The sequence below is a fragment of the Bos taurus genome, chromosome 16, assembly GCF_002263795.3.
Source record: "Bos taurus isolate L1 Dominette 01449 registration number 42190680 breed Hereford chromosome 16, ARS-UCD2.0, whole genome shotgun sequence".
Lineage (NCBI taxonomy): Eukaryota > Metazoa > Chordata > Mammalia > Artiodactyla > Bovidae > Bos > Bos taurus.
The window spans coordinates 69,024,316-69,312,673 of record NC_037343.1 but is presented as its reverse complement, the minus strand read 5'-3'; the positions used below and the strand labels follow the sequence as shown (position 1 = coordinate 69,312,673).

Below are 288,358 nucleotides of genomic sequence, written 5' to 3'. Positions count from 1 at the left end.
CTCTAGGCCTGTCAAGAAAGCCAGCTTTCGGCTGAACACCACACACTGGACGGCCAGAGCAGAGAGCCAAAAATCTAGACTCTTGATAAACAAACCCAGAAGCCCGACTACCTCCCTATTTTCTACTGTATATGGGTCAGTAAACACCCTTATTTTTAAAGTTGGTTGAATCTGAGATTTCTTTACTAATAAATATGATCACATGCCTGCATTTCTAGATTGCCTAACCACTATTATATAGTTCATTATGAAAAAAAACAAAATGCTTCTGAGCTTGTCCACACTCACTTATCTGTAAAGATAGTATAAAAATGGTTCTGTTATTAAAATTCAAATCTTGACAAAATGCATTTATGGCATGGGCTTATTTGCAGTTAAGTGAACTTATATTCGCAAATTATCTTTACTAGATGAAACAATAAATATATTTACATGTTTTTGTCTTTGCCTAGAGAAAGCATTTCCCTGCCCCGGGCTCCTCTTGACTAGTACTAACAGTTCTGCTTGGGCAAAACTTTTAGAAGCCATTTACTATACCATTAGAATAACTGTCAAGGCATAAGCATTAGAAAACTAGGAAACGATCATCATATTTCAACAAAACATTTTATTTACATTAAGAAAACATATAATCATGAGAATCACGCCACCTCAAGATTTACTTGAAAGCACTTTTGATCCTTATTGTCCCAAAGATTAATGTATTATTGATTAAATAACACTAGGATAAAGCAGCTCAAATTTTAGCTCTCCTAGTGGGAGCCTGGTAGGCTGCAGTCCATGGGGTCGCTAGGAGTCGGACACGACTGAGCGACTTCACTTTCACTTTTCCTTTCATGCATTGGAGAAGGAAATGGCAACCCACTCCAGTGTTCTTGCCTGGAGAATCCCAGGGACGGGAGAGCCTGGTAGGCTGCCGTCTCTGGGGTCACAAAAAGTCGGACACGACTGAAGCGACTTAGCAGCAGCAGCAGCAGCAGTGCTTGAATAATGCAGACATTTATAGAAAATAAAACAAGATAATGGAGGCAACTTAATATATTTTGCAAATTTAATTATTTGATGGACTATCTTCAGTAATTTAAGTAACTGTCAATTTTCCCTTTTAGTTTGTGTAGCATAATAACTTTTTAAACAAAATGAGGACAAAATAATTATAAACACATAAAACAGAATAATTCCAAGGGCACAGTCCTTAATATTCTTCTTGTCTTTATCCACACTCACTATCTTGGTGATCATATCCAGGTTCGTGGCTTTAAATAACATCTGTACATGAATTATGACCTGCTTTAAAACCTCACCCTTGACCTCTCTCCAATCGCACAACTTCTGTCTCCAAATACCTCTTTGACATCTCCATCTGGATGTCTCATAGTTTAAGCTCAGCACATCCAAAACAACTCTTGTTCTTCCCCCTCAAAATCTGTTTGACTTGCCTTCCCTATCTTAGTGGAAGACAATTCCATCTTTCCAGTGGCTCAGGACAAAACACCGAGTCACCCTTGACTCATCTCTTTCTTCCAAACACCACATTTTAACTTATCAATAATCTTTCCTGTTGGCTCTCTCTTTAAAACATACCCAGAATCTGATCACATCTCTCTACCACGAATTCTATTAGCCTATGCAGAGTCTCTGTCACCTCTTGATTGGATCATGGCAATAGCTCCTGACTTGGAAACTTGATCCCACCTTTATCTTATAACTTCAAGATAACTCCTTTTAAATGTTAAGTTACATCATGTCACTACTCCCCTCAAAATCACCCAAGGCTTTCTATTTTTACTCAGCATGAAAAACAGCACCTTCACAATGACCTCTATGAATAGCCCTCTACTTCCTCTGTGATCTCATGTCCTTCTATATGTTCCCCTCTTATCACTCAGTTCCGGCCACACTGGGCACAGCCTCACCTTAGACAGGCTTTCTTCCCTATTCTCTTCCACTTTCCTTCTAGATCATCATGAGGTCATATTTGAGTGAAACCCACCCTAGGGATCCTATTTAAAATCACAAGCCCTCTGTCTGCATCCATCTGTTCCAATTTCCTGCCACAATTTTTTTTTTCTACTTTTCTTTGGCAATGATCAGTAACATTCTCTGCAAGTTACTTAGTTACCATGTTTATTGTCTCTCTCTCCTGCCAGAAGATAAGTGCCTTGTGTTTAGGGATCTTGGTTTGTCCACTTGCTTATCTCAAACACTGTGATCAGTGCCTGAAACACAGTGAACATTCAATACATATTTCCTGAATAAATGAATAAATAAATAGACAGCTATTCATCCTTATTTGTTGACGACAAAAATGGAACAATATTAAGACTGAAATTAGACCTTTTTCAGGTCTATAAAGTGTTGAAAGTGTTAGTTGCTCAATCATGTCCAACTCTTTGTGATCCCAAGGACTATAACCCACCAGGCCCCCCAATCCATGGAATTCTCCAGGCAAGAATACTCGAGTGGGTAACCACTCCCTTCTCCAGGGGATCTTCTCAATCCAGGACGGAACCCTTGTCTCCTGCATTGCAGGCAGTTTCTTTACTGTCTGCGCCACCAGGGAAGCCCATTTTCTTTATAAAGGGCTTTACAGTTTGTGTTGTTTATTATCCATTCATGGAAATGTGGATGTTTTTTGAAAACACACATTGATGCATGTAATACCTAGTACCAATAGAAACACATTAATAAAGATACTTTAGCATCTGATATACCTGCATATCTTCCTCAGTGATCAATGCAAAGAAAGAGGAAAACAATAGAATGGGAAAGACTAGAGATCTCTTCAAGATAATTAGAGATACCAAGGGAACTTTTCATGCAAAGATGGACACAATAAAGGACAGAAACGGTATGGACCTAAAAGCAGAGGATATTAAGAAGAGGTGGCAAGAATATATAGAAGAGCTATACAAAAAAGATCTTCATGACCCAGATAATCACAATGGTGTGATCACTCACCTAGAGCCAGACATCCTGGAATGCGAAGTCAAGTGGGCCTTAGGAAGCATCACTATGAACAAAGCTAGTGGAGGTGATAGAATTCCAGTTGAGCTATTTCAAATCCTAAAAGACGATGTTGTGAAAGTGTTGTACTCAATATGCCAGCAAATTTGGAAAACTCATCAGTGGCCACAGGACTGGAAAAGGTTAGTTTTCATTCCAGTCTCAAAGAAAGGCAATGCCAAAGAATGCTCAAACTACCACACAGTTGCACTCATCTCACACACTAGCAATGCTAGTGTGTGCCCAAAATTCTCCAAGCCAGGCTTCAACAGTACATGAACTGTGAACTTCCAGATGTTCAAGCTGGTTTTAGAAAAGGCAGAGGTACCAGAGATCAAATTGCCAACATCCGTTGATCATCGAAAAAGCAAGAGAGTTCCAGAAAAACATCTATTTCTGCTTTATTGACTCTGCCAAAGCCTTTGACTGTGTGGATCACAATAAACTGTGGAAAATTCTGAAAGAGATGGGAATACCAGACCACCTGACCTGCCTCCTGAGAAATCTGTATGCAGGTCAGGAAGCAACAGTTAGAACTGGACATGGAACAACAGACTGGTTCCAAATAGGAAAAGGAGTACGTCAAGGCTGTATATTTTCACCCTGCTTATTTAACTTATATGCAGAGAACATCATGAGAAATGCTGGACTGGATTAAACACAAGCTGGAATCAAGATTGCCGGGAGAAATATCAATAACCTCAGATATGCAGATGACACCACACTTGTGGCAGAAAGTGAAGAAGAACTAAAGAGCCTCTTGATGAAAGTGAAAGAGGAGAGTTGGCTTAAAACTCAACATTCAGAAAACTAAGTTCATGGCATCTGGTCCTATCACTTCATGGCAAATAGATGGGGAAACAGTGAGAGACTTTGTTTTGGGGGGCTCCAAAATCACTGCAGATGGTGATTGCAGCCATGAAATTAAAAGATGCTTACTCCTTGGAAGAAAAGTTATGACCAACCTAGATAGTATATTCAAAAGCAGAGACATTACTTTGCCAACAAAGGTTCGTCTAGTCAAGGCTATGGTTTTTCCTGTGGTCATGTATGGATGTGAGAGTTGGACTGTGAAGAAGGCTGAGTGCCGAAGAATTGATGGTTTTGAACTGTGGTGTTGGAGAAGACTCTTGAGAGTCCCTTGGACTGCAAGGAGATCCAACCAGTCCATTCTGAAGGAGATCAGCCCTGGGATTTCTTTGGAAGGAATGATGCTAAAGCTGAAACTCCAGTACTTTGGCCACCTCATGAGAAGAACTGACTCATTTGAAAAGACCCTGATGCTGGGAAAGACTGAAGGCGGGAGGAGAAGCAGATGACAGAGGATGAGATGGTTGAATGGCATCATCAACTCAATGGACATGAGTTTGAGCAAGCTCCAGGAGTTGGTGATGGATAGGGAGGCCTGGCATACTACAGTCCATGGGGGTTGCAAAGAGTTGGACAGGACTGAGTGACTGAACTGAACTGAACACCCATATATCACACATGTCTACAGATTTCACAGCTTGCCTATGGGTTCCAACCCCAACACATGTCTCTCACTGGCCCTAACTCAGTCCAGGCTGATACCATGGCCACATCCTAGGCTGGCTCTTAAGATGAAGTTTATTTCTCCTCTAATTTTTACTCCCCAAATTCTAAACCTACAAAAAAGTTTTAAAAATAGCATAATGAACATCATACACCGCTTTGCCTAGTGTTGCCAGTTCTTAGCCGTTTGTCACATTCCCTTTCTTTCTCATTTATAGTTGAATTTTTTTCCTGAACTATTTGATGTCAATTTTCTGGTGTCATGGCACTTTACCTCCAAACATCTAAATCAAGCATCACTTAAGGATAAAGACATATCCTATATGTCCACAATAAATGAATCATACTCAAGGAATTCAACATTATTACCCAATATAGTCCATACTGAAATTTCCTCAGTTTCCCAATAATGTTGTTGATGGTCTTGTTTTTTATGTTTAGGATATAACTGTAGATGGTGCATTATATTTAGACACCATGTACCCAAGACAGTTCCTACTGCCTCTTGCCTTCTCCCAGTGTCTTCCTCTCCTCCCTCCCCTTCTGTTTCTCCTTCTCTGTCTGTGATGTCACTGACATTTCAAAAGCATCCAAGCCAATCATTTCCTCATTACTGGATTCAGGTTACAGATTTTCAGCAAAACCTTTCCTTTAAAATTAAGCTTTTGATGCATGTTTTGATAGTTATAAAAGCGTCAGTGCATGAACTGGTTACAAGCCTAGTCCACGCAGCCAAATGTAAGGGGCAGGGGGATTAAATCTAGCTCTACCACTCATGTACTGTGAGAAATGTTTAGTAGTTTTTTGCTCCAGCTCCCCTATTAGATGGAGATGGTCCTTCTACTCATACTGCCATGTAGATTAAACAGTTTAGTGTATGAGGTGAAAGTCACTCAGTCGTGTCCCACAGTGTGCGACCCCATGGACTATATAGTCCAGGGAATTCTCCAGGCCAGAATACTGGAGTGGGTAGCCGTTCCCTTCTCCAGGGGATCCTCCCGACCCAGGAATCTAATCGGGGTCTCCTGCATTGCAGGCGGGTTCTTTACCGACTGAGCTATCGGGGAAGCCCCCGGTTTAGTATATGGGAAACACTTAAACAGTACCTGGCATTTGGTAAATGCTTTGCGTTAGCTCTATAGTTTACAAACAATGTGGACTGATTTCCAGTTAGTGGCTGAGAGGAGGACACAGGATAACTATGAAAGTCCTAGCTTAAAATTAACTAAGTCCCATTATTGTTTTTAGAAGTTCAGAGTGTTTTCACCTCATCCCCTCTTGACAAACGGCACTGGTTGGAAATTCAAAACGGAGCGTGACGGTGTCGGCCCTGTGCGACCCACGGGAATGGTTCCGAGGTGAGCGGTCATGCTCTGACGCGCCTCTAGAGGGCAGCAGAGGCACTAGCCGCTCCCGGCTCGTTGCAAATGAATTTCCAGTTGACTCAGTCCATAAACAGGGTTGGCTTTACCCCTAAGAGAATAAAGAGGTGTGCGATCCGTTACTTGGGAGATAAAGCAAATAACCACTAGTAATACCAACGTACATTATCATTCTGGTAAGAAAGCCAAGCTTAGATTTAACTGTTTCTGAAAACTAAATATATCACACCAGAGCAAACGCCTCATCCAAACCATGGTAACATGAAACTCACTAGATCTGGTTCCAGCAGTTTAATTCTTAGCAAGCAGCTGAGTGTTGAGAGTGACTCTGATATAATTGTTGCCAGTGCCAGCTCCCATGGCCAGGGAATACCACCCTGTCCCAGCAGAACACAGGCACGGCAGCTATCTCTTCTTTGGTGTCTAAACACAGGTACAGGTTTTTCTACTTCCTGTCAACTTTGAGACCTTACGGTGAACGTTCCTATCGGGATTCAAGTGTTCTCCTATAGCTGAGTTATTACCAAGTGCCGAAATAGACATCTAAAATTTTTTTCTGTGCTTCCTTGGTACATCAGTGGTGGTGAGCCTGCCTGCCAATGCAGGAGGCTCAGATTCCATCCCTGGGTTGGGAAGATCCCCTGGAAGAGCAAATGGCAACCCACTCTAATATTTTTCCCTGGGAAATCCCATGGACAGGGGAGTCTGGCGGGCTACAGTCCACGGGGTCACAAAAGAGTTGGACATGAGTTAGTGACTAAACAACTACAAAATTTTTTTTCAGAGTATTCAAAACTAGATTAAACTACAAATAATTATCAGTAACATGGTTAGCACATTCTCAACATTTCATATGGGCAGTACGGGTCACTGGTAAGATCAAGGACTATGAAAGCAGATAACCTGGATGTGGATCCCAGCTCCACAACTACTAGCCATGTGGTCTTGAAAAGTTAATCTCTCTGTACCTCAGTTTCCTCTTCTGTAAAATGGGGATAATGATAGTATCTACTTCATAGAGTTGCTAGGAAAATTTAAGGAGTTAATATGTGTAAAACTCTTCAAACAGGCCCTTGTACTTAGTAAGTACCATAGAAGTGTTAGCTTTTATTATCTAGAGTCTCAGAATCCTTGGCAAGTGTTCAAGCTTTCCCTGCCTTATTTTTGCCTTCTGGATAACCATGGTGGCACAGCAGCAGTTAGGATTAGGATCAATGCGTCCTAATGTGGACAATGTAGATCAATGCATCTACAGAGCATTGCTCCGCATGAGTGAGTGAGGGACAGTCACTCAGTCGTGTCCGACTCTTGGCGACCCCATGGACTGTAGCCTGCCAGGCTCCTTTGTCCATGGAATTCTCCAGGCAAGAATACTGGAGTGGGTAGCCATTCCCTTCTCCAGGGGATCTTCCAACCCAGGGATCGAACCCAGGTCTCCCACATTGCAAGCAGATTCTTTACCATCTGAGCCACCCTGCAAAAAAAAAAAAAAAAAGGAACATTCTTCCTTTCAACTAAAACACACAGGAAAAAACTGGACAATTCCTGCACTTCCTAAGCCTTCCCATTTAAGGGCCCTTGACCCATCTACTTCCTTTCAGCATAGCCCTGCATTATCCTCTCTGGACCAGCAAGGTGCCAGCTGATTTTCTGGATGCAGGTGGGGTGATCACTTGCTTCTCTCTGATCACCTGCTCCAGCACTGCCATTCTAACCTCGTAGGGAGAATACTTGATTGGTCAGCCACCACTATGCACAAGCTTTCCTCCTCTTTTAACCAAGTCGAAAGAGATAGACGTGTATTATACATATTTCTCCATATTAAAACGAAATGAGTTCCTTTAGTAAAAACAAAATGAACTCCTTTAAAATTAAAAAAAAAGAATTAAAAAATATTTCAGAAAACAGGTATTGTTATACTAAGACAACAACAAAAAAATCACTTGAGTGATTTGGAGGGAAAACAAATGTTGTTTAACAAATAGGAGATTAAGAAGATGATGAATATATAGAAAATAGGATCAACATTTTTAAACTGACATTAATTTATGTAAAAACAGGCTCTGTGTGAATACGTCTTGTTAAGAAAGACTTGGAATCATTTTTTACATAATTCTCTGAGAACTGGGTGGGTTCCAGTGTTTAGAGTGGTTTCAGAGCAGTGCAAACATACCAACTGTCTAATTTTCTAGTCTGTTCTCTAAGCTTTTCTTAGGCTTGGGGGGTTGGGTATCTGAAGCTTAGTTCAATAAAGTATTAATGATTGCTCCTCAGACATACTTTCAGTGTTTTTGAAACCAAATAAAATCAAAATAATTTATGCTCTATAGTCCATTGTGAAAACTGTAGAAAAGTTTAATAATACCACAGCACACTGTAAAAGTTTGATCCTTCCATTGTGACATAGTGGTTTAAACACATCGCATTTGGAGTCACACAGCATGGTTTCAAACCCAGCTGTTTCACTTATAAGCTTTGAGATCTTGGGCAAGACTCAGTGGTCTCAACAGTCACATATCTCAAAACATGTGAAAGTGAAAGTCACTCAGTCGTGTCTGACTCTCTGTGACCCCATGGACTGTAGCCCCCCAGGCTCCTTTGTCCATGGAATTCTCCAGGCAAGAATACTGGACTGGGGAGCCATTCCCTTCTCCAGGGATCTCCTGATCCCAGGAGACCAGAGATCAAATCCAAGTCTTCTGCATTACAGGCAGGATTTTTACCATCTGTGCCACCAGGAAAGCCCTCAGAATACATACATACCTTGTTTTATTGTGCTTTGTTTTACTGTATTCCGCAGATATTGTTTTTTGTTTAACAAATTGAAGGTTTGTGACAACCCTTCATCAAGCAAGTCTACTGGCACCATTTTCCACCAGAGTTACTTTTTAATTAAGGTATGTACATTGTCTTTTTCAACATAATGCTGTTGCACACATAAAAGACTACAGTACAGTGTAAAAATCACTGTAGACGGTGACTGCAGCCATGGAATTAAAAGACACTTGCTCCTTGGAAGAAAAGTTATGACCAACCTAGACAGCTTATTAAAAAGCAGAGACATTATTTGCCAACAAAGGTCCATCTAGTCAAGGCTATGGTTTTTCCAGTGGTCGTGTATGGATGTGAGAGTTGGACTCTAAAGAAAGCTGAGCGCCAAAGAATTGATGCTTTTGAACTGTGGTGTTGGAGAAGACTCTTGAGAGTAACTTGGACAGCAAGGAGATCCAACCAGTCCATCCTAAAGGAAATCAGTCCTGGATGTTCATTGGAAGGAGTGATGCTGAAGCTGAAACTCCAATACTTTGGCCACCTGATGTGAAAAGTTGACTCATTTCAAAAGACCCTGATGCTGGGAAAGACTGAAGGTGGGAGGAGAAGGGGATGACAGAGGATGAGATGGTTGGATGGCATCCCCGACTCGATGGACATGAGTAAACTCAGGGAGTTGGTGAGGGACAGGGAGGCCTGACGTCCTGCAGTCCATGGGGTCACAAAGAATCAGACCTGATGGAGTGACTGAGCTGAACTGAACTGAGAGTGTAAAAATTACTTTTATATGCACTGGGAAACAAAAAAATTTGTGTGACTTACTTTGTGGCTGTATTCGCTCTCTTGCAATGGTCTGAAACTGAACCCGCCACATCTCCAAGATATGCCTGTACCTACAGGTATGCCTGTACCTACCTGTAGCAGATGATGTAGATGTTTCTGACTCATTGCCGTCAGTAAGCAACTGATGCTCTTCTTTCATGGATTCCCCCTCCACCCCACAATTCTTGCCACTTCTGCTGGTTTTTAACCAATGACTCTGGGGGAGGATGGAAGCCCAGCTCCCCCTTCTAGCCTACGCCCCAGCGTTGCCCCTGAAGGACTTTGGCTTGAGATGCAGCCTTACCTGGCTCAACTCCCCTTCCGTGACCTGCTTCCCCCGCTCCATACTGGTCTCTTCTGGGGCCAACTCAGGGATAAATCCCTTGCATTTTAACCTCATCTCAGCATCTGCTTCTGGGGACACAGAACTTCATATTTAGCCCTCTTAGAGTTTAGAAAGGATAGAGGAGGATAAACACTTAAAACAGCATCTGGCATATAGGAAGTGCTGTCTGAGTTTTAGCTATTGTTCTCGTCTGAGGTTGAACCCATAGTAGCCAAGGAGAAGCGAGGGAGTCATACAAGGACTTCAAACAAACATAAAGCCACAAACACACAACCTCTTGAGAACGGTTGAGGGAACTGAATAATCCACATGACTGCTTTCATTTGCATCACTGGTTGCACCCCTGGCCTTAATTACAAGGGAATAAGTGCTTCTGGCTGAGTTGTAATATAAAGAGGCTGCCACTGTGTGCTCCCATGAGACCCACCACAGGCATTCAATTTAGCTAATAAGTATGGCTACTGAAGACTTGAACGTTCTCGCTCCCATGTGCTACTTTTTTTTCTTTATAAGTGAAAAGTCTTTGGTTCGTCCTTTAACTGGGTTTCATGGAGTAGTTTCAAGGTTGCTTGTTTGAAGGTAAGCAGCAGGAGTCTTAAGAACTTAATTTTAAGAAATTCAAAGAGAAAAGGATGCACTTTGTTCCTTGAGTTTCTTCAACCTATATTTCCTATCCTTTCATAGTAATTTGTCTTTTATAGATAAAATATACACAAATCACTTAGGAAAAAAGGCATCTGAAATGACCTTGGGAGGCCAAGTTCTTCTGTTTTTAAATGGCAGACACAGGGTATATTATTAAGATTTCTATATGGTAGCATTTCTAGCACAGCTCAGTAAGAGCATTTACCATTTCTTTATTATTCAGTTCAAATATAAGGGCAAAGAAAGTTACTCATAGGATTTCTTTTTTTTTTATGGTTTTCATTTATCAGCTCCTAGGGAAAAAAAAAAACTGGTATAGGCAAAATCCCAACATGATAAAACCAGAACTAAAGTAATAGTGGTTGGGGGGAAACTCTAAGTGAATTATTATGATCCTAGGTCCTAAAAAAAATTATTCTTCTCCGGTTCTCTCATCTGACCCCACTACAGTCTGGCTTTTGTCCACTTCACAGCACTTGAGCCATTAATGATCTCTTCCAGGACAAATGGAACGTTCGCTCTTCTACCCTTATTCACTTTAATCTATTTGTTGCTTTTGTTCGACTCAACACTATCTTCCTCCTCCTCCATAAGCCTCTCTTCTCCTAATTTTATCTGATCCTTTAGTATTTTCTTTCTTTTCTATTTTATTATATATTTTAAAAATAAAAATGAAAACGACAATTAGAGGTCGAAGGAAAAAAAGCACCCCCAACCCAAACACTGTTATTTCACTGGATTCCTCAGGGTTTTTTTAAATTGGTTTTCACATACCATGTATAGGATTTTGTAACCTTTTTCTACAAGATGTTTTATTTTAATTACTTCACGTTGTCATATAATCTCCATAACCTCCACCCTTAATTCCTTTGAATAATTGCATCTCTTGACTCGCTCCTCTCCCCAAGAAATCTGCTGATGAGCCAAAAAGTACTTTATGGCCCACATTCTCCTTTTACATTCAAGTCTCCCTTTTGTTTTAATGATATGAATACTATTAAGGAAACAAAACTCCAGTGTCTCACGGAAATATTTGTACCAAAATGCTATTTATTCTGAAAGTTAATCGGGCAATTTAGATCAAAGATGTATTCTTCTGAAGTGCCTAAAATATATCTTTCCTCTAAATAATTCCCAGGATTTTTTCAGAGTTCCCAGAAAAGTGACAGGTAGGCACAGGCACTTAATTAGTAGTTTTCAACAAGATTAGCATTTTCCAAATTCTGCTCCAGATAAAATCAGTGAAATACTAGTAGATGTGCTATATTAAAAAGAGGGAGGGAATGGGAGGGATCTCCATTATTAAAAGAAAAAAAAAAATAGTAAAAACATTTTTACAGGATCTCCTTACTGTGAGAATTTTCAGTCTTTACTACATTAATCCCAGCACCTAGCACAGTTGGTAGGTGACCAATAAATATTTGCTTAATATGTGAGTGTGCATTGTGAATCTCCTAGAAATAATACTACATGTTACGAGTAAATTGGTAAAAGAAAGCAATTTATTTATTTGAGATATTTAAACAACTATTTAAAAGACTGTTTATGGTGGGATTGTTTAGACTAACTAAAAACAACCACAAACCTAATGTCCATCAACTTAGAGGCTGGCTGAATGAATTACGGTGCAGTAAAAGACCATGTAGCCATTACAAATTATAATATAGGTTAATATTTATTGACACTAAAAGATGTCAATGACATGTGAGAAAAAGTAGATTCTAGAACACTATGAAATTTTGTATGCTATCTGTCTACATAGGTAGATATATACATGTATATAGTAATTATTTTTGGTTGGTGCAATTATATATGATTTTCCCTTTGTATTTTATATTTTTATTTTTGATTATTATTTTTTGTGCAACCAATACATCTATTTTGTCAGAAGAAGAAACAATAGAATTATTTCAATATTTAAGCAATAAATAAATATAAGCTGCATTGATTGAATGGAATTACACAGCACTTAGTGGCCATCGGTATAAAACTGCAAATAGTAAACCAACCTTTAGAAAACTTTTCCAAGCTGAACACTTCCATCACAAAATTATTTTTAAATATTTCATCACAAAATATTTTTTAAATTGTTTAAACAAATTTGTTATTATTACCATTAATAACAAAATTAGTGGTAAAACTTATACTGATAAGTATAATGCTATAACTTATTTATACTGTCTAATACTTCTTTGCATCTCAGTTCTTAGTGTTACTTGACTACCTAAAGAACAACTTGAACCACAGTGAGCATCTTGGGAGCCAAAGACAGCACCTGCAGCCAGGACTGGATTGACTCTCACCTTGTTAACTATCCCTGTGACCAGGATCTGTAATGACTTTAGCCTCAATTTCCTGGACACTAGAATAAGGCTTAGGGACCAAATGGTATGTAGCACTCCTTTAGCCAAAACTTAATGATGTTACCTAAGATGTCTCGTCTTAATTGTAATGAGATTTTTGGAAAGTAAATGAAATGCAGGGAGTGCTATACAGTGATTTAAGTTATTTTTCTATCCCCTTTACATATGGTGAACATTATAATAATAAATCATCAAATAAATATACACATATATTTTTATATCAGTTCCATGCAGTGTTATCAAAGGTCTTATAAATTTGTATGTACTTTACCCAGCAATTTTACTTTTAGGATTTATCCTAATGAATTATTCAAGAATATATATATATTTAACTTGATAAAGATGCTCATTTCAACATTATAATGGGGGGGGGAGGCATTAACGGTATCCAACAAGGAACTAGTTAAATGGATTGCTGTACATCATAGAAAATCACAATAGTCATTAAATGATGGAGAAAAATATTTGTCATAGAAAGAGGTTTACAACACATTTTTAAGTTGAAAAAAGGTTATAAAATAGCATTTATAATGTGATCCCATATGTTTGTTGTAAAATATGTATATGTTCATAAACAAAGGTACGGAAAGGTCTACAACAAAAATTTTATCTGGCAATCAGTGGGTTTATATGTGTCTTCTAAACTTTATAAAGTTAATATACATTGTTTATGGAACAATACAATCAGTGGACTTAGGGATTTTTCCCACAGTTTATTCTAAGGACTCTGGATAACATAAATAAATCACTTATTGTCCAAAAAAAAAAAAAAATATGATTCAATAGGACTGTATCAGTAAATCCTTGCTTAAAATGGTAATGTTAAATGGTAAAATCATCAAAGACGCCTAATCACTTTTCCAAAAATAATAAAATTATAATAAGGACAGAAATGAATTTTTTACTGCCCTTGAAAAATGACAGTTTCAACTGCACATGGCCTGATATTTCTTGATCCCCAGTAATCTGAAAATTAAATAGTGCAGATCATCACCAAGGTCCATGACCAACAGGAAAATAAAGGAAACCAAGGTGTCATGATTCGGAATACCTATAATTGGGTTACTTAAAGACTCACCATTTTCCACACTAAGGAATAATTCCAAGTAGTCTCTGTAAACTGTAAAGCCCTTCTTAACATTCACACCTCTAAATTTCAGAAAATAGTATGATTTATTTAAAAGGTGATTGGATCCCCAGAAGGCTGACAATTTTTACTGTGCCTAAAATATTCTATCATCTATAGCCGCCATCATTTTAAAAGAAAAGATATTCTAAACTTGAAAAGATCCTAATCTCAGATTTTTTTTAAGGTCCTTCAAGAAAAGTCCCTTTAGCTTTACAAATATAAGCAGTACCTTGTTGGTGTTTGTCTCATTTTGCTAGCAAAGCCTTTAGCAGGTACTAGCACTGCTTTTTAAGTCTGTTATCTAGTCAAGAGGTCTCTGTTTAAAAAAAGAAAACAGGGTAAAACACTGTGTGTATTTGGTCAACTATTCAGAAGGTTGCTGAGAAGCAATTCAGAGGATTTAAGAAAGTGAACTGTTTAACATTATTCAGGAAAGGACAATGTTTTTTTTTTTTCCTGTTGAATTTCATGTAAATAACGGTACACTGAAACTAAAATGAACTTAATCATTTTTCTTCCTATTTCCCAAACATCATTCATGTGTTGTGTTTACAAGTTTTGTCATATTTGCAGAACACCTCCACTATTATTTATTTTATGTTTTTCCTCTCAACCTCTTTCCTCGGCAGTAATACCTAGGAAATCAAAGGTTTGGTGGGTGAGTGTACACTTTTAACCATTCTACCATTTAAAGGATCTTGCATATTTGTCTCCACAAACACACACAAAGTCTAACTTCCTCATTTCACTGAGGAGCAGCGTGTTAAATGATGTCCTTTTTAACTTATGTGTTTATGGTCTTCCTTGAAGAGGATGGCAGAGCTGTTGATGGATTTGAAAAATAGTAGCAATGCATAGATTTTGTTCATGGCCCATCAGCTTAATTGTCTGTAATATACTTGTGTAATTTTACAGATGTTGCAAGTTACCTATCTCTCCTATTACCAATTTCAAATTTTTTTTAACAGTTCTTAAACGGCTCAACACTCTCTACCTTGTATTATTCACTTATGCAATAAATATTTCTTGGGCACCCACTTTGTGTCTGACACTTCCCGGGCAAAGCAGTGAGTGGGCAGAACAGACCACATTCCTTACCTTCGGGATGTTCACACTCTAGTAGACTTTTGCAGCTCTCTAAGGATATGGCATGTTTCCTCTTCTAGATTCTAAGTCCTTGGAGAACAAGATCTGGCTCTAATTTAACTCTGACTCCTCCATAGCACACAAGAGGGCCTTTGCACTGCTATCAGGAAATAACTGAACAATGAAAGTCTCCTTAGCCCTTCAGTTTATTTATACTTTGGCCCTAAGAACCACACCAATCATTTTCCCTTTTTTCCACTTAACCTGTCCTTTTTCCCTTTTTTCCACTTAACCTGTCCTTTTTTCAGTTTTTAATTTTCCTGATTTCAATTTATAAAATTCTGAAGATGAGGAAAAAACAGAGCGAGAACTTGTGGTGAAGGAAAACTAGCAAGTGATGCAAGCAAAAAAAATGAACATTTCACCTGTTGCATTCAAAGTGCTCTATTTCAGAAATATGTCAGTGAAATAAATGCCTGAATGTTTAAATTTCCATAAAAAGAAGCGTTTAAAATATATTTGATAAAGATTTTTGAGCAGTATATATTTTCCAAAATCATTCAAAAACCTATTGGGGTCTTAAATCTGCTGTATTTAAGAATACTATTGTATACATTTATTTTTTTATCAAGCAAAGTCATAAATCCTCTCTTCCCAGCTTAAAAAAAATACATTGTATTTACCTTCAATTTGCATGATTTAATAAACATTTAATGTTATTAATTGTTCACCCTTAATAGGAAAGAAAACTAAACCAAAGATTTTTTCAAAGTATCGTCACTGCTCACAGTTGAGATGATGACAGTCCCTTTTGCACAGATTCTTCTTCAGGAATTCAATTCACAGTGATTGACCTTTTTCCTTCCAATCTTTTCTTCCCTCTTATTAAAAAAAATAAACCATACTGATGTATTCAAATTCCGTGTAAAGATTAAGCCTATAAAAGGGGTAGACTCAGGCTTTAAGGCATTAAATATATTTCATCTCTCTTTTTTGTGGAACTCTCCTGCCTTCACCTAAATCAGTGTGGACTTTACAGGTTGCACAAAGCCCCGGAACTCTGGCCCCAGGTGAGTTGCTCAAGGTCGTGTGCCTTCGGTAGCAAAGTCAAGTTCTGTGCCCAGCACCCCTCCCCCACTACCTCCCCTCAAATAAGAAAGTTGCTAATAGTTCTCAGCAAGACCTCTAAGTATGTAAAACCTCTAAACTCAGTTACCTGTTACCGTCAATACTTTTTTCAAGTGGGGAAAAAAAGGTAGCAAGACTTTCTAGAGATAAAGAAAAGAGCTGACAAGTCTAGATCAGAACCAACTATGTCGGTAATGGGATTTTTCTTGGGTTTTTGCTGCCTTTTTAAAAAATTTATTCTATTGAATATATATAGTTGATTTCCAGTGGTGTGTTAATTTCTGCTGTACAGCAAAGGGATTCAGTTTTATATATATATATATATATATATTCTTTTTCATATTCTTTTCCATTATGGTTTATCATAAGAGATTAAATATAGTCCCCTGTGTTATACAGTAGGTCCTTGTTGTTTCTCCATTCAATATATAATAGTTTGCATCTTCTAACCCCAAACTCCCAATCTACCCCTTTTGGGGGGCTGCCTTTTCATTCAATTTTTAGCATCAAGTCAGAATCACTGTATTGCCTGCATCATGAGGACAAACCCAGCTTAACCTCCCCGCCCCACCCCCCCACCCGGCTCCCTAACTCCCCCACCCCCCACCCCGCCCCCGCCGGCCTCTTTTTCTTTCTTTTTCTCTCCAGATACAAGAGAACATGATTGGTAGTCTGAGACCTGATCCATCTGACTCTCAAATAGTTGGTTATTTTTCTCTGGCTCTCTTTCTGCTCCTTCTTATTCTGGAGAAACCCTGCCTCTAGTAAAAATGATGCAGTGCGACTGAGGTGCCAGTGTTTGGACTGTAAATTACGCATTTGGACAGCTTTTGCTGCACTCCAGCCTGGAAACAGAGGTTGATTTCTATTGAGTCCACACCTTTGCTTGCCAGTGAGAAATACATGGGTGCCTCTGGCTGTCTGCTTTGTAAACACTCCAAGTCAATACATATGATTCTATTCACTCAGAAAATGTGTCAGAATTGAACACATAACAAGTATTAACACTACAAACAAATATGATACAGAGTGTCTTCCTTTAAGGACCTTTTAACTTACATGGGGTTATATACAAAGGTGTTGATTATATATATAAAGTTGTTGATTATATGTCAAGAAGTACAGATGAATAAAGACTTATCTTAGGAAATGGAAATCATTATGGGCAGAAATGTTTGGAGATGGCTTCTCAGAACAGATAGAACTCAAGCTGAGTATGACAGTCAGAGGTAGAGTTTTTAAAGCCAGAAAGAAGAGCTTGTCCTTGATGCGATATCCAGTAAGGAGCAACTGAACGTTCTTCAACAGAAAAAGCAATTTTTTTGAGATGTGTTTGACAGCAGTAACCAAGGCACACAGAATAGGGAGAGACCATAGATGAAGCTCATCTATAAATGCACAGAACATTTAAAGAAACTGGAACAGAGTTTGTTAGGAGCCTTCATTTTTCCCGGGTGGTAGAAATGTCTTATCAGTTTTGGGGGTGGGGTCTTGCGTTTGGGTGGCACCATGATGCTAAGGCAAGATGTGCTTAGCAGGGGTAAGAACCCCTGGTCCTTGGTTATCTCTCTTTTGAATCCTCTCGAACCTACGGGGTTCTTACTGCGTTATTCCATTCCTTCAGGGTGCAGCCTGGGAGGAAACAAACAAGCATGCCCCCTTCACAAACACTCCAACTTCCCTCTGGCTTTCTTTCCAATTCTCCCTCTTACTTCCTGGGCAGAGGCCTTGCTCGTACATCACCTCGGATTTGCTATGACTGGAGCGAGCCCTGAGTTTCCTGAGATCCTAGGCTTCTGGAGTCCAAGAGTTTTCTCAGTTCTACTTTGCAATATCATTTCATCTCTGAGTCAGTGCCACCGACTGAATGGTGATGGAAGGGGTTCAGAAGGAAATGCAGAGCTGTGTATGATCTTTGGCTGCCTACTGCTATTGTAATAATCCAGCAATAAAGCCATCAGCAAGGAGTGGCATAAGAATAGAAATAAAGTGAGATTAAAAAAGAAATAGCGGAAAAGAAGAAATAACAAGATCTTGTTTGTGGCATACTCACAGGATGTAAATGAACTTGAGGGATTGAATGGAACTGATGTCAGCTGTCATCAGACAGATTTTTCCATGGCTCAAATTCCCCTTTCACCTTTCCCTTCATGCACTATTAGCACCAGGTCCTGTTAATTAAAAGTTCTCCAAACCCGTATCTCTTCTTTCCGTTATTGCCCTTGTTCACGCCAGCAACATCTTTCTCTGGGCTATCGAGTGCATTACACTTCTTATTTCTCTCTCTGTCCTCACCCTCCTGTAATGTATCCTTGATTCAGCCATGAAAATGACCTTAAGCAACAATTGAATCATGCTCGCCAAACTTTTCTGGCTCTGTAGTACCATACAGGGCATCTAACTCCTAGGCACACAGCTTTATAGAACCTTTATAGAAACTTTATAGAACCTTTCATCATTGGGCCACTCCTGCTGGTCCTGCTTTACCTAAGGTCTCCTTCCTAAGGCTGCAGCTTGGGCCAAGCAGGAAGGCAGCGAGGCGCAGTGGTCCAGGGCACAGACTTGTTACACGCAGCCTGCTTTGAGTCCTCACCCCGCTGTTCACTTGAACAAGTTATTTATAGTGATCCTTCATCTATAAAATATTGTTAGGAGGATTAGGTGAGACTTTATTTTAAAAGTGCACTTAGTACATAGTCAGAACTATGCAAGCGTCTGCAGTAAGACAAAAATACCTCCCCAGATTGTCAAGGTCTCTCCTACCCCAGTGAATTTACACCTTCAGGTTCTTAATCCCATTTGTGGGGGCCTCTCTTTCCCTTGGTCAATTTTTAGTCTTCCTTCTGAAAGTGAAAGTGTTAGTCGATCAGTCGTGTCCAACTCTGCAACCCCATGGACTATAGCCCACCAGGCTCCTCTGTCCATGAGATTCTCCAGGCAAGAATACTGGAGTGGGTTGCCATTCCCTTCTCCAGAGGTTCTTCCCAACCCAGGGCTCGAACCCAGGTCTCCTGCACTGCAGGTGGATTCTTTACCATCTGAGTTACCAGGGAAGCCCAGTCTTCTAAGAGGAGTTAAAATGTCAGGTCCTCTGTGAAGCCTTTCCACTTCACTTTGTTAATCCCCTTGTGAACACTTTTATTGTATTACAATTTGTTTTAGTTTTCTGTGGCTGCTAGGACAAATTATTGCAGTCTGGGTGGCTTGAAACAACAGAAATGTATTCTCCCGGTTCTGAAGCCTAGAAGTCTGGAATTGGTGTCCCGGGGCTGACATCAAGGTCTTAGCAAGACCACAGTCCTTCTGGAGGCTCCAAGGGGAAAATCTGCTCCTTGCCTTTTCCAGCTTCTGCTGGAGGTCCCGCATTCCCTGGGTTTATGGCCACATCCCTCCCACCTCTGAGTCGGTCTGTCAAATCCCCTCTGGAGATGTGGGAAGACTCTTGTGATGGCATTGAGGCTCCATCTGGACAATCCAGAATAATCACACAGCTCAAGATCCTCAATTTAACACATCTGCAAGACCCTTTTAAACCATATAAGGTAACACGTACAGGCTCTGGGGATCAGGGCCTAATACCTTTGAGTGCACGTGTTGGTCTTTTCACCATGGTACGACAAGGATTTAGCACTGGGTAAGAACGTGCAATCAATAAGTGAAATACGAAATATAGAGGTGTGGTGGTTCAGGCAAGGGGCCCACTGTCCATGTTCATTGGTATTCCTTCTTTGCTAAGGCTTTATATCCCCAGGCCAGAGCTGTTGCTTTCATGTGCTAATCTGTGGCCGGAAGGATATGTTACTCATAAATTATTCAATAGATCACCTTCTAGGTTAGAGAAGTTAAGTGAATTTAGCACTTCTTATCGCTTCCCCTGAGCTATGGTGAGGCAAAGTCCCCCAAAAGCTCCGTTCAAGCTCCATTCTTTCCAAGCTGTGGGGTGGCAGGCAGTGAAAAAGGTGGAAGGAGACTCTCCCGGAATGCGAGAATGCGTGGCGGCTGGCTGACAAGCATGAGCTGCATTAAGAGTGCTGTCATCAGTCTGCTGCACTGGTGAGCTGCCATTCCTTGGCAGTTTATTTTAAACACAGTTTTCTTCATAAGCTAAGCTCCTAAATTAATGGCTAAACTTAACTGACCATCTTGAGTCATTTGGGTTCAGCACAGGCATTTTTCTAAAATGAGGCTGTTTCTTGTCCAGTGTTCTTAAATTAGACCCATCCTCACTTAAGTCTGTTCCTGCCACGACTCACCTGGAAAGACAACTCAACAGTTAACATGATTGTTTTGCTCAGCTGTTGGAAATCCTTCTCGGCGAAAGAGGAAAAGATGACTCGCAATAAAAGTTAACAAGCAGATAACTGCATAAGGAATCCTTAAATGGCACATTGTTTACTGTATTGTAATTGTTCATTTCTATGTCAGTCTTTTCATCTTTGTGCTGGTTAGAGCTGCCAGAAATCAGAAAGTTAAAAAACTATGTAGAGTCACCGAATTTATCCAAGATTTGCCTATGTAGGTGTATATCTGAAAGCTTCTGAGGTTTAAGATAATTCTTTCATTAACATACAACATCCATGTGTAGTAAAACACAGTAATAAAAGCTGATTTAGGTTTACATGTGTGCTCAGTCGTGTCTGACTGTTTGCGACCCTATAGATTGTAGCCTGCCAGGCTCCTCTCCATGCAATTTTCCAGGTAAGAATTCTGGATTGGGTTGCAATTTCCTCCTCCAGGGGATCTTCCTGACCCAGGGATCTAACCTCCGTCTCCTGTGTCTCCTACACTAGCAGGCAGATTCTTAACCACTGCACCACTTGGGAATTTCATGATTTAGGTATGGTAACCGACATAAAGCTCATCTAACAGAATCTGGCATCTGTCAGAGGCTTTTTTAATCAGAGGAGACTCCTGTGGGTTGTCCAAGAGGACCTATTTACCTCCTAAAATCATCTAGAACAACACTCTTCCTCTAGCCTTGCTCTAGTCACCCCTTCATTGTGGTCACACTTCTTCCAACCAATGACACTTCGCACGTTGGAAAGCTGCAATACAGCTGCAGTACAGCTGATCTACTGATACAAGGTTGTGGTGAGGAAAGTGCAGCATTTATTGCAGGATGCCAAGCAAGAAATTCACGTAACTAGTGCCCAGAAGGTTTGAACTCCCCAGTGGCTTTCAGAGAAGGGTTTTTTAAAATGGTGATGGGGTTGTGGGGTATATGACCAACTTGCAGACACTTTTCTGATCAGTTGGTAGGGAGGTAATCTGGAGTCAACATCATCAACCTTCTGGTTCCAACCTGTCTGGGGTCTGTGATGTGCTGATGGTCACCATGCAGTTAACTTCTTCCACCTGACAGGGATTTCAGTATCTGTAAAGCAGCCCAGAGGATGGCTCAGAATATTACCTATAACCCTTGAGGAGGAACTAAATGATTTTGGCTTTATTTAATGGATAAACTTTTGTTTTGTCTTGCTTGACTGTTTTCCCTTTTTTGTACATTCTCTCACTTCTCAGATTAAACTTACTCTTTGGAACCTGGGGAAGGCCTGGGAGGCTAAAGTTTTCCTACAGACAAGAGGCAGGTGGGGGACATGGGAGGGGCTGGGATCTGCTCCCAGAAGGCCCCACGGGGTCCTGCTCGGTTACACGTGCTGTTCCCTCTGTTTAGAATGCTTGTCCCTCCTCTTCTCTTGATTAAGTTCTGTTCATCCTTCAGATATTAGTTCAGTCATTACTGTCTCTGAAAAGCATTCCTCAGTCAGTTCAGTCACTCAGTTGTGTCTGACTTTTGGCGACCCCATGAATCGCAGCACGCCAGGCCTCCCTGTCCATCACCAACTCCCGGAGTTCACCCAGACTCACGTCCATCGAGTCAGTGATGCCATCCAGCCATCTCATCCTCTGTTGTCCCCTTCTCCTCCTGCCCCCAATCCCTCCCAGCATCTGAGTCTTTTCCAATGAGTCAACTCTTCGCATGAGGTGGCCAAAGTACTGGAGTTTCAGCTTTAGCATCATTCCTTCCAAAGAACACCCAGGGCTGATCTCCTTTAGAATGGACTGGTTGGATCTCCTTGCAGTCCAAGGGACTCTCAAGAGTCTTCTCCAACACCACAGTTTAAAAGCATCAATTCTTCGGCGCTCAGAAAAGCATTCCTAGACTAGGTCATGTCCTCTAAGCACTGCTCCAGCACTTGAGACTGTTGACAGTTTATATTTGTTTATGTGATTATCTGATTAATGTCTGCCTCCTCTGCCAGACAGACTGTACAAAGCTGAGGACAGGGAATGTCAGTTTTTGTTGTTGTTGTCATTGCCATTATATCACCAGCCTTTATCACTGTTGCTGGAACACAGTAAGCATATCATAAATATTTAAATGTTGAATGAATATGTCATGGAATCTCTTGCTAGCTCTGCTTCATTTTCCTTATTAGTAAGAAAATGCCTCTTCCATTCCCCAAATTCTAGGATATTATGGTTCCTGGATTTTTTTTTTGGTTTAAAAAAACACTTTATTTGGCTGTGTTGGGTCTTAGTTGCAGCATGTGGGATCTTCAGTTTCAACACACAAGATTTAGTTCCCCAAACAGGGATCCAACCGGGCCCCCTGCATGGGGAGCTTGGAGTCTTGGCCACTGGACCACCAGGGAAGTCTCTGGTTTCTGTTTTGAGCCTACAAGATTGACTGTCATCTGCCTGCCATGTCCAGTGCTCTCTTAACCCGTGGTCCTGTGTTCAGTCGCCTCCCTTCCAGTCTATCGGCAAAGCTGCAGCAGAACCGTTTAAAACACTAGACTGATCAGCGCACCCCGCTGCTTAACCATTTTCAGAGACTCCCACACCTTCTCTGGGAGGAAACTCGTCTCCTGAGAAGATGCCCTCCCATTACTCTTGCCTCACCTCCTGTCCTCTCCCTGGGATCTCAGTCTCCACTCAACACAGCAGGTTGCAACTACACACCATTCTTTCTTTCAAGTCCCTCTGTCTTCACATGCAATTCTTTCAGCCCGGCCAACTGTCCTCTTCTTTTGTACTTAAGTCTCATCCATCATCCAGGCCCAGCTCAAAGGTTACGTGAATGTGGCACCTGCCTTGACCAAACCTGCATTCTCCATGCTGTTTGTTCTCCCCTGCCTGTTTCCCGCAGAACGCTTTGTGCAAGCCACCATAACACCACTTGTCTCAGGGAGCTGTCTTTCTTTGCAGAGGGTCATTTCACTTAAGAGCGTGGGCCTCATATTCAGACTGACTGGAGGCTGAAACCAAATTCTGCAACCTAGCAAATTCTGCAACCTAGCTGTATAGCCTTGGGAAGTATTCTGAGTTTTAGTTTCCTAGTTTTGGAAATGGGAAACATATAACACCTAACTCACTGGGCAGTTAGAATTACATATTTAATGGGGGTAATGTGTTTAAGCCACTTAGCTCAGTATTTGACCCGGTAACACCCAATAAGGATTGTGAATGTATGGTATGCAAAGGTCCAGACCCACATTTTGCCCCTCTTTCTATCCCACTGACTGGCCATAGTGGGTGCTCAGTGAATGCTTCTTACACAGTGGGTGCTCAGTGAATGCTTCTTAAAGTGTCTAAATGGGAGAGTATCCATGATGTATTCTTCTCTTCAGGAAGGCCAGAGGCTTATTCATTTTAGGAGTTTTATTGAAGGGTCAAAAATTCTGATGACATACTCAAATCACACTGATCTTACCCTTTGCTGAACTACTCCTGAACTTACACAGGCAACCTAGTTTGAGATTACACTTTAAGTATTAGTGCTTTTGCTAAATCCTCTCTTTATACACGGAGTTCTTACAGCCCGCACATCAACTGCAGCCTTTCCACACTCCTATGCAGAACAGATTAAACCCTTCTTTCTCATACGGAAAATCCTCTCTGTGACTCATAACCTAATTGACTTTTCTAAGATGACAGTGCGTGGTCAAGCCGATTCGATCCCTAGCCGTGTGCTCTGGCCACAGCACGGCACTGCCCCCGGGGAAAGTCTTAAGTTTCTTGACTGCAAGGTTATCTCCTGCCTCCTCCGCATCGTTGTCTGTACGCAGAGTCTGAGTGAGCAAGCCTGACCAGTGCACTTCCTTTTTCCGTCCACGTAATTAACTTCCACCGGAGGGGCAGAGGGAAAGAAGTAGGTTCACAATCAATACTTGAGATTCCCTGGGAGTCATACTGGGCTCTAAAAACCTTTCACCTTGGGGAAGCACCTTTTAACCCTCGGCACCTAGCAGTTTCCTACTGCGGTTTCCCTTCGGTGTTCCCCGAGGACTCCTTCTAGGGTTCTCGACAAGGACAGAGGAACCGAACTGAAGGTTGAGAAGCATCTTGCCTCCCTACGCCGCCAACTTCTATTAACCCAGCGCGGGCCATCCTACTGGCTGGTCCAGGGGAGGCGCTGGGTACCTGCCCCACCGTGACCCCATCCCGCCCACCGGAACGCGGCCGCGGCCCGCACCCTCCGCCAGGACGCACACGCCTCCGACCTCCTGCCTGGAGCGGCCCCGGGGAACGCAGCTCCGGGCGGTGGCCGCAGCGGCCGACAGTGGGCCGAGTGCGGGGCCACAGGCGAGGGTCCCGCACGCGGGCGGGGCTGCCGGGCCGGGTCCCCCGCCTCCCGGGGGCGCGCGAGCGCCGGGCGGGGCCGCCGTCCCTTCCGGGGAAGCGGTGGCCGCCGCGTCCGCCGGGCGGCTTCCCGCCCCCGCGGCTCCGGGTGACGCTGCTCCAATAACAGCGCGCGGGGAGCCGCAGCCGCGGGAGGCCGCCCTCCGCGCCAGCCCGGCCGCCGGGATGAGGGCCGAGGGTGACGGCGGGCTGGAGCGCTTCTGCAGCCCGGGCAAGGGCCGGGGTCTGCGGGCCCTGCAGCCCTTCCAGGTGGGGGACCTGCTCTTCTCCTGCCCGGCCTACGCCTACGTGCTCACGGTCAGCGAGCGCGGCAACCACTGCGAGTTCTGCTTCGCCAGGTAGGGCGGTGCCGGCGGGCGCGCAGGGGCTCGGGGGGCGCCGCGCGCGCGGGCGGGCCGGAGTGTGCGCGCCTCGCGGGGTCCTAGCGCCCGCGGCTCCAGGGCGGGGGTGGGGAGCGGGAGGGGACCTGGAACCCGGCACTGGCCGGGCCACGTGCACTCAGTAAGACCCGCCAAGTTCCCGCCGCACGCCCGGCACCAAGGCACATTTCTCTGCTGGCCCCCGTGGGCTGTGTGAACCCGCCAGGGCAGGGTCGTGCCTGCAACACGTGGGCTCCGAGCCAGGCTTGCTCCCCAACCCTGGCTACTCGGCGCTTTGCCGGCGGGGCCCCAGGTTTCGCGCAGTGGCCACAGCCACAAGCCACCTTTCACTTGTGCTTCCTGCGATGTGATCTGTGCACCCCCCCTCCCTTTCAGCCCCGCGCTGCCGCAGGCTTGCCGTGTTACCGCGGAGGAACTTAATGACACTTAGTATTTCATGTGAAGTACGTGGCCCCTCGTCTTGTCACCCTCTGCGCTTGGTCTTTGGGGAGAAGCCAGGGGGTCACCGATCCTGGGTTCAGAGGGACTGCAACGGGGGGACGGAATTTAGCCCTTGTTTGGGGTTGGGAAAATCTGGTTGCTTGGGGGATTAGGCAAAACGTCTGGTTGGAATTGGTATTTAAATGGAGCAGATCATGTATGTGTGTGTATGTATATATATTCACATACACCAACGCATAATTATATCTTCAAGCCTTATGACAGTTTCAGACCTAAAGGCACCCTTAGAAAGCATGAATGCAACACTTTACGTTTTAAGGGGGAGAGAACTACTGCCCAGAGAAGAAGTATGTATATTCACGCTTATAGTTAAGAAAATGAAATCTAATGTCCTCAGTTCCGCCCATTGCCTACCTACCCAAGTCTTCAATAAAAGGACTGAGGCAGGAAGCATGGCATTGGAGTTTATGCCATGGGACCTTCCTGGGCCCTGCTTTACTTTCTTTGAACCTCAGTTTCTTCATCTTCGAAGTGGAGACTTCTGGGCTAGATTAAGCCCACCTGAGGTTTGCAGGTACCTTTTGAATACAGATCTCCAGCCCAACACACGCCAAAGAACTCAGTGCCTGAGATATGTTCATCTTATTTCACGATAAGACAGAGCAAAAGAAGGGACAAAAGCTAAATACTATAGTCATCTTGCCCAGACTCCCTGCCAGAGCTGTCTTCCGCTTTGGGGGGACCTGGAAAGGAACTAGACACAGAATCATGCCGTGGGCAGCTTAAGGGCTGTATGTGATGTGTCTCTTTGAATTGGTGAGCCAAGAGCTAAAGGGTCATGGCACCACTTTGCGACGTTTGAGTGAAGTGAGCATTGGGTTTTCCCAAAGTTAAAAAGGCTGCTGTGTCTGGTCCCTTGATCTTCTGAGCCTTGCTGTGGCTCAGAGTCTGAAGCAGCGTGGGTGTCTGGAGTGGCAGGAGCAAAGCAAGGTCACCCCGCACGGAAGGGGCCTCCCTCCTGTGTCAGGGATCCTGGTGATTCCTGGGAACCATCATGGCAGAGAAGACTGCGGGACCAGGCACCTAGTAGGCGCTCAGATGTCTGTTACCAGACTCCTCCTCCTGTGAATTTTATAGATCAAATCCAGCTGGGTTCGCAGTGGAGCAGCAGAAGGGAGAGATGGTTCTCTTTCGCCTCCGAACTGTACCTACTATGCACGCCCTCACCTCCGGATGGGAAGGTGCTGCCAGGTGCGGCTTGGCCAGTCAGCGCGCCCTATGGGATGGCCTTTGCTTTTGTTTCCCCCTTTTCTGAGTGACATTCGTTAGTGCCACTGTTGCCTCAGGCCCCTATCCGGCTGCCGTGCACTGGGGAGGGACCACTGCACCTCCCCCCACTTTTCTCTGGCTGAGGTGAACCTCTGTCAACACCCACAGTTCCTTTCCTCTCTGTCCCTGAGGACTCATTTGAAATCAGCTAAAATAACACACAAGATACGATGACATCATGACATCATGATACCTGTGAAATCAGAAATATCTTTGTACTCACTCTGTGGTTTCTGTTAAATCCAGTTCACTTAGAATTAGTGGCTAGATCAATCTCAAAGATTTAGCACTGTTTCCTCTGTCAGCTGTTCGTATAGATCGAGGACAGATTATTCTGTTCAGCTATACTGGAGGTACGGGTATATGTCCCCAGGGTTCCCCCAGGGGTGGGAACAAAATTCTCAAATACTCTTCCATGACTTCCCCTCCCCTGCCATAAAAAGAAAACTGCACATATTGTTTCTTGTGCCAGAAGTTGAAGGTAAATAATAGTGCTTAAGACAGATGAGCCTGCAGAGATCTTCCCTATCATAGTAATTGTATCGGGGTTTGACTTATTTTGAAAGAAAAGAAGTGATGTTTTTCAGAAATAAGTATGTTCTGCAAATGGAAAAATAATAGGAAGTCTCTTAAGTCACAGCAAAGTGGAATTCTTACTGTCAGGGTAACACAAACAAAGGTTTGCATCTGTATCACATTTTCTCAGGGTGACACTTGGGAAGATGTGTATCTTGCCTCAGCTGCTAAGAGGCAGCTCCTAAAAATATAAATGTCTTCAAGTTGGGAGCTGTCCTCATCAGACCTCTCAGATTTTTTTTTTTTTTTTTTTTTTGGTGCACACACGCACACAAGCACATATGTTGGCCTGGTCAATATTTTAATATTTTGTGGCACACTTTTTCACTTGATATTTAATGTATTTTAACACTTGCTAGTATTTGTCTCAGAAAGAGAAAAATCTGTATCCCATGTTCCATCTGAGAGGGCGTCCCTGGTAGCTCAGTGATAAAGAATCCACCTCCCAGTACAGAAAACCCGGGTTTGATTACTGAGTCAGGAAAATCCCTGAAGAAGGGAATGGCAACCCACTCCAGTATTCTTGCCTGGAGAATTCCATGGACAGAGGAGCCTGGCAGGCTGTAGTCCATGGGATCCCAAAGAGTTGGACATGATTGAGTGACTTTCACTTTCTATGGGCACATGCTCCAATAATCGATTCCCTGCATCTTTTTACATGTGTTTTAAAGAGATGGGTAGGAAGATTAAGATAGCCAACAGGGACTTTCCTCGTGGTCCAGTGGTTAGGAATCCACACTTCTGTTGCAGGGATCATAGGTTTCCATCCCTGGTCCAGGAACTAAGACCCCTCATCTGCATGGTGTTCCCCCCCAAAAAGGTATATGTACACACACGCACACACACACAGACAACAGATTTCCTCTAAAAAGTTACACTAAAGAATATAAAATTCAGCCATTTGTACAGTAGATAATGAGATATTGGTTTGCCATTTTCAACATTTCAGTATTTCAAGTTTTTATTTTATTTAGAGACTGCAAAGGAGGGACTTTGGGGCCAGATTGACTGGGTTGGAATTCTGGTTTTATCCCTTCCTGATGGATTGTCTTGAGCCAAATTATTTAGCCCCTCTGGGCTTGCTAGGTGGTACTAGTGGTAAAGAACCCACCTGTCTGTGCAGGAGACATAAGAGATGCGGGTTTGATCCCTGGGTGGGGAAGATCCCCTGGAGGAGGGCGTGGCAACCCTCTCTAGTATTCTTGCCTGGAAATCCCATGGACAGAGAAGCCTGGCAGTCTAAAACCCATAGGATCGCACAGAGTCAGACATGACTGAAGCAGCTTAGCATGCACGCACTTACTCCCAGCTTCCTTTATCTGTGAGCAGTGCACATTAACACCCACCTACTGAGCTGGTCCTGAGTCAGGGAAGTCAAGTGCCCAGTACAACCCGGACCACTCGGGAGGTGTCACAGTTGGCTCGGTGTCTCGCTTCTATGGACTTGTTTGATGAGCTCTGTTGGCTAAATGTTAAATAGTATGAGAACATATTCTCATTTCAGGGACATTTTTTATGGCGGTTGGGTTGAGCTGGGGAATACTGGGAAGACAATATTGTACCTTGTTGGCCAGTGGAATCATCATTCAGATGGCAAGTTGACCCAGAGTTGAAAGCAGCGGTTCTCAACCTCCCATTCAACAGCATAAATAATGGGTGTCTGGGATCAGTTTTCAGTATTTTCCAAAACCTGATGAAAATGATATGATGAGCCTACACAGGTAAATATAAATTTTTTTTTTTTTAAAGAGCCTTGTGTAGCTCCAAAATGATTAACGACTTTAATACTCTTTTTACCCTGGAATTAAACAAAGGTTTGAAATAAGAAATGGAGGAAGACAGAATGTTCCACCTAGCAAGGATACCACGGCTCTGCTCTGCGCTCTGCCTTCAGCGTGATTCAGCTGTGGCAAGGAGCAGTCCTGCAAGACTTCAGGTGTGCACAGTGCCAGGGCAGGCACATTTTTCACACGCAGGGAGCATCATTTCTGTTCTGGAGTATCAGGGCCCAGTGACCAAGCTGCATGATGAGCAACGATTTGAGGTGAAAGAGACAGACTGGCAGCAGGATAGATATCCTAAGTGAAATTCAAACCCTGGTGAGTTAAAACCACCAGCTAACCCCTTTCCCTCCAAAAAGCAATTGCACAATATCCTCGTAGTCGTAAAAATTTGAAGATCCCGTATAAGATGATATTCCTTTAAATCGTGTTGCTCTTTGCAGCTCATAAAGCGTTTCCAGGTACATTTGTGTTTTGATCCTTCCAAGGATGACTTGTGTAGAGAAGACCTTGTCCCGTCTTACGTAGGAAGTAACTGAGTGTTGGAAAAGTTGTTTCCTTGATTTTCACATTTTGCGGGGGGCAGATATTGAGTGCCCTCTAAGGGCCAGCCTCTTCACTGAGGGAACTGTGTCTTTCTGTTCTGAGTGTGGTTTTCCTTCACTGTCCTTTTTTTTTTTTTTAATTTTTATTGGACAATAATTGCTTTGCAATATTGTGCTGGTTTCTGCCATACATCTACATGAATCAGCCACACATATCTCTGTCCCTTTTGACCTGAAACTACCGTGTGAGTCACACCTGGACACGAGGACTTAAGTCACTGCTGCTTTCTCAAGTGAATGCAATTTTTATCACCTCTTTTCTTTTGCTTCCCCCTGCCTCTGTGGATAATGCAACAGATTAATGCGTCGTTTCTAAAAGTTCAGCAAAATCAATTGATTCATCTATCTTGGATGTATATCTTATGCTGCTGTGGTTTCAGGGAATTTTTTTTTTTTTTATTCTAACAGTTTGGAATTTGTGTAACAACTGCATATATTCTTCTGTATCATCCACTATTACCTGATAAAATGTAAAAAGAAATATGAGGCTTTGGTCCTTCGGTGAGTTTGGGATATTTTAATTTTTTTTAATTTCACTTTTATTTATTTACTGTGACTGCGCTGGGTCTTCGTTGCTGTGTGCGGGCTTTCTAGTGGCGGTGAGTGGGGGCTTCTCTTTGTCCCCGTGCACAGGCCTCTCATTGTGGTGCCTCTCTTGTTGCAGAGCGCAGTCTCTAGGCCCGTGGGCTTCAGTAGCTGCAGTCCTCACGCTCAGTCATTGTGGCACCGGCCTTAGTTGCCCCATGGCATGTGGGATCTCCCCAGACCAGGGGTTGAACCCAGCTCCCTTGCATTGGCAGGTGGACTCTACTACTGGATCACCAGGGAAGTCTGGGATATTTTTAAATGTGCTCAAATTGTTTAAAAGGAGTTTGTCATCTTCGTCTTTATAGCTACATATAAAGAGTTTGTTTCTGTGTGTGCTGGTAGGGCAGCACAAGGATGTGGACCACCCCTGCATATTTATTTTCCTTAAACAGACCCATTCTTCAGAACTTTGCTCTATGCAAAGTTAAACAGACATGGTTTGGGAATAGAATTCATGATGCAGCTGTGCTGAAAGGCCCCTGGATGGTATTCCTGTAGGACAAGCACTGTCTGTCCTAATGGCACGCTGTCTGTCCGAAGATTCTTTAAAAGATGCTCAGAAATGTCTTAAATTTCTTTGGGAAGATTCAGGGCTCAGGTCTGTAGTTTGGCAGCAGCTGATTTTCAACAGAACTCAGAATTGCTAAGAACCTGGGCCAGTGAAGTTATTTTACAGAACTTAAAATAGAAAACTGCAAAGAAAGTTGCAACTTGATTTTGGTGTTTGAGACTTAACGCTGTTGCCTGAGGTTCATATCCCTTCTTTTTCTTGTCAATATAAAGAAAACATGAAATCGTTGTAATTTTAAGCCTCTATATTTCTGCATCCTGAGGAGGCAGTCAGTAATTACAATATCCCTTTGTAACTGGAGTCATCAATAACTAAGGTCATTCCCACCATACGCACATGTTGTTTTTTGTACTTCACACGTGGAGAGAAGTAATCACATTTCTCAGTTTGAGGACCTGATCTGTGCCAGGACAATTGGATTGAAATTTCTTCTGTCTTACTGATTCTGCATTCCCATGTCCTGTTCTTCTCAAAGGCAGCCCTGCTCTGCTTTGCCTGCTTGCCTTTAAGTCCATGAGTATATAGTCCTGATCACCACCAGGGAACTAGGCAGACCTGGAACAGGGCACCCTGATTGTATCTGACCAGATGTAGGCTTTGAGCCCCCTTCTGGAGGGGCTTCCCTGGTAGCTCAGCTGGTTAAGAGTCTGCCTGCAATGCAGGAGACCCTGGTTCAATTCCTGGGTTGGGACCATCCCCTGGAGAAGGAATAGGTTACCCACTCTAGTATTCTTGGGCTTCCCTAGTGGCTCAGACAGTAAATAATCAGCCTGCAGTGTGAGAGACCTGGGTTTGATCCCTGGGTTGGGAAGATCCCCTGGAGGAGGGCATGGCAACCCCCTCCAATAATCTTGCCTGGAGAATCCCCATGGACAGAGGTGCCTGGCGGGCTATAGTCCATAGGAGCGCAAAGAGTCGGACATGACTGAGCGACTCAGCACAACAGAGCGCTGGTCAGCCTGGAGGTTAGTCGCTTCCCCCTGGAGAGGGGCCCACTCTGGGACTAGAGGTCTCTGTCCTCTCTCAAGGGATTTGTATTAATGTGATCAGTCTCTGTACACCACCATCAGTCTCCCATTCTCATCCCAACCCTCGCATCTCTGGATTTCTAGTGAATCTGTGGGAGTTTAGGGGTGCAGTCCTCCAGCAGGGAATTGACTGAAGTAACTGCCTTTTCAGGGGCTGAACCCACGACCTTGGCCTCATTAGCACGGGCGCTCTAACCAGTCACAAAGCCACACACCTCACTTTGTGTAACTTCTGCTGACTCTGTTCCTACCACCCTCGGAGGCCTCCTTTTCAATTGCAAAGGCGTTCACGCCAGCACAATAGAACAGAAGGAAATCGGATCTCTTCTAGACTTCTCTGAAGGCCAGAGATACGCGATTTAGCAGGAAAATAAGACCAAAGTGTCTTGAGGGTTCAGGAAACAACTTACCTTTCTAGTCCATGCATTTGTTGAGAATCCAACTGTGTGTCTCAGATTTTCCTTCCATCAAAAATTTAAAAAATACTGTGGGACTCCTTGTGCCAATGTATTAACATAAAACCTAGGGGCTAAGTGGAAGGTTTCTGATGACTGAGTGGAAATATGGCATGTACATCATTCAAGTGGATTGGGTTCGCTTCTTAAAGGAGTGCATCCAAGAATCCATAAGTGCTTCTGTTTCACAAGTTTATAGTCCCTAGAAACCAAAATAAATGCTTGCTGTGATAGCTGAGCCACCACTGTGTATCTGCAAGTGCACTGTGATGAACAGGACGTCTCATCGCCCAGGGAATCTGCAGTCACCACTGGGGGAGAGGAAGAATAAGGACGATTCCCTCACGGAGAAGCGAATTTCACACCAAAGCCTGAAGACATAGGCGTATCCTGGGGGAGCGAGGTGCAAAGGGAGTCTGGCTGACAGCAGGATGCACTTTTTCATCTGAGCCAAATAAAAATCTCAAGGATTTTATATCCTGGCACTTGAAAGGAGTTATGTTGCCATCTGTGACAAAATGAAAAGATGTTGGACCGGAGGAGTTTTTTGTCTTGAGTCTGTGAGGACCAGGAAAGGCTCTTCAAGGGATGTGGGCCCTGGGCTCAGATCTTGTTGATTTTCCTCATTTTGCCACCTGAAAAAAATCTCTTACCCGTCAGCTGCACAAATCTCTATCAGAGTGACAATCACTGTCAGTGAGAGTTTCACAGGTTCTTAAAACCTCAGCAGTAAGAGACATTTAATGGTGGGCAGATGGTAAGCTGTCTGAGAGCAGGGATTCTGCTTTTAATATATTTAGCAAATATTTATATTTATGGGGCATTCACTGTGGTTCTGGGCTTCCCAAGTGGTACAGTGATAAAGAATCTGCCTGCCAATGCAGGAGATGCAGGTTCGATCCCTGAGTCGGGAAGATCCCTTGGAGAAGGAGATGACAGCCCACTCCAGTAGTCTTGCCGGGAGAATCCCATGGACAGAGGAGCCTGGTGGGCTACAGTCCATAGCGTTGCAAAGACTCAGACACTACTGAGCGACTGAGCACACGCTATGTTCTGAATCCCGGTGAAAAAAGGAACAAAAATCCCTCCCACCACGAAGCTTATGTTCCAGTACGTTTTATTCATCTTTATTTTACACACTGTAGACTGAAAAGAAAAAGCACAACATGAGAGTCGTGAATTAAGTTTTATTTGGGGCAGAATGAGGACTTACTGCCCAAGAGACAGCTTCTCAGATAGCTCTGAGGCCCTGTTCCAAAGAGGTGGGTAGGGGAGGTCAGCGTAAGTTTGATTTTGGTGAACCGCGCAGCAGAAGGTTTCTGCTGATCCCAAGGGGGCTTCCCTGGTGGCTCAGTCGGTAAAGAATTTGCCTGTAATACAGGAGACCCAGATTCCATCCCTGGGTTGGGAAGATCCCCTGGAGAAGGGAATGGCAACCCTCTCCAGTATTCTTGCCTGCAGAATTGCATGGACAGAGAAGCCCGGTGCACTACCGTCCGTGGGGTCGCAGAGTCTCAAGAAGGTTGCAACCAGTCACGAGGAGCAGATGTCTCCGCTAGTGATTTTAGTGCTTCCTAGGTATGAGGAGATGTCAGAAGTTGGGCTCATAAAATTGCCTGAAAATTTCTAGCTATCTGAAGGCCTGTTCTGCCGGTTCTTCGCAGAGCACAGAGTGCCTCACTCCTCGTCTCCGCCCTGGACTCCTTTCAGGCAATGGTTCAAGGTCAGCGACTGCAGTGGCTAGTGATGTCATCCTTGTAGAAGCAGATAGCAAATGACAGTTTTTGGCTGACGCTGTAGTGCCTTGAACTTTGTCATTTTAGCAGAGTTTTTGTTAAAGGCAGTAATGTTTTGAGTTCAGTGCTTTCTTTCATCAAACACTGATAATCCATGTATGTATGTCATAAAGAAAACTGTTAACCAAGAAGTTTAAGCACACACTCTAGTTCATGACTTATGCAAACTAAGGGAGAACTCTGATCAGATAATCCTGGGTCGAATGAAACTGTAGCATCCCTGCATTGTGTTAAAATAGCAGCACTTTGGGTAGACATTTTTTTTGGAATTTGATGAAATTTGGTCTACTCATACACTTGAATCAGTTCAGTTTAATGGCTCAGTCGTGTCCGACTCTTTGCTACCCCATGGACCGCAGCATGCCAGGCTTCCCTGTCCATCACCAACTTCCGGAGCCTACTCAAACTCATGAATATCCATTAAGCTTTTTAAGTTGTATTTAGAAATATTTATTCAACTGTATTTAGAAATATTTATTCATACACTTGAATAAATATTTTTAAATACAACTTTAAAAAGCTTTAGGATTTTTTTTCACCTTAAAAACTTACAGGGTCACAAAGTAGTAGAGATTCGGAAACTAACAGTTGACTTACTTCACTCAATAGTAAATTGATTTAAGCACGTGTTCAGGCCTTTCAAGGCACCTACCTGCTAAATATTTTCTAGGCACAGAGTGGGAAAAGCAGCCCACCGCCAACTTCTGTTTCCGTGCATCTTCAGAGAGTGACCCAGTGGAAGGTCACTGTAGGGTCAAGGCTACCTGCGGGCGCGCCCCCAAGGCTGGGCATCGCAATGGTCCAGTTTGCTCTGCAGTGTTAATTTCACTCCAGCAGCTCCGAAGTGCGTATAGTGGTACGTGCGTACATGCTTGTACACACATGCGTGTGTGTGCACCCGTAGCGCCTTCTGTATACTTCCTTCGTCACACCTGCTCCTTGACTACAGGAACCAGGTCTTCTTCAACCTTGTAGCTCCAGCACTTAGCCTGAGGCCTGATACTCCATGACCTCAGTAAATATTTATTAAACGAATAATCCCATTTCTGTAGTCTTATTTTACTAACAGCTCTGTGGGCAGGCCTCATCTCCTTCTCTGTTCGTTCTTGGATCCTTATAGATACTTACAGAACACTTCATCGATCTCTGTCTTCAGGGCAGAATCTTGACTGCTCAAGTCCTCCATATTCCACCCTGCCTGGCATTATCCCTTACTGCTTTTTTCACTTAAAACCTAAACAAAATATAAGCGGTCTTTCCAGTTCCCCCACAATGGTGCTGCGTCATTCCCCCATGGTAGCTGTTACTTATGGTCAGTTCTTATAAGAGAGAACTAAGTTAAAAATGGATTTGTTGTTTCTTTCCTTTTGACTTCCTCATTGGTAAGCATCAGAGAAGTCAAAGACAAATTGCAAGGAAGCGTCATTGTGATCTCCCACAAAAGTTCATACACAGAATTTCAGAAGAGAATGTTCAATTTAAAAGTGCACACATCTGTTCTTCGGGCAGGCTTCAGCTGTTAGGGATTTTACAGGGCCTGCAAGATGAAGTTTGGTCGTAGGTGCTGTCCAGTGGCTGAAAAGAGTCATCGTCGCTGTTCCACAGGCTCAGTAGTTCTCTGCTCTATCCGTAAGCCTCATGATTTTTTTTTTTTTTTTCTTTCTAAGGCAGTGGAAGATTTCATCTCTACTAGAGCCTTTGCTGGAGAAGGAAATGGCAACCCACTCCAGTGTTCTTGCCTAGAGAATCCCAGGGACGGGGGACCTGGTGGGCTGCCGTCTATGGGGTCACACAGAGTCGGACACGACTGAAGTGACTTAGCAGCAGAAGAGCCTTTGCTGTTCAGTTGCTCAGTCGTGTCCGACTGTTTGCGACCCCATGGACTGCAGCATGCCAGGCTTCCCTAGAGCCTTCATTGAAACAAATCTTAAATCAGCATCCTCACTGTTTTTTCATTGCTGAGTTTGATTTTCATGAGTCAGTGATGTGGAGAGTCATGTCTACAGTCTTTTTTTAGCTTTATTGAGGAAAAATTGACAGATATGATTGTCTATATTTAAAGTGTACAGCCTGATGATCTGGTGTACACAGAGGCTGTGGAATGATTACTAAGATCAAGATAATCAGCACATCCATCCCCTCACGTAGGTAACTTCCTTTTGTGTGACAAGATAAGCTCAAGTCTCAGCAACTTTCAAGCATACTCTACTGTATTATTATCTGTAGTCACCTTGCCATCCAGTAGATCCTCAGACCTTTTTCTCCTTACAACCAAAACTTTCTACCCTTTGACCCGTGTCACTCCCATTTCTCCCAGGGCCATCGTTTTTATGACAAGGTCAACTATTCAGTACTGACCACCAAGCCTCCTCTTTCTCCTTGTAAATCACAGCTTCTGTTCCAACGTTTGGGAAAACCTATTAGTTGCTACCTTACTGCCCTAAATATTTCCTGCCTCCCTGGAGGCCCTGGGCTCTAACTTTTAACAAGCCTCAGAACAAAGCCGGATGCCCTGGGGGGAAGGTTCAGCCCTGCTCTGGGAAGAAGCTCCCGCAGCACGTGGTCCTGTTTCACGGTTACATTGTGGATTAAAGTGCTACATGGAGCATCTTTCAGGGTTACACAAAAACCCATACCCTGAGTATTATCCTTGTCACCTGACCAGGGTTATAATAGGGTTCCGCCACAATTCCTCCAATTTTTATTTCTCTCCAATAAAAATTTGCTAGTGGACCACTCACTCTGGGTGGGAGGCTAACTTTGTTTCTGATTGTCTTATTTCAACCCATGGTGAAGTTATATTGTGCCACTGGGGCTTTTTTCCTTTTCTCTTTTTTCATTTGGCCGGGGCTGCCTCTGTTCAGCAGAGCCTCCTCGTCACTTCTTCTATCACCGTTAGTTAAAAGTAATTGTTATTGCAAACCCACTCCATGCCAGTATCATTCTCTTTCATGGGGAAAACCCACAAAGCATTCATTTCGGTAGCAGAAAGGAGGGAGCTTACAGGATCAAATCCTTTTTATCTGGACCCACAGCACCTGCAGCAATGCATTAACTAGCAGGAGTTGTTAATTACAATCCTAACTTGTTGATCTTCCCGGCTTCCGAATTTTAAAAGCAAGAAAATTAATCGCTGCGCGTGTCTCCTCCTGTCGAAAATGACAGGAGCGTGTCTTCTGAGTTCTGTTTCAGCCACTGATAATCACACACTTGCATTTTCCTGTCACATTTCTTTCCTCCTTTTGCAGATGGAACCATTTCTTAAGTTCAAAGAGCCCTTCCATTCACAGCAGAGTAGATATTTGCCTGTAAAACAAAGGCTTTAGAAGCATAAATCCTCTAAATATGAGTCTGAGCAAGATGGTACTGAAGATATTTCAGGAGTTGACATCACTTAAAAAAAAAACACACAAAAGAAAGAAGACTAATTAAAAGTGTAGTAGTGGTGGGCTTCGCTTATATTTTTTCACTTAATTTACATAACAAACCTGCGAGATAGAAACTGTATCTTTATGGTGGAGGAAACAGGTTTAGAAAGGATGAATAACTTGCCTAAGATCACATAGCACCTCAAGCATGAGAAGGAAAAAGGATTTGAGACAGGGAAGTAGGAAAAAGAGCCCAGCACAGTCATCCTGCATTGTGAAGCACGAATCAGGAAGAGATGGAAAGAAAGCTGAGCCTGGCTTCCAGAACACTTGATTGTCATAGTAAGAAAATACAGTGTCTGCCGCTTTATTCTGACCTATCCATCCATCATCAAGGTAGTTAAACCACCTAATCCATCCTGTGTGTGAGTCATTCTTAAGAAGAGTTATATGGTAAGCAGTCTGGACTGCAGAGAAGAATGCTTCAACACTCTTCATCAAATTCTGCCCTCGAAAACTCTCAACCCAAATGGATGACCATAGGCCTAGACCAGCAGTTGTGTATTATGGAGGCACATTCGACCTGGGTAGCTTTCTAAAACTCCCAGCACAGACCAGTCTGATGAGACTAGCTGGACCCAGCCCCAGATGGGCATGGGCAGCTGAAGCTGAGAACCACTCTGAGAGGCTGTGCGTGATTTCACCATTAATGTTCCTTTCGTTCCCTTCCTTTTCAGTCATTTCACTTCATTCCTCCGAATGACCTTTATTCCTCTGTCACGGAGGGCAGTTTTCTGTTCTTTGTTTTGCAGTCTTTCCCCAAACCTCCTGGACAATTCAGATTGGGTTACATCGCAAACGAAAGCTTTACAGCTGGGTCTTCTGCAGGCATAGAGTTTATTCTAAAAGCCTTGTGTATTCCGACAGTGAAAATGGATATCCCATATGAAGTTTCTCTCTGGCTGAACTTTGCAGTCAGCAGTAGTTGGACTCTCAGGAGCTCTACTTTTTGCTCTCTGAAGCACATACACACACACACAAACCCTCTCTTGCTCTCTGAAGTGCGCGCACACACACACACACCCCCACCCATATGAGCCAGCTCAGCACCTTGTAATCGGGGTTTCCACCCTTAGACCTATGGACCATGTGTGTCTCGCCCTGTGGTAAGCTATGGGAAGAACTGAAGCGCGTATCTGGGTAGTTTGAGTTCCCATCCCTACCCCATTTCACTGAGAACTGCTATTACCAAATAGACCAAAGGAGATTCTTAAACTGTTCCCTGTCAGTAACTGGCTTAGCTTTTTTCCTTCTCTCCGCTGAAGGCAGTCTGGCCGGGAGAATCTTTGTGAAGGACATTCACACAGGTAAGCCAGGTAGATGACCCCATAAGCACATACACAGTAACATCTGCATCCAAGCCAGGCAAGGCTTTTCTGTCCTTTGTGAGAGCTGCAGTGTTTTATAACCCAGTTCCCAGAGGACGCAGTCCCATGTGGACTGGGCCAGTGTCTGTCTGCGAACACACCTGGATTTACTGCCTGAATGAGACAGAGGGACCTTCTTTGCACAGGCTGGATACAAAATCAGTCCTTATTTTAATTCCAGTCCACTTCAAGTGACATTGAGTCCTCTGGCATGGTTGGTCTCTTGACCAACATCTGTCGGGATGTTCTCCTTCCTGGATCTCATTTTCAGATGACTGGATTCTTCCCATTGTATCTTATCTTTGAAGCCAAGTAGCATTAACAGGAGAAGGGATAGGCTACCCACTCTGGTATCCTTGGGCTTCCCTGGTGGCTCAGATGGTAAAGAATCCCCCTGCAATGCGGGAGACCTGGGTTCAATCCCTGGGTTGGGAAGATCCCCTGGACGAGGGCATGGCAACCCACTCCAGTGTTTTTGCCTGGAGAATCCCACGGTCAGAGGAGCCTTGCGGACTACAGTCATGTGGTCACAAAGAGTCAGACACGACTGAGCGACCAAATATAGCATGGCACAGCATTAACAGGATTCCACTGGAGCTGGGACATTATGCAGACGAGAGTAAAGAATGCCTTTATGTACTCTTCATTAGTGCTATCACAGGTTCGATCCTTTGGTCAGGAAGACCCTTTTGGAGAAGGGAGTGGCTTCCCACTCCAATATTCTTGCCTGGAGAATTCCATGGACAGAGGAGCTTGGCAGGCTACAGTCCATGGGGGTCACAAAGAGTCTGATATGACTGAACAACTAACACTTATTTACTTACTGCTATTACCTTATCAGAAAACTAAGATCATGGCATCTGGTCCCATCACTTCATGGGAAATAGATGGGGAAACAGTGGACACTACGGCTGACTTTATTTTTGGGGGCCCCAAAATCACTGCAGATGGTGATTGCAGCCATGAAATTAAAAGATGCTTACTCCTTGGAAGAAAAGTTATGACCAACCTAGATAGCATATTAAAAAGCAGAGATATTACTTTGCCAACAAAGGTCCATCTAGTCAAGGCTATGGTTTTTCCCGTGGTCATGTATGGATGTGAGAGTTGGACTGTGAAGAAAGCTGAGCGCTGAAGAATTGATGCTTTTAAACTGTGGTGTTGGAGAAGACTCTTGAGAGTCCCTTGGACTGCAAGGAGATCCAACCAGTCCATCCTAAAGGAGATTAGTCCTGGGTGCTCACTGGAGGGACTGATGCTGAGGCTGAAGCTCCAATCCTTTGGCCACCTCATGTAAAGAGTTGACTCATTGGAAAAGACCCTGACGCTGGGAGGGATTGGGGGCAGGAGAAGAAGGAGACAATAGAGGATGAGATGGGTGGATGGCATCACCGACTCGATGGACATGAGTTTGAGTGAACTCCAGGAGTTGGTGATGGACAGGGAGGCCTGGGGTACTGTGATTCATGGGGTCACAAAGAGTTGGACACAACAGAGCGACGGAACTGAACTGAACTGAATGACCTTATCTAGACACATCGATTGTTTGTGTTTGCTGTAGTATATGCTCCTTGATCATGTTACCATACTCAAGGAAGGATATGTTTGCATGATGGAGACAAAATATGTCCCTTGATATGTGAATTCTGATTCTGCTACCAACTTGCTGAATGGCCATGTTGGGTTAGATATTTCACCTCTAAGATCTTCAGTATCTTCATTTGAAAAGCTGGAGTAATAACCTCTTCATAGAACTGATAGAATTATTACAAGAGATCAGCAGTTTTCAAACTTTTTGTTCTTAAGATCCCTTTCTACCTATAAAAACTGAGAATTCCAAAGAGCTTTTTTGTTCACCTAGATATTTATCAGTATTTACCATATTTATAATTAAAAATAGAAAATATTATAAAGCACTTGTTTTTTTAAAATGAGGACTCTTCTTCAAAACAAAAGAATTAATGAGAATAGTGGTGTTTTACAGTTTTGCTAATCTCTTTAATGAGAGATTAAAGAATACAAGTGGATTCTCAGATACGCTTTTGAATCCAGTCTGGCATATTATGTAGTTTTGGTTGACATATGCACAGGAAATCTGGCCTCAAATAGGTGTGTAACTGGAAGGGAAGGAATATCTTAATAGCCTTTTCAGTTAATTGTGGATATTCTTTGATTCACCATTAGAACTCAGTGAAGTGATTTTTGTCTTAAAGATTAGTTGTAAAACGTGCACTCTGAAGCCATGTCTATGAATTTTATGTACTCTGTTACATAAAATCCCTTAGTCTGTCTTGTACTTTGAATGACTCTTTTAGTCATGTGTAATTTTTTAAACATCATACTCTGATCATTTGGAAAACATTGGTTCTCACTCAGTTATATAGACCTCCTAAAACTTTATTTCATCAAACCATGAAATCAAACAAACAAAAAAACCCCCTGCAATTATTAAAACCATCACCAATCTTTCACATGACAGACTGTCAAACTCTGGGCAGCAGATACATGTGTTCCAAAATTCTAATTTTTGCTTAAGAGCCCACATTTTATCATTGCCAACAAATATTGCCAATTATTTTCCTTGATGTGATGGACTCACTTCATTTATTTCCATAATATACCTGCCAAATACACAAGTCTGAACAGCCAGTTTGTCTAAAGTTGTTCTTCCTAGTAAAAGTGATATTTCAAGAAAATAGTGGCACATTCAATTTATAGCTCCAGGGATGGTCAAGAGTTCATCCTTGAGATAACCCTCATTCTTCAGTAGGAGCAGAAACACTTCCTGCCTTCTTCCCCCTTCATCTCAGGGTGCCAAGAAGATACATAGCAAAGACTCAAGATTCAAGGACAGTAGTATTTGTGACTGCATAGCGGGCCTCCCGGGTGGCTCAGTGGTAAAAAATCTACCTGTAATGCAGGAACTGCAGGAGACTTAAGTGTGATCCCTAGGTCAGGAAGATCCCCTGGAGGAGGCCATGCAACCCACTCCAGTGTTCTTGCCTGGAGAGTCCCACGGACAGAGGCGGGCTACAGTCTATGAGATCGCAAAGAGCTGAACGCAACTGAAGTGACTGAGCGTGCACACACTGCTTTATTAGGGACATTCTGTTTTTTTAATTTATCTTCGTCTAGTTGATTTACAATGTTGTGTTAATCTCTGCTGTATAGCAGAGTGATCCAGTTTTATATATATTTTTCAGATCAGATCAGATCAGTCGCTCAGTCGTGTCCGACTCTTTGCGACCCCATGAATCGCAGCACGCCAGGCCTCCCTGTCCATCACCAACTCCCGGAGTTCACTGAAACTCCTGTCCATCGAGTCAGCGATGCCATCCAGCCATCTCATCCTCTGTCGTCCCCTTCTCCTCCTGCCCCCAATCCCTCCCAGCATCAGAGTCTTTTCCAATGAGTCAACTCTTTGCATGAGGTGGCCAAAGTACTAGCCAGTTTCACTTAAGAATACCCCTAAAGAAATCTAAACTATGATACAAATGAACTTACCTAGGAAACAGACTCACAGACTTAGAGAACAGACTTGTAGTTGCCAAGGGGTAAGGGATGGGCCAAGAGTTTGGGATGAGAGGATGCAAACCATTACACGGTGGCGGTAGTGTCACTAAGTCGTGTCCGACTCTTGTGACCCCATGGACTGTAGCCTGCCTGCCAGACTCCTCTGTGTGTGTGTATTAGTCTGGCAGGCTACAGTCCATGGGATCACAAGAGTCGGACACGACTTAGTGACACTACCGCCACCGTGTAATGGTTTGCATCCTCTCATCCCAAACTCTTGGCCCATCCCTTACCCCTTGGCAACTACAAGTCTGTTCTCTAAGTCTGTGAGTCTGTTTCCTAGGTAAGTTCATTTGTATCATAGTTTAGATTTCTTTAGGGGTATTCTTAAGTGAAACTGGCTTTCCCCCCCTGGCTGTGAGCATGTGGAAGTGAGGAATGCAGTGACTACTTACTCGCTGCTTTGATTTGTACTAAAGCCTTTGTGGCTCAGCTGGTAAAGAATCTGCCTGCAATGCGAGGGACTTGGGTTCGATCCCTGGGTTGGGAAGATCCCCTGGAGAAGGGAAAGGCTACCCACTGTAGTATTCTGGGCTGGAGAATCCCATGGACTAGTCCATGGGGTCTCAAAGAGTTGGACACGACTGAGCCACTTTGACTTCATTTCACTTCAAAGCCTTGCGGGTTTCACCCTCCAGGCACCCTCCACTTGCTAGAGCACAAATGTCAAGACACTAAAAGCAGTAGTACATTCTGGAAATAGCTTTGATCTCACGGGCTCCCTGAAAGGGCCTCTGGGCCTCCGGTAGTCTACAGACCACACCTCGAGAACCATTGGCATTATGTAACCTCTTGCCAGTCTTGATGAGTTAGCTCTTTTTTCCTGGTCTTCGTTGTCTGTGGCCATGGACTTGGTGACTAGCCAGGCTGAATGAAGCCTGGCCTTTGGGAGATCTATTATTTTGATGAAATCCCACTAGAGTTCTTCCTGCATTCACCAGAGCCCAGTTGTTTTTTTTCCTTCCTGGGATATTACCTTGGTAATATCCGAAACAAGACAAAAACAAATAAGCCGAAAACAAACCTTGGTTTCGTATTAGCTTTACTGCTCACATCTATGTGCGGAATATCTCTGTATATAATCCTTGTTTTCTTTTTGTATGGTGTAGAGCTAATAAAGACATTTTTTCTGATAGTTTCCTGGTCCGTTATATCGAGGGTCTTAATTCAGGTTTCAGAAACACTTCACTAGTCTGTGCATAGATTCTAGGTGGCCGGTGAGCCCTCAAAATTTCATAGCATTTTCTGCTGTTCTTTGAGGGTTGGGGAGAAGGTGGGTTGTTGGGGAGAGTTAATAGCTTCAAATTCTCAGAGAGGTTTTATGACCTCGCCCCCTGCAAAACCAACCATCACCAAATGGCTGTTTCAGATGGACATTGTTATGGGTGGCATCTACCCACCCATTGTCCATGTCCCAACACATGTCTTTTGGAAAAGAATTTTCAGAGTTCCCTCTGCGGCTTTGCCCGTCTGCACTTTCATTCCTTTGGCATTCCTTCACGGTCCCCGTCAATTAGCACTTGCTCACTAGTCACTTCACAGTTGTCTTTGAGCACATCGTCTGTCCTTTTCCCCTTGGCATAAAGTGCAGGAGACGCCAGGGCCGGCCGTCTCATCCACATGCACCCTTGGAGGGTATTTCAGGCCAGAGGATGCACTCAGCCAAATTAGTGGGCTCCTCTTTGAACCACTGAGATGTGCAAACTCGGAATATTTATTTATACCTCAACTGCGAGCTGCGTTTTTTTCTCCCACACAATTCTTCAGCCTGCTGCTTGGAATCCAAGCACTGTCATGAAAACTGCAAGGCAGCCAGTTTTGTTCCAACAGTAGCATTTTTGGAACCCTTTCCCGATTCCGTGGGAGTAGTGTGGTGACTACCACTCTCTGAGAAGACGCGGAGGAGGACTCTGCAGCGTGATGATATGTATGTCTTGCAATATCAGCCCTCCGGGCACGCTGCAGACAGGGTGGGGGTGAGGGGGCTCCATGGCAGGGCAGGGGGTGTCCCCGGCAGTAAGCGAAAGTGCCCTTTGCGGCACCAGCATTTCTGTACATTGGAAAGCTGGCTTCAGGGTGGTCAGTGAGAAGCAGACAGCAGGCTTTACAGATCGCACTGTCATTTAACAAAGTGGTTGTTGCCCATCTCAGAAAAATTTGAAGGGTTCTGTCATAGGCGGTTTAACTCAGTGGCTTCACAGTTTTTGAAAACTCCGTGGCTTGTCTAACACAGCAAACACACCAGCAACTAACAGTTAGGGAACAGCAACGTCCCTATCCCCTATGAGAAGCAGGAAAATGAATTCTATGGTGATGAACGGGGAGGACTGACCTAATTATGACAAAGCAGAAGAATCATTCAGTGGGATACAGACAAGGTAGATGTGTGTACCAGTCAGATCCAGGGGTATTTTATTTAAGAATATGTCTCTAGTTGCTGGGTAGCGTTGTTTTTAAATTTTGCTTCCTAGACAACATTTGTTACTGACATGCTCCATCCTGTCTTCTGCATCTCTAAATACTAAAGATTGTCACCCACTTTGTGTTCTTAGCAGTATATAGGTTGACCCCAGTCCTCTGTCTTTACAGACTCAGGCTTCCAAGGTGGCTTTGTTTATTTCTGTCCCTTTCTAGCAGGTGAGAAAATCAGGGCATAAGAGCCTCTGACTTGCCCCAAAGCATTGAGTCATAGTGCAGGTTGATGTTAACAGCTGTGATGTCCCGGGCCAGGCTCATGGGTCAGAGATCGTGTCGTTCGTCTCTTTGGAAAGTGCCCTTCACGCTGTCGGGGTCGGTCAGTGTTGGCTCGTATCCCCTTTGACCAACTTACTCCCACTCAAGGGCTGAGTCTGGTCAAACTCTCCTTTGGGAAAATGGCACGTACCAGTGGGAGAGCAAGGTAAGGTGACTCTTGGCTCCGCTTTCGGACCAGATGGCTGCTGTTATTGCATGACAAAGTGCGCGGCTTCATGTTTCTCCGCCTCTCACCACTACAGTGCCCTTTCTGTTTTTTAAGGAAAGAAGGATTGTCCAAATGTGGAAGATGCAAGCAGGCATTTTACTGCAACGTGGAGTGTCAGGTAGGTGTCTTTGGGCCAGCTGGCAGGGAGGGCCTGGTACCCCAGCATCCTTCTCATCCTTGTCACAGCATCCCAGGGCCCTTCCGCAGCCAGAGCTGGAAAGCCTCCTTGTGGCATAGGGTGTGGCTGGATGCCCCTGTGTGCTGGCACCCAGGACTGATGGTGATGGGCAGCCAGTGATGGGCAGTAGCATTTTGGGGCCCCACACAGGATCAAAAATAGAGGTTGGTAAAGTGGGAAAGACACAGGGGCCACGTAGGATACAGGCAGGTGTATCACCAAGGTCAACAGTCTGCCCCCCCCACGGCTCCCAGCAACAGATGGAATGTGCAAAGACAACCAGTGAAAAATGTTAAAATGCTGTCTTTAAAATTGTTTAGTCTTTACCATCACCAAGTCTGAATTTGTATCTATCCCCCTAGCAGGCCACACGTTGCCCTTGGGCCAGTCTAATCTAGCCTGATTCCAGCTGGACTTAGGTGGGCCCCTGACACAGCTTTTGTGCAGCCAGAGGTGGGCTGGTCTGAACTTGGACCGGGAGACCTGGGGGTGGTGTCTCGGCAGCAGTGGAGCCTGAGTGGTTCAGGCAGGTTACACGTAGACCACAGGCCATCTGCATCTTGAGGGAGTCTTGTAACCCAGGACTGAAGATTTCAAGAGGGTATTTGGAGGAACTCTTGGTAGATTCTTTAAGGGATAAGTTCCCCGCCCCCTAAACTTTTCTACTTAATACTGTATAGTTACACAAAATGTTCACATGTATTACAGAAAATGCACTCCATGTTCTAGCAGTTTGAATTTGGGGAGGATATGATCTTCAATCTCTGTGTATCCTCCCCAATCTATTTTTTAAATGGGAACCTGCTAATATGGCTTGGGAAATGATGCTACTAAATAGTGGTTCTAAGGGACAGGGAGGCTGTTCTTCATACCTGCACCTCGGTTTTGTTCCTCTTCCCATACTTAACTGTCACTTTCCTCCGCCCCCCACCCCTGCTCTGGTTGACCACATTACCCATGGTTTCTTTTTTTTTTTTTTCCTCTGTTTTCTCCCTACACAGCTGGTCTCTGAATGTCTCCAAAGGGTGTTGTGCAGCAGTGGGAGAGGTTGCTAAGCCCCAAAGTCTTATCTAACAGAGCTCTCCTCACAGAGGCCCTGGCCAGAGGAAACACAGGCTGAGCCATTGGCTTGGGAAGGTCTGCCTTGGCTCTGAAGGCCACGTGCCTGGTCCACCTCCCTGTGTCTCCATACAGGCTTCTGGCCTGCAGGGCAGTGAGAATATAGATGGGCTTGTTGTTGGTTTATCAGGGAGTGTGGCTTCTTCTGAAGAGGACAGACTGTGCTTTGCTTCTCCCGATTATGGACAGAGTTCTGTGGTTAGATTGCTGGGTACGCGAAGAGGTCAGCAAGTGCTGGAATGACGTGATTAGGTTTCAGGCCTGATAAGTTAGCTGTTTCTATATTTAAGTTAAACGCTTCTAGAAAAAGTAGCTCATGATATTCTGATTCTTTAAAGAAGCCAGCTAGTCACACACAGGTCAGACTATTGTAACACAGAAGACTCGGAGGATATAGTTCCAGCCCTGCACCTGCCTACCTCTGTGAACTTGACAATTCAAAGGATGTCTCAGAGTCTCAGTTTCTTTAAGTGTAAATGAGGACAGTGGCCCCTATCTTGATGAATTATAAGGATCAAATGATATGTGAGATATCAAGGTTCTATGTAAACTGTGATGCTGCGTGCAGGCATGAGGGCTTATAAATAATAATATGATAGTAATTCAGGCTGGACTGAAGCTTAGCTTTATGCAGAGAATAAAGTAGGCAGCCCACTTTAGATTTAAAAGACTGGGTTTTTCTTCACCAAAGAGTATGGACTCATTCTAAGAACTTGAGTTCTTAGAATGTTCTCATTCTAAGAACACCATATAATGTGGTGTACATTATATGCATAGTGCTTGTTACAAAATCGAACTTTAACTTCTCTGATGAACTGTAAACTCCACATGGATATGAAACATGGGCATCTGTGAGATGCTGAGCTACCTCTTGGTCTCTTGAGCTGTCTCCATTAGGCCCGCACAGGTGGCATAACACTGATGTATAACCGTAGTCCAGGTTGGGTGTTGTGGCCATTGTGCTTCCCTTGCCTTTAGGACCTAGTCTTCCAGATTTGCTGACTCACAGTGATAGGTGCCTGGCCTTGGGAGGTTCCCGGCAACCACGTATATCAACCTGTGTGAACCAGAACGCGTCTTTACTGTTGTTTCGTCTCTAATTCGTGTCCTCCTCTTTGCAGCCCCATGGACTGCAGCACCCCAGGCTTCCCTCTCCCTCACCATCTCCCAGAGTTTGCTCAAACTCGTGTCCGTTGAGTTGGTGATGCCATCCAACCATCTTATCCTCTGTTGCCCGCTTCCGCTCCTGCCCTCAGTCTTTCCCAGCATCAGGTCTTTTCCAGTGAGTCGGCTCTTTGCATCAGGTGGCCAAAGTATTGGAGCTTCAGCCTCCGCATCAGTCACCTTACAGAATGAAAAGGCAAGAAGACACGACCCTGAAAGACGAGCCTTTTTATTACTTTACACCAAGCGGCTTGACAGGCTGCATGTCCTCCTCCTGGTCCCATCATAATGTGCTTGCTGTAGCAAGGCACCCCAGGGTGGGGGCACAGACCTGTGATTCTCAGTCATGTCAAAGGTCCTGGCCATGACAGCTTGCTGCGTCCAGCCGCTGGGCCAGGACACCCTCGGTCCTAGGGAGCAGTGTTGCACTTCAGTTTCCCCGTGCTCTGTGAAGGATCCTATAACCAAAATATTCTTGTAGATGACAAGTAGTAACACCCTTACCAAAAGCCACCGGTTTCTAGAAGTGAGGCTGGATTTGGCCTGTTTCATGTCTGTTTCCTTTCTCTCCTGTCGCAGCAGGGGGAGGCACGTGATCATTAAGGTTTTCCGTCCTGTCATCTGAAGGGCTGAGTAGGAGCAGGACGCCGTATCACAGTGAGACAGGATGGTCATAGAGTTAAGTGCCTAGAAACAAACAGCCGTAGAAGCGCTTCGTCCGTAAAATCAATGGGGAGGAGTCTGGGGCATTTGCTCCAGATGAAAATGGATTCGGAGTTCTGCCCAAGGGAATACTTGGATGGGATCAAGGTGGAGACTCTGCCGCAGGGTAAAACAAGGGGTACAAAACAAGGGCAGCAGTCAGGAAGGTAATTGAGTGATTCTCCACCTAAGAAAGCGTGGCCCTCTCCACTGTCGTTCAGTCACTCAGTCACGTCTGACTCTTTGCAACCTGTGGGACTGCTGCACTCCAGGCTTTCCCGTCCTTCACTGTCTCCCAGAATTCACTCAAACTCATGCCCATCGCGTCAGTGATGCCATCCAACCATCTCACCCTCTGTCGTCCCCTTCTCCTCCTGCCTTCAGTCTTTTCCAGCATCAGGGTCTTTTCCTCTTCACTGGGCCTTCTTCAAAGGCAGACCCCACCCACCTGGAGTCACCAGGGGGTCCATACCACAGAGCAGATGACTGGGTTGGAAAGGAGCTTATCAGTAGATAGAAAGCAGTGTCCACAGTGGCTGAGTGACTTGCCCAAGGTCACACAGCAACAAAACTGAGACAAGAGTGTACAGGAACCCTGAGGAGGGCTTTCACAGCTTTCCAGCACTGCGCCTGGGGGTCCTGAGGACCCTCCAGGAGAAGAGGCGCTCTGGGGATGAGTCAGAGACGGAGAAGTGGCCTTTCATGGAAGTGAAAGGGAAGATCCCTTCCAGTTGTATTGTCTTTCCGGAAACCTCTCCAAGAGTGTAAGGTCCACATCCCTCCCTGAGGGTGTCCTTCCAGGAATGCAGCATGTTAGAGCCCCTCAGGACTCTGCTTCCTGCCCCCAGCCAACCTCTGATTGCAGGACTTTAGGACCATGCTTTATTTTATACAGTTTGGCTCATGTCTTGTCCCATTTATTCTCCTTTTCGTTCATTTGACTCAGTGTGATCCTGCCAGAGGAGAGATTTTAATTGACAATGCATGAAAGGGTAATGGGAGGAAGTATAAAAGAAATAGAAATTCCTTTTTAGTTAGGCTCGGTTTGTAAGTTGTGTGTTTTAATGAACTATATTTATTTTTATAAATATGCCTGGAAAACTAAGAGTGTTGTTCACTCTGACTTTTTTGTTCAATTGTACCACGACACATTGAAGAAAAGAATTTTAGAGTTATTACATAGAGGAATCATTGTGGAGTAGAACTTTCTAAGGTGTTATTTCTTAACATTGACAAATAGAAGAAAACGGTTTGTGTGTTGTAAGTGGAGGTGTTATGATCACGAGTGTGATTTTGAAAGGAGGAAGGAGCATGTTCTGATGAAGATTGAAGCATGTATGAGGAGTGCGTGACCAAAGATGCAAGAACATTCTCGACTTTTATCACCAATTAGAAAGTAACTGAAGTGCAGAAAATGTCTAAGAAATGCTCCCATGACCCTATCATTTTTTGGGTGATCAGTGAGTGGGCTAGAGTCAGGGGTTTCGTCCTGGTTAAATTCACTTCGTTCTTTTCTTTCAGACATAGGAAGCATCCTCAAAGGAGCCACTGTTTTTTTCCTGTGAATAAATGTTTAACATCACCAGTAAGAATCAGTGAGTGTTTCCCATCACTCTTTTACGGAAATAGAAAACAAAGCAGATAGGGGCCAGCAGTGGCTGTCATCCCAGTGTCATCCCCGTGGGAGGCAGTCATGAAGCCCCTGATACTTTTTGCATTCTTCCTCTCACAGAGAATAGTGCTGGAGAACAGTAGCCCTATGACATTTTCTTACTATTCCACATTTTAAGAAATCATTTATGCATGCTACTCTGCATTTCAGGAAATCACACAGGCATGTATATAAGTTCAGTCCAGTCACTCAGTTGTGTCTGACTTTTTGCGACCCCATGAACCGCAGCACGCCAGGTCTCCCTGTCTATCACCAACTCCCGGAATCCACCCAAACCCATGTCCATTGAGTCACTGATGCCATCCAATCATCTTATCCTCTGTCGTCCCCTTCTCCTCCTGCCCTCAATCTTTCCCAGCATGAGGGTCTTTTCAAATGAGTCAGCTCTTCGCATCAGGTGGCCAAAGTATTGGAGTTTCAGCTTCAACATCAGTCCTTTCAATGAATACCCAGGACTGATCTCCTTTAGAATGGACTGGTTGGATCTCATTGCAGTCCAAAGGACTCTCAAGAGTCTTCTCCAACACCACAATTCAAAAGCATCAATTCTTTGGTGCTTAGCTTTCTTCACAGTCCAACTCTTACATCCATACATGACCACTGGAAAAACCATAGCCTTGACTAGACGGACCTTTGTTGGCAAAGTAATATCTCTGCTTTTTAATATGCTTTCTAGGTTGGTCATAACTTTCCTTCCAAGGAGTAAGCGTCTTTTAATTTCATGGCTGCAATCACCATCTGCAGTGATTCTGGAGCCCAGAAAAATAAAGTCAGCCATAGTGTCCACTGTTTCCCCATCTATTTGCCATAAAGTGATGGGACTGGATGCCATGATCTTAGTTTTCTGACTGTTGAGCTTTAAGCCAACTTTTTCACTCTCCTCTTTCACTTTCATCCAGAGGCTCTTTAGTTCTTCTTCACTTTCTGACATAAGTGTGGTGTTATCTGCATATCTGAGGTTATTGATATTTCTCCCAGCAATCTTGATTCCAGCCTGTGCTTCCTCCAGCCCAGCGTTTCTCATGATGTACTCTGCATAGAAGTTAAATAAGCAGGGTGCCAATATACAGCCTTGATGTACTCCTTTTCCTATTTGGAACCAGTCTGTTGTTCCATGTCCAGTTCTAACTGTTGCTTCCTGACCTGCATGTAGGTTTCTCAAGAGGCAGGTCAGGTGGTCTGGTATTCCCATCTCTTTCAGAATTTTCCACAGTTTATTGTGATCCACACAGTCAAAGGCTTTGGCATAGTCAATAAAGCAGAAACAGATGTTTTTCTGGAACTCTCTTGCTTTTTCCATGATCCAGAGGATGTTGGCAATTTGATCTCTGGTACCTCTGCCTTTTCTAAAACCAGCTTGAACATCTGGAAGTTCACGGTTCACATATTGCTGAATCCTGGCTTGGAGAATTTTGAGCATTACTTTACTAGCGTGTGAGATGAGTGCAATTGTGAGGTAGTTTGAGCATTCTTTGGCATTGCCTTTCTTTGGGATTGAAATGAAAACTGACCTTTTCCAGTCTTGTGGCCACTGCTGAGTTTTCCAAACTTGCTGGCATATTGAGTGCAGCACTTTCACAGCATCATCTTTCAGGATTTGAAATAGCTGAACTGGCATTATGGTCTAAATTGAAAGTCCCTTTAGAACAAAAGAAACACCAAATGCAGGAGTTAGAAAAGGGGACTTCACAATAAAAATTCAGTCTCCTTATGCAGGGAGACAATATATCATTTGCTCAGCAGAAAACTGGATGACATAACAAATCCTCTTTTCTTCCAGCGTTGGAAGTGCTGGTGTACCATGAGACAATTTTGCAACTCTTTATGCATCTTTAAGCATTTTGGTCCATGCACAAAAAGGAAAGTCATGCAGAGCTGTTGTTACAGTGGCTGAAAGTGAACTAGAAGTTTAAAAGGGTACCAAAAAAATTCCCTCTCACACTTTGTACATAGATTTAATTGTTTAAATTCATTGCATGAATCATCTGTGCTCATTATAGAAAAATCAGAAGTTTCAGACTGAAAGAGGAACAGAAAGAGTATCCATACTTCATAATTTTATCCTTCCAGAGAAAACCGCTAGTAACACTTCGGCATGTGTCTTTCTGAATCCTTCTTATGCATTTGTTTGTAATATATGACTTTCCTAGAAAATGGGATCCGTCTGAATTTACATAAAAGTTTTATAAAGATTGCAACCAGGAAAGGAGTAACAGCTTAAATTTTGAAGAAAACTGGAAGCCAAGTAGTGCCACTGTGGTATGTCTCTGACAATTCCACCTTCTGACAGAAGAGGAAAACTTCTTACTAGCTGATAAATTTCCCTTGATGAAACGTAACATGATTCTGCGGGTCCTTGACTTTACCAAGCTCTCCGATTTCACTGCTCTGTGTGGGTCTCTGTTACATTCTAGGTGGTCTTGCTTTACTTTGTGTTCTGATATGGTCATAAACTACTTGAAGTCAAAGACTCCATCTCCCATCCCTGCCTCTGGGGTCATCAAGGGCTTACTGAATGAATGAAGGAACCAGTACATGAACAATTACCGGCATTTGTCAAGAGCACGTTGTGTGCCAGGCACTGGTCTGAGTGCTTCTTGTGGGTTAGCTTGTTTATTGGATCCTCAAACGACCCTTTGTGGTTGCATGAATGCCTGATAATGGTAGGCTTCAAGCTTTGTGTCTGATTATCACTGTTGGAAGGCATACAATCGTAGACTCAGAATTCCGGACCTGCTAAGTAACTTAGGGATCATGTTATTTACAGCCGAGGATACGCAGGCACAGGGATTAAGAGGACTGTCTGGTGTGACATAGCTGCTTCGCTGGAGGGCGGGGTGAGAATGCATGTCTCCCCGAGCCCCAGGCTAGTCTCCTCTTGCTGGATAGAACTCTGCTCTCCCTAGCGTGCCCTGTAGTTAGGTTCTCTTCCCTGGAGGACATTAACATCAATAGATGTCAGCATTGTGTGTTCGTATTTATTTATTTATATTCGTATTAATTAAATTGTATTAAAAACACATAAGTCATATTAAGAAATGTTAAACTTCTTTCTCATCGGAGCTCATTGTTAAACACCTAAGACACCTCGTATACTTCAGGAAACTAGCATGTTTAAGGCCATGCAAACACCTTTTCTTAGCATTGCTAGGGTCACAGTGAACTTCCTGTGTGTGTTCATAGGCGTCAGTTACCTGTCTGTCCCCAGCTAGTGTTCTTCAATTCCCTCGGATGCCCCAAGGCCAGAAGCCCTTGTTGTCTTTCCCTTTTTGCTTTGCGTTTGTGTGCGGAGCCAGTTTGTCTGCTGGGAGCTGAACCTACCTGTTCCTACCTCATTGCTTCATCACTGAGCTCTCGTTTTAGGCTTCGGCTAAAAACAGATCCTCTTCTCCCTTGTGTATATCTTGTCATTTCTGTCTCTCCTTGGTCTTGGTTATATTCGGCAGGCTGTTATTTAACTCTGCAGAACACCTTGGCACAGAGCTTGAGCCCAGGGTCTGTCGGTGCCATGGGGGCTGCATTAAATCATTAAGTGACAGCGTGTCTTTCTTTCTTGGCCATGGGGAGGGAGACATCTTCATTCATTCAACAACTTTATTGAGTGCTTAGTGACTGTCAGGCACAGTTCTAGGTTCTGGGATAATAGATTTACCCGAAACAGATGAATAGTGGGGGCAGGGGGGACAATGTAGTAAACCAAACATCTAATCAGTGTGTAATAAGTATGTCAGGTGGTGAGAAGTACTAAGGAGACATGTAAAGCAAGGAAAAGGGAGAGTGATGGGGGGAGAGTGCTGGTTTGGGGAGGGTACCTTGAAAAGGGGCATCAGAACAGAGACATGGAGGAGGGAGCCAACAGGATGTCTGGGGAAGAGGCATCTCTCCAGGAAATGCAGCAAGTGCCAAAGCTCTCAAGGCAGGAGCAAGCGTGGTCGGTCTAGGGAGCAGCGAGGAGACATGGTGGCCAGGTAGAGTGAGGTGAGGGAGCGTGGTAGGGGGATGAGCTCAGAGTAGCAGAGGGTCAGCTCCTACCACATGTGGCCTCATGAATCATCATTACAACTTGGCCTTTTGCTCTGAGGGGAGAAGCCATTAGAGCATGCTGAGCCGTGAACTGCAGGATCCGAGTTGTGTTTCTCAGAATCGATTACTCCGGTTGCTCTCTGGAACAGAGTTGGGGGTGGGGTAGGGGGTAGCGGGGGCAAGAAGCAGGTGTCCAGGTAGGAGGCAGAGGGAGCCGTTGCGGGGTAGGTGTAGGGTCTGCCACACAGTAAGGAAGGTGCGGGTGGGAAATGATCAGAGGCTGGGCGTATTCCGCAGGCAGACAGGATGGATTCGCCAGAGAGGTGAACGTGGAGTGTGGGGGAGAGAGAGGCGGCCAGGAAGTCTCCAGGGTTCTGGCCTGAGCATCGGAAAAGTCAGGCTTGCCCCTTTCTGAGGCAGGAGAGGCGGAGGGAAGACCACGATGGTACCCAGTTCCATTGCAGCAAGGAGTGTCTGCAGACTTCCACTGAGTCCACTCCTGCAGCCACTCAGCCCATCACGCCACCGCAGCTGGTTTTTATCAGAGCCCGTATGGTTCAGCCAGTTCCCAGTCATCCCCCACGGACCCCGTCACCAGCACCAGCGTCGTCCTTTACGCCCCGGTCCTCAGCGCCTTCCTCCCCAGCACCCTTCCTCCTTCCCCAGTCTTCCCATTGCAAAAGGGGCATCTCCACCCTTCCAGGAGTGAGCACATGCCCTTCACCCTGCAGCCTGGAGCGAAAAGCATCAAGACAGGTGTTAGAAAGGAGTCCAGTTTTCCTCTTTTATCCAGTGACTCTTCAGGGAGTTCATGTTCCTAAATATGCCTGAGAGTTGCCCTGGCCAGACTCTTCGCGGGTCCTTGACAGAGCCCTCGTCTCTAGTAGGATTTTATCACCTATAGAAGAGGACGAGGTGCTGTGGATGTCACTTCTCGGTTATTTGCCCTAATGTGAGAACAGAGCCAGACCAGAACCGTAGGGAGCAGAGCCAGACCAACAGCTGATACCCAAGTCACTCACCCCGTGAGTGACATGACGGCGTCCAGATAATGCAAAGGTGTGCATGTTGTTTGGAATAGTGAGGGGCGTGAGATGCTTGAGGAAACCACATGAAGCAGATTTTCTCTTGCCAGCAAGCTCAGCCAGCCCTGAGTCAAGGTCATACAGCCACGTCTATCTTAAAGGATGTTTTCATCTCTAACTTTTGTGAGCACCATCGTGTTTTCCAAAAGGAAACATATTTCACTTGACCTTAACTAGGAGAACTTGCTGCATCCTCTTGTTTCACACTTTATTGCAATGTGTTTGTGTGTGTAATATTTTTTTTTAACTTTCCCAGAGAGAAGATTGGCCCATGCACAAGCTGGAATGTTCTCCCATGGTTGTTTTTGGGGAAAACTGGAATCCCTCTGAGACTGTAAGGTTGACAGCAAGGATTCTGGCCAAACAGGTGAGGAATTGGGATCAGGTTCAAATGTGTTTAATTTTTTTCTTTGAGGTCAGAAAGATGAGTGAGGGACCCGTGGTGATCATCTCTCGCTCAGCATTCTGGGACCGCCTTTCCCATCACTTATCACAGAGATAAGTGCAAGGCTCCGGGAGTGAGCTGGCTTGTCTGCCTTGTGCAGCTAGGATGTCACTCATGCCAGGCCAGGGACGTAGCCACTGCTTTGTTTTCTTAGCAAACCTATGAGATAGGTTTAGATAGGTTTATAGAAAAGTATGGCTTCTCAGGGCATGAAAACCTGAGTGACGGTAATGAGAGCGTCCTAGGGAACCAGACTGGCCTTCAAAGCTTTGGGAGGTCCTCTCTTTCCTTCTGTTACAGCGTGCACCCCTGTTGCCGCCTCCCCTCGCCCCCTGTCCTGGGCTGGCTCCTGCTCTTCCCTGTCCCCATACTTGCCCCCCTCGGTGGGCAGGGAACGGGGTGAGACAACCAGCATGGAGCCTGCTGGGAGAGGAACAAGAGGAGCGGAAAAGTAAAAATCAAGGCCAGAAGGTGGGGTGGGAACGATGTGGCCATCAACAGTTTCCTCCAAAGATGAAGCCAGGGCTGGCTGTCCTGACCCCTTTTTGGCTCAGTCCCGTACTGGTTGCGTGATAGTAAGACGCCTGATCTTGACAGGACCAGCTTAAATGGAGGGGAGGAAAATGCCACAGGACATGTCCTTGTGACACAGTGAAGTGGGCTGCACGGAGCTTAGAAGGCGAATGTCCACAGAGCTGCTTGCCAGTGATAAGCTGCGGGCAGGGCCTCTGTACTGGAAATCTTAAAAGCTGAAATTTCATCTGCCTCTTCTTTCTATCTTCCCTTACCACACCTCCCTCCATTTAAAACTTTCTGGGTTTTTTTTTTTTGATCGAAATCACACGTGATCATAATGATCAACTCATATCTGTCCCCAGACCAAGTTAGGCTCCTCGACCTCGTAAACAGAAGTAGAACATTTCCAACCTCTGAGGTCATAGTTCCATTATGTTCAGCCTGGGTCAGGTGCTTGCTGAAATGCCACTTCGCCTGCTCAGGGTAACCAGAGGCTCTCAAGGCTGGCCTGTAGAGTGGGACCGAAAAGTCAGAATTGTTTTCGCTGGAGGAGGTTAACTTTTGGTTCCTTGCTCACAGTTGTCTTTAAATATAGGCCGAGTACTTGGTCGGAAGGAAAGGGTAGGAGAAAATGGTGTGACTGGGTGAGTGTATGTGTGTGTGTGTTAGTTGCTCAGTCGTGTCCGACTCTTTGCAACCCCATGGACTGTAGTCCCACCAGGCTCCTCTGTCCCTGGGATTCTCCAGGCAAGAATACTGGAGTGGGTTGCCGTTTCCTTCATCAAGGGATCTTCCTGACTCAGGAATCAAACCTGGGTGTCATGCATTGCAGGCAGATTCTTTAGCGTCTGAGCCACCAAGGTGTCAGGGTAAATAAGCCATCAGATTCGATCCGTAAGCATCTTGCAAGGACTGAGTGACCAGCCTCCTGGTTCTCCCCCAGCCCCATCTCCTGACATTATTGAAAGTGTAGTGGTTAAGAATTCAGAAGGAACTGGTGCCCTTTTCTGAATGAAAAGTTTTCCCAGGCAAAATGACTTACTAATCTTATAGAAATGGATCCTGTGAATGGGAAGATTTCCACTCCAAAAAAGAACTATTGAAATGTTTTGGCACCAGGAGGGTGGTCTGAAAGCTGTGATGAGTTTATACCAGTTTCATTCAACTGTTATTATAATTACTGCTACCACTAATAGTCTATTAAATGAAAAGTTACCTGGCCATCTTTTCATCTCTGTAGGACTTGATGATTAAAAAAACAGACCATTTGTATTCTAGTCACTTGCAAAGGATTTGGGGGGACAGGCTACCCAACTACCGAGGGGAAGCGTAACATGTTAACTAGGGAGGTGAGCACGCCTGGGTGGACCACCTGTATCCTCCAGTTGAATAGCCGATTACAAAGACACGGCCTTGGGCCAGCTCTTGAGCTCTGCGTTTGAACTCTTGTCAACACCAAGTTTATTCATGTTCTCAAAGCCTGGCGGGTTTACTATTGTCAGCTCCTCTTGGGGTGTCTAGAACAAAGCCGGCAACACGTTTCAAGTGAATCTCGGCTCACGGATACAACCGAAAGTGTTCTTTTTGAAACGTGGAATTTGAGATCATTTTAGCCTATGCTTAAAGAAAGTGTAAAATGGATGGGGGGTTTGATTTTGTTCCTTTTTAGAAGGAGAGATAATAAATGGGATGGCTCATCTGTAGACTCGGTCCTTTTAAGTCAGGGCCCTAAAAAGTTGTTTTCTAGCCACTGTTCTTTCCCATAACAAGCATTTTTGAGCCTACTGTGTGCATAGCATTATCAGGGTGTTAGGAACGCAGCCGATGCTTTTAAAAGCTTTTCAAAAGAGTCCTTTGGGTTTGGACGTTGGGCAAATGCTCTCAGAGCCCAAATGGCAGGCTCCTTGGCTAGCTCTTTACTTCATTTAGAACTGTTGCTTTTTTCTTCATGTCGATGTAAGCGTGAAAGCACTATTTTTTGCACAAGTCGTTGCAATCTGTAACTGTGTGATTTCTTCCCCAAATTACTAGAAAATCCACCCAGAGAGAACACCTTCAGAGAAATTGTTAGCCGTGAAGGAGTTTGAGTCACGTAAGTCTGTCTGTGACTGGCTGAGGAATTATTTCAGACACATGTTTTCTGTGGATTAGACAGGATTGAAAGAAGGAAGGGATAGCTGAGTTCTTCGTGGTGGTGGGGATTTTTTAGTTATCAGTTTTTATTTTGACTTGTGTGCTGTTTTGGAAAATGGACTATAACTTCCCCCCTCCCCCTCAGTTGACAGGCTTGCTAGGAAATAACTAAGGGGAAGTGGAAACTTGCAGGATGAATTATTACATCCTGAGCTATCTCTTGCTGGCTCTCCTGGCATGTTGAATATTTTTTGGATCTTTGCTGAATTGCAGTCCTGTACACAGCTGATGTCCTTACTGAGGCATTAAATCAGGGGCTGTCCACTTTCTCCATCATGACACAGACTCTGGGGCCAATTGGGGGACCCTTGACTAGGCCAAGGCTGGTTATCAGTCACTGCCACTATTCCTGACCTCACTGTTAACGGTCAGTTGAAATTCTCTGTCCTGAGTGACTTCCATTTGTCAGAGGAAGAGAAGGAAGAAATGGCATGCTCTTTTTGCCCTAGGGCTTATCAGTTAGACTAAGGGAGGAGGGATAATATTTCCTGGGGGTCCACGTGTTTTTTTTTTTTTTCTTTCTCTCTATGCCATGGATAGTACTGAAAGGATGTATAGCTAGAGATCCAGAGTTTTCTACCTGCTGAATAATGGTTTGTTTATGCACAGATCTGGATAAATTAGACAATGAGAAGAGGGATTTGATTCAGAGTGACATCGCTGCTCTCCATCACTTTTACTCCAAGCACCTTGAGTTCCCCGACAACGACAGCCTAGTAGTGCTCTTTGCCCAGGTAAGCACGCGAGCGTCAGAGGACACTTCGTTTAGCCTTTCCCTGCCAGCGTCCCTCTCCCAGCGCATAGCTGGTGGAGACGAATGAAAGCAGAATGATGGCGTCTGCCTGATACAGTTCTTGACGTCTTGGTCCGTGTTTTGCCTAAGCTTGCTAGGTGACCTTGAGCAGATCCTGTCCTGTCTGTGCTGGCCCTCATTGATGGTGGAGCATAGGAAATCCACTCTCCTGTGCCTCCTGTTGCAGAAAGAGTTTATGAAAACAGAGTTGCCAGTGTCCCAGGAGTGTGGCAGACTGGAACATCTTTGGATAGGAAAGACCGTTTGAGATTCCTACATTCAATTTTACTCTTCTCTTAAACCTTCCCTTCTGATAGTAGTGGGTTGTGTTTTTTTTTTCTTTACTCTTTCTTTTTTAATCTTTTTTTTTTTTTACTCTTACCAACACTGTGTTGATAAAGCAGAGGCAAATACAGATGGCCAGGAAGGACAGACATCACAGAGAGGAGCCTGAGTGGGTCTAGGTACAGTAGGTCTTTCCCGATGATTGCTAAGTAATCCTTTTTTAGACTAGAAGCCTAGGTTTACCAAAAGCAGATAGGATTAAAAAAAAAAATTAGACTTGTAGACAAGAGCAACTTAAAGGTGCTAAGGAACTGACGACCAGCCTTTTGGAAAGGCTGAGGCTTGGCTGGACATGACTAGGACAGGAGAAGGCAGTGTGGTCGGCGCTCTTGGCTGGACACGTCTGGCCGCATCCTTCTTCCTGTTACTGTGAGGGTGGCGCTTCCTGGCATGACTTACCAGATCGGATTTCTCTCCCTATCATACCCTGTTTTCCCCTACAAGCCGAATGTGTAGTTGAAGGTGACCTTCGCAGAGGGAGAAATACTGGAATACTGTTCTGTGGGCACAAGTCGCTACATTCCCCTGCCTTCAGTGTCTAGACGGGAAAAAAAGCTCGGGTGGGTACTTACACACTGTCATCTTAGAATAGAGTGAGCATCACGTCAGTACTCTTTGAGTCACTAATTCCATTTTAGGACTCTGTCCGAAGGAAGTAGTCAGAGATTATGGACAGAAATTAACATGCAAATTGTTTACTGTGTGGTTCTTTTTAAAACCATGAAAACAGAAAGGGGAAAAAAAGAAAAGGAAATACATGTTATAAATGGTCAGCAGTAGTCATTTGGTAAATCATGGCTTAGATTTTTGATTAAAGTTTATGTGGCCATTATAAATTATATTTCAAAGAGCGAAGATGTGTAAAGCGCTGATGACATGATGTCAAGTGTAAAAGCAGGGGAAAAATGTGTAATATGAAAATTTATTTTGGTTAAAAACAAGTTTAAACGGAAGTTCACCATTAGTTATCTCATGAGTCGTGGAAAAGTTTTACTTTTGGGGGTGATTTTCTGGATTTTCTACAGTGTGTATGTGTAACTTAAGAAAATAGTGAGAAAAAAAAAAAGAAAATAGTGAGAAGAAGAAAGATGAAAAGCACCCATAGTTCTCCCACTTTAAAAACTGCTCCTGTGAAGAAAGAAGTGAGTCTTCACCACTTCACTGACCCACTTCATCCCCCAGCGAGAACTAGTGAGAACAGTTTGATGAGTTCCTTGATAGACTTTATGTTTATGTGGATATTTTTCTGTTATGTGACTGTCATAATCAGAAAAAAATGCTGTTCTCAGTAAAAGAGAAAATGGGTTCAAGTCATGAGTGTTAAATTGGACATAATGAAAAACTTTCCTGATTTTATTATATTTCATTCCTGAATTCATTCATTTCATTACATTATATTATCCTGGGATTACAGCATATTTCCCTACCCATGCTAAGGCAATGGATTTGGGTAACAGTACACAGTGGAGGAATTTACTTCTCTTATTACATTTTTAGAAGAACTGGATACATGACTTCTCTGGATTAGATGAGGCATGGTTTTGTGAGAAAGCAAGAGTGATGAAATAAACATAAGGTATCTTTTCACTTCCAGCAACAGAGTAGTGCATGCTAATGGGCCTTCTCAATGTTGACATAGGAGATATGGGACCATATTTACCAAAAATCAAGGCAGTTGATGTCACAAATCAGTTCAGTTCAGTTCAGTCGCTCAGTCATGTCCGACTCTTTGTGATCCCATGGACTGCGGCACACCAGGCTTCCCTGTCCATCACCAACTCCTGGAACTTGCTCAAACTGCATCCATCGAGTCGGTGATGCCATCCAACCATCTCATCCTCTGTTGTCCCCTTCTCCCGCCTTCAATCTTTCCCAGCATCAGGGTCTTTTCAAATAAGTCAGTTCTTCGCATCAGGTGTCCAGAGTAATGGAGTTTCAGCTTCAGCATCAGACCTTCCAATGAATATTCAGGACAGATTTCCTTTAGCATGGACTGGTTGGATCTCCTTGCAGTCCAAGGGACTCTCAAGAATCTTCTCCAACACCACAGTTCAAAAGCATCAGTTCTTCAGTGTTCAGCCTTCTTTATGGTTTAACTCTCACATGCATACATGACTACTGGAAAAACCATAGTTTTGACTAGACGGACCTTTGTTGTCAAAAATAGAAGTGTTATATTTGTGCTGAAAGTGACTCAGAGTCCTTGAAATTTGGACTGACTCAGAGTATCCAGGAGATAAATACAGACACACACACACATATGTAAATATAGGTAGGTAGTTTTTTCAAAGGCTTTAATATTAATCAATATAACTGATGGAGGAAAGACTACTCGCTCCAGTATTCTGGCCTGGAGAATGCCATGGACTGTATAGTTCATGGGGTTGCAAAGAGTCGGAGACGACTGAGCGACTTTGACTTTCATATTAATCAAATCATAATATCCACTCTGAGACGGTGTGCGTACACACCGATGTACATACACACGAACATTCATGTCTTTTCTCACATACAAATTTGAAAGGGGACATTCGGTATCCCCAAAGAAAACTCTGAAGCGCAAGTGGAAAGCACTGTCCCAGACCCAGCCGCTCTGGCCCTGCTGCTCAGCACCCCGCTGCATGTCCACCCCTCTGGCTTTAGAGCCCTTTCCTCTCTGGTTCATGGGAGGCTGTTGTGGGTTAACTCGTGGCCCAGCAGCAGCTGGCAGCAGAAGGTGACTGCACTCCTTCGGCAGCGCCGAGGTGCATTTTAATCACCGGGAGCATATGCATGGTTGGGAAATGTATTTTTGGTGTGCAGCCTACATCTAGTCTAAATGCTAATTATGAGAAAAGCTTCAGCAAGGCACTTACGCCTGATTTGACTCAGGAAAAAAAAAAAAGACGATGGCCTATGCATCTTTCTTAACAGGCAAGTTCACTTTTCTTCCCTAGGGATCTTTCAGAAGGGAGGGAAAGCTGGCAGGCAAATTGCTAGGCGATTAGGCTTGAACATCACCGCCAGCTCCCCGAGAGGGGCAGTGATGACCCTTGGCTTCACAGGAGTCTTTCTTTGTGGTGAAGAAACGCACTCTCCCTCACAGTAAGGGGACAGGGGAGAGGGAATAAAGGGACCAGTGGGCGTGGACATTCAAGCCTGAAGGAATTTGGAATTACAAATGGTCCTTATAGAGATTACAAAGCAAAGGTGCATGTCTCGTACCCTCACCCCTCAGAGCTAGTCAGGAGCTGTCGGTCCCGAGATCCGTTGTGAAAATTGCTAAATTCTTACACGCCTTCTTCCACTTTGCAGAATTTGTTGTTGTCCTATGGGAACCAGACACGGCCGAAGCATGTTAGTATCCCAATCCGAGACTGGGTATACATCCCTCAGTACCTAGTCAGGTGCAGAACGCATAGTTCAGGCTTCAGTAAATTTTGTTGAATGAATGAAAATCCTGATTTACTCTTGACCCGATGTTGGTTGACGGTCCCTGGTGAATGATGGTTGGTGAATGTCCCGGTGACAGAAGAGGTTAGAGTACCTGAGGCCGGCACCAAACACAGCGTGCTGTGTTTTCTACATAAAAATGCGTGACACCCCAGGATTCCAAAGACTGTGTTTTGTTTTACTCACTGCAGTCCTCTCTTTGTATTGAAAATTTTAAGTACTGGTTGTAAATGTATCGAATGGTAAAAGCTATAAGTCAAACCCATCAGAGCCTTTACTTCTCTATGTACCAAGATTTCCAAGCCTTTGACACCGGCCCTTTGCTTTTAAGTAAAATTGCAACCAGAAGAATCAGAGATCAGAACAATTTTAGAAGAAGCATGGTATAGTGAAAAGAAACACTTGTGTTTCTGACAGCCTTGCTATCAGAATGCCTAGTTTGACTTTTGACTGCTTTTCTGCCACTTTCTACTTATATGGCCTTGAATTACTTAATCATTGACCTCCCTGGGCCTCAATTTCCCCATCTGTAAAATGGGGTAGTATTGTAGATTTAAGGGAGGGTCAATGTGCAGCACCCAGCCCAGTGCCTAGCCTGGACTAAGCGCTCAGCAAAGTAGTGTTTCAAAAAGCTCATCCCTTGGCCTGAAGCACAGCCGTGCTGTGTGTCTGGTGGGGAAGAGCCTGATTGCCGCTCACGGGGTGGAATCGTTCAGCATGCACGCTTCACAGACAGCCTCTTAGCAGCACAGGAGGAGCCGGGCTCTCAGCCTTTGCTGCTGGCTTTGGTTGAGTCATTGCCCTTTTCTGACCTTAGTTTCATCGTCTGAGAAGTAAAGGGACAGAGTTCCCTTCCAGCTGTGAAGTTGTAGGTCCAAATGAAAGACCCTTACCGAGTTGTCTCCCAGTGGCCTGGGTGTTCCTGGAGGGTGCAGATTTGGCCTGGTCTTCCTTCTTTGCAGAGCGCCCAGCATATAAGATTTCCTCGGTGAATGTGCAAAGAGTGAGTTTATGGAATAGCCTAAAATTGGAGATGTATAGTCTTCATCTTCAGCCCACCAGTTCTAAGCTTGGCTTCTAGGATGCTGAGAGTTGCCCTTGGTGATTTTCAGGGTAATACTTCTTGCCACAGATGAGCAGGTGGCCAGTGGTTGATGCGTCTGAGGCAGGAAGGGACATTCGCAGTGCCCTGGCTTCAGGGTCTTGGTCCCCCTGCCTCTCAAGGGGATGGACAGCAGTTAGATTAGCTGTGTAAAGCCTGTCAGATGTACCACCTCACCTTATGAGCGAGGTACCAGATTAAGTGGCTTCTTTTTTTAGCAGAAGAAGACTGGGCACAGAAGGGACACAGTGATGGGTTTAAGATCGCACCCCAGACCTGGGGCATAACGGGTTAGAGTGCAGATGTCCTGACTGCCACGCAGCTCTGCAGACTTGAGTCCTTGGAGCCTTAGTGGTGCTTTGTGACCTTCAGCCAGCACGGGCAGGTGAACTGTCAGACTTGACATTCAGCTTGTATCTGTTTACATGTGAGACCGATCGGTGAGTAGTGTCTGAACGTAGGATACCTTGTTCAAAAGAAAGGTGTTCCAATCATTAAACCAAACATCTTCCCAGCTAAAGAGGTGATTTCTATCCAGAAAGAAGCTTTAGCTCATTTTTTTCCCTTTCTCTCTCTCCCCTTTCTCCCTGCAGGTTAACTGTAATGGCTTCACAATCGAAGATGAAGAACTTTCTCATTTGGGATCAGCAATATTTCCTGAGTAGGCCGAGTGTGACTTCATCTCTTTCCTTTTTACTTATTTAACACTGAATTTTTTTTTTTTAATTTCCAATAACCTCCCTAGCTGCATGTGGCAGACATGAGACTCTGAGTGAATTAAATCCCCTTTTTAATTCTGCCAGATTTCAAAATATTTCCCCTGCATTTAAGGATCTGAAGGTAGTAGTTAAGAGAACAGTTGCTTGTTAAGTCCTGCTAGGTAGAGAGCTGTTATTAAAGAGTATTTCAGAGTGCACATAGAAGGAACAACCCAGGCCCTGCTGAGAAATTTGCTTTTTTGCATAGCTGTAGTTCTGGAAATCTTTGGGTTTCTTTCACTCAAAGGAAAACATTAATTGCTGGGAATTGACTGTAGAATACGTAGAGACTATATAAGCTTCTTCCCTATCTGTCCTTTTTTGAAATATACCAGTATAGAAACAGCACATTTGGAGGGACAGTATGCTAAAGTAGTAAACTAGGGATAAATTTCAAAGACGTATACGATTTTTTTTAACCTCAGGAATATACAAGTAATTCAAGAAAGGCCAGTCAGTTGACCAGTGGAGATCGTTACAGCTCTGACTTTAATGTTACAGCTCTGCCAAGCATGGCTTTGCTGTTATCTGTTTAATGGACAGGGTAGTCTCCTAATACATCAGTCCCAAACATCAAGCCCTGGCTTCACAGATGGAGCAAAGGAGCCCTTCCAGCACCCCCTGTCTGAGTCCATCCACACTGGAGATTAGTTTGGTCTAGAGTGATGTCGCTTAATATAAGCTACAGGCACCTCTGCCCCTAGGTTGGAGCAGTTGCAGGGAACCCTTAACACCCATGCATTGGCCGTGGATGGCACAGGAAGTCTGCACATCTGTCATGCCCAGCTCCGTGCATCATATGGGTCCAAAGGAGAAAACTCTGTTAGGGGCGTGTCTCTTGAGAAGCTACACAGGCTTTCTTGAACCAGAGAAACAAACAGTGTATTCCCGTCATATTACTGTTTCTAAGGCCAAAATTGTCTGCTTTTAGAATTCCGACAGTGAGGGAAGAAATGGTTTCAGGATAGGTTCTTTGGGACTTTTGCCCTTGAGAAAAGGAAGGAGAACAGCGAAAGGTGACTAGACCCCTTTAGACGGCTTGCATTGATACTTCAGCCCTGAAATGAACCCTAGAATGTCTGCTCTTGTATCTGAAAGAGCGAAAGCCAGCTCAGCGTGGTGGCGTGTGAGGCTTCACCCCAGCGGCTGCCACGAGAACACGGCACCAGAACATGAGTTAGGTCAGGTCTTCTGCCTTCGGGCAGCTCCCCTGCCTTCGTGAGAAAGATAGCCAGCAGTCTATTTTGAGCTTGGTTACTTAATACTTCTTCCCTGGTGGCTCAGAGGTAAAGAATCCACCTGCCAATGTAGGAGTTTGATCCCTGGGTCAGAAAAATCCCCTGGAAAAGGAAAGGGCAACCACTCCAGTATTCTTGCCTGGGAAATCCCATGGGCAGAGGAGCCCGGTAGGCTGCAGTCATACATGACTGAGTGACTGAAACATCAACAACAAAGTGTTGAGAACAGTGTCTGGGGCATTTGTTTATTTCCTAGGGCCTGATTCCCTGTGCATGACTTGCCAGGGAGCCAGGTGGGCCAGAAAGGAGGGTGGAGATGACCCTTCCCGCAGACAAGACAGGAAACCCCTGCATGTCCGGCCCCAGGCCAGCCACACCCTTCACCGAGACTTCTAGCTGTGGCTTCCCCAGACACAGCAACCTGGGGCGGTTCTTCTGCACCATTTCCAACCTCTTGTTTTTTTTATCTTCACGGAGCAAACAGGAGAGCGGGTTCTGGTCGTGGAGGGTTCAGGCAGGTGACCCTGGCCACCAGAGCCACTGTGCACGTGGATCTGAGTGCCCCTCTGAGTCCCAGTTTCCAGTTTTAATTGAGGGGGGGGGGGATTCCTTTTGCTGAGAATCATATCAACATTGTGATTTCAAAGGCAGCGTTTTCAGAGATCAAGCACTCTTCCCCTGTAGTTTAGAAATTTCTGTTCTCAGAACTTTGACCTTGATATAACCAGAAGCTCAAAGCCCTCGTGTAGGCGACTGTCTGTTCCCACCGTCCCTTGTAAAGCGAGCCGCGAGCAGCAGGAGCGACCAGTGGCCCAGTTTTCCGGATGAGGAGATGGAGGTTGCAGAGAGTCAGACAGGCCCCTCTAGGTCTCTCGGGGGATCCCACACCCTCTCGGGAAGCCGGCGTCTCCCACGGTGGCGATTTCTCAACATCTGAAGACAGCATGTTAGAAATCAGCCTCTGATATAAAACCTGCTTGGCAACGCCAGCCTGTTTGTCTTGCACAGTGTCCGGTGGAGGAGCAGTTCACTGGGGGTGTTGAGTTTTGAGTCCCGCATCTAACAGGAAGGCATTTGTTGTTGTCACTCTTTATTATGTGGGTTTTTGTGTGTGTGTGTGCTTTGTTTTTGGCTTAGATATCACTGTTTGGCATTGCAGATTTCACTTTTCAGTATTGTTCCAATTTAAGATGTTAGATCTTGTTATAAATGCATGCAGAACAACCTCTTAGACCCTGATGGCCAGCTCTTAGTTGTTTTTTTTTGTTGTTGTTGTTTTTAATGTCCTGCAAAGACGCAGTTTCCATAACTTAGCAAGTAAGTGGCCAAGGAGTTACTGAACAGTCCGTCTGCCTTCCTGAGAATGTTGGGTTTTCTCTTCTGATTGACAGTGTTGCACTGATGAATCATAGTTGTTGCCCCAATGTCATTGTGACCTACAAGGGGACCCTGGCCGAAGTCAGAGCCGTGCAGGAAATCCACCCGGGAGAGGAGGTGAGTGTGTGGCTGAGGGTGGCTCTGGCGGTGGGTACCGTCCTCGGGTCCTCCAGGTTCAGGATCAGACCTGTGGTGTGGAGTCCACACTTTCCTCTCCCTTTGGGTGCTCACCGTGTCCATCTGTGGAGGTGTTAGTCGCTCAGTTTTGTCTGACTCTTTGCGATTCCATGGACTGTAGCCCACCAGGCTCCTCTGTCCATGGCATTCTCTACCAAGAATACTGGAGTCGGTTGTCATGCCCTTCTCCAAGGGATCTTCCCCACCCAGGGATTGAACCCAGATGTCTCTTACATCTCCTGCATTGGCAGTTGGGTTCTTTACCACTAGCACCACCTGGGAAGCTGTGGCCAAGGAAAAAAAGAAAAAAAACAAGGAAGATTAAATCAAATAAAGTTCCTCACAAAGATTTACAGAGATTTATAAAGAAACGAGACTGCCAAAATGACCAAGATGAAATCTTAGAGGCACTGAGTTCCCATTTCCAAATAATGGAATTTACTTTTGATTCATGAATTTCTGCCTGTTTTCCTTCCCCCCAAAGAGCAAAGCAACCCAGCAGTAGCTAACGAGTTACAGCTCCAGATGACACATGGTGCGTTCACATCACATCCCCTGCACATCTGCCCTTGGGACAGTTCCCTTCCTGGGGATGGAATTCAGATGGGGTGGGGAGAGGCAGTCTGTGGCCAGGGCCACCACGAGCTTCGCTCCCCAGCCTGGGGGTAGGGGGCGAGCCTGCTCAGCGATTCCCTTCTCCTGTCCCGTGCCGTGTGGTTCCACGACCACCACGTCAGGTGTCTCCCCTTGAGAACGCTGACCAGCCCTTACCAGATGTATGTTATACGTTCTTAAATCCTGATGTCCATAGCAAGACACTTGAATTTTTAGGCAATGTAATCACTTTAAATACATTTCATTTTAAATAATCTGGGTTGGGAAGATCCCCTGGAGAAGGCAATGGCTACCCACTCCAGTATTCTTGCCTGGAGAATTCCATGGACCAAGGAGCCTGACTGGGCAACAGTCCATGGGGCCACAAAGAGATGGACGTGACTGAGTGACTAACACTACCGCTATTTTTTTAAGTTATATGTCTGGATATTTAGAATCTTTTCAATATGATTAGTGTGGCAAAATGATCAAAGCCTCCATTTCTCTGGGTGGTGTTCAATAAGCCATAGCTGAACTGGGACCCCAGGTCCCATGTACAGATCAGACTTGCTGTCCTGTGGGAAATGGATCTTGCAGGGGGCACCCTGTTGGGGATCAGGGTGTCTCAGTTTCTGAATGTCTTGAGGAGGCTGCCCTAGCTTCTCTTGTTAAAACAGCCAACGCCCGTCAGCCAGAACCTAAGTCCCCCGGCCCCCGGCTCGTGGACTGCCTGGAGCACGTTGTCACCTGCCTGGCTGTGTCTGGACCACGAGCAGTGATGCTGAGCGGCCTCTGTCGCCCTCTTCTGGGCCCTTCTGTCTGTTGCACCCCGTGCCCATCAGTCATTTCGAAGCGCTGAGGTGGGCTCTGGCCACCGGGCAGGACAGGCCTCTTTCCTGTGGTTTTGCTCTCCTGCTGTAACCCATCAGAAATTCACCCTCCGCCTTTAGGGGGAAGTTGCTGCTTTGGGGGTGACCTGCCCTTCAGAGGGGAGGAAGCCATTTGCTGGGGTGTCCGATGAGCCAGGGGTCTCCGTTTCTGCCCTCTGGGCTGGGGAGAGCTCAGGGCACCTGTGAGCACCCAGCTCGTGCAGGTCCCCCGCCCTGGCCTGCCTGCCAGCACCCGAGGTGACTGGCACAGTGACGGCTCTGGGACACCCATCTGTTCCGTCAGACGTCTGCCTGATGGTGTGGGACGAGCCGCCAGTGCCGTCACAGTGAGTGGATAATGGGCAGTTAAATGCCGGCCTCCTCCATATGCTCCAGGACTCACTTATAGAGACTGCTAGGAAAAAGCAAGGACAGGAGGGCTTGATGAGCCCAAAGGTATGACTTTTCCAGGTTTTCCGGCCTGGCTGGGTAAGGCAGCAGCGGGCTGGTGGCCTAGGAGCTGTGCCCTCCTGCACTGACCTGTCCCAGCCTGCTGACCTGACTTCCTGCTCCATCGCCAGCTGATGGCAGGATAAAGGGAAATGTGTGTGTGTGTGTGTGTGTGTGTGTGTGCGCGCGCGTGCATATGTGCATTCTTGCTTCCCCTCCACCCACGCAGCAGTGCGTGTGAGCCATTCCCGGTTGTGAGATAAAAGACCCCTAACAAAGGCCAAGCGGAGCCAGCGCAGGACCCATCCCAAGGCCGAGCAGACTCTTTGCCGATGGTGGCCTTTGCTTCTGTGCCCGAGACAAGGGCATCCACTGCTGGGCCAGAGCCCAGCTCGCTCTCTGCAGAGGATGGAGGCAGGGCTGCTCTGAATCCTCCAACTTACCACTTTAGGGACCCTTTGATTCTGTAAGAGGAGGTGGACAGCACTAGCGGTGCCAGGTGAAGGAGTTCAGTGTGTTAGGGTGAAGACTGTGCCGAGCTGCGGCCCTCCTCACAGTCACCATCAGGAGTGTTTGCAGAGCCAAACAGGGAGGGCACGGCGTGAGCTGGCCTGTGGCAAACAACTTTTCAGATCCCCTTAGGTTTTTATCGGACCTCTCTGGTGTCTCAGATGGTAAAGAATCTGCCTGCAATGCAGGAGACTGGGATTCGATCCCTGGGACCTGGAGAAGGAAATGGCAACCCACTCCAGTTTTCTTGCCTGGAGAATTCCATGGACAGGGGAGCCTGGTAGGCGGCAGTTCTTGGGGTCACAAAGAGTCCGGACATGACTGAGCAACGAATGCTTTCACTTTTTCACTTTAGGTTTTTACCAGCTACATTGACCTCCTGTACCCAACGGAAGACAGGAATGACCGGTTAAGAGATTCTTATTTCTTCACCTGTGAATGCCAGGAGTGTACCACCAAAGACAAGGTCAGCACCTTCTCCCAGCACAGAGGCTGACTCGACTCTCTCGGGGCCTTTCTGCCAGGCGAGCACCCCTGCCTGAGTCGGGCGTCTCCTCGTGTTTTTGAGCCTTTAAACCTGCTTTACTGGCACAGCCCAGGGGATCCAGTCAGACCAGGTCTCTGTTCCAACTTGATTCTCAGAGCTGATGAAAACATTCCCATCACATTGTACAAATAAGAGAAGGATTCGCCAAATTGCTATTTCTTTAAAAGAAATGGATGCTCCACAGAGGAGGGAGAAAGATGGGCAGCGAGGTCCACCCACAAGGAGGTAGACAGCATTCTCCAGCTTTCCCACCTCTTCACCAGACTCCACAGAATTTTCTCAGACATCGCGCAGGTTATCTTGTCAGTGCCTCCCCTCCTTATTCTGTTCCCTTGACTTCATAGGTATGTGAACAGACATATTTGCCCACAGCAGACATATCGAGGCAGGTGTGGGAGCACCTAAAAAATGAATAGTTTTGTCTTTCTGTGAGTAGGTAATGAATATTGAACTTTCCTGAGACCCACTGCCTGATTCCCTTTCATTCTTTCATAACTTTAGAAGGGGCAAGCCTGTACCTCTGTGTGGGAAAATGTGCTATTTGAGAGATTTGCCCATCAGTATGGTTTCCATGGGAAGTAACCGGTGGCCATTTCCCTCAGGATAAGGCCAAGGTGGAAATCCGGAAGCTCAACGACCCCCCGAAGGCAGAAACCATCCGCGACATGGTCAGATATGCACGCAATGTCATTGAGGAGTTCCGGCGAGCCAAGCACTACAAATATATCCTTTGCAACCTTCCCGATCTTACAGGGGGCGTTGGCGAGCTGGGCACCGGAAGCAGGAGAAGGGTGGGTTTCTGAGTATTGAAGGCAGGACGTTGCCTATCAAAGGATGGCCAGGTGAAGACTTCCTGGCCATCCACGACCTGTAGTCAGCTATGTCAGTGTTTCACAATGTTGCCCTTATCTTATTTCTCTTTGTTGGACTAGTTTGCTCAGGAGCTCATCCTGGTGGAAGGCTTTTATTTTCTAAAAGTGGAGAACAGTTCCTTGAAGACCCTCACTGATTGGGTATCTTCCTTTGGGCAAGGCACCTTACTGAGGGTTTTGCTGGGTAACAGGTGGAAACAGGCTTATAGGTAGCAGGTCATTTGCCCAGGGCACGCTGTTCAGCAGGGCAGGGTTTTGCCCCAGGTTTGCCAGCACAATCCATATTTTTAACCACTATATTGTAGCGTTTTCTTGGGTTAGATTTGTACTGAAGACAGAAAACCAGTGAAAGGAAATTAAAGTCACTTTTTTTTTTTTTTTTTCTGAGCGTAAGTAAGAAAGAACTTTGCCGTGTTGGAGAATGTTTCCTTAAGAGCTTTAGCAAAAGTTCCCAGCTTGGGTGAGGATTTAGATTTAAACAGAAGATTGAAGATTTTTTTTTTTATTCTAATCAACACTGTTCACAGCGGAAGGAAGGCTGTGTTCCCTGTGGCTAAAATTCTTTAGTTGTGTTTAACAGCTGAGGTCTTCCGTTTTTCCTAGTTTTTTTTCCTTCCAGAAAAATATATGGGTCCTTTCACTTGCTTGGCTTTCTGTAATTTACTTTTTCAGAGGTGTAGCTGGGGGTGGAGTGGACAAAACAGTAACTCCTTGCCCCATTTCCACCGCCCCACGCCCGCCCCCAGCCGTCAGCCCTTGGGAAGCCTCCTCCGGAACTGCCAGGCCTGTCGGTTCCTTGACTCCACAGCACCCCCTAGTGAGCTGCTGGAGATCTGCGAGCTCAGCCAGGAGAAGATGAGCTGCGTGTTCGAGGACAGTAACGTGTACATGCTTCACATGATGTACCAGGCCATGGGTGTCTGCTTGTACATGCAGGACTGGGAGGGAGCCCTGCGGTACGGACAGAAAATCATCCAGCCCTACAGGTGATTGCACTGGCTCTTCCCATCAGCGTAGCTCAGAGTAGAGTTGGGTGGTTTGGAACGCGTCCCTTGGCCATTCTGTCTATACGCTCCCATGTTGGAGCGGGCCGGGAGCAGCTTTCTCTCCTCTCCATGACATCTGCAGGTGCATGCTCAGGGTGCTTCCCCTGGGCCCAGCCTGTGCCCTCCACCACCCGGTAGAGACACCCAGGGAGGCAGGTTGAGGTGACACCGGGTAGCGGGGGGAGGGCTGGGGCAGGATCCCTCCTAGGACCCGTCCAGGATGCTCTGTTCATTGGAGTTAATTCAAACCAGTGTGAAAAAGCCACCGGCTGGTTTCTCCTCCTTGCTGTGCCTTTTAAGTTAAATGGTACTGAGTAATTGGTTAGCGGTGGCCTCAGAAACGCTTTTTTGTTTTCCATCTCCTTCTTTTGCTTTTTTAAAAGTGCAGCCTCAGTTTGCACCAGCTTCTCTGGTGGCTCAGATGGTAAAGAATCCACCTGCAGTGCAGGAGAATTGGGTTCGCCCCGTAGGTTGGGAAGATCCCCTGGAGGAGGGCATGGCAACCCACTCCTCAATTGTTGCCTAGAGAATCCCAAAGACAGAGGAGCCTGGAGGGCTGTGCAGTCCATGGGGTCGCAAAGAGTCAAACACAACTGAGCAACTTTCACTCACTCATTCAGTTTGCAAATGAGGAAACTCTGGGACTGCTGGTTGCGATTATTTAATATTCTCCCATAGATTTGATTAAGTTGGATTTTAACCTGTAGTAATAATGAATGTTAATCATGGGAAGGTTTCCTGTCGAGAGGGTTAGTAAACCTTAAGGTGGGTGACGGGAGGTGGCTCTGACTAGCTGCTTCAGGGCCGGGCTGACCTAGATCAGATCACTAGGGTGCTTGTTAAACACATTTATGTTAAACTTCAGAGTCTCTTCAAGACCAAGCGGCTTCGAGTCTCTTGGCATCACACCTGAAATCTCTGTGTCAGAGGCACCCTGGTGCTTTTGCTTAGCCCTCAGTACCCCTTCAGGTTCTAAGATCAGGGCTGTAACTGTCTAATCTGAATCTCCACTGCCCACTTGGCCCTCCACTTACCCCACAGTGCAGTGATAAGCCAGCAGGGGGAGCCCACGGGGCAGCCAGCTCTTAAAATCTGCTCCTGGAAACAGAATTTGATCCTATGGGTATAATCTCACAGCCTGTCCTTCCTGAGATGGGTGAGGAAGTCCATGCACACTTCCCTCCTTGAGATCTGTAGGGGGAGAGAGAACTTGCATGAATCTTGGCCTTGTGGTTGCTCTCCCAGCAGGGCTTGCTATGCTCCACCCTCTCTTAGCTTTAGGGAGGCCCTCTGGGGAGGCCCAGCCCTGCCTTCCCTGGGTCACTGTACCGTGCTTAGTGGCTCAGTTGTGTCTGACTCTCTGCGACCCCATGGACTACAGCCCACCAGGCTCCTCTGTCTATGAAATTCTCTAGGCAAGAATACTGGAGTGGGTTTCCAGTCCCTTCTCCAGGGGATCTTCCCAGTCTAGGGATCAAAGCCAGGTCTCCCGCATTGCAGGTGGATTATTTACTGACTGAGTCACCAGGGAAGTCCAAGAATCCTGGATTGGGTAGCCTATCCCTTCTCCAGGGGATCTTCCCAATCTAGGGATCAAAGCCAGGTCTCCCGCATTGCAGGTGGATTATTTACTGACTGAGTCACCAGGGAAGTCCAAGAATCCTGGAGTGGGTAGCTTATCCCTTCTCCAGGGGATCTTCCCAACCCAGGAATCCAACCAGGGTCTCCTGCATTGCAGGCATATTCTTTACCAGCTGAGCGACCAGGGAAGAATTTGGTACTGTGGGGATCCCCAGGGATTCCACATGCCTGGGAATACAGCTTGAATGTGTCTGTGGACTTTGAGGACACTGCAGGTAGAACAGACGAGCCTGTAAATAAACACCTCCAGCTCCTACCTCCCCACCCCCAAAAGCCTCCTAGGCTCTGTTCATAGGGAGATGGCTCTTTCCTAGGCAGGCCTATCAGTCAGCCTTCAGTTGAAACCAGAAAGAGAAGACCTCCTGTATACAAAGCCCTCTCTTGGGCAATGGAGAAAAGAAGTAGGAAGTATGCCTTTAGAGAGCTTATAATTTTGCTAAACCAAACGATAATCATAGAGTGTGACAGCAAGCTGAGGTCTTGATTCACTGGTGTGTGTGTATCTTTAAGGATACTGTCTTTTTAACGTGAGGGGATATTCATAAAGAGGGAGTTTACCTTTTTTTTTTTGCTGTGCTGGGTCTTCATTGCGGTGTGCAAGCCTTCTCTAGTTGTGGCATGTGGGTTCTCTAGTTGAGGCACACAAGCTTAGCTGCCCCAAGACATGCGGGATGTTACTTCCCCGCCCAGAGATCAAATCTGCGTCCCATGTGTTGGAAGGTAGATTCCTAACCACTGGACCATCAAGGAAGTCCCAGGGATTTATTTTAAAAGACGTTTTCCCCAATGCCTGCAGCAGGTGCACCTAAAACAAAAATCTGAGGCTAGGATTGAATTTGTGTTTATTCGTGTCTTTATGTAGGATCTCCCCTGTAGATTTTATGTGGTTTTTCAGAAGCACACAAACTGCCTAAAAGGAAGTGCATCCACAATGAGTAGGCAGGGTTGAACCATCCATGTCTTCCACCAGCCCCTGCCAGGGTCTGGAGGAACCTGGTTGCTGTGGACAGGGCGCCCATCAGCTGGGCAGCCACAGCTCACTGTGTCTGGCCTGTGGACCCTCAGAAGCTGTGACAAGGTGGCCTGTTGTCTTCTCTTTTTCCAGTAAGCACTATCCTCTGTACTCCCTCAACGTGGCCTCCATGTGGCTGAAGCTAGGAAGACTGTACATGGGCCTGGAGAACAAAGCTGCTGGGGAGAGAGCCCTGAAGAAGGTGCGTGTGTGATGCAGCTGGGCTGCCCCATGCCTGGCTTCCCTTCTTTGCACTTCCCTTCCTGCGGGACGCGGGTGACTGATAGAGCCACAGAGAATGACCAGCCCTGGGCCACCCTCCGGCCATAGGAGTGGGCAAAGGTGGGTGTGCAGGCGGCAGGGGACCAAGTAATTGTGCCTTTGGCAGGTTTGCGTCCTGACGCTCCTGTTGAGAAAGGTACATCCACATTGTGGCTGCAGGCTCACAGCTGTGAAGAGGGTACTGCCTCTGTCCCCTGGGAAGCCATGGAAGTGCTAAATATGACCATGCTAAGAGGCCAGCATTATTAAAATGTCTTTTCTGATCCACTATAACAGATAAAAAGGGGAAAAAAAAAAAAGGCCAAGGATAGGTCAGAAGACTGTGGTGAAGGAATTCTCCAAATTTCTGCTCTTTGAGGTTTATAGATTCATGATGCCCAGTTGTGGTGAAGTCAAGGCATTTGGGCCTGGAGAGGCCCTCAGTGTGAGAATTAATGCTTTTGTAGTTTTTAAAATGAACTTAATAATCATTGACAGTGTTCATTGAGTTCGGTTACATGCCAGGACCTTCATGCGGTCCTTTTCTTTTATTTCCCGAAAAAAAAAAAAAAAAAAAAAAATGAGATAGGCTTTCCCAGTGAAAAAATTGAGATTCAAGCAGGTTAAGTAATTTGTTGAGGGTACATGGTGAGGTTCTCATTCAAACTGGGGTCTTTCTGAGTTGAAAGCTTCAAGTCTGCCCACTCACACTGGGACTAACACACAGGGAGAACCAAGACCCTGGGCGTGGTGTTTGCCAGCTGCCCTGTGCCCAGTGGGTGAGAGTGCCAGGCCATGCCCCGTATCTTACAGAAGCACAGTCACCATCCTGAATATCGCTTCTCATTGCTCTTTCTATGGATGTCAATAACTGATGAAATACAATTGTTGGGACAGTCGTTATTTACGGAGAAGCCAAAAGTTGATCAACTGTAACCTTTGAGACAGTTTCTTTGTGCCACTAAGAGAAACACCTTTGTAAAAGTCGAGGTTGTGGACTAGGCCTGGACGCCAAACCCTCCAGATTCCCCAAACCTCCCCAGTACACTATACAGGAAGATGGAATACGGTCCCACATGGTGGAAGGAAGTGCCAGGGCCGACCCAGCCTGGACGTGGGAGTGAAAGATCAAATATTCCGGTTTTGAACCACGGAATTGGTTTTTCTAAGACGACGTTTATTGCCTCAGTGAGGTTGGAGGAACATTAAGCAGTTAGGTCTCAGTTGCAGAGTAAGTAAACTGATTGCAGATCCCTGAAGGATAGAGTGGATCTGAGGAAGGAACACGAGTCCTGAGGTGAATGCAGGGGGTGAGGAGAGACATTTAAGTCACGTGATTCCTGAAGGCTTGCACTCCTGCTGGTTTGACATCTAGGAAGAGAATAGTAACAGAAAGGAAGGCTGGTCAACAGTCGCAAGCCGTCAAAAATTCCCTGTTTGAGGGAATGGGAATAATTTAAGTTTTTCTCTTTGTGAATAATACTTTTGAACACAGAAGAGCAAGATAAATTATTATGGATTACATTAGATATGTAATTCCTATATGCCAGACACTGTTCTAAACACTTGATGTATATCAACAACTCTGAGAGGGAGGTATTGCCCCTGTTTTATTTTACAGATGAGGAAACTGAGGCACAGAGTAGTTAAGTAAATTGCCCAAGGTCACACAGCTAGGAAGGATGGAGCCACACACTCTCTCTCATTTGAAAGAAACCTTATTAAATATATTCTCTCTGGATTCCTCATATGAAGCTCGTGCCTATTTTTAGGTTTTTAAAGAATACATAAAAAGACGTAAGCATACACTTTTCGAAAGGGAAAAACGATTTAGTCATGTCTTACGCATTAGTGATGTACACTAAAATCAGAAAGGTTTGTCCCTAAATCATTTCTCTATCATTTCTTCAGCTACTGAAGAATGTTTTCCTCAGCAATAGAGACTGGATGACTAGATATGAGACAATCTTGTCTTTTTCCTTTTTTAAAAAAAAAAAAAGCCAGACTGGAGGAGAACACAGGCTCTGAAAACCACTTAGTACCCTGCACCTTCAAGCAGAGAAGTCTAGCCTGAATGAAAGTCAGCCTAGGGGAGGGACAGGGGGGCTGGCTTCAAACTCTCAACCTGTTCCTCTCTCTCCTAGGCCATTGCCATCATGGAAGTAGCTCATGGCAAAGACCATCCGTACATTTCTGAGATCAAACAGGAAATTGAAAGCCATTGAAACTATGCTGACATTTTAGTTTTTATTTAAATCCTAGTGCAGAAACCTTCAAGGATTTGACTATTTCAAATCATTCACGTCACGCCAGCATTTCTGTAAACTCACCGAATGAAAACATGACTTACACTTAAACCTTACACATGGCTTACTTGGACATGGATCTTAATCTTTGACCTAAAATATCAAATGCATTTTTGAATGCTTTTTTTTTCCCCTAAGAAATAATGGCATGGTTTCATATATTATATTTCAGACAGATTGTGTCCGAAGATTTAAAGCTGTAGTTATTTTTCCCTTCATGACTACTGTAATGTTCTGAACAAACATGAATGAAGAGAATAAAAAACATAATCGTATTTGAAGTTTGTGTTTTCCTCTGTTGGATGAAAGTGAAAGTTGCTTAGTCATGTTCGATTCTTTGCCACCCCACGGACTGTAGCCCACAGGGCTCCTCTGTGGAATTCTCCAGGCAAGAATACTGGAATGGGTTGCCATTCCCTCCACCAGGGGACCTTCCCAACCAAGAGACCGAGCCCACGTCTCCCACATTTCAGGCAGATTCTCTACCATCTGAGTAACGAAGGAAGCCCCCTCTGTTGGTTGGGGGAACATCAGACGCATCACTAGATGGACAAAAGTCCATCTAGTCAAAGCTATGGTTTTTCCAGTAGTCATATACGGATGTGAGAGCTGGACTATAAAGAAGGCTGAGCTCTGAAAAATTGATGCTTGTGAACTGTGGTGCTGGAGAAGACTCTTGAAAGTCCCTTGGACAGCAAGGAGATCAAACCAGTCAATCCCAAAGGAAATCAACTGTGAATATTCATTGGAAAGACTAATGCTGAAGCTGAAGCTTCAATACTTTGGCCACCCGCTGCAAAGAGCTGACTCATTGGAAAAAGACCCTGATGCTGGGAAAGATTCAGGGCAGGAAGAGAGGAGGACGACAGCAGATGAGCTGGTTGGATGGCATCACTGATGCAATGGACATCATGAGTTTGAGCAAACTCCAGGAGATTGTGAAGGACATGGAAGCCTGGTATGCTGCAGTCCATGGGGTCACAAAGAGTCAGATGACACTTAGTGACTGAACAACCAGTGTATTTTTCATTTCAGTTATTGTATTCTTCATCTCTGGTTTTCTTTCTTCTCTAATTTTTTGTTAAAAACTTGTAACTTCTTGCTCTGTGCACCCATTCTTCTCCCGAGTTCTTTACAGTCATTACTCTGAACGCTTTCTCTGGTAGATTGCCTATCTCCACTTCACTTAGTTCTTCTGGCGTCTTCGTCTGGTTCCTTTGTCTGGAACATCTTCCTCTGCCACCTCATTTTGTCTGAATTGCTGTTTATATTTTATGTGTATGGTAGCTTAGTTACGTTTCTCAACCTTGGAGAAGTGGCCCTCTGTAGGAGACGTCCTCTGATTCCCAGCAGAACACTCCCCCTCTCGTTGCCCAAGCTGTATGCTCTAGGAGTTCCCCCTAAGAGGGCTGCATGTATCCTTCTTTTGGGGGGCTATGTGGATGGTCTGCTAAGTTTGGCCCCTAGTCTGGTTGGTTGTCATCCCTGCCTTGGATGGATGCTGCTGGTTAGTGGGGCCTGGTCTTGAGGCAGCTGGCCATGGAACCCTTGTGGGCCTTGGGCTGGTGCTGGCTCACTGGTGGGCAGAGTCAGGGCCCAGAAGCCGCCAGGGCTGTTGCCTGGCCCCTGGTGGGTGATGCCAGGCCCTGGATTTAGTGCTGGCCTACCGGCAGGCAGAGCTGGATCCTGGGGTTTGGCTACGGGGCTCGGAGACCTCAGCGCTGTTGCTGGATTGCTGGCAGGGCCGGAGGAGACCCAGTTCCTGGGTCTGGCTACTGGAGACTCACTGGAGACCGGTTACTGACACGGTTGGGTGGGGTCTGGGTGTCTGAAAGCTTGTGTTGCCCTGCTAGTGGGCAGTGTCAGGGACCCTCCAGGGGAGGGTCTGGTCTCTCTTTTGGGTGAACTCAATCCACTGCAAGACTGTGGTTTTCTTTGGTGTGGTGTCTGCCCCCTGGTGAGGAAGGCGGGTCTGGAGGCTCGAGCAGGGCTGGGGCCTGTCCGCGGGCAGATGGAGGTGGGTGCTGGACTCCCGGTGGGCAGGGCCCGGTCTAAAGGTGTGTCGAGAGGTGGCTGTGGGCTCAGGAAGCTTCTAGGCAGCCTGTGTACTAAAGAATGAGGCTGGGTCACTTCCCCAGTTAGCTGGTTGGCCCGAGGCAGCCCAGCGCTGGCCCCTACAGGCTGTTGGGTGGGGCCCAGTTCTGGCACTAAGCTGGAGGGAGGTTCCCACGATGGCACCTCCCCCAATGTCCATGTGGTAGAATGCCCCTCAGTATGGCTGCCGCCAGTGTCTATATCTGCAGGATAAGCCACGGCCATCCCTGCCTCTCAAGACCTGCAGCTAAGTGCCGCCCAGGCTCCTATCAAATTGCTGCTTTTTGCTGGGTCCCGAAGTGCGAGAGGTTTTGCGTGCACCCTTTAAGAGTGAAGTCTCTGTTTCCCCCAGTCCTGTGTGGGGCTGCTGAAATTAAGCCCCATGGGCCTTCAAAGCCAAGTGCTCTGGAGGCTTATCCGCCTAGTGCAGGACCCCCAGGCGGGAGATGGGGGGCTCAGACCCCTCACTCCTGTGGGAGAACCACTGCAGTCGAGTTATTTCCCAGTTTGTGGGTCACCCCGGGACCCAGGGAGTGTGGCACTTGATGATCTGCCCCTGCTGCCCCTTCTCGCTGCGGTTCCTTCTCTCGTGTCTTTAGTTGTAGATCTTTGCTGGTGGGATCCAGCTTGCTCATCAGTGGTGGTGCTCCAGACAGTTGTCATTTTGGGGGTGTTTGTGAGAGGAGGGGAGCTGAGGCTCTGAGGATCCCCTATCAGCTTTTCTTTTCAAACACAGTGTCATTTTTCTTTTGAAGACGTAGCATTGTCTTGTTGCCATGGTCAGCTTCTATGCAGAGACCCGTGTGTTTAGTGAAGTTTGCTTGCATCTCCTGTCACCCCATGTGGCTTATGGTGCCTCCCATCTTCATGACGTGAAACAAGCCGGGACGCCTCTGTGGGTGAGTGACTCCTTGTACAGTGATAGGGTTCAAAAGTGGGTTAGTCGCTGAAGTGGTTATAGCCCTGTTACTCAACGAAGAGACATGAAGTGTCCACCCACATCACTAGGGGCTCCCTGTGAGACTCTATGGCAGTTGATCAGTTGGCTGAAAATACGGGCCAGGGCTGTGCTCTGCCCTGCTCAGTCATGTCCGACTCTTTGTGACCCCCTGGACTGCAGCCCACCAGGCTCCTCTGTCCATGGGATTCTCCAGGCAAGAATACTGGAGTGGGTAGCCATGCCCTCCTCCAGGGGATCTTCCCGACCCAGGGATCGAATCCACGTCTCTTGTGTCTCCTGCATCGGCAGGCAGATTATTTACCACTGCACCACCTGGGAAGCCATTGTTTAAAGAGATGAGTCATGCTGTTAATAAACTTGAAAAAGACAAAAACAAGAATCTGGGTTTTCTATAACAGCCTCTGCCTGTCTTTTCTCCGACAGATTGGGATCTGAATAAATGGCAGTGGGGTGGGGCAGCACATTCTTGGCATTTAATAAGGGTTATCACTAGCAGTGAGAAAGCCCCATTTCTAGGCTCTTCACACTCCATTTACTTAGCAATTACCCCTTTCACGTTTTGTTCTAACAATGATGACTTTGGGAAATTTCAAACTAATTCTTCAGCGTGTTATACAGGAATGAAAAGTGGGTAGAAATAAATGGGCTTTAAAGAAGTTAAAAAGCAGTTTTTTCCCAGGCACATTTGCCTATGAAAATAATCCTAAAAGTAAGCAGATGCTTTTGACTAAGGCAAAACATACAGAGTACAGAAAAGATTCAACTGTTTTCTCTGAAAAAAAAAAAAGTTTATTGCATTTGGAAGTCAATAGATATCTTTTACAAAAAAGGTTAGAATAAAGATCTCACATTTGTAAAGGCACATATGAAACATTTAACAGCAATGACAAGGGCAGTGAGAACATAAAACAATACACAACCAGAACCAATATCTAAAGACTTTATAAAAACAGGTAAGAAACAGTGCAAAAATACTGTCAAAAGTCAGTTTCATACACTTCATAACTGCGTATAAAACTGGCAAGCATAAGCTTATTTACTGATATAAAAAAAGCACATAGAAGAGCATGCATAGATTTATTTAAGGCTTTTAATATCATCGAGAGAGAGTCTATAAAAGTGAAGTTGACATGTGAATATTAATCACTCCCCAACTCAGGGAATGTCATATAAACGTCTCCGCCTTCCTCTCTCCTTACAACTAGCTTGTCATAATGAGACTGGACTTCCATCTTGCACGGTAGCAAGTGGACACCTCGGGGAGAAGAATGTGTTCTCAGGATCCCAAGTCCCCACTCTGGAATGCATGTCTCACAGCAGTAACTCAATAGGCAGTTACATGTCCAGGTCAGCCCATGCCAGCCAGCCACGTGCGACTGACAGCCCTGCAGTTCAGTGGTGTTGGATGTCAGAAGGCTTCTGTGGACTGACTCAAGAACCTTAAGAACAAACCGGTTTCTACATTAGGGACTTGTCTGTACATCCGAAATGAGGCCTATTAAATGTCAACTGGCTTGAATGATATAACAATTGACAACATATTAAAGACAGAGACCAAGGAAAACTTCAAAATACTGAATTAAGTAGCACAATTATAGTCCAGTGAAACAGATTAGCATGTTACTTGATGTAACACAGGTTATATAAGGTTACATATTTAATAGTCATCTGCATATGTAAACCCTTTTTTATCCCATTTACATATATATGCTCAAGCAAGTCAGTTGACTACTGAAGGAACAAAGGACATACACAGGAAATCATCTCTGATAAAGAGTAACCTTACTTTTGAAAGGATAAGTTCGATAGATTTTAAAGATTCCAAACTGGCAAGAAAGTTCAGTCAAAGGAAGTTGCAGTAACATTTTACAATGTTCACGTCGGGGGCAGAAAATGGCTCTGAATTACAGCTCTCAGTTCCAAGCTGAAGGTATTTATTAGCTAACACTGCAATTCAGGGAGGTGGGCGGCCCCTGAGAAATGCTGAGAATACCAGGCACCTCTGCTCTGAGAGCCAGCCGAGCTCAACTCAGAGCAGGACTCCTGAGCTGTTAGCCAAACAGTTCCACCCCAAGGCACAGAAAGACCCCAATCCAATGTTTCCAGGCTTGTCCCCAAGACCTCTCTCGGGTAAGGTGGGCTCTCTGTTTGCCTTGAGGAGGAGGTTGGGAAGAAAGGTCCCATCACAGACTGGATGAATAGCAATCCTGCCCCTCCCTAGACAGCCTTGCAGCTTGTAAAAAGTCTGCAAAGAGCCCAGAGCTTCACCCGTTTCACCAGACCATCTAGGCTGTGTAGAGGCCATGATGAAAGGAACACGGTCTGCAGGAAGGGGCTGGAGACGATCTGACCACACGTGTATCATTATGCCAAAGGCAGCCACTGGGGATCCATAGAAGGTCACCTCAAAATAAGCCTGAGAGACGGCTGCAATCTTTGTTCAAACAGGACTGATCATTGAATCCAGCTTTTCTTTCATTCCTTTCTAGTCCTGAACGATAGTGTCAATCACCAAGGGGAAAGAGGGTGGAAGGTCAGCTTCCTGGTTGCTGACAGCACCTGGCTATTTTCATTCTGGTTACTTCCATTTGCCAGATTCTATTCCTTGAAACCATGCAAATGCCAGATTTTACTTTTTGAAACTATAGAAGCATGTTAAGGTAAGAATTAGATTTCCTAATTTTATAATTTGGAGAGATTTTAAAGAGTGATTCCCTATGACTAGATTCAACTATTTTGTAAGGGTTGCACCAGAAGGGTAAGGAAGGAAAAGGGGTTGCTGTCGAGAGCTGCTCCATAAAAGCAAATGAGAAAAGGAAAGATCGGCACGCAGGGTACTCTTAGAAAGGAGAGGGTGACATCAGAAAGTATTCCCACTTGTGCTCTCAAGTGAGCCAGGGAACTGCCATTATGTATTGACATCTTCCTGGTTCTCATGCCCTGATTACAAAGACGGCATGCTGGGAAGGGGGTGCTCCACTTTGCAGCCACCCGGGGGGCCCCCAGGAGGGACACAGTCAAGACGCCCAGGAGCTGCGATGGCTAACTCTGGAACCGTGTGGATGAGCAAAACATTCTGCTGAAAAGGCTGCCAGCAAAGGGAGGGCCACTAGCAAGCAAGGGGAGGGGTCTTCCTGAGCAGTGGATCGAGGCAGGCATCGGAACCCAGAATGTTCGTCAAGCTCTCTCACAACAGCGAGGACACAGTTTAAAACGACCAGCGAGGGTGGAACCGATCTTCCCACTGCAGTGAGGTCTTGCCTAGGAGTGCCGCCTCACTTCCACCCCCCTGACCTCGCAGAGAAGGACGGAGTAGGAGAGACACCCCCGAGTTCAAAAAGTTCTTTGTGAGTCCAGAACATTTTGATAGCAACTCCAAAGCTGATCTAAAAAGCCTTCCTCTTCCTCCCCCCATTTACAGCTCTTCTCTGGGCAAGCTCCTGGTGTTCTGGGGAAAGAATGGCCTTGATGGCCCAAAGCATGGCAGAGGGAACAGACACTTTCTAGACAGATGTTCATCACGGTCAGGCTTGCCCATCGGCTCATGCCCTCCTGTCTTAAAATGTCCTTGAATTTATTTTTAAAATGGGAAGGCTGACTGAAGCTGAACAATAGGAACTGATGTGCATCCTCCCTTTTACAGCACAAACAACAATAAATTATGCAGTCTTGTGACATCCATTGGGTGCCAGATATTCAATGCCAGCCTCATGGACGTTTTAATAGAGAACTTTTTAGTCTGGCCTTGAGAAAGAAGATGCAGCTATAATAAGCTGGAAAAAATAAGTAAAGTAGTGAGCTGGTAAAAACACCTACCCATCTGAGTTTCTAATGGAAATTCAAAAGCTCAGAGCAGGCAGGATAAAGGTTGGGTATTGGGCAAGCAGGTCATTGAGTTTCTCAGGATCCTGGGAAGAACAGCAATTTTCAGGGTAATACATATGAGTTGGCAGAATTTGATTGAATACACCTGCCCATTTCTCCCAGGAATGTTGCTGCTCCTTTCAATAGTAAGGTCTTCTGCCCCCAAATGTCTTAGAAGCTGAGGCAAAGAGAAGGACCACTCTGCTACCTTGCTCAGAGCTCAGAAGTGTCAAACATAATCTTAACGTCCTGGAGTTGGTAGGGCCAACTAGGACTATTTCAACCCTATAGGCCCATAAAGTTCTAGACCAATGGAGATTTTGTGCAGTCTCCATGAAAACCCCAACTTTCTCCATTGGAAAGTAGTGCTAGATGAATTGTTACTTTGCTCACAAAAAGAAATGACTAAATAAGAGCATGATAAATGTCTGATAAAATCCATAGGCCATAAAAAACACAGTTGCAGAAGAATCTTTGGTAAAACATGAAGAAACTGAATTCCCACAAAGAGCCACCTTAACAGCCCAACAGGAATTACCTGGTGCTTCTGGAAGTTTCTTACTCTAGGATGCTGACAGTTATTCCCAACATGAAAGAGGAATGAAGGGTAGAGTAACACTGATATGCCTGTGACTCAGTCCCCATTCCTTGAATCTAAGCTCCCTGGCAAACAGAAGGCCCCTGTGCTTACCCACCCTTTGACCTCAATTGACTGACAGATTCCTTCCCCCCTCAAAAAATCAATAATCTACCCACTTTCTCCATCATAGACACGACTGGACGTGGGGAAGAGATTTGAAAGCACACTTCGCTTTGTCGCTCTGGACACCTTTGGGCCCACAGATTATGTTCCATAACCACTGAGCTGAGGCCAGCTAATACAGACTATACATCAAGAAAGAACAACAGCTGAAAACCCCCAGACATGTGCCTGATGGCCAGCCCTGCTTATGAGAATCCAAAGTGCACTGACATCTCTGCAAAGTGTGACTCCAAGCCCCAGGAGACAGCCCACTCACCAAGTGAGGCGAGGGTCACTGCAACAAGGCCACGGGTTCACAGAGAGAACCCAGCGTACACGCTTTCATGTTCATTAGCTCTTGAGAAAAGACATATGGCGCATTGGGATCCAGACTAATCAAGGGGAAGAAACAAACTATACATATTAGGTTGATCCAAGTGAATTTCCTGTCATTGTAAATTTAAAAAATGGTCCAAATCCTGGAAATTTCATGGGAGTCAACCTGGAAAAGGAGAAGAAAGGTCGGCAGCTGGATCAGAGTGCTGACTTACTGTAGCCATCAGTGTTTATAGGAAGAGCTGAGTGTGGGCAGGATAAAGGTTAAAAGTGTCCTGGGCAGCCATGGACAAGTCCCACGGGACCCCGCCCAGTAGAGCCCACAGGGACCCTCTATCCAGGCCGATGGAGGAAGATGCCAGAGGACCAAGGGACTTGGAGGCAAATGACTAACGACAGTCAAAAAAATAGTCGTGCTTTTCAATCTAGGACCACAAATGTTGTAGAAGTAAAGTTCTCTAAGTTTATTACTCAAAACAGAACACGTGGAGATGTCCCTGACCTTACTGTTCTCTCCAGCTGAGGGGAGGAACTCAATTCCTTGCCTATAAAGGGACCAGCGATTGGCATCCCTGCGTAAAGCCACCAAATCCTTATCTGCTTCCCATCCAGGGAAAGAGATGGGTCTAAAGATAAATACAGCCAAAAGGCGGTGTCTCCTTAGAGCCTCAGGATTCCAGTCAAGCACAGCAGGACATGGGCTGGCTTTGCTGGCAGCCTCAGCCTAGCTCAAGGATGAAGACATCAAACTCAGCTCCCCCTGGTCCAGGGACCACAGCAAACAAGCATGAACCCTGGGTCAGCGCATCCAAATGAGCCGGATGAAAGAAACAAGACATTTCAACTGGAAAAGCTGCAAACCCAGAGGCCTGAAAGTGTTGGCGGCCTTGTGGTGACATAGTGTCTTTTTTTCCCCTCTCCATTTTTTATTTTCTCCCCACTGCAGCAACAGACCCCGGCAGCCCCAGCTTCAGACTTGCTATGTCGTCAGGAACTCATTCCAAAAGCTCTAACTAGATAACTAATTTAATACACTTTGCTTCAAGGTTTATTCCTTGGCTTGCTTCCCAGATATAAAGCATCTCTGGGCAATTATGATGCAGATGCCGCTGAAAGGACTTTAAATGGCTGCTGCTAATTTAACAGGAGATAGGTTGGCATTTACTGGAGATGCAAAAAGGAATGCAAAACGGGCTCAAGGACCAAAAGCATTTGTTTTTAAAAACAAAATATGGGGAATCACTTTTAAATGTTTTCCTTTGGGTTTCAATATAAACTCTGGCTAGGAAGTTGGATACCGAACCTACTTCTTCTCTATATTTTGTGCAATCAGGAATATTCCCTTGGCACCAAGTGGCAACATTGGTGAGTTGAAAGGATGTCCAAGAGTGATGGGCTCAAAGAGACTGCACATCTACTCGCTGCCCACATGAGAAATCAACAGTGCTCACATGGGGGCTGACGGAGGAAAGAGGAATACCGATGTGGTTCATCAAACAATAAGCCAGTAACTGCAGACCAACCATTAAAACATCCCTAACGGCAGAGGATCCCAAGGATGGAAAGTCTCTAAGGAAAAGGAAACAAGTTTCTCTCTGCCTGCTGATGATCCGTGTTCTGAGCATCTCCTCGTGAGAGCTATGAGCTCTGATCCACTGAAAATACATGTCATCCCAGTGGTTTTCCTTTTTCAGATCATTCAGCAGAATTCCAGACCCTAGGGGGCTCAGTAGAAGCTCTACTCCCGACTGATTCTTCAGTCCTTGGAGGAGAAGGGAAGAGACCCTCCCTCGCCAGATACTCTTGAGTCCAAATACAGACTCAGGTGTGAAACTGAGTTTTTCATAGCTGGCCAGGTATGAAACCAAGTTGATTTATACTCCAAAGCCCATCGGGAATCAGCTTCCACACCTGTTTACTGTTGTGTGGTGACTGGAAATAACAAAGGCACACTCCTTCTGGTGGGTTGGATGCCATTCTTTCCATGTATTTACAGCTCAAGAGGGGGAAAAAAAGCAGCGGAGGAATACATCATGGAATACCCACAAAGGTCAATTTTAAGACAAAAGCCACAACTGAAAAGTTGTACCAAGAAAAGCCAGATGACAGAAGAATTCCCTAAAGTCAGCAAGAGGGAAAGCACCCGGAACATGCTTTATTATGTACTAACCTATGAAGTTCAGGACAGTGACCAGGGAACCAATGGTGTTGTAGTTTGGTCACTCAGCATGTCTGACTCTTTGTGACCCCATGGACTACAGCCTGCCAGGCTCCTCTGTCCATGGGATTCTCCTAGGCGAGAATACTACAGTGGGTTGTCATTCCCTCCTCCAGGGGATCTTCCCCACCCAGGGATCAAACCCGTGTGTCTCTTATGTCTCCTGCATTGGCAGGCGGGTTCTTTACCACGACAGCCACCTGGAAAGCCCCCATCAAGCCACAGGAACCCCCAATATAAGAGAATAGTGTTGTTTTTCCCCTTCAGAAATAGGGTCTTAGTGCTTTATATTTTAGGATGCACTCATTTCCTTGCCATCTTTGATTTGGATATGAGCAATAAGGCTGATGAATTTCAGGGTTGGTCACAAATCTGGCTGCAACTTCACCAGAGATGTGTTCCCTTCTGCCTCTGCCCCCCAAAGGACGCACCAGCCAACCCTCCCTCCATACAGCCCTGTTTACACTGCAGATCAGTCAAAATGTGGTTCAAATGAAAAGGACTATATTATTGTGAAAACTGCCATAGGATGATTCACAAGTTATCCCGAGAGAGGAAAAAATAAATTATCTCATATAAAATAGTACACGATGTTTGTGAGTGATCTTGGCTCCCGCCTTCAGGGAGTCCGTGGCCTCTGCCTGCTCTGGCCATCTGCGCCCTGCTGGGAAACAGATGTTGTCTGGAGGTGTCTCCCCATCCGTGAGATGGAGCTGGGCCCCTCTTCTGGGAACTGCTGTCGGGGATGCGGGGGTTAAATGAGTCTGGAGTTTTGGAGAAACTGGATGAGGACTTGATAGACAAACTTGTACTGAGCGATGGTCTGGATCATAAACATTCTTTGCTCCCTGAGGAGCCTCAGCATCATCGGTACTTCCACCTTCTGCAAGAAAAGAAAAGATTCTGAGATGGTGGGCTGGAGGGGCTTTCCTTGGGTCATTTCTCATTCCCTTACCTGGAATGAGGAATGTATTTACTCGCAGCCCCTGTACAGGTACGGGAAGAAGCCAAAGACCGCCCCCTCTAGGTTACCCCCATCAAAGACCGTGCCTACAGCTGGAGAAGCTGGTTGTCCCGCACCACTGGTGTGATATTTTAAATACAGACCAGTCTGTTAGAGAAGACAAAGAGGCTGAAGTTAAACCCAGCTGGTTCCTCTCAAGGCTACCATGGCCCAACGGTAGGATTTAAGCCAGTTTTGGGTCATTTCTTCCTCTGTGATATCAGGATACCAATGCTTTCCTTTAACGCCATGCGGCCTTGACCAAGTCAGTGATGGTTCCTCAGCAATAACACGGGATGATAAACCATACCCAGCTCATAGGATCAAGTGAAGAAGTGCATGTAAAGCATTTAGCACAGTGTCTGGCACACAAGAGCTCTCGATAAAGACTACTCAGTGTCTCAGTCTTAGTGAAATAAGAACACCCGTGCCCATCCTGCCATCTTGCAGGACCTCGGGTATAACCACGTGAGATCATTTGTGTGTAAACCTTTAAAATGTCAAAGCACAATCTGTGGACACCAGTCTTGTTTGGAGTGATCGCCTTTAACTAACAATATCCTGAGTGTTAAATGAGATGGCCTGTGTGTAAATCCTTTGCGGATCTCCAATGGAGAGGAATGAAAACGGTGGGTCACCGGTGTCCTGGCGCGCCCTCCCTCCTGTCACTTCCATCCTCCTGGCCCAGCTGGGGCAGAAGCACCATGGAGTCCGTGTGCCATCGTGCCCTTGGCACACGCCCCCCCCTGCTCTGGGAGCGCTTAGTCCAGGGGAACAACCACACCCAGGAAACTACCAAGGACTCAGCAAGCATTGAAAACAGAATAATAAAAACTAAGTCATATGTCTTCTCCTCCTTTACTTTCCAAAGTCATTTCAGCTATTTCCAAATTTTGTGTAGCTACGATACCACACATGCCGTCCTATTTCGTTGAGCTTCTCCGCAACAAGTTAAGTAACACACACCACAGATTTAAAAGGGACAAGTCCCTGGTAATAAGGAAAGAGAAAAAAGCATGTGAATCCTCAAACTATTAGTCAAAATACAGAGCCTAGACCATAAGCTTCTGATGGTAACTAGTGGGTCTGTGTCTAAACTATATTCTGAAGTACCACAGAGCACCTACCATAGCAATTAACACAATGCACGATGAGTCTTGTTCTGTGTGGGGCCCTGAATGTAGGGATAGAATAAGACTGTTTCTACCTTGTGCCCATCAAAGGCTTTGACAAGACAGGCAGGGTCACATAGGAGCTAAGAGGTCCTCTCCCTGTGCCTCAGTTTCTCTTTGTTAGATGCGGGTTCTAATAGGGATTCTCCAGGCAAGAATACTAGAATGGGTTGCCATGCCCTCTGTGGGGTCATAGAGAGTGAGACATGACTGAAGTGACTTAGCAAGCTCACACACACTAGTAGGGCCTCTCTCATAAGGTCACTGTAAAGGCTACGAGTTGTAAGGCTCTTGAAATAGTGTTGGCGCATGTACAAGCGCTCAGTTGCTTCAGTTGTGTCAGACTCTTTGGGACCCCGTGGACTGCAGCCCACCAGACTCCTCTGTCCATGAGATTCTCCAGGTAAGAGTGCTGGAGTGGGTTGCCATGCTCTCTTCCCAGGGATCTGACCAACCCAAGGATTGAACCCAAGTCTCCTGCATTGCAGGCAGGCTCTTTACTGCTGAGTCACCAGGGAAGTCCCAGTGTTGGCACATGGTAAATGCTAAACACATGTGAGTTGTGGTTATTATAATATTTTCATGCTTCTCGTCATCGTCACCACCCCCTTCATCATCTCCACCACCCCCTTCACCATCTATATTACCTCCTCCACCACCACCATCTCCTTTCCTTCCACCTTCTCCTCCAATTCCACCACTATCTCCTCCAACTTCCCTACCTCTATCATCATCACCACCACCACCTTCATAGCACCACCATCACTTCCATTTGCATCTCCGCCACCACCACTATCATCATGATCACTACCATCTCCCTAACCTGTAAGACTCATCAAGGGTGGTTTACTAGCTGATGTGGGGCCATCTGGGGACAAGACCAAGGTTCCCCTGGTCCTTAATGAAATCCTTCAACCTGCCTTGAAGATTCACTCCCACAGGCTCCGCTGTCCATTGTCCCTAACTCAAGGAATCAGGAGGCCGTTGATGCTTTCTCTACCTTGTTTAGGAGGCATTTTCTCCCCTTACTCTATGAACAGGGGAGGAGGGAGTAACCGATTCAGAAAAGCAGCAAGATCAAGACATCTTGCTTTGTGGCTAGTGAGAACCTGACCTTTTGTAATCTAGCTGATCGAGGACAGGCAGCCAGGAGAGAGGATCACAAACCATGAAACTGGTGCATTCTGGAGGAAAAAAATGTATGGGCATTGAAATGTTACAGCCAACACCCAGTCACCAAAGGCAACAGGACACACAGAAGCTTCTCGGGGCAGCCCCGGAGATTCCCCTCCCATTGCTACCTCACAGCTGCCCAACTTCACAGTAAGGATCTTCGCTCCGATAAAAAGCATCTCCCTGAGAAAACTCAAACTCTATGGATTATCGACTAAAACATAAAGTATCCGAGATCCAGAAAACAGGAAAAGGAGATGGGAAGGTTTAGACAGGAGAAAAATGGGACACCCCATTTTATACTGATTTAGCAAAATCTTTTGTTTAAAAAAACAAAGCAACGTGGTCCCACTCCTAAAGTAAGGGTTTGAATTTTACTAGACAGGCCTGAAGCAGAACAAGTAGAGAACTTTTTTCTCCCTAGCCATCTACCAATAGCAGTTATGGGAAACGGCACAGATAAGGCTGACTATATTTGTGCTAGGGCAAGGGAAGTGAAAAATATGAGTCATCTTGCTATCTTGGAATATCAATGGGAACAGAAGTCGTTTTTGGACTGACCACGGGTTCCCGTAAAGAATGTTCTGGCACGCAGCTAGGCATTGAGGAAATCCGCTATGTCTGGATAAACCCTGTGGAGAGTCTAATCCCTGCAAGCCTTCACCAAGTCCACACAGGGTGTTCGTGGCCACATCCCTCACTCTGCACCAAGCTGGCTCTGACACGTGTTATTTATGTTCCCCTGGGCCAATGACATCTGGTGATCGATGAGCCTTCATGTCATTGCATTAGTGAGGCTCAGTCTTTGATGGGTCTCCAAAGAGCGCTCAGAACAGAGCGATCCTCCATGTCAGACAAGACAGAGAAAATAGCTTCTCATACTCGAAAAGGAGGAAAGGGGAGCGCAGGAGGGTACGTGGGGAATGGAGAAAAGAAGGGGAGTTTGTCAAAGAAACTGACATGAGGACAAGATCTCTAAGTGGAGAGGGGACGATGAGGCCCTTTCTCTTCCTCAGGAACCCACTGGTGCCACCAGGGGAGCTTGGATACACTGCAGTCATACGTACCCTGTTTCCACTGTCTCTCAATCCATCTTCCTAGCACTGAGTGGATCTGCAACTCAGTGGTAAGCCATTATTCTAATAGAAACTCCTAGAGATTTCTAGCAGTGACAGGGAAGCAAACAACCCAGAAATCTTCCGTGAGAAAAAAGGATAAAAACTCACAGGAGATGATGAGATTTCTGTGATGGAGACTCAACTGATTCTGTGATGGGCATTTCATTCCCCAACAGAATGTTTGTTTGTTTGAACAATAGGCCACATTGATATAATCCCTCTTGTACTTTTTAGCAGCATAAACATTCGTACGTACAGGCTGAAAGTTTCCAAAATTAACTTTTTATAGGCAGGGAACTTAAAACATCCTTTGAACATGTTTAAACTTGGCATTGACTGTTTTCCTAGACGTTTCAATATAATAAATTTCATGGGGCAATATTTAATCTGATTTTTCAAACCACTGATGCTACTGAGCAAATACATATATTGTTGGATAAATTCCTTCACAGAATGTGCATGATAACATCTCCTGATTTTAAAACTACCATTTCAAAAGTCTCCTTTGATTCGCCAAGTTATACAATTTGGAAATTGAACAAGAACCAAATGACACTCGGCGTTTGGAGGCAGAGTGAAGACAAGAAATAACTCGGGGCCAGGAAGTGAAGGACCTCATTTCAAACCTTGGCAGCAGTGCTTAAGAGCCACCTGGCACTGGGCAAGTCATTCGATTGTTTCTGGCCCTTGGTATCGTCATCTCTAAAATCAGAAAACGGACACAAGCTGCTATGAAGAATCCAGCTAAGAAAAAAAAAAATTAAAGCCATTTAAACCCCCTAAAGCCTCATGAGAATAGAAGGCAGATGAACTGGTTTTTAGCCTTTGATTGCTGTTTTCTCATCTCCACAAAATCAAAAGTCCCTCAGTGTAACTCTGACCTATAGCAAGAAGGGAATGCCATGCGCCATGTGGGCACAAATAGCCACAGCCCATGTCTAGTGGGAAAGACCCGAACGTGTCTAGCCTGGGCAAAGGCAGGCCATGTCTCTACCCTCAGGTCATCCACCCAGCTCTGCTACACACCACTGCCAACCTAGACAAGAGCAGACAGCCTCCTCAATGAAACCTCCCTCTGAAGAATGAAACAGGTTTTTAAAATACACACAATTTCACGGAGGAGTCAAGCCAAAATACATCCCAGAAATGCTTAAGACTCATCTAAACTATATGGACTGAATAACCCACCATGGAGAATTACCCACAATAAAACCAGACCTTCTACAAAAAACACTGCAGACTTTTGGAAGTTGATGCCAGTGATGATCAGATTTTCTAAATGTTTCCTTTCTTACACTTTGCACTCTTCTTCTATATTATTTGGGTCTCTACACAGAGCAATGAAAGGGAAAGACGATAAGGAAGATTGTAAATGTCAGAGTCCAGGTGAGAATCACGGGTCTGAAAACTCTTGTCAAGAGAGGAAACTAAGCGTGGAAATGGAAGGGCACAGGTAAAAGGTTGGCCGTGGTGTAGCCTGGCCCCAGAGGGGAATGATTCAGAAGCCCGGAGAGACTTACTTCATTATGCTCAAGGCAGTAGATCATCAGCTCAGAAAGGATGACCACGCCGGTCCTCCCCACCCCGGCGCTGCAGTGGACGACGATCGGGGGCCTCAGGTTCCTGGTGCCTTCCAGCATGCTGTTGGTATGGCGACGGACTGACTGGATCTCCTCCAAGTAGGCTGCAAGACAAAATGCAAATCTCGTCACTGAAGTCCTCCACGGCTTTGCATACAAGTGAGGGGGGCAAAAATGACGGTGAATTTTTTTTTTTTAAGTGACAATAATTTACAGTTCTTACAAGACACTAATTATTTGGCTGGTACCCACTGTACAGTCCTGGATCCAGAAAGGACCAGCTGGGAGTCAATTAGTCCATGGGAGAATTTGTTCTTTAAATTAAATAGTTCTTTTTTTAAAAATTAAATTCTGTTTTCCCCTCTGCAAATCCCAAAGTCCCCCAAGCAGATGATTCTCGACATTACTTACAGCAATTCCTACTATTAACAGACTGGGATCAAAACACCAGCTAGGTCCCCTTGAAACGCCCGCTTGTCAGAGCCAATTTCTGGTGGGAAGAGCATCCATCTGCCCTTTCCTCCTTCCCTTCACTGAGCGAGTGAACATCAGCTGAGGCTTGACTCCATTTTCAGACTTTAAAATAGACTTTGGGGAGCCTGGTTTTCAGCTTGGATCCCTTGTGGTTACGTGAGTAGCTCAAGGTAATGGCCCCCCTTTTTTGGAGGCAATGTGTGGGTTGGGGGGTGCCACCTCCCTCATTGCTTCCAACATCTGCCTGGCCCCACAGGGCTATGCAAGGAACTGTTTAATATTCCAGTTGGTCACAAATGAAAAATTAGTCAATCTAAACCTTAAAGACTTTTTTTTTTCATGATCACAAAAAAAGGGAAAAGAATAATTGTAATCCTCGTACAGTCTAAGAATCAGAAAAAGTCGATTCATAGTTGAGATTTTTATAGTTCAGGGGAGAAGCAGAATTGAAGGTTCTTGATGCTCAGAAAATCTCGTTCCAGTACAGCAGTGTAAAATCAAATGAGGAGAAAAATTCAGACTGCGAAAAAAACTGTATTCAAACCATTCTGATAATGTAAAAGCACCAGATTATATACAATGACTAAGAACCCCTAATTTCCTTTATAATCTTATTTAATTAGTAATCTGAAGTAGTTTTACCCAAATGAACGTTTACTACCACCATCAGTGATGTAAAATGAGAGAACAAAACAAGACGGAAGGCAATCTGAGGTGACTACATAAAGTAGTTGCTATTTGTACCAACATGAGCTAAATACTGAGCATGGAATCCCCTTCACAATTTTTTTTTTCCCATAGATATTAGGCGATGAACATTCTCTGATGGCAGGCAATGTTCACATACAAGAGACAAGGTTTTTCTTGTGTTAAATTTAAGTAGAGAAGTGAAAAGAATATTGATCAATAAAACAGATGCCACTATCAAATGGAATTTCATGGAACACAGAGAAATTAGATTTCAATGAATTCTTTCTCCAGCAATCATATTAATAAAGTTTCTTGAGCTGTAACTCAGTGAAGACCTCTGGAGGCTGGAAGACAGTTTAACTCAGTTACTCTGCATCCAGGCAATCTAATTTAAACACAAACAAAAATCTCTTAAAATTCTTAATGACCTAAAGAGCCATCATTTCTAAGACCCTGCTCAGCACACTTGTCCTGAGTTTCTTAGAAAGGTAAACTAATTAATACTATTTAAATTTTTTCTCTATTTTTCAGTAATTTAGATTTACCTTTCTTAAACTGGCTCAGATTTAAAAGATTTGATTGTAATTTTAGCCATCTTATAAATTCAATCTTTTATCAGAGCTGTTAGTCAACCATCTGATGGATTTACTTTTATTGGTTCCAATTTCTAAGTCTTGCTTCTAATAGCAATTAGCAAAAGATTACCAAAAAAGAATAAAAAGCACACTGTTATGAAGAAAGAAACTTCTGCAGAGGTCACCATGCTCCTTATTAATATTTGGAGCTATAGGTAACTGTCGGGCCTCAGGCAAAGCACTAACCCACTCTAGATCTTGTTCTAGGTCCTCTGAGTCCAATCATCTTTCTTACTTTCAGTGTCCAACTCCTCAAGAACCTTCAGCGCACTAATGGGGAATGAAATACCCGCATCAGAGTCTTTCTAGTTGGACTTGTGAAATGGCACTTTTAGGTTTTTGAAAACTTATTCTCACTTCTCTTCCCCACCCCTCCTATTCTCAATGAGTTATCAAAATGAAAATCAAGGTCTTGACATTCAACATCCTCCCTTTGTGGTGGTCACAGGTCCTCTGCCAGCTGGTGAATCAACAACTTAGCAGGTATATAATCAATAATCTGCAGGGCACCCTCGGACCTCCTTCCTAGCTGGGTGAGGAAGCAGTGGGGTTGCCCACAAGTGCAGGATGTTTAGAGGAGTCTGTGGAAAGGAAAGAGGGTGCTACAGCTAGCACCAGAGGCATCAGCTCTCACCCCAGACTGTGATCACTGGGCTGCCTTCATCAGAAGACTGAGAGAGCCTTTAAAACAGAGACCGTTTCATCTCTGCATGCTAAGAGCCGGATTCAGTGTCTGGCACATGGTGGACACACAGGCCCAGGTGCTGGCCTTTCAAACAGCTCCTGCATACAATCTGGATGAATTAGTTTCTAAGACGATCATAACTTGAAAAATATACATAAATGAATGAATTTGAAAATGACAGTTTCAAACACTACAGGCTGATTTCAATAATTATCTTTATAGGTAGCCACCTATCTTTAATCATCGGTATGAGAAACTACTGATGAGGATTTACTGCTGTAGGAAATGCAAGGCTTCTGAGATATAAATCCTCCTGAGAAATTTTTAAAGTCTTTTTTTTCTTTATTGCTCTGTGTTTTTTTTTATTGTGGTAAAATATATTTAATGCATAACATAAAATGTACCACTTTGATCATTCGAAAAGTACATAATAACATTAAGTATACAGTGACAGTAAGTCTAGTCACAACATTCTGCAAACATTACCACTATCCACTTACAGAACTTTTTTGTGGTCCCAAACAGAAACTTTGTATCTATCAAACCATAACTTCCTATTCCCCTTCCCCCTAGCTCCTGGTAACCTCCATTATGCTATCTCTATTAAGTTGCCTATTCTGGGTAAATCAACATAAGTGGAATCACACAGCATTTGTCCTTCTCTATCTGGCTTATTTTATTTAGCATGTTTCCAAGGTCTAAATCAAGGTAGAACCAATTAGTTTACCATATTTAGCTCACTGCATCAATGGTAAAGAGAATAAAAGTATTAATCTTCTCTGCTCTACACACACTATATAAAGTACTATATATTTCAATGTTATAATACTTTCACTACCTAAGAGAAAGTATCCTCTCTTTTCATTTCACCTCCAACTGATAAGACCATATATGCTGTTGGTAAAACTCCGACTGGGAAGCAAAAACTTACACAAAAATCCTTGGACATCCTCTGGGCAGCCGTGGTCTGGCCAGTCAGTATATTGCAAATGCCACACGGTCCTTTCCTGCCCGGACAGAAGGTGCTTGACCTTCAAGCCTGTGGTTGCATAGCAACCGGAATCTGTTCGGAACTTTGTGGTGACCTTGAACTTGCCATAGGTGGCTGAGCTGTGCTTGGAACCCAGTTTGGGCCAGTATCGGTGGCTCTTGGTTCGTCCGCCTTCCTGAATCACACAGAGAAGCAAAATTGGACAGGAGTCAACGGAAGTTCTTATCCTCTTAGTTTTAAAATCTGAGGACCACAGAAAACCTGAATGCCTTCTAAGTCACTGACTCAGTAACATCATGCAGTGTTTCCCACAGAGCAGATTTCATACATTTTAGCTAAGGCGACTTAGCAGCAGCAGCAGCAGCAGTAATAAGATTTACCATGCAGTTATATCAATGGAAAAATGTAAAGATTCCCAGTCAGGCTGCAGTTGAATGTTAGAAGAGCCAGAGTAAGGACAAGCCAGAGATGGGAACAAGCTAGGCACTGTGAGAACTGCAGGAAGGTCTTCAGTGTGGATGGCAAAGAGGAGGTTAGTTAGAAAGGCCTTGTGGTCCGTGGCAGGAAGTAGGAATTTCATGCCATGGATGATAGGAAGCCGTCGAAGGTGATGAAATGACCTTAAGCAGAGGAGTGAGAGATCCCAGTAATCATTCTAAGTCATGCATGCTAAGTCACTTCAGTCATGTCCAACTCTTTGTGACCCTATGGACCGCAGCCTGCCAGGCTCCTCTGTCCATGGGATTCTCCAGGCAAGAATACTGGAGTGGGTTGCCATGCCCTTCTCCAGGGGATCTTCCTGACCCAGGGATCAAACCCATGTCTCTTATGTCTCCTGCATTGGCAGGAGGGTTCTTTACCACTAGCGCCACCTGGGAAGCTTCCATTCTAGGTCATGCTTCTCATTTCATATGCTTGACCCTGGGTACTACTCTCTGTTACCCCCACCAAGCAGTGACACTGTCTCTATCATCTGGTGTCAATCTCCTTTTTTCCCCCCCCCAGCCTGATTCATTTAATTCCATTGCAACTGAAGCAGAGGGGAAAACTGGCTCTACCCCCTTGTGCTCTCTCTTAATTTTATAATCTTTTCTGGGGATATGCATTCTCAGCCATTTACAAAAACAGGGTCTGTTTTAAAGTTTTGCAGAATTTTGACATCACAGGGGTGGGAGCGGGGGTGGATGAGATGGTAGCCTACAAGGGGACCCAGGGGACTTTCCTGGTGGTCCAGTGGTTAAGACTTGGTGCTTTCAATGCAGGAGGCACAGGTAAGATCCTTCATGACACATGGTGCGACCAAAAAAAAAAATTATTTTAATTAAAAATTTTTAAAAATAAAAATAAAGAAGGGTAACTAGGGCAGGAGGTGGGTGGAGAGAGAGGAGAGAAGCCCAGCGTACAGGGCGGGGGGAATGAGCCGCAAGTGGTGGCTGGTCTGCTCACAAAGCAGCACATCTTCAGGGACCCAAGTAGTCCTGCCCTGACTCTTTTGGTTGAATTGAGTCTTCTTAAATTTGAAGCACACCTGCCTCTTTTATTGAACCATCCTATGAAAGAGGATTTATCAGAGGCCTTTACATAATTTGCTGAGTACCTACATCAACTTGGAGAAGGAAATGGCAATCTGCTCCAGTATTCTTGCCTGGGAAATCCCATGGACAGAGGAACCTGGGGGTCTACAGTCCATGGGGTTGCAAAGAGTTCAACATGACTCAGCAACAACCTACATCAATTACAGATTTCAAGAGACTGTAAGCCTCTGGCTGCTTCACAGATCACTGGACTTTGTTCCTAAGGCTTCCTGTCACACAAGTTGCAGCCCAAATGCAGCCTCCTCAGAAGGCCCTGGGCTGCCATCTAACCTAAAGAAGTCCTGCAGTCACCCTCCAGCCATTACTGGTTTCACAGCACTCACCACTATCTGAGCTGACTTTACTGGTTCACTTTTTATGGTAAATCCCACTACGAAGTAAGCTCCCTGGGGACAAGGATCATACCTGCTGTGTTTACCACCTTGTCCCTCCCTGGGGTCAGCACAGAGGGCAAGTACATTGTTTTCAATGGAATGAATCCCTTCTAGGGATGTAATTCAATAGGGTGATAAAACTAGAGACTTTAAGGAGCATTTACTCCCTGATGGGACAGAAAGGTCAGCCTAGAGAAATACAGCTGGCCTGAAAGGGCCCAAAGTCCTTTCATCACTACCTTCTAATGGGCTGTTCTGGAAAGCATCTGCTCAGAAGAGTCAATAAAAGGAATATGACTTGTTTTTCACTTCTTTCTGTTCCCCATCCTTTAAAACTTGTTAGGAAATGGGTATACGATACCATGTTGTGATGGGCTTAGTCACTCAGTCATGTCTGAGTCTTTGTGACCCCATGAACTGTAGCCCTGTCAGGCTTCTCTGTCCATGGGATTCTCCAGGTAAGAACACTGGAGTGGATTGCCATGCCCTCCTCCAGGGGATCTTCCCAACCCAGGAATTAAACCCAGGTCGCCCACACTGCAGGTGGATTCTTTACTATCTGAACCACCAGGGAAGCATGTGATCGTACACGGTTAAAAACAAACAAACAAACAAAAAAACACCCAGATGAAGCCTGACCCTTAAATGACTTCAAAACATAAGGTAAAATTTAATGGAGGGAACCAAAGGAAGTGGTTAAAAAAAAAAAAAAAATTGACTGTGACAAGAGAAGAAACACAAACCATCCTTCCCCAAAGACAACATGCTCTGAGTGAATTGCTAGATGGACTGGGGGTATATGCCAGTTTTGGCAACACCACATGGACTTCTTCAGTTACAATGGAAAAACTTATGTTTGACTTGGCAAAGGAAGAAAAAGATTTTTTTTTTCTCTCTCCCCAAAGAATAGAGGCCTCCTCTACAGAAATAACAGCTTCTGGTCTCTTTTCAGCTGATAAACAGGAGAGCCTATGAGCTGCCATGCCCAGGGTTTGGGAATATACACCAAGTTACTCGGAGATCCCCCAAAGTTCTCAGACCCCAATGCAAAGACCATTGCTTTGTTTAGCACCACAAAAGTGAGCTGGCTGGACTGAAGTCTGGCTGTTTTTTGTTTGCTTGTTTGCTCGTTTAATTGTAGTACATGGTGATTCAAGAAAAACAGTTAAAAGCTGGATCAAAATGGGACATAACAAATTATCTTTGGAAAACAAAACAAACCTATATGGAAATAAGGAGAGAAAAGACAGGCACGTCAGAGAGAAAAGGATTGGCAGAGAAACGATGCCAGGAGGAGGACAGGACAGTGGGGTCACCAACACAAAGCTCATTCTCCGGCCACTTCCTCCCCCGGGGACAGATGGCGGGTGCCCATGCCCCTTACCTCCTCTGCAGTGACCATGGCGATCACGTTCGCTCCCTGCTCCCACACCATCTGCCAGAAGTCGTGGCACGTGTGTGGCAGGGGCCCCTGAGTGGCGATGTAGTGCCATTCTGCCCCACCGACCACCACCTGGAAGCCAAGGGAAGCATTGGTGAATGAACCCCAAATCCAGGACAGAACTCCACGCTGACCACGGGTCCTTCTGCAGCCACCTGAAAACCTTAGATAACAGTTTTAGGTCCAACGTGTGAGTGCCGTTATCAATGGTCCTGAGACCAGGAGTGGCTAGCGACACAGTTTCACATGAAAACATTATGCCATTCAAGCTTATCAAAATATACCCCATGGGTTTTGGTCTTCAACTCACAGTAATTATGTACAAATCAGTGCATATTAAACACACACACACACACACATATATATATACACATGTATGCTGCTGCTGCTAAGTCACTTCAGTCATGTCCAACTCTGTGCGACCCCATAGACGGCAGCCCACCAGGCTCCCCTGTCCCTGGGATTCTCCAGGCAAGAACACTGGAGTGGGTTGCCATTTCCTTCTCCAATGCATGAAAGCGAAAAGTGAAAGTGAAGTCGCTCAGTCGTGCCCGACTCTTAGCGACCCCATGGACTGCAGCCCACCAGGCTCCTCCGTCCATGGGATTTTCCAGGCAAGAGTACTGGAGTGGGGTGCCATTGCCTTCTCCAATACACATGTATAATATTATATCAATATATATGTGTGTAATCTAACAATTTTTACAGACATAATAGTTATGTTTCCAATATGCAATGTATTAATAATTGTGATTCTTTTCTCTTTTTTACAGTCTATCCACTAAAAAAAAACAAGCAAAAAAACAAAACAAAACCCCACAAGCTCTTCCTTACTAAATCGGTTCTATACCCGCTACCGTATTGAGAAACAGTACTTTGTGGCATCCTTTTAAATAATGGAAAAGTGTACCATGGAATAACAGCCCTTTGGAATAACAATGTCCTTCTACCACTGCCCTCAGGCAAAGTGTGTCCTAAACCTCTGCGGTACCCACTGCTCTATACCGCATACAGTAAAGGTGTTCTGAACGCACAGAAGCCAACAGTACATGGTATTTCATCACCACCTCCCCCTTGTGCAGTATCATAGCATCCAACTGAACTCTGCAATCCTGAGATGATTTTGGATAATAAAATCATTACCCTACACAGCTCAGGGTGCCCTTAGTGAGAAATGGAGTATTTCCTGCCATATCAGTAAACAAAGGGTATCACAGCCACCGCCAGCACGGATGGTGAGCTGGTGAGCCCTGAGGGGACTCAGGAAGGAAAGAACACCTGCCCTCTAGCAGCCATCAGACTGCAGCCACTCCCCATGGGGAGCCTCCAGGGAGCTCAGGTGGTAAAAAGACCATACTGGCCCCTATCAAAGGAATGATTTCAGTGAGCCCAGACTCTTGCACCTTCTCATACACAGAAAAGTGCTAAATTCCTTAACTTGGGTTATCTGGTTTTCTTTAATTAACACTAATCTTCTGATGTTCTGACTACCTGCCCTTTATTGCAAAACTTCTATATAACCTGGCTCCTCCCCTCGCCTCCGGGGAGCAACTCTCTCAGGTTTACTTGAGATGCTGTCTCCAAGGCTTTAAATTCCGAAAAATCCCCATCAAATAAAGCATCACTCTCAACTTTTAGGCTGTGAATATTTTTAAAGTCCACATTGGGAGGATAATTCTGCAGCGATAAATATCAGCAGTGGAGACTCATCAATAAAAAGGCGTGCCCCAAGTGTGGGAGGTGATAGCAGGGGGAAACAGGGGCCTCTGGAGGGACTCTTTCTGGGTATCTCTTCATTCCTGTGCCTTGATATTGCCAAGTAGGGCTTCCTTACACATACACTGTGTGGATCTCAAGATAGTTTTAGGGGTAATGGAGTGATCACTGCTTGCAACTTTTTCTCTCATTTGTTTTATGAAACTATATACTAACTTGATTCAAACAAAAACCATGTCAGTTATTATCTCGTTGCACAAGACATGTTTAGGTCAAAGCTGGCAAGCAAAATCCATTTTCTGAGTACTGGTGGGAGATGACACTCATGTATTTGCTGGCTGGCTAGGAATTTGGCTTATCTGTGGAATCATGCTTTTAAACATTATCCTCTCTGGCACCCAACATATAGGAGCCATAAATACTTCCAGAGTATGCTGCTGCCTGGGGCCTTTCAGCATATCCCCAAGTATTGACAGGAGGGTATTAAAAGCTGCATTAAAAACCCAACTGCCAATGCTACTGAGGTGGGTTTCACAGATGTGATTTCACCTCTGGAGCAAATAAATCTCTGTTCTGTGTTAACGGCTGCTTGGAATCCAGGGAGGAAACACTGGCAAGATATACAACTCTATTCCAAAAACACAAGGACAAGTTCTCACAAGCTCTCTGGGTCTATTAAATGCACCCATGTCTAACCCAGATCCATAAGATGAAATGTGGGCCTCGGAGAATATGGAGGAAGGCACGTTTCTGTTAACAACGCCCGACGGGCACAGCCCATGCAAACTGACAGCTTTTTCCAGAGAGTAGATGGAAAATGGGAGAGGCGATTTGGCCAAAAGAAGATAGTATATCACAGCTGTGGAAGATTTCCACAGATACTCTAGCAAGAAGCAGCTGTGCGATCCGCATTTTTGAGTTCATTTTTTCGGTCATTGTTTCGTTATCTAAATTCAGCCCAGGAAACTCACCACTGTCAGTTCCCTTCAGAGTTCTATGGGGCTCAGTTGGTTTTTTTTTATAGTTTTGTTTTAGTTTATTTATTGTTTTTTATTGTATTATTATTGTTTTGAGAGTTCTCACTCTCAAAAATATGACTAAAATACACAATTATGATCCATGAGAGTTATGCCATTCTATTTCTTTGGACAGGACTTTCTGACAGTTAAAAAAAAAAAAACTCTATGATGACCTAGAGGAGTGGAGAATGGGAGGGTGGGAGGGTGGCTCAAGAGCGAGGGGATATATGTACACATACGGCTGATTCACAATGTCGTGCAGCAGAAACTAACACAACATTATAAAGCAATTATATTCCAATAGAAAAATACGTGGTTATCTATGCTCAGTGAACACAAACACTATACCAACAATGGTACACTTTCCACATTCCGCATCAAAACTGTTTCAACTGATACACGAGCCAACAACTGGCTGTGTTTTAGAGGCTCAAAGGAACCTACCTATGATTTGGCTACAGTTGAAAAACTCAACGAAGAAAGGAAATAATGCCAGAGATAGGTTTCTAAGGTTATTGACCACAACAGACTACTAATGTGAACCTTGTATTGTTGAAAAACATCCTGTAACAGCTGTAAGAGTTACACGGATACAATTCACATTAGTATACAAATAATTCCCCTAGTTTGGAGGCCAGGGCAAATGGTGACATTCTAAACAAATATGCTCTGTCACTAGGGGCCCTGGTGAAATTAAGCTATTTAGGAAAAACTTGTTTGCATGCACATATGTATCTATAACTCTAAATTCTAACTGAAGTAAAGCTAAGCTGACTAACTTTAAAGTCTATGAAATACTGAGATATGAAGATTTGGAGTATTCGAACTAGTTAACAAAAATGTAATGACTCAAATACATTGAATACAGTTGGCAAACCTTGTAAAATTTATTATCAATGTCACCATTATGGTTGATGGTTAAATTAGTCCACTCTTGTGAATATCATACAAATTTGGGACTTCAGCTATAAAATGCATAACCAGTATCACAAATGAGAAATGACAACTCTCTGTTTCTCTTGAACATCATAAAAAGTCCAGTGACAGAAATACAGTGCCTGTAACTTCCACAGCCTCCATCGCCTGAGAATTACAAACTGAAAGGGATAATCCTCGGCTTTACCTGTGAGTTTCCTGAAAAGTTACCACTTACAGAAACAGTTAAATCCTCGGACACAATCAAGCTTCAGAAATAGCTGACCTGAGGTTTTCCCTGAGGCCACTGGGCTTCCTTCTCTCTGCAGCATTAGGCATGGCCTTGAGTTGACTAAGAAAAACTCTACGAGTTCAAAAACACTCCCTCGGGGTTTGGGGACCAGCCAAGCTGCGCAGTGGCAGCCCGTCTGTTTTCTCCTCCCTGCGTTTTTACCGTTAACCCAGCAATCTTCGACCAGCCTTCCGAACAAGCCCCCCTTCTTACCTTGATGTGGGAGGCGTTAATGTAGCCTGTGTTATTTTCTTTGGTTGGTATTAGCTCTACGCGGTTCTCCTCATAGGGAACCACCTCGCGGATTCGGCTGCGCTCAGCATTTTCTGGCAGAGCCGCTGTGCTGAAAATGCCATTTGCCTTTTTCTTTGGAATTTGCTCGTATTCTGTGAACACCATTCCCTCTTCGAGCTTCTTCTTCAGGGTTCTGAACTGCAACAGAAGGTGATCTTCAGCTCTCTGAATAATCTGATCCAAACACTCTGACAAAACCACCAGATTTCTCAAAATATTTACAGCGAGAGTGTTAATCAGTAGTTTCAAGATGGATAATCAAAACTTGATGATTTGGTCTCATTCATTCACCATACTGCAAGTTTCTCTTGTCCAATAACCAAATGCCTCCTCACTCATACCTTAAACAGTACCAGTCTGCCAGACTAGGCAAGAGGTAAAATTCAAAATTAGTATTTTGTTATTAACGTGTATGCATGCTCCACCACTCAGTTGTGTCCGACTCTTTGCGGCCCCAGGAACTGTAGCCTGCCAACTCCTCTGCCCATGGGATTTCCCAGGCAAGAATACTGGAGTGGGCTGCCATGTCCTCCTTCAGGGGATCTTCCCAACCCAGGGATTCAACCCACATCTCCTGAATCGGCAGGAGGATTCTTTATCACTGAGCCACCTGCTTTTCAAGTTCTAGTGATAAGGAGATTTTTAAACCTTAGTTATAAAAAAAATCCTTTTCTCCACTTATGTAGTTGTTTTTAGCTAAATTTTAAGGTGATCCTAGTCCACAGTTCTCTAGTCATGCAGATTAGACACCCCCTCTTTTATTTTTCCCATGGCTAAAATACTAATTACAATAATGTGGTATTAACTGGATTAAATGATCCCGCTAAAGACCCTTTTAGGAACTTCCCTGGTGGTCCAGTGGTTAAGACTCTATGCTTCAAATGCAGGGGGCACAGTTTTTGAGCCCTGGTCAGGGAATATCCCATGTGGTGCGGCCAAAAAAATAAAAAGTAAGACACTTCTGGCTCTCAGAGCATGCTAATACTTCACATACGCTGACAAAACCTAAAACCCTAATCTTACTGGCACTCTATTACATTTACACAACCTGTTTTTTAACCTGACAGCAATTTCAGGGACTAAAGGAACATGTTTGTTCACCTCTGAAACACTACCATGCAACTTTCTTTGCTTTTCAAAACCAAAGTTCCCACAATGCATTACCCTAACAATTATATATCAGTCATACTCTATAGCCAAGCATGTGCCCAGTTGCTCAGTCACGTCTGACTCTTCGCAGTCCCATGGACTATAGCCCATGAAGATCCTCAGTCCATGGAATTTTCCAGGCAAGAATAATGGAGTGGGTTGCCACTTCCTACTCCAGGGGATCTTCCCCACCCAGGGATAAAACCTGCATCTCTAGCATCTCCTGCATTGGCAGGCAGATTCTTTACCACTAGCGCCATCTGGGAAGGTCCTAGCAAGGGGCCAGCATATTAAAGAATTCTGTAAGTGCTTGGGTAAAATAATTACTCCCTAATAAAGGGTACTTGTTCGCAAAAATCACGGAAGTCGAGCAGTAGGGCAAGGGCTTAACCTCTTCACTCTGCAAAACAAAGAAACAGGCCCAGAAATGTGGGTTGACTGAGGCCACATGGACAGGTGGCCAGGGCCTGGTGTCTCTAGGCGTCATCACTGAACCCACCTGACCAAAAAACAAGAGTTATTGGAAAGGATCACTCTAATACAGCACAACCCAGGCTGCCCTAATCTTCAAATTGAAGAATGAATTCGTCAAACACACCTTCGTGCTGGCGTGTCTGGGCGAGGAGAGAGCGACGGAATCCTAAGACTACAGAGGATGAGTCACACGTTTGACGAGCCCAGCGCTTACCCTCTCGTCCATGGGAACTCGGGTGGCATCGACGCGACTCTCCTCCCGCCCTGAGCCCCGAGCAACTGAGAGTCCGTTCAAGGTTGCCAACATCAGTGGCCTCTTCTGCGCCTCCAGGCCTGCCATCTTCTGCTTTTCTAGATTCTTGTGGCAAGAAAAGGCATGTTCTCATTGTTCGTAATACCAGGAGAATGCTGGAATGTGTTTTAATCTCCCCAAATCTATAACTCCCCAGCCAAGGAATGCAGACAATTACCATTAGCAGGGCAAATTCAAACACAGCCTTCCCCTTCATTCCCACTGAGCCTGAGGAAGCCGGTTCCTCTGGGCCTCCTGAGCGTTTCTTTAAAAATGGAGTAAAGAAACACACAAACAAGAGCAGAGACTCTACACAAATACACCCTGCCATAGGGCTCACAAAAAAGCATGCACAAGTCACCTTAGGAAGGTGAGCACTGAAGGAAGACAGGACAAAGAGAAACAGAGATTCACGAATAATCAGAGCTCATCACAATGATGGGCCTTTTAACGCAGATTAAATGGTAAAAAGCTTAGAAAAACTGTTGCATTCTTTTTTAGATTTTTTTTTATTTTTTAAATTATGTAAGTGTGATAACACATTTATAGGAGACTTGGAAAGTACAGAACAAGGTTATATGCAGCTCCATTACATATTACAATTATTTTTTTAAGTAGCAAAATTAAAGATTTTTACTTGCACTTTCAATATCAAACTCTCAAAAATCAGTAGAATGACTATATAGAGAAGCCGAAGGACATAGTAGAAAAACTGTCCCATTGATAAGTGGATGGATACATAAACAAGTAGAGAAAAAACTGCCTTTCCAAGTTCACACTCAGAGGGGCTAAGACTGAGGTATTAACTCTATATTGAATCTCTCTGGACCCTGGGATATTATCCCCAGAAAGGGAGCTGATGTAGTTTAACAAACTCACTAATACAATAGCCTGGAACCACCTGAGATGACCCCCCCGGCAGGATCCTTCATGCTTCATCCAGAAGACCCACAGGAATGGACGCCATGGCTCCTGGTGACTAAACCACGGGAGAACATGATTTGGGACCACGCAGACCGCACGTGGCCCTCGTTTATGACTTTGTGACCCTTCTCTGGCCTCACCTGCACAGACGCTCTGAAACTGTTGGGCCCCTGTTACTTCGTCTACAGCTGTGCTGTCCCACTTCCTCTAAGCTGACTGGGGCGTGAACCAATCTCCAGTTGCTCACTTCAGGCAACAGGAGCATTTTCCACCCAATCATTTTGTCTTAGAAGACAAAAGGACAGAGGGACACTATAAAGCACAGAAACAGATGAGTTTTACAGAGTTTACAATTTTGACCCACAGTTTGCAGGTTCGTTTGGTTGCCAGAGATGAAGGAGTGATCTTACTCCGTTTATTTTTTATTTTTTTTCAAATCTTCAGGTTTTTTTCTTAGTCTGTCATTTAGCAATTTACTTCCTAAAGTGTCTTGATGGAGCTATGGTATTGGTAGAGGATAGAGCACCTATTGTGTGTGTTGATTCAGTTGTGTCCAACTTTCTGATCCCATGGACTGTAGCCTGCCAGGCTCCTCTGTTCATTGAATTCTCCAGGCAAGAATACTGGATTGGGTAGCCATTCCCTTCTCCAGGGGATATTCCTGCCCCAGGGATCGAACCCAGGTCTCCTGCATTGCAGGCAGATTCTTTACCACCTGAGCCACCAGGGAACACGCTGCAAAACAACTATACTTCAATTTAAAAAAAAAAAAAGAATGGAGCCCTGGCCTTTGTGAGTGATGCTGTCAATAAGATGCTTGGTCCCGTGACAGGACTAACCCATCAGATAAGCCGAAGGAGCATCTCAGAGGAGGATTAACTGTGAGAAAGTGAGAAAGGGCCAAAACATATTCTATTCTTAAGAATGATCCTGGTTTCTCAACCCTGGGCAGACTGAAAATTCAGGATTTAAATTTGGGGAGTTTTGTTGGTTTACTTACTTACTAGTTTGTTTTTGTAAGGGAGAATTTCCTCCCTGCCTGCTGTTATCTCTTTTAGTTGAGAATGTTTCACTCCTCTGCAAAATTTTGAGAGAGCAATGATTTTTTTTTTGGGTAAACGGTCCTCAGATCCTTCTGACACTCCTTCTGCTTCCCTCTCACCTGCACCATAAGGTGACCCCAACTGGACCCAAAGCAAAAAGTAACTTACTTGTCTTTCCTGGGAAAGGATTACTACCCAGGGAACACTGAAACCCCAATGATAAACTATTTCTCTTAGCTCCTCCTCATTTATCCTATGAGCTTGTTACCAGAGATCAGAAATAATGAATTCAAAGATCTGCTTTGGCCTCCCTCTCTCCCCAGTACCTGACTGGGGGTTAGGGAACCACAGACAGTGAAATGTCTTCAAAGCAGCAGCAGGAGCCATGCAGAAGGTGCTATCCACACCACAGGCCTGAACTATCCATCAAGGGGACAAGCAGCTCCAGAAAGGGGGAGAGGGTTGCCTGCAGGGCAAATTCTCACCATAGCTGTCTGCTTCCAGTTCCTATTTAGTGACATTTTCTCATCCTAGGAAAGCCTTGACAGCCTTCTCTTAGCTAGGCCTAACAAGCCAGGCAAAAGCTACCCATGATGGGCACCAGAGTAAGGCATCCGAGATGTGGGGAGGTCACTGGGGTGAGTTTCTTCAGAAGGACAATGGAGACCCACCCCAAGCTCCAGTGTCAGGGGCCAGGTCGCCATCTTGCCTGGCTCACTGAAGACCCTCCGAGTCCTCCTCTGAGGTCGGGACACCAAGGGTGGCTGCCCTTGAGCTCACGAGTATGTAGGATTTGGGGAAAAATCAGGGAAAGGATTTCCCTAGCAGTCCAGTAGCTAAGACTTTGTGCTTAAAATATGAGGGGCAAGGGTTCAATCCCTGGTCAAGAGCTAAGATCCCACATGCTCTGCGGCATGGCCAAAGAACAAAAAAACAATTTTTTAAAAAAGGTAGACTTTTTAAAAAATAAGGGAAAATGACATAGGGCCAGGGTAATGATGTTACTGAACTAGTTAAGAGGCAAAATCGGCTGTTCACTATTACCCAATGGATGGGATGGGAGGACACGTGGATAAAGTGAGAAAGGCCTCTGTTTGCTCTGTGATAAGGCATGAAGCTCTATATGAGGAATCAGTGCCGTAAGTATCAGCTACAGGCTTCTGTTTGATACAGGTAACAAGAGGATGAATATGACCAAAGTGAGGCTAGGCAACCACGTAGGTGGCAATAAACAGTCAGTCAGTAAGGGAAACAGCAACGCCACATGCTTGGACTGATGAGTTCTTGATGCTGAGTTGTGTGAAAGGGGCCTGAGGCCCAGAAGTGCTGAAACTCCCTTTCTACCAATGATTACTTTTCCCAAACGTGGAAAGTTCTCCCCAAGGCACCCACCCCCACACTTCATTCCGTCCCCCAGCCAAACAGTTTTATTTGCCACAGGCACAAGCACATCTTTCACAATTTCCCTCCAGGTTTGCGAAAGTGGAAAAAGTTATGCCTGTACCAAATTCCTAGCAACACTCACTCCATGGATGGCTAAAACTGTGAGGCTGAGAATGTTCTTGAGGTTTGTCTAAAGCCGGAACATTGCTATGGATTAGATTCCTAAACCTAGGGACTTGGCTTTCTTAAAACTTTGGCTCTTTACTATTCTTTCCAAGTTGATTCCCACTGCAGAATCGGGAAGACTTATACATGAAGAAAGTTCGATGAATTCCCTCCAAGCAAAATGTAAGTTACAACTGCGCTGGAGTTCCTAAAATAAGCGCTGGCTACCTTATGACCCAGATGTGGTACATGCAGAGGAGAAGTCAATCTGGGTTTGAGTAGTTATAATGAGAGGATTATTTTTTTTAAGGGAGTGAACATCTCCAGGACAAATAGCACTGGTATTATAAGACATTTGGTAAAGTAGCAACGACAATCCAGCAATCTCTCATTAGTAAGATGTAACTCACTTTGGTGCTCTGGGTGTGCAACTGTTACTGCATACTTTTGCTCCGGCAACATAACTAACCTTCCAGAGGAAACAAACTGAAGAAGAGTGACTTATGTCTAATATTAGGCATTGTCAAATGTTACGCGCGTGTGCGTGAGTGTATGAAGATGCCTGTGTGAGTGCTTGATAGAGTAAGCTCAATGGTGAATTCAAGCTCAACTGTACGTTTCTGAGTTTACTGCAATTTTTCATAGATTTGTGCTGACCATCTATTGAAAGAGGATCTGAAAATGAAACTGGACACACCAGGACCAACACTGATGAGCAGTCCTGACATCCAGATCTGCACAGAAGGCTGTGCTTCGAAGGGAGGCTGCTCTTTAAAATCTAACTGGGGAGAAACTGCTTTCCCCAGAGAAAAGCAAAATGCCAGGAGATGGAGGAAGGTGAGCTTCTGGCAGCTCAGGCAATGGGAAATCTGACCCTGAATACATACACCAAAATGCTGGCTTAGACACTGATCTCAATACCACATACCTGTACGATCCTAACTTTGTCACAGCACTCTGCCCCAAGCAGGCCTATGAGAAGCCATGAACGAGAACGGAAGGAGCAAAGAACAAAGTTTTGTGAAATGAAACCCCACCTGTTTAAAATGCAAGTGACTTTTAAATTCTATCACATGTTTAAATCCTCCCATATTCCCTGATAAGCCTCATGCTTTCTTCTGTGCCCAGAGGAGGGAGGTGCGCCTGAATCACCAAAAAGGAGCAGAGAGGGTGCTCCGGGGTAGGGGTCAGGGGGGGACCAGCCACTTTAACCATCCCTCCCAAGGTGCCCCCCGGGAGAGGCGGCCACTTACCCGAATCATCATCTCTCTTTCTATAATGCTGTCCTCCAGGGAAAACATTTCGGACACAGGTCTCTCCTTGACAGGCTCTTTCTTGACCCGCTCCTTCACGCTCGTCAGGTCAGGCTCCGAGATGGATGGCCCGAGAGAGGCCCCGTTGACGGCCAGCTGGTCGGCCCGGGAGACGCTGATGGCCTTGGCGGGCCCGTGCCGCAGCAGCCTGGCCCGGGCCACAGCAGGAGGCAGGCACGCCTGGTCCTGCCGCAGTGCCCCGTTGCTCACACTTTTCCGGGGCCCGGGGTACTCGGGTGGGGGCTTGTTTGGAATCCGGGCCAAGGCGGCCTGTAGCTGGGTGCTGTACTCCACCTTCTCCCGGAGCACGGGGATCTGGGGCACCGGGTCGGGAGCCTCCTCCTCCTCCTCCTCCTCGCTCTCGCTGCTGTGGATCAGCATGGTGGCATCCGAGAAAGTCTTCTTGTGGTGGTACTGGGGGAGCTGGGGGACCTCGTGGCTGCCGGGGCCCTCCTCGGGAGGCCCTGGCTCCCGTAGGGTGCTGCGGCGGGCCATGGGGATGTTAAGCGACTTCAGGGTCATGGCTTCCATGCCCCTCACCATGCTGCTCATCGCCTCCAGGCTGTGACGCTTGTGCACTGCACCATGGTGCTTGGTGGCCGTGAGGGGCTCGCTCACCTCCTGGAGGGACTGGTGCACCACCGGGGAGCTGTCCTCCTGGAAGGTCTTCACGGACAGCTGAACCTTGCGGGTCACCAGGTCAGGGCTGCTGCCGCTGACGTATTTGTGGCGGTGGCTGGCGAGGTCCGGCGTGCTGGTGGCCGGCCGGGGCCGCGGGTAGGGGGGCGGCGGCCGGAAGAGATAGTTTTTGAGCACGTGGGCTGCGTTGTAGCTATGGGCGCCCTGCAGCTGCATGTTGGCCAGCTCTGGGGTGCTCACTGTGTGTGAGATGGCGCTGGGTCCCCCCGGCTTGCTCGGCACTGTGGGATTCGTGGGGTTGAGCTGGTCTGATGGGCTGACCAGTTTGTTCCCGTAGCCCCCCTGGGGCCCATAGGGGATCGTGTAGGGGTGCCTCTCCCGCATCTCGGGCTGGCTGTACACCAGGTCCTCCGGCTGGTTGTAGGCGTGGGTGTTGATGATGTTGAGGTTTCGCAGGGACTGGCTCTGGCTGTCCGTGTGCACGACGCCCCTCTTCATCTGCCGCATGACCGTCTCGTAATCGGGCGTGGGCCGGTAGGATGGTACGATGATGGCGCTGTGCCGGTGGCTGGGGATGTAGTCCGCCCGCATGATGTCACTCCCAGGGATGCTGAGGTTGGAGGAGACGGGAGAAGCCTGGATGAAGCTTTGGGAGCAGCTGAGGGAGTTGACGCTGTGAACGCTACACACACTGCCGCCGTTGGTGACGGTGCCATTTAAATAACTTAAGTCCAGGCTGTTGTGTGAGTTGCAATACAAGGCTTCTTCATTCCCATGGAAGATGCTGTCTGCAAGAAGTCAAACAGAGGCCCATGAACCTCCACGCCATCCTGCTTCCATCGAGTTGGTCCTCACACTCATGGGGGTAATTTTTAACTCACAGAAGTCATAAAAAGGGAAATCCCATGGTCTCCACCCACATATTCCATAGAAAAAACCCAGCAATTTCTTGGGCAAGATGCCAACATACTGAAAGAGTATTTTAAAGCACACTATAAAGAAAAAGTGAATCTAAACAAATGAAGCTAGGTACACATGGAACTGTTGTCAGCTGGGTTAAGTTCTTGATTTGGCCTGAGGTTTTAAATCAGGTACCAACAACGGTCCTCACACTGGAAGACCGGTCCCTCTTGTGCAGGGCTCAGTGACAGAACTGGATATTTGGGCCAGGAAGTGAAGAACTTTGAGTTCTTGGAGCTGATCTTCCTGACTGCAATGGAAAAACTCCCTGTATCCAAGGGACTGCCGAGCATCAATCAAGACACAAGGCAAGTAACACAGTCAGGATGTCAGCAAGCAGGGCTACTTCATTATGATCAGCAACCAGTGGAAGGCAAAATAAGACTCAGGAGTGTAATTTTAGCCACTGTCTAAAACCCGCCTCTAGACTTGGTTTCATCACCAAGGTCAATTTCACATTAAACTTATTAATACTTTAAACAGGTACCTAAAGAAATAGAAGATAGTGAAGGACAGGGAGGCCTGCCATGCTACAGTCCATGGGGTCACAAGGAGTCAGACACGACTTAGCGACTGAACAACAACAATAATAAAGAGAATAAAAAGCAGATTTCTAAAGTCAGGACCATTCTATGCATCCAGTGTTCCTTTAACACACACACACACACACACACACACACACCCCTTGGGAGGCAAGCTCTCACAAACACATTTTTCTGTGGGCAAAATATATTCGTTTGTACATTATAGACTTAAGCATGAGCAGAGTAGAGGAATTCAAAGGCAGAGAAGGTTAAAAAACAGAAAAGGTGACTGAAAATACTCGGCTGCCTAAAGAGGAGAGGTGGGAACACAGACAAAATGAAATGATAGAGGCAAGGAAAACTAGAGAGACAGAACTCTGCATTTATCCACCTCTAATGGAGTTTGGTGCCTTCCCATAGAAGCAGGGTAACTTTTGCTAGTCTGCTTGTAAAAAGTAGTGTTTTATTAAATTACGTTATCTTGATGATCTTAGTTTCCAGGCTTGCACTTTGACAGTGCAAGAGCTAGCCTACGATAACACAGAAATGAATTATCCTTTACCCCACTGTCAACATCCGGTGTTTAATCCCATTCGTTTTCTAAGATGCAGTTACTGAAATGATCACGGAGCACCGGCTCCAGAGTTAAGACACTGATTTTCATATCCAAGCTCCTCCAATACCCTTTCTGTATCCCAGTTTCTGTAGCAAATGGAAATAACAACATCAACAGTACCTATCTCCTGGGTTTATTTTGAGGATGAAATGAGACAATGCAGTGCAAGTACTTAGAACAGTGCTTAAGGAAAAGAATTGCTCTATAAATGCTCATCGTTAGACCATTATTGAAATGGGTTTTTTTTTCCCATACATTTTGCAGGGGAGTGTTTAGAGAGACAAGGAACTAAAGAGTTTAACAAGTGCACTGAGAAAGAGACTAGGGGAGAGGCGACAAATGAGAGCTAAGATGAGGGGCTGAGATTATGTGTGTGTTTCTTTCAATTATTCTGGACGCCTGTGTTCTCTGTCATGAAAACCTGGCTGACTGTTACAAGCTCTCTGACCCTGGCAAGGAAGGTGAAGAGTCTTCCGCTGGGCTTAGCTGTCACTCTCTTCTCTAACCCACTTTCGAGGATGAGGAGGAAGAGAAAGGAACTCGCCTTCTGTCTTCCCCCAACTCCTTCCACATGCAATTCTGGGGAAGTTTTCGTCTCAGGGGTAAATGGTATTCCGTGACTCTCACAAATCCCAAACTGCTGCCATTCAGACCATGACAAAGTTAAAATAAAAGTATTGCTGTCACCTAAAACAAAATAATCTCAGTACTGATCCCCAGTACTCAAATTCAGGTCTTAAGAAGGGACAGCAGCAAGCCAGCGTTACCTTGAGAAGTGTGTGTTTCCGAGTAGTGTTCGCCACACTGGACGTGCATGGGAGGCAGGATGTAGGGCTGTTGCCGGGGCTGAAACAGAGAACACAGCACACGTGGGAGGTCCCGCACCAAACCGCTCAGGAGCGCCAGCCCGAGCACATGACGGGCCCCACTGCTCATCCCTGCAAAGAGACGTGCGAGGGATTCTCTGCCCTCCTCCCTCAGCCCACCCTCTTCTGAGCATCTGCACCCTCATCTCATCAACAAGCCTCAGACTGGAGACACACAAAGCGGGGACCGGGGAGGCTGGTTCAAGGTGAGAACGAGGCTGCAATCAGCATGAAGGCCCTTCATTAGAGCCTATTTTCTAACACCCTTGCAAAGTTCCCAGTGCCATTTTTCAAAGGAATAACTCAGAACACGCATATTATTATGTGCCACCTAAAACATAATGAGAGTCGAGGGGAAGCCTGTTTCCTTCTATTCAAAACTGGGTCCCTCCTAAAGCCACAAGCTTGTATCCTTCGGCATAGCTGTACCGTGGCCCAAGTTCACGTTGCCACAGCAACCTCTAAGCTGGGCCCACTTGCAAACGTATATAATCTGAAATGGGGACCCATAACAGTAAGTTTGCAATTCCCGAGACCACTTACTGACCCTCCCCCGTTGCAGAACCAAATGTGGAAAGGTCTTGCAGAGAACCTTGCAGGTGTAATCATCTACCCTTTCAGTGAAGACTCACTGCCCTAAGACTCAAACATGGCCATTTACACTCAATCTGAATAACTGCATGTTGCAGAGGAGGGTAAAACTCTTAGAGAAAACACCAAAATGCTTAGACAGTTTTACTACTTGGGGAGCCGACAAAGGAAATATGATTAGTTGCTAATGTGGTCTAGAGGAAGTCATTTAATCTTAGTAGGTCTCAGCTTCCTGTCAATCAAATCAGTCTCCTCCTTCCAATATTATCCATTTTATTTAGATATTGGGGTTCCACGTAAAAATATGTTTGAAGAAAGAGTTGTAATGCTAAAAAAATAAACTTTAAGCTTGTAAACCACCAAACCGGATGGTCTCTTATATTTCTATTTGATTATCTTTAAATTTGTCTTATAGACATTGGTTTAAATATTACTGCTTTGGGACAGAAGTTGAGATCAAACCAAAAAAACCATACAAAGCCAGCAGGGGTCACACTTTCTCAGTATCCCTAGACTGAAGAACACTCGGCAATATGAAACTGGGTTGGTAACTCATCTACTATTTGCTTTTCTGCAAATAATGTTTATGTACCAAAAGAGGAAATAAAGAAGATATAATGACCAGAAATCCAAAAATTAAAGAGAATCAGAAGAGAAGAAATAAAAATGGAAACCAATCTAATACAGTAGTTAAGGGTATCGGTTGTTCTAAACATTCCCAAATCTCTCTTTGGCTGGTCTTTGACTAGCAGTTTAAAAATATTTTTCCTCTTTTTGGTAACACCTAATTCAACTCAATTTTTTCCATGACTGGATAGCCAGTTTTCAGGGCAACAAAAAAATACAAAAAAAAAAAAAAAAGCCAGCAGGGAAGGATTCATACAAGAGAATAGAAATACATAGCAAGGCAAAGTTGGCTCATCCTGCCTTCTCTAGCTTTAATTTTTTAAAAAAGAAAAATCCTACAAGTAAGTGACTGTTTATGAAGCGACATAAGTGTATAAGCAATACAAGTGAGAAGTAATAATAGCAATTTTCCAAGTACCATTTCAGGATTGTATTATTTATTCTATCTCTTTATATATTTCAGTGTATTATTCTGTTTCTTTCTAGATCTGCTAAGACAACAACAAATTAGATGCCACAATATAGGAGGCAGAGGAGCAAGAGAAAAACAACCACCCGGAACCCTGGTTATCAGCTAGGAAACCCAAAGGTGAAGTTATCTGGCTTTACTCTCACTCATCCCAAGGAACACTTGCTGACACGGTTTAATCCTAAAGGGCAGAGGAAGGGGAGAAGCCAGGAACCTGGCTTCCTGCAGATTATCTGCATCCGAATGAAACAGGAAAGCCTCTGCATCTTCTCCAGATAATCAGGATGCGATCAAATCACAAGATGGCCCTGAAACACTGCTTCCCCTGGCATTTCATGGACACAAGTGAACATTTATCTCACTAGTAAAGACCCGTGGACTCTAAGGAAGGGAAAAGGGAAATAATATCAACAAAGGAGAAGAATAAAGAAAACAATGCCAGGAGGAAATCCGTTGCTGCTTCAGGGGAGAAGGCCAAAGCAACCCACTACATCTCCAAGGACTTTCTGTGAGAGATCACGCGTTGACACAGAGAATTAATAGTATTTACACATGGGTTCTCAGGAATTATTACGTGATGATAAGATGTCCAAACTCTAGCATTCTAAGAATTCATGTGAATGCATTTTCCAGGAAAAAAAAAAATTCCTTAAATAGTTCCTTTTAAATAACAGGTTAAAGATGTCCTATAGGATATATATCATGTATAAAGAAAAATTTTATTCTCCCATAAATTCAAAGGAACTCTTCACCTACAGACATTTAAAGGTCACGTGTTTATTTTGATTTTGTGTAAAATAAATCATAACCTAGAATAAGTTATTTCCTTATTCACATGACAATGAGTTGTTTCCTTATTCGTATGAGGAGACCAGTTTTTTGTGTTTTTTTTTAAGGCTAACAGTAGGTAGAAAAGTACCTCAACTCAAATTCTGTTGACCTTAAAATTAGAAAATTAATTAACCTTAATTTTCTTCCCCACTAAATATTCTATCTGAGACCATCAACTAGACTCCTTCAATATTTCCTTCAAGGAGTCATTTTCTGACTAGTTTATTGAACTGTCTGTGGCAGTGAATACAAAAGAATTTGCCGAGATTATAACTGATGACATGTCTACATGTGCAAAAATCAGGAACAGTGATAAAGCAAGTGGGGAAAATAACACACACAAAGTAAGCTGCATGCTGAAGGACTAAGATCTCATCGGCCTGGAATAAGACTCCCAGGGGTGAACCTGGGGTCCCATTTAGAGAAGTGATGGCCATGGGTGTGCACACCCCACCTGCAGAGCAGACTGATGTCCTTCTGCGTTCTCACTAGATTTCACCTGGTCATGATGCCCTGGCCACCCCTCCCCTCAAAATCAACCACAGAAGGACACGTGAACCCCAGCGGTCAGAGGACTTGATAACTGAAGATGTCATACATACCAGGGAAGACCGGCTCCAGGTGGGCTGGCGTCTGATAGGGGGTGGAGAATTGGATTGTCTATACGAAAAGTTGAAAAAAATGAGGATGGTTATTCTTATTTACCATGTATAAGATGACCTGATAGATGAGAGAAGGAGAAGAGGGGAAAGTAGACAAAATGGGTTAAGAATCACAGTAGAACAGGGACTTCCCTGGTGGTACAGTGGGTAAGAACCCGCCTCCCAGTGCAGGAGACACAGGGTCAATCCCTGGTCCAGGAAGATTCCACATGCCAAGGAGCAACAAAGCTTGTACACCACAACTACTGAGCCCTCGTTTTGGAGCCCTCAAGCTACAACTACTGAGCCGAGTGTCACAACTACTGAAGCCCGTGCACCTGGAGCCTGTGCTCTGCAAAAGGAGAAGCCACCACAAACAGAAGCCTGTGCATTGCAACGAAGAGTAGCCCCCAGATTGCCGCAGGTAGAGAAAGCCTGAGAGCAGCAAAGAAGATCCAGCCAACCTACATATCAAATAAATAAGAATTATGGTAAAACAAAAATATTTTCTATATCTGGTTGGTGAAGCCAAGACAATTTTAATTTCCTTTTTTGTTCTTGTTTTATTTGCAAAATGTTTGGAATAAATGATATTTTCTAATGTTTTACAAAGTAATATGAAAAGAATGAGGCTTCTTTCTAAAGATGAATTTCAAGGGAAATAAAAATCAAAGACCATCTTTTAGAGGTCAGAGAACAGAGACCTCTGGAGAAGGATACTGCTCAGATGATGCTGATTTCATAAACTCCAGAGACCTATCCCAAGCCTTCATGTAGCCCATGGTGAGACTCTAAAACTGCATACAGAGTTTACTGTCTATGTAGGGGATGAGGGTGTTTTTAGAGAGTCCCAGTTTTCATCAGATATGAGAATAGGAACCTCCCATACCTGGTTAGGAAGAAGAAAGGAATGGTTATTACAGAAGTACAAAGGAGGACAGAGTTTCCTTAATTTTCAATCTAACGTGATGCTCACTTGCATAAGAAGAAAAGGACACAAAAGAAATACAAATACTCAGAAAGTTTTATAATAAAGCCACTTGCTAAGATATGGTCAAACAAGAAGACTATAGTGATATTTACTTCTCAAAATAGTTTTCTTCTTAAACCCACCCTATTGAAGTCAACTATAGAATTCTTGTTAATTCAAAGACATCTCAACAAATAAAAGGCAGTAGCAGAAAATTGCAAAGATGTGACCTAGAGGGAATCTGTTCAAAAGAATGGGGTGTATGTGTGAGCATACAAAGGAATGATGTGTATGCACAAAAGAATGGGGTGTGTGTGTGTATGTGTGCGTGTGCATGCGTGCGTGCAAAAGAATGGGGTGTGAGTGCAAAAGAATGGGGTGTGAGTGCAAAAGAATGGGGTGTGTGTGTATGTGTGCGTGTGCATGCAAAAGATGGGGTGTGTGTGCAAAAGAATGGGGTGTGTGTGTATGTGTGCGTGTGCATGTGTGTGTGCAAAAGAATGGGGTGTGAGTGTAAAAGAATGGGGTGTGTGTGTGTGCACATACACAAAAGAATGGGGTGTGTGTGTGCACGCGTGCAAAAGAATGGGGTTTGTGCATGCACGAGAACATGTGTATGCAATGTGCATTTATAACATAGACATGGCTGTTTAAATTGCTGCTCCTGAATCAGTGCTCTTCTGTTTACGTTTGCACACTTTGTTTGCAGACCTGATAGAGTCATCCTTTGATATCCAAGGAGGAGTGGTTCCAGGACCCCTCAGATACCAAAATCCACTGATGCTTTTGTGTAAAATGGCATAGGATTTGCATATAACCAATGTACATCCTCCCACACACTTTAAATCATCTCAGGCTACTCATAATACCTAATATAATGTAAACAGCTGCCACTACAAAGGAAATTCAAGCTTTGCTTTTTGGAACTTTCTGGAATTTTTAAAAAATATTTTGATCCACAGTTGGTGGACTCTACGGATGTGAAACCACAGATACAGAGGGCTGACTGACTGTACTATCAAATATACTTTCAGACTCCAAGAGTGACCAGTGGCAGAGACTGGCTTAAAAGAGTCTCCATCATGTAGGGAACAAAGTCTGCCAGGACCTGATCCTCCAGTTTTAAAGCAGTGCCTTCTACAGCAGGATCTGCTCTAGGACAGCGTTTTCACACTCTTGGATGTGTCCACTGGGGAAGCGGGAAAGCAGTTCTTCTCTTGCATTTACATCCCTGAAGTTCTTTGAAACAAAATTAAGCACCTTGGGCGCCCCAACTGCTGAGGTACTCTGCTGAGGAATGTCTTTTGAAGGCAACCAGAGGAAATTCAATGATAGCATGAGCCAGACACACTCTATCCAAGGTCAGGTCACGGTTAAGTTCTCTCATCAAACTCTCTTTATCATCCCCATTTCCAAATTAAATTGAAAACACACACATGGATTTGTGACATCTATTAGTGTCTTCCAAGTCTTCCTCTAATTACCCTGGCCTCTCATTTACAGGCGGGTGACTTGACCCAGAAGCACATGCAGGGTTAGCCAACTGTGTGAGTGCCACGGGGCTGAGGATGACAGCAGCTTCTTCTCTTTCAAGTTGGCTCATCACTCCGCTACACGCTTCTGAACACACGCTACATCTGACACGAAGGGGCGCCCTGGCAAATTGGGAACCGCTCGGCTCCTCCAAACTCAAGGTGGAGGTTGGAAAGGCACTGATGTTGGCCACTCCGTCCAGGAAGTCAAGCATTCACAGTCAATTTGCAAATCATTTCCCCCTAGGCATATAGGCGACACCAGACGGTCTTCATCATTAAAGCTCTTTCCCTCCCGCCTGGCTTCAGCTTGCCCCTTTAGCTTCTACAAGGAATGAGGCGAAAGAGTGAGCGGAAAAGGTGATCTACAACGTTCTGAAAGCGTAAGAATTTAAGCTGGAACGAGCCATCCAGGGAGCAGGTGGATGAAATGTTTACTTACTCGGTGCAGATCTTGTTTTGTTTGTAAAATTTGTGCCGCGTAGCAAACAGCCGAGATATGTACTTGGCATTCTCGATATCCTCCTTGGAAAAGAAGAAATAAACACTTGTTTGTATATGCATTTTATTACGATTCCTCTGGGCAGGGACATGTCCCTTCCTCCCTTCACGTCAGGCATAAAATAGCCGCCTGAGCCACAAACCAACATGCTGAAATTCAGCGGCGGTCACGTTGACGAAGCCCACCAAAGAATGTTAGATGATACTGCGTGCTAGAGAATCCTTTATGTCCATGGTGCTGGAGTTACACTGGTGATCTGGCGTGTCTTTACATATGCCAAACCAAGTGCTTTGCAAATCAATAAATGAATCAAGGCAGAGTGTGGCATGGATATCTAACAGAGAGGTGCGTGAACTGCCTTGGTTCTCAAGAAGGCACTCAACTGAAAGGCAGTCACCAGTTTGCTTCAGATCAGCCTTGGGCTGTGATGGCAAAGAAAATCCAAATAAGCCAAACGAAAGAAAATACCACACCATATCATCAGAGCTGACTCGTGAAGGGCATGCCAGACATTGTGATCTAGCTCAAATAAGACTGGTGGAGGAACACAAAGCTTAGAGTAAAACTCAGCTTGGAACCCTGGCATTGTGAGCATCAGGTCACCAACACCGCTTGGAAATGAGTGATGGCAGCACTGGGCACGTAATGGAAAGTTATGGGTCTGTTAGACTATTTATTCTCTCATGACATGGAGACCAAGGAAAGCATATCAGGAGCTGAGAAGTCAGACCGCCAGTGGCCTGCGGGACCGTGCCTTCATTGTCTGTTTTGTTTACCGTGTGAAAGAGGGCAGTCTCCTCTTTGTTGACGAGCTCCACCAGGATAGTCGACTTGTTGTGGGTGATGTTTCCCATGTCATTCCACCTGCGCAGAAGAAACCCCACAGTGTTTGCCCAAAGACTTCCCAGACATTTATGACAGCACAGGAGGGTCATCTGCTATGACCCTGAGGCTCTGCTGAGCCTCACTTTACAAATTATGGTTTAGCTGTATTTTAAAAAGCTAAACATTTCTTCCTTTAAAGCAGAAATGGAAATAAAATGCAATATTCATCTACTTAAATAGCTACACACCACCTCAACATTGCTGTTTGATAAAGTACACTTTCCCTTATGAGCTAGGAGAAAAATATGCAAGAGACTTCTGCTGCCTAGTTTTTCATATTTTCAGATGGACAAAGTCTTTTCCATGAACCCCATTTTCAATGCTGGGAGAGCAGGTCATTTAAAAGTCATGTGTGGAGTTCCCAGGAGGTCCAGTGATTAGGAGTCCAGCCTTTCACTGCTGTGTGCCCCAGATCACTCCTGGTTGGGAACTAAGACCCCACAAGTCACATAGGGCAGCAAAAAAAAAAAATAATAAATTAGGTATTTTCAGGACCTAGGCTGAAGAATTCACGGAGATTCTGTGTTGCAATGTACACTACAGATTTGATGATGCCACTTAGAAAAAATGCTGAGGGAAGGTTCAATGTGCCTACATTTTTGTGATCTAAAGACACACACAGACAAATTTCCTTCCCTTTCCTCATGGAGATCTGACCTAAAATGGGATACACAGAGAGAACCACCAGACAAGGGAAGGTAAAGCTCCTGCTTCCCATTCTATTTAGAGCCGGTTTCTAATCACCTCTTACACTACCTGCCCTTCACTCTGCTCCCCAACCTATAATTCCCTGCCCACTGCCTTTTCCTCTCCATCCTGCTTTTTTTTTTAACTTAAAAAAATTTTTTTTTGACCATGTTGTGGCAGAATGAGGGATCTTAGTCCCCCAGCCATGGATCCAACTTGCACCCCCTGTAGTAGAAGTTCAGAGTCTTAACCGCTGGACTGCCATGGAAGTCCCCTTCCATCCTGTGCTTGCTCATGCACTCCCTTCTCTGCCTGCATGATTCCTTTAAGACTCCAAAGCAGCCACCTTCTCCAGGCAGCCTTTCCTCATTCCCAACCACCTACACGCCAGGAAAGAGCCGGGTGTAGTCCTTTATCAGTCACCACATTGTATCACAGTGGTTTATGTCTGTGATCAGGTTCCTAACTAAACCAAACTCAACCACAGGACCCGTGCCTTGGGCAGAGATTCTGCCTGCTTTATCTCTGTATTCCATGGACCGAGTGCATCTGGTATAGGGCACACGCTAGATGCTTGCTGAAATAATGAGAGTAATGATGTTGCCTCCTCTCTGTATAACGGCCAGTTCTTTTATCAGCTCTCTAGGTAGACAACTTTCCCACTTTGGAGATGAGGCAATTCGGGTCAAAGGGGAGGAATCACCCTTATCCACTTGCATGCATTGGAGAAGGAAATGGCAACCCCTCCAGTGTTCTTGCCTGGAGAATCCCAGGGATGAGGGAGCCTAGTGGGCTGCCGTCTATGGGGTCGCCCAGAGTCGGACACGACTGAAGCAACTCAGCGGCAGCAGCAACCTTCCTTATCAGCATGAGTTCTATCGATGCCTTTCAGGTTTTCCTCCAATCACCCTTCTACTACACCAATGTCATCTGTGTTTATACACATCTACAGGTAGTCTGCAAGCTATCTGCTAATAGTTCCATAAGATCACATCTACATGGCCTCACAGCTACATGCTCCTTACTGAGGGTCTCAAAAGAGAAAAGATATTTGATATTCTCTGGCTCCATTCCCTCAAATAGATGGCCAAAATTCTGGATCCACTCCTCACTCCACCATATGACTTCACCTTTAGTGGCAGTTAACAGGACACTATAGTAGCAGTAAGTTCACATCTTATAAGGGTTTCAAGGCACCATGCTAAAGGAAGTGTGCTGGAAGCAGTTCCCAGGGAAACCGAACAAAACCCGTGAGGGGCTTATTATGAACAGTGAACTTTCAAACTGCTATTTTCGATTTAATCCAGAGTGCCAGAATGCAAAATCTATCTGCTTCTCTTCTCTGGACTCAAGCACTGATTTAGCTACAGAGAACTGTGTGGGACAAAAGGCCTGGATAGCTTTACCTGGGCATAAAAATGTATAGCTGCAACTCTGCCCATATTTATATATTTTGCTCAATTCGTTGCAGGTATATGAGTCCTGCAACATGTCCCAAAGTCAAAAGTGAAGTCGCTCAGTCGTGTCCGACTCGTTGCGACCCCGTGGACTGCAGCCCACCAGGCTCCTCCGTCCATGGGATCCTCCAGGCAAGAATACCGGAGTGGGTTGTCCAAAAATCAAAAAGCTTATTTTGTAGCCCCAAAGCACTCTCTCTCCACTTCTCCTTCAATAATGTCTCTATTCAAAGAGCAAAAGAAAACAAATGGACAAATATAATGGCAGGGTGGGGACCTAGGAAAACAAAAGCCAATTAGGAAGCTTTTAGTGGGAAAACTTTCTCAAAATGACCTGCAGTAACTGCTGATCCAACAAGTACACGTCTGGCCAAGAATTTACTTCCAGAAGGTTGACCATGCTCTGACTCTAAGAGCCATCTTTGATCTTCCCTGGACATGCAGCTCTGCCTATCAGATGCACATGCAGGAAAGCTGCTTTTCCTGTAAATAATAGGCCACACTGCCCTCATAAATGAAAGCAAGCATGCTGTTTTTCGGATTTTGACACTAGCATGGGATCTATGGGCATCAATACAAGGCAAACTCATGGACCTGTAACGTAGGGGACACCCTGTCACTTCCCTACGCTGCTTCCACTCCTGTTAAATGCAAAAGAAGGCTGAAGGATCAAAGTAATAAAAAAAGGACCAAGGTCTTTTCATTAATGATAACAGACATTGATTTTTCAAAACACACTTTCACAAATAGCCCTCTTTCTTTAATAGAAAAATTAGTTTGCACCTTTATAGCACATGGCATTAGGCAAAGGGCACGCTGGGCAATGGATGGAAGCCAGGTTGGATTTAATGACTGGTCATGGGTAATCTGGGCAAAGGTGATCCTGCAGGAGCCTCATGCCTAAAAAGCCCATTTCTAACCAGACTCATAGAATTTGGTTCCATGCTTCTGGTTCAGTGGGGGTTCAACTACGTACTTCTTGGAGTCAGTGGGAAGAAAGAGCATTCTCCATCCCCCACCCCCAAACAAACCCCCAGGGAAAGTGAGAGAAATTTCTCCATAACCACTTAAACCCTGCAGAGAGGGCTGATCTTATTAGAGTTGAGAAAAGCTCAACTCTTATCCACGGTCTGGCTCTTAACTCATCCGTATAACAACTTTCATACTCCGTGTGGTTTGCGAGAGCACCTCCAGGGAAAAGGAGAAAGGAGAAAAATCAGACTACCTGTAGATTACTGCTTGTCTTCCAATTCTGTTCCTCACGAAAATCCCCATAAAGAAAATGCCCAGGTGCACACTGTTTCCATGATTGTCCTGCGCAAGATCAACAAGAGATGGTTGTGATGAAAAGCATCCCAGCGGTCGGGTAGCCTCCCCACGCGGACCATACCCCGTTTCTCGCCCACACGTGGAATGAATCGCAGACGGCATCCCGGCAACAAGGCAACCTGAAGGGAGGCACCCCGCTGCACCTCATAAGAGACTACACAGATGTGTTTCCTTCTTTTATCTCAATTTGTCACATTTCCTGTTTAAGAAAGAATTTTAGGATTTTTCTCAGATTGGCTGGCAGTTTAGAGCTCTTTCATGAGCATCTATTGATATCTTTTTTAACCCTAGTTTTTGTGTTTTTTAATCAAAATTACATGTGCATACATTTTGATTATATATGCATACTACATATGTACAATGACACAGGCACATAATTTGAGGAACTGAATATTCTTTAGATCTTGTTTAAAGCAGCAGACCCAGCCCCACCATTTCCTCTCCTTTAAAGGCATCGGCTTCTACCACTTACAGCCCTAGAGTGTGTCCATTTGCATCCACCATGCTTGGCCTTCCAATTTAGAACCTCGTGTTCCTCAGTTCTGGGATATTTTCTCAAATTACTACCTTCTGTTTCCCCCTTTCACTCTCTTCAGAACTCCAGTTATTCAGATGCTGAACATCTGGGCTGGCCCTCCAATTTCATCTCCTGCCTCCCACCTTCCATAACTTCAGGGTTTTGGGTGAGACTTTTCTTTCCCTTCTAACCTATCCATTAAGTTTACCATTCCGATATCGTATTGTAGATTTCTGAGAGTTTTTTTTTTTTTCTGAATGTTCTCTTTTAAAAGCAATCTGTTCCTTCAATGAGGTAATATATAATATATATATAAATACCTATACATATATATGTAAAATCCCTGAAGCTCACAGTGTGAGGGATGGGGGAATTCTTCACCCTACAGATCTCTGCCTCTTTCGGGATGCTTCATTCTCATTGCACTGACCTCTGTTATTCCTATTGGGGCAACCCTGGGGTGTGTATGATCGGGTATGTATTCACACTCCAGCGTGGGAGGCTAAACACTGGCTGGGACCTTTGTGAGCACAGGAAGGGCACGTGGACTATAAGCTTCAGTGCTGGGCAATCCACTGGGCCGTCTGGGAGAGGCTAGGGGTCTTGTCTTCAGTCTGGTCTCTTGGTCCAGTCAGGTGCCCCAGCCTCCTGCCTGGGAAAGCATAACCCAGCTTCCAGTGTTCTTGAGAGCAGAGCGGGAGCAGGACTCAGCATCCAGTGAGCAAACCGTCACCCAGCCCCTGCTCTCACTTGGGAGGCATCCTCGTTGTGGAGTGAGGGGAGAGACACGCCCAACTCAGCCCAAGAAAGGAAAGATAAACCCCTACCTTCCTCGGAATACCCATTTAAAACACAAAGACCTCCTTCTCAAGGACCTCTTTTCAACCCACCTCCCCAAAACTTTCCATTAACGAAGGAATCTTCTCATAGAGAGAGAGAAAGGGAAAGACAACTGCTGATGGCAAAAGCTGAGCGAGAAAGAACTAGGGAGTGGGGAGAGGGCCTCAGTAATCACAAGAGGTTAAAAGGTAAGTTACATGATCAAAAAAAAGAATCTATGTGGGAAAAGAAGATGGGCAAAGTAGAGATGGGAAGAAAAAGGAAAATTCTGTGGAAAGACTTCCCTGGGGATGCTGCCAGGAGGTGGGTGCAGAGGTCTAGGGGGATGGATGGGGACACGGGAGGGACAGGCCATCAGCGTGGGACAATGGAAAAAACACGGACCAGACCCCCGTTAGAACAGCACACGCAGCTGGGGTTGAGGCTCCAGACCCCGTGTGACCCATTCCAGAAGCTCCCTCCCCCCATGCCCACCTGCTCTGACAGTACAGGAGCCCACGGAGGCTGCAGACACCCCGTGTTTGTGGAGGGCGAGGGAAGACACCCCGTGTTTGTGGAGAGCGAGGGAAGACCTGTCAGGAAATGCACTGGTATTCCTGCTCCCCAATCTTGAAAAATTTTTTGAGAAATCACTCATGGGGGAAAAAAAAACAACCCACACTAAACTGAAATGGTCATCCCTGGGACATATCCATAACATATGTTTGAAACCTTCCTTGGTCAAGAAGGACCCAACCAGCCCAGAGGGACTCCGTCACCACGGGCAGCCTGCCCTTGCTGCTTTTTCACTTACAGCCGGCTCCATCACAACCCCCATGGGTACCACCGTCCCGCCCCTCATCCTTGGGCCACCAGGAATCATGTGGTCTGTAGGTGGTCACCTGAGTCATGAACAGATATGCGGTGGGGGAGGAAAAAAAGCAGCAGCCCAGAGGAGTTACGCCCACGGGCCGTGAGTCAGCCGAGCCCGTCTGCCCACTCGGAGTAGCTCTGGTAGCTCCCTGTACTTTTCCCACTAAAGGACAGACTCAAAAATGCATCTGAACCCAGCACCGCGGATTTCAACGCTGTCTTCACTGCCTCTGTTTCCCACAGTTCAGAATGACTAAAAACCACGCAAGCAAATGACCCCCACGACCAAACCTCCAACTTCCAGGGCCCGAGAAGTCGGTTTTCTAGAAGTGGAGAAAAGTTTACTCTGATTTTCCAAAATATCATGACTATATATGGGCTGCTGAAATGTAAGCGGGATGCAGATGGCTTCATAAGGCATTATTGCAAGGAAAATGGATTACAACCCTATGAAGGGCAGCCATTAGAGAAGCAAAAGAAAATTAAACAAATCTAAAAAAGAGTCATTTAGCCTTTTTTGCAAGCTGCGGCCACCCTGCTCGATTCTACTTGATACACATGGGCAGTTCTCATTAAGGCAAATTGCAAACATGCGATGGAGGGGGAACAGAACGCTTATAAAGCAGCCAGTGGAGCCAGTTTGGAGTGAAATGTTTACGCTGAAATTGCAGGCGTCTCCCAAATCGCTGAAATGTGCCAGTTGCTTTAGGTTTCTGATAAAACTCCGTCGTTGGTAATGTGGGTCAGCAGAGAGAGGAAAATGAGTTTGGATGACGGACTCCGTTCTATAGACGGTCTTGCACCATGACCCCACCACCACACCCTCACTTCAGGAGGTGAATCTGCTGCAAAGGGTGGGATGTGCTTATAACCATTTCCTAGGCATACTTTCCAGAAAACACCAAAGGGGCTGGAAACCCACAGCAGAGGCTCTCTAGAGCCAGAGAAATAAAGTATGATTGTATCCAGGAAACGTTTCATTCTTCCTCACAAACAGTTATCACTGCATCAGCCCTAAGAAGAGAAAAGAAAAGGCCGAGGAGGAAAACTGCCGGGGAGGATCTGCATTAAGGCGCACACGACATTTGCTACGTGTCCCGCTCTAAGGTCGGCTGTGACCTTGATAACTTCTCTGCACCAGATGGGCTGGTGTTGGTACTCACTCAGAACACTGTCTTACAATTGAGATAGTCTGCTAAGGACTGTGGAAAGCTTCAAAATCTCTCCATTAACAAAGAAGGGTTTGCTTTCACTAGAGTAAATTGGTGCTAACTAATGCCATGTAGAAATGAGAAAGCCAAGCCTTCTGGTTCTCTGCTCTCAAGCAACACTGGTTTTCCAAATGCCTGTGCTGTTCTGAGACAGCTGAAGCAAGGACAGTGGGTGCTACCTTCACAGGGAAGATCTCCTGTCCAAATCCATCCAAGCGTTCCACCTCGTTGATGTACATAAGCTCGGCTTCTGCTGGCAGGATTCCACTAAAACCAAAAGAGCATCGAAGGAGGAAACGGTTAAGGGCAATAAAATCAGTGGAAGGCCCGACCCTCCTGGTGGCAAATTCCAGAATCGTGGCTTTAGTTCTGAGAAAAGCCATCATCACCCAACTGTGGGCACGGTGCATTGCTAAGTAATTTATTAACATTTCCCCCAGTAACCTTTCACTCAACAGGGAATAAGAGGAAGGCAAAGCATTTAATTGAGAGCCACAGCCCTATGAACATGGATTATGCCAGACATCCTGGTGAATAATGCTGACCACTGTGGCGGGGTTGGGGGGGGGGGTGGAAAATAGTATTTTTCTCCAACCTGGGAAAAAAGATCTCCGCTGTTAAGAAAAAAAGAAGGAAAAAAGGAAGAAAGGAAAAAGATTATAAGGATGATAATTTGGGAGCCAAGTAACCAAGTTAGGAGAATCCAGGACTGCTGCACATATCCTCTGAGGTTGGAAGTGGTGGTGGTTTAGTTGGAAGGGAAGCTGTTTATTTTTTATTCATCCCAAAGAGCTCCAAGCAGCCCTGAGCAAGCTCTCAGTGATGACTTGAATCTCACCATTTTTCTCCTTGACCTTGACTTTCCCACCCAAAGTAGCTCTTGAGGTCTACACTCAGCACAAGCAGCCCCAGGCTTCCCAAGTCGGGCAGCAGAGTTTTAGGAAGGTCACAGAGAGGAATTCCTCTGGCCAACCGCTCCGCATCAGTGTGGGTCTACTGGTGTTGAAGAACAGGGGAAAGGCGGGATGGAAGGGGGAGAAAGGAAAAAAAAAAGGGAAGAGAGAAAAAAGAAAGGGGAGTAGGGGCAGGGAGCACAGTTTTCCAATCTACATGCACTCTCAGAACAGAGCTGAGTCACTTGCTACAAGAAAAAGAACTGTGGGGACTCGGGGTGGGGGCCACCCCCTCCTGTCTCAGACAGGCCAGCAGGCAGCCCCGCCTCACCTGTGGGCTTTGCGCTCCTGGGCCACCTTCTGTGTCAGTTCCTCCAGAACAGCTTCTTCCAGAGCCAAATCCTGTCAAAATGGAAAGCAGTTCAGGTGCCTTGCAATTTTGCTCATGAGCCTTGACGTGCTCCTTTTTTCTAAAAATGCCCCTGACCCGCCTCACTCCCTCAACCTCCCTTTACTCCTCTGTAATTCCTTTTTCTTTTAAAGTTAATTTTTACTGGAGTAGAGTGGCCTTACAATGTTGTGTTAGTTTCTGCTGGACAGCAAAGCAGGTCAGCTTTAAAGTGTTAAAGTGGTAGTCGCTCAGTTGTGTCTGACTCTTGGTAGTCCATGGACTGTAGCCCGCCAGCCTCCTCTGTCCATAGGGTTTCCCAGGCAGGAACACTGGAGTGGGTAGCCATTCCCTTCTCCAGGGGATCTTCCCAACCCAGGGATCGAACCTGGGTCTCCTGCATTGCAAGCGGATTCTTTACCAGCTGAGCTACTATGGAAACCCAAATCAGCTTTATGTATACAGATACCCCGGAGAAGGCAATGGGACCCCATTCCAGTACTCTTTTCTGGAAAATCCCATGGATGGAGGAGCCTGGTAGGCTGCAGTCCATGGGGTCGCTGAGGGTCGGACACAACTGTCTTCACTTTCACTTTTCACTTTCATGCATTGGAGGAGGAACTGGCAACTCACTCTAGGGTTCTTGCCTGGAGAATCCCAGGGATGGGGGAGCCTGGTGAGCTGCCATCTATGGGATCGCACAGAGTCGGACACGACTGAAGCAACTTAGCAGCAGCAGTCGCAGCATACAGGTACCCCCTCTTGTTTGGATTTTCATCCCACTGAGGTCACCACAGAGCGTGAGCAGAGGTCCCTGTGCTATGCAGCAGGTCCTCACTAGTCACCTGCTTTATATACTGTAGTGTGCATACGTCAATCCCACTCTCCCAATTCATCCCACCCCCTTCTCCCTGCTTGGTGTCCATATATGTGTTCTCTACGTCTATGTCTCTATTTCTGTTTTGCTCCTTTTATTCCTTTGAATTACACGTTGTCAGTTTTAGAACAGAGGTTCACGTTCACTTTTGTAACAGGGCTCTGCATTATAACTTAGGCTACTCCGAGGCATATTTGGGGTTGTCACCTAAACTCTGGAGGGCCTTAGTTCTTTTTCATTTTGCTTCTTCTTCCCTATCTGCCTGCCTCTCAGATTTTTATTTAAAATGCTTTGTAAGGGACTTCCCTGGTAGTCCAATGGTTAGGACCCAACACTCCCAATGTAGGGGGCATGGGTCTGACCCCTACTCGGGGAACTAAGATCCTGCATGCCACCTGGCATGGCCAAAAAAAAAAAAAAGCTTTGTAAGTGCCTCCCCATTTTTAAGAAAAATGTGAGGATATACAGGCAAATGAGTTTCCAGGCCACCATCCTCTCAAAAGTTGAGCCCAGGAAGGGACAGTGCCTGACCTTCTTATCCACTGGCCCAATCCCAGCAAACTAATTCAGAGCCACTTTAGGCAAAGCAGGCTCATTCAGAGGCTACTTGGCAGGGCCTTGGGAGCAAAAGAGGCCACGACAGCTAAACTACCTCAAGGGAGCTCCGGAATATAATAGCTGGGGAGCTAACCAGCTGGCGTCTTGACCAGATAAACCCCAGGCCCCTGGACCAGTGTTGCGCCAGCTCCCGTGGGAGTAGAGTCAACTGGACACAGGGCTTCTCAATTCCTCTTCTAGGACAGTGTGAGTATTTACAGAGCTTGTTAAACACCTACTGGGAAAGTGAGATGGAGTCTGGAGGAATAAATCCAAGACGGGGAGACCAGTCAGTTCCTGAGACACTGACAGGCGTGGTGATTCTAAAGCTTATCCTGTGGGTGGCTCCCGCCAGGAACCCTGCTGCCTCTGCCCTTCCTGGGCAGCAGCCTGGAAAGTTCTATCCTCCTCTGAGCCCCAGCGGAGGGCTGTTTGAGCTGTGCGTCCCAGGGAGGCCCTCCGAGGCTCATCACAGCCTCTGGGCGGGGGTGGGGGGTGGGGGGTGTGAGGCGGTGAGGGCTGATGCTTTCAAACCATCCAAAATGCCTCATTCCCTTTGTTGTAAAATATCATGTACAGAAAGATTAGCTCCACTTCAGCCACTTTTCATGAAACACTATCCCCAAGAAGGTACATCTCAAAACTGTAAGAAACATCCCATCTCAAATGATGAAATTGTAAAAAGAAAAAAAAAAATCAGAATATTTTTAATGCTGGAAAATGCTAGCATAGCTCTATACTGGAAATTCTTAGAGCTCTGCAGTTGGTCCTGAGAGACCTTAGAGAAGACTGAGGGAATTACTGGCAGCTCTTATTTTTCAAAGTGCTGTTGTCTGTTTAGCCACCCACTTGAAGCAACTCAAGTCCATGTTAGGAAATAAAGCTTGACGTGTTTTCAGTTTTACGCTGTGGGATCACAAAGATGCCACGTGGCTTAGAAATCTAGCTCTGGGTATACATCTGGCTACCGAGGACTAGGGATAACTCGATATTAATTTTGAAAAGCCAGTAAAAGGTGTGGCACAATAGGATAAAATAAAGCTAAGTGAAGATCAAAGAGTGCTCCAGTAAACCGCTGCCTCCAACTCTCTGAAAGAAGAAAAAGTCCAAAGGGACCCTCTACTATTGTACTCAACCCAGCAGCTCCATCTGCATCTGGGCCTCCCTGAGGCACGCGCCCCGCCACTGGGCCGGGCCAGAGAGGCAGAGGATGAAAAATGGCAGGGAGCGAGCCTGCACACAGCTGCACACCTGGGGAGCGCCCTGTGTACTTAACTTTGTTCTTTTGCTCAGCCGCAGAAATGCCATTTGACAAATTTCAGTGGCTTTATGAGATCAAACACAGCCATTCATCCCCGGTTCCCTCCCCCACCAAAGGAATGCATTCTGCCCTTTGAAAGCGCTAGTGGAACCCAGCGGAAAGTGTACAACCTGCCATGGCTCCCCACTGCCTGCTCAATCAGGTCACCACCTGGGCCTGGCATTCAGACCGTGCTTCAGGGCGACCCAGACGTCCCTTCAGACCTCTTCTCCCAAGTTTGTAACCTCAGGCCAACTATTCCCAACACAAACCGCTTTCACATCTCACCCCGACGTCTTTGAGGTCCATCACACCTACCATTCCCTGGACAAGGCTTCCATGTTCGGCCGGGAGGGACAGAAGCCTTTCCCACTCTGGAGCTACATCTTCGGCCCTGTGTGTCTCTCCCATAGTCCTTACCAGAATCTGCCTACTGTCCTCCTTACATTTTGTTATTGCGGCTGTTTAGTCACTCATTCGTGTCAGCTCTTTGCAACTCCATGGACTGCAGCCCGCCGGGCTCCTCCATCCATGGGGTTTCCCAGGCAAGAATACTGGAGCGGGTTGCCATTTCCTTCTCCAGGTGATCTTTCCAACTCAGGGATTGACCTCATATCTCCTGATAGGCAGGTGGCTTCTTTACCACTGTGTCACCTGGGAAGCCCTGTCTTTCTCACACAGTTGTCTGGATACTCATCTTACCCTTTATCCTTGTCTCCCTCCTACTAGAAATGACAGAGACTTAAGTTCAGAAAGCTGCAAGCCTCCACATCACCGCCATGGCCCATCTCAGGGCTCTAAATGATACCTGCTTACAAACTCTCTGCATACAGTAGGTGACCAATAAGTGTCGAGTGAGCTGAACCAAATACACGACATGTCAGTTTCATATTGCCAAATGAGATTGTTTTGTTTTTGTTTTAGGTTTTTTAAAAAATTGTATTGGTGTATAGTTGATTTACAATGTTGTGTTAGTTTCAGCTGTACAGCAAAGCGAATCAGTTATACATGCACATATTGGTTGGTGGTTCAGTCACTAAGTCCTGTCCGATGCTTTGCGACCCCGTGGACTGTGGCCTACCAGGCTCCTCCATCCATGGGATCTTCCAGGCAAGAGTACTGGAGTGGGTTGCCATTTCCTTCTCCAGGGGATCTTCTCCACCCAGAGATCAAACCTGGGTCCCCTGCGTTGCATATATACATATATCCACTCATTTTTACATTCTTTTCCCACATAGGCCATTACGGAGTACTGAGTAGAGTCTGAACTACACAAAGCTGCTGAATGATCACTGATATCCTCTGCCTGTCCCCTGTCTGCTCACATTTCCAACAGCGCAGAGTATTCATGCCTAGAAGGCACACACTTCAGCATCCTGTGCCTGCCTGAGACAGAAAAATATTCCGATGATGATGATAATATGAATGACGACGACAGTGATGGCTGAACAAACACTTACTGAGAATTTACTGTGTGCCAAGTTAAGTACTTCACATCATGCATTCTCTCCTTTTATCCTCACAATCAGATCAGGCTTGTCATCCTCATTTTTACATGAGAAAATGGAGACTTTGGCTAAATAATGTGCCCAGGTTTGTCCAGCCAGTAAATGGCACAGCCAGGGTACAGGCACAGAACACTTAACCCCTATACTCTAAACCGCCTGACCACAGGCCACAGTGCATCCAGAATACAACAGGGGTGGGGGGTGGAGTGGAAGAAGGATACGTGCTGTGCTGTGCCTAGTTGCTCAGTTGTGTCTGACTCTTTGCCATCCCATGGACTGTAGCCCATCAGGCTTCTCTGTCCATGGGATTTTCCTGACAAAATTACTGGAGTGGGTTGCCATGCCCTCCCTCCAGGGGATCTTTCCAACCCAGGGATTGAACCCAGGTCTCCTACACTGCAAGTGGATTCTTTACCCTCTGAGCCACCAGGGATACCCAAGAATACTAGAGTGGGTAGCCTATCCCTTCTCCAGGGGATCTTCCTGACCCAGGAATCGAACCAGGCTCTCCTGCATTGCAGGCACATTCTTTACCAGCTGAGCTACCAGGGAAGCCCTAAAAGACACATGACTGATGACAAAAGCCAAGGAATATTTATGATTAAGACATACAAGCTGACATCAGCTTCTGCCACTTCATCCTCAACAGTGCCCAACAGGACTTTCTGGAACGATGGAAATGTTCCATATCCAAGCCTTCCAGACAGTAGCCACGAGCCACAGGTGGCTATTGAGCATTTTTTAAAAATGTATCTTATGCAACCTAGGAACTAAATTTAAAATTTTATTTAAGGTTAATTCATTTCAATCTGACTGTAAATAGGCCCCATCACTAGTAGCTACTATCCCAAAAGGGGAAGTTTTAGATCCAAGAGCAATACCACCAATATCTGTCTGTCCATAATGAAACTGAATGAGGTCTGGGCTATTTTAATATCCAATTTGCTTAGAGCCTAGTGGAGACAGGTTTTATTCTGAAAAAGATATGATATGTACAAAATAACTCCTTTACTGCTTCACTTAAACCTGTCAAAGCATTTTACCATCCACAAATGCACACATCTCATGCTGGAAATCAACTTTGAGTATTCTCCCGGTCTCTGCCTAAAGGCTATGTGGCAGAGACCTTTAACGAGAGAAAGGTAAAGGAAAAGGAAAGAAATTGTAGAAAACTATCAAGTTCATCACCTTCATTTGACACAAGTATGCACTCTCTCTAAAATTATGAGGTTATGAGCTTCATTTTTCCTTCCACCACGCACACAGGAAAATAGCTTGACTTTTGAGGTGAACTTCTGAGATGTCAGAGACATGGACACCAAGTCCCATGCAGAACTCTGCTACGTAATCCACAAATCTCTCTGAACAGAGGTTGATTTAATCAGTGGAATTAATAAGGCGCCAAAAACAGCAGGCCCAGCGGATAATACTGCTCTTATCTTGGAATAAGACTAAAGACAGAGCTGCTCATAAAAAGTTAGAGATTTTGCAGTATTTCCCTAACTTAGAAGAATAAGGTTAAGGTTCAGATGAATTTAGAGGAAAGGCAACGCTTGTACACTGCAGGCGGGAGTGTAAACTTCTGTAGCCACTGCAGGGAACAGTGTGGAGGTTCCTCAAGAAATGAAAAATGAAACCACCACATGCCCCAGCCATTCCACTCCTGGGTACATATTTGGAAAAACAAAAACACGAATTCTAAAAGACACGTGCACCTGCAAGTCCACAGCAGCAACGTTTCCAGCTGACGAACTGCGTGCTCTGCTCAGCCGCTTGGCCGTGTTCAGCTCTGCCGCGGACTCACCACGGCTCCTCCATCCATGGGAGTCTCCAGCCAAGAACACTGGAGTGGCTTTGCCGTGCCCTCCTCCAGGGGATCTTCCCAACCCAGGGATCGAACCCAGGTCTCCCGCTTTGCAGGTGGATTCTTTAGTGCCTGAGCCACCAGGGAAGAAGCCCCTGACAAACTACAGAAACACCCTAGACGCCCATCAGCAGATGAATGGATAGAGAAGATGCGGCAGGTGCATGCAGGCATGCGCGTGCACACACACACACACACACGTCCATCAGCAGATGAATGGATAGAGAAGATGCGGCAAGTGCACACACGCACACACACACATCCATCAGCAGATGAATGGATAGAGAAGATGCGGCAGGTGCACGCAGGTGTGCACGTGCACACACGCGCGCACGCACACACACACACACACACGTCCATCAGCAGACGAATGGATAGAGAAGATACGGCAGGTGCATGCAGGCGTGCGCATGCACACACACACACACACACACACGTCCATCAGCAGATGAATGGATAGAGAAGATGCAGCAAGTGCACACACGCACACACACACATCCATCAGCAGATGAATGGATAGAGAAGATGCGGCAGGTGCACGCAGGTGTGCACGTGCACACGCGCACACACACACACACATCCATCAGCAGACGAATGGATAGAGAAGATGCGGCAAGCGCACGCAGGCACGCACGTGCACACGCGCACACACACACACACATCCATCAGCAGATGAATGGATAGAGAAGATGCGGCAGGTGCACGCAGGCGTGCGCGTGCACACGCGTGCACACACACACACACGCACACGTCCATCAGCAGATGAATGGATAGAGAAGATGCGGGAGGTGCACGCAGGCACACGCGTGCACGCGTGCGCACACACACACACACACACACACACACACACAATGAAACAAGTAACGCAGCCATAAAAAGAACAAAATTTTGCCGCGTGCAGCAACATTTTGGAGAGTATTATACTAAGTGAAACATGTCAGACAGAGAAAGACAAATACTGTATGATATCACTTTTATATGGAATCTAAAAAAATATGACAAAGTACTGAATATAACAAAAAGAAGCAGACTCACAGACACAGAGAACAAACCAGCGGTGACCAGTTGAGGGAGGGAAGAGGAACAACATGGGGGTGGAGGAGTGGGAGGCACAGATTAGTGGACAAAAGAGAGGCTCAAGAATGTATTGAACAATATGGGGAACACAGCCAAGATTTTGTAATAATTGTAAACTGAAACTAACCTTTAAGAATTCTATAAAAATTAAAAAAAACGTTTTTAACTTGGGACTAATTTAGATTCCTCTCATGCACTGACACAGATAATTTCTAGCTTCTCAAAATTTAACACCTTTGTCTCCAGACACTCAACTCTCTCTCAGAGGCCACAGTAGGTGAGATGCCGAGCTCTGCCCATTGCACTCCCAACATACCTCGTGTTGCTTTTTTTTGTTTCTATCCTATAGTGTAGTGGTGATAGTCCCTCAGTCGTGTCCAGCCTTTTGCAACCCTGTGGACTGTACCAGGCTCCTCTGTCCATGGGATTCTCCAGGCAAGAACACTGGAGTGGGTAGCCATTCCCTTCTCCAGGGGATCTTCCCTGTCCTGGGAATTGAACCCGGGCCTCCCGCATTGCAGGCAGATTCTTTACCATCTGAGCTACACGGACCAACACCTAATTCCTATGTCATGCCAAGAACTCTCATCCGACATCCTCCTGCAAACAGTCTCATTGCTCTAATCCAGCAGTTCTCAAAGTGTGGGGTCTGTGAACCCCTGGATGGAGCCCACACATGTGAACCCCTCAGATGTTTCCAGCTTCTCTGCCGCCGCTCCCCTGAGTGGCCATCAGGATGGCCAGCTGACTCCTATCCAGTCACGCCTGCCACCTCACCCCTGCTCCTCCTCCCTCTGTCTAGAGCATCCCTTGCTCCCCCTGACCACCACCTGCCACAATGCTGCTCATCTTTTAACATGCAGTTCACACACCATTAGTCCCTCAAGCCCAAAACACAAGTAACCTCTCCCTACATAAAATCCTGATCACATTTTATCACACTTGGATTTGCATTCAGATTTTGCAAACCCAGGTCAGTGCTTGGAGCACACAGACACACAGTGGTGAGTGATCATGATTTATAAAATCAGAGCTGAGCATTGCAGTGGGCATGGCTTTTCCCTAAGATGGCTTTTCAAATATTTTAACTTTCCTGACGAAGCTCTTCTCAATTACTCCAAAGCTACCAAAACTTTCCCAAGAATAAAAACCTAGCCTCATCCCTAATTTAACCCAAGAATGGACATTTTACTTCATAGACTCATTCAATAAACCCACGTGAGCACAAAATTATGTACCAGGCAACCATGGACAAGACAGAGAAGCTCCCTGTTTAAGCACCACAGAGAAGACATTTCAGCTGACAATGAAAATGAAGGAAAGAAGGAACACCTTTAGATCCTGAAAGACCTCTAAAGTATGTATATAAAAGGGGATTTAGCAGGAAGTGCTGGATGGTTGGAGTGTATCCTACAGGCGCTCAAGGACAAGGAGGCGGTATTTGAATCAAGATCTGAACAAGCAGTCACAGGAAGACCCGGGACTGAGCATTCCAGACAGAGGACGGACAGGACAAAGGCTCTGGAGTGGGACCAAGCTGAGAGGCTTAGAAGGAAAGACAGGGACGTTCCTGGGGCTCCAGTGGCTAAGACTTTGAGCTCCCAATGCAGGGGGCCCAGGTTCGATTCCTGGTCAGGAAACTAGACACCACATGCCACAACAAGAGTTCACATACTGCAGCTAAGACCTGGTGCAGCCAAATAAATATACAAATATTTTAAAAAAAAAAGGAAGAGAGTGTTCAGTACTCAAGGCTAGTGTATGAGGCAGGGAAGGCTTCTGAGGAGGTAAGAAGAGGCATCTTTACTTTTCTCAGGGTCTTAGAAAACTTATCTCCATAAATGCAGGGACATTCTTCCAGGGAATACATGTGTAAATTCTTCTGAGATCTTGGAAGGAAAGAATTAAGTATCAAAAGAAGATAGAACATGAATTAAGAAAAAGGAAGATACACTTACCATAGGAAATAGTACATATTCTCTGAGGAAATCTTGAGAATCAAACTGATTATAATCTCCAAAATCAGCTGAAAAGAAAAGGGGGGAGGGTAGTCTTTATTATATGACATTAAAGATGGGATAAAATAGGGTAAACTTATTACTATATTTACTCTTCTCACCTCATCCTATTTCTGCACTATTATTAAATACAAACAACGCCAAGATGGGTTTGCTATTACTACCACTTTTACATAGCAATAATGTAAATATCAGCATGCAACCACTGCAACATAATTCTCTAGCAAGAATAGAGACATTTGAAAGTGATTCCTAATCTATTTTAAGAATTTAAAACAAACCTATATTTATCTTTTATGAAATATGTGCCAACACAGATCTTAAGACTATCTGCCAAGGGGACTTTTTAACACAAGGTTAATTTTGAGAACTGAAGAGCCAAACCCATCTGCATCTCTTCATATATTTGCAGCTGGAAATTCCCACTGTAAATCACCCTTGGCAAGCAGCGCTGCAAATTTTTACACCTCCTAAACAACTCCATGTGTTACAAGATGCCCCGAATTCTGTTTTGTCCTGTTTTTATCTCACAATTGTAAGTCTGAACACACATAAAATGAATACAGAGAACCTCTATCATAAATCAATAAATGTCTTGCATCTTATCCTACTTGCTCTCAACAACAATAAAAAAAATTAAAACAGTATGATATTTAAATTTCATGTTAAATGTTCACTATCAGGTAGAAATGGATCCAGACATCTTTAAGGTAACAAAAATAAGCGGATCCACACAGAAGGCCAGGGTGAAGACGTTACCAAGAAGGCAGGGTTTCACCTACAAATATGCGTAAATTCCTACAAGTAATTACAAGGTGAGGCATTTGGAAATACCAAAGACCAAGAGCACTGCCTATTTCCAAGGTCAGTCATCTGTTACCATACTTTGTCAGAGCTTATATCTCTGTTGATGTGACTTTCTAACTCCCAATGAAGGTTCTCAGAAAAAATATTCTACAAATATTATAGCTAGAGGATTTCATCAGATTGAATAGCAAACTTCAAGGATCCAAGTAAAAGGATCCTAGAGTAAGTTCACCAACTTCCTTTAGCCTGAAAGCGATCACTGAGGTCCTCCAATATCCAGGATGCTTGTAATGAGCCCAGTGATTGAAGAGTGAGAGGGGAAAAAAGAGAGTTAAAAAAAAGAAGAAGAAAAGGAAGCACTTAAAGGAGAAAGACCCAATTGGAAGATGAGGGACCCACCAGATCTTTCCTTTCATCTCCCCATTAAGGGTATCTTCTCCACTGTTTGATTTTTCAATTATAACCACTGATGGTCCTCATATACAGTCTGGGCATTGCTCCTTCCTTTTCCAGTCTTTAGGTGAACAGATGAGATACAACGTATTTTGCAGACTTCCAATCCACAGGGAGAAGCTAACTACTAAGTATCATATGGCCAACTAAAACTGCTAACCCATTAACATCCCAGGAATGAAAGTTATCAGGGAAAGGCTGCCACTTCAGGCATTTAAAGTCCAAGTTTAACTTCAGTGCAGAGTTTGGGATGAGAAGTTCAGTTCACAGTTTCTAAAACAACAATCCACACAGCAAGGACTCTGCAGCTGGCAGGCCTACATTTGGATGGTATCTGATTTTAAGCAAAGTAGCTACTGCAAGGGAAACATGTTTCTTTTTAAAAAGAAACTTGTCTTTTTATCTTCTTGTTTTTAACATGACTAAAGACAATGAAGCTACCAGTCAATAAAGAACAGTGTATAAATATATGTAAAAGATTACACAGTGTGCTACACAAATAGGTGTAAAAATTTACAGATTAAAAAGAAAAAAACAGCTGTCTGATTGATCTAGATCAGTGTAAGTAGGGTAGGTTGAAGGATAAATTGACTCTGACACACATTAGCTATCTCACATTACTACACTGCAGTTTAAATTTCTCTCTTTACCTGTCAGAATAAAGTACACTATAATGTCTTAGGCTCTCACACTTGAAACTGATGTGAAAGTCACAGAGTCGTTAACATCAAGCCACAAAATATGACCACATTGGGCAGTGGAAAAACTCTAAGAAAATGGTCTACAAACCCTGCAATGGAGCTTTAATTAGAGGCAGGATGAAAACTGCTATTTCTTCAAATAAAACTAAAATTATACAAGCTTGAGCAATTTGCAAACAGCTTTGAGGAATCCACCATCCTGCCACCAAAAGTCACTACCTCTGCACTTTTAATGTAAGATAGCTCAAAATGCAAAAAGAGCTACAAAGGGATCATTTAAGTAAATTTAGCTTTTCCCACTGAGAGGCTAGTGGTGCCAGCATTTAAGATCAGATGGACTGTCAAACACGGGTCCCCACTCTTACCTTGCACAGCTAAGCCCGCCAGCCGAATCACCTGTTCCAGCGAACACCGCAACCGCCCTTCAAGCACGTCTTTTTTGACTTGCAGGTAATACTGATATCTATTCATGGAAACAGAAGGAGAAATAACCTTAAAAACACATACTTGGAATATATTCCCACGCCATGAATGCCTCTAGATATGACGCCTTGTGTACACAGCAGGATACACAGGTGATGTCGATAAAGGTCAGGTCTATAAAAGATGGAAAGTGACCTCTGCCTGTGTTTGTCTTTGTTTGATGTGGCAGGTGCCATGTCCCCTTCGCTCTGAGTTCGAAAGTGCTCTCATCACATCATTTCATGGCAGGCCGGCAGGATGAACTACTGATAAGGACCAGCTCTTCATAACAAGAGACTGAGGACGGGAGCACTCTTGCACACCTGGACACCCACAACACACAGCTGCCAAAGCCATGCAACAGTGTGCATTCCTGAAAAAAATTATGGAAACACACTGTTTTTTTAAATCCCAAGGTTACAGAGGGTAGAAGACAAACAGGCAAATCATTTAGAATTCTGCTAACGGACAGTATAAAGCTTTTCAGTCAGGCTCACCCTCCACATCTGCGACTCACAAAAATCTAATCGAATGTGACACTGAGCCTTCCAACCCAAAGTACATCCTCAAAGCAGCAAAGTGCAGACAGACAGAATGTGCCCATATACAACATCAACCTCAGACCAGACCACTGTTCTCAGAAGCTAACAGAGTGCTGTTGTTTTCTTGCCAATAAAATCATAATTAGAATTACCTAAGCGTTTAGAAATCTCCTTACCCCAAACCTTTACATCCCAGGACTCCACTTCCTTTGAATATACTCTTAAAACAAGCTACCTCTAGAACAGTCACACTTTTTAGGCATTAATTCTTGGCAAATGCTAACAACTTCTTCGCTCCTGATAACCACAACTCTGTAATGTCTTCAAAACTTCAGCATGTCAATCAAGGGAACTTAGGAGTGACCCAAAGCCCCGCTGTCTTGGAGAGAGGCAATCAGCCCTGAGAGCAAATTATTGCTGTCTCTGCCTTGATATCATGGACATCATTACATGCCAGTAGTACTGTTAATCATGCAGTCATGCCTGACTCTTTGTAACTCCATGCACTGTAGCCCACCAGTTCCTCGGTCCATGGGGTTCTCCAGGCAAGAATACTGGAGTGGGTAGCCATTCCTTTCTCCAGGGGATCTTCCCAACCCAGGGATCAAACCCAGGTCTCCTGCACTGGCAGGCAGATTCTTTACTGTCTGAGCCACTAGAGAAGCCATCACATGTCAACCTAGCACCTATTTGAGAAGAAGAATCCAGTTCTCTCTACGGAACAGTTCTCTACTTCTTTCCTCTTGAGTCTACAGGACGGGGTAAAGACAGCCATGGCAGCCTCTGGTGGGAAAGTGCGTGTGAGTTGCTCAGTCGTGTCCGACTCTTTGCAACACCATGGATTGGGGCCCACCAGGCTTCTCTGCCCATGGGATTTTCCAGGCAAGCATACAGGAGTCGGTTGCCGTTCCCTTCTCCAGGGGATCTTCTTGACCCAGGGATCGAACCCAGGTCTCCCACATTGTAGGCAGACTCTTCACCATCTGAGTCACTAGGGAAGTCTCTGGTGGGAAAACCTTTAATTAAAATTAGAAAGACCAACACTGAGTTATCTAAAGATTTTTTCTAGTCAAACTTAGTATCTATTAGAAAAGCCACCTATTTTTCCTACCATCATTTTATCTTTCACCTAAAATATTCATAATCATTTTACAAGGTCCATTATGAGAAGGCGATGGCACCCCACTCCAGTACTCTTGCCTGGAAAATCCCATGGACGGAGGGGCCTGGTAGGCTGCAGTCCATGGGGTCACGAAGAGTTGGACACGACTGAGCGACTTCACTTTCACTTTTCACTTTCATGCATTGGAGAAGGAAATGGCAACCCACTCCAGTGTTCTTGCCTGGAGAATCCCAGGGATGGGGCAGCCTGGTGGGCTGCCGTCTACGGGGTCGCAGAGTCAGACACGACTGAAGCGACTTAGCAGCAGAAGCATATATATATGTGTGTGTGTGTATATATATATATATATATAAAATTTATTCTTACTTTTTCTTGGTTAAAAATTGTTTTATTCTCTTAGCAAATTTCAATAAAATTATATAAAGTTATACAGTGTAGCAGGGCTTCCCAGGTGACACGGTGGTAATGAATCTGACTGCCAGTGCAGAAGATACAGGAGATGTGGGTTTGAATTCTGAGTCAGGAAGATCCCCTGGAGGAGTAAAAGGTGACCACTCCAGTATTCTTGCCAGGAGAATCCCATGGACAGAGGAGCCTGGCGGGCTACAGTCCGTGGGGTCGCAGAGTTGGACACGACTGAGCACACATACAGTGCAGTGTTATCAGCCACAGCCACGCTATACATGAGTTTCTCAGCTCTTATTCGTCTTCTGTCTAAATGTTTGTACCCTTTTACCAACCTTCCCCTATTGCCCCTACCTCTCAGGGGGTCCACTAGTGAGTCAGTAATTTGACTTCCTGTCAAAATCAGCTGACTAAATCAACTAAGGCTGTACATCGAGGCTGCATATTGTCACTCTGCTTCTTTAACTTATGTGCAGAGGACATCATGAGAAACGCTGGGCTGGATGAAGCACAAGCTGGAATCAAGACTGCCAGGAGAAATATCAATAACCTCAGACATGCAGATGACACCACCCTTATGGCAGAAAGAGAAGAACTAAAGAGCCTCTTGATGAAAGTGAAAGAAGAGAATGAAAAAGTTGACTTAAAACTCAACATTGAGAAAACTAAGATCATGGTTTCTGGTCCCATCACTTCATGGCAAATGGATGGAGAAACAGTGAAAACAGTGACAGACTTTATTTTGGGGGGTTCCATTTTCACTGCAGATGGTGACTGCAGCCATGAAATTAAAAGATGCTTGCTCCTTGGAAGAAGAGTTATGATCAACCTAGACAGCATATTAAAAAGCAGAGACATTACTTTGCCAACAAAGGTCCATCTAGTCAAAGCTATGGTTTTTCTAGTAGTCATGTATGGATGTGAAAATTGGACTATGACGAAAGCTTAGCGCCGAAGAATTGATGCTTTTGAACTGTGGTGTTGGAGAAGAGTCTAGAGAGTCCCTTGGACTGCAAGGAGATCCAACCAGTCCATCCTAAAGGAAATCAGTCCTGAATATTCACTGGAAGAACTGATGCTAAAGCTGAAACTCCAATACTTTGGCCACCTGATGAGAAGAACTGACTCACTGGAAAAGACCCTGATGCTGGGAAAGACTAAAGGCTGGAGAAGAAGGGGACGACAGAGGAAGAGATGGTTGGATGGCATCACTGACTCAATGGACATGAGTTTGAGTAAACTCCAGGAGTTGGTGATGGACAGGGAGGCCTGGCGTGCTGCAGTTCATGGGGTCTCAAAGAGTCAGACACGAATGAGTGACTGAACTCAATTAATGTACATAACAAGTATCTTTGCTGATTTTCAGAGACAAGTTCCTGGTATATGTAGAAAAACTCTTTGTGTCCACTCACTACTCTGAGTTCAGAGGACACAGCCTTGCCCTCACCTACTCATTGTATTCTTAGCTGGTTAAAGGCATTGTGGAGTCAAAATCTCAACAAATAGGAACAGAGGTTACATCTAAAAACTTGTGATTGAAAGTCTTTTCCTGGTAATCAAGTGGCAGTCTGCTGCTTCTGAGTGTGCACAATTTGGAGCAAATACTAGATAAGACGCTTTTAAAAATCCTGTAAAGTTGAAGCTACCATCCTTACGTGTGTGTGTGTGTGTGTGTGTGTGTGTGTGTGTTTCTTTGTTGACGGAGTTTCTGGGAATAACATACGATGGCGAGAAAAGGGGAAGCCGTAACCCACCTGCTTACTCTTCACAGGAGAGAATCGGAGTAAATGAAAATATTTTGAAGCAATAACTGTACACGAATTAAAAAAGAAACAGCATGAGAGCAGATCAAAGTACTGAAGACCTAAGAAACCTGAATCACTGCAGAATTAAAATATGTTACACGTTACCTTCTAGCTTCCATTTTTCCTCCCTGTTCACTCAGGTCAAGTCCCCAAGCTCAGGCATATTTTTCAGACGTTTCACCCAAGGAGAGTTACCATCACAGAAGGGCAGTCTCATACATTCCTGGGATCCACACGCCTGCTGTTTGCCTGCATGTCTCCTGTTCCAAGGGGAGGGACGGCCAGCCTGCACATGGCAAGTGCCAAGGGTCACAGGTTCCATGGTTTCATTCAGGAGCCCCAACAAAAATGCTTTACACTGGCAGCTTTGCTTCAAGGAGCATGCACCCTCATTAAGTATCAATACAAGCAAAGCTCAGGGCTTTACAGCCCTTACTTAAATACCAGAGTCATGCCTAAAACCATAATCTACTGATGTACACTATTAGTTCATCTCCTGGAAGAAAGCTAGGAGAGAAACACAGGCATCGGGAGCTTTCTTCTCATGCAAAGCTACAGTCCATGTTTTCTCTGGTGTCCTCCACCCTTCCTTCAAGGTTTCTCCTCAGTATCTCTCTGCCTCGCTGTTTCCCTGTCCCCAGACTGGTTCTTGATTTTTCTCTGGCACCTCTCTTGTGCTTCTGGGCCAGTTTTCCAGGAAACAGTAAAAGGTCTACTCATTCATGTAAGGTAACTTCTCCTTCAAGAGACTTAAGGAATTGCTTGGGAGATTTTCACTGAAGATCTTTTATGCTTAGAAACTGGTGGGTCTTCCCTGGTGGCTCAGATGGTAAAGAATCTACCTGCAATGTGGGAGACCCAGGTTCGATCCCCGGGTTGGGAATATCTCCTGGAGAAGGAAACGACAATCCACTCCACTCTTGTTGCCTGGAGAATTCCATGGACAGAGGAACCTGGTGGGCTATAGTCCAAGGGGATATAGAGAGTTGGACATGACTGAGGGACTAACACTTTCATGGAAGATCTTTTACACTTATAACCTAGCTGGTTCTCAGACAGAACACCTTCCTATGGAAACCCAGGCAAACAAGGGGGTCCTTAGGCATCAAAGATCTTTCAAGTGGCAAGAATTCACTGTGAAAGCAGATAGATCTTTAAAGAAGAGTCACTTAGAATCAGAAGACCACACTTTTAAAACTAGGGGAATAAGAAAAGAGGGATAAGGAAAAGTGTTAACTTCAGCTTATGACCAGAGAACCCTCCACCTGTGGCTTTTTTCAGAAAAGTTCAGTTCAGTTCAGTTCAGTCGCTCAGTCGTGTCCAACTTTTTGCAACCCCATGAATTGCAGCATGCCAGGCCTTAAGTTCACTTAAACTCATGTCCATCAAGTTAGTGATGCCATCCAGCCATCTCATCCTCTGTCATCCCCTTCTCCTCCTGCCCTCAATCTTTCCCAGAATCAGGGTCTTTTCAAATGAGTCAACTCTTCACATGAGGTGGCCAAAGTACTGGAGTTTCAGCTTCAGAATCAGTCCTTCCAAAGAACACCCAGGACTGATCTCCTTTAAGATGGACTGGTTGGATCTCCTTGCAGTCCAAGGGACTCTCAAGAGTCTTCTCCAACATCACAGTTCAAAACCATCAATTCTTCATTGCTCAGCTTTCTTCACAGTCCAACTCTCACATCCATACAGGACCACTGGAAAAACCATAGCCTTGACTAGACGGACTTTGTTGGCAAGGTAATATCTCTGCTTTTCAATTTACTATTTAGGTTGGTCACAACTTTCCTTCCAAGGAGTAAGCATCTTTTAATTTCATGGCTGCAATCACCATCTGCAGTGATTTTGGAGCCCCCAAAAATAAAATCTGACACTGTTTCCCCATCTATTTGCCATGAAGTGATGCCATGATCTTAGTTCTTTTTCACTCTCCTCTTTCACTTTCATCAAGAGTTATAGGATATTAAAAACAAATAAACAAAACATCCCAAAACCTCAAGAACAGACTCTCAGGATAGGAAGGAATGTTAATGCTTATTGAAGAAAGCTACAATGGGAATCTCATAAGAACAACATGCACAAAACCCCAAACCCAAACAAGCCAGAAGACACAATTTCAAGGTGGGACGGGAGAGTAAAGCTTGCCTACTCCTCCTATTCATAGAGTGTTTGAAATTCTTCTATATGCATGAAACCATCCTAGCTCAAGTGGTTTCGACTCATTTTCTACTCCCCACATGGATATTAACACATAGTCATTCAGCACGTCCTTGTACATCCAACTCGGCTAGAAGCTGAAGAGTTCCTGGAGAAGTCTAAGGCAGTCTCTGCCCTGCAAGGATGCTCATCATCTCTCGGGCCACTGCTGTCACGGCTTCTCTTTCTAGTGCACTATTAAGGGTTTTAATGCTTAAGAACCAGTGAGTAAAAGCATTGTAAAAGGTATTATCCTAGCATTAGCTACCACAGCTAGAAGGCTTTTGCCCATCACCTGGAGGCAAGAATGATCAGCTGAGACCTTGGGGAAATACAATCCACAGGATCCAGCTAAACAATAGTCATGATTTTTTTGACCTTGCTGATCCCAACTTTCAGCTACAATTATCACTTCTATAAAACATGTGAGCAGGTTCTATTACAGATCCATGCAATGCTAGGCAACAGCGAATCCCAATCCACTAGCAGGGAACACCAGGATTTTTCCTGGTCCTTTAGGTTAAATGTAGTCTAATACTGGGAAACTAAACCGAGGAGCTGAAGAATGCAGTGCTCTTTCCTGGAAGCCATCCAGACTACAAGAGAATCTGAATAGCGTTAATGATATGGTACAACAGCCATTTGAGATTGTGGATATTACTACATGAGATCACAGACACGGGAATGGAATCTGAACCACTTTGTTAATTGATTGTTTGCTACATTTCTGCTCAAAAGGCACTTTTATAAAATATAATAATTCTATCCTATATGAAGACCAAATTAGAGAATATGAGCTGAAATTCTATTTCTAGAGTGTTTGGTTTTTGCTTATTTTTGATTAGAGATTCAATTCTAACAGAAGTCAAATGTAACAGTGAATCCTATTTTGGAAACATGCAATTTCATGGAAGTATACTCCACTCCACCCTGTCATAGCTTTGGGTGGAGGGGGAAAAGAAAAAAACCAATCTTTGTGCCAGGAAAGTAAGTATTTGCCAACTTTCCAAAGGGATCCTCTTTGAAAACCCAAGCCCACAAGGAAAACTTTTAAATAATTTTTATATTCAAAGACCTGGAAATAGTCCATCTGACTGCTGAGGTCCAATGAATGATTTTCGGTGAAGATTTTGCTTTCTCTCTAAAAAACAGTGGACATAATTGTACTTGTTGAATAAGGGTAACATTTCTATTTTCAAAGTTTTTTGTTTTGAATCTCAAGAGAATAGTAATTTGTGGATTGAATGCAGGTTTCTCTGGGTAAAGTAACAAAGGCTTCCTGGTAATTGGTGCTATTAAACATCACACTTGGAAACTAGAAGTCACTAAGAATCTATCCCTAGAGGTTTCATCTGTCTTGAATTTGTTTTTGTTCAATCACGAAGTCATGTCCAACTCTTTGCAACCCCAAGAATTGTAGCATGCCAGGATCCTCTGACCTTCAGTATCTCCCAGAGTTTGCTCAAATTCATGTCCACTGAATCAGTGATGTTATCTAATCATCTCATCCTCTGCCATCTGCTTCTCCTTTTGCCTTCAGTCTTTCCCAGCATCAGGATATTTTCTATACAAACTCAAGAAAATAAGTGACTTTTCCATGTTCCCTTCTCTCCCTAATATTATGAAAAGAAAGTTTAAAAAAAAAAAAACCCTGCTGCTGCTGCTAAGTCACTTCAGTCGTGTCCGACTCTAGCGACCCCATGGACTGCAGCCTACCAGGCTCCTCTGTCCATGGGATTTTCTAGTCAAGAACACTGGAGTGGGTTGCCATTTCCTTCTCCAATGCATGAAAGTGAAAAGTGAAAGTGAAGTCGCTCAGTCAAGTCCGACTCTATGGATCCCACGGACTGCAGCCTACCAAGCTCCTCTGTCCATGGGATTTTCTAGGCAAAAGTATTGGAGTGGGGTGCCTTTACAGTGAGTTAAATCAACAAGGCATTCAGTACTTCTGCCAGTGGTATCAAAGGACTCTTTGAAAACCCCATAACATTATCCTCAATGTTTACAGATGTACTGCTAAGATCTTTCATCTCTCATTTTAATTCACATATGAGGACTCTATCTAAGCACTTGTGCAAGCCTATTTTACTTGCAGGTCTATTAATACTTCTCAAATTGAGAAATTCCATGTGTTGGCCTGGAAAGGATGGACTGTACTGCCACAGAATCACAGATAAGGTGGGAGAACTCGGAGGCAGAGTACATGGTGCTTTTCAAGTACTCCTCCCACCCCTCTCACAAACGAAATATTCTTTCCAAGTCCAGTTCAGCAGAAATGTCTTAAACACAGGATAGACATGAAAATCTGAAAGCTTTACAATGTGACTTGGGGGGGACTTCCCTGGCGGTCCAGTGGTTAAGACTCTGCCTTTCAATGCAGAGGGCTCAGGTTCAATCCCAGGTCAGGGAACTAAGATCCCACGTGCTATGCTACCAAAAACTAAAAAATAAATAAAATTAAGATGTGATTTTGGTTGGGCTTCTACCCACGAGGGCAAGACCCTGGGCCGAAATCACAGGATGGTGGAGGCGGGAGGGCGCAAGGTCAGTGTCACTGTTCTGAATGTCTGCCGAAATGCACCACGGGGCTGCCCCTCCCAGAGGGGCACAGCCACCTATCAAATTAACTCTGCGATTAGCTCTGGGGTCAGTGACATGGAGGAGGAAACGGCACATGTGGATTCCAAGCAGAAGCCTTCCAAGCCTGTGTCTGGCTCCCTCTTCTGCCTCCCTCTGCCGTGAGACATGCAGCACCCAAGTAGGCACTGTTGCTCAGTTAGTCTGAGCCCCAGAGAAGACGGCAGTGGACACGGTGGACATGGAAGATGGTGAGGAATGAGGTTTTGGTTTTGAAAGCCACAGACAGCTGGAGGTCATACACTGTGGCAGCATGAGTTTGCCTAAGCAATCTAAGGGAAGGATTTCAACAACTCAAATCCAGGTCTTTCGTTTCTAAAGAAGGAAACTCCCTTAAGGGAGGAGAAGGACTGGTCCAAGGTAATACTGCTCCTTAAAGGCAGGACGACACAGACCAGAGCTTGGAGATCCATTTCTGCACGGCATCCACAAGGTGAGGAGAGTGGGATCGGATTCCCAGCCATTGTAGGCAAGCCATCAATTTCACTGAAGTCGAAAAGTATTGTAGAAATAAAAGTACAGGAAATTCCGTGGTGGTCCAGTGGTTAGGACTCGAAGTTTTCACTGCTGGGTTCAATCCATGACTGGGGAACTAAGATCCTGCAAGCCGGGCAGCACAGCCACATTAAAAAGGGAGAGAGAAATGAAAATACAAACACCACTGCCGGGTGATTTTTCATGATCCCAGGCTTTTCAATAACCACGCTGCCCTCCCGCCCCTGTTAGAGCATCTATGCCACAGTGAATGAGACAAACACTGACATGGAAGCTGTTCTGTGAAAACATTACACGACATGTTTCACAGTTTGGCCCGTGGATCACTCAGATCTGTGTTTTCTCCCAGCAGTAGCCTCTGGGATATTTCACGTTCCTCCCCCGGAGGCAGAAGGAAGGAAAAAGAGACTGAGCTGTGCATTCTAACTACTCATTGACAACCTTGAAAGATGCACTGAAGGAAAAAAGTAAAATCTAGAGACTGGGTTCTCGGATTACAGGCTCCTACCTAAAAGGAGAGGCTATACCCAGAAGCAGGTGCAGACTAGTCTCTTAAATGCATTTATTTCTAAACGCAACATGTTTTTCAAAGAGTAAACAGGAGTTCATCATCAGTGTTACATACAGTCTTTACTGCCTTGCATGGAGTAAAGATACTTCCCTATTATGGATCATTAAAAGTTACACAGACTTCACTCAATTAAGGTATTAATAACACTTGAAGCTGTCTGATCAGCACATACCATCCACAGATTGACCTCTTTTACGCCCAGTGCCCAAGGAGATCTGGGACAGAAAGAAAATGCTCTTTCATAGTTAAGAACGCGTCAGTAAAAGCACTCTGTTTGCCTATCGATCTATGCACATGCAGTGCTACTATCAGAGGGCCACATATGCCTTCCCCTTCTCTACAGTTCAAGGTCAGTCCGACCCTTCTCTACAGTTCAAGGTCAGTCCAATCAACCCCTCTCTTCCCACACGCACGGTCAGTAGCACAGTGACAATCTAGAGAGAGGGGGCATTATCGGTGCCCTGAAAATCCATCCTGAAAATCCCCAAACTGTGAAGCTTTTCCATAAAACTACTGGGATGAGAGAATGAGAGAGAAAGACAGATTGTTTTTCCACTGTTATTATTAAGAAAAGGGTAAAGGTCAAGAGGGGCGGCTGTGGGGAGATACCCCTCATCCAAGGTAAAAGAAACCCAAGTTAGATGGTAGGTGTTGCGAGAGGGCATCAGAGGGCAGACGCACTGAAACCATAATCACAGAAAACTAGTCAATCTAATCACATGGACCACAGCCTTGTCTAACTCAATGAATCTAAGCCATGCCATGTGGGGCCACCCAAGATGGGCAGGTCATGGTGGAGAGGTCTGACAGAATGTGGTCCACTGGAGAAGGGAATGGCAAACCACTTCAGTATTCTTGCCTTGAGAACCCCATGAACAGTATGAAAAGGCAAAATGATAGGACACTGAAAGAGAAACTCCCCAGGTCTGTAGATGCCCAAAATGCTACTGGAGATCAGTGGAGAAATAACTCCAGAAAGAATGAAGGGATGGAGCCAAAGCAAAAACAATACCCAGCTGTGGATGTGACTGGTGATAGAAGCAAGGTCTGATGCTGTAAAGAGCAATATTGTATAGGAACCTGGAATGTTAGGTCCATGAATCAAGGCAAATTAGAAGTGGTCAAACAAGAGATGGCAAGAGTGAATGTCGACATTCTAGGAATCAGCGAACTGATATGGACTGGAATGGGTGAATTTAACTCAGATGACCATTGTATCTACTCCTGTGGGCAGGAATCCCTTAGAAGAAATAGAGTAGCCATCATGGTCAACAAAAGAGTCCAAAATGCAATACCTGGATGCAATCTCAAAAATGACAGAATGATCTCTGTTCGTTTCCAAGGCAAACCATTCAATATCACAGTAATACAAGTCTATGCCCCGACCAGTAATGCTGAAGAACCTGAAATTGAACGGTTCTCTGAAGACCTACAAAACCTTTTACAACTAACACCCAAAAAAAAAGATGTCCTTTTAATTATAGGGGACTGGAATGCAAAAGAAGGAAGTCAAGAAACAGCTGGGGTAACAGGCAAATTTGGCCTTGGAATACGGAATTAATCAGGGCAAAGGCTAATAGAGTTTTGCCAAGGAACACACTGGTCATAGAAACACCCTCTTCCAACAACACAAGAGAAGACTCTACACATGGACATCACCAGATGGGCAACACCAAAATCAGATTGATTATATTCTTTGCAGCCAAAGATGGAGAAGCTCTAGACAGTCAGCAAAAACAAGACCGGGAGCTGACTGTGGCTCAGATCATGAACTCCTTATTGCCAAATTCAGACTTAAATTGAAGAAAGTAGGGAAAATCACTAGACCATTCAAGTATGACCTAAATCAAATTCCTTATGATTATACAGTGGAAGTGAGAAATAGATTTAAGGGCCTAGATCTGACAGATAGAGTGCCTGATGAACTATGGACAGAGGTTCGTGACATTGTACAGGAGACAGGGATCAAGACCATCCCCATGGAAAAGAAATGCAAAAAAGCAAAATGGCTGTCTGGGGAGGCCTTACAAATAGCTGTGAAAAGAAGAGAAGTGAAAAGCAAAGGAGAAAAGGAAAGATACAAGCATCTGAATGCAGAGTTCCAAAGAATAGCAAGGAGAGATAAGAAAGCCTTTCTCAGAGATCAATGCAAACAAATAGAGGAAAATGACAGAATGGGAAAGACTAGAGATCTCTTCAAGAAAATTAGAGACACCAAGGGAACATTTCATGCAAAGATGGGCTCGATAAAGGACAGAAATGGTATGGACCTAACAGAAGCAGAAGATATTAAGAAGAGGTGGCAAGAATACACAGAAGAACTATACAAAAAAGATCTTCACAACCAAGATAATCATGATGGTGTGATCACTCACCTACAGCCAGACATCCTGGAATGTGAAGTCAAGTGGGCCTTAGAAAGCATCACTACGAACAAAGCTAGTGGAGGTGATGGAATTCCAGTTGAGCTATTTCAAATCCTGAAAGATGATGCTGTGAAAGTGCTGCACTCAATATGCCAGCAAATGTGGAAAACTCAGCAGTGGCCACAGGACTGGAAAAGGTCAGTTTTCATTCCAATCCCAAAGAAAGGCAATGCCAAAGAATGCTCAGACTACCACACAATTGCACTCATCTCACACGCTAGTAAAGTGATGCTCAGAATTCTCCAAGCCAGGCTTCAGCAATATGTGAACCGTGAACTTCGTGATGTTCAAGCTGGTTTTAGAAAAGGCAGAGGAACCAGAGATCAAATTGCCAACATCCGCTGGATCATGGAAAAAGCAAGCGAGTTCCAGAAAAACATCTATTTCTGCTTTATTGACTATGCCAAAGCCTTTGACTGTGTGGATCACAATAAACTGTGGGAAATTCTGAAAGAGATGGGAATACCAGACCACCTGACCTGCCTCTTGAAAAACCTATATGCAGGTCAGGAAGCAACAGTTAGAACTGGACATGGAACAACAGACTGCTTCCAAATAGGAAAAGGATGTATATTGTCACCCTGCTTGTTCAACTTCTATGCAGAGTACATCATGAGAAATGCTGGGCTGGAAGAAGCACAAGCTGGAATCAAGATTGCCAGGAGAAATATCAATAACTTCAGATATGCAGATGACACCACCCTTATGGCAGAAAGTGAAGAGGAACTAAAAAGCCTCTTGATGAAAGTGAGAGAGGAGAGTAAAAAAGTTGGCTTAAAGCTCAACATTCAGAAAATGAAGATCATGGCATCTGGTCCCATCACTTCATGGGAAATAGATGGGGAAACAGTGGAAACAGTGGCAGATTTTATTTTGGGAGGGCTCCAAAATCACTGTAGATGGTGACTGCAGCCATGAAATTAAAAGATGCTTACTCCTTGGAAGGAAAGTTATGACCAACCTAGATAGCATATTCAAAAGCGGAGACATTACTTTGCCAACAAAGGTCTGTCTAGTCAAGGCTATGGTTTTTCCTGTGGTCATGTATGGATGTGAGAGTTGAACTGTGAAGAAAGCTGAGCACTGAAGAATGGATGCTTTTGAACTGTGGTGTTGGAGAAGACTTTTGAGAGTCCCTTGGACTGCAAGGAGATCCAACCAGTCCATTCTAAAGGAGATCAGTCCTGGGTGTTCTTTGGAAGGACTGATGCTAAAGCTGAAACTCCAATATTTGGCCACCTCATGCGAAGAGTTGACTCATTGGAAAAGATTCTGATGCTGGGAGGGATTGGGGGAAGAAGGAGAAGGGGATGACAGAGGATGAGATGGCTGGATGGCATCACTGACTCGATGGACGTGAGTCTGGGTGAATTCCGGGAGTTGGTGATGGACAGGGAGGCCTGGCGTGCTGCAATTCATGGGGTCGCAAAAAGTCAGACACGACTAAGCGACTGAACTGAACTGAACTGAAGACTTAAACTGTCCTTTCCTCATTAGAAAACTCTTTAGTAACATCAGCAATATCAGAAGAATCTTGCTAGAAAGTCCTAGAAACCCAGTTCTTCCAGGATACTGCAATAGGTGCTGAAACGCTCGCATTACTTTCTGGTTGGCATTACATTGGGCCAATAAGAAATAAACATACAAATTTCTCTACTACAAAAAAAAAAAGGAGGAGATTGAAGATAAGCTGCCCTTAAAGTCTGGATATGGGATGGCAAAGCATAATTCTAATTCTTAGACTGACAGAGGTACCAATATGAGAGAAACAGCACATCCCAGCCATTCGGAAGGGTGTTCACAGCTGTAAATCCAGATAATAGAGAGGGTGGCCCACCCTGCTCTCCATCTGCCAGGACCAGATAAACAGTACACACGTCAGCGTGAAAGTGAAAGTCGCTCAGTCGTGTCCAGCTCTCTGCGACCCCCTGGACTATACAGTCCATGGAATTCTCCAAGGCCAGAATACTGGAGTGGGTAGCCTTTCCTTTCTCCAAGGGGTCTTCCCAACCAGGTCTCCCACATTGCAGGCAGATTCTTTACCAGCTGAGCCACAAGGGAAGCCCAAGAATACTGGAGTGGGTAGTCTCTCCCTTCTCCAGCAGATCTTCCTGACCCAGAATTGAACTGAGGTCCCCTGCATTGCAGGCAGATTCTTTACCAGCTGAGCTACCAGGGAAGCCCACGCGTGAGCAGGCAACCCGACAAATCTGAAGGCTCCCCTCTCTCAGCCCCTCTGTCCTCAAAGCCTCCAAGGAGATTCCAGTTTGTGGTTATTCAAGTATAATAATGTGTTTGGTACCTGAGCAATGCACTATCTCAAATCTTTTCTATTTAATGAAATGTTCAAGTTGACAGTCAATTAAAACTCTGCATCATCAAGCGGCTGACAGATTTCAACACTGCCTGCAATTATGCAAAACTGAAACAAACCAACAGAGAGGGGAAGAAAGAAAGGAAAAGGCTAAAACCATAACTCGACAAAGAGAACCTTAAAAGGGAAAGTTATTCTTCTTGCCTTTTTCACACAACATATGCATACCTGAAAATACAAACATGTGCACACATTCAAACCCATACAGACAAGACTGTCTTGTCAATCACTGATCAATATTCCATTTTGCCAGAGACACCTAACTTCTTACCTAGACTCCTTAAGTTTCAGTGAGTCAAAGGATTGCAATTCCTTCCTAAAAAGGATAATGTTTGTTTAAATGCACACAAACACACATGGGCCTTAACTGCTAGTGAAAAAAAGGCCAATGGTAGCCAGGTGTTGCAAAAGAGCAAAGCATGCCACAACCTGATCCTTGCTTTCTGCTCTTGAACTCTTGCATTAATTATAACAAATTACAGGGAATCCAAGTACAGTTTATATGTACAATAAGCTCCCTAATAATAGCCTATAATTTAATCAAGCGTTCTTTTTAAACTAGAAAAACTCATTTTCTACAATACATCCTAGACAGAGAACGTCAATACGCTGACAGTACTTCTCTCTGTCCTACTATGTGCTACTGGGTACAGACTGCTCTACGGTAATCACATCAACGGAATTTTAAAGAGCTAAATACGTTTCCCTGCTGTGAACTGTGATGCCCTAAAGTAGTGAAACAAGGCAACAGCGGTAGAAATACTTCATCTCCAAAAAAAAACAAACCACACTGACCTCAAGTGTGTGATGTTAAAACAGAACCTGAGTCTGTGTTGCCCTGGCGGAAAAAACACACCGACTTAGAAGAGTTCAGCAATTGCTCAGAACGTGGAGTCATCATCTGACCCAGCAACCCCACTCCTAGGTGTACACCCAAGAGAACTGAGAACGCATATTCACACAGAAACTGGTACACAAACAGCACCATCGTCTGTAACAACCAATAACGCGGAAACAATCCAACACCCATCAACCCATGAACGGATAAACCAAGTGTGGTCGAGTCATGCAATGGAACAGGATTTGGCCACAAAAATGAGCCAGGTATTGACACACTGCTACAACACGGATAACTCCGAAAACATTAGGCTGAGTGAAATAACGCAAGACAAAAAAGGCCATGTATTGGATAATTCTATTCACACAGAATGTCCAAGAACAGACAAATCCATAGGGATAGAAAGTAGACTAGCGGTTGCCAGAGTCTGGGAGACAAGGGGAGGGGGTATGACTGCTGATGTTCTGAAATTAGAGAGTGGTGATGGCTGTGGGTAACTTTGTATATATAGTAAAAACCACTGAACTGTATACTTTACCATGATTAAAATAGTAAATATTATATTATGTGAATTGTATCTCAACAAAACGAAATATCCAATAACCCTACTCAGGAGGAAGTCCTGAGACAGCACAACAGGCTCTTCAGGGTTCACTCGGAGCTACTTTCTTTCTAGTTTTATGCCTCAGCAGGCACCACACACTGAGTTGCCCTGGGTGTACTGTGCTTCCCAGTGCCACGTCTTGCTGTTTCCTCTAGCTGAATGCCCCAACCCATCCCTCTCCATTCGGACACTCCCCTCCTCTTCCTTCAAAGCTCCGTCAAAATGCATCTCATTCGTAAAGCTTCCCAAACCCTCTCACCCAGCTAACGAAGCTCTTTCTCAGCCCTGAGAGCACCTCACCCGGGCCCCTCGTCACTGCTCTCAGCATCTCTCCCGCTCCACAGACTCGGAACAGGTCTTACCATTTAATGCCAGTACCTGGTGTCAGCGAGAGACACAATATGTGCTTCTGAGTAGATGAAATACTGACAGAGAAAGAAAGCGAGACTAATCTCCTCAGGGTAAGATTTTCAGCTGCTGTCTCTATGGTATGAAACAGGCACCTCAAATTTCAGAAATGTAAGCCATCACTTATTTGTTTTCAGGCAAAGGGGGAAAATATTCAAAGACTTAGAATAGCCAACATAATGTTGAAGAGGACTCAAGTTGGAGCAATGACACTACATGATTTCAAGACTTACTACAGTGTGACAGCAAGAGTATAGTGGTGTATTATCAAAAGGTAAATCAGCAAAACAAAATACAGAACGCAGATACAGACCCCCGTAAACACAGTCGACTAATCTCTGACAAAGGAAGAAAGGCAATCTAAGGAAGAAACATAGCTTCTTCATCAAATGGTGCTGGAACAACATGAACCCACATGCAAGAAGAGGACCCCAGACACAGACCGTACACCTTTCACAGAAATTACTCAAAATGAGTGACGGACCTAAGTGCAAAACGCAAAACTATAAAACTCCTACAACACGGGAGAAAATCTAGATGACCTCGGGTACGACAGTGGCTTTTTAGATAAAACAACACAGACAAAAATTCATAAAAGAAATAATTGATACACTGGACTTCATTGAATTAAAAAACTTCTGATGTGTGGGACTTCCCTGGTATCCAGTGGCTCGGACTCCACGCTCCCAACGCAGGGGCCCTGGGTTCGGTTCCATCGGGGAACGGGATCCCACATGCTGCAACTAAGGGTTAACAGGCTGCTACTAAGACTTGATGTAGCCAAATACATAAAAAAATAAAATAAAATAAAAACGACCTCTGCTCTGTAAAAGGCAATATCAGGAGAATTATGAGACGAGCCACAGACCAGGAGAAAATATTTACCAAACACACATCTGATAGAAGTCTGATCCAAAACATAAAGAACTCTTAAAACTCAATAATAAGAAAACAAATAACTCAATTTTTTCAAAAAGCAAAAGACCTTAACAGACATCCCAACAAAGAAGACAGACAAATGGCAAATAAACACATGAAAAGACGCTCTACACATAAAGCATCAGAGAAATGCAAATCAAAACAATAATGAGATACTACTATATATCTATTAGAATGGCCAAAATCCACTACACTGACACCACCCAATGCTGGCAAGGATGGGGAACAACGGGCACTCTTCATTCACTGTTGGGGGACTGCAAAATGGCACAGCTATCTTAGAAGACAGTTTGGTGATTTTCTACAAAACTAAGCATACTCTTACCATACAATCCAGCAACAGCACTCCTTGGTATCTACCCAAAGGGACTGAAAACTTAATGTCCACACAAAAAACTACACATAGATGTGAACAGCAGCTTTAGTCTCTATTTCTAAAATTTAGAAGAAACCACGATGTCCTTCAGTAGGTGATTCAATAAATAAGTTCTGGTACATCCACACACTAGAATATTATTCAGGGCTAAAAAGAAATGAGCTATCTAGCCACAAAAGACATGGAGGAAAAACTTAATTGCATATCACTAAGTGAAAGATATCAATCCGAAAAGGCAACATACTGTACAATTTCAATTCTAAGACACTCTAGAAAAGTGACTTAAAACTGTCTCCATAGTTTTGACTATGGAGACAGTGAAAAGGACAGGGTTTGTAGGGGAAGGATGAACAGGCAAAGAACAGGACTCAGGGCTGTGAAAATACCCTCAGTGATTATATTATGGCAGACGCTGCTCAGTCACTCAGTCGTGTCTGAGTCTCTGTGACCCCATGGACTTTAGCCCACCAAGCTCCACTGTCCATGGAATTTTCCAGGCAAGAATACTGGGATGGGTTGGCACTTCCTTCTCCAGATTATCTTCCTGACCCAGGGATCGAACCCATGTCTCTTGCGTCTCCTGCATCAGCAAGTGGATCCTTTACCACTAGTGCCTAGTGGGAAGCCCCATATAATGATAGATACCTTATTATACCTTTGTCCAAACCCTTAGATGGTGCAACATCAAAAGTGAACTCTAAGGTAATCTGCGGACTTTGGGTGATTATGATGTGCCTACCTAGGTCTGTGGTAAAAATTCTGCTGAGAGGTATTGCTAATGCAGGGGACCATGCATGTGTTGGGGCAGTGGGGTACATGGGAAATCTCAGTTCCTATCCTTCAATTTTGTTATAAACCTAAAACTGCTTAAAAAAATAGACTTAATAAAAATAAATAAATACTCTTTCAGCATGTGAATCATTTGTTTACCTGCAAATTATTTACGCTGCTTTCTGAGCTACCAAGAGGCAAAGAAAGAATTTGGGGATGAATCACAGTCTATGATCAACAACAGGATGAAGTAAATCCTCCTGGTGGCAAAAGCAGCACAAATCAAGGAGGAACAAAGTCCATTCGAATGAGCACTCGACACGGGCAAATGGCTCGTCTACACCACTGCTGTAGAGTGGGAGTCGCAGCCCCGTAACACTAGCAATAAATATGTCTTGACTCGTCAGCGCCAACTACACATCTGCCTGCCCCGAAAATCAGATGTTCGTAATATCACCTACAACAACACTGTGGGAAAAAGAAAATCAGATGTTCGTAATATCACCTACAACAACACTGTGGGAAAAAGAAAATCAGATGTTCGTAATACCACCTACAACAACACTGTGGGACAAAGAGTGCTTCAATTACACCTGGAACCTGGGTGAGTCAACTGCCCAGAGATCTGTCTTCCTGGGAAAGAGCCAGCTTTGTGGCTAAAGAGTTTGCATAACATCCTTCAAACGTTGGGGAGCTAGCAGATGGAAAAGCAGTACTGCTGTTAGCAATATGCCTGGTTTGAAGGAGAAAATGAGTAAAAATCAACGAACAGGAGGCTGGCAAGAGGATCATCCCTGTGGCTAGGCTATCAAGTCATGAGAAGATACGGAGGAAACTTCAATGCATGTCACTCGACAAAAGAAGCCAGTGTGGAGGGGTATATACTGTCTGATTCCAACTACATGACATTCTCAAAAAGGCAAACCTATGAAAATGGCCAAAAGATCAGTGATTGCAGTGGGAGGAGGAAATATAACATAGTTAGGGATAGAATCCTTAATTAAAGGTAGCTCCACATTTCCACAGCAACTGTCAAAAGAAACCAGTTCAGTCAACGAGGTAATGCCCCAGAAATGAGAAGGACATTCTGACTATGGGCTTAATAAATGTTTGGTGAATGAATGATGGAATGAAAGTAACTAACTAATCAATTACACTTTCTGAGAAACTATGATAAAAACAGAAGTTTCCACCCAGTATTAAGTCCCATGGTTTGACCCATAGGATCTAATCATTACTGGTGACCAGGAAACTCAGTATGGATAGAGGAGAAAGGGGAGACCACTGAGTACCAGGATTCTATCAATATCTTCTCCAACTCAGTTTCCTATCTTCAGAGCAGGACAACATAAAGAGGAGGCTTTCTTCAGTTCTTATAAATGAAAAGTGCTAGTCTATCCAACTTTCACACACCACCACTAGACTCGAGAAATAATCAAAGATTCTACACTGGCAAAAGGCAAGTGACAAGTCAAACCAAGGCAATACCCTCCGCCCATGGGAATCTCTAGTCTAAAATAAGTGTTGTAAGAGAATGATGTGTCATTGATTGTGAGGTTTCTTTCTGTTCACAATGATGGGCTGGGAATCCTCCTTGGCTTTATCTGTCTTCCACCAGCCCTGTCTCCCTGCTCTGATACCTCAGTACTCTGTATGATCAGCACAAAGACACACACACACCTTCCCCACCACACAGTATCTCTGTCATCAAAACCATGACCGCATTCAGGTTTTGTCCCTAAGAGCTGAAGGTGTGCACAAGTGTTCATCATTCAGTCCTGACTCTTTGCGACCCCATGGATTCTAGCCTGCCAGGTTCCTCTGTTCCTGGAATCCTCCAGGCAAGAATACAGTATTGGGTAGCCATTCCCTTCTCCAGGAGATCTTCCCAACCCAGGGATTGAACCCAGGTCTCCTGTATTAAAGGCAGTCTCCTTACCAACTGAACTACTAGGAAGCCCAATAACTAGGTCAGTAACTTAAGCAGCCAGTGGTTTCAGTCACTCAGACTCTTTGTGACTCCGTGGACTATAGCCTGCCAGGCTCCTCTTGTCCATGGCATTTTTCTCTCTGGCCTCCCCAATCATAGCACTTCACATTATCACAGACTTTACACATTTCTAATGATGGCAGGCTCACCCATCTCCATCAAGCCAGAAGCACTCTGAGGGCAAGAACCACCCCTCATGGCTCAATGATTCACAAACCCACAGATGATGCCAGACATGACATTAACAACTGTGCTAAAAAACACTATGATCATTTACTGACTCACAGAAGCCCAGTGGATAAAATAGAACACTTTTTTTTTTTTAATTTTGGAAGCCAGCCACCAAAATAGTTGGCATAAAAGAATACTACACTCAGCAGCAAAACAAAACCCTCAAATCACCTATTCTCCAGGTATTGCAAAATAAAGACTTTCCCCAGTCACAGAATTGGAGTCATTCATTCCATTCTTTGTGTTCCTGCAGCATTTGGTAACTCTCACATGCCTAACCAGGCAATGTGTTTAATTATGGGGATTTATTTCTGCCTCTTTGGCTACTTTATAAGCTTATTATGTACATCTTTGTATTTCACCTCAACATCTACATAAAGTAGGTCTTCAATGCATCTCTTCATTAGAGCAAGACATCATGTCAGCCATATGTGATGCAGCCTTACTTAAAAGCCAGTTAATTACAGGCTAGCTGAAAGAAACTTTACATTGTTCGTAGGGTTCCCTGAAAGAAACAATAAAAACACACTTCTGTGCATTAAAACCTATGGACAACTTGCATTCACCACAAGTGAAATTCTCTAGATGTTAAGAAATCAGAAGATTCAAGTAATCCTTAATAATAACAGTGCTTTCCATTTGAAGAGTTATTTTCCAAGCGTTTTCACGGGTACTGCTATACGTTGCCTCACATTCACAACAACTCTTTGAGACAGTCCCTACAATTTCCCTTTCACCCGTGAGGAAGTAGAGACTCAGAAAGGCAAAGACTTGCCAAGAGTTCTGATGTCAGAGTCAAGTGCTCTTTCATGACAACGTTGCACCTGGGTAGTAAACTGGCACAGTCTGTAGTTTCTATAAGTCTGAAGCATAAACCTCAAAGGAGAAACTGGAAGGAAGAAAAAACTACAGGAGGTTGTAAACACATCACAACATGAATCTGCTGACCACTTACTGAATTTGTGCTGCTGGAAATGAATACTACTATTCTTTTGCAGAATCTTCAAAAGCAGCTGAGAATGTCAAATGTGGCAACAGCCAAAGATAAAATACCAAACCAGCAAACATCTCACTGGGCAAGAATCTACCATCTTCCTGTCCTATTGCTTCCTGGCAAAACTGTCCCTGATATTTTCAGGCATGAAAATGTCTCTCGAAATTCTTCCTTTCAGGCCCCTTCTGGGTCTCTAGGATTGAAGGACTAGATACTCCCTGGGGTGCATGTAATTTCTAAACAGTTTTCGCTGTCCTTTCTTCCATTAGAGTTTCAGTTTACTAACTGCCCCATCTCTACACAAACTTCAGTACTTAGTAAACTTCAAGGTGAGTGAGTGAGTGAATGAAAGTTGCTCAGTCGTGTCCGACTCTTTGCAACCCCATGGACTATACAGTCCATGGAGTTCTCCCGGCCAGAATACCAGAGTGGGTAGCCTTTCCCTTCTCCAGGGGGTCTTCCCAACCCAGGGATAGAACCCAGGTCTCCCGCATTGCAAGTGGATTCTTTACCATCTGAGGCACAAGGGAAGCCCAAGAACACTGGAGTGGGTAGCCTATCCTTCCTCCAGCGGATCTTCCCAACCCACGAATCGAACTGGGGTCTCCTTCACTGTACACAGATTCTTTACCAACTGAGCTATCAGAGATAGGAAATTTAATTTCCTAGAAATGAATATGATGACCTGAAGTGACAACAAGCCATACACAGGTGGAAAGAAGCCCTTTGTTTAGGTGTGAGGGCAGGGAAGGGGGACTGTTGAGCAGAGAACTGCAATTTCCACATCAAAGAAAATTCCTCATTCCTCATTTCATGCAGAAAGCTGCTAGAAACACATGTCTCTTTATCATTCTGTGTTTAAGAACTTAAAATTATCTCACTAGGAACCAGAATAAAAACACATCAACTGCTTCTTTAGGAACCAAAAACCCAGGTACACAAAACCAAGAAGGGAGCCAGTTTCCGGAGAGTCAGTGACTACACGGGCTCTGGGGCCATGTTCAAAGTGCAGGATTCCTACAGAAAAGGACTATGTAAGCACTCAAACTCCCCCTTAAGCAAAAAGTTCAGTGGGCTTTTCCTTAAAAATTATGACTGCAGAACATATATGGCCTCTTATGTTCATGAAACCTGTTCATGAAACCATCACAAGATCCACTGGGGAGTAATTCTAATCAGATCAGATCAGATCAGATCAGTCGCTCAGTCGTGTCCAACTCTTTGCAACCCCATGAACTGCAGCATGCCAGGCCTCCCTGTCCATCACCAACTCCAGGAGTTCACTCAGACTCACGTCCATCGAGTCACTGATGCCATCCAGCCATCTCATCCTCTGGCGTCCCCTTCTCCTCTTGCCCCCAATCCCTCCCAGCATCAGAGCCTTTTCCAATGAGTCAACTCTTTGCATGAGGTGGTCAAAGTACTGGAGTTTCAGCTTTAGCATCATTCCTTCCAAAGAAATCCCAGGGCTGATCTCCTTCAGAATGGACTGGTTGGATCTCCTTGCAGTCCAAGGGACTCTCAAGAGTCTTCTCCAACATCACAGTTCAAAAGCATCAATTCTTCGGCGCTCAGCCTTCTTCACAGTCCAACTCTCACATCCATACATGACCACAGGAAAAACCATAGCCTTGACTAGACAAACCTTTGTTGGCAAAGTAATGTCTCTGTTTTTGAATATGCTATCTAGGTTGCTCATAACTTTCCTTCCAAGGAGTAAGTGTCTTTTAATTTCATGGCTGCAGTCACCATCTGTAGTGATTTTGGAGCCCAGAAAAATAAAGTCAGACACTGTTTCCACTGTTTCCCCATCTATTTCCCATGAAGTGATGGGACCAGATGCCATGATCTTCGTTTTCTGAATGTTGAGTTTTAAGCCAACCTTTTCACTCTCCACTTTCACTTTCATCAAGAGGCTTTTTAGTTCCTCTTCACTTTCTGCGATAAGGGTGGTGTCATCTGCATATAAGTTATTGATATTTCTCCCGGCAATCTTGATTCCAGCTTGTGTTTCATCCAGTCCGGTGTTTCTCATGATGCACTCTGCATGGAAGTTGAATAAACAGGGTGACAATATACAGCCTTGATGTACTCCTTTTCCTATTTGGAAGCAGTCTGTTGCTCCATGTCCAGTTCTAACTGTTGCTTCCTGACCTACATACAAATTTCTCCAGAGGCAGGTCAGGTGGTCTGGTATTTCCCATCTCTTTCAGAATTTTCCACAGTTTATTGTGATCCACACAGTCAAAGGCTTTGGCATAGTCAATAAGGCAGAAATAGATGTTTTTCTGGAACTCTCTTGCTTTTTCCATGATCCAGCAGATGTTGGCAATTTGATCTCTGGTTCCTCTGCCTTTTCTAAAACCAGCTTGAACATCACGAAGTTCACGGTTCACATATTGCTGAAGCCTGGCTTGGAGAATTTTGAGCATTACTTTACTAGCGTGTGAGATGAGTGCAATTGTGAGGTAGTTTGAGCATTCTTTGGCATTGCCTTTCTTTGGGATTGGAATGAAAACTGACCTTTTCCAGTCCTGTGGCCACTGCTGAGTTTTCCAAATTTGCTGGCATATTGAGTGCAGCACTTTCACAGCATCATCTTTCAGGATTTGGAATAGCTCAACTGGAATTCTATCACCTCCACTAGCTTTGTTCGTAGTGATTCTTTCTAAGGCCCACTTGACTTCACATTCCAGGATGTCTGGCTCTAGGTGAGTGATCACACCATCGTGATTATCTGGGTCGTGAAGATCTTTTTTGTACAGTTCTTCTGTGTATTCTTGTCGTCTCTTCTTAGTATCTTCTGCTTCTGTTAGGTCCATACCATTTCTGTCCTTTTTCTAATAAAAGCCGTCAAATTCTACTACTACAATGATTTTTTTTTCAACCTTTTATAACACTTTTATTCAAAAGTAAAGTCAAGGGCTTCCCTGGTGGCTCAGTGGTAACGAATCTGCCTGCCAGTGCAGGAGACACGGGTTTACGCCCTGATCTGGGAAGATCCCACATGCCACAGGGCAACTAAGCCGCACACCGCAGCTAATGAGCCTGTGCTCTGGAGCTCGGGAGTTGCAACTACTGGAGCTCACTCGACCTAGAGCCCGGGCTGCACAACAATGAAGCCGCCGCAGTGAGAAGCCTGGGAACCACGGCTGGAGAGAAGCCCGTGCAGCCATGAAGACCCAGCACAGCCCCAAATAAACAAATACAGAAAATTATATAGGAAAGAGAGTCAGTTTCAACCTTTTAGCCAACTTACTCTCTAAAGAAGAAGTAAGGCCAACATAGACCCAATTTACTGGTAAAATTTTAGAAGTGTGCAAATAAATTCAATTATGTATTCACCCATTCAATGAAACTTACTGAGTACCTACTATACCAAGAGCGGTTCTCAGCACTTGGAAATAGCAGTGGCTCAAAAGTCCCTATCCCTGCTGTTAATCACGTGGGTTACATTCTGGTGCAGACAACAAGCAATATTTAAGTAAATAAATAAGCTCACTGAGATAAAACGAGGTAAGAAGTAACAAAGTGGAAGCGGTCAAGAACGGTTTCACTGATAAGATGAGCTTTGAACAGAGATCTTCAAAAGAAATGAGGAGCTGGACATGTGGCTACTTGGGGGGGGGGGTGGTGGATGCTCTCATTCCAAGCAGATAAACAGCAAATTATAAAGGCTTGTGGCGAAGTGCAAGTTGTGATGTGTTCAAGAATGGCAAGACGGCCAGTGAAGCAAGGAGTGAGCAAGAAGTCAAACGGCAGGGAGAGATGGGTGAAAGACAGGAAGCGGGGCAGACTGGAAACAGCTTCTAGGGCAAAGGGTCAGGATTCGACTGTTCTAAGGAAGATGGCACATCAGTGGAGGAGCTGGGCCAAAAAAAAAAAAGTGAAGTCGCTCAGTCATGTCTGACTCTTTGCAGCCCCATGGACTGTAGCCTGCCTGGCTCCTCTGTACCTGGGGTTTTCCAGGCAAGAACACTGGAGTGGGTTGTCATGCCCTCCTCCAGGGAATCTTCTCAACCCAGGGGTAGAACCCAGGTCTCCTGCATTGCAGGCAGACTTTTTACCATCTGAGCCACAAGTGAAGCCCCTACATAAACTGGCATGCGTTTAAAAGGATGGCACTAGCTACTGCGTAGACACTGAGCTGCAAGGGGCAAGGCTGAGAGTAGGGACACCAATCATGAGAAATGACCGCACACTGAGCTGGAGCAGCAGCCGTGAACGTGGGAGGTAGTTAGATTCTGGACATATTCTGGCTGGCTACAGGGTGTAGGAGAAAGAGAATTTAAGGATGATTGCGAGACTTTTGAGCTGAGCAACTAAACTAACACTTTCAGATAAAGACTTTTCCTTTATGGAAAACTGACAGACTGCATCTCAACAAGTCGATTTGGAGGGAAATGGATTTTACTATCAGTTAAAAAGCAGTTATGACCAGATTATCTTTTACTATGATGAGTTCATTGAAACACTGCAAACATTTGAACATTTAATCTTTTTAAAGTTTGGACGGGGTGTCTTTGATACAGTAACGGATTCGCTTTTTAATTTAATTCTTGTTTCTTCTTCTCCCTCGTCCCCCCAAATCTTCTGCTTTCTATTTCTGTAAAAGCAGAAATGAAGGACTTCCCTGGTGGTCCAGTGGTTAAGAGTCTGTGCTATCAATGTAAGGGGCACAGGTTCAGTCCCAGGTCAGGGAACTAAGATCCCATATGCCATGTGGCATGGCTAAAATATTTTTTCTTTAAAAGCAGAAATGAATTAAATTCGCAGATATTTCTTCCTGTTTTCTATGATTAAACTGTTGGGTTTTTTTCTGACCATGCCATGACACTTGTGAGATCTTAGTTCTCAGACCAGGGATTGAAGCCAGGCCCACGGCTGTGAAAACATCAAGTCCTAACCACTGGACCACCAGGAAATTCCCTGTGATTTGAATTTTGAGTTCTGATCAAGAACAGCAAAATGGCCCATGTGGCAAATGTGGAGCGAGCAAAAGGACATGCAGGAAATGGGAAATGAACCACTACTCCCATCCAGTCTTTGCAAAACCCCTGGGAAGCCCAAACCATGGGCCCTTCCCACTTCAGCTCCATTATAAAACTGCCCTACTTTAAAAACAACATTGCCATCATCGAATTAAAGAATAGTAACACTAAAAAAATGTTTTGCAGTATAACTTGATGGAAAAACATGCACTAAAAAGACTAGGGAGGGGAAAAAAAACAAGTTTGTGTAATTCCTAGTTACTCGTTCATGCATTTCCTGTTAAATTTTATCTTTATGAAGACTCGTCTAGAGCCACTGTCCTCTTTAACACTGCAACTAAGCCCTGAAAGCATTCCACACAGAACTAAGTCCCAAGCAGGTCTTCACTGTCTCAAGTTGGTATATTCTGTATAACTTCCATCAATTCTTACATTCTGTATAACTTCCATCAATTCTTACATAAAGGAACAACTGGCTTTGTAAACAGGTGCTTCCTCATCAAAGTCATAATCATAGATTTAAGTCAAACCTAAAGATCAAAAGCTTATTTAAAGAAGAACAAACATCATAGACCCCTCTATAGTTTATATTATATTTATTATATATGTGTGTGTGTATTTAACATCTTCTATATGATTACCATCTTCTCCACGACAAGGCTTTTAATAACTATGTGAGAAGAAACCATTTGGGGAGACTTGAACAAAACTGTCTCACAATTTTTCTTTAGGGAATCTGGTATCTGATTTTAATTATTCAGATAACTAGGTACCATATCCTCTTACAATTCCCTGAATGTTATAAAAGGGAAGGAGACGTTCATAAACTACAATAAATATTTTTAAAATGTGACCTTTTTGGAGGGCGGGGAGGTAGGCTATCTTGTTCACTGTTGTATCTCTAATTACTAGGATACTCCTAGCACATAACAGATGTTCAGTAAATACTTACTGATGTATACCTGCTCACATGAATGAATAAATGAAAAGCCCAATTGACTGGTATATTGCCCCAAATGGTGGTCTAAGCTAATAAAAAATTGTATTGCTATATTAGTTATTCCACGCTAAGGATAAATATGTGGTATTTAATGATAAGAATTTTTTAGGAAGTACCAAAGGTGGACAATTTTTTTTCACAACCTAGGGTTTTATGATGAGAAGAAAAAGTAAAAATGGTCTATTTGTAATGAAAATACTGACTAGATTTAGAAGACAATACTTTTCCTTAATGATTACCAAATTAAAACTCTAAAGAACAGTATAACTTAGTTTCAGATATATAGAGAGTGACCTGTGACCAACAGTAACAGGAAAATCTTGAACTTTCAAACATTTTTTTTCCAAAAAAATCAAAAGCTTATTCAAAAAGATATGATTATTTCTGTAAGACAGAAAATTTCCATTTCTGCTGTGATATAGGAGATAGTATTTAACAACTTAAGAAAATAACAGAGAGGCTAACCGGTTTCCCCAAGGTCACACAGCAAGTTAACACCGGTACCCAAAGCAACGCAGAGCTGCTGGCTCCTGGGCTTCTCTACTTCTGGCTGAAACTGCACTGATTCAAGAGAATTCAACAAGTGGGTATGTTTGTGTTAGCGGAGGGGAGAGATGAACTTCATTACCTCTATCTCTAGACACGGAAACTGGCTCTCAGAGGGTAGTCACCTTATACAATTTATGCAAGGAGTGAAAGGGAGGAGCCAAAATACAGATCCAAGACTCTTCCTGCTGCAAGGTAGCTGCTTCCTACCACGTTCTGTGACACCCTTGTGGAACTTACACTGCAATTCTCATCTCCTCTCATGTAACGTCCTCTGCTGGGACTGTTCTCCTTTCAGACTCTCCAGCTTCACCCATCAGTGAACCCCTGCTACTGACTGAAGTGACCTTACTCTTTAGGTTCACCAGGGAGAAAATGGTTTACCAGCTTGTCTTCCCTCCCAACAGTCCTGACTCACTTATCAAAATCCAACGCCTTCTTCAAAGCCCAACTCGACTGACACTTCCTGCAGCAGTTCCCTTTATGTGTCAACTCGACTAGGCCACCATATCCAGATGTATGAAAGTCGCTCAGTCATGTCTGACTCTTTGCAACCCCATGGGCTATACAGTCCATGGAATTCTCCAGGCCAGAATACTGGGCAGCCTTTCCTTTCTCCAGGGGAATATTCCCAACCCAGGGATTGAACCCAGGTCTCCTGCATTGCAGGCGGATTCTTTACCAGCTGAGCTACCAGAGAAGCCCCTATCCAGACATATGGTCAAACACTATTCAACAAGTCTCTAGGAAGCTATTTTTTTTAATAAGAGTAACATTTAAATCAAATAGACTTTGAATAAAGCAGATTACCCTCCATAGCACTGGTGGACCTCATCCAGTCAGTGGAAAACCCTAAGAGATTGACCTTGCCCAGAGAAGAGGGAAGCCTGCCAGCTGACTACCTCAGGACACAAACAGCAACTCCTCCCTGGGTTTCCAGTCTGCAGGCCTACTCTGCAGATTTTGGATTTGCTGGGCTCCACAGGCCTGTGAGTCAATTCCTTAAAAGAAACTGCTCTCCACATCTATATATCCTGTTAGTTATGTTTCTCTAGAGAACCCAAATACATCTTCCCAAAATCTCCTCTTACCATTCCACTCCTGAAAAGTACTTCCAGTTGGCATCTACCATATCCAACCTTCAGATATTTGTACATACCATACAATCTTCCTTAATAGATGGAAAAACTCACAGAGGACAAGAGTGCCATCTCGCACCACTCTGCATTTTAGAGCGCCTTTTACTTAGGGACTATACTAAACATGTTGAAGGAATGTCTAGAGACGAATCTAGAAGGCAGGGGAGGTTTCCAAAGCAGGAAGGAAAAAGGAAGAGGGAGATACTGCCAGTACTGGCAAAGAACAGAGAGAACTGAGCAGCCCAGGTGTCAAGACACACTGAACAGGCCAGACAAACAAGTATGAAAGATGAATGGAAGGAATTAGAAGGCAATAAGGAAGATCCAAGTTTGCAATGCTCCAAATGCTTGTGGATGTTTGTCTTTATCTTCATGTCAATGATACTTAAACCTTTTTGATAAAAGGAAAGTGATGTAAACAACCACCCTTAAGGAAGATGCTTAAAGTTGGTATGTATGTGGTATGTACCATGCAGATGGGTGGGAAAGATACAAGTTAGGAGGCCAAATAATGACCACGATAGTGGTGTCAGGTACAATGAAGCATGCTTTTCCATTTACTAGCCAGATTAATCCTCACCAGATCTGGTTGTGAAGAGACTAAATCATAGAAAGGATAAATAACTCACCTAAGGGCATACAGAGAGCGAGTGGCAGAGCCAGAATTCAAACCCAAGTCTGTGCAACTCAAAAGCCTGTGGTCCTCACCACTTCCCTGTATCTCAGGCCAGAGCTAAGAAAACATAAAGCAGGGCAAACAAGGCTGGAGTGGATTTAAATGGAAAGTGGGAAAGCACAGGGGCAACCATGGATTCTGAACCACAATGCATAGCTTTGAATCACAGCTCCTCTCTTCTTTGTATCTGGGGCAAGTTACTCAGCCGCACTGGGTCCTTGTTGCCTATTCTGTAAAATCAGAAAAGTAGTCGTATTTTAGTAACAGCAACTTTAAGAGTTGTTGTTAAGGACTAAGAGACTTGAAGATGTTAGAATTGTACCCTGGCACATATTAAACATTTAATAAATGATAATAGCCATTATTGTTAATAATCAGAAAGATCAATAATCATAAGGATCTGCAACTAAGTGCCCAAATACCTGTTTTTATGTTTACTAATGTGCCCTAGGGACCTCAGACACAGTAGGCATGCAACACATGCTTGTTTAATAATGAACTCAATACACGGAGCACAGAGAAAGCAAGATCAAGTAGTTAAAATTTTCGAGCCTTAAAATCTGCTTTTCATTTTCCCAGTAATAATAACAAATTCTGTGGAACTGTTTAATAAAACAAACATGCATATTCAGGAAATGAGTCCACTTGTCAAAACTATATGGGAGAATGTCCATAGAAAATGTACTGCTGCTGCTAAGTCGCTTTAGTCGTGTCCGACTCTGTGCGACCCCATAGACGGCAGCCCACCAGGCTCCCCTGTCCCTGGGATTCTCCAGGCAAGAACACTGGAGTGGGTTGCCATTTCCTTCTCCAATGCATGAAAGTGAAAAGTGAAAGTGATGTCGCTCAGTCATGCCCGACTCTTAGCGACCCCATGGACTGCAGCCTTCCAGGCTCCTCTGTCCATGGGATTTTCCAGGCAAGAGTACTGGAGTGGGGTGCCATTGTACTAGAATGTCTATAATACATGTACAGCAGCACAGTCCACAACAGTCCCAAACTGAAACCAGTCCAAATGTCCTCACAGTAGAATGTGCAAACTGTGGTGTATGTCTGTACTGGAATATTAGGCAGCAACAAAAAGGACTGAGATCTAACTCTCCTATACTGTTATATGGATGACTCTCACAAAATGGTGACTGAAGAAGTAAGAGACCAAAGACAATATATTATATTAGTCACTTTAAAAAGTTTTCTTGTTCTGGAAAGATCTCAGATGACCAGCCATTTTCACATATGTTTCTGGAGGGACCACAGTGTTTTCACCGCTGGCATCATCTGTGTCAACCCACTGGCGAACATCCATGGGTGCAGCTGTCATGTCAGGAAAAGCCTGGTAGCCTTTATGATCATGCCCCTGGAGGATATGAATGAGTTCATCACACATATTCTGGAAGTAGTCAATGCACACATGATGCTGAGCAACTCTAACAGCCAGCCTTCAGCAGGGACAGCACCTATCAGCAATCCAGGAATGGGTGAAGCTGGGAGCTTCAGTGGAAATAACTTCATACCAGCAAATGGCCTCATTGTAGCCCAGAACCAGGTGCTGAATTTGATCAAGGCTTGCCCAAGACCTGAAGGACTGAACTTTCAGGATCTCAAGAACCAACTCCAACACATGTCCGTAGCCTCAATCAAGCTAGCCGTGGATTTTCTAAGCAACAGGGAGCACATCTATTCCACCGTGGATGACGATCATTTTAAATCCACAGATGCAGAATAACTGGATCTAATTGGGTATCTGAGATATTTTCCAGTTGGACCTTTTTTTTGCAGCCTCTTGTCTCCAGCTGTGCATACAATTGGCGAGTTGACTTCTAGGAAGTAGATTTCATCTAAAAATCTCAACTGACATCCTTTTGAAACTTACTACTACTCTTCTGTGTTTTTGATGGACTTCCCTGGTAGTTCAGACAGTAAAGCGTCTGCCTACAATACGGGAGACCCAGGTTCGATCCCTGGGTCAGGAAGATCCCCTGGAGAAGGAAATGGCAACCCACTCCAGTATTCATGCCTGGAAAATCCCACGGACCGAGGAGCCTGGTGGGCTACAATCCATGGGGTCGCAAAGAGTCAGACATGACTGAGCGACTTCTGTGTGTGTCTGTGTTAAAAAGTTTTTTAAAAAATAAAGTAAAGCTAGCCTATGTTGTTTGAAGTCAGGTTAATGGTTACTCTGGGGGCATAGAGACTGGGAGGGAACAAGAGAAAGGATGTGAGGGGCTAGCGATGCTCCAAGTTTTGATCTAAGGACTGGTAACCGTACAGTCTGATTTCTGCACTTGTATGTATCACACTTCAATAAAAATTTACCTACAAAAATGACTGATGGTAGAGAAAGAAGGTAACAACATGACTTCAAGTGGAAGTGTCTATGAGAGCGTGGAGGAATGGCAAGCACCTGGTATAACAAACGATAAAAGGATAGAGAGCCCTGGATGGCGGTCGATTTATGACAGGGAAAGACAGAGCTAGCTACAGGAAAACGGGATGTTTAGAGAAGGATTTAAGGTCAGGAGAAGGTAGGAGGAGGGTAACAGTTCATCACTGTCTAGCTTTCTAGGTCTTGCTAAATTTGGTTGTGCAAGAGTGAGCAAAGTGCCCCAGGGAGAGGTTATCAACAAGCAGTACTGTCATCATCACCCTGAGGAGCCTAAAGCAGGACTACCAGGCAACAGAAGGGCGCCTATGAACACAGACGCTTTAAGAAAAAGCCTGTACTCTGCATACACTTCCAGGGCCAGGTATACAGGAGATACTCAATATATGCATGAATATATTCTAGACAGTCCTCAGTAGGGGGTCAAGAATAAGATGTAAGTGGTATAAAACTAAGACACATCTATCAGAAACTACCTGTAAAGGCAGAAGATGTTTAAGTTTTATAAAGATCATAGATAAAGAAAAATTTAGAAGGGCAGAGTTCTGGCAAATGAAGGATCAGATAAGGGAACAGGACTGGGAGTCTAGGAGGGAGAGAATTTCAGGAGTGGACTCTCCATGTCTAGTGTTGGTCGGGAGTGAAATGAATAGGAAAAGGTCCCTGGTTCTGAGGTGGGGGTTCCCATGGTAACCTGCAAGGGGCTCAAATGAGCCAAATAAATGATGGGCATAATTTCTCAAGGGCTCCAGATGGAATGGCTAAACAAAAAATGATGGAAGCAGTAAGCAGATAAACAGAATACAAGCAGAAACACCAGGCACCCAAAGGTAATAGAAATATTAAATAGTAATTAAGAAGTAAAAATGTGTGACATGAATATTTGGGGTGAGTTTTTAAAATAGAAAAAAAAGGTTGATTGAAAAAAAAAGGCAAGGAATCTATAAGAAGCAGATATTAAAGATATTTGAAAATCACTGGAAACTGGAGCTTGCCTGGGGAAAGCAATGACAATCAAGAAAAAAAAGTGGAAGGGTCAACCTTCTTGCAGACAGCAGACACCCAGTCTGGGACCTGGGTGAAGGGTAGGAGAAGAGAAGCAGCAGCTGGAACATATTAAACACAGATATGGGCACAGGACGCCACTCCAGAAGTAGATGCCAGCCTGGGCTTTTGGCTCTGGATCTGATCAGGGTGGTTTCTTTAAAGAAGACCCTCATTTGATGGTCTGTACTGTCCTTTATCATGATAAAGTTCTGTGTTTCTTAAATGAAAATCATAAGAGGAGAATCTGTACAGTGGCCAAATGAGCCTCATTCACAACATTAGTAAACATGATAATTAAATTATATATACAGTATTTCATTTTGGATGATCAAAAGCTAGATTGATTCTCTCTCATTTATTTAACGCTCTCTAACCAGTTATTTATATTTTGGGTCAAGGGTAAAGAAAAGTAAAATGTTTTAGTCCTGGGGTGGGTGGGTGGGTGGGTGGGTGGGTGTGTGTGTGTGTGTGTGTGTGTGTGTTCAGGTGTAAATGCAAGTATCACAGAGCGATGAATAAGAACCTCTGTGATTCAACATTCCTCTCCTGCAGATGGTCAAAGCTCTAAACAGATTTCTAATCATACTGTAGTTATAATCACACAATGTTACAAATTGGCAAATAATCACATTAAATCAGGAAGGAAAAAATCTCCTTTAGTGTATAATGGTTATGAGATTCGTGACACCCTTTTGAAAATGAACCAGATGTAAAGAACACAGCTTTCTTTTATGTGGTATTTTCCAACTTCCTGTGGATAAAAACATTTCCAGGCCATATTTTTTTCTAAATATGAGTTAAATTTTCTTGTAAAAGATTGTCAGAGTATTAGCTCTCAGGATAAAACTCTCAGTACTCATAACAAAGGGGAGCAGTTCAGAAATTGTGTGTGTGTGTACACACTCATAACATGAAACCTCTCAAAGTATAGGAAGGTCACAAAAGATAGTTTAGAAAATTAAAATACCTCCAATCTAGAACTGAGAATTTCTATCTTTAGTTTGCTTTTTTTTTTTTACTCAAATATATTGTGGTTCTGGTTGGTAATTAGAATCAAGGATTCCATAAACCAGTCCAGAAAATAATACCTTCTTTAATAAAACTAATGATGAAAACTCTGATGTTTTTACAACTTGGGAATTTTATTTGGCTGAAATGTTTTTATCATCACTTCCAAATTCATCTATTGTTTCATCTTACATTTACCTAAATTCAGTAGAAGTTGACATATTGGCATGGCAAGAGAATTATTGAAATCCATACACAGATTCTCAGTTTTGAAATATTTTTTTAAATTAAATTTATAATTTCAAAGCATGAGTAAACAATGGAAAAGGTCTTACATATGGTTTTAGGGTCCTAGAGTACTACAATTTAGGCCAGTTCTATTAAGGATGTACATAATGCCAATATAGTCAAAGCTATGGTTTTTCTAGTAGTCATGTATGTATGTGAGAGTTGGACCATAAAGAAGGCTGAGTGCTGAAGAATGGATGCTTTTGAACTGTGGTGTTGGAAAAGACTCTTGAGAGTCCCTTGGACTGCAGGGAGATCAAACCAGAACATCCTACAGGAAATCTGTCCTGAGTGTTTATTGGAAGGACTGATGCTGAAACTGAAGCTCCAATACTTTGGCCACCTGCTGCAAAGAGCCCAATCACTGGAAAAGACCCTGTTGCTGGAAAAGATGAGGCAGGAGGAGAAGGAGATGACAGAGGGTGAGATGGTTGGATGGCATCACAACTCAATGGACATGAGTTTGAGCAAGCTCCGGGAGATGATGAAGGATAGGGAAGCCTGGTGTGCTGCAATCCACAGGGTCACAAAGAAGAGGACATGACTGAGTGACTGAGCAACACAATGCTAAATTCTTGTACAATCAGGAAATTTAATGACTTATTTGAGGATATACCATACATTATATTATGTATAATCAGTTATGCATTAACAAATTTTAACTAAAAGGCTAAAATTTTAGACTATAAAACATGAGAAATAAAAACTAACCAAAATTGCTGCAGAACCTCGGTTTCTCCATTGTGTTCATGTCAGGCATCATGAAGATGCCCACCTATTGTACAAATAAGACCATCTACCCTCTGGGCTTCCCTGGTGACTCAGTGATAAATACTCTGCCTGCAAATGCAAGTTTGATCCCCGGTTCAGGAAGATCCCTTAGAGGAGAAAAATGGCAACCTACTCCAGTATTCTTGCCTGGGAAATCCCATGGACAGAAGGAGCCGAGAGGGCTACCGTCTATGGGGCGGCAAAGAGTTGGACATAACCAAGTGATTAAACAACAAAAATAATTTATTCTCCAGGTTCCTCAGCCTAAAATGAACTCTGCAACTCTTTAATTCCTTTCCAATTCCTCCAATCTATCTTGAGAATCTCTATTTACTAACATAAAACACTAGCTATACCTGAAAGAACATCAGGATGGAATTTCCTTTCATTTAACCAAACAAAGTTTAAGTCTCAATATGGCATTAATTAAAAGATTTTGACCAGGCAATCAAGAGCGGGGTACAAGAATATGCCATTTTTTAAGGTACAGATTCTTTTTTAAATTTTTGCTGAAGTATAGTTGATTTACAATGTTGTATTAATTTCTTCTGTACAGCAAAGGGCTTCCCTGGTGGCACAGACAGTAAAGGATCCACCTGTTATGCGAGAGATCCGGGTTCGATCCCCGAGTCAGGAAAATCCCCTGGAGAAGGGAATGGCTAACCACTCCACTATCCTTGCCTGGAGAAATCCATGGACAGAGGAGCCGGGCGGGCTACAGTCCACGGGGCCGCAAAGAGTCAGACACAACTAACTTTCATTTGTTCATGCATTTTTAAAGAATGCCACAGGTGCTCCTGAGCCCTGCATGCTAAAGACCACACTTAAAGACACAAGCAGTCCAGTTTCTTAGTTTTGCTTTTTTAAAAAAAAAAATAATAATCATCATCACTTACCAAGAGTCATCATTTTCTTAAATAATTTAATTGAAATCTGTTTATACTCGTCACACTACACCCTCTTCAAGTTACAAGTACTGCAAGACTGGCCCCTCTTGCTGTAGCCAACCTGGCTTCAAGACCCTGAACAGCTGCTCTGACCATGTGTGAAGTTGCAGGCCAGGCCTGCCTTATCCTGTTTTCTCACACGGGTCTGATAACCTCTGCACAGTAAGCATGACCAGCCTGGACCCTCTGGGCAAGATCTGACCCCTCGTATGGGACTGGGGCAGGAGTGGGGAATCTACTTAGGAAATTCATGTTGATGATAACAATACAGTTTTTGCTTAAACTACTTTTTGCAACTCTACCTTTAGGAAGTGCCAGAGGAAATAAGGGACAAAGTTCAATTTCATTTCAATGACATCAAATCCTTTATCTTTGGAGGGTAATTTGATTTCTAGCACTCACATTGCTGTTGTTCAGTTGCTAAGTTGTGTCTGACTCTCTGGATCCCATGGACTGCAGCATGACAGGCCTCCTTGACCCTCACTATCTCCCCGAGATTGCTCAAATTCATGTTCATTGAGTCAGTGATGTCATCCAACCATCTCATTCTCTGTCACCCCTTCTCATCCTGCCCTCAATCTTTCCCAGCATCAGGGTCTTTTCTAATGAGTCAGTTCTTCACATCAGGTGGCAGAAGTATTGTAGTTTTAGCATCAGTCCTTCCAATAATATTCAGAGTTGATTTTCTTTAGGATTGACTGGTTTGATTTCCTTGCAGTCCAAGGGACTCTCAAGACTTTTGCTTTTTAATACGCTATCCAGGTTTGTCATAGCTTTTCTTCCAAGGAGCAAGCGTCTTTTAATTTCATGGCTGCAGTCACCACCTGCAGTGATTTTGGAGCCCAGGAAAATAAAGTCTGTCACTGTTATCACTGTTTCCCAATCTATTTGCCATGAAATGTTGGAACCGAATGCCATGATTTTAGTTTTTTGAATGCTGAGTTTCAAGCCAGCTTTTTCACTCTCCTCTTGCACTCCCATCAAGAGGTTCTTTAGTTCCTATTCACTTTCTGACGTTAGAGTTGTATCATCTGCATATCTGAGGTTGTTGATATTTCTCCCCACAATATTGATTCCAGCTTGTGATTCATCCAGCCTGGCATTTTGCTTGATGTACTCTGCATAGAGGTTAAATAAGCAGGGTGACAATATACAGCCTTGACATACACCTTTCCCAATTTTGAAACAGCCTGTTGTTCCATGTTGGTTCTAACTGTTGATTCTTGACCAGCATACTGGTTTCTCAGAAGACAGGCAAGGTAGTCTAGTATTCCCATCTCTTTCAGAATTTTCCACAGTTTATTGTGATCCACACAGTCAAAGGATTTAGAGAAGTCAATGAAGCAGATGATTTTTCTGGAATTCTCTTGCTTTCTCTGTGATCCAATGGATGTTGGCAATTTGATCTCTGGTTCCTCTGCCCTTTTAAAATCCAGCTTGTACATCTGTAATTTCTCAGTTCAAGTACTGCTGAAGTCTCGCTTGAAGGATTTTGAGCATTACCCTGCTAGCATGTAAAATGAGTGTAATTTAGTTCACTAATTCCTAAGACGTCGATGTTCACTCTTGTCATCTCCTGCTCGACTATGCCCAATTTACCTTGATTCATGGACCTAACATTCCAGGTTTCTATGCAGTATTGTTCTGTACAGCATCAGACTTGACTTCCAGATACATCCACAACTGAGCAGCATTTCCACCTTGGCCCAGTCTCTTCATTCTTTCTGGAGCTATTTCTCCATTCTTCCCCAGGAGTCTATTGGACACTTTCTAACCCAGGGAGCTCATCTTCCAGTGTCATATCTTTTTGCCTTTTCCTACTATTCATGGGGTGCTCAAGGCAAGCATACTGGAGTAGTTTGCCATTCCCTCCTCCAGTGGACCACTTTTTGTCAGAACTCTCTACTATGACCAGTCCATCCTGGGTGGCTCTGTATGGCAAGCCCCTTCACCATGACAAGGCTATGATCCATGAAGGGGCTAGCACTCATAAGTCAGTACTATTAAAAAGTTTCTAGCCAAAAAGAGTTTCTACAAAAGCAGGGTTTTTAGTGATTTGGACCCTGCTAATCATCAGTTAGCAGAATCAAGAGTTTCCCAGGTGGCGCTAATGGTAAAGAATCCGCCTGCCAATACAGGAGACACAAGAGACATGGGTTGGTTCCCTGCATCAGGAATCTTCCCTGGAGAACAGAATGGCAACCCACTCCCGTATTCTTGCCTGTGAAGTTCCATGGACAGAAGAACCTGGTGGGCTATGGTTCTTAGGGTCTCAAAGAATCGGATACAACTGAATGATTGAGCACAGTGAGCTTAGCTGGCTTAGTTAGATACTAAGCCCCTTGGTGGCACTGTAATGTCACAACCTGACTAGATTAATCTACATTCCCAGAACTCTCTTCCCTGTACATTTCTGGTTACCAGGGCCAAAACTGATTGACAACTATCTGCACAGCAATTTCTCATTACCTCACAAGTGTTTGTTATTTAAAAAACAAACATTATTTGAATATCCACTATGTGCTGAACATAGTAATGGGTGCTTTCCGAATTAATCCTCACAGGAGCTATGCTGGCATCATTTCTAATTGAGTATAAACACAAAAGCTGAGTTTGAGGGAGTTTACAGACCCTGGCCAAGAAACAAATACCTGCAAAGTAGATTTCCTGAGTACAAATCTACTACAGCAGAGTTTGGTTTTGAACTATATTTTACTTCCAGCTAATATTTTCCTTGAAGATTAGACCAAATACCAGTTCTTCACTGATTCTATTAGTCATTCAAAATATATACACAGTGCAGTCTGGCAGATACCTAACTTGCATTCATATTTTCCACCAATATCCATCTTTTCACAATTGGTCATTTATTTCAAGGATCCAAATTACTGACCTTTTTGAGTTTTCCTCGATCTATGGGTTTCTCTGTTTATTTATCACAGTTCATGTCTTCTGAAGACCTTCTTCAAAACATTTGGTGTCCTGGTCAAAAACATTTGTTTCTAACACTGCTTCTTCATTGCTCTGATTTTCTGGTAAATTATCATGTGTCTGGCTTGTATTTTAGTGAAACTTACGTAAAATTTGCTGGGATTTGCTCTGAATAACAGTAACACCTTTTCATGTTGGCAGGAAACATTTTTACACTGGCAACGCATCCACTCATTCTGGCCAGCTGCAGGCACAAGATTGATGGGCTAACCTTGAGAGCGGGGCTGCTGTAAACTGAAACACGTTGCAACATGTTCCTGCTATGAGGACTCCTCCCCTCCGCTCACAAATTACACCAGAGAGCACAGTATCATCCTTTCACAGTCACACCTGGGAACTTGACACTGGCTGACACCTTTCTACTGTTTATTTCCAATGTCTCAATTTTCCACTCTTCTAAAGGGCTTAGTGTCATCTGAAAGCTTGGCACTTTCACTCTATGCCCAGGGCGGCAGATCACTGATAAAAATGCTAAATAAAACCCATCTCAGTTCCAATCTCGACAGAAGGCTCACCATTTAAAGGACTCCATTCAAAGAAGTGCCTGTTTTCCCTTGCCCTTTGTTTCTTCCGTCTAAACTGCTTCCTTCCCTTGGACAAAACACATCTCTTCCAGTTTCACAGGGTGTCTTAGCTGTGGCAGGGCAAGGGAGGGGAGTATGGGGTAAGGCTTTTGGAAATTTAAATAAATCCTCTCCCATGTCTGCATCCTTGGTTAACTTACAAACCATGCCAGTGCCGGCTGAAGAGCCAGACTTCCGTCTCTAAGCAGTGGTGTGACTGTGGGCAAAGCCCCTTCCTCTCCCTAGCTCTCATCTCCTTCATCTGTACAATAAAGCAAATGGCCTCTAGAATGTGTGGCATCTCACGTTTGGGTATAAAGCCATGACTCTGGTAAAGCTTAGTTTACCTTGATAGACAGCAAACTACTTTTTCAAATAAGCTATGTTTGCTTAAAATTTGGGTGGTTTCTTCTTTTTTTTTTTGGCCCTACAGAACACTTAGTACCTTTCTGATGGATGGAATCTTTTATGAGTAATCAGAGATGAGGCAGATATTGAAAGCAATAAAGAGGGGAAATCTGAAAGACTTGAGCCACATCTCCACCACATAAAGTACAGGAACATGTTATCTGGCACTCTGCAGTGATCTGACATAGAAAGAAACTTTCAAACAAGGATGTAAGGAGAACGATACTCGCACATCCATTTGGACCATCCAGTTTCTGGTAGGTGGCTAAAGCATGAAGACAGCTGGACTCTGAGTGCCACAGATCCAGATGGGCCACTGCGGAGATATGGGTTGATCACAGTATTGAGAAGCACGCCAAGTTATACAGAAAGTACAAGTATCAGCGGTCACAACCTAAATGCCTACAGAGCCAGCAGGTCGCATGAAGGAGTCCATATTGCACCACAGGGAGTCAGGGTAATGGGCAAACTGGATAGCACATGCCTACCTGCAAGGCATCCAAGTCCAACTCTTTAAAAAATGGTCCAGGCACAACAAAACCCACCAGGAGACCAGAGTCAGCTCTCACACTGCTAGTTCATCATCTCTGATTTCCAAGTACTCCTCCCCTGCTGTTCTCTGCTCACCCTTCAGTAGGAACTACCCCCCACTCCTGTTTCTCTAGTAAGGCTGGGGAGTCAGGGGACATGTGGACAGAAGTATTTCTCTGGCAATGAAATGTGAAGGATTCAACTAATTGATGGATAAAATCTCCACTTATCAGTAATAAAACTTCTATTAGGGGAAAAACCCACAATCCTTTTTCAGAGAATGATAATAGAGCCCCCTTTATGGGATTGTAGCCTGGTGGCTCAGACGGTAAAGAATCCACTTACTATGCAGGAGACCTGGGTTTGATCCCTGGGGTTGGGAAGATCCCCTGGAGGCGGGGCAATGGCAACCCATTCCAGCATCCTTGCCTGGAGAATCCCCATGGACAGAGGAGCCTGGCGGACTACAGTCCATGGGGTCACAAAGAGTCGGACACAACTGAGCAGTCGACTAAGCACACAAGTGAGGGCCAAAAAAGAAAATTACGGAAAATACTTACCGCAGTACCTCACACATAAATGCTAGCCACTCTCATGGTTACTACTATTAAATTCTGTCTAATGACAGAATACCAACTACCTTCTTCCACAAAACCCCATAGAGTTATATTCTCAGGCCCTGCTGGCTAGGCTTGGAGGTCTTGTATTGGGTCAGAAAACAGCTATGCCATAAAAGCACAAAAAAGGACTCTATGCTTTCTAGATGCTGCTGCTGCTCAGGCACTGTGGGGCTCTTTCACGTGGGAGTCCCGCACGCCAGCCACTTCCATCCTCCCTTCCCACCCATTCTGCCCCAACTTAAGGTCCCCCTCACTGAGATGCCAGGGAAAAAGCAGAGCAAAGGATTCTAAAACATCTACCCTCCTGTGCCTCTCTCTCCCTGCAAGATTTTTTAAAAACCCAGTATTGAAATTAACACACTCCTCCCAATCCCACCCATTATAATGGTATCCCGAAAAATCCGAGAAATACTTTTTAAGGAAGTGGATGCTTTCTTAAAAAAAAAATCCATACAGCATAGCTGGCATGCTTTGACATGACAAAACACCTCTTCTCCTCACTACTGTTTACTTTTCCCCCTCTCTCTACCTCTCAGCTGAAGGTAGACACTGTTGCGTGGGATCATTGGGTTCTACTAGGCTTTTGAACAAATTCAATATTCTAAAATTTTAATCCCTGCTGTATTATAAATCTTTATTACTCCATGAGCCAAATGTTGGATCTTTCTCAGTCTCCTGCAATGCAACTCTGATAAAGAACCATTTGGAATCAATGAATCAGTGAATAAACAAATGAATACATGTATCTTTGAAGATCAGGGAATGCAAAAAAAAACCAAAATCGTTGCCCTCGCTTAAGACATCAAGTTATATCCAAGCAGCTCAACAGAAACACATGATTTTTGTTTGCTTTTGAGAATTTCAGAACAGATCATCAAATACTAGTAAATACACATTAGCCATATGATTAAAAATGAGAATTTTAAACAAAAAAACAACTAGATTGTGTTTAAGTACTAACTTCATTTTATTTGGGTACACCTCATTGTTCTGTTGCCTAACCTTCTATCTCTCTACATATTCTTGCAAAAGAGATCTTTTTCCTGAGAGGGGAAAGAGAAGGATAAAAAGGATATCCATACATGTGGAAGACTTGGTATGATGAGGTAGGCACTAAGGTGTGCTTTTGCTTTAATTAATGAAAGTCTAAACTTTGGAGAGTCATCGTCTTTACAGAAAAATGTAAGGAAATCCTAGTTGAGGATTGAGATAAGCTAATTAATCAGCTTCTCTAAAGGAAATTCAACTGATTTTAGAATATTAATGGCTCCCCTAACTCTGCAGGATTTTTCCAGTAAGTCAAGTCCTGGGGCAGAAATGGTTACTAACGCCTCAATTTTATTTTCCTATTTGCATGCTGTTGCTGTTCAGTCATTAAGTTGTATCTGACTCTCTGCGACCTCATGGACTGCAGCACACCAGGCCTCGCTGTTCCATACTATCTGTCAGAGTGCACATACAGAGTGAAAATTTTATTTTTGTTCCCCTGTGGATTTTTTTATTATTGTTATTTACTCTTTCTCTTTGATCACACCCATAACAGCAGACTCAGATCCACCCAGCAAGTCATAAGGCAACAATAAAACCAGCAGAGATGAATGAACAGGGACGTAGGTAGCAGGCTGTCCTGGGCAGGACTGGCTACAGAATTTGCAGAGTCTAGTGAAAAATGAAATGCGGGGTTCGTTATTCAAAAATCATTAAGAATTTCTGGGCCTTCCCCAATGGTCCAGCGGTTAAGACTCCAAGCTTCCACTGTAGGGGGCACAGATTCAAACCCTGGTCAGGAACTAAGATTCCACATGCTGCCTGGTTAGGACTCCAAGCTTCCAAACTGCAGGGGGCACGGATTCAATCCCTGGTCAGGGAACTGAGATTCCACATGCTGCCTGCTGCAGCCAAAAAAAAAAAAATCATTAAGAATTTCAAAAGAATGGCAGCAGAGCACAAAGCCAAGTTCAGTACCTTTCTGAGTGTGGGGCCCCGTGCAAATAACTGCAGGTCACAGGCCCATAAAGCTGGGCCAGGAAGACACTCACCAGGCTCCCCGTGACTCAAGAAAAGAGCGAGAAAGCAAACGCCAGGAAGTAAATAACATGAGCAGTGTAAGCTTTACAGACAAACTCCAATTTCCAATAAATCAAATGTGTGGAAATGAAATAAATGCTGCTTGGAGATACTGCTCTTTCAGAAGAGAGAGGACATGTTGAGATCTGCTCATTATATACTCCCACTGACTAGCAAAGTGTCTTAACATGGAATAGGTGCTTAACACAAAGGTTGAAATCAGAAATAATGCAAAAGGCAACTCACATTTTCATCAACTCATCTCCTTTGGGGAATCAATTCTGCTGGCTTTCAAGATGGCTGTTTGTGGCGCACAGCCATCCTCCTCTCTCATCTCATCATTCGTGACGTTGGCCACACAGTATAATGTTTGAGATTAAATCTCAGTATCAACAGCATCTTAAAATATCTGGCAGAAACAATTTCGTTCTCAATCATCAGACAGAGAGAGAACAAGTTCTCATTCACTGGCTGGAGCTGGCTCGGAGAAGGATTTGCCATTCTCAGCAAATTATATTATCCACAGGGAATTCATGCTGAATCTTAAGTCTGACTTGAAGGGAGTCCCTATTTCCCAGCCCACGGGTAAACTTTAAATAGCCATTAAAATGACATTTCAAAATAATAAAAGAACTCAGAGAACTGGAGGAACAAAATATATGGTGTTGTAAAAGGAAATGGAAACGTTACCATAATTAGAGCTTTTAAAAGAGACATTTTAAACACTGGTTGAACACTGACTTGTTTACAATAGCACTCGAGGCAGATGGCAAGAGACTAAGGAGGAAACCTTAGGTATTTACAAGAAAGGTAAGGTGAAGAAAGCTTTTGTAAGGTCACTGGAACCACTTCTTGAAGCCTAGTTAAAAAAAAAAAAAATCAAAACACCAGTTTGACCTTCACAGGGATGTAAAACGTCTTAAGTGAATCTACCTTAAACATCAATAGAAATGTCAATAGCCCAAAACATGTAACTGGAAGTGGGGTACACTCCCCACCACCATCTAACACTGTAACAATGTTATACCTCCCTTGTCACTCACCATCGTAACAGAAAATGCACCCATGCTCTTTATGGCACCGAAAGAGTGCAGCTTTCACCGTGGCCATATATTTCCAGTTAGTGGAATGACACATTGCCCCATTAGTTCTTCCCAGACAAGGAATTACATTTAACATTGTGGAATGCTCCCTACTAGTCCATAAAGAGATTAAGACTTTTTTTCAAAATCTTTCTGGAAATAACTACCAGGCAGTTTTACCAAGAAGGCTAGTAGAGAAGGCGATGGCACCCCACTCCAGTACTCTTGCCTGGAAAACCCCATGGACGGAGGAGCCTTGTAGGCTGCAGTCCATGGGGTTGAGAAGAGTCAGACATGACTGAGCAACTTCACTTTCACTTTTCACTTTCATGCATTGGAGAAGGAAATGGCAACCCACTCCAGTGTTCTTGCCTGGAGAATCCCAGGGACGGGGGAGCCTGGTGGGCTGCCATCTATGGGGCTGCACAGAGTTGGACACAACTGAAGCGACTTAGCAGCAGCAGCATGTAGCCTCATTGTCCAGTACTTTATGGAAGTTGGGAGATGTACAGGAGAAGAGTGATAACAAGAGAAGAGCGACCCACAGAGGCTGAGAAGTGCAGAACACACAGAGGCAGCGCCCACTGGGTGGAGGGAGCCTGCCACAGGTCCCACAGACCTGGAGTTCCCACCGGATGTGCTGCAGTGTGCCGAGACCGCCCTTGGAGGGCAGAGCAACTGTGCTGGCCACAGCGGCGGCTCCACTGCTTTGTCTAAACAGCGCTCACCTCTAGCAGCACGGACCACCCCACCTCCACAGTGGGCTACAAATGTGTCCTGGAAAAGAAGGACAGGCTATCTGGCCTTCTTAGGACAATTAGAAGCCCCTGGCTGCTTGCTGCTTAGTTGCTCAGTTGTCTCCAACTCTTTGCGACCCTTTGGATTTTGGCCTGTCAGGATCCTCTGTCCATGGGATTTTTCAGGCAAAAATACTGGAGAGGGTTGCTATTTTCCTCCTCCAAGGCATCTTTCCAACACAGGGATAGAATCCACATCTCCCACGTCTCCTGCATTGCAGGCAGATTCTTTACCCACTGAACCATCCGGGAAGCCCAGAAGGCCCTTGGCAATATGCAAATAGGCCATTCAACAGGGATAATGTGAAGATAAACATGTTCTGATAACGGAAAAATGCCCCAGAATTGAAAATTTTAGAAATCATGCATGCAGTGAAGGAACTTCAACCTCGAAGCCAATTCACTCTTCAAAAATTACTTCTTCTCTTACAAAGTGTTCTCTTTAGTATTGAAAAAACTAAAGAGGGACTTCCTCACTGGAGGAAGACTTGGAAAAACCCCAGTCCTAAACGAAAAGCAGTGATCTTGGCCAGCAGCTTTCTGGTTTCCCCTGGCTATTATTAAGGATCCTTCTGTTTGACTAAGAATTTCTCCACCTCTCACAAACCATCTTTCTTCATTCTGTGTCCAGAAAAATCTGAACACCATGTGTTTATAATGAGCCTGTTGCTATGCACATCATTAAAACACATTACAAAAATCTTTCCTTTGAGTCAGGAGGAGGGCAGAACAGGGGAAGATAAACTCCTAACCAGAGTCCCGTTGCTGAACAGAAAAGCTGGCAAAAAGGCAGAAGAGAAGCCAAGCAAAATGGAAAAAATTATGGTGGTCCATCCTTGAGTCATTTTAACCAAAGGGGGAAAAACGAACATTTTTAAAGCCCCAAGGTAATGTATCTTACAGCTTGGAGAGAATTCTCTCCCTAACCTCTTTCCTTTTCATGGTTTCATGACTCATCCTCCATCTGTCTGTTAGTGTGTCCTCTTCACCAGCTTTTTCACACTTCTTTAAGAATATTAAGAGTTTTTTTCCCCCCTTTTATGTGTACTTCTATGTGTATTCTCCCTCTGATAACTTTGGTCTTCTATTCAATCACCACCTAAATGTTGGTTCTGAACTGTCTGTTTCATCCCTGACTCCACCATAGTTATCTTGGCATTTTTCCCTCACTTATGAAGAGGCTTGTTTTTGAAAAGTCATATCTGGGAGATGAGAGGAAACACAGTACATCAAAATTAAAGGGAAAAAAAAAACAGGGGCTTCTCTGGTGGTCCCGGGGTTAAGAATCCGCCTGCTGATGCAGGGGACACAGGTTCAATCCCTGGTTTGGGAAGATACCACATGCCAGTAAGGAAGGGCTAGGAGCAAGTAAGCCTGTGCACCACAGCTGCTGAGCCTGTGCTCTAGAGCCCGGGAGCCACAGCTACTGAAGCCCACACGCCCTAGAGCCCGTGGTCCCAAGAGAGGCCACCACAATGAGAAGCCCGCACACTGCAAATAGAGAGTAGCCCCTGCTCGCCACAACCAGGGAAAAAGCCCCAACAAAGACCCAGCACAGCATCAAATAAATAAGTAAAATTATTATTTTTTAAATTTAAAAACAGTGTCTCAATTTTCTAATTTAAAAAACACTGATCATCTTAATAAAGTCAATCACCTTCTTAAACAGCATGCAATCAACATCCTTTTCTGATTTTTGGTGCATTGTTCCAAATACTATATTAACCTGCAAGTTTTCAAGGATAGAACTGTCTGAAGATCAGAAATGAAACACACAGAATGAAATATACATTAAATATATCTTCATCTCTGTGTGTTTTTATATAGATTCACACACACACACACAGAGACAGTATTAATTCTAACTTCCTTGTTCTTATTCAGAGAAGAAGCGGCTAATGTTATAGAACCTGTTTCACTCTCAAATAGAGGCAGCCAAATCACTGCAAACATGTGTTGCGTGAAAACAAGTGTGGTGGGCTCCAGACAAAGGTTTATTTTTCAAGCACAGATGGTTGAATGGTTGCCTCCTCCAAAGGGTTGTCTGCAATGAAAGACAGATCTCTAGTTCTAATCTATGCAAACATCTTACTGTGCAAGGCATCACAAAGACTAACTGTTCTGTGTCGAAGCTGCAGATCCCAGGTGCTCTCAGAAGCCCAAGTCCGTCTGCACCTGAGCCATCTGGTCACTCAGGAAACAGGGACTGCCTGGGAAGCCGGTCACTAGCCAGCTCCTGTGAGCGCTGCTGGGCCTTCGGTGAAACAGCGCTCTGGGATCCCACCCCACTACGGCTTCTCCTTGGCCACTCTGCCTGGAAGACAGTTTCAATATTCAGTGGAGCCCCCAGATGCTTCTAAAACCTCCCAAGAAGGTTCACATTCCCTAGGGCTCCTAATGATTGTTAGTACTACAGCTCTCTTCCACTTGAATTCAGCTAAATGTTCATCTCTAACATCAAACTCAGAAGTCCTGAACACTCCAAAATGTTCTTCTGTCTGAACGAGGCCTCCTTTACACTCTGGTCTATATGTCCAAAACTAAGGGTGGGTCTCAGTGAGCCAAATCTGGATCATGGTTGGTGGCCCTCAACCTTCCCAAGTATATACATTCCTTTTTTCTCTTCTTTTTCTTTTTTTGGTCACACTGTGTGGCTTATGGAATTGTGGTTCCCCAACCAGGGCTGGAACCCAGGGCCCCCACAGTGAGAGCGCTGAGTCCTGACCACTGAACCCTGATGGAATTCCCTGCTTCTTTTCTTTATCCCTTTATCAATGTTCCTTTATTTACTTACAACACTTTTCTCTCTTGTTTCTCCATCTCTCCAGCATAAGTCTTTGACCTGCTCTGACACCCCTTGGCACATTTCAGTTTTCGGGCCCTTTGAGACCACAAAAATTCCTGCAATGCTGGTGCAGGGGGATCAGGGGTGGGAGGGGGAGGAGTAGCAAAAAACTCCTCTTGCAAACCCAGCTCCTAATTACAAATATCCTTTCCCACAGAGAGAAGGTTATACCTGAAATTTACATAGGTTAGTTCCAGAGTTTACATCTAAAAAAAAATGTCCTTCAAAGTTCTGAATTATTTTCAGTTAGTTTTTCTGCTCAGAGAGTCTGCTTCAAACTCCTCTGTTGAAAAACACTTCTTTCCTTCCTTATCAAACCTCTTACATGAACCAACCTAACCAAGCAAAAAGAAAGTCAAAAGTTCCTACTCTATACCTCAGGTTTTGAGATTTAAACATGCTTTGTTTCAGCTTTTATAGGCAAATATTGACAATCAAATAATGCAGCATTGTTTACTTATCTAGAAAATCTGAAACTGTAAAGAGTTTTATAGGTTAACTAATTGATTCCCAAGTCTGAATGAACATCAGAACTACCTGAGGAATATTGCTTATTTTAAACAACACATCCTTGTGATCCCCAGCCTGAGACATTCAAGTTCAGACTTCTGGTGCAGTCCTAGAATCCATATTTCGAATAAATGCTTTGGGTTAATTGTGATCCAGCAAGCCCTGGTCTGAGAATCACTGATGATTCCAACATCCTATCCAATATGGCAGTCTCCTCTTCAAGACACCACACAGGCTATTCACCCTGAACTACAGCAATCCCAGAGACCAAGGAGCCTGCTCTATTGTAAGTCTGCTTGTTCCACTTTTATATGGCTTTAATTATTAGAAACTCTGTTCTTATGTCAAGCCAAATAACCAAAGTCTTTCAACTCCTTGAACTTCATCGTTACTAACCCTAATTTTGTTATTCAGAGCTGACACAGAATTCCCTCCCCATGAGAGTTCAAAGGCAGCTACTGCACCCTTGCAAGTCTTCATCTTTCTAAGCTTAAACAATCTTTTGTTTTTTTAACTTCATAAAGCATAATTTCTGTGTCCCTCACCACTTCAACTGCTCTTCCTAAATAGACCTTACAGAATAAATCTGTCTAGAGGAACACCACTTCATTTTTTTTTTTTTCTTACAGGCTGAACTTTTCTCAGTATGCATTAATTCATAGTCCATGTTTCACCCTTGACCCTCATGGTCTTGCACTTAAAGGTCCAAGAGCTATGAATCAGCAAGTATTTATTAACCTAATGCTGTGTTCCTAACACTGTATAAAGAACTCAAGAAGGATTCAAAAGCTGGAGGAAATCATCTTGATCTGATTTGACTTGAGGAGATTTGAGGAGATAATTTCTTAGACAGAAAGGACTTAAATGACATCACTCAAAAAAGCAGCACATGATGGTATATAATTAAGTGCTTCAAATGAATGACACCTGAAAGACTGATGTAGATTTCCTGGGTCAGTCAGCTCTCTCACAGCCTCTGTTTTATAGAAACACCACCTATGTAACAATAGTTTGGATTAAAAAAAGAAGAGGAGGGACACTATCACCTTAAAATGTTAATAAAAATTTCAACTGCATCCTTATTTCAGAAATTTAAAATCTAAGAAATGACACATATAATAATCAAGTAGCATACTGTTCCTTTTATCCCAGATGTCACTGGCATTGCTTCCCAAGCACTCTGAATGCCATGATCAGAGTAAAAGGCTTATAAGTAGAGAGTTTATGCAATTCCCTTCATTACTCGAAATAACCATTTGATAAGGAAACACCCCCCACCACCTGCATATTTTAACGAACATCAGTTGAAACATACTCATTTCATTCACAGAGCTGCAGACTCATCAGATCATTCAAGACTTAGGTGCAAATCCCTCATTTTACAGATGGGGGAGAAATACCATTTCAAAGACGGCACAGGGTTTCTCCCAGGAAAAGCAGCCAATGAGCAGGAGGGTGGGGCCAATCCCCAGGTCTCTCTGCTTGCTGGCTTCCTATTTCTTTGTATTAAACCTACCAAACCAAAACTCTTACCCTGTCTGAGCTTTACTCAACTCTACTCCCATCTTCAGTGACCTTGTCAATCCTCAAATCCAAAGTCGGATGATGCATTTTGTTTGGGGACATTTTGAGGGAACGAGTGGACCAAACAGCATTAGGTGGTTAATTAATTTTTTTAAATTAAATTCTAGCATATTTATTTTACTTACAGTCTCCAATTAATATTTCTATGCTTCTAGACACAAAATTCTACCTGTCTCAGGATCACTGCTACCTCACAAGCAGAAGAGGGAACCGCTGGCATGAGCTACATGGATTCAAACAAAAATTCTAAAGCTGCAAAGGGGTAAACAATCCCCAACTACCTCCCCTCTCCTCCACTACACACACACACACACACACACACACACACACACACACACACACACACACACACCCTAAATCAACCAGCTCATCCACTTCGTCTGAAGCCTCAGTTACTCCACACCCTTCTTGGAACATGGAGAAAAGCACCTACCTTGTGGCTTCTTGCTGAAGCCATGACACATTTGGCACATAGAACATGACTCCAAAGAAAAGCAGAGGCTCATTAGCGAATTTGTCCAGATGTTTCTTCAGAGGTTTCTCCAGCTCCACCCATCGTGCTTGCTGGCTCTTGCTGAGAAACCAAAGGCCAAAGTAGTGTGTCTAGGTGAAAAGACAAGAGAGCGTCAGTTCGGGCCTCCTAAGGGGCATCCTGAGACCACTCCAGCGTCTAACCTCACCTCTGGTCCCCCAGCCCGGACACAAGGATCCAGCTTTTACTTTGGAACTTTTGAAAAAAAACCAGAGGCACACAGTACTTACTGTAAACCACCCCGAGTGTCCAGATGGCAGTATTCCTACCCATGGCTGCTCTTTGTACACGTGGGCACAGATGCACCTGCGTTAGGTAAGGGCAGTGGGTGATACCGACTGGAGACCATGCGGACTTATTCTAAGGTCTCGAGGCTGACTTCCCTGTGCTTTCGGAATGCTTCGTGATCTCACGTGGAGCTCGCTGGCAGCGGCACACACAGCTCCTGCACCTGCTGCAAAGTAACTTACTGCTCAACTCCGAAGGTGGAACCTTCTGCCAACGTCAAGCGTCCGCAGCGCAGAATGTTTTCATAGGGTACCTGATTTGAACCGAAAACGGATTCACCCTGTTTGAGCTTTAATGAAGTACCTTAAAAAACATCGGCCTCGACCACTTCATTATACATAACTGCAGCGAGTCTCTCCCCCATATTAAGCGTGGAGAGTGGAAGGAGTTGCTCTTCACAGCTGCCCACAGGAGCCCCCAGTGGCTGTTCTTGGCAGATCAGTGCGGGGGGATTTGATAGATGAAAGTGAGATTTTTCACCCTTGGACTTGAAGCCTCAACTGGTTGAGTTTTGAACAATGTGCTAAATGATTAAAACAGGTACTTTTATGCATCCAATCCTGTCTTTATATTAATTCATGCTAGGATTTCAGGATTAGCACAGCAGTCACCCCCCCAAAAAAAAAAAACTGATCACTGCTTTTGAAGCATTCTTTTATATTTCAATTATAGCCTAGAATGGTTTACAGCACACCTGGAAATCTGCCTTCAAAGGCATGATTTCATTACAATGTTTAATTTCCAAAGGCATTTTTGTGCCCAAGTTCCCACTACAGCTGGCTGCACCCTCAACGATACAGTACATCAATCCTGTCACCACGCCACCAAAATGTGTAATCAAGTCTTGACTCTGAGTTTACTAGAAAACCAGACATATCCTTCCCTATATAAAATTGCAGATCTAAATATTCTAAAGGATATTTTTAAATGTGTGAGCTTTCAGATGGGACCGTTTCCTCCACGATGTTTCACAGGGCAAGTCAACACCAGAAATCTATGCATTTCTCGAGCAACAAAATGCCAACAAACAGAACCAAGGCTATGTTTCTATTTAAAACTTAGGCCAACTTGCTTGAGTGGATTCTGACCCTATTGTTCATTTCCAGCTCCAGCGAGTCCATTAGTTGTTCCAATGTGACTGATGATATAGAAGAAATGAAATGTGGCTGAACGGAAAGAAAATAGGCTTTGACGTCAGTTCATCTCTCAGCTTCTACACTCACTGTCTCTGTAACTGTATGAGTGATGGAGCCTCCCAGAGTCTCGGAGCTTTTTCCTCTGCGAAATGGGGATGGTGATTACCCCCATCAGCCACAGGCTGTTCGGGGCATAAATGAGATAAAGACCGTCCACCATGTGCGTGGCCCACCTTACATAACTACTTCACAAATGGTGCTTTCTGTTGCAGCTGTGTATCACCACGATCATCACCCTAACTAACAAAAAAAAAAAGCAGACAAGCCTCAAGCATCTTCGTCATCAGCCGCTATTGGCATCCCTGTCAACCACAGAATCAGAAAATAGAAGTTATCTGGAAATAAAGGAGAAGAGGCAGGCAAAAGCAGAAGCTGGAAGGTCTACGAGTAACATAAAAATCTAAAAGGTATAAGAAAAACATCACAAAGCAGTGTCTCCCCAAAGAGTTTCTTTAAGAGTCTCATTAAAGGTGTTTATGGGACACTGGAATATCACTCTGAAGCTTTCCGAGGGGATCTATCACGTGGGCTTAGGCTAGCCTGAAAATGAGGCAATCCGGGGATTTAATTTAATAAACCATCTGAAAAAGATCCAATGCAGTTCTGCATTGCACCGAATTCCTTCATGGAGCACAGTGCCGTATAAGGGTATTCCACAGTATTCTGGATGACTAGGAGTGAGTCTGTATATGATAAATGAGGTAATATATGTAAGCAGTGATGGGCTATGTGATAATTATTTTACTTGGAAAAGAGCCCTTTTGTAAGCCTGGGTGGAGAAAGTGAGGGCAAACTTTGCAACTGCTTTGCAGGCCAGCCATGATTTATCACCTTTCACTAAAAGCAGTCTTGACATTTGGAGGTATGATTTTATGGTCCCTACTTCACTCAAACTGTAACATTCACTCAAATTAGTAGCACTTAAACTATAAAGGGTCCACAATAACTGCATAAACATTCTATAATTGATTTTGAAAAAAAAAAAAAAGGTAAGTTTTACTTCTCCTGTGCTTTAAAGACCAGTATTTTAAGTTTCCTTTTCTCCTTCCCACCCAATCATTAAACGAGACCTGATCTCTGCTCTTCAAAATAAAAAAGAAAGAAAAAACACCCTGAGAAAGTATTCCATGGAATACACATACACCCCCAGATATACATGTGTGCGCATGTGCACACACAGAAAAGGAAGGTGACGAGGTATAAGAGAATCATGGTGTGGAAATAGTCTTGAGCTATAATTAATAATATAGAATTCCAAATAACAAGGCAAACCACTTTTAATGTCAAAACCTAATCCATGGCATAAGATACTTTTGTTGCTGCGGTACAGCCTTTTCCACAAGACACAGGGTATTTCCGGGTGACTCACATGCATTTATCCAAAGAAACCATTATTTAACTATTCAAGAAATGGGGTTACAGTGCAGAAGAGGCAGATAACCTGGAGGACACAGTTTCTACCTGCTATGGCCAGAACGACCTAGTTTAGAAGTGCTGAATTCAGTTATCCACCCCATCTGACACTGTTTCGTAAAGCTCTGCTCCAAGTAACTTCTCCATTCCCACCTCACCCCTCCCTATTCTTCCTCTGCCATATGCCTGCTCTGGAGAGCTCAACAGAGGAGAAAGACCTTGTCTCCAAGTTCTTATTACCCTGCTCTATTCAAGTTCACAAGGCCGCACGTTTACTCAGCCATGTCTCACAGTGCGCCACAAGAAACAGAACCGGAACCTAACCTCTCACTCAGACTAACACGTGCGCCAGTTAACTTCCTGTGTATCATCCAAGGGCCCACTAATCCCATCCAGCCCAGCTGAGGCCACACCAGGCCTGTGCATCAGCCACCTGCCAATTTCAACTCCAGCTGAATTCTGAAAGCTGAGCTCTTCTGCTAAACAGTGCCACGCGGTTGAAGAAAACGTGGTGGATTCCGAACAGAAACCCCCTCCTCCACGACCGAAAGGATTCTACAGCACTGCCCAAGTAAAATGCCTGAGACACTTGCTTGGTTTATCTCCAAAGCACCAAACATAAGCCAGGTCCATCTAAGCCTCACAATACCTCTGTGTGAGCTCTAAATCCCATTTTATTTCTCTAGTTTTCTTTAGAGAAAAACAGCTCTGGTGCCGTGAATTCTGCAACGCGTTCACTGCAGATAAGAAAAAGAAGACAGAAGAACCAGTTCCCAGGGAGAGGAACCACATCTCTGAATCAACTGCTAAAAATGCACGACTAAAATAACAATGGAAGAAGAGTCACCCTAAACTGTCATTTTCATATGAGTAGCTTCCTGGTTTATTTGGTTTGGAGTTTTGCATATTAACAGGAAAGCATAAGTGTATGTGAGCCCACAAAAATAGGTTTCTTCAGTGGCAGATTGGCCTGTAAATCCTCCAGCGTGAAAGCTAGATCCCTCTTGTGGGATCATCAAAAGACTATAGTGAAGAAGGCCTTTAAAAACAATTTGAGATGTTTCTGATTTGCTGTCCATTTATCTGTAAAAATGGTATTATCCCCCATAGTAGCTATTAATGAGGGTAACGTTTTGTTTTTATTTTTTTTAGGGTTTTGTTTTTCTAGTTTTGTGACCAACAGCACAGCTTAAATGCTAACTGTTTATAAGGGTTACAGACACAGTTTTGGCAATTACTAGGGACCAGGGATTAAATCCAGTGATCTTATCTCAAGCATTCTGAAGAGGTAATCATCCAGAAGCAAAAGTTTAAAATACCTTGCATTAGGTTGTAAGGGTTTCTCTGTAGGAGCATATAGTTCGGTTGTAAATTAAGAAGCAGAAAGGTTGAGATGCCTCCACATAAAATATAGAGGAATTACATACAAGCATTCAAACCTTCACTGAGGTATGGAAAATACTTCAAAAGATGACTAGACACAGACTCTGAAATAGCAGTTCACGCAATTAAATTCCAATAGCTTTGGAAAATAAACCACCATACATCAGTTGGATAACTGCAAAAAACAACTTATGCACAATCAACCTCTACTCTTGGTAGTCTGGGATTTCTATAACTGACACGTCTATAATTAACAACTGGACCATCTTCATTTTCCTAGGCAATCTCTTCATAAAAGTACAGGAAAAGAAACTGCAGAGTAACACAGACCCAAGAAGCAAATCTAGCCAAGAAAAACCCCTCCTTCAGAGGCTATACCACTCACTCGAATGCACAAAAAGATGAAGACCAGGGGATTACCTCACCTACAATCTGTCTATCAAGAAAACAGACACGGTGCCAATTTACCTTACAGAATTGACATTAAGCTGATAAGATTTCACATTATAATCTTTACAAAGAGGAAACACAGTACAAAATTCAGAAATCTCCCCAGCAGCCTACTCTTCAATCGTTTCTTAATCATGGTTGATTATTTTAGTCCCCTGCAAATACAAACACATCTAGATGCGTTTAAGCTGGCTATAAAACCCAGCAAATTCTGCTATTATCTCACGGGGCCAGGGAATGAGGTGTTCGAGGACTCCCATTATCACAGATAAATTTCCAATTCCCAAAAGATTAACATAAAATCAAGCCATAGCAATGTCTTTAGTGTAGGTAGCTTTACTTTGATGAAAGGAAATGCATGTTAAGATGCTGTACCTTTACAAACTCTAGCCATTATGAAAATAGCAAAATGTGAGACGCTTCTACCATAACTTCTAGCTTTGGATAAATCAGCTTTCAGTAAAGATGAAAATACAAATTTGTAAAAGAAAAGGGGGATAACTTAAAGGATAATCACCAACGCTATGAAACGGTTATGGATTTTTTAGGCTCCTTTAAAACCAGGACTCTTATTCCAGCCTTAGAAGAGACCCAAGAGTTATCAAATTCATCCTTCCACAAAGTGCTGGATTTCCTAGTAAAAAAGTTTTCTGTCTTGAATAGAATATGGCCAGGAAGAATAGTCTCAAGTACTTTTATTATTTATCTCTCTTTAATTTATTATTTTTTAATTAAAGTGAAAGTGAAGTCGCTCAGTCATGTCTGACTCTGCGACCCTGTGGACTGTAGCCCTACCAGGCTCCTCCATTCATGGGATTCTCCAGGCAAGAATACTGGAGTGGGTTGCCATTTCCTTCTCCAGGGGATCTTCCCGACCCAGGGATGGAGCCCACATCTCCCACATTACAGGCAAATGCTTTACCCTCTGAGCCTCAAGGGAAAAAGTATAGTCAATTCTCTACCATATGCAAAAACAGACAGCCAGTGGGAACCTGCTGTCTAGCACAGCTCTGGGCTCTGTGACAACCTAGATGGGTGGGATGGGGGTGGGGGTAGGAGAGAGGTCCAAGAGGGAGGGGATATATCTATACAAAGCAGATACACTTCATTGTACAGCAGAAACTAACACAAATTTATAAAGCAATTACATTCTAACAAAAATAACTCAGGAAAAAAAATGTAGTCAAGATTATTCCTAAAGGAAGTAATTCCAGCATATTTTTACATTTTATTGTAATTATTTATATTCCTTATTACTATTAAAGTGGCCTCCTTGCTTTTCTTAGAGCAGTAGTATTTAGCAGAAATATAATGTGAGCCATATACTTAATTTAAAATTTTCTAGTAGCTACTTTAAAAAGTACAAAGAAGTAAAATTCAAATTTCAATAAATTTTATTTAAAATGGTCATTCTAAGTATTATGCTTTTATTATGCAACTTCTTCCCTGGGTCTTTCCTGGGTCGGGAAGATCCCCTGAAGGAGGAAATGGCAACCCACTCCAGTATCCTGGACTGGAAAATCTTACGGACAGAGGAGCCAGGTGGGCTGCAGTACATGGGGTCACAACGAGTCGGGCTCGAATGAGTGACTAACACTGACTTACTTACTTATGTAATTAATATAAAAATGATGAATGAGATTATTTTAACTTTTTGTCATACTAGATATTCAAAAGTTGCTGTATATTTTATACTTACTGCACATGTGAGTTTAAGCTAGCCACACTTCAAGCGCTCGATAGTCACATGTAGCCAATGGCCATCCTACTGGACAGCACAATCTGAAATTAGTAACTGTTCAAGGAACTGAAAGATTTTGGCTCAGTGGTAGATCATAGTTTCTATGACTGCTGCTGCTGCTGCTGCTAAGTCGCTTCAGTTGTGTCCGACTCTGTGCGACGCCATAGACGGCAGCCCACCAGGCTCCCCCATCCCTGGGATTCTCCAGGCAAGAACACTGGAGTGGATTGCCATGTCCTCCTCCAATGTATGAAAGTGAAAATGAAAGTGAAGTCGCTCAGTCGTTTCCAACTCTTATCAACCCCATGGACTGCAGCCCACCAGGCTCCTCCATCCATGGGATTTTCCAGGCAAGAGTACTGGAGAGGGGTGCCACTGAGCCACCTAAAAATGCAACAAGGAGACTTATGAAAGGGAGAGACTCCAATCTCTGGAGGGGCCTGGGTAATATCTTTTTTATTAACTTTTTATTTTATACTGGACAATACTTGATTAACAATGCTATGTTAGTTTCAGGTGTACAGTAAAGTGATTCAGTTATCCATATGCAGCTATCTATCCTCTTCTGATTCTTTTCCCATTTAGGTTGTTGCATAATACTGAGCAGAGTTCCCCGGGCCACAGAGCAGGTCCTTGATGGTTGTGTGCACATGTCCATCCCAAACTCCCTAACTCCCCTCCTCCCACCATCCCCATCTGGCAGCCGTAAGTTCCTTCTCTAAGTCTGTGAGTCTGTGTCTGTTTCTGTTAATAAGTCCACTTGTATCATTTCTTTTCAGAGTCCACATATAAGCAATATCATACGATATTTCTCTTTGTCTGATCTGAGTGGTTTGTCTTGCCAAGGAGACCACTGTATTGAGTGGTTCCTGTGTGCCCAACACTGTGATACAGTGGCAATTTTGCAAAAACTAACTCACTTAATCCTCTCAACAGCTCATGGAGGCTGCTACCCTTACCATCTGCATTCACAGATGAGAAAACAAAAGCACAGGGTACTACCCAAGATCACAGAGCAAGTCAGTGACAGAGCCAGGATTCAAACTCGGACAGTTTGGTTCAAGTTCACATTCCTAGCCACTAAACTCTGCTGTTCTCCATGTTTTTATTTTTCAAATATGAGAGTTAATCATAAGGCAGCATTGTTTTTAGCTATTTTTCTCCCAATCTAGGGCAGTTATTTTTCAAGCCATGTGGGGGGTGGGAAAGGCACAAGGAGATGGGACTCCAGAAAATCCTATCGATCCCCTCAGCAAACAGAGCAGCTCCATCTTATCTATTGGAGTTCCACACAAGATTTTATTTGGGGGTAAGGGAAAGGGTAAACTCATTGATTCAAATATATTGTAGCTGTATTATCAGAATTCTAAATTTTCTGAGCCTCCTGTATCTCTCAAGTCTCCTCCTTAATAAAAGTTCCCAGTCAGAAACTCATACCTTTTTTTCTGAACTCATTCAAAAGAATTAAATTTTTTTTTCTTAAAGGGTTCATTTTATTTCCTCTTACCAGGTTCTTGTTATGTCTAATTGGCATCTCTGTGAGAAGGGAAAGGCAACCCACTCCAGTATTCTTGCCTGGAGAAGCCCACGGACAGAGAAGCCTGGCGGGCTATCGTCCATGGAGTCACAAAGAGTCGGACACGACTGAGTGGCTCACACTTGTGCTCACTTACTTCCTCCGGCCACTCCAGTCCCCATCATTTTCCTACCACTTGGTTCTTTCTTATAAGGCAAGGTGCCTGTGCCATGCTTCAGCTTGGAATCTTTTGATGGCTTTCTATTTCAAGGCAGTGTTTTATTCCCTAAAGGAGTCAAAGAGTATTTATTAGAAGGCTTAAATAACTGTGCAACACCGAGCTCAACACATTTTTTTTTTTTAACTGTAGGACTTATGAGAGTGTTTCTCAAAGCATCTTACCACGGCCCCTTTCTCTGCCACCACACATCCCTGGGAATTAGAACAGTGGAGTCAGGACCATAAAAGTGGACGGCAAGGGTAGTCAGTCGCCTGGCAGGCTTGTAAGAAGCACTAAATGAGCTGATCAACAAAAGGTGCTCAGCATAGCACACGCTGCATTCAAAGGTGGTGATTATTTTAATTATTTTCGTGACACATTTTAGGAACAATGTCCTATGGGATCTGTTAATAGTTAAAAGTACTTAGACACATCAAACCCTTCAAAAGTGGTCTCCACCTATCTGCCCACCTGCTCCTTCCTCTCCTCCATAACCCCTACACACACACACACACACACACACACACACACGCACGCACACAGATCAGTACAAATTACCCTCTGCCCTTCCCTGAAAATTCCATGTTCTTTCCTGTTTCTATACCTTGGCACAGGATGTTCCCTTTCTTTGTTTCTTGTTTTTCCTATTCTCCCAGTTCTTGGGGTTTTGGGAGCATGGACCCTGTCATATTCTGCTTCCCCAGGAGATAACTGTTTACTGATCACATGAACCAGGCCTGGGAACCGAAATGGCAGCAAAGCCGTGCACTCAAAACCAGATTTGACCTTCGAAAAGTTTACCGTATTAGTTCAGGGATTTTTGAGAACAAGCCCACGGTTCTCCTTGCTTGGCCCTGCAATAAACCTTTTTTTGGCCCCAAACTCAGACATGTCGGTTTGGCCTCACTGTGTATCAAACACAGGAACCTGCATTCAGTAACACAGGAACCTGCATTCAGTAACAGGAGGATGGAGTCATACAGGACACCGTCAAACGCCAGCAGAGAGACAACGAGGCCTTTGGTGACCCAAGGTGCCTCAGGATGACCTTTCATTTTGCTGGAAGAGGAATATGTGTTTAACCCTAAAACACGTATCCTTTTTCATTAACGCTTGAGTATATTTAAAAAATCACTGTTCATTAAAAAACAAGTTTACCATATGGACAGAGATCATTGTACATTTGCCAAAATCCACAGAACATACAACACCAAGAGTGAACCCTCAAGTAAATTACAGACTTTGAGTGATAGGATGTGTTAATGTGGGTTCACTGACTGTAACAAAGGTGCCACCCTGCTGTGGGGTGTTGATCATGGGGAAGCACTGTGGGCGGGACACTGTGCTTTCCACTCAAATTTGCTATAAACCTAAAACTGCCTTAAAAAATACAGCCTATGTTTTTTTGGGTTTTTTTGACCACAGCATGTAGCTTGCAGGGTCTTAGTTCTCCAACCAGGGACTGAACCCGTGTCCTCTGCCATGGAAGCATGGGGTCCCAACCCCTGGACTGCCAGGAAATCCCCTACAATGTTTTGGGCTTTTTGTTTTTGTTTTTTGGGGTGCATTGGGTCTTAGCTGTGGCATGTGAACTCTTAGTTGTAGCATGTGAGATCTTGGTCCCTGCCCAGGGATCAAACCTGGGCCCCCCTGCATTGGGGGCGCAGAGTCTTAACCAATGAACCACCAGGGATTCCCCCCTAGAGTCTATTTTTAAGTTATCTAATACAACACCAATTGTAATTAATGTATATCAAAATTGAAATAAAAATTTATTTCATTTTCTTAATACAAAGCTGAGAAGGCAATGGCAACCCACTCCAGTACTCTTGCCTGGGAAATCCCATGGATGGAGGAGCCTGGTAGGCTGCAGTCCATGGGATCACTAAGAGTCGGACACAACTGAGAGACTTCACTTTCCCTTTTCACTTTCATCCACTGGAGAAGGAAATGGCAACCCACTCCAGTGTTCTTGCCTGGAGAATCCCAGGGACGGGGGAGCCTGGTAGGCTGCCCTCTATGGGGTCGCACAGAGTCAGACACGACTGACTTAGCAGCAGCAGCAAACTATAAAACATGCATGTTTTATGCCGATTTACACACGGATGCTTAAATGCGTACACCCCATTGTGCTATTAATAAGGTAAAAAGAGCCAACTATCAACCACCAAGGTCAGAACCTTTCACATGCTTATTCAATTGTGTCAGTTACCAAGCTACATGTATCCTTTGGGCAGGACAGTCTCCTCCACAGGAAAAGAAAAGTCAAAGGAAGACCTGAACACTGAAACCAATATATAAACATGAAGACCAGTTGGAGAAACAAGTGCTGAGGTGAAACAGTCCTTCAGAGGCTAAGAGGCAGCCTGCGGTAGGTGCCAAGGGGAGAGGAAGACCTTCCCTGACCCCAACTCCTTGTGCAAATGGAAAGAGGGTGTGGATCCTGAGAGGTGAGGAAACAGATCAAATGTGATCATTTTTCAGAGGGACCACCCTGAGAACTGGGCAATGATATCCCAGGGCCCACGGCAATCACAGGCTCTTCCTTACCCTAAGGAGGGCTTGACTCTCAGGGGTCTGCCATCATTTCAACGCTGGCAACCATTCAACCACGGTCCCTTACCTACCAGCCTACAAAGCTCTCAAGAAACAAATGCCTGAGTGGGTCTCTCTCAAAAGTCTCTTCTCCTGAATGTCTATAAGGCTGCAAAACAGCAGGGCTTGCTTATTACCAAAGGGCATATTGCTCTAAGAGTCTCTTCTAAAGAGAGGTAACGTGACTGTCTAAATGGTGAACCCTGGGTTTGCTTAAAGCCCAAAGAAAACATGGGTCATGAGGAATCTTAAGAGGAACAAAACTCCCATTTTACAAGCTCCCACAAAAAAAGCTTCAATGGTCATGCTCGCAATAAATGCTTTTTTCTTTTACCCTCTTTGAAGAGTATAGTATAGAAACAAACGAAAAATAAAAGCAGCTATATCCACCCTGTATGTGGGAGTTTTCTCCTTGATATGTAGCTGGAACATCAAAACCCCAGCTACCCCACTTGATTGTTTTTAAAGAGAGTAAATGACTTAGGGGAGGAGACTCTCATTACAGCCTCCTCATGGGCTGAAAGCAAAGGGAGCTGCCACACACACACCCTTATTTCCTCCCCCCAACCGCCCCCAGCCCCATGCAAGCTCTAGGGGGTATCCTTGCTTCTCACAGCATCAGAGCAGGTCCCCGCATCCACCGAAAGGTGTTACGAGGGAGGCCATGCTGGGAATCACAGGATGCTTAGAAACCAGGCTGAGGCTGACAAGCCGGGTCCCCGGGCTGTGCTGTGGCCGCTCCACTCCTCACACACGCGCCCTTACCTCCCGCAGCTCCAGCCTCTGGGCCACCGCCTCCAGGCACTCCTGCCCCGTGCTCTCCACAGACAGCGTGCACTCGATGACACTGCTGTCCAGCAGGCGAATGCGGGTGACAAAGCAGTTCTTGCTCAGGACGTTGTAGCGCCGCGTCCGGCGCAGCTTCAGGCCGAAAGGCATGGCTCTGCAGGCCTGGGATGCTGCCCTCGTGTCCTGGCGCCCACGCCCTTGAGATGGCCTTAGCAGCTTCGTGATGGGGCACTACCACCCGTGCGGAAAAAGGCGTCCATGCCCGGCGTGGCGCTCCGGAGGGTCGCTGCAAACACAAATGTAGCAGCAAGGTTACGAGCTGGAAGGGAAGCTCCAGGCGGCACACGTTCCTCCCACATGAGCACATCCCCCCTGAGGCCCAGATTCAAGAGCCTGCAAACTGATGCTCCCAAGCGCCTTGGTGGAACCCTTGCACTTGACCTTATCTTACAACGGCGATATGACAAGATCCACTTCATGGCTAGAGACATAGATGTTCAGAGAATTGAAAGGACTCATCCAAGAACCCACATGGCAAAGCCAGTATTCAAACCAATGTCTATGCAACTTCAATTTACATTTTTTAAGAGATCATATTTCGTTTATTAGATAGGCACAGACAAAAAAAAATTAGTAATACCCATCACTGAGGAAAATGCTGGGTAACATTTTTTGGTGAGAGTATAAACTGATGAAATGCTAAAAAACAAAGCTTGGTTACTAATAATACATAAAACTTTAAATGTATATATCCTTTTACTCTCTGAACTACTTCAAGAAATATTTTCTAGAGATACATTTGTCCAAGTTTGAAAAGGACATCCGCTGAAAAATTGTTTATAAGTAGCACTCCAGTATTGTGCCTGGAGAATCATGGACAGAGGAGCCTGGTGGGCTACAGTCTATAGGGCTGCAAAGAGTTGGACATGACTGAAGCAACTTAGCATGTACATATAGCATAAAATGAAACATTTTCTCTATCAACAGAGGATTGGTTACGTAAGTAGTACTATACCCACAGAGTGTAAAAATGTGTTATCACTGACAATTGAACTAAATATATCATTTGCAAAGTTGTTTGAATTAGGCTAGGTAGCTAGTGTTTTTAGTGTGGCAATCTAGGACATGGAATTAAATGGAATTTAAAAAAGCAAGATGCTTACTGTATGCATAGATTCCAGTTTCATAAAATTAAAAATACGTAGAGAAAGACATATTCTTGTGTATATATTAAGTGTTTCTGAAAGGATGCACAGAAAACTGCTGGGTGGCTGCTTCTTGGGAGAGAAATCTTTTACTTTTCTGTGTGTTCTAACAAAGATTTATTCTTAATCTACTTACAGAGCATCGCTTTTATAATTGAAAAAAATAGGTAACCAAAACGTGTGCTGCGAGATCACTGATGACAGAAGGAAAAGTTACTATATTAACTCTGGTTGAGTTAAAAACTGAATATTTATGACAACGCAGGTAAAGAAAATCTCTTTCAATGTATGAAAGTGAAAGTGTTAGTCACTGAGTTGTGTCCCACTCTCCGTGACCCCATGGACTTGCGGCCCGCCAGGAATTCTCCAGGCAAGAATACTTGCCTGGAGTGGGTAGCCATGCCCTTCTCCAGGGGATCTTCCCGGCCCAGGAACTGAACTCTCTCCTGCACAGCAGGTGATTCTTTACCCTCTGAGCCACTGGGAAGCGCCTTCAGTGTACACATGGTAGTTTTAATGATGGCTGTTTCAGGTGAATAGAATTATGAGAGACTTTGTGGTTTAATGTTCCTTTGACTGCTCTTGATTTTCTGTTTTTATTGTTGTGAACACTGCTTTAATGATCGGGGAAAACACAGTGAATAAAATATTATGTTTACTTAAGAACCAACCTTCTATTAAAACCATCCAACAGCTTGTATTGAAGTCAGTGTAACCATAAGGTTGGAGAAGTCTTAGATGGGCAGCAATACTTGGAGTTCAATAAGATATTTATCTCTCATTGCCCCTCTTTACCCAGCTATCACAAAGTTTGCTTCAAGTATCATTAACTTCAAATTTCTTAAGTCTCTTCTCTATTCTTTTTTAGATAAACTTTTTATCTTATATTGGAGTATAGATGATTAACAATGTTGTGTTAGTTTCTGGTTTATAACAAAGTGATTCAATTATACACATACATGTATCCTTTCTCAAATTCTTTTCCTATTTAGGTTGTTACATAATACAGCCTGTCCGCTCAAGAAAGAAGGAGTGAAATTTGAACTTTTTTTAAACTTTTAAATTTATTGTCTCATTTCAACCCCATTACCAGCTCTCTGGTGTTGATTTATAATCCCTATTTTACAGATGGAAAAAGTGGGATTCAATAATTTAAGCAATTCATTGATCCTGAACTTAAAATCTAATCTTGCTCCTCTTTTAACATTATTTGTCTTTATTTTTAATACTTATACTTATTTTATTTACTGTATTATCTTATTTATTATTGGGTGATAGAAAATGAGATGAATATGCATTTAATTATTAATTATAAATTAGTAATTAATGATGAGTTAGTCTGCAACTTTTTTTTTTAAGAAAAAGTGAATACATGAATTCTTTAATGTATTTAAAATCACAGCTGTATCCTTTTTTCACCAAATATTTAGACAGATGTGGGGAACCACCCTATTCTCATTTTATTCCTTTACAAAATGCTTGATGCAAAAGCCCATCACCAAACTACACCAAATTTAACTCACTAATAACAAGATTTACTGACCCCCAGATGTCCCATGAATGCCAGTGATGACATTATTGCCATGGACAACACAAGAATAAAATAACAACAACAAAAGCAGCTTTACCATCCGCCCTGTGCCAGCAAGGCTCTCACTGGAAGGTTTCCAATGCTCTCATCTTCCAAAGAAGCCAGACGTGTCCACATGGCCTCTCTGTTCAACTTTCTGTTTCCCGTGAAGCATAAAGAACCATCTCCTGTTCATATGATCGTTTTGTTAATTTGATTCCCCAAGTCAGGCTGCTACCTCTGAGCCCCCAACACTTAGATAGACAAACAGGAATAGCTACTTGCAGGAATTCTTGAATTAATAATTCTAATGGCTTCAATATTTAGAAATCACTCCTTGTCAGAAATCACCCCAGGCCTCAAGCCAGGAGGTTGTCAGGACACAACCCTACAACACAGCCAAACACACTCCCGAGACTCCCTGGGCCAGCCTCTGATGTCTGCCCTCGGCACATTCCTTAGCGTGACAGGTACATGTTTTATGAAGGCTTAAAATACATATGCAAGAGACCTGGGCTTGGTAAAACAGATGAACGTTTCTAAATCACTTTATGTTGGCAGAGTGTCGTGTTTACCTCCAAGATAGGCCAACCTGATGACCTCCTGATATCGGCAGAAAAAAACACGGAGGGACCCACCCAAAAAAGGAGAAAAAAGAGAGAGAGTATCAGCATTCAACTACGGAGTCCTTAAAGAGTTTACCCCTCTCACATTTCCATGAACTTGCTAAAACACAGGGCAGGAGACATCAAGATTCGATCCCTATACTGAAAAACTAGAGAGGCTCAGAGAGAGAAAAATATTTGCTCTGTGGGCACAAGTCACATTTCTCATCCTGGGCCGGCACTTCACCTTTGGGTGTGTCACTCTGAATACCTAGGAAAGAATGCGGCTGGCTTGGTGCACATGTATCCCAGCCACTGCTAAACACAGTCCCTGCTTTTAAATACATATTTGACAGGACACGATCCATAATACAGGGATTAAAAGTACACCATACAACAACGTGCACAGATAAACACTGTTTTTATAATGAGCAAAAACACACAAATAAATGGGGGAAAAAGTAAGTTCACCAAAATGACTGTTATCTCAGGGCCCCATGGTGATGGTATCAAGCAGAACTCTCATTTTATATTTCATATATTGTACAATCATCCATCAGTCTCTGCAGGAAATTGGTTCTAGGACCTCAACAGAGACCAAAATTCGAGGATGCTCAAGTCCTTATGTAAAACAGCACGGTGTTTGCAAAGAACCTATCTTATACTTTAATTCATCTCTAGATTACTTACAATACCTAATACAATATAAATGCTTTGGAAAGAGCTGGCCAGTCTGGCAAACTGAAGTTTTGCTTTTTGGAACTTTCTGGAACTTTCCTTTTCAAAAATATTTCTGAAGTTGGTTGAACCCACATATGTGGATCCCGTGGCTACAAAGGGCCAATTGTATTTCTGAATTGTTCTAACATTTTACAACTGCCTTATTTTTATAACTAAAGATTCTTTTCAAATATACTAGCTACAGAAAATGGTACATCAGGTGCAACATCTGACAATACACCTCCTAGAAAATACTTATTTTAAGTTTTAAAGAACTTTTGAAATCTTCATTTTGCCAGACACTTGCCAGGTAAACTGTCAACAAAAAAGCTTAAAAGAAAACTGGTCTGGTTCCTCTAAAAGTCAATGTCATGAAAAAAAATTGAACAGAAAGGATTGGAGGCAGACTGCTCCAGAGTAAGAGAAATTCTGGAGTTATAAAAACAAAATGCAATGGGTGACCTTCATAAAACCGAGCTTGGAAAAAAAAATTGTTATAAAACACATAAGACATTAGGGAAATCTGAAATAGGGAGTAGAAATGAGATGATATGAATGTTTTATGGTTTTCTTCGTTTTCAATAGTGGAACTGTGGTTATGTTCATCCCAGATTGCTTAGTGGTAAAAAATCTGCCTGCAATGCAGGAGACATGGGTTTGATTCCTAGGTCAGGAAGATCCCCTGGAGAAGGAAATGGCAACCCACTCCAGTATTCTTGCCTGGGAAATCTCATGAGCAGAGGAGCCTGGCAGGGTCTATGGGGTCGCAAAGAGTCAGACACAACTTAGTGACTAAACAACAACAACAACATTATATATTTAGGTGTAAAAAGTCACTCACTTAACAGAAGGAGAGAGAATTCCAAATGAGCTGAGCAGTTCTAAGATTCAAAGTTTAATCTCAGGAACAGGACACACTCAAACCTTGGTAGGAGAACTGGATTCATCCAGAGAGGCTGAGAATGGGTGTCAATTATTTATTCTCAGTTTACTCATTCATAAAGATAAACTCAACCTCAGACTGTGCTCAGTTGCTCATTTATGTTCGACACTCTGTGACCCCATGGACTGTAGCCCACCAGGCTCCTCTGACCATGGGATTCTCCAGGCAAGAGTACTGGAGTGGCTTTATTCACCTGTAAAGATAATCTCTTCCCAGGTGTTTGTGAGGTGCCAATGAGAAAACATTTCCTGGGTGTGCTCAGTAAGTGTGGGTGTTTTCCCCTCCTATGCCCCTAGCTGTGAGCTGGGTTTGCTCAAGGATAGCAGAGCAGGTGTGTTTCAAAAGGACTTGAGGATCTTGGCACCTACTGTGGACAAAGTCTTTTAAAAGAGAAAACAGGCAGGGACTTCTCTGGTGGTCCAGTGGTGGAGACATTGCCTTCAAATGCAGGGGGTGTGGGTTAGATCCCTGGTCAGGAGACATATCCCATATGCCTTACAGCAAAAAAAAAAAAAAAAAAAACCCAAAACATAAAAGAGAAACAGCACTGTAACAAAGTCAATAAAGACTTTTTAAATGGCCCACATCCCTCCCCCTCAAAAAAAAATTTAAAAAGAAAAAGGCAAAACAAAGAATATAAAGTTTAGCATGAAGCAATGACAATTCCATGGTGAAACCTGACCAAGTGTAAAACAAAATCACGGCCTCTCCCAGCACTGCTCTCTTGCCATCCCCCTGACTCTGACATCTAGAGCAGAAATGAACCAGCCATTAGAGGAAATGTCCCATTACCAGCCCATCCTCAGTGGGTCAGAAGACTGTCATCTCAGGCAATAACGTGTGTAGAGTGCGTGGTGTCAGCGACTGGTTTGGGGTTTGGTTTCTTTTGCTTGTTTTTTGGTAGAAGGTTGATTCTAAACTGTCTTTGGTTTTATAACTCATTTGACTGTGTCTCGGAGAAGGCAATGGCACCCCACTCCAGTTCTCTTGCCTGGAGGATCCCATGGACGGAAGAGCCTGGTAGGCTGCAGTCTGTGGGGTCGAGAGGAGTCAGACACGACTGAGCGACTTCACTTTCACTTTTCACTTTCATGCATTGGAGAAGGAAATGGCAACCCACTCCAGTGTTCTTCCCTGGAGAATCCCAGGGACAGGGGAGCCTGTGGGCTGCTGTCTATGGGGTCCACAGAGTCGGACACAACTGAAGCGACTTAGCAGCAGCAGCAGCAGCTACAGCCGTAGGCACATCCCAGTCTCTCTCACACTGAAGAATCTCCCATAGGCCTCTGGGCTCCCAAGTAGCATTCTGAAGGGAAAGATCAGTATCGGATTCAGCTCTGTGCTCCACTGTGACCTGGAAATGGAGCTCTGGCCATGGCAGGAAGCTGAATAAATATTTGTCGCTATGATGAAAGAAAGAATGAATCCAAAAAAACAGTTGAGATTTTTGAAACCAGGGCAGGACAGGCATCTCCAGATGACCTCAGGAGACTGGAGGAATCTGACTTGGGGAAGCTTAAGAGAGGCTTAAACCATGGAAAAAATGGCATGAGACATTATTTAGCTCCCTGGTACTTCTTGGGGGAAAAGTTTTACCCAGATTTCTAAAATTTCCACTTCTCCAGCCTTTGATGTGCCATATTCCGGGGGTGGTCTTGAAGACCAGAAAGATGCCATATGCCCAGAAGCTCTCTGCAAAAACTACACCGGAACTACTGATGGGTCAGTGTTTCAGTGTGCCCGTGACTGTTGAAAGCAATTTGTTGGTATATTTGCTCTGTAAACACCCCACTCCTTTCATGTAATAGGCAACAGTAAGAGAGAACGTACAGAAAGCTTTAAAGTCACTTCTAAAACCCACTCCTGACTAATCCATCAGATTTCCCAAACCTCTAACATGTACATATCCATCTTTAACTATCAGCTGTGAATTTCTATTACTTTGTATTCTTTTTATCTGAACATATCAGTGAAAATCCTGCCAGTTAAAAACATAAAGCAAAGACAGCTTCATCATCATACAGAAAAAATTATTTGGCTGATCTAATAAATCTTTAAATATGATGGGTTAAAAGTAGAGAGATCTTTCATAATGTCAACCAAATACAGCTTACTCTTCTTTATTAAATTACCTGTACGGCGTTTAGAAAAATGAAAGACAGAAATTAAAACCCAAATCTTCAAGACGGTCATCACACTTTCTCTTGCCTTCTCATGCTGTATTACATATACTTGCCTTCTTTCCCCGCCCCACAAGATGTAAGTTCTGAAATCACTAGCAGAAGCTAACTGTTGATGAGCCGCATTCTTTGTTTACCAACAGCTTCTGGAATCTCTCCAGCATTCCATATTATCACAACTCCCAAGCACACCTCACAGAACTATGTAACCCTGGTCTGGGTGTGAGAAGGGAAAAACTGATGTAACTCACACATCCTGTGTATAAACCTGCATAAGGCACAGCTTGGTTTTGAAAAATGCTACGTCATTTTCCTAAGGGGAGTTTTAAAAAAGCATGGGGTGAGAGGGGATGAAAATGTCTTCTCTGACTCCCTCTTTGAAGAGCAGCAGGAAGGAGGGAGGGTGGGGTGAAACAGGAGATTGGGTTTGACACATAAACACTACCATGTATAAAGTAGGGAGCTAGAGGGAAGCTGCTGTATAACACAGGGAGCTCAGCCCGGTGCTCTGTGAGGACCTAGAGGGGTGGGATGGAGGGGGTGGGAGGGAGGTTCAGGGGGGAGGCGATACGTGTATACTTCTAGCTGATTCACTTCATTGTACAGCAAAACTAACACAACACTGTAAAGCAATTATACTCAAACAGAATAGCAGAAAGGAAGTTCATTTTGTTTAGTAAAAAAATCAGACTATTAGTCTCTACTATAAATTTGACATATACCCATATGTCTAATTATCTTTAGCCAAATAAAATTTTTGTGCAAGGTCTGAAATGCAAATCTCTTTCAGTTGCTAAACAACTACAACAAAAACAGAATGGCCACATTTTAAAATCCATTTATTTCTCTCCCACCAACTCACTTTCAAACATTCAGCGGTGAGATGCAAGAAGTGTGTCCAAAAATACATTTTCCAACATTCTCATGCACTCACTATGTAGTTGGCCTTTCAAGCCCTTCTTAAGCTGTATTTAGAGTGAGAAGAAAGGTTCCTACCATAGGGCCCCATCACAGGGGTGCCTCACCCATGGGAAAGGTAGCTACATGGTAACATCTCTGCAGAACATGGCTGAAAATCAGGAAACAGAGCCAAAACAGCCTTTGAGCATTCAAATATCACAGGGCCCCTAAGTCCAACAACATACAGTTTTGCTTGGGGAAACAACACTCTCACAGTTCATTCGCTCTAACTTTACATACCTTTATACAGCAGCCATGAAATTAAAAGACGCTTACTCCTTGGAAGAAAAGTTATGACCAACCTAGATAGCATATTCAAAAGCAGAGTCATTACTTTGCCAACAAAGGTCTGTCTAGTCAAGGCTATGGTTTTTCCAGTGGTCATGTATGGATGTGAGAGTTGGACTGTGAAGAAAGCTGAGAGCCGAAGAATTGATGCTTTTGAACTGTGGTGTTGGAGAAGACTCCTGAGAGTCTCTTGGACTGCAAGGAGATCCAACCAGTCCATTCTGAAGGAGATCAGCCCTGGGTGTTCTTTGGAAGGAATGATGCTAAAGCTGAAACTCCAGTACTTTGGCCACCTCATGCGAAGAGTTGACTCATTGGAAAAGACCCTGATGCTGGGAGGGATTGGGGGCAGGAGGAGAAGGGGACAACAGAGGATGAGATGACTGGATGGGATCACTGACTTGATGGACGTGAGTCTGAGTGAACTCCGAGAGTTGGTGAGGGACAGGGAGGCCTGGCGTGCTGCAATTCATGGAGTCGCAAAGACTCAGACATGACTGAGCGACTGAACTGAACTGAACTGATATAGCTAAATCCGCCCCTAACAGATTCAAAAGGGATAAGGAAAAGCACCTTGGCAGGGCATAAAATCAGCAATGAGGGAGGTGACAGATAAACTGTAAAATGATACTGGTGGTAAAGAAACTGCCCGCCAGTGCAGGAGACACAGGAGGTGTAAGTTCGATCCCTGGGTTGAGAAGATCCCCTGGAGTAGGAAATGGAAGCCCACGCCAGGATTCTTGCCTGGAGAATCCCGTGGACAGAAGAGCCTGGCGGGCTCCAGTCCAGGAGGTCACAAAGAGTCAGACATGACTGAGCGTGTGCACAACAGCTGTATTGAAAACAATCTGCAGTAAAAGGGAATGATTAAATAACATCCAGTGGACTCTGGTTAAGAAGGCAGAAAATGAATATACTTTTAAACAGTCCCATTCATAGTGGTTAAAACTAACAAGAAAAAAAAAATGGTTCTTGAGAAGGTAAAGCTTCTGTTACTTGGAATCTTTTTTTTTTTTTTCCTTAAGCATGTGGTTCCCTTTTATTTCTGCTCTTATACTCAGAAGCAAACCAGTTCCAAAAAGTATCAGATGCTGCCATTTTTAACTGGGGAAGGGAGAAGGAGAGGGGAGGACAGGGAGATGCAGAGGAAACAGAGACCTGCAGAAGGCAACTCTGGGAAAACAAGCAGTTGACAAGGTCCCCCAAGGTCAATGTTTAAAAAAATCATTTCCCCACCCCTAACTTTGAGGATTACTGCCCTGAGGTTTCTAGAGAGACAGGCTCTTCCCACAAGAAGGACCTTAAAATGTGAAAATTTCCATTTTTCACTTAACTAAACTTTTAAGGCATTCAAAGTACCTCTTGAATATTTACCAATGAAATGATACGGTGTTTGGAATTTGCTTAAAAGGAATGGGGTGGGGGAACTCAGGGTCGGAAGGGTGGGTAGAGGTGAAGCAATACTGGCCTACTGGCCATGAGTAGACAGGTCTTAAGGGTTGGAGCCAGGCATGTCAGGGCTCAGACCACTCTCTACAGCTTTGTGCTTGCCATCTTTTCCTTATTAAGAAGCTGCTTTTTTTTTTTTCTTTTAATAAAGAAGTATTTCTTAAGTGGTACTTTGAAAGTAACCTGGTATAACAGATAACAGTGCCTACTTTGCAAGAGGTATTTTACAGAAAAATAGGGTCAATATTTTCCCTCCAACCCAACCCCTCTTGCCCTTCCAAAGTAAACCTTACATCTAAGTAGATCAAATTGACAGTGGAGTATTTCATTTCATTTTTAAAAGATGACAGGAATAGCTCTTTTGGTAGGTAAAGTGACAAGTTGGATAAAATACAGAGAACAATCAATTGGGCATAAGATAAGGGATTCTTCTCTGTCCAACTTGCATAATCACCTGTATCAAAATACCTGACTCGGGTTTACTCCTTAAATGAGTTCTCTCTGTCTATTCATGCCAGGAATGCTTTGTCCTAAAGACTCCACCCTTCTTTGAGAGACCGTAGAATCTGCAGCTCTCAATTCCAGCTCTTTCTTCTGTCAGTGTCTACACCCACAGCATGGTGATGTGTGTCCTGGAATGTTCAAGCCAATCGCAGTCAGTGACCAGACTGGGCGATTCCTGCAAGTGTCAGAACATAAAGAAGGCAATGATGGGCGCCTCCATGTTTAAAGGAGATTCGAGGCCAGGGGTGCCCTGCTGAGTTTTAACTCCAAAGGCCCTAGGAGATGGCGCCTCCTAACACCCCATTTCACAGGACAGGGCATCAAGGCTGCAGAGCTCAAGATCTCACCAGTTCCTAATGACACTATCTGACCTGCCACATTCTGACTCAAGGAACCATTTCTAATAAAATCCAGGAAGCAGGTTGGAAGCCATGACCTGGTGGCAGGAAAATGACAGTGACTGAAGCAAGCCACCACATTCTATCAGGAGGACTGCGGCACGCCCTCTGCAGCCTGCTGCTGCTCCCCCCAGATACATGACTCAGACACGGTGCAGGCAGACCCTGAGGCGGCTGAGCCATTTTCAGCCCTAGCATGTTCTATCCAGAGGCCACGGCAACAGGACAAGGTCGTGTTTGACCCACGGCACACCCCCCTACCCCCGAGGCCTCTTACCTAAATGGCTTTCCTCCTACAGTCCTGGTCTGTGGTCTATGCCACCCAGTGGGGTAATCCTAGCACAGGTCACACACAACCTCTTCAAAAACCAATTTCAGAAACAATCGCAAGAGCCGTCACCGAGGGTTTCCAGCCTGGTCATGTGACTCACTTGTGAAAATTAAAAAAAAAAAAAAGAAAACTGGCTGAAGGTAAACATACCTTTCACTTGCTTCACCCCCCTGCCCTTGGGATGAACACCCTGAAGGGACAAAGCTGATGAAGAGCAGGGGCTCTTCGTGAGAGGCTGCAGCAAGTGAACTCCCTCAGCCCAGTTTCCACACCTCCCTTTCCTCCGCTTCCTTCCTGCCCTGAGTTCCCTGTCCAGGGCTTTCGGATGGGAGGACTCATCTGTGTCACTTCCTCTGCAGAGGCAGCAGCCAAGCACCTCTGCCCACTCTCTCCCTCCGGGTCTGCGCCATCCAGCGCTGGCTTCCCTGGGCGCGTCGCCTTGTCCCGAGTCTCTCCAGCCCCGTCAGTGAGCCTCGCCCCGATGTGGACTCGTTTCCATGCACAAGCTACTTCAAAGCCACCTCACTTTCTCCATGTGTAACATGGGGGGTGATAAGAGTCCCAGCCCTCAGAGAGCCGTTGGAGGAATGGTAGGCGTTTAGTGCCCTTTGGGGGCTGCCCAGCGCCTGGCGTGTGGTCCGCCCTGCGGCTGTTCTCTCTCGCTGCCCTTGTCACTGTTATTTCACTGAATATTGCAGGAAGCCCAAGAAAAGCCAGACTATCGCCAAGTCCCCAAAGAATTAAAAAACAAAAACAGTTTGCCAACAAATCAATGGTTTTGGAATGCTTAAAGTTAAGGCTATTCATCATAAGGAGGCAAAACATGAATGAAAAACAAGCAATTACTGGTCCCGCTGATGGAGAACCATGACAGGACGCCCAGTGAGTCAGGAACACAGCCAAGTGGGTTCTAAAGTATTATAATACAACCACCTCTCGGGAGCCAAGATGCTGAATCAGAGGGGAGAAAGAATGGAAACAGGTATGAACTAGTGTCAGCTGTCAGAGAGTTGCATAATCCCAACTGATGCAATCAAATGTTAATTACTAATGGGAGAAAACAAAGCTTCTACATATGGATAGATGGTCATGCGACAAGCACGTCCCTTCATGTAGGAAGACTACGTACACATATGCACCAATGCATGGCAAACCCACCCTAACTATCCTTTATTTTCACACACACACACACACACACACACACACACACACACACACACACACACACAGGGTACTTGGTAAAACTTATGTTGTACTAAGTCGTTCTGAGTGACAGTACAAAAATCTGTCTACCTCTAGCATAGCATAGTAACTTCACTGTTGTAAGAACATTTTCTTCGTGTTAGGATCAGTGACCTCAAACCTGAAGATCTGTTCAGCTGCCTGCATCTCGCGGAGCAAGTCTGGGCCTTGAGAAAGGAGACACTGCACATGGCGTGACCCTTTCCCTGCACAGGGGGTGTCTGTGCCCTCTACGGTGTAAGCCCGGTTAGGACCAGGGCAAATGTCAAGTACTTCAGTTCGCAATTGGGACTTTTAGCTGTTAAAAACTGAAAAACTTATACATATACAATTCTAACAAATTCATATCTAACAAATGCAGCAAAGACTATACAGAGTAAATCTCATCCAAGAGGCCCCCTTTTGCTCTGATTTATATTTTAAAATGTTAAGGATTTCAAATTTCCCTGGAAATAAACAACATCTACTGAAATCTTTGTACATAAACAGAAAAAGAAAGAAAGAAAGAAATCCCTGGGGAAAAATGCATCTCTGCTTTTCAACTAGATTGTTAGAGGGCAGGAACCAACAATGTTTTACACAACTTCTATAACCCCAAATCCTTCTGCACTGTAAGTAACACATATTCTGACTCAGCAATGCCACTTTGGGGTAACTAACTGGAAATAAAAGCAATGGATCTTAAGGTTACATGCAAGGATGCTGCAGTAAACATTATCTATAGCAGAGAGCGGGACTACGAACAACCCCTAGTAGAGTTATGACCAAATAAATTCTGTAATTGTCACAGTATTTTTGGTATCATGCAGTTATTAATAAATTAGGAATATCTGAACCTATGAACTCAGAGCAACACTCATTAAAAATTCTAAAACTATTGGCTTCTTGGAAAAGTTGATGGAAGGGGGAAAACAGCTCACCAGTCATCTTGAGCGTTTCTGCTTATACAAGCTCGGAAAAAGGTGAGGACCCTTTCCATCCATCCTCAGAGAGATGGGGGGCAAGCAGAACGTCTACTTCGTCTTTATGGCTTTTGGAATATTGTGTTACACACACAAATTTACTTTAAACCACTTAGTCTCTGCCTCTCCTAAATACTATACGAAGGAAATTTGGAAGCAGTCTTCCTTCAGGAGTAGTATTGTATCAGCTATCATTTATCACTTCAGCCACAGCATCATTTGAGTGATTAACTGCTATGTGCCAAAACTGAGCTAAAGACTTTTCATGCATCATATCAATTAATCATCACAATCCCAATCTACAGGTAAGACAACAGACTATACAACCTGGCCAGTCGCTAAGCAAGCAGGTGCCAGAGGCTCCCTCCAAAGTCCAGTCTTTCACCATCAGATTATACGGCAGGATGCACATTCGCCATATATGCCCTCTTGATATATATATCAATATTTAGAACACTATCTCACTAACCATATGGCTTTCAGCATCATATATAATCATCCCTTGAGTAAAAGCAAAAGGAAAAAAGTCACTTGGGATCAAGCATTCCTTTTCAAAATTAGAACTAATTAAAGCCACTTAATCACAAGGCTTCCCTTGTGGCTCAGCTGGTAAAGAATCCACCTGCAATGCAGGAGACCTGGGTTCGAAAAAGGGAAAGACTCCCCACTCCAGTATTCTGGCCTGGAGAATTCCATGAACTGTATAGTCCATGGGGACACAAAGAGTCTGACAAAACTGCGTCACTTAATTGTCGAACATGTGTGAGTTTTCATTCTTTTGAATTATTCGAGTTAGAAATGTCATTCTTTTTCTCCCTTTAAAACTTTTAATAATCTTTAAGGTTTTGTGTTTATAAATTAATTAAAAGAAAATTGGAAATTATAGAAAATTAAAAGGAAAAAATTAAGTCACTCATAATGTCATGACTCAGATCAATATAAAACTTCTGTCCATTTTATCCCATTCTTTTAATTAAGTATATTTTAAATGTGTTTACATAGTTGGAACTGTACAACATTGAGCTGTTTCTTTCTTTCTCACTCCTACTTTTTCTCTTTGCATATTACAGAAAATTTTTAAAAAACAAGTTTGAACTGTTATATCATATTCTATGGGATAGATCAACATTTCTCCATTGCTGAAAGCTTTGCTCTGATTTTTTGCCTTTGGTAAAGAAGATTTGCCTAGACTTCTGATCATTTTTTTACGATAGATAAGAGGGAGTGTTATCAAGTCAAAAGCTACACGTTTTTAAAAGTCTCAAGTCTCATTGTATAATTCTAAATCGATTCCCAAAGGACTATAAAATGCAGAAACCATGACAAATTGCTAAGACTTCCAATTCTTCACCTGTACAATGACTGAAATACCTTTGTTTCCTTAAATACTGTAATAAAAAGCTATATGATAAAACAGAAATTAAACTTGAGAGTCAAAGTATAAAGATTAAGTTAAAGCTTCCTTCCCTTACTGGATTACCATCAGCACAACTCCCCCAAAACCTGAAAAGCCTCAGAAAGGAAAATTTCAAGCCAAAAGGGAGACAGCAAAGCCCCAAAGCTCCATGTGACAAGAGGTCTGGGAAACAGAACACCTTCCAATATCCAGCCTGCAATAAATGGCATCCCCTCTCTCCAGAGCTACAGTGCTGTAACACAGCAGCAGTTCTAAGGACAGCTTTTGAGAAACGGAATATGTTGCCCTCCATCAAGAGGTAACTATGGAAATTACTTCACTTTCTCTTTTCACTTTCATGCACTGCAGGAGGAAATGGCAACCCACTCCAGTGTTCTTGCCTGGAGAATCCCAGGGATGGTGGGGCATGGTGGGCTGCCGTCTATGGGGTCACACAGAGTCGGACACGACTGAAGCGACTTAGCAGCAGCAGCAGCATGGAAATTACTTGGCCTGAACATCAAATGTCTGTACTTCCTTATATTTATATATCATTTCCTCAAAAACTATTATTCACTCAGCACAGACTACTGATTGTGGGAAATCCCAAAGAACAAGTAAAGACACCCTCTCTCCCTACCGAGTCGTAGGAAATGCTAGGTAAGGATAAAAACCAAGAGCAATCAATGCTCGGAGCAGTTAAAGAGATTAGCAAGGGCAAGAAGGAAAGGAGTAAATGAAAACGCACACCAACCATCTGGAGACTGTTTTAGGCTTTAGGATAACCTACAAAAAGTAGAAAGGGAAATGACAAAGGTTGGTGGCTCAAGAAGAGCTTCAAGGATGGACAGTTTTTTGGCTGAAGGTGATGTTCAAGCTCATTTTATTTCACATAAACATAAGACATGAGACAGAAGCAATGGAAGGTCCAAACATAAACAGCACAAGAATAAAAATTAAAACACTCTGTTGATCTTACTATCACGTACAGTGTTTTGAAACTGTTCCATTTACTCAAACATTGTCATAATCACTAGTTCTCCAGAGCAGTTAAGTCAAGATGGTAAATGAGTATTCTAATACTGCAGCTCAAACAAGCAAGTAGTGAAGAACGAAGAGGCCTTTCTACTACCTGCTCATGGACATTCTCACGGGAGAGTGAACTGATTTGGAAAAAATGTAATGGCACTCAGTCACAAGGTTAGAACTTTCAGATGATGGTTAAACACAACAAAGAAAAATGGCCCAGGGTGACCATATTTCAGTAACTCATTCCAACAACAATCTTCACTGTGTTGAAATTTCTTCTTTGTAAAATACCCTTAAATCTCTACTTCTAATTTTATCCACTTCTCCTTAACAGTCTTTCATCTTGAAGAGGGAAACTGTGAGCCATCATCTCTACATCACACCTTCAAATATTTAACACTTATTATGACATGCACTACTTCAGATTCCAACTTAATCTTTCCTTTCTTACCTTCTCTTTTTAGGTACTAGCTTGCTGCCCTTTATCTCTATGGTTCCCTATTAACTCTAAATTCCCCTTATCTTCTTCTAGTTGCAGAAGTGAAATGAGACAAGCTATCTTTACAACTTATCTCATTGAGATGAGCTCATGATTCAACAGAAAACACAGCACACAGAAGCAGTTTTCCCATATCTTTCAGTTCAGTTCAGTTGCTTGGTTGTGTCCGACTCTTTGCAACCCCACGGACTGCAGCCCACCAGGCTTCCCTGTCCATCACTAACTCCCAGAGCTTGCTCAAACTCATGTCCATCGAGTCGGTGATGCCATCCAACCATCTCATCCCATATCTTTACTTGAAGGAAAAGATCTCTCACTAGAGGAAGACACCAAAAAACAACAAATAAACCGAGTTCTGTTTTCATTTGTACCAGATGAAGAAAAAGAATACGGCAAAGGAAAAAGAAAGCATAAAATCAGTCTGGAATACGCAGATTCAATTCCTTGCTCCATCTAGTTGCTTGAATCCAATCAGTAACTACAAATATGGAGCTAGAAGCTAGGAGATTGATGAGTTTAATTGACAAAATAAAGATGTTTATGCTCTTCTCCCAACTGAAAGATCACTTCAAACTGAGGAGAGGAACAAGACACAAATGCTAAAAGCTCCGAGCTTGATGAAAGGAGGGGATTTCAGAAACCCCCAGCAAAAAAAAAAAAAAAAATGCAAATCCAGACTGGAAAAACCTGGGAGAGCGGGTTAAATTGGCTCTGCTAGCCTACCTTTGAGGGGTACAACATAGGAGGTGTTTTGTTTTGTTTGCTGGGGTGGGTAGGCTGTTTTGTTTTGCTTTGTGAGTGTGTAGGTTGTAAGTAGAGAAGACTTGAAAGTAGGGGAACTGTTTGAGCCTCTTCACAAGGAAGTGTTACTCCTCCCAGTCCAGATGGAACAGGAAGTCAGAGGGCTCCAAAAGAGATGTCTCCAGAAGGCAAGAGGGAAGAGAGGGGGTGTGAAAGTATCCGACAAGACTGGATCATGTGGAAAGTTGTATAAAAGGAGTTTCACAAAGCCATTGGAGATGTGTGGGAAGACTTGGATAATCGATTAAAGAAAAGCCAGCAAAGGGAAAGGTAAAACATTTAGTAACTCAAGGAAAAATCAAACTGTGTGTGAAAAAGCAAATGCAATCTCAACACCCTGGGCTTAGCCGTAAACATTACTTACATGTTTATATGAATAGAAAGCACTGGACTGAGTCTAACCAGACTATTCATGCTACTAATTATTCTGAAAGGACTGTGGAAAGGAAGATCCACTATAAATGAGCTCAAGCCCTTAACTCCCACAACCGTCACCGCCAGCAGCAGCAGCCAAGCTAACATTATTGGACACTTAACTGTGTTCTGTAATTTTTATTCTGAGTACTTACTAGTCAGCTCCTATCTCTCCTAGGGGTCAAGACAAAAGGCACCTTGAAGCATCCAGGCTGAGAAAAGAGGAACGTTTCTCCAGGAAGGAAAGGTCCCCTCGAACACCCTGAAGTCAGCTTTCGGGATTCCTTCAGTGAGAAGAGGAGCATCCCGCTTGGTTTCAGGATGTCTGTGACCGAAGAACAGGGTCTCGTTAGAGGAAGCTAGACTGGACAAAGAAGGGCCCATGGACCGTGTGCTGGGAGAAGTGGATGGGGAAAGAAATCTGAAATACAATTGACTTAGACCTCCAACTCCTGACCTCCACCATTCAGATACTACAGAGGCTAATCTAAATGCAAATACAAGTGGTTCTGCACTGAGTCTAAATCCATGAAGATGGATGACCAGGGGGCGCTGAAGACTTCCAGCCTTTATAAGTGGTGATTCCTTGAGAACAGACGTGTACAGATGCTGGCACCACTCTGGGTCAATGAGTGAAGGTCAGTGGGTGCTGATCACTAAGTGTTCATGACCAAAAGCCAGACGTCACAGTTACCACTTACGGAGCATTTCCTCCACACTAAACTCTGTTTAGTAATATATATTATTTCCAGTACTCACGTCACCAACCTTCTACTAGGCATCATACCCATTTTATAGATAAGTAAACTGAAGCTCACCAAGTTTTAAGTAACTTACCTAAGAGGGCTCATTAGCTAGCAGTGGAGCTCACATGGTCTCCACTTGGCCGTGTGGTGTCCCATCTTCCATCATGCATTGCAGTCTGAGCCTTTATTGTGACTCTTCTAGAGTTTGGAGGAATAGAGAGAAAGCAGTCTCTACCCATGGACATGGAGCTCAGAGCTCAAGACCAGCTGACAGTGTGGAATATAGTTAATTACCACTTAAGAGAAATGCACTCTTTGAGTTCCTAGAATTAGGACAAGAGGGACAAAGCTGCTAGATGACCCAGGGTCAGGAGGAGAAGAAAGAACTGGGACTGGAGGGGCTGGAAGGCGAAAAGCCAGGCCCTCACTCCCTGAGCTCCTCTGCTCTAAACACAGGCCTGGAATTTGCCACTATGGTTCTTCCTCGGTTTCAAAAACAAAAACAGCCTCCCTGGATCCTGAAACTCCTCCTTCTAATGAACAGAGGCCAATCTTGATACTGGAGGAGTGAAAAAAATAAACCAAAATGTGGGGAAGTTCTTAGACGCTTACATGAAAAATTGGCACATCCCACATTTTAGCTTTGACACTTCTCATGGAATCTGGAAAAGCTGAACCACTGTCACCAGAGGTACCAACCTTCTACCTATTCATGTTCATTTTTGCACTTTGGTCAAACTCTCCAAAGCATCTTTTCATTCTACCAACCAAGTAATAAATACCAGATAAAGACATAAGGTGACGGATGTGTCCGTTAACTGGATGGAAGGAACGCTTTCACAGTATACATGTATATCAAATCACTATTGTGCTCATTCTAAAAGAACATTACAGTTTTACATGTCAGTTATACCCCTAATAAAGCTGAGTTTTTAAAATCTTAATACCAAAAAAATATATATATATGGTTTTATACTCTCAAGGGTAAGTGCAGAAGTGAACACAAATTGCACTGTACCTGCTCCTCTTAAGCCAGTGTCAGTATTAAAACAAATTTAACCAATAAGGACCTACTATATAGCCCAGTGAACAGTCACAATATTTTGTAAGAATCTATAAGGGAAAAGAATCTGAAAAAGAATACACACACACACACACACACACATATATATACACACATATATAAACTAAATCACTTTGCTGTTCACTTAAAACTGACACAGCACTGTAAATCAACTACATGTAAGTGAAAGTCGCTCAGTTGTGTCCAACTCTTTGTGACTGCATGGATATATACAGTCCATGGAATTCTCCAGGCCAGAATACTCGAGTGGGTAGCCATTCCCTTCTCCAGGGGATCTTCCCAACCCAGGAACTGAACCCAGATCTCCTGCATTGCAGGTGGATTCTTTACAAAGCTGAGCCACCAGGGAAGCCAAATACACGTCAATAAAAAGATAAAATAACAAAATTAAAGTAAATTATGCCTATTTTCCAAGGCATATCCTGAAGTCACCAATTTGTGGGTAGCTCACATACGCCTAGAAAAGGAAAAGAAAGACCAGACAGAAAACTTACTGAGAGGTTTCAAAAACTAGCCTACAATTAAGAGAGGTGAATCAAGGACTGTGAAATCCAATTATCAAAGCAATAGGAAAAAGCAGCTCAACCAACCTACACTGTGCAGATAACAGAGGGAAAGGGTAGGAAAGCACTGTGCTGCCAGATCGCATGCTAAACCGGGACTGGAAGGAAAACCGGCTCTGGGGGAAGGCCTCTCTCTGACCTTCCTGGGAAGAGGAGGCAGAGGAGGCCACAGGTGTGGGCTTCAGGCCACACAGTCAGCTCATCTGAGGGTAAGGGGAGAGCCCTGCAGGATGGCTTTCCCACTCCAGTCAGAGTCAGGAGAGCAAAAGGATACGAAACAGAGCTGGCACCGGAAGTCCACACCCGACACACTGAACCCATTCAGCCCAAAGGCCTTCCCTTTACAACACCACGCCGACGTGACTCTGCGAGAAAGTGAAGGCTCTGTATCCATCAAACAGCATCTAAGCCAACCTTTGAGACAGAGAGTGTTTCTCTCCAAACTCGAATTTTGTACTGACCACAGGCCACCCTCCCACTTATGAGCAAAGAGAAGTCACTATGAGTCAAATTTGTTGTCTCTGTTGAGATTGTATTCCAGGGCAATGGCCTAACAACACATTTTTTAAAAGAAGTTTATTATTACCAATATTTATCAAGGACCTACAACATGCCAGGCACCGTGCTAGACAGCAGAGATAAAACTATTTAAAAGAGACACAGCTCTGCTGTCCTGCTCACCTACCATAAAATGCCTTAATCTCTAAAACAACTGTCTGTACAGAACTCGAAAGATCGAAATCATTAAAGCATCCAAGTAGGAGAGTATCACAGCTGAGCACATAAAAATCACCAAATAACGCAGCACCATTAAGTCTCATCTTTTTTCGTAATGATAGCTGCACTTGTTTACTGACAAATACCAGAACACTAAGGAACACCATTAACTGTCTCTAATTCAACTCATTTCCACTGAGCAACCCTGTGGACACCGCAGATACCAAGATGCAAACAATCTGGTTCTTGGCTTCAGGAAGCTCATAATCTAGTGGGAACGAAAGCTTAAAAATCAGGGAGGGCAACAAGCATTCTCTGGAAAGAGGTTTGAGAGCTGTGTTTAATCAGAGTTTTAGAGGGACTTTCCCGGTGGCCCAGTGGCTAAGACTCTGCACTCTCAATGCAGGGGGCTCAGGTGTGATCCCTGGTCAGGGCTCTGGATCCCACGTGCCACAACTAAGAGTTTGCATGCTGCAACTAAGACCTGGCACAGCCAAATAAGTAAATAAATTTCTTTTTTCAAAAAAGAAGATTTTTGCAAAATTGACACACAGTAATATTGCTTTTTTCTCCTTACAATTTCCCCAAGTAAGCACTGACATCAGATCAGGCTCTTGACCTCTGCTATGGTGGAATGTGCTTATCAAAATGAGCCTGCTGCCACTTCACAAAATATGAAATTCACTCTCCCTCCCACTATGGCATTCAAAGTCATCTAAATTTTCCCTAGTCTTTGGTATGGCTGCTGCTCCCGAAGACTAAATAAGACTAATAAGATCTGGTCTTTGCTTTCCTTAAATATTGAGGAGGAGTTAGAGAATGATGGTGATAATGATGGTGATTAATAATTGCAGCTTCAATGAAGAGAACACTTAGAAAAATTCTAAAACCAAGCTTCAAGTCAAACATTGGGCTAAGCAGTCTTGGTTTATAGTCAATTAATGCTTATAATAGCCCTATGGGATAGCTATATTATTTATCCCCATTTTACAGATGAGGAAACTGAGGATTGAAGAGGTAGAGACTTTGCTCAAGGATACAAAGCTAGGAAGTGGCAGAGTCACATCCAACTGTCTACCCAGTATACTCTGCCCTCCCCACCTGCACCCATCACCTGTAATGCACAGGAACCCAGCACACCCTTTCTATTTTTTTTTATTTTTTTTTTAACTTTACAATATTGTATTGGTTTTGCCATATATCAACCTGAATCCGCCACAGGTATACACGTGTTCCCCATCCTGAACCCTCCTCTCTCCTCCCTCCCCGTACCATCCCTCTGGGTCGTCCCAGTGCACCAGCCCCAAGCACCCAGTATCGCCAGCACACCCTTTCTAATCGCCAAGTCTTTAAGTGCTCTGGCCTCTGAGAGGTCCTGCTTTCTTTACAACCATCACCCAGTTGATTACTACTCGTCTTTCAGGACTCGTCTGGTGTCATCTTTCCAGGAAACTTTTCTAGACTGCCCCTCTCTAAGGCCTGATGTCTCTTCTCTGGATTTCTGCAGCCCTGGGCATGGGTCCTTTGTCTCACAGTACTTATTTCAACATGTCACTCAGTCCTGATCTGCTCAAGGTCATGGGCCATCTCATATTCAATTGTGGAGCTTCAGAGTTTTGTGGAGCGCTTATGTGAAGCAGGCATCAAATGAGCTGTGCTGGTTGGTTGAACTAATGATCAAGGAGAGAGAAGTGAAGCTAAGGGCTTATTCCAAGACATTCTTTGGAGCCAGAAATACTCAAGTTCAAGTCCTAACTTGATCGTTTACCAACCTGACCAACTTTAGTTTTCTAAGCTTCTATCTCCTTTATAAAATGAAGGTTAACAGGAGCATACAGCTTAAAAGGCTGTTCGGAGGATTTAGATTTAACAACACAGCTCAGTACGTGGTATATAGTATGTGTTCAATAAATGTCAGCTATTAGTAGTAAACTACAAGTCAATAACCAACCCTTTAGCAGTGAAGTACTTTGGCCCTGGTACCCAGCTCCTCTCTCCCCTCCAATCTAAAGGCTCTGAGCAGATACAAAGTTGTTCCCTCTACAAAATAGCTACAGGGTGGGACAGATCACTTCCACAACCAATCTGAGTCCCTTCCAGAGCTAAACATTTAAAAATCACTTAGGTTTTTTAATAAAGCTTTGACAGGAAAAAAAATGTTTCACCTATAACCTTGAATTTAACCTTTTCTCCCAAGACAAGCGTTTCCCTGGAAACTGATGACCTAGCTCAGAATAAAGCAGTTGCTACTGTAACAATTACCTCTGACAGAGCACTATTAGTAACTGCATCATTACTGAAGTTCAAGTTCAAAAGTTTAGTCCTTTCATACCATACTGGTCAAAACCTCCTTAGCTAGAAATTAGACAACGTAAGTGCTTGCCTTTTTGTGTATACAAGTGACAATGCCAGGAACCATGTCAGAACTTAGTTATATTTCTTCTACTTTAAGAAATATAATTTGCTTAATATGGTCTAATCCCATATTCAGCTCCATAGGAGCAACTGGTTTTTTTAAAAAAAACAAAAAACTTTATTTTGTATTGGGGTGATTGCAGCCATGAAATTAAAAGATGCTTACTCCTTGGAAGGAAAGTTATGACCAACCTAGATAGCATATTCAAAAGCAGAGACATTACTTTGCCAACAAAGGTCCGTCTAGTGAAGGCTATGGTTTTTCCAGTGGTCATGTATGGATGTGAGAGTTGGACTGTGAAGAAAGCTGAGCGCCCAAGAACTGATGCTTTTGAACTGTGGTGTTGGAGAAGACTCTTGAGAGTCCCTTGGACTTCAAGGAGATCCAACCAGTCCATTTAAAAGAGATCAGTCCTGGGTGCTCTTTGGAAGGAATGATGCTAAAGCTGAAACTCCAGTACTTTGGCCACCTCATGCAAAGAGATGACTCATTGGAAAAGACCCTGATGCTGGGAGGGATTGGGGGCAGGAGGAGAAGGGGACGACAGAGGATGAGATGGCTGGATGGCATCACCGACTCGATGGACATGAGTTTGAGTGAAGTCCAGGAGTTGGTGATGGACAGGGAGGCCTGGCGTGCTGCAATTCATGGGGTCACAAAGAGTTGGACATGACTGAGTGACTGAACTGAACTGAGGTGATAGCTAATTAGGATTTCCCTGGTGGCTCAGTGGTAAAGAATCCACCTGCAAGGCAGGAGACACAGATTCAATCCCTGGGTTGGGAAGAACCCCTGGAGAAGGAAATGGCAACCCACTTCAGTATTCTTGCTGGGAAATCCCATGGACAGAGGAGTCTGGAGTACTACAGTCCACTGGGTCACAAGAGAGTTGGATACAACTTAGCAACTGAACAATAACAACAACAGGCAATTGACCATGTTGTGACAGTTTCAGGTGAACAGAGAAGGGACTCAGCCATACCAGTACACGTATCATTCTCCCCCAAACTCCCCTCCCATTCAGGCAGGAACAATTTGCTTTTAAAATTATATTTTCTTTAATAGGTGTTAAAACTCTATAGAGTTTATTACAATAATGATGTAGAACTAGGAATGACCTGGAAAATTTCGAAAACCAAGCCTCATCTTATATGTTCTCATGATCCCATGATGTCATATTAGTTCATGGATAAAACTGAGATTGTAAGAGCTCTACAGTGGCTGTAGATGGGCAATGCTGCTGAAGTATTCCAACTTCTATTCATCCGCCTTGATAAAGTACCACTGCATCCTCCCACACTTCCCCCCACCCCACCTCCGGAAGCATACAATGAAAGTTTTGGAACATGGAAAGTTAGTTTTGGAAGGAGACCAGATAAGATGGGTACTCAGCTGCATAGCCTGCCACAGCAAAGTTGCACCTTTTTCCTTCCATGCGTCATTGTTCTCGCATACACCACCCTCCTCCAACAAAAGGCTTATTTATTACAGTAGATCTTAGTCTAAAAAAGCAGAACACTAAGCAAGACATTTACTTTTTAAACACAGTTTTTATTTCCTCAGAGACACAGTGAGATCAGTGGCGATGCTCTAAGTTGATCTGCTGGCCTATGTGTTAGACCTATTTTATGTACAAGCACTACACACCAGGTCACACGTATGGGACGAGAAGCTACTCAAATCGGAAATACCGGCAGAATGATTATATTGAGAGGAGCTTATACAGAACACATTCTTATAGGCATGCATCAAAGAAAATAAGAACAGCTTCTAAACCAGTGGCACTCAACTCACATGAAGACAACCAAACATAAAACTGCTGGGACGCTCCACCAGTGTCTTCTCCCCCATCTTCAGCACCTTCCTCTTCCTCCTTCTCTCTTCCTTATGTTATAAGAGAGGTCTTGGCAGCCTACTGATGGTCCCCAAGGTTACAGAGGTGGGGCGATTCCTGCCGTATAAACTATACTGTAATGTTTGCTGGTCAAAATATGAGCAAACTCTGGATATACCTCTTTTACCTGCTGAGCTAACCAAAAATCAGTATGCTCCACTGTGTTCTATCATCTAAGAAGTCAGAGCTGCTCTTTTCTCTGAAGGAGTAGAAAGAGATGATGCTAGGAAACTGATCATAGAAGCTCTTAACTTAACAGGAGCAAGGCAGAGAGAATGAAAGCAGACAAAATACTTGCATATCTAAAGGAAGAATGGCTTCTCCTGACATTTTAAGACCAAGAGTCACCACTGCACTCTTGGATGAAACAGAGGAAGTGAGGGTGGGTGACTGTTCCTTGACAAGATTCAAGGGAGGGAAGGAAGGAAGTATAATTAGCAACGATGACCATGTGTCATCTTCACCACAAGTGAACCTAAAGGAAAGAGATTGCCTACAAGACCTGGAATTTCTCTTGCCCAGCTCACAAAACTAAACAGATCTTGAAGGTTACTTAACAACTCACTTTAGATCAAGCAACGACAGTCTGAGAACTGGTACCACCACCAGTGATGAGAGATTTTCCCTCTCCTTAGCCTCATGCCAGAAAAGGATGGAGACACATCCTGAAAAAATCTAAAGACATTAATAAGGGTTAAGAGCTTGGGCTTTGATATAAGAAAGTCCTAAATCTGAATACTAAGCTTGAGTTTTAACTAGCTGTAAAATCTTGGGCAAACTATCTTGACTTCTCTGAACCTCAATATCCTCATCTGTAAGATAAAAATAATAGTCACTACACTTCACAGGCTCGCGTGCTACGTCTCTTTGGGTGTATCCAACTCTTTGTGACCCCATGGACTTTAGCCTGCTAGGCTCCTCTGTCCATGGGATTCTCCACGCAAGAATACTGGAGTGGGTTGCCATTTCCATCTCCAGAGGATCTTTCTGACCCAGGGGTCGAAACCGCATCTCTTACATCTCCTGTATTGGCCAGGTGGGTTCTTTACCACCAGCGCCATGACAGATTAAATGAGAAAATACATATAAAGTAGTTAGGGTATTCTGACCACAAATAAACCCTCATGAGTTTTCTATTAATATATCTATTACAGCTGGAGGAAAGGTGGTAAAAAATTAGCACTCAAGGAATTCCCTGGTGGTCCAGTGGTTAGGACTCGGTGCTCTCACTGCCAAGGGCCCAGGTTCAATCCCTGCTCACAGAACTAAGATCCCACAAGCTTCACAGAGCAGCCAAAAACAAAAACAAAAAAGCACTCAATAAATAAATAAATTTGAAGGGTGACACTAACAACTAAACTTTATTTGATAATGTCTGAAAAACAGTAACATTAAGGTGAGGCATAAGAATTAAAGAGTCAAAAAGTCTGCAGTAACTCAAAGGAATCCAAATAAGAAAGACTGTGCCATCCATCCAGGATAAAACATATTTAAACAAGACTGAACTTATCCAATTAAGATAGGGCAGGAAAAAAGCTTCACAACAGAGTTAGCAAATGCTATTTTAATACTTTTTTCACACCCACAGACAAACAACACTTCATGCTTCTTTTCTAAACATAAAAATAAAACTCTCCTGGCATTCTTGGTCCGGAGCTTAGAATGTACTCAGTAATTTTCCATGTCACTTTTGTGCTCACAGATTTAGAAAAGCACTTTAGTGCTTAACAAAAATATTTATGCTCTGAAGTATTTATTGCTTCTGCTTAACTACATCCCGGTGGACAGATGAGAAAGGTATTCAGGAGGAAATGTGGAATAATAGCGTGCAAAGTGTTCTAGAGTAGAAGGTCAAGCCATGGAACATACTTTATAACTGTAACAGGATAGGGCTGGAAGCAGGGTGAGGCTGAGCCCAGGCCCGCCCAGAGAGCTCAGCGCCGGTCCTCGAGGCAAGGAATCCTCGCTCCAGAGGCCACAGACTACACGCAGGATCAACACCAATCCTGGAAGTGCTGCCCCTCCGGACCCCTCCAGGCAAAAAGAGGCTCCTGCCCTGCTCCCCAAACATCAAACACATTAGCAAATCAGTAGTTATGCTTCTTCTTTAAAAGCAACATCTTTATTCTCAAATAAAACATTACAGAGGAATGCAGAAGTGACTTGGTGACACCTTCTGTGTCACCCTGACCCCCAGCCCCAAGTCCTGGGACCTCTAAAGTAACCGGAAAACACAATCTTTTTAAATTATTTATTTTAATTGGAGAATAATTACTTTATAAAATTGTGATGGTTTTTGTCATATATCAACATGAATCGACCATAGGCATACATGAGTCCCCTCCCTCCCAAACCCCACCCCTTCAGGTCGTCACAGAGCGCCGGCTCTGGGTTCCATGCATCATACGGCAAATTCTCACTGGCTATCTAATTTACATATGTAACTTTGGAACTCAGTGGGAGAAGGAGATGATTTGACAGAACATACAATCTGAAGAGACAAACTATTAATAAATGGGAGCTAGAGAAAGACTGGAAGATCCTCAAGAAAAATGTATCTAGGACATGTAAATTTCCATCATTCAGTCTTAACTTGGTTTATTATTATACAGAATTGCTTTGGTAAATCATAAAAATTCCGTACAAAAATATACCAGTTTTCATGGTTAAACTACAGGGAAAAGGAATAGTAGAAGTCTACCAATCTAGCTCAAATTAAATGTTAAAGTTATAAAACTGTATAATTTATACATTACAAATGTGAAGGTCTGGTCTTTCCTAAATAAGATCCTGACCTTCAGAAACCATATCAGATTTTACTACATAATCTAAAATTCCTACATGGCTAAAGATAAAGCAGGTTAAGAAGACCTGCTGGGGAAAAAATACTTGCAACATATATAACAGACAAAAAGTCAGTATCAAAGATATCCTATAAGAAACCAATAAGTAATCAATAAGAAACTAGAAAAATGGACAATACATAACTGAAACACAGAGGGCTAAGGAGTATATGAAGACATTCAAACACACTAAATTATTAGGGAAATGTAAATTAGACACATGTAATTATGTAAATTAAGCATAAGTGGTCTAGTTTTTTTTAACTCTCAAGTTGGAAAAAAATTAGAGACTGACCATTTTCAGTACCAATGAGGATACAATGCTTTTCATTGGAACAGACACAGTTAAGACCCCTTTAAGGGAAATTTGGCACCACCTGGGTAAACGTAGTGTGCATGACCTTTAACCCAGTAATTCTACTTCTAGGAATCTATCCTACAGGATTCTACATGTATTTATGTAAAAGGACCTTTGCCTTAGCATTATTTATAATGGGGAAAACTTGATAAAACTGCAGTTTTGTATGGAACATGGTGCAAACATTTAAAAGCACCAGGATGTATACATACTCACAGGATAAGATTACCGCATATCTCTGCGTAACAAAAGCCTAATGTTGTCTCCAATTTGTTTTCTCAAAGCTTTCTTTACATTCCACATTGTGCATGCATGTGCATAAAAATAGTTCAGGGAACACAAACCCCAAGCTGCCGGCTGTTGACAGGGTGAAAAAGGTAAACATAAAACCGTATCAGTATGTTGTTCCCGATTTAATTAAAAACACACATACACATGCAGGAATGCACACATCTGTGCACACACACAACACAGAAAGGACAAGACAGGTGACACAGTGATTACTCATGGGTAGTAGGAAGCTGGGTGATTTTTTATTTTTTGCTTTAAAATTTTTTCTATATTTCTACAATGATAATTATTACTCAAATAAAAATTAATAAAAAAGATACAGTAGCAATGGTCTTCAATAGTCATAAAGATTAACTGATTGATATTTTCATTAAAACTATTAGCTCTTAAAGGAGCTACATGAAGCACTGATCACATTTCTTAGTATGTGTCCAAAAATAAAGCAACATTTCAAAAAATTGTTTAAAAGATATGATTTAAAATTTAGATTTAATGCACTTTATCTCTGCCCTCAAAAGAAAATGTCAAAGCCAACACTTCACATGGTAAAATTATCTATTTGTGTGAACTCAGGAAATCTGCTAAAGATCCCGTCACTATAATTTTTTAAATGGTTAATATGTCAAACTCTCTGTAAAGCTGTTAGTTATGTTTATGAGAGTTATGTCTGTTAGTCACTCAGTCGTGTCTATTCCTTGTGACCCCATGGACTGTGGCCTTCAAGGCTCCTCTGTCTGTAGACTTGTCCATAGACTTCTCCAGGCAAGAATACTGAAGTGGGTAGCCATTCCCTTCTCCAGAGGACCTTCCTGACCCAGGGATGGAACCTCAGTTGTTATATGACTTCTAATTCAAAATTTCAAAAAATGACTATAAGGCAACTCCTAAAAGGAAAATAATATTCAGTTCCATTCGTCTCCAAATACAGAAAACACTCTTCATGTTACAGGAAACTCAACTTCAAAAGCCACTGCATATCCTACAGGAACTCTTGCTCCCGGGGACACAAATGTACCAGCCACTTGAGGAGGGAAAGGGCAAACAGTCCGACCTGCCTGGGTCTGCCTGCAACTCCGAGTGACATTCTCTCACGGAAGGCAACGAGTCCCAGTTCCAGTCGAGGGCATCTCGGCTTTATACTTAATTCCAAGACACCAGCACGGATGTGCCCCAGCATAAAAGTTCTCTGAAGAATATTCTCCCAACTCAGTATCATATACTCACATATCCATGTTGCTGGTATATTTGTGACCATCATGAAAGACACCTGATTTTTAGGAGCCTGGAACAAAAGGGCATAGTCACGTCCCAGCTTCCCAATTAAAACGTACCATATATCTGCCTCACTTCCTGGCCAGCCAAATCTGCAGTTTCCTTTACAACACACCCAAGGCAGCTCCAATTTTGTTCAAACACCCCCAACTTCCCATGTTCTTCTATACTGCTCAACATTACCTCTCCTAAGCACTCTCTGCTTGAGGGCTCTCAGAATCAGGGCCACCCCTGCAGGAATACCATCTTTTTCCATCCCATTAATGAGCCACCATCTGAGCCACCAGGGAAGCCCTTCTCCATCTCAGTAAATGACAAGAGATGGTTCCTAATACAAGTGGCTTGAAGACAAGTGGCTTCCGAGATACAAGTACAACATCCTGATGCTGTCAGGACCACCGAGGGACAGGCAGAAATGAATGTTCAGCAATCAGTTCATCACTGGTCTCACCAGATTTCCATGTCAATAAGGAACCTTGGCTATCACAGGAGTGGATGAGGGGACAACTTGTTACAGCCTATCCAATGTCTTTCTAAGAAAGCTTGAAAGAAACCTGAAGCCAGCCAGGACTGCTCTGGCCTGGAGCGACCACATCTGTAGGGCATGCGGTGCCTTAGATCCTCGCATTATGAATATGAGGAAAGCATATATTCATTCTAGAGATCAAGTGTGACCCTTAGAGGAAAGATGAAGAAAAACCTCTGGTACTTGGTAATTATTCATTAATGTGAGAAGCTATGTCAGACACTAACAATGAAGGATTTAACCATGCTCAAGAGTACTTCAGTTCAGTTCAGTTCAGTCACTCAGTCGTGTCCAACTCTTTGTGACCCCATGAATCGAAGCACGCCAGGCCTCCCTGTCCATCACCAACTCCTGGACTTCACACAAACTCATGTCCATCGAGTCGGTGATGCCATCCAGCCATCTCATCCTCTGTTGTCCCCTTTTCTTCCTGCTCCCAATATCTCCCACATCAGGATCTTTTCCAATGAGTCAACTCTTCACATGAGGTGGCCAAAGTACTGGAGTTTCAGCTTCAGCATCAGTCCTTCCGATGAACACCCACGACTGATCTCCTTTAGGATGGACTGGTTGGACCTCCTTGCAGTCCAAGGGACTCTCAAGAGTCTTCTCCAACACCACAGTTCAAAACCATCAATTCTTGGGCGCTCAGCTTTCTTCACAGTCCAACTCTCACATTCATACATGACCACTGGTAAAAACTGTAGCCTTGACTAGACGGACCTTTGTTGGCAAAGTAATGTCTCTGCTTTTGAATATGCTATCTAGGTTGGTCATAACTTTTCTTCCAAGAAGGAAGCGTCTTTTAATTTCATGGCTGCAGTCACCATCTGTAGTGATTTTGGAGCCAAGAAAAATAATGTCTAACACTGTTTCCACTGTTTCTCCATCTATTTCCCATGAAGTGATGGGACCAGATGCCATGATCTTCGTTTTCTGAATGTTGAGTTTTAAGCCAACTTTTTCACTCTCCTCTTTCACTTTCATCAAGAGGCTTTTTAGTTCCTCCTCACTTTCTGCCATAAGGGTGGTGTCATCTGCATATCTGAGGTTATTGATATTTCTCCCAGCAATCTTGATTCCAGCTTGTGCATCTTCCAGCCCAGCATTTCTCATGATGTACTCTGCATAGAAGTTAAATAAGCAGATTGACAATATATAGCTGTGACGTACTCCTTTTCCTATTTGGAACCAGTCTGTTGTTTCATGTCCAGTTCTAACTGTTGCTTCCTTACCTGTATATAGGTTTCTCAAGAGGCAGGTCAGGTGGTCTGGTATTCCCATCTCTTTCAGAATTTTCCACAGTTTATTGTGACCACACAGTCAAAGGCTTCGGCATGGTCAATAAAGCAGAAATAGGATGTTTTTCTGGAACTCTTGTTTTTTCGATGATCCAGCAGATGTTGGCAATTTGATCTCTGGTTCCTCTGACTTTTCTAAATCCAGCTTGAACATCTGGAAGTTCACAGTTCACGTACTGCTGAAGCCTGGCTTGGAGAATTTTGAGCGTTACTTTACTAGTGTGTGAGATGAGTTAGAGAAAACTATAGTAAAGATTTACTATAGTTTACTATAGTAAACTATAGTAAAGATTAAAATGTATTCTAATTGATAGGCTGTGCAGTTTTAAATCAACACCATAGTTCAAGGAATATCATGGCAAATAATTGAGATTCATCTGGCAGAACTGGGCAAAAATGTTAAAATTTCTTTTCATATTTTAACAAATTACAGTGTGATAATAATATTATGGTCTCATAAGCCAGTAGAGAGCTGGTTAAACAGAAAATTGAATCAGTAAAAAAAAACCATAAAAATTCTATGAACAAGAAGATATAAACTCTTCAAGAAGGGACCCTATTCATATTTATCCCTGTTGAACTTCTACCTATCACTGTGCGTGGAACATATTAGGAGCTTAACAAACACAAGAAATGAACTGGGATCACCAGGTGTAATATAGAGAAAAATTAACTTAAAGCCATTTTCCATGCCATATACTCAATTTTAAGAGAAACTGCTATGAAATGTTCTTATTATGTTGGTTAAGAATCTGGGCTTTAGAGACAGATATCTGAGTTTAATTCAGTTCCCTTTCTTACTAGGCAGGCAAACGATGGACACTTTATAAGCCTGCTTTCCCAGGGGCAAGATAAGCCTCCTCTTGCTACAATACAACTCACAAAGGGACAAGAATTAAGCAAGAAAAATATGGGAACTGAAAAATATTTGTTATATTAATTAAACATTTTCATCATTTAAAAGCTAAAGAAAAAAGGCATTTTAATCTAAGCTTTGGGGGAAATACAGCATTTGAAGGTCTAAGAATTAGAAGAAATTATGAAAAACGAAGGCAGAGTTATTTGATTGTGTGGAAGTGTTCCATAATGAAACATAACACAGCAATGGTTAAAGTAATAGTATCACAGAAAATATGTGTGTGGAAAACATAAATGAACAGTGCTATCGCTCACACCAATTATTCACATAGGAGGCAACCAGATGTCCACTGGTTTTTTTAACAAGATAGTAGAAAGATCAGATGAGACTTTGTTGAAATTTGTAATTTAAAAAACACAATAATGACTGTAGATAAAATAGATGAACAACAAGGTCCTACTGTATAGCACAGGGAACTATATTCAATATCTTACAATAACCTATAGTGAAAAAGAATATGAAGAAAGAATATATGTGTATGAATAACTGAATCACTTTGCTGTATACCAGAAACTAACACAACATTGTAAATCAACTATGCTTCGATTTTGGAGAAGGCAATGGCAGCCCACTCCAGTGTTCTTGCCTAGAAAATCCCATGGACGGAAGGGCCTGTTAGCTTGCAGTCCATGGGGTCTCGAAGAGTCGGACACGACTGAGTGACTTCACTTTCACTTTTCACTTTCATGCATTGGAGAAGGAAATGGCAACCCACTCCAGTGTTCTTGCCTGGAGAATCCCAGGGACGGGGAGCCTGGTGGGCTGCCGTCTATGGGGTCGCACAGAGTCCGACACGACTGAAGTGACTTAGCAGCAGCAGCATGCTTCAATTTAATTTTTTTTATATATTATTGGTAATACATATTATTACGTCTGTTTTGTAGCCTAACCCTATAAAAGTAAACAAAGGATCTCAAAATTTCAACCAAAAAAAAAACCCAAAAAAACAAAAATCCAATTAAGAGAGGAATTCTGAGTTTTAAACTAAAAGTAAAATTTAAATACAATTTTGTTAAAAATAAACAATAGTATTAACAATAAGACGGCAAGCACTATTTAGGGTTTTCTATGACATTATTCTAAATATTTTGTAAGAAATAACTCATTACATCTTCAAAATAATCTCCGACAATACATAAGAGGTAATCTGACCTAAACTTACACCCAGTATTGGGGTTGGCGTGGGGAAAGATGTTGCAAGACATTTCAGGCATGACTTCTTTGACATACCTCAGTAATCAGAAGACTAAACCTCATGTAAACACAGCCATAAATTTATTGCCAGCTGCCCCTCTTCCATTCTTATCTCCAATATGCAAGTATATAGCTACAAGACAAGATATACTTTAAAAATAGACTTTAAGGAGCAGAAAAATAAAATCCAGCATTGCATTGTCATTTCAAACCTTGGTTTAGATTGTTAGAGTTCTACTAACTCCCCAGGGGCTCATTCTTTCCTCTCAAAACAAAGTGCAGCACCTTAATATGTGGTCCTGTCCTCCTACTAGCGTAATGCTAAAAAATCTCACAGAAAATAAACATGTGGAATACATAGATGAAACAGTGCTACCATTCTTATATCAATAATTTACATAGGCTGTAACCAGATTGCCCTTCAAGTTTTCTAATAAGATAACAGAAAAATTGAACGAGATGTTATTGAAATTTGTAGTTGGGGTGATCAGCAAAAATCATGTGACATATTTAGCTGCAGGAAGAGGAGAGACTAACATCAGCAATAATTATGTGTTGTTTAATTTTATCTGCATATAAAATATTTCTATCTTCTGGGAGCAAATATACCTGACATCACCTACTGCAACAAGGTTTGCCTCATGTCTTTTTACTTATTTATTTTAGCTTACAGTTGAGTCTCTGAGCCTTCCCAGTAAGGACAAGCCTAGGGCAACGGCTGGTTTCTGGGACCCTTTGTTGTTCAGTCGCTCAGTCACATCTGACTCTTTGCCACCTCAGGGACTGCAGTACGCCAGGCTTCCCTGTCCTTCACGATCGCCCAGAGCTTGTTCAAATTCATGTCCATTGAGTCATCTCACCCTCTGTCTTCCCCTTCTCCTCCTGCCTTCAATCTTTCCCAGCATCAGGGTCTTTTCCAATGAGTCAGCTCTTCACATCAGGTGGCCAAAGTATTGGAGCTCCAGCTTCAGCATCAGTCTTTCCAATGAATATTCAGGGTTGATTTACTTTAGGACTGATTGGTTGGATCTCCTTGCAGGCCAAAGGACTCTTAAGAGTCTTCTCCAACACCCAGTTCATAAGCATCAATTCTTCGACACTCAGCCTTTTTTTATAGTCCAACTCTCACATCCATCCATGACTAGTGGAAAAACCATAGCTTTGACTAGACAGAACTTTGTTGGCAAAGTAATGTCTCTGCTTTTTAATATGCTGTTTGGGACTCTACCTATTTTGAATACAGAACTTTCTTGTTCTGGGGAAGTTTGAGAAATAGTCAGGGAAGTCAGGGACCTTGCCCTGACTGCAGAAGTAGGAAATGGTCATTAGAATGCCGTCAGTGACGTCACCCCTTCCCAATTCCTTCCCACTAGTTCTGGAAATGAGGGAGAGTCAACTTAAGACTGAAGTCTTTCAACTGACATTGCAGAACATAAAGCACAGCCACTGCCTTCACCTGAGCCCCACCTCCGAGATGACCTTCATACTTTCATTGGAGGAGTGAGGAAATACGTGAGGACTGTGACTCCGGTCAATTGCCATTTAGCCACAAAACCATTTCTCTCAGTTGCTGCATGCAAGTATTTTGTCCAACCCTGGCAGTGGGGAGCTACCCAAAATCTATTACGACTGAGAACCTGCTTCTCGTTGGGAGCTCCTGATGCATGAGTCTTACCTGATCCTTAGAGCAATGTTCTGGAAGTCTGTATTCTTCCCATGGAACCAAAGCTGCCTCCTGCCTTCTATCACCTTCATAGCTGTCACACCCAACTTAAAGCACCCAAATGATAGGCATCACAGAAATGGGGTTCTCAGAAGCAGGAAGTCCACAGACTGATATTCCAGCCCCAACTCTGAACGTAAAAGGTAGCACACCCATCAGCCACGGAATAGTATTCACACACTTGCACTAGATTACATAGTTCCAAGGTACTATTCTGCTCGGAGATGGCCGAGTTCTATCCATTGAGGGGGAACCAACAGGTAAACAAGATTTATTACACCAACGGACTAGGTCAAGAATCAAGAAGGTAATGCTTCAAGGAGGCAGCCATGGTCCACGTCAAATTCCAAAGGAAGGGCAAATCAGATGAGAACTGAGAAATGTGCCCTGTGGCCATTAGGAGATGGCCAGCCCCTCTGCAAAGACAGGGTCCAAGGTGAGGTGGGGCTGCCAGTGTCTGCATGGAACCAAAGTCTGAATGTGAGATGCAGCCAGCCCGCAGAACTTTCTCAAAAGCCATTACCTACAAAGGAAAGGGTGCCCAGTCTCTCTCTTTTAAGAGTTTGTAATAAACAAAATGTATTCCAACCTGGACTGAATTGTCAGTTCAGAACAGATTTACAAAGAATTCTCAGTAAGTAAGGGCTTTCTCAATGGCTCAGCAAATAAAGAATCTGCCTATAATGCAGGAGACACAGGAGACACGGGTTTGCTCCCTGTGGGGAAGATTCCCTGGAGGAGGAAATGGCAACCCGCTCCAGTATTCTTGCCTGGGAAATCCCAAGGACAGAGGAGCCTGGCGGGCTACAGTCCATGTAGTCACAAAGATTTGGACGTGACTGAGCCCACAACGTGACAATGAACTCTCAGGAATAAATCCAAGCCAGACAGACACTGGTCATGTCAGCCATGCATCCTCGGCTCAGACAACAGACAAACTGAAGAGAGGAAATTAAGAACAACTGCTTAGAAAGATTACTAAGAAAGGAAACCAGGACCCCGAGGATAATGAGTATGGAACCATTACCACCACTAAGGATCAACTTCTCAGAACTGGCAAAAACTCATTTTCAGCTCAGGTTCATTTTTTTCTTTCTAAAGATAAAGACTCTTTCTAATGTGTATAGATCGTTCTTAAGTAGGCAGGAGCACCAAAAACTTCAACTGGACATAATACACGGTAGATCTGAAACTCCTCATCATGGAACAGGCATTCTGTCTGGTGCCCACCGCTCATTAACCAGCAGTGAGGGGCTGACTCCTTGTCCAACCCAACTCATACAACCCGTGAGGAGACGGAGGCCTCAAACTTCTCTTTGCTCCTCTGTTGTTGCTCAGTAGCTAAGCTGCATCCGATTCTTTGTGACCCCTATGGACTGCAGCATGCCAGGCTTCCCTGCCTTTCTTTGTTTGCTTTTATTTTGCACCTTTTTCAGTCCAGATGACTGGTCAACGTCAATAAGAAAGTGTCACCATCATACGCAGCACAGCAGACAAAGACACATCAGCACTATTTTTTTTCATATTTTGCACTGAGGAAAGGACCCTTTGAGATGGATCTCTAGCTACACAGCTGTGATAGAGTTAAATGAAAACTCAGAAGCGCTCCTTCTGCTAGTCCCGAAAAAAAACACCAAACTATTCATAGATAGCACCTACTTTCTTTGCAAGGAATGAGTCATAAAATGTCTGTGCGATGTAAATTTTATTTGCGAAAGAATGAAAATACCTTTCACAGTCTCACATATTTAAGAGAACAAACTATGGATGGTGTATGGTCTGAGTCAAAGGTAAGGAATGGTTAACCATTAGTCATTTTGAGCTGTAGGTCTCATCAAACATTAGGTGTTATGTCTGGCATGTTGCAGGAGTTAACCATTAACCGGCTGCCTCACAAAAGCCCTGACAATCCTTCCCAGCCTTCACGTCTGTGAACCAGACAGTGAAAAGGCAGGAATGCCTCCTGTTTCTAAGGCTGCAGATATGGTTAATCCCACAGCAATGCTCTATCAATAAAGAACATCTTAGAAGTTAAGACCTCTTAACATATGTACCTTTTTTCAATTAATCCTGAGTCAGGAGAGGTTCATTCTGTAATATTAAATTCTAGAATGAAAATCTCAAGAGATGTACATAACACCTTTTAACCCTGAAACTACAAATTAGCTGTCACAGACTTAAATTTACTCTTCTCTGGGATTTGAGAGTTTTAGACTTTACCTCTATTTTCACAGTAAAGAATCCAGCTACAATGCAGGGAGACCCGAGTTTGATCCCTGGGTCAGGAAGATCCCCTGGAGGAGGGCATGGTAACCCACTCCAGTAATCTTACCTGGAAAATACTATGGACAGAGGAGCCTGATGGGTTACAGTCCATGGGGTTGCAAAAAGCAGGACATGACTGAGCGTCTAACACTTCACCACATTGATTCCATCAAATTTGTCCAATCATTACTAACTAGCAATGCTGCTGCTGTTAAGTCACTTCAGTCATGTCCAACCCTGTGCGACCCCATAGACGGCAGCCAACCAGGCTCCCCCGTCCCCGGGATTCTCCAGGCAAGAACACTGGAGTGGGTTTCCATTTCCTTCTCCAATGCATGAAAGTGAAAAGTGAAAGTGAAGCTGCTCAGTCGTGTCCGAGTCTTCGAGACCCCATGGACTGCAGCCTACCAGGCTCCTCCGCCCATGGGATTTTCCAGGGAAGAGTACCGGAGTGGGGTGCCACCGCCTTCTCCAGCACAAGGAAAGATCATTCATTTACATTTCTTATGTGGCTATTTCAGTTTATCCATCCTTTCTAAATACACTAAGCTCTGCCACTAGGAGATGGTTCAGTTTTCTGGGGAAAAACAAAAAGTTCACAGTCTCTTCAACTTTTCCTTCTTTACCTACCATATGCCAGGCACCGTTCTTAAAGCTGTGAATACCACAGTACTCAGAACAGATTAAAGATCTTGTTTACATTCTGTTGTTCTGTTTGACCCAGACACTTTTATTTTAGAATCTGAATTTGTTGCCCCTATTTAAAAACCAAGATGTGTGTGTGTGCTAAGTCACTTCAGTCAGGTCTGACTCTTCGTGACCCTATGGACTGCAGGCCACCAGGCTCGTACGTCCATGGGATTCTCCAGGCGAGAATACTGGAGTGGGTTGACATGCCCTCCTCCAGGGGATCTTCCCAACTCAGGGATCGAACCCAGGTCTCTTACGTCTCCCACACTGGCAGGAGCTTCTTTAAGTACCACAAGTGCCACCTGGAAAGCCCAAAAACCAAGACACCTCACCCCAAAATACAGAGACCATTAGCTCATGAAAAAACAAAAAAAAAAACTGATAGCAATGGCCTGAACTTCAGCAGAGCACCAAGGAGCTGGGACTGCAGTGGCTACTGCACTGACGGGCAAGGGCTCTGGTTTGGCTGTGGTCCCCACTGCTCCATGTGTGACTGCAGCTGTGCTCCCTTCATTCATTCTTCCTGCCTTGCCCTAGAGGTACGGAATCTATAATCCGCATTGGATTTTGCACCTGAAGTCAGACTTCACAGAGTCTGAATTCCACATCTGCCATCACTAGCTATGCAACTTGAGCTAATCACTCTACCTCAGTTGCCTCATCGGTAAAATGAAGTGTAAATATTTACTTCATAGGATTGTCACAGAAATTAGATGAGACAAGGTATGTAAAGCGTTTAGCACAGTGCTTGGCACAGAGTAAGTCCTCATTAAATACTTGCTATTTTTATTGTGTGTGTGTGTTTGTTATTACTCTCATCACCATCACCATCCTTATTATGGCAAGAAAAACAACTAAAACATGCAGGAAATTCTAGGACCATCCAGTTGTGAAAGACTCCTCCCTGCACCACTCCTAGGCCAACAATTTTTCTCTTTTCTCTCTTTTTTGATTTTTTCAGTTCAGTTACTCAGTCATGTTGGACTCTTTGCTACCCCTGCAAAGACTGCAGCATGCCAGGCTTCCCTGTCCAGCACCACCAACTCCTGGAGTCTGTTCAAGCTCATGTCCACTGAGTCAGTGATGCCATCCAACCATCTCATCCCCTGTCGACCCCTTCTCCTCCTGCCTTCAATCTTTCCCAGCATCAGGGTCTTTTCTAATGAGTCAGTTCTTTGAATCAGGTGGGCAAAGTACTGGCGCTTCAGCATCAGTTCTTCCAATGAATATTCAGGAGGATAATTCTGAGAGTTGACTTAGGAAAATCAGGTGGTCTTTTACCATCTGGCCAAGCCCAGGCTACAAATTCCAGAACAGCAAGCATATCAACCTATAACCCCAGGGAGCAAATTAACAGTCTTAAATTGTTCTTAAACAGGGGAAAATACCACATTTTAAAGGGCAATAAACCCAGTGCCTGAAACAGACGCCCAAGCTCTCCGCAAAATATCATGAGGTGACCCTGATTTAGAATGCGTGGCACATACGAGTCCTATTGATATATCAGAACCACTCTGGGCCACTCACACCCCTTCCCCACAGCTGGATAATTGGGGGAAAGACTTTTCCAAGCTACAAAATGAACTTAGAGCTGTTGCAGATAGGCAACTATGAACCAGCAATTTCCCAAGTGAAAAGCCACCTAAGGAATCTGTTATGCAGATTCCAAGGCTCCACTAAAGAGTGTGATTCCCCATGTCCAGGGTCCCTTGCAGGAACCTACTTTTTTGGTTTTCTTTTTTTCTTTTTTTTTCCTGGCTGATAAGCATGATTTTCAGAATCTCAGTTCCCTGACTGGGGATTGAGCCCAGGCCATGGCAGTGAAAGCCTGGAACCCTAAGCGCCAGGCCACCAGGGAACTCCCAGCAGGAAACTAGTTCTAACGAGCCCCCCAGGTGAGCAAAGCCCGGAGTATGATCAAATACCAAAGTATGTCTACTCCTCCATCATTTGACCCATCAGTCACCACCCCACCACATCCGCTCACCAACTGCTGTACTGCGCACAAGGCCACACATTCAAGACTCCAAAAGAGACAAGCTGTGCACCCTCAGGGTCTCACATGACAGCATCCCAAGCTCAGCCTGAGGACCAGAAAAGGCCCTAGAGGCGTTAGAGTAAGTCACATACTGAGCAGGAGCCCTCTTAACTCTGTTTAGTCCTGGCAGTGTCTCCCCTCCAGTCAACCATAGCTCTCTCTCCACCATGGAGAGGCAGAAATAGCAAGAAAAGAATCCTTTCCTCCCAACACATCTTCCACCTCATCAAAATGACAACATGCCCAGGGAATGGCATCTCTTCAATGCCTTCTCAACAATCAGCTCCTCAAGAGTGCAGAAAGATCCCTCCATAAGCAGAAAAGCCTTACCTCAGGGATTAAAAGACAATAAAAAACGTATACACTATTTGAGTTTTTAGAAACTGCCTTCAGCATACTCTCTCCATTTTTAATCCCGTAACAGGGCATTTCCTCTTTCCTTCCCTCTCTCCGGAAATGTCTTGCTATATCACCGCCCTTGGAACGGTAACATCTGGCGAATATGGCTTTTCTGGCCAAACTGCAATTGGGCTGATACTCTCACTAGGCCTTGTCCTATATCTGATAAAGAGGGTGGTAGCCAACTTCTTAAAGAAACTCCCAGTATCTGGGTGTAATTTTCCTGAACCCCTCCTACCAAACCACAAAAGCAAGAAGTACATCTCCACCTCATCTCAGAGGAGCTGGGCTCACCCTGTGCCCACGTTCTCAAGGAAAATCCCCCTATCTTGGCACACTCGGGCTTCTCAGATGGCGCAGTGTAAAGAATCCACCTGCCAGTGCAGAAGACACAAGAGACACAGGTTCAATCCCTGGGTTGGGAAGATCCCCTTCGTAGGAAATGGCAACCCACTCCAGTATTCCCAGCTGGGAAATCCCATGGATAGAGGAGCCTGTTGGGCTACAGTCCATGGGGTCTCAGAGAGTCAGACACGGTTGAGCAACTGAGCCACACACACTGGCACATGCACAGCCAACAAACCCAGTCACAAAATACGAACACAGAGGGACGTCCCTGGTGGTCCAGTGACTAGCACTTCGCACGCTCAGTGCCGGGGCCCAGGTTGGATCCCTGGTTGGACAACTAGATCCCACATGCCGCAACAAAGACTGAAGAGCCCAAGGGCCATGACCACAATCTGGTGCAGCCAAATAAAAAGAGAGAACACGTAATTTGTCCCTCCAGTTTCTTCACCCTTCGCTACCACCCACTTCTGACACCACAGTACTGAAATGATAGAAATAATTTCCGTATGATGCTTTTTCTTTGGTTTTTCAGGCTCACAGTGTAAAAGGCTGAGGGATGCACACCAACAGAAAAGTAATTCACAGCGCTTCAGACTACCCTTTGCAAGGACAACCGTGACCAGTGATGTACACTTCTGTCGCCACCCAAACAAGTTCAAAAGAGTCATCACTATAAAATGTATGCCAGGCAGATATGACCTTTGCCAGAACCCCAGCATTCCTGTAAAACAGATGGTTTATTTAGATATGCTGACTTTCCTGCTGGCCATCATTCTTGCCAGATTATCACCAGAGCAAGACAAATACAAAATGTGCTTTGGTAAAGTATGTTTGACGTTACCTACTCCTAAAGGCTTACCCAGGCAATCCACATTGCTACAAGGACTGTAAATACGTATTTTCTCTGGGGACAGAATCAAATGGAAATAGATAGGCAATTTATGTTTGAAAACAAAGGATTGACTTGGAAACAAGAAAAAAAAAAAGTCAGTGACACTGGCAAGTCCTAAGGGGCCCATCCAGTAAAATTCTTATCTTTCCAAAGAGAAAAGTCATACGCAATTTTTGGGTTACCATCACAACCCAGTCTGAAAGCAATTTCCATTTCCCACCCCACCTCACCCTACCTACCCTAAGAAAAACACATTCTGGACTCCTGACTTTCTGAATATGCCCTGCATTGAAGGCATCCACACTCTACCAGTCTTTCAGCTCCTGTTTTCTCTCTTCCTGGAGACATTCTTTCTTCTCTTCCCAACAAATACATCCTACTCATCCCTCCCGACGCACCTCTTTCTTCTGCTAAGATTGTCTCATGTATGTCATCCAGGCAAATTCAATTGGTTCTGCCTCTAAGCCTCACATCTTATTCATGGCATTTATTAAGCAATCATCAATCCTGTGTATCTTCTTCTTTCTACTTGTTTCTGTCAAAGCATGGTAGGTGCACTGTAAAAGTTTTTCCCCAAAGCAAACTTTATGCATGCATTACAACATTATTGCATGCCTGAGTTTAGCAGTGCCTTCCTAAACTCATTATTGCACCAGATCTTAAGGAACCTAAATGGAGAAGGAGACGTCTTCCTCAACTATATCTCAATGGAACACCAGCCATGAAGATTAAGACTAGTTAAGACAAAAGTCAGCCCAAACATTGAATCTGAAGATGCTTGAGAAATGCTGCTGCTAGGTCAGGTTACCAGCCTTTCTCAGAAAAATGGAGAAAACAGTTCAGGAAAGAAATGTCACTTAACCACACACACATCTGAAAATCTTATGATAGCACTAACCAGGAGCCATAAAGGAAAAGATGCAAGAACACACCAGCAAGGGGAAACACATCTTTCTTCTCAGATAAAATGGAAAGGGAAACAAAACAAGCACAAATAGGACTTCCCTAGCGGTCCAGTGGTTAAGAATCTACCTGCCAACGCAGGGGACATGGGTTTAATCTCTGGGACCCGGGAAGATTCTTCACGCCGAGGGGCAACTGATCGTATGCACCACAACTATTGAAGCCCAAGAGCCCTAGAGCCTACGCTCTGCAGCAAGAGAAGCCACTTCAATAAGAAGACACCACACTGCAACTAGCCCCCACTCAGCAAGTGTAGAAAAAGCCCCAGTGTAGCAAGGAAGACCCTGTGCAGCGATAAATTAATGAATATTTTAAAACAATAAAAACAAATGAAAAGAAAACAAAAACTGAAGGCAAGGAGAGGAGGGAAGAAAAGAGGCTTAAAACATCTAAAACTTATAATAAAAGTCTCTAAAAAAGGAATTATGCTTTGTTTTCCTCTCACAATCCCTCAACTATCACAGTGACTTCACCTAGCACACAGCAAACAATATGTGTTCATCACAGGAGGGACCTGAAAACCCAGCCATGATGGGCTTCTTTTCCCAAGGATGAAATTATCACTTGGGCGAGAGTAGAGAAGCACCACATCATGTAGAAATGTTAAGAGAGATTCTGACCCAATGAGAAGATGACTCCAGCATATCCAAGACAGTAATCTCTATTTGCCAGGACTAATAAAAGATGTCCCAGCCAGATTCAGGACAATCTCCTTTAGAAGCTGGTAAATTATTTCCCAGAACAACAATATTTTATTTCATTTCTTTGTTCATGTGCTGTGCTTAGTCACTCAGTCACGACTGACTCCTTGCAGCCCTGTGGACTGCAGCCTGCCAAGCTCCTCTGTCCATGGAATTCTCCAGGCAAGAATACTAGAGTGGGTTGCCATGCCCACTCCAGTCTTCTTCCCAACTCAGGGATGGAACGCAGGTCTCCCACACTGCAGGTGCATTCTTTACCGTCTGAGCCACCAGGGAAGCCCTTTGTTCATTAAATGAAGTAAATGTTGTATTACATGACCTGTTCCAAATATAAGTTCTTTTGTGTAGAACACTACTCTTCTCCATTATCCATTATTATAGATGATGAATTTTAAGTTCCTTCTTTAGAGGATTTTATTATAAGTTTTGCATATATTATAAGTCTCTTTGCTTTTCTTCTTTTCTCTCCCTGCCTCCAGGTCTCTTTTCATTCCTTTCACAAAGAATAAAAAGCAGTAGATAATGATAAGTAATTTATTCATACAGAGAGGACAAAGCTTCAAAAATAGATTCCTATGGTTTCTCTTGAGTTCCTGGCTCAACAGACAGCATCTAAATCAACTAAAATCCCACTGGACACAAGGATAAGCTGGATCCAAGTGGGGAAAAAATATAAGGAAATGATAGAGTTGTCTGTTACCTGCTCTACCTCTAAAGACAACACTTTGCATTCTATTTTAAGTTAGAACCAACTATACTAAACCTAAGAGGAAAAATGAAAAAGCTAAACTACAAACAACAAAATAAAACAAATGGTAACCTGATGAAAATGTCCTAAGAATGCCTGGCCTATATTCTATTTCATATTCCAGAAATGGTTGCTGAAAACTACTCCCCCGATAAATGAAAAAAAAAAAAAGAAATCACAACCTAGAGGGGTGGGATGGGGTGGGAGGTGGGAGGGAGGTTCATGAGGGAGGGGACGTGTGTATACCTATGACTGATTCATGTGGATGTATATCAGAAACCAACACAACATTGTAAAGCAATTATCATCCAATTAAAAATAAATTTTTAAAAAAAATCTCTCAAGAAGCAAGTGGGAAGCGTGTTCTGAGAGCAGCATCAATTGCATTCCCGTACCAGGTTCTTACCATTCTAGTAAAATGAGCTGATTCTGGTCTATTCTCCATCCCCACTCCAGCTAGGAGCACCTTGCTCATTTTCACAGTCCCTGTACCATACCCGCAACACAGGCAGTCCTCAACGTTTCCTGTAACTGCCAAATATTCATTAATATATTCCAGAGTCAGTTTGAAAAAAGAAATGTCCAAAAACTGGCAAAATCTTATTCCAGATACCAAAGCACTCTTGTCTAAAAGGCTAACACTAAGTTGTTCTAATTTACTCAGTATATCTATCCTACCTAGACTTCTGCTAGGTGAGAGAAATGTGTCTTAACTGTTTTTCCAGTAGCATATAAAATGAAGGTTCTTTCACATTAATTTGGATTATTAATATTCAAAAAGAGTTGAACCCTCCCGCCTCATGATATCTTTTGAGATACGAGAAAGCAGAGCTGTCAGGTATGGATTACAGCCTTGCCCATCCTTTGGCAGCGCTGCCATGACAAAATGTGAACAGGCCACAAGAAAGACCAGGAGGAAGCGTCTAGGACTCCAGAGCTCACGATGTGATCGGCCTTCTGGGTAGAAAATGTTAGGGTCTGCTTACCTAGCAGCACTGTCCACTTCCCTTTTCTGAATAATCTACAAGTACATCAAACAATTTTTTAAAAATACAATAACATTAAATGACAGAACTTAGAAGGGATCTGGGGACTTCCCTGGTGGTCGAGTGCAATGAACAATGCAATGAATACAGCTTCAGGTCCTACTCTGGGAAGATTCCACGTGCCGCAGGGCAACTAAGCCCATGCACCACCACTGCTGAGTTCGAGCTCCAGAGCCTGCGCTCTGCGACAAGGGAAGCCACCGCAATGAGAAGCCCGCACGCTGCAACGAGGGAGACACCCCCGAGCTGCAGCTAGAAAAAGCCTGAGTGCAGCAAGGCAGACCCAGCACAGCCAAAAATAAATGCATTTTTTCCCAAAAGAAGGTATTTAAATGCTTTTGCTTTAAATCAGGCTGTAATAAGCAATGAACTCAAGTCATCAACCCCAGAGCCACAGAAAACGCAGAATGCCCTAGGAACAAAGACAGACAGACTTGGGGCAGAGAAGCTTAAAAAAAAAAAAAATTTGAGGATTTTTAGCAAAAGAGAATTCAAATATTTCAAGATGTCTGGAACCTTAATAGCAAACTGTCAAGTAGCTCAGCAGCAGGTGGGGACAGAATGGGTATAAGTGCATTCTTCACCAAATCCACCCATGACCGCTGCCCCAGAGACTCTGAGGGCCATCATTCCACAGTGGGAACAGAAGGGCAGGCTAAATGTAGTCAGTCTAAAGACCCCCATCCCCTCCCCACTTTTACTGTTCTGCATGCCTCATATACTTTCCTCCATCACTTTGACTTGTTGAGTTTATTGGGATCAGTCTTGTGATTAAGAGCCTTGTAAATAAATACAAAACATTTCACCAGTTCACTCAAATGTTTTACTGCCTGACCTCCTGCTTGGAGGTTACACATGGAGCCGATGAAAAGAATGTCATAAGCATTCTTTTCTACCCACCTTGACTAAATTGTTATTTACCCCAGGCCAGTGTCTCCTTAAAGGAGCTAAAATGCCTTCCTTGCTTTATGTAACACAAGGGAAAAATAAAACAGATTCACAGTGGCTGCTGGGTCCACATTCCATTTCACAGAAGGAATTTTAGGGAAAGAGAGTCATTTGTTTTCCTAAGTAGAGAATAAAATTTATCTTTGCAAGTGGCAGTTTAAAGAAAAAGAGAGAGATAAATGCATGTTTGTTTCAAGTTTTGGTGAAAAGGCATGAATTAGTACAAGGTCCATGACACATACGACATGTTAACAGAGTAAATAAAAAGACCTCTCATATAAATGCATACATATGTATATTCCTTTCATAAAGTATTTGATAATCCCTTAGTTAGTAGCAAAAAGGACTTCTTAGCCACCTATTCTGGCCCAGGTTTTACGAAAGAAATTCCTACAAAACAACTAACACAATTTAAATTGTCAAGTAAGAAAAGCATATACAAGTTCTAAATTGAGGACAGCATAAATAAATACAAACAAGAAAGAACTAAAGGAGTTCAATAAAAATATATGCAAAGAGGTAACATAAACAGGACTATGGGCAATATTGATCCCCTAATTATGTTTCCCAAGTTGTTTGTCAAAGGCACCTAAAACCACCATGTTTCACGATATTTTCATTTCGTTCACATTTAATTTACAAGAAAACATAAATCAGAAACTTCTTAAATCATTTTTTCACAAGTATGAATGATTTCATATCAGTATTATAGCAACTGAAATGTTCAGAAGTAGCTGCAATTAAATACACGATTGCCAACTGGGTTGCAGAGTCTGTGATAACAATCTCTGCCAAGGCAAGCTTTAAATAGCCAGTGTGCATGCTCAGTTGTGTCCAACTCTTTACAACCCCATGGACTGTAGGCTGCCAGGCTCCTCTGTCCATGGAACTTCCTAGGCAAGAATACTGGAGTGGGTTGCCCTTCCTCCTCCAGGGGATCTTCCCAACCCAGGGATCGAACCCACATCTCTCATGTTTCCTTCACTGCAGGCAGATTCTTTAGCACTGCCCCACCCAGCCTCCTTTTCAAAAAGGATAACTTGCAAAAGAGTCAGCTAATTCCAGAGACTCGATTCTCTATGATCAGAAGGGGAACAAGCAGGATAGAAGCATCCCAAATCAGTAGAATGTAAGCAAGAATGCACGTGCTGCATGCTTTATATCAGATTCTGAAACAAACTTGCTTTCCTAATTACATTTGGCTCAGATCAGATAAGATCAGATCAGTCGCTCAGTCGTGTTCGTGTCCGACTCTTTGTGACCCCGTGAATCGCAGCACGCCAGGCCTCCCTGTCCATCACCAACTCACGAAGTTCACTCAGACTCATGTCCATCGAGTCAGTGATGCCATCCAGCCATCTCATCCTCTGTCATTCCCTTCTCCTCCTGCCCCCAATCCCTCCCAGCATCAGAGTCTTTTCCAATGAGTCAACTCTTCGCATGAGGTGGCCAAAGTACTGGAGTTTCAGCTTTAGCATCATTCCTTCCAAAGAAATCCCAGGGCTGATCTCCTTCAGAATGGACTGGTTGGATCTCCTTGCAGTCCAAGGGGCTCTCAAGAGTCTTCTCCAACACCACGGTTCAAAAGCATCAATTCTTCTGTGCTCAGCCTTCTTCACAGTCCAACTCTGACATCCATACATGACCACAGGAAAAACCATAGCCTTGACTAGACAAACCTTTGTTGGCAAAGTAATGTTTCTGCTTTTGAATATGCTATCTAGGTTGGTCATAACTTTCCTTCCAAGGAGTAAGCGTCTTTTAATTTCATGGCTGCAGTGATTTTGGAGCCCAGAAAAATAAAGTCTGACACTGTTTCCCCATCTATTTCCCATGAAGTGATGGGACTGGATGCCATGACCTTCATTTTCTGAATGTTGAGCTTTAAGCCATTTGGCTCAAACCAGCATAAAAAATAGCTAACATTCCATGAGTCTAAACCAAATGGTGCTAAGTGAAAGAGGTTGCCTAGAAGTGCAGTTAGCAGACTTCAGGCTATTTTAAATAAAGGACATTGGAAAGTATAAATGAAGACCACCAGAAGAAAAAAATAGCAAGAACACTGTAAAAAAAAAAAACAAAAAACTGCACTTGTAAACAAAAGATCACCAGTTGTGAAAATAAATGCCATGGCGTTTTTAATGATTTAACGTGCAACTTTATGCTTAATACTTAATAATTGTCAATGATATCAATTACATTTAAAATACTGGCAAGATAAGACAAAAGGAAAAAGCAGCCACCACTAGACCAGTTAGTTCAGTTCATTCGCTCACTCGTGTCCGACTCTTTGCAACCCCATGAACCCCAGAATGCCAGGCCTCCCTGTCCGTCACCAACTCACAGAGTTTACCCAAACTCATGTCCATTGAATTAGTGATTCCATCCAACCATTTCATCCTCTGTCATCCCCTTCTCCTCCTGCCCTCAATCTTTCCCAGCATCAGGGTCTTTTCAAATGAGTCAGCTCTTCACATCAGGTGGCCAAAGTATTGGAGTTTCACCTTCAACATCAGTCCTTCCAATGAACACCCAGGACTGATCTCCTTTAGGATGGACTGGTTGGATCTCCTTGCAGTCCAAGGGACTCTCAAGAGTCTTCTCCAACACCACAGTTTAAAAGCATCAATTCTTCTGCGCTCAGCTTTCTTTATAGTCCAACTCTCACATCCATCTAGACCAGTTAAGAAGCAGAGAAATACCAGCACAAGATTTTTTTTATTACAATGGTGGTCAGGAGTTAATTGCCAAAATAATGAAAACTATTCTGACTTGACTCCATCGTACTCCTGAGGCATATAAGCATATAGGAGACTAACATGTTGTTAATTCTTGAATGATCCTGATTTTTTCACAGTCTAGGATCTATAGGGACAGGCATGACCCATCTTTACAGAGGGCAGTGACCTTGGACCTTGTATGCAAAGGTCAACATAATCTCTCATCAAAGCACATCTCTTCTGCTATCTTCCCATTTTCCTTGTGCATCCCTTATGGGTAGTCTTTCCTAAGGAGGAATGAACCCAGAGTAATAACTTTAACTGGCTTCATGGATTTGACAGCTGGGGGCTCTGAAGGCAGTTTCTATGAAGGTGCCCAGAGGTAAGGGAGCCTAGGGGTCCAGCAGCAATCCCCAGGCAGCTGCCCCCAAAGAGCACCGACCACCCCTGTGAAGTCCAGAGTGCTTCCTCCTGTAGCAGCTGCCCGGAGCCTGCTGACTCCTGTTACTGGGCAAAGACAAAGGAGTCACTTTTTGCTCTAAAATAGTCTTTAAAAGATGAGCTGCTTCTACAGTGCACAACAGACTTTTTCTCCAGGTAGCTGAGAACTTAGGATCAATTTTCACATCTTTCTATAGGAAAATCAATTCCTGGTTCTGGGCTAATTGATTTACACACAAACTTTTGGAATCAATTCTTGATAAAATGGGCTTAGAAGTTGAAACAGAATGCATGTTTCAAAGCAGTACAAGTGAAAGAATTGCAATTTGCATCAATAAACAAAACTCTGTGTGTGTGTGTGTGTGTGTGCAATGAAAAAAAAAATACTCTGATTACATTAAAATCCAATCACTTAAAGTGGAAAGTAAGCAACACACGGTGTGCTTTTAAAAATATGAAAGGACTGAAAACAAAACAGGGAGAAAAGATCACATATATACTATGAAATCTATTTTTTCAGACTACTCTTACCCAGCAACTTCTATACATCAGCTTCGACTCTCTGTTTGGAAATCGCTGACCCACCTCCCAATCTTCTCTTGTCTCTCTTATCTACCACCTACTGCTTTCTAGACTAGATTTCCAGCCTGGAATTTGAAACACCCTGAATGTCTCAAAGTATGTCAAAATAAGTGATGAAATTCTGAAAACAAATCAATGTAATAAGCGTATGCTATAAAGAAATCTACCCTGGAGGGCATCAGGAAACCTAAAACCCTAGGAGACGATGTTGCAACTCCCAAAAGCAGACAACTCACAGCTCAGTTCACTTCAGTCGCTCAGTCGTGTCCGACTCTTTGCAACCCCATGAATCACAGGATGCCAGGCCTCCCTGTCCATCACCAACTCCCGGAGTTCACCCAGACTCACGTCCATTGAGTCAGTGATGCCATCCAGCCATCTCATCCTCTGTCCTCCCCTTCTCCTCCTGCCCCCAATCCCTCCCAGCATCAGAGTCTTTTCCAATGAGTCAACTCTTCGCATGAGGTGGCCAAAGTATTGGAGTTTCAGCTTCAGCATCAGTCCTTCCAATGAACACCCAGGACTGATCTCCTTTAGGATGGACTGGCTGGATCTCCTTGCAGTCCAAGGGACTCTCAAGAATCTTCTCCAACACCACAGTTCAAAAGCATCACAGCTCAGGAGATACCAAACAGGCACATATGTAACACCCAGCAACCCACAAACACTCTAAGACCTACATGGTAACAACACTCAGCACTAATCTCCGAGATTTGGAATCCTTTTCCACAATACAAAGACACTTCTGCTAAATTCTACTCATCCTTTTACCTCCCTGATTTCCAAGCTTTGACAGGAAAATACCTAACGCTATCTAAAATCACCTCAATGATCAGGGTGAAACTCTGAAAATATATTCAAACAAAATTAGTATCGATCTAAATAAATGGAATAAGTTCATATATAGCATACAGGATAACCCCATTTTTTATGGGAAGGATCAAAGGTAAATGCCACAGATTCTTTCAAATAAAATTAACAATTTTTATTAACATTTTAACATTTTATTAACATTTTAACATTCATTCAAATAAAAAACCATCACTGCAAAAAGTTTAACACTTAAACATGCTAGTTGAATCTTCTCCTGGACAAAAATAAACCAGGCAACTAGTACTTTCTTCTGAGAAGAGTAACAGCAGGGATTTCCTTCGCTCTGACCACAAAGTCAACCATAGAGTTAAAACAAAAAGTTTTCCAGAACTATTGAATTTTCAGAGAAGTGTGAAGCCAGGAACCTGAGAAATCATGCTCTACTAGATCAACAAACTCATGATGAAGACAAAGAAACTGAGTCATGAGTGGCTAAGAAACTCGCCTAAAACCAAAATAGCTAATTAGTGGCAGAAGTAGGATTCAGGTTTCTTAAATTGCACAGGAGAGCACTTTTGACTAGACCACACCGGTGATGATGGAGGATGAGTGGAGAGTCTGCAAAAATTCAAACTGGACTTAGCCCGTTACACTTCTGCCCAGCGCAGTTTCCTCTTACACGACCTAAGGGACTCTCACGTAACAAGCTAGTCACTGCATAATAGGGCTGCTTTTTTAAGAGGTAGTAGCTTTTTTAGACATATGTGTGATCAAAGTGATTAAAATCAAGCTGAGTGTGTGCATACCGACAGCAGCTCAAATATCATGCAATGAAGTCATTATTCGGTTTTCTAGGTTAAACAGTGACCTATGAGAAAATATCATTTTAATGTATTCAGTCACCAGTAAAATAGGCACAATGAGGAGACTACCCTGAGAGTCTGTTTAGTAACAACTCACAGTAGGTACCCAGACACTGCTGCTGCTGCTAGGTCGTTTCAGTCATGTCCGACTCTGTGCAACCCCATAGACAGCAGCCCACCAGGCTCCCCTGTCCCTGGGATTCTCCAGGCAAGAACACTGGAGTGGGTTGCCATTTCCTTCTCTAATGCATGAAAGTGAAAAGTGAAAGTGAAGTCACTCAGTCGTGTCTGACTCTTAGTGACCCCATGGACTACAGCCTACCAGGCTCCTCTGTCCATGGGATTTTCCAGGCAAGAGTCCTGGAGTGGGGTGCCATTGCCTTCTCCACCCAGACACTAGAAAGATACATATCATTTGAGAGAGACAGAACTAACTTGAGTAGAAAAGCAATTCTTTGAGCACAGCTCCCAGGAACAAAGATATTCAAGGTCTTAACCCAGTCTTGACTGGCCCAGACACAGCAGAGAAGACTGGGCATTTTGACTGGCAAGATATTTGAAAGTCTAGAGGTTCTTGTTTGCTTGTTTTTTTATATTAAACCTGGGATGTGTCGAAGAAATGATAGATAAAAGAAGGGATAGAACAGGAGGGTAGAATCAGAAAATCAGAAGAAAGTAATGAAGAATTAAAGAGCCAGAGATACAAGCCAGGAAAGGAAAAAAAAAAAAAAAGATGGTATATATTATCCAAGAGGGCAGTAGGAAAGCCCTCATGCCTTCATGGGGGAAAACCCTGATCAAGACATAAGACTCAGATCACATGTCCCAGGATATCTGGAAATTTCTGTCCAAATGCCAATAGAGGCTGTCTACATATCAGGTCTGGTCTTTGACTTAGCTGGTTAAGTAACTTGATTTTGAGTTCAACCAGAAACGACCAATGCCAATTGAGAAATTATACTGAGAAGCTAAACTTTCAAAGGAACTCTGCTCACTCTCAACTCAAAAGGACTAATGGGTTTTGGCAAATCCGTTTAGGACTCAAAAATGTATAATGAAGAGAAATAGATCATTCTGCTATTGATAAAAAAAAAAGCAGAGTCTGTTACATGCACTGATTCTTCTGCTACCTGTTCAGAATGACCCTTAAACATTACTATAATTATACTTTTAATTCTTCTTTTTTAGCATTTCCTTTCATCAACTAAAAACTCCTATTGGCATAACAATATTTCCTTCTAGCAGGTACATCCAAGAGTCTGAATACTCAAGTAGTTTAAAAATGGACCTGATTTCATAGTAAAAAAAAGTAGTTGGGAAATACAGTTAAACAGATCCTAAAGTCTTTCAGACAAATGCTGTCTGGATTTCTTTTTTTTTTTACATTTTTTTTTCTCTTCACTGCTTCCCCCACCAAAAAAAATCTATAAACAACATTTAAAAAATCAATAAAATACACATAAAGATGAATGGTCAGGGAACTAAGATCTCCCAAGCCCCTCAGCATGGCCAAATATAAAAGAAAAAGAATTGAAGTATGGTTGTTTTTTAAAATGGGACTTCAGTGTGATGCCCACAAGCATAGCAGTCATGGATGGTGGATTCTAAGCTGTAAGTCGAGTATACCTGATCACAACCAAAGTCCGTGCTTGTGAGACCAAGGTCCTCAAAGCAGCAAGGGGAAGATGACAGGTCACTCACAAGGTAGCCACCACCCAGAACGCACTTGAATTTGACAACTGAGCATGCCAGTGCAACAGAGTGTGTTGCCTATGTTTCTGTGGGGAGCCTGGAGCAAGAAGACAGGAGGGAAATTACCATGGTTTTTGCCACTGCCCTCCTTAGGAACTGCTTCAGGCAACTTGTGGATATCAACAAATAGGTACTAAGTACTACATGACCAACAATGGGAGAGAAGAACCCCAAGTCTGTGTTATGTCTAAAAAGCACTGAACACTCAACGCTGGTGAAAGACACAGTTGGATGCAGGTGTATTAAAACTGTCTGGTAGTCACAGGTCTTCCTAGGTAAACAACCACAGCATTGCACCTGACGATCACCCATCGGGTTAAGCCATGAGACCAAGTTCTTTTGGGCTATTAGAACAAAATACCACAGACTGGGTGGTTTACAAACAACAGAAATTTACTGCTCACAGTTCTGGTGAATGGAATTCTGAGATTAGGGTGTCATCACAATTGGGTGAGGGCCCTCTTCCAAGCTGCAGACTTCTCATTGAATCCTTACAGGGCAGAAGAGGCTAGGGAACTCTGTGGAGTTTCTTTAATAAGGGCGCTAATCTCTTTAATAAGGGCTCTACCCTCACAACCTAAGCATTTTAAAGTTCACTCCTAAAAGCATCACCTCTGGGGGTTAGGATTTCAGCATATGAATCTTAGGGGAACACAGTCAGAGCACAGCACTATATAAGTGGATTCCACTTTTAGGCCAACACACGACTAAGATGGAAGGAAAATGGAAGAGAAAGGAAGAAGTTCTGAGGAGTGAACAGGGTAACACTAACTAATTTGGGGCAACACTGTACAGAGTCCCATAAGTGGGACCATCAATCCCAGACCTAAAAGCTATATTTACATATATTTTACACCCTTAAAAAATATGTAAATACAACTTTTACATATATTGTACACCCTTGGGCTTTCCTGGTGGCTCAGACCATAAAGGATCTGCCTGCAAGGCAGGAGACCTGGGTTCGATCCCTGGGAAGATCCCCCGCAAAAGGGAATGGCTACCCACTCCTACATTCTTGCCTGGAGAATGCCCAGAGTAGCGTGGCAGACTACAGTCCATGGGGTCGCAAAGAGTCGGACACGACTGAGGGACTAACACTTTCATATTCACCTTTACACCCTCAGCCTCAACTCTGAAATACAGAAATCGGAACAGAGGAACACACTGCAAGGATAAGCACTTCTTTTGTCTTTAAAATTATTAGCAGCTTAAGAAAACATTTACAATGAGCATGACAACCTTTGAGAAAAGTTCAGCAATAACCTTCTGCTTATAAATTCAATGTAGATATATTACCACTCAATATAAAACAAGTATCCTATTTCACAACACTGATTTTTAAAAGCTCCTCTTCTGTGATTACTTGGTTTTCACTATATTAACATAAAAATCCTCATTCTCCTTACTTTGAGCCTTAGAATCCAATTTTCCCAAAAGATTTAATTACCAAATCAAAACTTCATAAACCAAGGGTCCTCATCTTCCAAAGAAATTTGCACCAAATTTCAAGAAGACCTATACAAAATGAACTTAAGTTGAAATAGGAAACCATCTCAGGAACAAAACCCCAAAGACTTTCATGGCAAATCTACTGAAATTAATATTTCTTCAACACTAATCTGAGTCTTACTATTCACAATAGTAATACTCTATAAATACTCACACTTTTAACATTCTGCAATCAGCACCTATTGTAACTGTTCAAATAAACTGGTTCACACACTGATGTCTGGCTCATGCATACACTTGTTTCCCACTGAGTTGTAATATTTCTTGTGAGCTTGACCAGGCCGTCTCTTGAAAACGAATTTCTCAGTTCTGAGGATTTTTAACATTCCTCTGCTAAATGAGGTGGGAGGCATTTGCACTCCAATGGTAGTTGCAAAATCAAACCTATCACCCCCAAATTCCAGCACACCATCTCCCATCCAAACATGAACGAACACACACACACACACACACACACACACACACCTGTTTATTCTGCCTATGCACTCTGGATTGAGTGGCCTAAGGAGTTCTCTTATCTGTCTGGCAACTCTTGTTTCCTTGGCTGTGAGATCTCAGATCCTTACATGAGGAAGCATAACCAAGGACATTGATGGGCATGTCTAGATACTACTATTTCTAAGCAGAAACCAAAGACAAGCACAGCAGCAGGCAACATGACACTTGTAAAGTAAGCCAAGAGAGAGGATGCAGTTGGTAATAAAGAGTTTTAGTTTACAGTTTGAGGGGGGAAACTGTAGGAAAGACTGGTTCTTAAGTTTCAATTGGTATTCTCTGCTATAGAAACCATACGGCCATGGGGAATCTGAATGCCGTGGAATTAAAGCCATCCAATGTTAGGCAATAGAACAATAAACAAATCTCCTCTCCTAAGACTGAAATATGCAGCAAAAGTCGGCAATTTGAGTAGGTTCAGGCATTTACCTAGTTCCACAGTAATAATTACTGATTTGCTTTGGATAAAAGTTATAAAACCTCAAATCAAATATATGCTTTCTTTCTACTTTTTTCACCATTTTGTTTTACTGCAAGAATAAAGGTGTATTTAAGAAACAGCGTATTGAGAAAAACAGAAGACACAAATGAGTATGTACTTACAATGACCTTCAGAAACTGGGAAAGGAAATTATAAGTGGCCCTGATTTTATTCAATTTAATAGAAAAGAAAACACAATTTGTTCTAAACATTTTGTTTTAAAATACCATCCTTGATAATTACAAAAATTAAGTGATAAGCAATGATGAAAACTGCATACTTAAATATTGATGATGATGTTATAAACTGATAGCCTTTGTAAAGAACAATCTGGCCGTATGTAACAAGAGCTACAAGCAATCCATGCCCTCTGACCCAGATAGCCTATTTCGGAAACTGTATTTTAAGAAAATACTCTGCAGATAAATAAATACAATTTGTTCAACAATGTTGACTGCAATGCTATTTATAACTGTTAACGTTTTAAACAATCCAAATACCAAACCATAAAAGAATAGTTAAGTCAATGATGGTATAAAAGATGAGATTATTGATGCCAACTCTTTGCTCCCTTCCTATAATGTATCCCATCCATATCCCTGTGACTTGTCTGGGAATCAGGCCAGTGTTGGTCTCCAACTCACTGGCCTGCGGCTTGGCCACGGGATATACTTTGGCCAATGAGATGTGAGCAGACAGCATTACTTGCCACCTCCATGCTCAGGAGCTCAGTCATATCCAACTCTTCAGGGTCCCATGGACTGTAGTCTGCCAGGCTCCTCTATGGAATTTCCCAGGCAAGAATACTGGAGCGGGTTGCCATGTCCGCCTCCAGGAGATGTTCCCAACCCAGGGATGGAACTCGGGTCTCTTACATCTCTTGCACTGTCAGGCAAGTTCTTCATTACTAGTGCCACCTGGGAAGCCCTTCCACCTCCATGCAGCAGCTGTAAATGAGACTGCACACCTCTCACATTATTCCTGCCCTCAGTCATGAGAACAGCATGCCCCAGATGGGGGCTGACCTTTAGCCTCGGTCCCGGATATGAAGACATGTGGAGTGGTACCAAGGCCCAGTCAAGCCACCTGGAGCCACAGCACACTGCAGCACTCACATCACATGGACAGGGAATACGTGTTGTCATAAGCCACTGAGATGCTAGAACCTCTTTTGTTACCATATCAAAAACTAATACAACAGTCATGAAAATATGGCAAGGTATAGAGTAGCTGATATAGGAAAACATATTTGAAAAATGTTTGTGAGAAAATAGAAGATGAAACTCAAAGGCATTTACCAAAGACATTTATATAAAATAAGGCAAGCCAACAAGCACCAAGAATTAACTAACTTAGAATGATGTAACAAGTTTATGATTATTTTTATCGATAAAGCAGCTACTTATATATCTTTAATTCCCTTTTAAATGCTACATTTATATCAATATAGGGCTTCCCTGGTAGCTCAGCTGGTAAAGAATCCGCCTGCAATGCAGGAGACTCTGGTTTGATTCCTGGGTAGAGAAGATCCACTGGAGAAGGGATAGGCTACCCACTCTAATATTCTTGGGCTTTCCTGGTGGCTCAGACACAAAGAGTTGGACATGACTGAGCGACTTTCACTTATATTAATATATATATATATACAGATCATAATTATAACAGAAGTAATTCTACCCAACACACTTTTTTCTGCATTAAATGATATAAAGATTAGTGAACAATTATGCTCAAAGTGAATCTAGTGTGAAAGGTTACTCGGTTTTAGAAAGTAAGAACTCCGGGTTGATCAAATTCTTTTGTCAGACTACAAGGAAGGGAATTGTTAAAAAAACAAAAAACAGACAAAAGCAAGAGTTATTTTCAGGGATGATCCACTTTCTAGTCATCAAACACTGTGCAAAAGCAAGGTCTGAAAAGACATTACTTACCAGAAAATAAGTTGTGCTACCTCTGAATTTATTTATGACCTGTTTGAAATTCCACTACATTTGTATGATTCAAGAATTGTGTTTATTAGAACAAGTACTGTTACTCACAGAAATTCATTAAACAAATTCAGTAGTAATTTTTTAAAACTGTTAATGTGGGGCTTCCCTGGTGGTCCACTGGTTAAGACTTTGCCTTGCAGTGCTAGGGGCTGGGGTTTGAATCCTGGTCAGGGAGTTAAGATCCCACATGCCTCAGGGCCAGAAACCCAAAATATATAAAACAAGCAATATTGTAACAAATTCAATAAAGACTTTCAAAAAAATTGTTAATGTGAAGATTCTCACTATATTCTTTATGAGATAGCAAGAAATATAAATGTATTTTCAACAACAAAAAAAAGGAGCTCACAGTATGTCAATTACATGTAGATATATAACATTCATTATTAAGATAGTAAAAAAGATGAAAAACATGCATATTTGCAGGGGCATTTCTATAAAACTACAAAAATATGTTTACATAAGAACAAAGGCTAAAAAATTAAATAGATTTGTAAAATACACTTTACCAATTTTTGAAAAGTATTACAGCTATACTAAGGAAAAAGATCTAATACTTATATTTACAAAATTTGTACTTGCTATGAGATACATCAGTGTCTCTCAGTTAAAAGCAATCTGAAGCACACTTCTGGTAAATACCTTTCTAATTAAGACAACCCTGGATTAGTAAAGAGAGTAAACTCAGCGTAACTTCACCGTTTCTTGATAACTTGATGTCATCGATGGTTGTCCTGCATTCCCTAACTCAAAGATGACGGCAGCCAGGGCTGGAGAGGAACGTGTGTCCTTCCTAGGCACGGAATGAATCAAGGACCTGTTACTGATTGATTCCAGGTAATGTTTTCTTTTTTGCTTTTGAGAGGCAGTGATGCAGAGGGGTTACAAGTACACGTTCTGGATTCGTGCCCAGATTTGACACTGAGTCCCATCATTCACGTACTTGAATTTGCATGCTAATGGTGTTACACAGAAAACTAGTATTTACTGCGCATTTACACAGTATACTAGTATTTACTAGTGTTTAGTGTAGGATCTTGTGCCTTAGCCATTTTAAGCCCGAGGTTCCTCATCTATAAAATAAGCCAATGAGAGCACTTATTTCACAGAGTTGTTACAAGGATAGAAAAGATAATCCATTTAAAGTGCTTGACAAAGTACTTGCTCATGGTAAGTAGTAAATAAATGCCAGCTAATATTAGCCTCTCTCTGCTGGTCATCCTAAGGCACCATCAAGTTTGCTTTTCACCATCACCAAAAACTATTTCTAATTTTTGTCTACATCCCCTGTTCCCTCAGTCTTGAGGCATCACTCAGGGGTTAGGTGTCCCAAGCTTAGTTGGATAACCATCTGTACCAGTCTTGTCCTCAAGGACTCATTATGTCCTCAAAACATAATGTGGACCACTAATGCAAGCCACATAGGTAATTTAAAATTTTCCAATAGTCACATTTAAAGAGCAAAACAGAAAACAAGATATTAATTTTAATAATAGACTGTATTCAACTCAGTATATCTGAAAAGTATTTCAAGAAGTAATCAAAAATTTTTTTAATTACAATGAAATACCTAACATTCTTTTTGTAGCTGTTCTTGTACTAATTCTGCAATAATCTGGTGTATACTTGAGACAACACACCACAACTCAAACTAGTCACATTTCAGTTGCCATCTGCTCACATGTGCCTAGTGGCTACCTGAATGGTTGCTGAGTCTCCTAAAGATTAAGACCTCAGAAAAACATCCCCATCTTCAAAAACATCAAGATACATTTATTAAGCAAATGGATGAAAGGAAAGAAAGAAAGAGGAAGGCAGGAAGAACAGATGTCCCTGACCTGCCATCAACTTCTGGGCCTAGGGTTGCAGTTCAGAACTTGGGCTGTGGAATGAGCTCAAATCCACTTCTTCCACTTGGTAGCCGTGATTCGTTAGCTAATAACCTCTTTTACATGTCTCAAAGATCAACTATAGATAAAAATAACTTCTCTTTCATAAGACTGTTATGAATTGAAAGGTTGTACAGGAAAAGGGGTTTCCATACAGAAAGTTCCACTTCGCAAAAGGTCAGGAATGAAAGTGGGGAAAACTGAAGGAAATAATGAGCAAATTAGCTAGAGATAATAAAAAGGCCATGGAAGAGAAAAACTGGTCATGTGATAGTCACAGCATCTGTGTTAAATGCCCAGTTACACAAAACAACTGCCCCAGTGGCAGCTATTAATAAAATAATTGCAGTGACATTTCTACAGCCCTCAACGGTTTATACCTCCTAAGCCAGACTGCTTTCTTTAGGCAGAATGATAAGGGCTGGGAGTGGGGGAAATGGCTGGCTGCCAAAATTTAGAGAATCAAGATTTTTTGGTAGTGTATATATTAATCACAGCTTCTGGCCTAAACTAGATGGATTAGTGAAGATACATGGATCTTTCTTTGAAAGATGAGGTTGCTGTAGTGCCTCAAATCCAATTGGAACATTACTCTTCTTTATGTAGTACAAATACATAAAGTTAGATGTTTACTATTCCTACAACTTTCTTTGAAAGTTGGTTTGTAAGCAAAGTCTTGATATTTTATTTTAAACTTGCTCTTGTTCTGTGCCTCTCCCCCCCACTGCCACTCCCCCCACCAAAATTCAACTAATAAAAAGTATAAAGTTAGCCTAGTCTGCTTACAAAGACTTTTAATGTTTATTCGTGTTAATAATCTAAGTCACTATACTCTCTAATTTAGACGTGGGGTTTCTTAAAGACAACAAACAAGCCTTCTCTATTACAGCCACCTTCTAAACTGAGATTTTCCTAGAAAGTATTTTATATAATATTCATGTCCCTTGAGATTACATGTTCCATAAAATTGACTTAAAAAAAAAAAAAGTCCTTAAATAAATTCAACCTATTTTTGTTTATTGCAAGACTTCTTGGAGTCTTTAATATGCTTATATACACAGATTTCAAGCTGCTGTGAGTGAGTGATAGTCGCTCGGATGTGTTTGACTCTGTGACCCCATGGACTGTAGCCTGCCATGCTCCTTTGTCCATGGAATTCTCTAGGCAAGAATACTGGAGTGGGTTGCCATTTCCTTCTCTAGGAGCTTCTCAGCAGCTTCCTTCTCAAGCTGCTATGCTCAGCCACTATTACCATTCTGTCTCTGGATGGGGATAGCAGTCTACAAATGAGAAAAATAATAAATGAATCAAGAGAATCAAACAACAGGAAGATAGCCTACATGGAAACAGACATCTGTACGGACCTTTACACCAAGTTTCCAGCTTGACAGGCTGTACTCTGCAATTCTCCCTTTTATCATCCCTGATACATATACAGTAATTAACCTGTCTGTGTGTGCTGTGCTCAGCCACTTCAGTCATGTCTAACGCCTTGCAATCCTATGGACTGTAGACCCACCAGGCTCCTCTGTCCATGGGATTTTCCAGGCAAGAATACTGGAGTGGGTTGCCATTTCCTCCTCCAGGAGATCTTCCCAACCCAGGGATTGAACCCATGTCTCCTGCATTGGAGGCAGATTTTTTACCACTGAGCCACCAGGGAAACCCCAATTAACCTATCAGAGTCCTCCACATGAAGGCAATTTATTACAAAAGAAGGAAGGGAGGGAAGAAGAAAGAAGCGAGGAGAAAGGACTGGAATAGGCAGAAAGAGAGGAGGAAGGAAATTTCTTTTAATGATGTAGTAAGTGTAAACATCACATCATATTCACAGGCAAAGTTTAAATGCCTAAACGCATGCCTAAGGATGAAGCTACATGAAACATTCACTTGTACCAAACCCACCCCTTGGAAAATAAGCCTCATTTTCAAAACAACCAAACAGCTGCTCAGCTGAAGCACAGCACAAATCATCCTTCCCAGCCTTTATTTTTAGATGCCTCTTAAGTAAAACAATAATTTTCTAGAGAATATAATTAAAACTGGTAGGTGTCATTTCATTATTTTAGAGTTTTATTATAATTCGTTTCACATCAGTCACACTGTTTCCCCCTCATAAATCACATAATTATATAATATTCCATAACAAACTCCTTGTCTTTGAATAAAAGAACCTGTATGAATGTTTAAAAGTATACAGATTTTAAAACAGCACAATCCACCCAGAATGTTACTATAGCCAACAGGTTTAAACACAGAGAGTCTAAAAGCCCATTTTGCAAATGATAATTTGGAGACGTGTGTATGTCTTAAAAAAAAAAAAAAAGTGTACCTCTGTCATGTAAAGCACAGTTTACAAAATGTCTAATGAAAAAGAATACGCTTAATAGATCATAGGATTTCATTGGCAGAAACGAATGCTAATTGCCTGCTGGAGTCTTTAATGAAACCTAATTGCTGGCTTGAGCTGTCACCACTGACCCTGGTAACAGACCAGTACACCCTTCATAAACCTAATACAGTATAATCCTCCTTCATTATGGTTATCATAGCTCTGCAGTGGGACACGTCTGCCGCAAAAATAAACCCTGCTGCCTCTCCTCTACAAGGACGTGTTGCTTCTCTATCCCAGAGCAAGTAGCATGGATGGCAGAAGTCACCCTTACAACAAGTGGTACCACTTCACAGCCCAGATCTACTTCCATACCTAGACTCACACAGACTCTCGGACACTGCTACTGAAAACATCAGCACAGTCCGTGATCGTGGGGGGAAAGGACTGAACAACAAGAACAAACCAAAACAATTACACTATCCCCCGTCACCATAAGGTAAATGGGGAAAGCAGAAGAAACAATGTCTAGAACTAACCATGGGTTTGACTTATGAAATCCATGTATAAATCGATCCGTGGGTTGGGAAGATCCCCTGGAGGAGAGCATGACAACCCACTATTCTTGCCTGGAGAATCCCATGGACAGAGGAGCCTGGCAAGCTGCAGTCCATAGGGTTGCAAAGAGTCAGACACAACTGACGTGACTTATCACACACATGTATAAATCAATTCAGTCTACAGTCTACATTTCTGATACTGAATCCACAAGCTATTCCTTCCTTCAATTTGCTTTGAAGTTTTTTTGGACACGCTCTTTAAAAAAAAAAATTACTTCAATTAAAAACCCTAATCTTACATCTATGACTCAACAATTCCAAGCAATTATTGAATATCTACTTTGCAGCAGCTGCCAAGAACCCAAAGATAAATAAATCTACAAAACATGTCACCAAAGAGCTCAAAACTGTGGGGAGATAGATGAACAAACAGCTATAATTTAATGTGATGCATATCAGTAAAGAATGAGGAGAAGACCAAAAGAAGACAGACCAGGTGACAAGGAACTCTTCCAAATGATAAAAAAGGAATGTCGGACAAAACATCTAAGAAGATATAGAACAGAAGAAATTAGTATGTGATCAGATGGGAAAAGGAATTCATGGAAGAGTAACAGTAGACATTAGTCAAAGCCACAATGTTTCAACCGTGAGAAATGTTTCCAGCCCAGGCTAGCAGTTAGGTTAGGTGGAAACAAGAGCTATGCATGCAGAGCCTGGAAAGCTCAGCTAAGTCTGCACTTGACCTTGGGCAGCTTTGTGTATTGTTAAAATTAAGTACATTAGACATACAAGAGAACATGGTGAACATTCATGTTCCAACCACTCAGCTTAGGGAATAAAAGAACACTACACTCTCCCCTCACCTTCACTACCACCGCGTCCCCTGTATTTGGGGTTTATTGTCTTTCTGGTATTTCTTTACCCAGTTAACCCTTGAATGTGATCTGGACTACATGGGTCCACTTATACTTGCACTGTTTTCAATAAGCAGTGCCTACAGTGCTACCTGATCTGCATTTGTTGAATCCAGGGATGTGGAACCACAGATATGGGGGCGGGGGGGAGGGTACACAAGCCTATGTTACATGAGAATTTTCAAATGTGTGAAGGGTTGGTGCCCCCGCAATACACACACTGTTCAAGGTTCAACTTCACTTTTATGACTGGTGTATGTATCTCTGAACAGTATCAAAAGGCAAACTAGATTTCAATCAAGAGAAGGAAAATTCAGACGTGTTTTTTTTGTTTGTTTTGGGGGGCTGCACCGCACAGCATGTGGGATCTTAGTTCCCGACCAAGGATGAAACCTCACCCCGCTACCCTCCATTCAGTGGAAGCGCAGAGTCTTACCCATTGGACCCCTAGGGAAGTCCCAGATGTGTTTAAAACAAGACTCTGAAGTGTAGAGGGTGGACTGGTCTCCGCACTGGCAGCAGCAGGACAGGTGACAAAGAGAGGTCGAGATAACTGTCTTTCCTGAAGGAACTGTTGTCATGGAGAGAAAAGGGGTAGCCTTAGAGGGGATCACCGGGGCAAGCAGGAGACCAGCAGCAGAAGAGAAGCAACAGTCTGGGGCAGTCTGTGCCAGGGTGGAGGAAGGGCGTGGAGAGCAGTGAGGCCAGTGGCAGCTCCTGGGCAGCTGGCAGGCTCAAGAGAGGGATGAGACAGGTTAACCAGGACACAGAGCACAGAGAGGTCAATGCCAAGATGAAGTGGCAGAGGGGAGACTTTCCTGGCGGTCCAGCAGCTAAGACGCCACGTTCCCAACACAGACAGCCCAGGGTGGGGCCCAGGTTCAGTCCCCGGGCAGGGAGCTAGAGCCCACCTGCGGCGACTAAGACCTGATAGAGCCAAATAAAGAAATAAAGTTTTTTTAAAAAGTGGCAGAGGGGCCCGGTCGAGGGGGGTGAGATCAGGAAGGCTGTCCAGGGGAGTGGTGTTTACGGTGGACCTTTGAAGATGCTTTTGACAGGTTAGGATGGCTGAGCTCTAGGATTCCTGGGACCTGTTCAGGAAACAGCTGCAGCGTGGCAGAACCCTGGGGAATAGCAGGACATAAAGCTGAAGAAATCAGAGGAACACTGGTTGCGGAGCGGGGGGGAGGGGGGGGGTGGCGCGCGGGTGGAGGGAGAGGGAGGGTTGTTATTCGTGGAGAACCTTAAAGGATCAAGCTCAAGTATATATAGTATGTACATGTAATTCATAACAAACTCACTTTCATGACCATGAAATCTGCCTTAATTCCTTTTGCTTGAGAACTGAAATAATGACTAAAGCCCATCTCATGATTTGGGGGATAACATCAGTGATATCAGTGCTGCTTGTTACATGGGTCTCTATGCAGAACCCAGGTGGCTCAGTGGTAAAGAATCTACCTGCCAAGCAGGAGACATGGGTTCGATCCCTGGGTTGGGAAGATCCCCTGAAGAAGGAAATGGCAACCCACTCCAGTATTCCTGTCTGGGAAATCCCATGGACAGAGGAGCCTGGCGGGCTGCACTCCACAGGGGTCGCAAAGAGCTGGACACAACTGAGCAACTAAACACCACCACCATGCAGAGCAGGATATCTTGGTTAAGGACAGGTTGGTATCCACTATGACAGTGTCACGGAGGGTTTCTCTCTTCCATTTTAAAGACTAGCAACTCAGAGGTTGAATAATGAGTGATTTACCTTTTCCTCATTAATATAAGGCACTAAAGAAAATAATGCACAGAAATGAAATTAAACATATTCTAATCAATAGTACCTCTAAACTTGTGAAAACAATTTTGTTTTATGCCTTAAGCCCCAGATGTTCCTGCTTACTCATTTTTGTGTGATATTTACACTCGCTTGATCTGCAAGGTTTCCTAGGTTTGAAAAACTGAGAAAGAAAATAACTACATGTTTGAAAGTAACCAAGCAAAACAAAACAATAACAAGAGCCAGAGTCTCGGGAGCTCGAGAAAACAGCTCAGGGATGTGATTCGCCTCCTCAAATGAACAAATAAGATGTGTATCATAAACAGGACTGATATCTGTTTAACTTTGAAAATCACATGCAGTCATCAACATGATATAATCTTCCCAGCGTGCCATACCTCCTATTAAAGAATAAACAATAAATTCCACACCAAACTGGGCTCTAAACCTCCAGGTCAGCGTTTCAGAAATGCAATTATTCATGGATTATTTAAACACTTCTTTATAAAAAGTCAGCTCCACTTCATTCTCTGCATAACAGCAATAATAATAGTACCTACTTTACAGGGTTGTTGAAAGACATAATAGAAAGTGCTAAGAACACTGGGATAGAGTCAGCACCAGTAAAGGTAAGCTGTGGCTCTTTCTAGCCAACCTCCATACAGGGCAGAGATTCTGAACCAAATAAAATGTAAGTCCTGCCGGGAGAAGCTTATAACTTAGTAGAGGAGACAGGGAGGTAAACATAAATAATATGGTGAGACAGAAATTACCGATAGAGCTAATTGCAAAGTGTTCTGGAACTATAAAGAAAGGAATGCCTCACTGGCGGTGGGAAGGAGTGTCAGGGCAGGGAAAGCTTTAGCTGAAGGTTCGGGGCTAAGCAGGCAGCCAAGGGGAACAGGTCAGTCTGGGTCGGAATGTAAGGAATAAAGGAGAAGGGATTACACATCACCCTTAGGGTCTTAGGGCCCTCGCATATAGAGACAAGAAGAACCGCAGATGGGAATGCAAAGGTAGTCAGGGTAAGGAAGCCTTATCATACAGGTACTAAGAAGCACAGTGAGAATTTAAATACTATAAAAGGTTTGCGTTTTAAAAAGCTCTTTAAGAGAACAGACGAAGAGAATGTGAAAGACAGCCTTTGAAGCTCTTGAACAATCCCAAGAGGCAGTGGTGTTGGAGGGAAAGGAACAAATCAAGGATACTTTAGAGACACAAACTCAAAGGATCTAAGGACTAATTGGGTTTGTTACGGGGGTTTGAGGGGCGGGGGCGGGGGCGCTGGGTGCTTACAAAGAGTGACATGTTGAAGAGAACTCCAAGTGCCTGGCTTCAGCAGCTAACTCAATTCATGTCAGTAAGACAGGAAATACAGAGGCAGCAGCTTTTGTGGCAAGAAACTAATGAGTTCAATTTGAGACAGGTAGGATTGGGCACGTATAGCGGATAAGAAGACGGAGAGAAGTACCAGATAAACCAAACTGTGAGAGGGTAGCATGCAAATCCATTAAAATAGAAGCATCTAATTTATGCTCTCCATGGGCCTAGCCAGGAATAAGTTACCATTAAATGACTCCCAGCCTCTCCAGAGCTCCAAAACCACCAGAACCAGAATCGTTCAAACCACTGCAGTGAAAAACGCAAGGCTGACGGGGGGATGGACCAAAATGGCTCAGCCATTCTCAAAATGCTGGGCCAAGGCCCAGGAGTATTAGCATCACCTGGGAGCGTCTTACGAATGCGAGTTCTCAGTGCCCACCCCAGACCTACAGAATCAGAAGCTGGGGTGGGCATGGGGGATAATACCAGCAAACAGTGTTTAATGCGCCCTCCAGGTGATTTTGAGGCTCACTACCGCCTTAGCTAATGTCCCAATTACCTGAAGGGAATGGAGTGTGAAAGAAAGAACTCCTGGGAGACAGATTCCCAAAGACCTGAGGAAATGAAGTGTTGGGAAAAGATACACTTTGCACAAAGACAAGCATCAGAAACTTTTGCTAGTTTTCAACAATGAAGCCAAAGGAGATCAAGTCAGCAGCCCTCACAGTAAAGCTCCCCCCGATTTAGGAATATCGGTCAGTACTAAAATCTCAAACATCACAAATGTGAAGAGGATGCTCAGCTTCACAGAGGATGTCATGCCACGCTTTTCCTCCTTTTCTCACCAGACACCTCCCGTTGACCAGCATCAAGCACGGATGGGATGGCCACCTAGGGTTTACAGGACCTCTGGAAAGGCAACAGACTTCTGGGTCAAGCTAACTGACCAGGCTCAGGATGAAATCCTTGAGCTGGGCCTAATGCAGTCCCCTCAGGAACTAAGCCAAATCAGCCTCGTATCAGATTTTACATACAAGCTTGATCCAAACCTGGCCACGATGTGTTTTGTTTTTTTTTTTTTTTCCAGTAGCAAGGACCATAAAACAAGTCCAACAAAAGCTTGAGTGGAGAGTGAAACAAAACCAAGCCAAGGCATATGGAACCAACAGGAAAAAGGGAAAGGAAATGGAAACAATGTTCATATGCCATTTATACTCCAACTGGGACACGTAACCACTCCTATCCCACAAAAAGGTACTTAGTCACTTACCTTTCACCTCAGCTACTCTAAATCCTCATCCACAAGAACTGCATCATATCCTCTCATTCAAAATTATAAATAATTCAGAGATTATTTATTTTCATAATCAGCATGCATGCAATACACAGCAAAGGCAATGGCTGGTCGTAGCAATGCGATTTCCTCTCCCTATCCACTGCAAAAACCACCGCCTGATCTGCATTTTCCTAAACTTTCTCCCTCTACTCTTCAAAAGGGTCTTCTTTCACCTGGGACCTGTTTGCAATCCTGTATCATGTAGGATCCTCAATCAATTTTTGGCTCTAACAATCCGTTCAGCTTCTGGAACAGTTACTACACACCTGTCCTCCTGACGTTTTAGGAGTTGTTCCTTTCTTCTAACATCCCCTCCTGCTGGGAGGCTGACATGAAGATCAGTGAGTTAATGTTTGCCAAATACTTCAGGCTTCTCGGATGAAAGGCAACATTAAAGTTCAAGCGACCTGAAGCTGGCAGGACCTGAGAGGCGTGTTGCAATTGACTCCTTAGACCTGAGCTTCAAAGAAGGAGAGCAAGGCTGCAGAGACTCATTTGTGCCGATCGGCTACCTTTTGCATTCTTGCTAAAGGCAGGCGGATTTATTCTAACATCATTTAATTCACTGGATTTCAACATTAGAAATGCAAGGATCCTTGTATTAGCACTAGACTCTCATTATAGGAAGCAGTATATGGGGGAAAGGATCCCTTTTTCTGCCCTTGTCTACATGGCTTTCCCTCCCTAAACTAACCTACTGCCTGGTCCAGCTCACACCCTCCTTCTACATGAGGGGCTAGCAGCTGCCAGCCAACATGTTTGCTTTGAGCCAACAGACCAAAAAAAAAAAAAAAGGTCAAAGACAAAGCCTTATGTGTATGTTGGCACACATGTGCATTCAGGCTGCTGCGGAAAAAGTGGCACACAAAGAGCACATTCATGGCCACATATAACTCCTGGAACATATAAATAGCCATCCTTGACCCAACACCTACTCAGTGTGAGGGAGGCCCTGCTAGCAGAGGGGCACAGGGCATTACGCAGAACTCCCCACAAGTATCCTGGCACGTTAACAACCACTGCCCCCACCTTAGAGATGAAGGAATGGAAACTCAGAAGGGCTGCAAAGTTCAGTCAACATCACAGCTAAAAGACGGCAGAGCTGGGACACAAACTGAGCTTATCTCGAACTCCCAACCCTGGATCTCTGGCTCCAGCACACCAACAGGCCAGAAAAGCTGCTGAATTTGCTACACACACCCCTTGAACCATTCAATAAGCCCTCCCCGGGGCTCAGACGGGGGAGGGGGGGAGGGTAAATTAAATCAGTAAGGGGAGACCACAGAGTCTTATTTTAGACATCAATTTTAACCTCTTCTCCACCAAAACGTGCTTGTTTTCCCTCATTCTTTTTCAAGCAGCACAAGCAGCAATAATTGAATTGGCTAAAGATTTCATCTTATCTCTTTCCCCTGCCTTATCTCTAACAAGACACACTCACTGAGGCTTAGAATGAGTTCAAAAAATGCACAGCATTTCGTGACTGAAGAAGTCCGAATGCAGGATTGCAGGTGACAAAGGATAAGAATACGGAACCCAGGTGGGGACAAGGTGCAATCCAAGGGTATATGTTCACATCCCTGAAGCCCAAACAGAAACCCGTAATAAGGAGGGAAGGCACTGGGGCGGGGGGAAGTTCTCATAGTTGTCAACTTCTGGCTCATCTACTCAGGAAAAGAATTCTCCCAAACATCCTAATTTTTCTCTGATTTTTTTTAAGATTCCTCCACATGAAAATAGTCTAAATGCTCTTGCCATTACAGCTATCTGTTCCACGTGGTTCACACACACCTGAATATCTAAAGTGTTAATAATAACAACTATATGTTTAAGCCAATGATGGAGGCTGGACCGGTACCTGGGAATAGCAAGAGTTTCTCTTCAGCCATTTTCCTGAAGGTATAGGACCTTCAGGAAAGCCATTGTCCAGGGGCTGTTCTTGAGATAAAGAAAGGTGTGTTTTTGTTTTTTTCTTTTTTTTGGTGGGGGGGGGGGGGGCGGTTGGGGGAGGTTGAGGCAACTTCCTACCCAGCACTGTAGGAAAGCAGTGTGCTCTTTTCACTCACATGTACTGGTCTGAGGTCACCAAGAGCTGGACTTCGCCACCTCGGCCAGGACGCAGCCACTATGCATAATACTACACCGCCACTTCAGCCCAGTGAAGAGGCCCCTTGAGCGGCAAACCAGGCACAGGAGGCTCCTGCGCTATAAAAAGCTTTCTAGGCAGGATCTGCTGAATCCTGGACCAGGAGGCGACGACAATCTGCTAGAAGGCGTTCAGCTTTTCGTAAAGTTTCAGGGGAAGGAAAAGTCATTCCTCCAACTGTGCTGATGCTGCGATGACGTGGGAAAGTGGAGAATACTACAACAAACACAATGACACACACACGAACTCACTCTGCACAGCACAGACGCCCAGATTAGGCAAAAGGGCATCTGTGCTCTCCAGCTTCCACTCGTTAAGGCTATCATTCCCAAAGCACATGCTTTTAACGCCATCACCAAAAGATAACGCAACTTCAATACAAGGTTCTGTAAGCTGCGGTATTATCACCTATTGCTGTCAGGTGGCCCTTTAAAAGGGAATCAGTACCATTCTGATGAAACCAGGCACGAGCATGAGCCAATTAGTGTCAATGAAAATGGAGATGGTCCCCCACCCATTGCTTGTTGCAGAACCAGCATCAGGCATCCAAAGAGAGGGATGTGTGCGCCGCTGGAAGCTACTTGATTCCTTAGTGCTTCCAGTTTAATATCTGATGTTAAAAAAAAAAAAAAAAAAAAAGCTGTCCTGGCTACACTGAACCAACCAAGCCATAAATCCCCCTTCAGTGCCCAGCTCTCTACTAGGTATGATCTCCTTGCACCCATATTTTGGATGACTCTTACTTTGCACAAGTTCTTTCCTCCCCCCTGGAAAGTACTTTCCTAATTGGTCCTCTAGGTGAGCAACACCTTAACTCTCCAGTCTCAGCGCACACCTGGCCCCCTCACCTCTGGACCTAGCCTTCCCAGGCCCTCTCAGGACACTCTACTTCCAGATCAGCCAGTGTGTTTCCTCCGCAGGCTGCAGTTACATCCTGTTTTAGCATCTTTGTATCCCCAGTTCCTAGCCCAGGGGAGAAACTGCCATACTAGGTTTGTTGAATGAATGGGCCAACGAACTAACCTATTTGAAGAAAGTCACACGTTGGTGGAAACCCTGTAACCCATCAACAGCCGGTCTGGAAATTCCTCAGCTTCACAAAGACCCAGCAACAGCAAGCCCCTGGACGGACTGAAGGCGAAAGCCCACAATTGGCCTTAAGCTGTAGGGAGGGGTGGGATAGGGGTGACGGGACCTGGAGGAAGTGGGAAGGAAAGGGGGGTCGAGGCAGCGCTCCCTCACTGCTCCTCAAAAAGGTGAAAAACCCCTTCCGAGCGTTGAAACCCCAGAAGTAGGGGTCATGCCAGGAGAAAGGGGAGACAGTGTCTGAATACCACCCTTGGAACTTGTTAATACTCAGAACTTGGGGCGTTCGAGGTGGGGACCTGCTCTGAAATTAGGGGGCCACAGGGTCTCCCTGTGAGTCGGCCGACCACCCAAGTAGGGGCCAAGAACCCCAGGAGTTTGGTGGCAAGGCTGTGGCCTAGTGGAAGGGCATGGAAATTTCTCCCTCTCAAGATCCTGTCTCCTGGGTAGTGGGGGGGACGGGGGGCGGGGAGGTGTGGAACAGAGGAGGGTCGCAGCGGGGGACCCTCTCCAGCTTGAGAGGCAGCGACGTCTTTGGCTTTCATCCTCCGGCCCCTGCCGTCTGGGTATCTCAGCTGCCCTCACTAGGCCCTCTGTGGTTCCCCAAAAGAAAACGGCAGTGGGGAGGAGGGGGCGAGAGTGTGAGTTTCACCGTCCACTCTGCAGACAGCGCACACCTTCCATCGTAACTCCAAGCCGTGCGCATTAGCTGGCGGCTCCCACCGCCACTTAACAAGTCCAGCTGCCCGGCCCCTCGCGCTCCCGCTGCCCTGCCAGGCGTCCCGGGCCGCCGATCCCAAGTCAGCGTGGCCAGCGTTTGCCCAAGTCATCGGCAAGGCGCCCGGAGCGCCCAGGGCGGCCCCCAACCTGGGGCCCGACTCCCCGCCCCAGACGCCGCTTACCTGCTTACATGGCCCCGTCGGAACCCCGGAGTCCCGCGCCGAAAGGCTGCCCTCCGCGGGCGGCGGAGCCCCAAGTCCCCCCAAGGAATTGATTCCAGTGGCTGGCGGAGGAGGGGCGGAGGGAAGGAGCCGGAGGAGGCGAAAGGGGAGGGAGGTTTCCGCCGCGATCCCGGCGCGAGAGTTGGCGCGGGGGCGCCCGGAGAAGGGGGAAAAGGAGAACCACCCCGGCGCGGGGCTGTCCCGCCAGAGAGGGGGCCGGGACGGGGAGGCTGGCCGAGGTGGTAGAGGACGCGCCGCCAGGGGCCACGGAGTGGCGGCTGCTCGCCGAGGACCGGCGTCCGGAGGGCAGGCGGCGGAGCGAGGACGAGCGCGGCAGCCTGCCCCCGGACTGCGCCCGCCGCGCCCTCCCCGGGGAGAGAAAAGTTGGGACGAACTTTCAGGGGCCGGGAGAGCCAGAGCGGCAGGAAATGCGAGCGGCCGCGAGAGGAGGGAGGAAGGGGCCTGGCGAGTGGGAGGGGACGGAGCAGGCGCCGGCGGCCGCGGCTCCCCCACCCCCGGGCCCGGCTCGGCGGCGCGGGGGGAGCGCGGGGCGCGCGCCGGGGGCGGGGAGGAATGCGGCGGGGCGGGCGGGCGCGCGCGCGGGGGCTCGGGGGGGCGGCGCGGGAAGGGGAGCCCCGGCTCCCGAGCCCCGGGCGCGCGTCCTTGGGGACGTCACAGCGCTGGAATCCGAGGAATGCCGAGCTGCCGGAGCTCCTTCTGCAGGCCAGGGAGAAGTCGCGCACTTTTATAAATGTGGTGGCTTTGGGAGAAGGTTTTCAAAGGTGAGGGCTGAGCAGGGAGGACGGGGTGAAACTCCCCTGGAGTAAGAGGTGAGGGGAGTGGGGAAGGCGAAGGGACCACAGCAACCCCACCTAGCGCCTCTCCCGGGCGGGGCCAAGGCGGGGGACGGGGGTGGGGCAGGAAAAATCGCCTCGAGAACTCCGCAACCTGCAGAGGCGGAGCCGCGACGGGGACTGGCCCACCCCGACCTAGAGCGCGCCACCTTATTCGGCGGACCGCTCCAAGCAGGATGTCCCCACGCAGTCACTGCACAGGGAAGACAGACCCGGAGAAAGGAGGGTGGCTTCCCAGAGTAGGCAATCTTTTAAGTTATCTGTCCAGGACTCCTGGAACCTCTGGGTACCAAACCCGCGTCTAAACCACCCCTCACGCGCTCCTCCGGGAATCGCACAGTTAGTGTACGCAAGGAGTTAGTATACCCAAGGAGTTAGTGTACCCAAGGAGTTAGAACCGTTTTCCCGGTTCTTTCCATGCCACAGAATCGCCCCACCCAGACGGGGTAGGCATTGGGAGGAAACTTCCTTAGCATTTTCGGAGGTGGAGTTAATGAGACGCAGCTGGTAAGACGAACCAGGCTCTCGGAGCCAGGCCTAGGAGCCCGGGTTTTCGGACCTGCCCTGCCGTCACCGGCCGAGGAGTGTCCCCGTCCCTGAAAGCCTTGGCCTCTGTAGCTGTAAAAATTAAAGGATTTGGCTGTTTTTCTGTGGTCCTTGGCATTGCAAAAATGATGCTTTAGGAGCCTGTGGTCTTACTCGAGCAACACTTTCTTAGGTTGAATAGGGTCCTCGGAGAATTGCCACTGAGGATGTCGTTCCAAATTCCTTCCGTGTCCCACAACTCAGAAAAATTCCTGGGCTCTTGGGGAAGAGTCTCCTGTACCCATCAGGTACAAATCTGTGGTCACGTGACTTTTCTGAGCATTTGCCCATATCCAAAAGTACAAAGAAGTAGAGAAGACCTTAAAGGGATGGAAGGAAAAAGGCTGAAGAGAGTTAAGATTAATTTCTCCAACTTCCAAGAAATAGCTGGATACTTTCAATATGGACTTGCTAGATTTCCAAAAAAAAAATTAGGGAGTGCCTTATTGTCCACCAAAAAGTGTGGAAACCACTTCATGTGCTCAGGTACTATTATCCCCATTTGTAAGATGAGGAAAGTGAGGCGTGAAGACATTATCTGTCTCACCAAGGATCACACAGCAAGCATACTATGATAATGGACCCTAGTGTGTCTGGCCCCAAAATGCAAACTTATAAACTCTGTAAAATTTAACCAGGACAGGATTAAGATCAGAGATAAGGAAATGCCTACAGACTCTCTTGGGGTTTCAAGGAAAAGACATGGCATCTGTGTATTTTTGCTCAAAAGTCACTTTGTTACCAAACTCTGGAGCACAACATGCTGAGACTGTTGTGTAGAAGAGAAAGGACTTGTATGTAGACAGCAGTTGTACCTGGGTGACCCTGAGCGTAGGCCTGAGTTTGATTGTGAAGTGGAGTGTGACATGAACTTCAGAGCTTAGTTGAAGGAGTTCATCTCTGAAGTCTTTCCCAGTCTGAAGAAGGATAAATATACACTCCTCTCGGCAGATGGCATGCCTATGGAGGAAGCTAAGTGATAAAGCCAGGATGTCCTAGGGGAAAGGACTGTTTTCACACTGCCTTCAGAATCAAAATAAATGTTAAGAATGTTGCTGGGTGTTCAATGGCAAAACAGAAAACCACCAAAAAATATTTAGTACTACTCCTATGAACTCATTTTTATGTTAAATAATTTTACTTCTAAAAAAAAATGCCTTAGTAATTTAAAAGCCCACAAAGTGGTTTAAAAAACTTTCATTCTCTAGATAAATATATAAAAGTAGTCACAAGTTTCTTTTCTAAGAGAAAAAAGCAACCCGTTGCCTAAGTCTTCATTATACTTGAGTTTCCTCAATATGCATCAGAGTGACTAGGAGCTTGGTTGATGGGATAAGCTCCAAACACATCACTACACATTTATTTCAAACTTTGTAATTTTAGGAACTTGTCAATATTAAATATGCTCCCAAATCTTTCAATTGGTTCTAAGCCCAATTTAAACTACAAATAAAGGCCAAATCTCATGGGTCACCGTGATTCCTCCCGCCTCCAAGGTGTTTCTCATTAATTTATTAATTTTGTACCTTTAAAACCATTGAAAAGCAAAACAAAATAAGTTCCCCAATCAAAGAAACCTGGAAAGTGAGCAGGCTCTCTTAGAAGAAGTCTGACAACCACTAGGGGCCTTCTACAAAATATAAAGTCATATATAAGTAGAGAGAGAGAGAATGTTTGCTTTTATCCTAAGTCTAATTTCAGTTCCTAAGAAGATATTTGGCAGTTTACCGTAATAGAGGAAAAGAGAAAAGAGAAGCTTTTTTCAAAATACACGTCCTCTGTAATCTCTGCTCCCCATGTCCCATTCATCTTATCCCCATGGTCTAGGATAGAGAGACTTCAGTTGGTGTGTGTGTATGTGTGTGTGTGTGTATATATATATATATATATATATATATATATAATATTTTAGGCAGTATTTTATTGATATAATCCATACTCCATAAAAATGTACGTACAAGTTGACTTTTTCACGCAGTTCTATCCATGTGAAAACCACCCAAATCAGGATATAGATAATGTCCATCACCACAAAAACTTCCCTTAAGTGACTTATCAGTCAGTATCACCTCTCAAGATTAACTTCTACTACCATAGACTAGTTCTGCAGTTTCTCAAACTTCATATAAATAGAATTATAAATATAATGTGTGTATGTATATGTGGGTCTGGGTCACAATTTGCTTATCTATTTTTCTGTTGATATATTGGGTAAGTATATTTTGATAACATTTCCCAAGTAATTCTTTTATGCCTGACCACCTCCAATTCAGAACTGTTGAGTTACAACAAAAGTAATCATAAATAAGCCTGGATTATTAACACCTACAAAAAATATTACATAGCAGAGGAGGAAAAAATATTTTAGCACAACCAACTTTAAGAGTTTTTTAATGGTAGTACACATTCAGAGCTTCTTACCAACAAAAATAAATTAGGAAATAGACTGGAATACGGACTTTGCGTTATCTAGTGACTTTTTAAAAAGCTATGTGACTATGCAGATCTGCCACGTGAAGCCACGTGCACAGGACACAGCATTCCGTGAGCTCAAATAGTCTGCAGTGTGAATGGCATCCTCTGGATAGGGCACTGTGGCGGCTGTGATATTACAAGCTCTCATTTTAGAGATATTAATAACATCATGGAATCTGCTTTGGAAGAATCATTTCTGATACAGAAGACTGAGCCCTTCCCTCCTGGTTGCACCTCTGTGGACTTTATGCAGAAGAAAGGTGCCTTTTTTTGGCGGGGAAGATGGGGGGCATGCCACTCGGCTTGTGGTATCTTAGTCTTAGTTCCCCAAGCAGGGATTGACTCTGCACCCTTGACAGAGAAAGTGCTGCACCCTGACCACTGGACCACCAGGGAGTCCCCAAAAGTGACTTTCTAAAGCTCAGCTCTCCCCATGGTGACTAAAGGGAGAAGTCACACCGTACTCAAATAAATAATGTTGACATAACAGAAGAGGTGGCAAGAATACACAGGAGGGCTATACAAAGATCTTCATGACCCAGATAATCACGATGGTGTGATCACTCACCTAGAGCCAGACATCCTGGAATACAAAGTCAAGTGGGCCTTAGGAAGCATCACTACGAACAAAGCTAGTGGAGGTGATGGAATTCCAGTTGAGCTATTTTAAATCCTAAAAGATGGTGCTATGAAAGTGCTGCACTCAATATGCCAGCAAATTTGGAAAACTCAGCAGTGGCCACAGGACTGGAAAAGGTCAGTTTTCATTCCAATCCCAAAGAAAGGCAATGCCAAAGAATGCTCAAACTATCTCATAACTGCACTCATCTCACATGCTAGCAAAGTAATGCTCAAAGTTCTCCAAGCCAGGCTTCAACAATATGTGAACCATGAACTTCCAGATGTTCAAGCTGGTTTTAGAAAAGGCAGAGGAACCAGAGATCAAATTGCCAACATCCTCTGGATCATGGAAAAAGCAAGAGAGTTCCAGAAAAATATCTACTTTTGTTTTATTGACTATGCTAAAATCACTGCAGATGGTGATTGCAGCCATGAAATTAAAAGACACTTACTCCTTGGAAGGAAAGTTATGACCAACCTCAACAGCATATTAAAAAGCAGAGACATTGTCAACAAAGGTCTGTCTAGTCAAGGCTATGGTTTTTCCAGTGGTCATGAATGGATGTGAGAGTTGGACTATAAAGAAAGCTGAGTGCAGAAGAATTGATGCTTTTGAACTGTGGTATTGGAGAATACTCTTTAGAGTCCCTTGGACTGCAAAAAGATCCAACAAGTCCGTCCTAAAGGAGATCAGTCCTGGGTGTTCATTGGAAGGACTGATATTGAAACTGAAAATCCAGTACTTTGGCCACCTGATGCAAAGAGCTGACTCATTTGAAAAGACCCTGATGCTGGGAAAGATTGAAGGCAGGAGCAGAAGGGGACAACAGAGGATGAGATGGTTGGATGGCATCACCGACTCAATGGACATGAGTTTGGGTAAACTCTGGGAGTTGGTGGTTGATAGGGAGGCCTGGAGTGCTGCAGTTCATGGGGTCGCAAAGAGTCAGACACGACTGAGTGACTGAGCTGAACTGAACTGAAAGCCTTTGACTGTGTGGATCACAACAAACTGGAAAATTCTTCAAGAGATGGGAATACCAGACCATCTGATCTGCCTCCTGAGAAATCTGTATGCAGGTCAAGAAGCAACAGTTAGAACTGGACATGGAACAACAGACTGGTTCCAAATCCCGAAAAGAGTACATCAAGGCTGTGTATTGTCACCCTGCTTATTTAATTTATATGCAGAGTACATCATGAGAAATGCCAGACTGGATGAAGCACAAGCTAGAATCAAGATTTCAGGGAGAAACATCAATAACCTCAGATATGCAGATGACACCACTCTTATGGAAGAAATCGAAGAAAAACTAAAGAGTCTCTTGATGAAAGTGAAAGATGAAAGTGAAAAATTTGGCTTAAAACTCAACATTCAGAAAACTACGATCATGGCATCTGGTCCCATCACTTCATGGCAAATAGATAGGGAAACAAAACAATGATAAACTATATTTTTGGGCTCCAAAATCATTGCAGATGATGATTGCAGCCATGAAATTAAAAGATGCTTGCTCCTTGGAAGAAAAGTTATGACCAACTTAGATAGCATATTACAAAGCAGAGACATTACTTTGCCAACAAAGGTCCATCTAATCAAAGCTTTGGTTTTTCCAGTAGTCATGTATGGATGCAAGAGTTGGACTATAAAGAAAGCTGAGCACCGAAGAATTGATGCTTTTGAACTATGGTGTTGGAGAAGACTAGTGAGAGTCCCTTGGACTGCAAGGAGATCCAACCAGTCCATCCTAAAGGGAATCAGTCCTGAATATTCATTGGAAGGACTGATGCTGAAGCTGAAACTCCAATACCTTGGCTACCTAATTTGAAGAACTGACTCATTTGAAAGGACCCTGATGCTGGGAGTGATTGAAGGTGGGAGAAGAAGGGGACTACAGAGGATGAGATGGTTGTATGGCATCATCGACTAGATGGACATGAGTTTGAGTAATGGGAGTTGGTGATGGACAGGGAAGCCTGGCATGCTGCAGACAATGGGATCATAAAGAGTTGGACAAGACAGCAACCGAATTGAACTGAACATAACAGGAGACCTTTGTGGACGCATGAATAGGACGAAAGTGCAAGACACCTGTTTGAGGTGTCTCTTTTTGAGGCCCACCATTCCTGCACCCTTTATGTTACATACTGTCTCCGTTTCATCATCTTTCCTCGTGTCTCAGCTCTCTCATTCTTGATATACCCCGATCTCTGGCCACCAAACCTTCTGGGCACCATATTTTTGCCCCACTTCTTTTCTCTTCTTTTATCCACTCTCAGGAAAATGCTCCCTGCCTTCCAAAGGGATCATCCTCTGACTTAAGTCAAAGAAGAGAGGGCCCCCAGATCCATGCCCATCAACCAAGGTCACAAATGAATTATTGCCTTGTTATTTCCTTCTGGAAAGAATTCCAAAGATTTTGGGGTTGTGTTCTTTCAAGCCGGGAGGAGAAAGATAAATCTGTCCTCTGGGACACTGTGCCAGCTCCCCTGGCAACTGCAGTTGACCACGTGGGCAACAGTATCAGCAAGGGTCATATACACCAGGCAGCCTCACTCTAGGCCAATCACTAGTTTTTCCAAAGAAAATGTACAAGACACGGCCAATTGTTTACTCTTTAAAATTTGATCCAATAGCAATATACATTAACGAAGTACACTTGAGAAAGGTAATTAATTCACACACATTTGCACTATTTTCAGCAAGTTTTAAGAGAAATAAAACCTAGGCACCATTAAGTATCTTGCCTATTTCAATGTATTCATTATTCTCTACTAATTTCACCTTAGATCACAAACACACTTTGAATCATGTCTTAAAGGTGCAAACTTCCTGGTCATATTCACCGGTCTCAGCTTGCTGACTTTCCCCCCTGCTCTCGGCCCCCACCTTGTCTTTCAGCCTTTCCAGGCTTGATGAGAACACACAGTTTTCCTCCCACACTGACATGTGCATGCGTGCGCACACACACACACACGAGTCATCACCGTAGGCTCCATGGGGCACACTGCCAAGGAAGAGTTTACCTTCCTCTTACTACTGAAAGCCATCTATTACCCAGGAGGGGGAAAAAAAAGTTTTCACTATTTCCAAAATCTTTTCTGGAGAGCTTCTTCATTTTGATTTCAACCATTTTAAACTTTGTAATGAAATAGAGTCATTAAAAAAGAAGGAAAGAAAGAAATGAGAGGAGAAAAGGAAGGGAAGGAGGAGGGAGGAAGAGAGGAATGAAAGGGAGAAAGAAAGGCTGTCTGTAGTCATTTACATGTGATTGATAAACTCAAAAGCATAGTCTATTAGAGCATAACAGATCTGGTACGTGTGTGCTAAGTCGCTTCAGTGGTGTCCAGCTCTGCGACTGTATGGACTGTGGCCCACCAGGCTCCTCTATCCATGGGATTCTCCAGGCAAGAATACTGGAGTGGTCTTCCCGACCCAGGGATGGAACTCGTGTCTCCTCTGCATTGGCAGGCAGATTCTTTGCCACTGAGTCCCCAGGGAAGCAACTTGATAGCTATGTGACCCTGGGCGAAGTACTAAAGCTCTTCCACCTGAACTTCCTCACCTGTAAAACGAGGAATTATGAGCATGTCTCTCTCATAGGGTTGCAGTAATGAGCAGTAGTAAGGTTGTGGTAAATGAGTCACTGTATAGGAAGCTCTTCAAACAGCACCTGGTTCACGTTGAACTCTCAATGTGTTACATACGTATTAATACCAACCTCATTCTGTAGATTTCTTATAGACTGGATTTCTTGCCTTCAGCAGGAAAATCCATCTGAATCTCAATCCAAATTCCCAGGAGAAAGAATATGTCTTCAGGTGTCAGTGTAGGGTCTTAGACAAGGAGCAGGCTGGGTGCAGCTCTCTGGGTGGGAAGGAGAATTCTCAGACAGGAGCGAGTGCCCAGGAGGCTCCTCATGGTAGAAAAGAAAGTGACCTCCTAGGGAGGGGAGTGACAGAAGGAGGAAGGAAGGGAACCAATATTCCCTGAGCACTTGCTATGCCCTAGGAGCAAGGCTAGGTCCTGTATGTACGCCATCTGAAGTAGTGCTTGAGACGGTGTTTGAGTGTTGTAGACTGAACTCTGTCCCTCCGAAATTCATATGTTGAAGTCCTAAGCCCCAACAGGGCTGTATTTGGGGATAAGGACTTTACAGAGCTAATTAGGGTTGCATGAAGTCATGAAGGTGGGGCTCCAATCCAATAGGACCCATGTCTTTCTAAGTAGAGGAAGAGATTCCAGATTTCTCTCTACGTGTGCACAGAGGAAAGGCCACGTGAGAACAAAGAAGGAGGCCATCCACCTGCCAAGGACAGAGGCCCCTCCAGAAACCAACCAACCTGGCAGCACCTTAATTTGGACTTCCAGCCTCCCAAACCGCGAGAATATTGGTTTCTGTTGTTCAGTCCACACAGCCTGTAGTGTTTCACTATGGCGGCCCTAGCAGGCTGACACATCGAGGTTAGTGTTTTCCTTGTTTAACAGAGAAATAAACTGAGATCTGAAGACATTAAATAGCTGCATTTAGATGAGTACCTAAGTACCTATGTACATGGCAGAACCGAGATTCAAATATGGACCCCTCTCTAATTCCAGTTGTTCATGTTCTTTCTAAACCATCATGTTGCCGCAAAGTTTATCGAGTACCAGGATAGGTCAGGAATAGGGTTAGGTGGTGGCCGAGCTCGTATGGTAAAAAAGGGAAATGAAACCATCAACAGGGTAGAGTCAAAATTCCCCATGAAGAGGACAGTTGTACTGGCTGATGTTAAATTCTACAAATAAGAAGGCACATACCCAGAGTATGTATCTCCGATTATTTTAAATCCTTCTTTTCCCATGTCTTTCTGAGTGCAGCTAGTAAAAGGGGGAAGGGAAGCTGCAACCATATGGTCTGGGAGCGACTCCTTTCAAAGAAGTCTAACTTTCACTACTAATTATTTCATCAGAGAAGCCTGGTGTGCTGAAATCCATGGGATCACAAAGAGTTGGACATGACTGAGCGAATGAACAACAGTATTTATGTCATCGGCTCCCAAGATTCCTATGAGTTAAAGTCCTCACTTTTTAGCTACATGAAGTCCAAGAAGTGGCAGTTTGGGTCCAGGGTCCTTCCTAAAACACAGATCGCCTTCGACTGGCATGAAGTCACCGTTTCTGGTAGTGCAGAGTCATTTCTGTTCATGACCTCGATCTCGAAAGGTCAGAAATACCCTAATTTCTAAGAATAGTTGCTTGTGAATCTCTCAGGAATCCATGAACTGAGCTAAACTGTTCTTCGTCCTGTTTATATGCCTACCTGGGCCAGCTCTGAGGAAGGTACACAGCTATAGAATTTACCAGGGCCAGCCAAGGAGCCATCAACACCTCGAGGAGCTGCGTGAGGGCAGGTCAATGAGAGCTGTAATTATCCCTGTCTAACCATCTCCAAAATATCTGCCTGTTGTCATTTTGTGACATGGTAGTGGCAATAGGTGCCAGGTTGCTAAGAATAACTGGGCTAGAGAAATCCTGAGTGGAATCTTAAAATCATTCTTGTTGGGAGATAAAGTGATAGCTAAACGCACTGTTATATAAAAAAAAAGTCAGCTAGGACATTTCTGAGTAAAATGTCAATAGAGTCCCCCTCTTCACTGTGTACATTTTCCAGTCCTTTCCCACCAACCTCAGAGGAAAAATGTTTAGAGCCAGAGCGTCAGTCTGTACCTTCTTATAATGATGCCATTCAGAATAAAGGGGTCAGGCGAGATACAGCCCTTTTGCTGACACCATGTTTGTTAATATTTGCAGCTGCCCTAAAACCTCCCTGAAAATATATCCAGCCTGAGGAAGCTGGATTCCAACTGTATGGGCACTGACTCTTCTTCATCTCGTGTCCTGAATGTGACATTTAGATAAAGCCCCAATAAAAGGCAGTTCATTAGTTTGTTTTTTTCCCCTCACCTCTTTGGTTCTGAGTTTATTTTTAAATGTAATTTAAACACCTAAATGAAGTTGTCAATAAATAATAATGCAAACTGTACTATTGCATTTATGGAAGTCAAAAAAAAAAAAAGCTAGATAG

The 288,358-nt window shown here is 43.9% G+C and overlaps 2 protein-coding genes across 6 annotated transcripts; one reads left to right on the top strand and one right to left on the bottom strand.

The window, feature by feature from the left end:
* Positions 1-24,988: 24,988 nt before the first annotated feature.
* On the top strand, positions 24,989-78,440 carry SMYD2 (SET and MYND domain containing 2). 3 transcript variants are annotated; one of them, NM_001076364.1, is given in 12 exon segments: positions 24,989-25,196; positions 45,793-45,856; positions 55,938-56,048; positions 58,674-58,734; positions 59,445-59,569; positions 65,101-65,168; positions 67,895-67,997; positions 70,836-70,946; positions 71,630-71,750; positions 72,711-72,885; positions 75,692-75,800; positions 78,004-78,440. In NM_001076364.1, coding segments are annotated over 12 exon segments (1,302 nt in total). In that variant the 5' UTR covers positions 24,989-25,023; the 3' UTR covers positions 78,085-78,440.
* A 3,544-nt stretch (positions 78,441-81,984) lies between these two features.
* Positions 81,985-278,185, bottom strand: PTPN14 (protein tyrosine phosphatase non-receptor type 14). Of its 3 annotated transcripts, none has more exons than XM_005217361.5 (19): positions 277,717-278,185; positions 205,403-205,712; positions 193,737-193,906; positions 142,685-142,782; positions 140,299-140,366; positions 131,061-131,131; positions 130,016-130,103; positions 126,313-126,401; positions 122,835-122,922; positions 121,999-122,081; positions 119,016-119,073; positions 115,797-115,875; positions 112,231-113,717; positions 107,385-107,528; positions 105,467-105,685; positions 101,255-101,383; positions 97,842-98,076; positions 94,367-94,530; positions 81,985-89,263 (listed from the first exon to the last, which is right to left on the bottom strand). In XM_005217361.5, the coding sequence occupies exons 2-19, from the start codon at positions 205,574-205,576 to the stop codon at positions 89,135-89,137; spliced, it is 3,573 nt and encodes a 1,190-aa protein (XP_005217418.2). In that variant the 5' UTR covers positions 205,577-205,712; positions 277,717-278,185; the 3' UTR covers positions 81,985-89,134. The 3 variants fall into 3 exon arrangements, with proteins under 3 accessions (XP_005217418.2, XP_059731375.1, NP_001179428.3); XM_059875392.1 differs by lacking the exon at positions 277,717-278,185 and adding an exon at positions 212,602-212,975; NM_001192499.3 differs by lacking the exon at positions 277,717-278,185 and having other exon boundaries at positions 88,865-89,263; positions 205,403-205,576.
* Between the last annotated feature and the right edge of the window lie 10,173 nt (positions 278,186-288,358).

What these genes read in the sequence shown, in the direction of transcription:
- SMYD2 (XM_024976466.2), top strand. An exon ending in AAATCCACCCGGGAGAGGAG is followed by an intron (nt 67,998 to 70,835) that starts GTGAGTGTGTGG and finishes TTTTCACTTTAG; the next exon opens with GTTTTTACCAGCTACATTGA. An exon ending in GGGAGAGAGCCCTGAAGAAG is followed by an intron (nt 75,801 to 78,003) that starts GTGCGTGTGTGA and finishes TCTCTCTCCTAG; the next exon opens with GCCATTGCCATCATGGAAGT.
- PTPN14 (XM_005217361.5), bottom strand. Translation starts at nt 205,576, where the DNA reads ATGCCTTTCGGCCTGAAGCTGCGCCGGACGCGGCGCTACAACGTCCTG. An exon ending in AGAGGCTGGAGCTGCGGGAG is followed by an intron (nt 193,907 to 205,402) that starts GTAAGGGCGCGT and finishes CTTTTCACCTAG; the next exon opens with ACACACTACTTTGGCCTTTG. An exon ending in CTTCAGCAAGAAGCCACAAG is followed by an intron (nt 142,783 to 193,736) that starts GTAGGTGCTTTT and finishes TTCCATGAATAG; the next exon opens with ATATCAGTATTACCTGCAAG.